The 288,358-nt window shown below is 42.9% G+C and overlaps 5 protein-coding genes and 2 long non-coding RNA genes across 14 annotated transcripts; 3 read left to right on the forward strand and 4 right to left on the reverse strand.

Annotated features, from left to right (window-relative positions):
- Nucleotides 1–6,712: 6,712 nt before the first annotated feature.
- On the reverse strand, nt 6,713–11,626 carry LOC117348064. The gene is made up of 4 exons (XR_004536905.1): nt 11,445–11,626; nt 9,673–9,977; nt 7,655–7,710; nt 6,713–6,802 (listed from the first exon to the last, which is right to left on the reverse strand). It is a non-coding gene; the product is annotated as an uncharacterized LOC117348064 (long non-coding RNA).
- Nucleotides 11,627–14,887: 3,261 nt separating this feature from the next.
- Nucleotides 14,888–16,515, reverse strand: LOC117348062. Its single transcript, XM_033919713.1, has 7 exons — nt 16,335–16,515; nt 16,131–16,238; nt 15,932–15,997; nt 15,719–15,823; nt 15,566–15,637; nt 15,388–15,456; nt 14,888–15,298 (listed from the first exon to the last, which is right to left on the reverse strand). Exons 1-7 carry the CDS (start codon nt 16,423–16,425, stop codon nt 15,192–15,194), a joined length of 618 nt encoding a protein of 205 aa, XP_033775604.1. The 5' UTR covers nt 16,426–16,515; the 3' UTR covers nt 14,888–15,191.
- A 465-nt stretch (nt 16,516–16,980) lies between these two features.
- LOC117348063 lies at nt 16,981–26,857 on the reverse strand. The gene is made up of 4 exons (XR_004536904.1): nt 26,380–26,857; nt 21,399–21,545; nt 17,166–17,236; nt 16,981–17,073 (listed from the first exon to the last, which is right to left on the reverse strand). It is a non-coding gene; the product is annotated as an uncharacterized LOC117348063 (long non-coding RNA).
- Nucleotides 26,858–63,072: 36,215 nt separating this feature from the next.
- Nucleotides 63,073–84,063, forward strand: LOC117348532 (migration and invasion enhancer 1-like). Its single transcript, XM_033920772.1, has 4 exons — nt 63,073–63,115; nt 79,363–79,449; nt 81,011–81,087; nt 83,792–84,063. The coding sequence occupies exons 1-4, from the start codon at nt 63,073–63,075 to the stop codon at nt 83,873–83,875; spliced, it is 291 nt and encodes a 96-aa protein (XP_033776663.1). The 3' UTR covers nt 83,876–84,063.
- Nucleotides 84,064–87,907: 3,844 nt separating this feature from the next.
- On the forward strand, nt 87,908–133,768 carry USP50 (ubiquitin specific peptidase 50). The gene is made up of 8 exons (XM_033920776.1): nt 87,908–87,938; nt 99,166–99,277; nt 105,742–105,939; nt 111,433–111,628; nt 116,543–116,746; nt 119,226–119,368; nt 124,577–124,709; nt 133,577–133,768. Exons 2-8 carry the CDS (start codon nt 99,258–99,260, stop codon nt 133,766–133,768), a joined length of 1,086 nt encoding a protein of 361 aa, XP_033776667.1. The 5' UTR covers nt 87,908–87,938; nt 99,166–99,257.
- Nucleotides 133,769–134,982: 1,214 nt separating this feature from the next.
- USP8 (ubiquitin specific peptidase 8) lies at nt 134,983–208,831 on the reverse strand. Of its 2 annotated transcripts, XM_033919975.1 has the most exons (20): nt 208,441–208,831; nt 208,228–208,409; nt 202,116–202,260; nt 201,583–201,668; nt 200,456–200,609; nt 195,335–195,383; nt 189,812–189,971; nt 185,100–185,262; nt 181,132–181,276; nt 177,784–177,950; nt 173,542–174,057; nt 167,216–167,305; nt 161,354–161,428; nt 158,467–158,726; nt 153,153–153,365; nt 152,284–152,494; nt 148,447–148,683; nt 145,029–145,171; nt 138,677–138,809; nt 134,983–135,838 (listed from the first exon to the last, which is right to left on the reverse strand). In XM_033919975.1, the coding sequence occupies exons 2-20, from the start codon at nt 208,323–208,325 to the stop codon at nt 135,653–135,655; spliced, it is 3,231 nt and encodes a 1,076-aa protein (XP_033775866.1). In that variant the 5' UTR covers nt 208,326–208,409; nt 208,441–208,831; the 3' UTR covers nt 134,983–135,652. The 2 variants fall into 2 exon arrangements, with proteins under 2 accessions (XP_033775866.1, XP_033775867.1); XM_033919976.1 differs by lacking the exon at nt 208,441–208,831 and having other exon boundaries at nt 208,166–208,303.
- Nucleotides 208,832–237,137: 28,306 nt separating this feature from the next.
- Nucleotides 237,138–278,510, forward strand: GABPB1 (GA binding protein transcription factor subunit beta 1). 7 transcript variants are annotated; one of them, XM_033920979.1, is made up of 10 exons: nt 237,138–237,247; nt 246,357–246,464; nt 247,221–247,388; nt 250,681–250,875; nt 252,693–252,804; nt 257,067–257,183; nt 267,301–267,489; nt 269,993–270,108; nt 276,821–276,877; nt 277,175–278,510. In XM_033920979.1, the coding sequence occupies exons 2-10, from the start codon at nt 246,357–246,359 to the stop codon at nt 277,325–277,327; spliced, it is 1,215 nt and encodes a 404-aa protein (XP_033776870.1). In that variant the 5' UTR covers nt 237,138–237,247; the 3' UTR covers nt 277,328–278,510. The 7 variants fall into 7 exon arrangements, with proteins under 7 accessions (XP_033776870.1, XP_033776876.1, XP_033776874.1 ...); XM_033920983.1 differs by lacking the exon at nt 237,138–237,247 and adding an exon at nt 237,336–237,352; XM_033920984.1 differs by lacking the exon at nt 237,138–237,247 and adding an exon at nt 237,844–237,862.
- The last annotated feature ends 9,848 nt before the right edge of the window (nt 278,511–288,358 follow it).

The raw sequence follows: 288,358 nt of genomic DNA on the forward strand, positions 1-288,358 counted from the left end.
CGGGCAAATGGAACAATTGCCTTACCGCCCTCATCTCCAGCTCCCCGCCCTACCACCTGTTCAGGAAGTCACTAAAAACCTACCTCTTCGACAAATTCCGCTAACGCTGCCTTCCCTCCTTCCCTGCACCCTCCTGACCTCGACATGCCTCCATTCCCTCTGACTACGCCCCCCTCCCAAGCCACTATGGCCTCTCTTTCTCAATCTCTGTTTTATCTAATTGCCCTGCCTTTTCATTGCCTCACATTTAACATCACTGTAAATGTACCACCGCTATAACATGTAACATCGCTGTATACGTACAGTCTCTTCTTTAGTATATGCCTTTTTATTACTGTTATTTATGTAACATCTCTGTAAATGTAACAACACTGTAATATGTATCATCGCTGTAAATGTACAGTCTCTTCTATTGTTAACCGCATTGAACTTCTATGGTATTGCGGTATACAAGAATAAAGTTATTATTATTATTATTATTGATATTTTGCTCTTTTTCCTCATTGACATACCAAATAGTATTGTATCATAAGATAATGCCATATGCTTTTCCAATAAACAACTTACTTGATCCCAAATTGAGTTCCAAAGGCTAAGATAAAGGGACATAAGAACATAAGCAGTGCCTCCGCCGGGTCAGACCATAGGTCCATCCTGCCCGGCAGTCCGCTTCCGCGGCGGCCCAAACAGGTCACGACCTGTCTGAATCACCAGAAGGGGCTCCCTTGCCACCTTGGTTTCTCATTGAAGTCCTATCTTCCCATCGAAGTCCTAACCCTCCGGTCTTGCACATGCACGACCTGTTGGGTTTCTATACTTATTACCTGGTTAGCTTTCTATACTTGTGTTACATCCCAGCTCCTCCCTCAGTATCCCACGATCCCTTTATCCCTCAGGAATCCGTCCAATCCCTGTTTGAATCCCTGTACCGTACTCTGCCTGATCACTTTGTCAGCCTTTGTCCCAATCCAGCCAGACGTGTGTGCTCTTCACCATACAATTTGTTGGAGAGATCAATCTGCCTGCTTTTAAATATCAGCAGCATTGGGAAAACAACTGCTTTTACACCTAAGCAGCAGCGGGTACATCCGCAACCACCAAGAGCCCACAGACCCGATCCTGCCAGGAGCGTGAACTCCTCCCCCTACAGTCCATTGGAGAGATCAATCTGCCTGCTTTTAAATATCAGCAGCAGTGGAGATCAACTGCTTTTACATCTAAGCAGCAATGAGACCAGCCACAACCACCGAGAGCACTCAGACCCGATCCTACCAAGAGTGTGAACTCTTCCCCCCCTGCAATCCGCTAAGAAGATCGACTGTCGGTTCCGGGCGGCTTTCCCGCAGAGGAGAGAATCCTGCATTCACCGTGGACCTCATCTGGGGCAGCCTCCTTGGGGCACGTGTGTCTGGGAGGGAATGCATGGATGGGAGAACATCGCAGGGGAGGAGACATAGGCATCCTGGGACTGTCGGCCAGAAGAAGCCCTTTCTGGATACGTCAATCGCTCCTCCTAAACTTACTTGCTCCACTTCATCACTGACGCTGACCCATTCTGCTTCTATTCCTTTCTCTCCTCTCTTCAACCTTCCAAAGTATTTAGATCAATGCTGTCTTTTTAAAATGTTTATTTTATTTTTATTTTTCCTCTAACTCTACTTTTCACTTCACTATTACCCTCCAGGTACTTTAGTTAGATTGTGAGCCTTCGGGACAGTAAGGGAATTTTCCAAGTACCTTTCTTATTTCTAATCTTAATGTATATTTTCTGTAAACCGCTTAGAACCTAACGGATGTAGCGGTATATAAGAAATAAATTACATTACATTACATTACTTCCTCCGGTAGCGCAATTCCAAGTGTCCACGACCCTTTGGGTGAAAAAAAACTTCCTTGCATTTGTTTTGAACCTATCTCCCTTCAGTTTCTCCGAATGCCCCCTCGTACTTGTTGTCCCCTTCAGTCTGAAGAATCTGTCCCTATCCACCCTCTCTATGCCCCTCATGATCTTGAAGGTCTCTATCATATCTCCCCTGAGCCTCCTTTTTTCCAGAGAGAAGAGCCCCAGCCTATCCAACCTCTCGGCGTATGGGCAGTGTTCCAGCCCTTTTACCAGTTTCGTTGCTCTCCTTTGGACTCTCTCAAGTACCGCCATGTCCTTCTTGAGGTGCGGCGACCAATACTGAACGCAGTATTCCAGATGTGGACGCACCATCGCTCGATACAATGGCATGATGACTTCCCGCGTCCTGGTTGTTATGCCCCTCTTTATGATGCCCAGCATCCTGTTGGCTTTTTTCGAGGCTGCTGCACACTGTGCAGATGGCTTCAGTGATGCATCCACCAGCACACCCAAGCCTCTCTCAAGTCTGCTGTCTCCCAACAATGCCCCTCCCCCAATTTGTAGTTGAACAACGGGTTCTTTTTCCCTATATGCATGACCTTGCATTTTTCCACGTTAAAGCGCATTTAACAATAAAACAAAAGATGATCCAAAGTCCCTACTTCAAGATTACAGTGCCAGCATCTATTAGACTGAACTATTTAACTTTTGAATTCTAACTGGGGTCCAAAACGCTCTATGCAGAAGAAAAAAAACAAGTTTATCTCATAGATGCAGACACTGTACATCTCATCTTCCAAGACCAAATTTGTGGCCATTGAGATGCTGAAATTTGATGCTTATTCTCAATGCTCCAAATATCTCTAAGACCATTTTTGGGTTTAATTAATTTTAATATACTGACCATCGACGTGCACCTGGCCGGTTTACAATGCTAAAAATGAAAGGTTAAAATAAATTATCATAGGGGGAGGGGAAATGTGAACATTAAATGGACAAATTACAGATACGAACACGAGCTTGAGGGTGAAGAGGGAGGGGAAAGTTATTAATTACATCATTAAAAACAAATTAATTAAAGGGAAGAGGGGGGAGGATATAGCATCAGGAAGAGGGATCGCTTCTTGAAAGCGGTTCATATTTATTTTGCTAGCTGTTGGAGTGGAAATATTTAAATGCTATGGTATGCGTCTTCATATAAATTTAGTTTATTTAAGTAATACATACTAAAAACCAATTTTATTTTCTATATCATTTCATAAAATCAACACATTTGTGTATTGATAACAATTATTTATAAAGTGCAGGGTGCAATGGGTGCAATCAGGTGAACAGCTGGGTTAAGCTACAAATATTCTATGTACGCGGTTAGCTAAGATCATCTATTAGATGTTTAATTCATGAAGCAGCAGTCAATGTATACTTAGCTCAAAGTGATATCTGTTGAAATTCTTTAACTTTTCTTCTTTGTTTATCGCGGTTCAAAAGATAAAACACAAATCGGTTAGAACAACAAAACAGCATAAAACATGTGACGTAGAAATGTGAAATAACCACAAAAAAGGACACAAAACTCACCATTTTCATCATCGCTGGGTGGCGCTGATGTGTCCACCCCACCAGGGACACCCACTACCTGTTCAGGCCGCAGCGTCTGAAAAACACGACGCTCCAGATCAGTCAGCTGTACAGCACATGGAGGGCCACCACCCTTTCCATGCCTGTATATCTTGCTGGGCTTGGCCTTTACCACGCCACGGATGTCCTGCCAACGGTGCTTGCATTGCGGGACAGTGCATTTACAAACACCGAGGGCGGTGACATCAGACGCTATTTTGGACCAAATAGCCAGTTTCATCCTACATTCCGCGGATTTCCATAGAAAGGAAAACTAAAGGCAAAGGAGAATCGGCATGGCTTACTAGAGAGGTGAAGAAAGCCATAAAAGAAAAGAAGGACTCCTTTAAAAAAATGGAAACGCGCGAAAACAACCAAAGCTTGGAACAAACACAAAGATGATCAGAAGAAATGTCACAAGGCGGTGAGGGATGCCAAAAAAGACTATGAGGAGAAAATAGCGCAAGAGGCCAAAAATTTCAAGCCCTTCTTTAGATACGTAAAAGGAAAAAAACCCGCAAAAGAGGCGGTGGGACCGCTGGATGACCAGGGAAGAAAAGGGTACATCAAGGAAGACAAACAAATTGCAGACAGACTAAATTCCTTCTTTGCATCTGTCTTTACGAAGGAGGACACCGCAACAATACCAGAAGCAGTGAAAGTGTTCGAAGGAGTAATAGAGGACAGTCTCACCACAGTAGAAGTGGAATTGGACCAGATATACTATCAGATTGACAATCATAAAAGTGATAAATTCCCTGTACCTGATGGAATTCACCCGAGAGTCTTAAAAGAACTGAAGGTTGAAATCGGAGAGCTATTGCAAAAACTTGCCAACCTGTCAATTAGAACTGGACAGATACCGGACGATTGGAAGATAGTGAACGTCACGCCAATTTTCAAAAAAGGATCAAGAGGAGAACCGGGCAACTACAGACCTGTGAGTCTTACGTCTGTCCCTGGAAAGATGGTTGAAGCACTGATTAAAGATAGCATAGTCCGGCACTTGGATACACACGACCTGATGAGAGCCAGTCAACATGGCTTCAGGAAAGGGAAATCATGTTTGACGAATTTACTTCAATTTTTTGAGACCGTGAACAAACAAATTGATAGTGGAGAACCAGTGGACATAATATACTTGGACTTCCAGAAAGCGTTCGATAAGGTTCCACATGAGAAACTTCTCAAGAAACTACAAAGCTATGGAATAGAGGGAGATATACTAAGATGGATAGGCAAATAGCTGGAGAATAGAAAGCAGAGGGTGGGCATAAATGGGAAGTTCTTAGACTGGGAGAAAGTGACTAGCGGTGTGCCCCAGGGCTCGGTACTTGGGCCCATCTTATTTAATATTTTAATCAATGACCTAGAAGAAGGAACATCCAGTGAGATCATCAAGTTTGCAGACGACACAAAGCTATGCCGGGCAATCAGATTGCAGAAGGATAGCGAGGAACTCCAGAGTGACTTGTGTCAGTTAGAGAAATGGGCGGAGAAATGGCAGATGAAGTTTAATGTGGAAAAGTGCAAAGTAATGCATTTAGGCAGAAAGAATAAGGAACACGAGTATAGAATGTCAGGTGCAACTCTGGGTAAGAGCAAACAAGAGAAGGACCTGGGTGTACTGATAGATAGGATCCTGAAACCGTCGGCACAATGCGCGGCAGTGGCAAAGAAAGCAAATAGAATGTTAGGCATGATAAAGAAAGGAATCACGAGTAGATCGGAGAAGGTTATAATGCCGCTTTATAGAGCAATGGTCAGACCACACTTGGAATACTGTGTCCAACATTGGTCTCCCAACCTAAAGAAGGATATAAAACTGCTGGAGAGGGTGCAGAGACGAGCAACAAAGCTAATAAAAGGTATGGAGAACTTGAAATACGAGGAATGACTTAAGAGACTGGGATTGTTCTCCCTTGAGAAAAGGAGACTGCGAGGGGATATGATCGAGACTTTCAAAATACTGAAAGGAATCGACAAAATAGAGCAGGAAAAAAAAATCATTTACAAAGTTCAATGTGACACGGACAAGAGACATGGACTGAAGCTAAGGGGGGGGTCAAGTCCAGGACAAATATCAGGAAGTTCTGCTTCACGTAATGAGTGGAGGACACCAGGAATGCTCTCCTAGAGGAGTTTATTGCGGAATCCACTGTTCTAGGATTTAAAAGCAAACTAGATACACATCTCCTTACGAGAGGCATAGAGGGATATAGGTGACTAAAATTATGCCAGGTGGGGAGGGGGAGGGGGGGGGGGGGGCGCTGTGGAGCCCGACTAAGATGGTCGCCTGAACACTCAGCTCCGGCAACCCTTACTCTTCTTCTTTATCCTCTGCTATATTTCACCCGACTTTGAATCTTTCACTCAGCTTCATTCATCCCATAAACAATGGCTACAGTCAAAACAGACAAAAGGCACAAGCCCGAGCCTCAATCACCGGCAAAATCAGCGGCATCGGAGAAATCGGATAAGCCTGAAGCTCCCTCCATGATGGATTTATGGAAAGCCATAAAATGGTTCAGGATATACTTACCGATACCAAAGATGCCATGTCAGAAATCAAAGACGAACTGACCACGATTTATGAGGATTTAACCACGTACAAAACTAAAGTCGCTGACTTGGAAGTTAAAGCAGCCACTGCGGAGATCAACATCAAGGCGCTTCAAAGCCACGTGAAACGCACGCTGGCTATTGAACGAGAGCTTGAAGATGCAAGTAATCGCTCTCGTAGGAACGACATACGTCTTTTGGGGCTCCCGGAAGGTCAAGAAGGAAATAACATGATCGCCTTCCTAGAAACTTTCATCCCCACCTTGTTGAACCTTCAATTCAAAAGAGACTTTGAAATCGAGCATGCACATCGATCGCCATCTTCGCGCCAACCGCATGAGCGGCGCCCAAGACCCATCATATTCAAAGTCCTATGTTACCCTCAAGTTCTAGAAATTATGCAGAAAGCAAGATCCCTTGCACCTTTAACTCACAAGGGGCATACGTCCAAAAACACCGTCAAAGCTCGACAACAACTTCTCGCCTTCCGCCCGCAACTCAAGAAAATGGGCGCACCGCTTCGGCATCTTTTACCTGGCATGGATGCGGATCACCTTCCAGAACTAGACTAAAGACTTCACTGATCCTGAGCTTCTCGCTGCATACCGATCCTTGAGCACTTCGAGGGCCTCAATGTTTCAAGTGATAAGTGTTCCCCAGGCATACCGATCAGCATAAGCAACAACGTGTGGAGGTCGTGACCCAGTTCCTGAGATGGTAGGAAGAAGATCCGAGTATTCTGGAGAGAATTGTCACTGGTGACGAGACATGGACGCATCACTATGACCCAGAGAGCAAAAGACAAAGCATGATGAAGTAAAGAAAGTGGTGCTTTGGGAGTAGCCGAAAAGCTTCTTTTCTGCAGGAATGCAGAAACTTGTTGAATTATACAACAAATGCATGGGGACTATGTGGAAAAGTGATATGTTCAATTGCTCACAGTTACTTCTATTAAAGCAATTAAATGTATTTTGCCTTTAGTTTTTGATTCGCCCTCGTACTTAATATGATCAACCAAGCAGGTGAAACTCTTTTAGTGATGATGGAGCCTGATGGAAGGCTAAAAAAGTCTTTCCAAGACTCAGAGATGAAGGAGAATACACAGAGGATGATGAAGATAAATTGACATTACTTAAATATTTCTTTTTGGTGTTCACGGAGACAAGTGAAGTAGACCACAATGATTTACCACATATTTTGCTCTTTGGAAGTGTACGAAAGTTTAGGAGTGTATTAAACTCTTCCATCAGCCAAGATGATTTTACTTCCTCTTCTTCTTCTACAAGCGTTTCCAGTTGGAGTAGGGACCAGCGAGGGAGTGGTGAAAACGTGTATCTTTAAAGTATGGTTTGTTGTTCTGATTGATCTTTGAAAAGTATATGGTTTTGCTATTTGGAAGTGAAAAGGTTTTGTTGCTTGGAAGTGTGATAGAACTTTAAGGATATACTGAAGTTTGGGAGTGTGATACATTCTTTAAAAAAGCTTCGATATATTTGGGGGCTAGTAGATGGGAGATAGGTTCAGAAGGATAAAAACAGCCATGGCACGAAACAGATAAAGGACAGAAGGGCTTCTCCTTCAGCTCTGAGGTTATGAGGGAATAGGGGGAAAGCGAAACTGTCATAGGCCTACCTTTGATGGATGGTCTTTCCACCATATGCCATTCCATTCACTCTGAAAAGTGCAGCCTGGATGAATAAAAATGAAACCTTTTACTTCTCTGACTTATCTCTTAGAGTTTTTGCTTTAACCTTCTCGTTCAAATACTTTCTTCTACTACCCCTACTCATTCACATGGCTACCTTTCACTCTCAGACTTTTCCATCTCAGTTTGACTCTATCTGACCATCATCTAATGGCTTTCACACTTAACCACAAAGTCTTTCCAAATCACCATCAACACATTAGGAATCTTCAGGCTATTGCCTCTTGCACTTTCATAACCCCAAACTCTCCTCTGCTTGAGATATTCTCTATCCTATCAGGTGTATAAAACGCCATCCTTTGCTGACCTGAATCTGCTACATATATTCCTGTGATTAAAATCCCATGCCCCTGCTGTCTTCATACATTCAAAATTCTTGCTGACCTCCTTCCAGTCTTGCTATTGCACTTGCCAAACACCCATTTAACAAACTGCTTGCCCCCAACTCTCACCATTTCTGCCTCCACATACAAGGCCCTATCTCTTTACTTTCTGCCCAGACTATGACTTGAGTACTTCCATAAAATTAACAAATTGATCTTGAGTTCCCTATTAAGTCACTTCAATCTCCCCTTTCCACACATCATTTTTATGCCCTTATCCTTTATCTGTTGCATCTGACTCTTTTGATCATCATCTACTCCTTGTCACATTTGGGTTCTGTCTTGGCTTTCTTCTTATCTTTCCCATCACATGTTTAATTCATGCTCTGATAGATCCTTCTCCACTGCTATCCACCTATCAGTCAGCGTGCATTAGGGCTCTGTTTTGGAATCTCTTCTGTTCTTTCTATACAGTTACAAGATCCTTTATCCAAAATCCTTGGGACCAGTTTTTAGAATTATTTCAATATTAGGCAAACATTAAATACTTCAAGCACTTCAGACACAAACTTGTTCTAAGCTATTGCTAACTTTTACTAAACTGCGTTAAGAGGTTTCTTCCAATCACCACCCAAACCACATCCTTTTGCACTGTACATGTAGTAAATATTTACACATGTGGGAAATCCTATTTCATCTGGTCCAGTTTCAAGGAAAGACTCAAAAGGTGAGGGCTCTTCAGCTTGGAAAAGAGAAGGCTGAGGGGAGACAGGATTGAAGTCTACAAAATCCTGAATGGAGTGGATCGATTTTTCACTCCATCAAAAATTACCAAGACTAGGGGGACACTCGATGAAATTGTAGGGAAATACTTCTAAAATCAATAGGAGGAAATACTTTTTCACTCAGAGAATAGTTACATTCTGGAACGCATTGCCAGAGGTTGTAATAAAGACAGATAACGTAGCTGGTTTTAAGAAAGGTTTGGACAAATTCCTGGAGGAAAAGTCCATAGTCTGATATTAAGACACAGGGGAAGCCTCTGCTTAAAGGGGTCCCCAGACTCTGTATATCTTCATTAGAGGTCCCTGAAAAAATTTCATCAATTTCTGAGATGGTCAAGTGGGGAGCTCTGGACCACTTGACTTGGAATGACCATATGTGACCTATTGAGAGAAAAGGTGGGATATGTTGCTTATTTATACCACAAGATAGAGGGATATCAACTGCATAATTCTGCAAAATTTCGGCCTCAGATACGGACAAATTATGTCTTTTAACACATTTATCGATAAAAAAAGTAATTAAGTACCTTTTAGGCACTTGTGGGGTTTTTAGGCTGGAGAACATGAAAAACATCACAGTTGTGGAAAAAAATTGTATAGTCCCTTTCTACTGATCCTACAATACACAAAACTTTCAAAATGAAAGCCACCCAAATTTACCCCTCCAAACTTTTATAGTCGTTGTCTCTGTTATTTGTTACCCCACTTTGCTAAAATCAGGTTTTACTTGGATATTTAATATACACCTGCAAATTATGAATAGGACTTCTAAAACATGGGCCCAGGAGTGGTTCAAACCTTACTGTTTGTGACATGTTAAGTGCTATTAAACCTTACCTTTAAACTGCACTTTGGTTTGTGTTCATCTGTAGCTCCTTACGTCCCAGTCAGGGTTCCCTGGCGTGCTAGCACTATTCCCACGCCTTTTGTCTGCAATGTTTTGGGGTGCAACCACGAGTGTTGGGGCTGCTTTATCCCTCTCCTGGTGTTTTTCCATGACCGGCACCTCTTTGTATCTCTCGTAGTGGCTTGGAGTCTTCATGTCGGCATTGAGACCCTTTGACCCTCTTTTGCTGCTGCGAGGTCATCATGGCACCCTTGAGTCTTGGAATTCTATTGCCTCTGTGGCAGATGCCTGCCTGCTAACAAGTTAAAAACAATTCAATAAAAATGGATGGAAAGTCCTACCGTTAGGGTGAGCAATTGCTTCCCTCATTGATTTTAATGGACCTGAAGTAAATGAAGGAAGCAAAGTTTCCCAAATCTAAAATCAAATCACAAGGCTGATTGACACATACAGAAACTAAAGTCGGGCCTTACCAATCAGGAGCTGCGTTTCACAGCAGCTCCTGATTGGTGAAGCCGACTTTAGTACAGGAAGAGGCGGTCGGAGCATATAGCAAGTGATTTCCTTCACTTGCCAGCACTCCGGCTACCCTCTTCTGTCTTTCCAGCTGTCCTCTCCTGGTTGGCGGTTCGCGGTCGGAAAATACTGTGAATGACCAGGACCTCCGACCGCAAATTCGCAAAGCAGCACTGTACAAAAAGGGCCTGAATTGACATCAATTAAAAACTTCTCAGCAACAGAGTCAATTGGAAATATTTAGACCATAGTTAATCTCTATTTTGCACATCTTTCACATCCATCCATAATTCAATTACCATTAAAAAAATACATGAAGTAGACTAAGCAGCTCATTGTCAAAAAAGAAACCATCCAAAAAAGAGGCAGATACAGGTGTTTTTCTCACAAACCCCTTCCAAGTGTTTATTTTTGAAACTCATTTTCTAGACAGATTCTATGCTGTTCAGCTGCAGTGTATATAAATCTCAAGGTGTGGTTTGGCTGGGCCTAGGACGGGCTTATGATCTGGACATGTGCTTCCAGAGGACGTAATAGGGTAGAGTACAGTACTGGGGTTTAAGAAAGGATTGGACAATTTTCTGCTGGAAAAGGGTTATAGAGGGGTATAGATAAGAGGATTACTGCACAGGTCCTAGACCTGTTGGGCTGCCGCATGACCGGACTGCTGGGCATGATGGACCTCAGGTCTGACCCAGCAGAGGCATTGCTTATGTTCTTATAGAGATCTTTCTGCAATAATTGAACATTTTAGAATACGTCCAGGGCACAATTTGGACCTCTGGAGCTAGATCTGTTTGAACAACGAATAAGTGCCAAAAAGGTACCCAAACTGGTCAATGACCTTCTCCCACCCACCCCCAAAGCTGTGAATGTGTTCTGCCCTGATAGTATGTGAGCATCTGCTCAGTTTCTTGTATAAGAACAAGTGTTTGTAATAGATGTATAAGTTATGTGTGCTCTATCGACTTCAATTCCCTGAGAGCTAGGCTGCTTCCACAGAGCAGTCTGGGAGCGAGCAGTGGCCATATTGCAGAGCACACGGTTAGATGAGAACCTGAGTGTTGTATTCTCCCACCAGGGGAACCCAAGATCAGCCCCTTTTGTAAAAAAAAATGCAGTTGGGAAGAGGTAAGATAAGGACACTAGCACTATTTCTGAAGCTGAAAAGGAAACATTTCATGTGTCTCTGCCTTCTGCCTGTGAAATCAAACAAATCACTGTTTATTGATCAAGCGGTTTGTACCTGGGGACAGTCGATGTCTGCATTTCTTCATCGTTTCTGTGTCAACACATCTTGCAATAAGCTGAATGAACTCTTTCTCAGCTGTCTATTTCAATTATCTTTAACCAGATGCTCCAAAACATATGGCCCAAACAGAAATAAAAAATTAAAAACCTATTTCCTCTCTGGCTCATTCCACATGAAAAGAAGCTGCACTGAAGGCTGAGAAACACCACTTGCTTTAAAGTCACATGGTATCTCATCTTCAGATACAATCTCATTTGTTCATGATCATGTTATTTGATTTCTTCATGGTTAGAATCAGAGAACATTAGGGCTGGAGGTGAATTCATACAAACATCTAGGACCATGAGTCAGCCGGAATGTTCTACTGCAGCATGAAGGAACTATGAAGGACTGAATTGCTCTAGACATGGGAATAAAGGAGACCCAAAATCAGTGGCGTACTTAGGGTAGGACACCCGGAACCCATCATTTTTTGACGCACACATCGCCATGTAAAAAAATATTTTTAGTAATAACCCTTGCTGGTCAAGCTGGAAAAACTGCCGGCCTCAGCAGCGATTCTGCTCTGTTGCCCGCAATTCCCCCTCCTGCTTTCTGTCTGCTGCAATCCACCCAGGAAGAAACAGGAAGCTGCATCATTGGCAGACGTGGAAAGCAAGAAGGGGAGCCACAGGCGACGTAGCTGAATCACTGCCGAAGCCGGAAGATTTATCAGCTTGACAAGGGACATCGGACCAGACGAGAAGGCTGGGAACATGCTGGGCCCTGGGGGCTACCCAGAGCCTTAGGGTTGGGCCATGACTCCAAGGCCATGTCTGGCACCTTGGTACACCACTGCCCAAAATTATATAGGAAGGAAAAGCATAAAATAATCCAATAAATCACCAAAATATTAATCTCTTCTGATATTCAGGGGGGTAATTCCAGATCAGAAGCCCACTCAAACATTTAAGTGGAGAAAAATATCTCATTAAAGCCCATACAGGCTACGACCATACTGCTAGCACAAACGTACAAGCAAACGCAGTGGTCATATACCAGTCATAGGTCGAAAAAACTCCACTTACTCATTACATCAGGCAGTGATCCAATCCACCCCAAATAGCAGGAATTGCAGAGTCTAAGGTTTAATTCATAGGGACAAGCAAACACAGTCACAAATAGCAAGAGGCAGGAAGCCTAATTTTACCAAGGGAGCTCTTCTCTCTCAATGAGAGTTTCAAATTTATTTCAAGGATGCTCTTTCCCTGAAAACAGCGAAAGAGAGGTGTCGAGGCAATGGACTGGGCCTGGAGTAGTTCAATGAGCGTGCCTTGATCCCGCAATCAGTATGTAACATGGTTTGTTATATGCCAGCTAGCTGCGGTTGTTGCATGCGGGGTTTTCATGTGCAAAAATATGAAATTTTGCCGCAGTTTGGTTTGTGGTGTATTATCTTTACGTGTTTTTTATTTGTATGTCATGCCTAGTGTCCGCTATATGCTAGGTCGAGGATTTGAAAAAGAAAGCCAGAGACCTGCGCCTCCATCATCCGCGCTGGGTTCGCCCCATAAGGAAAAATCTGGCCAACACCCCAGGTATGCCCTACAGACTTGGGGTGATGTGAATAGCATAAATAGAATTTTTTGCCTTGTTAACTGTTCCTGCATCACTATTTTAAAAAGTTGATTGATTGTTGGCCAATTTTTAGCAGATCCTTTCTTCATTTAACATATTTGGGTATTCTGGGGTGTTCAGGCGGTGTCTCAGTATCCACAGCACTGTTTTTAAAGAAATGTTCTGGCATGTTATTTTTTTCTCCCATATTCTTTCTGTTCAGATGCAAGCTTGGAGGAGGAAGATCAGAAGGAAGAGGAGGAGGAGGAGGATGAAGAGGAAGAGGAGGAGGGTGCAGCGGCTACTGCTCCTGCTCCATACCACCCCTTTCTGATGCCGTGCAGGCGCACCCTTCCACCTTCCCCGCTGGGCCCTCCGTCCCTCCGTTCCCCAACCCCCCCCCCCTCTCAGGCTGGTCCATCTAACCTCGCCCCACCACGTGAACATCCTTCTGCCACCTAGCCACACCCATCCCCCTCAAGGATCCCGCTAAGGAAGCAGCCCCGCCCCAGCCCTGTACCTTCCTTCCCCATGCCATACTTTCGTCCACTGAGAATAAACACCCCCTGGTTCCTCCAAGAGACCTCCTTCCACCACTGGCCCGATCCTTGAGCACTTCGAGGGCCTCAATGTTTCAAGTGATAAGTGTTCCCCAGGCATAAATGTTTATCCAGGTGTTTTACATTGAAAGAGTTGCTAAACAAGGCTCGTTACTCTTGGAACATTGCCGATAGTGCTGAAGGGTATTATATAGAAAGGCCTTAACCATATATCAACCCTACAATTGTATACCAAATTAGATAAAGGGAAGATAATCTATTGAATATATAAAATTATCAAATCATCGGAACTAATTCCATTCAAATTTGAAAATGAACACCATTATAATATCTAAATTAAAAAATGTAAATCAAAATATTATTATAAATATTTAAAAAGATTGTAATTAAATCATAATCCTAATTGAGTGTTAAAATGTTTGAGAAAAATTGTGGTGGACATATCATAAATTATACAGGTCTTTGGAACCTCTTATGAGGTTCCTGTCTTGTATACTGTTGTAATCATTTATGTCTACTGCCCCCTACCACTAAAAAACTTGTACTTTATTTATTTTAATCAATTTAATAAATACTTAGTTTGAAAAATTACTAATCTGAAATATTTTTATAAAAAATTAATAATACCTACGTGTGTGTAAGCAAAACTAAATTATAATTTCATTTTGAATTGTAATACAATAAATATGTGGACTCAAAATTATAAAGTACATAACTTAAGATTATAAAGTGCTTAACGTGCATGTGCATAAAAAACTTGTTAATTGATCTATTTTAATTAATTTATGATTATGGTTATAACTATATCACTATAAATAAATGAAACTGGAAATGTGTTCCTAAAGCATGCATTTACTGCAATCCATTAAATAAATTATATGCAAGATAACTGTTATATGTTGAGAAGGCAACACTTAGCTTGGAACCTGCCATCATCAACGTTGATACGGATAAAGAACTCCCGACGCCTTTAGCTTGAATAGGCATTTCAACCCAAACATGGGTCTTCTTCGGGGGAAGATTTTCAGACTAACGCTGCCGGGCTGAACTGGCTTAACGCCCAAATAATTTCAGAATGAAAATCCTCCCTGTGTGTTCTTATACTGTGAACAAAGTCCTTTTAAATATTCATAATAATATTTTGATTTACATTTTTTAATTTAGATACTATAGTGGTGTTCATTTTCGAATTTGAATGGAGTTAGTTCTGATGATTTGATAATTTTATATATTCAATAGATTATCTTCCCTTTATCTAATTTGATAGTGCTGAAGGGGACAGTAAAAAAACAGGAACATGTGTGAGGGAGGCTTAAAAACAAATAAATGAAGGGAGGCCAAGGACCGCTACATACCTTGATGGACAGCTTCTCTGGGCCCAGTTACAACCCTGGTTGTTTGACCATATGTGGCAGGAGCATGTCCTAGATGAAGGAAAATTTTTTTTAAAAACTAGGTTCCCAAAATCTCCTAAGTCAAAAACTTTTAACAATGCACTAAAGTATCGTAGCCCAAGCTCAAGGATCCCTGGGCATGTGCAAACACACAAAAAGAAGAGGTGCACAAGATATGAAGTTTGTGAAAATTATTTGGGTAGTCCACACAGAACAACAGTGGTATCCTTATTAGCTGTGTCCCACGCTGAAACTGGAATGGGTGCAACTGTGTCCTCAGTGTAGATAGCTGAGAGCGCTGAAGGCAAGAGGAAAAAATAGGCGATAAGGATTGAAAAAAAACCTATATGAAACTGAAAGCAAGGGAAGCAAATGAGCGCCACTTACCTCGATACACAGCTTCAGCGGGGCAAATAGGCGGCCTAGTTGGTTGCACAGGTGTCGACATTGTGGTTCCTAGTATATACAATAGACCACAATGAATTAATGACAGACACTTTGGGTGGCACCTTCAATATGCAAGATAGGACAAATATAAAAGAAACCCATTAGACTTAAAACTTACCCGCGTGTGATGGAGATGACCATTCATGACACGTGTGTGCTGCCCGCCAAGAAGCATTGGTATCTTGGACACCTTCAAAGGAGAAATCACAATTAGGAATGGGATACACATAAGGTAGGGGGGTTGAAGATCTTGCACATGGAGGTTACTTACCGCGTATGATTGGGCTAGAACATACCGAATATGCCATAGTGGGGGACGCATGTGGAGCCATAGGGGGTTCCACAGGTGGGGCCAAACTATATACATGATTTGAACCTGTGGAGATAAAGCGACGTGCAGATTAGTATCTTGCACACCAGGAATGGAGAAATAACAATGAAGGCGTGTAGAGGTTTGAACATCTTGCACATGGAGGTTATTTACCACATGAGATAGGGCTTGAACCATTGTGCCATTGTGGTGGATGCATGAGGAGCCATAGGTTCGAACCTGTGGATAAAAATCAGTGAACAGATTAGTATCTTTCACACCTTGAAAGGAAAAATTACAATGCGGAATGGTGTACACATATGCTGAAGGAGGAGTAAGGGGGTGCTTAACATCAAACAAGGAGGATACTCACCATGTATGATAGGGCTAGAAGAGACTGTAGGTGCCATACAGGGTGCAGCAGGGGGAGCCATGGGGTGTTCTGCAGGTGGAGCCACAGTATACACATGATGGTTCGAACCTGTGGAGATAAAGCATTGCACATATTGTTATCGTAGCCTGGCCCATTGACCTAAATAGTAAAATTCTAAAAAAGTATATCAATTGAATAACATACCTACTGAAGCTTGTGGAGTACAAGTGGGGGTCACAATGCGGGACTCCATTAAGGTCTGCAAAGCCTCACTGTGTCTAACGACCTCCTTCATCAGCGCAAGGTTCTGTCTCCGCAGATCATTATTCTCAATGGTGGTTTCATGGTTCTGCCTCTAGAGATCCTTAACAGTTTTATGGAGCTTATGGTTCTGTCTATGGAGATCAAGCATAGCATTAGTGTGAGTCTGCATCGCAGTGGTAAGGCTAGCAATATTCTGAGACATTGCATGTGCACCCTCACCAATGTTTCTCAATACATTATGCGCATCGTCGTTCCACCTCGGTTGATCAGCCACAGCAGACTGCAGGATATGAATAACTGCGTCCCGAGCTTGCTTGTCCCCATGGGCCCTCACACGCCTTCTCCCTTGGAACTGCCTCACCCTCGAGGGGACACCCGACAGGGCAGGTCAAGGAGACAAAGGGCATGATTGCTGTGTTAACACTGTCTGTTCCACCGTCTCATCTTCAATATATTGCATGGTGGGCGGAATTTGATCCACAGGGAATGTCAATTGAGAAAGTTCTAAAAGTAAAAAAATAGGTTAAAACAAAAAGAAATATTCACCCGACACTCACACCTTGCAAACAGCATGCAAATTACTCGCCTTCATCTGCATAAAGGTCCGATGACACACAAGATGATGGTCCCCCGACCTGACCCTGTAAAGCCACACACGACATCCCCTCCTGTGTATGCTCTGAAGGAAGAAATAAAGCAGTTATTTTAGATAATAGACTTAAACATGTATTGTACAAGAATACATCCCACCCTCCTGAAATCACAACTCACCATCTTCAAGAATCAGATTTGGCGTGGCAGAAACTTGGTCAACCGCTGTACATCTCCTTTTCTGTCCCCTCCTGAGATAGAGAAAGGTATTTGAGATGACAGACATATATATGAAATGTACATTAAAACATACCATCCTAATCTAATCTAATCTAATCCAATCTAAACCTTAAGTTTATATACCGCATCATCTCCATGAGAATGGAGCTCGACACGGTTTACAAGAACTTAAAATGGTGGGTAGAGAAGAAGAAAAAGGATTACATGAACTTATGTGTAGAAAGGGGGAGAGAAAGGGGGGGGGGAAGGATAGAGCTACAATTTGCTGAAAAGCCAGGTTTTCAGTTGTTTGCGGAATAACTGAAGGGAGCTCAGGTTCCGCAGCGGGGTGGTGAGGTCGTTCCAAAGACCTGTGATTTTGAAGAGAAGGGATTTTCCCAGTTTGCCTGAATAGTGGATGCCGCATGGAGAGGGGAAGGCTAGTTTAAGCCTTTGGGCAGTTCTGGAGGAGTCGGGACTGGAGGAGTTGAAAGACAGTGGGATAAGAGGAGGCAGGATTCCGTGAATGATCTTGAAAGCCAGGCAGGAACATTTGAAATGGATTCTGGAGATTATTGGGAGCCAATGAAGTTTGGCAAGGAGTGGGGAGGCATGGTCAGACTTGCGTTTTGAGAAGATCAGTTTGGTTGCAGTATTCTGGATTAGCTGGAGTCTTAGAATACTTTTTTTTGATAGATTTAAGTAGATGGCGTTGCAGTAATCTAGTTTGGAGAGGATGATGGATTGGACAAGGATGGCAAAGTGTTGTTGGCTGAAGTAGGATCTAGCTTTCCTCAGCATGTGAAGGCTGAAAAAGCATGATTTTGCCAAGGAGTTGAGGTGGTCATTGAGGGAGAGAGAGGAATCGATAGTGATACCAAGGATCTTGCATGAGAACTCGAGCTGTAGTGTATCGCCTGTGGGTAGTGTGAAAAGTGTGGGCAGGTGTTCGAATTTTGGGCCGAGCCAGAGTAGTTTTGTTTTAGATTCGTTTAGTTTCATCTGTACCGAGAGGGACCAGGCACGGAGTCTCATTATGCAAGCTGTAATGTTTTCGTGGAGGTTGGTGAGGTTCTGGTCAGTCTCAAGGAGGACAAGGATGTCATCTGCATAAGTGTAGATTGTTTCCAGGGGGGATAGTTGAAAGAGTTTCAGGGAGGACATGTAGATGTTAAAGAGAATAGGGGAAAGGGATGATCCTTGAGGGACACTGCAAGATGGAGTCCAAGGAGTGGACATGGTGCCATTTGTGTTGACGGTGTAGGAACGGGAGCGTAAGAAGTTTGAGAACCACATTAGGACGGTGGAGTCGATTCCAATCTCGGAAAGTTGGTAAAGTAGTATGTCGTGATGGATGACATCAAAAGCAGCGGAAAGATCGAATTGTAGTAGGACAGCAAATTTGTTACGCGAGTGTAGTTGTTGTACCTTTGAAATTAGGGAAACTAGGAGGGATTCAGTGCTAAAGCAGGGTCTGAAGCCATGTTGGTAGGGGTGAAGAATGGAGAATCTCTCGAGATAGGAGGAGAGCTGGGTAGCAACTATGGTTTCTAGAAGTTTGGTAAGTAGAGGGATATTTGCTATGGGATGGTAGTTTGATGGTAGGGAGGGGTCGAGATCGGCTTTTTTCAGAATAGGTGACAAGGCAATGTGGCCCATTTTTGTGGAGAACAAGCCTGATAGTAGAGCAGAGTTAATGAGTCTCGTAAGGGAGGAGATGGCCTGTGCAGGAATGTTTTCATAAAGGTGGGATGGGAAAGGATCTAAGATGCATTTGCAGGATTTCAGTCTGAGGCAGAGTTTAGAGATCTGGGGTTCAGATATGGGTTCAAATGTCGTCCAGGATCTATCCGCTGGGATAGGGTTTGAGTCATTGGGAGGAAGAGAATTGTAAGAGACTGCTGAGGGGAAAGAGCTCCTTATGGTGGAAATCTTTTCATTGAAAAATTTGGCTAAGTCGTTTGCGGAAGGAGGGGAGAGGGGAGAGGTGGAGTCGTTTTTTGAGGTTAAGTTTCGCCAGATGTAGAACAGAGTACTATTTTGATTTTTTGATCTGGTGATTTTATCTCCATAGAAATTCTTTCTTGCTTTTTTTTAGTATTGTGATATAGCACTTGATGTTGTCTCGCCAGGATTGTTTGTCTGAGGGGGATTTCGATTTTTTCCATTTCCGTTCCAGGGCTCGACAATTCTGTTTTAGTTCCCTGTGATATGGAAGGTACCAGGGGGCTTTGTGGGAGTGGGAGATAGATTTTGTAGATAAAGGGGCCAGAGCGTGGTAGGTAGTCCCGGAAAGGGTAACCCAATTATGCCAGTTGGACTCTGGGTCTGTGTGTTTAGGAGAAGGGGGAAGTTGGTTAAGAAATTAGGTCCAGAACAATTCGCTCGTGATTTTTTTGCGGTAGGTGATAGATTTTGTGGGCCGGGGTGGAGTACCTAGATGAGACATGAAGATGGGGAGGCAGAAAGAGCCTAGAAGGTGGTCAGACCACGGGACAAGGTCCCAGCGGGCCTCTTCGGCAGAAGTTTTGTGCTCAGTCAGGTCGAGGAAGCTGATGATGTCTAGTTTATGTCCTTTATCATGGGTAGGTGTGGGTGGAGGAGTGGTGAAGCCAAGGGAGGTGAGGAAGTCTTTGAATTCAGTTGTGTCCATGCTGGTGTTATCGTCAAGGTGGAGGTTAATATCTCATATGATCAGTAGTCTCTGGAATTTTAGGAAGACTCTTGTTATAGTCTCTAGGACAAGTTCAGAGGATTTATTCCAGGGGATAGGAGGGCGGTAGAGAAGCAAGATGCCTAGTGGGTGGGGTTGGAGTTCGTCTTTAACTGAAGCTAGTATGAATTCTAGAGAGGTATGGCTGCCCTTTTCAAGGAGCTGAACATTGAAGAATGATTTGTAAAGCAGAGCCAGGCCTCCTCCTTTCCGGTTGATTCTGGGTGAGAAGAGGCCGTGGTAGCCAGGGGGGCAGAGTTTGTTTTGTGTGAAAGTATCGTCTTTTCCGATCCATGATTCTGTGATACACACGAAACCCGGATCGGAGTCATCGAGTAGGTATTTTATTATTTGGGTCTTGTTGCGGACTGATCTGGCGTTACAGTAGAGTGTGGGGACCGGGGTGAGAGAGACAGAGGTGAGGTTGAGTAGGTTGGCTGGAGGGACAGGCTTTAAGGAGGAGTGGTTTCTTCCTCTGTGTTTTTTGTTGTGATGAGTTCTAGTGTGTACTAGTGTGGGGATTCTGAGGCCTGGGCAGGTGTTTGAGACTGTGGAGTCGGGGAGGTTGGGGGAGAGAGATATTTGGCAGTGAGAAGTATTGGTGAAAGAGCAGAGAAGTAGAAGGAGGAGCCAGGAGGGTGGCTTCATGGTGGGAGCGAGGAGAGATAGTGAGAGAGGGTTTGGGCAGAGCTTGTCAGGCAGGAGGTGGGAGAGATTAGTGCTGCTAGTAAGATGCAGGCTGAGGAGGGGCTAGGCTGTATAAGAGGTAGTAGTGATGGGCAGAGCAGGCTAAGTAAGTGGTGGTAGAGCTAGACATGCAATGAACATGCGATAACAGTAGAGGAGTAGTACAGGCTATATATGCAATGTCAGGCTAAGATATGCAGTAGCTGGTTTTACATGCGGTTATACTTATAACAAGTGGTGACAGGTTGTGGTAACAAGTAACATGCGGTGGTAGGTTAAAAATAAGTAGTAGCAGGTTGTAAATGCAGCTATACAGGTAACAAGTAGTAGCAGGTTGTACATGAAGTAATCAGTGATTGTTTTAGCAGGCAATAGGTGCAGAAATATATCAGATGCAGATTGTAACAGAAAAAAAAGGTCTGTGCAGAGATTTTGGGGGAAAAAAAAAGCTCCGTGGGAGAGCTGGATGTCAGGACTCTGAGCACTGCCGAACTGCAGTCTCACCCGGAGGAAAAAAAAACACAATTCCCTCAGAGCCTGGCGTGCTCCTTCTCAAGTGTCTTGGCATTAGAGGACAGCATTAGAGTGGCCCCTCTTTGCTGCTGTGTTGAAACCAGCTGATAGAATCCTCAGGAAGAGCAGCAGTTAGGAGAGATGAAAGAAAACACAGTTCCCTCAGAGCCTGGTGTGCTTTTTCACAAGTGTCTTGGCACTAGAGGACAGCGTTAGAGTGGCCCCTCTTTGCTGCTGTGTTGAAACCAGCTGATAGAATCCTCAGGAAGATCCCAGCTCACCTTCCTCTGCATTCCTAGACATCGAAGGGGCAACAGGCTCAACAGTACACAATTTTCATTTCTGTCCTCTTCCCCCGGGAAACGCTGAAGGATCTAGGGCGCATTCAGCCCCTGTCTGGCCAATAGACACAAGAGAATGTGTTTGCGCTATAAGATAAAATATACTCAGAATGTTAATTCATCAAATTTCAAGTTTAATTAATTTTTTTTTTTTTTTTAATTCTTTATTCATTTTCAATCTTACATCAAGTGTACAAACAGTGAAACAATACAATTAAAACATCTTTCTAATTTATCTTACAATACATAAAATTACCACCCTCCCCTCCCATCATTCCTCTATTATTTTCCCAATATGAATATTAAAAAAATATATCTCCCCCCCCCCCTCCCAAACATTAGACGGTGTAAATTTCAATAGAAAATGGTGTTTACTCATTACAATAAGAAGTTAATGGCTCCCAAATTTTATTAAATTTCTTATAGTTCCCTTGTTGTATAGCTATTGTTCTTTCCATTTTATATATGTGATATGAGTTCCACCAGAAATTATAATTGAGTCTACTGTAATTTTTCCAATTACTTGTGATGTGCTGAATGGCGACTCCTGTCATTATCAATAAAAGTTTATTGATAGGACCTAGAAATCCTCACCTGCAAAATTTCCAAAACAGACTGTATAGATAACCTAATCGTCACGCTATTCTATATACCCCCTAATAAATGGAATCAAGCAAAAGATGATTTCTACGAGCACCTTCTTGCGAACTCCTCAGCAGGTACCTACAATCTCTTAGCAGGAGACATCAACCTACACCTAGAACAGAAAGAGAACTCAAATGTCGCAGACCTTCTCTCCTTCCTCACGACACTAGGCTTCTCCAATCCCCCCCAAACCACAACCCATAACAAAGGCCACCACCTCGACCTCATCACCTTTCTCTCCAATACCAACACCACCCCCAATATAAATCTCTTAGACCAAACCTGGTCAAATACCCCCTGGTCTGACCACCTCCTGTGCAATTTTGAACTTGCCTGGCACAAAAAACAACCTGACAAAAAGCCTAACCCCATCCATACAAAGCAATTCATCTGGACAAGAGAACATCTTAATCCAGCAGACTTCTGGTCACACTACACTCTCATCTCCGACTCCGACGTAGACCCCAACTTCCACCTAAATTGGGAAAAATTTAGCGACCAGGTTCTTAACACCACTGCCCCTCTTAAACTTCGCTCGAAAACTCTTCGCCCCTCAAACAGCTGGTTTGACGCGGACCTCCTGACCATAAAACGAGAAGTCCGGAAACATGAAAGAATCTGGCGTAAATCAGGGACTGATTTAGACAGACTTACCTGGCGACTGAAAGTCAAAGAATACAAAAAACAGATCATCGATAAGCGCAGTAAACACTACTCCCAACTAATAAACTCCCCTTCTCTAAACAGCAAAGCACTTTTTAGACTAGTTAACTCCCTATTCGACATAGACTCTCACAAACGCTCCACCTCCGACCTCCCTCCCTCCGCAATCACTCTAGCCAACCACTTCGCAAACAAAATCCACACTCTAAAACTGTCTCTTTCAGCTCACAGCCCCGATCCCCCACTCAACCTACGCGCAGCAGATACAGAAGGTTCAATAGCCGACATGTCCTGGACCTCCTTTGTAAATCCTGACTGGAATCTATTCCTCGAACTTTATTCTAAATACGCCAATTCCAACTGCCTATTAGACACTTGTCCTCCCACCATCATGAAATGCGCCCCCCCCCCATCATTCAAAGCAGAACTCTTCAATTGGGTATCTCTATGCCTGTCCACTGGACACTTCCCGTCCGAACTTGGCCACATCCTCATTTCCCCAATCCCTAAACAACCCAAGGAGCCAATCTCTTCCATCACCAACTACAGACCCATCGCCAACATACCACTCTTCCAAAAACTCATGGAAGGTCTTGTCAACAACAACCTTACGAATTACCTCGACAAGTTCAATATTCTCCATGACTCCCAGTCCGGTTTCTGCCCAAATCATAGCACCGAAACCGTCCTAGCTGCCCTGACAAATTACCTCCTCCACCTGTTCTCACTGGGTAAAAGCGCCCTGATACTTCAATTCGACCTGAGTAGTGCCTTCGACCTGGTCGACCACGACATTATGCTCAACTGCCTTGACTCCATCGGCATCTCCGGACAGGTAATAGATTGGTTCACAGGCTTCCTAACAAACCGTACCTACCAGGTCCACAGTAATGGAGCCTTCTCCCACCACTGGCGTAACCCTTGTGGAGTCCCACAAGGCTCTTCCCTATCCCCCTCCCTATTCAATATTTACTTGACCCCTCTGGCACGAAGCCTAGCAAACTCTAACCTAAAATCGTTCATATATGCAGATGACATCACCATCATTGTCCCCATTACCTCACTCACTCTAGAAACGGAAAAACTCATCGCATCTATCCTCACCAAGTTAGAACTGTGGACCTCAAAACTCAAATTAAAATTGAACTCTGAAAAAACCAAAATCTTCTTAGCGAGTCCTAACCACAAATTAACAAACACTTTCCTCAGATTGAATGGGCTAGATTACCCTATCTTACCCACCATAAAAATCCTTGGAGTCATCCTGGACCGCACCCTAACCTTCGATGACCATACCAGTGCCCAGGTGAAAAAATGTTTCTGTACCCTCTGGAAACTGCGCACCATCAAACGCTACTTCGACCACCAAGCCTTCCGTCTACTCGTTCAATCTCTGGTATTAAGCATATTAGACTACTGCAACATTATTTACCTGGGATCCTATAAAAATACCATCAAACGTCTTAGAACAGTCCAAAATGCGGCCGTCCGCCTCATCTATGATCTCAAAAAATACGACCATGTTAGCCCCTACTACACCAAACTCCATTGGCTTCCAGTAGAGGCAAGGATCATCTTTAAGTTCGCCTGCCTCTGTTTCAAAACTCTTACAGGATCTTCCCCAATCTACTTGTCTGAGCACCTTGAAATAGCAGGCCCCTCTCGCACACGAAACGCCCACCTATTCACCTTTCCCTCCCTAAAAGGCTGCCTCTACAAGAGATTCATTGATAGAACCCTAGCATTCCAAGCGGGCAAATGGAACAATTGCCTTATCGCCCTCATCTCCAGCTCCCCGCCCTACCACCTGTTCAGGAAGTCACTAAAAACCTACCTCTTCGACAAATTCCGCTAACGCTGCCTTCCCTCCTTCCCTGCACCCTCCTGAACTCGACATGCCTCCATTCCCTCTGACTACGCCCCCCTCCCAAGCCACTATGGCCTCTCTTTCTCAATCTCTGTTTTATCTAATTGCCCTGCCTTTTCATTGCCTCACATTTAACATCACTGTAAATGTACCACCGCTATAACATGTAACATCGCTGTATACGTACAGTCTCTTCTTTAGTATATGCCTTTTTATTACTGTTATTTATGTAACATCTCTGTAAATGTAACAACACTGTAATATGTATCATCGCTGTAAATGTACAGTCTCTTCTATTGTTAACCGCATTGAACTTCTATGGTATTGCGGTATACAAGAATAAAGTTATTATTATTATTGATATTTTGCTCTTTTTCCTCATTGACATACCAAATAGTATTGTATCATAAGATAATGCCATATGCTTTTCCAATAAACAACTTACTTGATCCCAAATTGAGTTCCAAAGGCTAAGATAAAGGGACATAAGAACATAAGAACATAAGCAGTGCCTCCGCCGGGTCAGACCATAGGTCCATCCTGCCCGGCAGTCCGCTCCCGCGGCGGCCCAAACAGGTCACGACCTGTCTGAATCACCAGAAGGGGCTCCCTTGCCACCTTGGTTTCTCATTGAAGTCCTATCTTCCCATCGAAGTCCTAACCCTCCGGTCTTGCACATGCACGACCTGTTGGGTTTCTATACTTATTACCTGGTTAGCTTTCTATACTTGTGTTACATCCCAGCTCCTCCCTCAGTATCCCACGATCCCTTTATCCCTCAGGAATCCGTCCAATCCCTGTTTAAATCCCTGTACCGTACTCTGCCTGATCACTTCCTCCGGTAGCGCAATTCCAAGTGTCCACGACCCTTTGGGTGAAAAAAAACTTCCTTGCATTTGTTTTGAACCTATCTCCCTTCAGTTTCTCCGAATGCCCCCTCGTACTTGTTGTCCCCTTCAGTCTGAAGAAATCTGTCCCTATCCACCCTCTCTATGCCCCTCATGATCTTGAAGGTCTCTATCATATCTCCCCTGAGCCTCCTTTTTTCCAGAGAGAAGAGCCCCGGCCTATCCAACCTCTCGGCGTATGGGCAGTGTTCCAGCCCTTTTACCAGTTTCGTTGCTCTCCTTTGGACTCTCTCAAGTACCGCCATGTCCTTCTTAAGGTGCGGCGACCAATACTGAACGCAGTATTCCAGATGTGGACGCACCATCGCTCGATACAATGGCATGATGACTTCCCGCGTCCTGGTTGTTATGCCCCTCTTTATGATGCCCAGCATCCTGTTGGCTTTTTTCGAGGCTGCTGCACACTGTGCAGATGGCTTCAGTGATGCATCCACCAGCACACCCAAGTCTCTCTCAAGTCTGCTGTCTCCCAACAATGCCCCCCCCCCCAATTTGTAGTTGAACAACGGGTTCTTTTTCCCTATATGCATGACCTTGCATTTTTCCACGTTAAAGCGCATTTAACAATAAAACAAAAGATGATCCAAAGTCCCTACTTCAAGATTACAGTGCCAGCATCTATTAGACTGAACTATTTAACTTTTGAATTCTAATTGGGGTCCAAAACGCTCTATGCAGAAGAAAAAAAACAAGTTTATCTCATAGATGCAGACACTGTACATCTCATCCTCCAAGACCAAATTTGTGGCCATTGAGATGCTGAAATTTGATGCTTAATCTCAATGCTCCAAATATCTCTAAGACCATTTTTGGGTTTAATTAATTTTAATATACTGACCATCGACGTGCACCTGGCCGGTTTACAATGCTAAAAATGAAAGGTTAAAATAAATTATCATAGGGGGAGGGGAAATGTGAACATTAAATGGACAAATTACAGATACGAACACGAGCTTGAGGGTGAAGAGGGAGGGGAAAGTTATTAATTACATCATTAAAAACAAATTAATTAAAGGGAAGAGGGGGGAGGATATAACATCAGGAAGAGGGATCGCTTCTTGAAAGCGGTTCATATTTATTTTGCTAGCTGTTGGAGTGGAAATATTTAAATGCTATGGTATGCGTCTTCATATAAATTTAGTTTATTTAAGTAATACATACTAAAAACCAATTTTATTTTCTATATCATTTCATAAAATCAACACATTTGTGTATTGATAACAATTATTTATAAAGTGCATGGTGCAATGGGTGCAATCAGGTGAACAGCTGGGTTAAGCTACAAATATTCTATGTACGCGGTTAGCCAAGATCATCTATTAGATGTTTAATTCATGAAGCAGCAGTCAATGTATACTTAGCTCAAAGTGATATCTGTTGAAATTCTTTAACTTTTCTTCTTTGTTTATCGCGGTTCAAAAGATAAAACACAAATCGGTTAGAACAACAAAACAGCATAAAACATGTGACGTAGAAATGTGAAATAACCACAAAAAAGGACACAAAACTCACCATTTTCATCATCGCTGGCTGGCGCTGATGTGTCCACCCCACCAGGGACACCCACTACCTGTTCAGGCCGCAGCGTCTGAAAAACGCGACGCTCCAGATCAGTCAGCTGTACAGCAAATGGAGGGCCACCACCCTTTCCATGCCTGTATATCTTGCTGGACTTGGCCTTTACCACGCCACGGATGTCCTGCCAACGGTGCTTGCATTGCGGGACAGTGCATTTACAAACACCGAGGGCGGTGACATCAGACGCTATTTTGGACCAAATAGCCAGTTTCATCCCAGAGGAAAGCCTTGCGTTCTGGAATAGATCTTTAAACTTTTCGACCACACCATCTACAAGAACAGCAAGCTCTTCATCTGTGAATCTGCGTGCTCTGACCTTAGTGTTGAACACCTCCTGTGCCTCCATATCTCCTGCAATTGAAAGTAACAGGTTAGAATAACGAAACCCCCCTCCCCCCAAGAGTACCCTCATATCGCCATACCCTCCAACCTTAAGGTTTAGAAACAAAAATGCCCATATATGTCCTGGAATTTAAAAGAAGTACCAGATTACACTGAATAACCCCCTTATCCGACGGGTCTCCTCACACCCTCCCCACTGATCTGCAAACAAACGGCTCACACTTTTAAACAACTTGGAAGAGAAATAGGATGGAGAGTTGGGAAGCCAGCTTACACTGAATAACCTATCACCTCCTGCCCGAGGGTACAGTATCGAGTGCATATTGCCTAAACCTACGGGTCTCCTCACACCCTCCCCCCAAATACGCAATCAAACTGCCAACACTTTAAAACAACTTACCAAAAAGAAAGATAAATAAAACAGAGAGTTGTTAAGCTGGTTAGAAGCGTGCACTACTTAACTTCGAGATCGCTCCGTAAAAAAATGACGAACTCGAAGAATTCCTCCACCAGCAGCTCCAGTCACAGCTTCAACAGCTCACTCACAAAACTCCAATGTGATTGCTCCTTAAACCTCCAACTCCAAACTTTTCAATAAGCTACGGTCACAGCCTCTACATCTTGCAACCTGCGAACCTCGAACCAAGTTTCTGAAAGCGCTAGGGGACTGCTTCCTGGAACAAATGGTGGGAGAGCCGACGAGAGGAAATGCCACCTTGGACTTGGTCCTAAATGGCATTACGGGACCGACAAAAGAAGTAGAAGTCACGGTCCCGCTGGGGACAAGCGATCCAACATGATCAACTTTAAACTTGAAATCGGGAAAGGGAAACGTACCAAAACCTTAACCATGACCTTAAACTTTAAAAAGGGAAGAGAGATAGCAAGAGAGCCATGGTAAAACAACGGCTCAAGAAAAAGATGGACAAAGTTAAAACGGTAGACCAGGCATGGTCTCTACTGAAAAATACTATCACGGAAGCACAAAATCTCTACATTCCGCGGATTTCAATAGAAAGGAAAACTAAAGGCAAAGGAGAATCGGCATGGCTTACTAGAGAGGTGAAGAAAGCCATAAAAGAAAAGAAGGACTCCTTTAAAACAATGGAAACGCGCGAAAACAACCAAAGCTTGGAACAAACACAAAGATGATCAGAAGAAATGTCACAAGGCGGTGAGGGATGCCAAAAAAGACTATGAGGAGAAAATAGCGCAAGAGGCCAAAAATTTCAAGCCCTTCTTTAGATACGTAAAAGGAAAAAAACCCGCAAAAGAGGTGGTGGGACCGCTGGATGACCAGGGAAGAAAAGGGTACATCAAGGAAGACAAACAAATTGCAGACAGACTAAATTCCTTCTTTGCATCTGTCTTTACGAAGGAGGACACCGCAACAATACCAGAAGCAGTGAAAGTGTTCGAAGGAGTAATAGAGGACAGTCTCACCACAGTAGAAGTGGAATTGGACCAGATATACTATCAGATTGACAATCTTAAAAGTGATAAATTCCCTGTACCTGATGGAATTCACCCGAGAGTCTTAAAAGAACTGAAGGTTGAAATCGGAGAGCTATTGCAAAAACTTGCCAACCTGTCAATTAGAACTGGACAGATACCGGACGATTGGAAGATAGTGAACGTCACGCCAATTTTCAAAAAAGGATCAAGAGGAGAACCGGGCAACTACAGACCTGTGAGTCTTACGTCTGTCCCTGGAAAGATGGTTGAAGCACTGATTAAAGATAGCATAGTCCGGCACTTGGATACACACGACCTGATGAGAGCCAGTCAACATGGCTTCAAGAAAGGGAAATCATGTTTGACGAATTTACTTCAATTTTTTGAGACCGTGAACAAACAAATTGATAGTGGAGAACCAGTGGACATAATATACTTGGACTTCCAGAAAGCGTTCGATAAGGTTCCACATGAGAAACTTCTCAAGAAACTACAAAGCTATGGAATAGAGGGAGATATACTAAGATGGATAGGCAAATAGCTGGAGAATAGAAAGCAGAGGGTGGGCATAAATGGGAAGTTCTTAGACTGGGAGAAAGTGACTAGCGGTGTGCCCCAGGGCTCGGTACTTGGGCCCATCTTATTTAATATTTTCATCAATGACCTAGAAGAAGGAACATCCAGTGAGATCATCAAGTTTGCAGACGACACAAAGCTATGCCGGGCAATCAGATTGCAGAAGGATAGCGAGGAACTCCAGAGTGACTTGTGTCAGTTAGAGAAATGGGCGGAGAAATGGCAGATGAAGTTTAATGTGGAAACGTGCAAAGTAATGCATTTAGGCAGAAAGAATAAGGAACACGAGTATAGAATGTCAGGTGCAACTCTGGGTAAGAGCGAACAAGAGAAGGACCTGGGTGTACTGATAGATAGGATCCTGAAACCGTCGGCACAATGCGCGGCAGTGGCAAAGAAAGCAAATAGAATGTTAGGCATGATAAAGAAAGGAATCACGAGTAGATCGGAGAAGGTTATAATGCCGCTTTATAGAGCAATGGTCAGACCACACTTGGAATACTGTGTCCAACATTGGTCTCCCAACCTAAAGAAGGATATAAAACTGCTGGAGAGGGTGCAGAGACGAGCAACAAAGCTAATAAAAGGTATGGAGAACTTGAAATACGAGGAACGACTTAAGAGACTGGGATTGTTCTCCCTTGAGAAAAGGAGACTGCGAGGGGATATGATCGAGACTTTCAAAATACTGAAAGGAATCGACAAAATAGAGCAGGAAAAAAAAATTATTTACAAAGTTCAATGTGACACGGACAAGAGACATGGACTGAAGCTAAGGGGGGGGTCAAGTCCAGGACAAATATCAGGAAGTTCTGCTTCACGTAATGAGTGGAGGACACCAGGAATGCTCTCCTAGAGGAGTTTATTGCGGAATCCACTGTTCTAGGATTTAAAAGCAAACTAGATACACATCTCCTTACGAGAGGCATAGAGGGATATGAGTGACTAAAATTATGCCAGGTGGGGGGGGGGGGGGGGGGGCGCTGTGGAGCCCGACTAAGATGGTCGCCTGAACACTCAGCTCCGGCAACCCTTACTCTTCTTCTTTATCCTCTGCTGTATTTCACCCGACTTTGAATCTTTCACTCAGCTTCATTCATCCCATAAACAATGGCTACAGTCAAAACAGACAAAAGGCACAAGCCCGAGCCTCAATCACCGGCAAAATCAGCGGCATCGGAGAAATCGGATAAGCCTGAAGCTCCCTCCATGATGGATTTATGGAAAGCCATAAAATGGTTCAGGATATACTTACCGATACCAAAGATGCCATGTCAGAAATCAAAGACGAACTGACCACGATTTATGAGGATTTAACCACGTACAAAACTAAAGTCGCTGACTTGGAAGTTAAAGCAGCCACTGCGGAGATCAACATCAAGGCGCTTCAAAGCCACGTGAAACGCACGCTGGCTATTGAACGAGAGCTTGAAGATGCAAGTAATCGCTCTCGTAGGAACGACATACGTCTTTTGGGGCTCCCGGAAGGTCAAGAAGGAAATAACATGATTGCCTTCCTAGAAACTTTCATCCCCACCTTGTTGAACCTTCAATTCAAAAGAGACTTTGAAATCGAGCATGCACATCGATCGCCATCTTCGCGCCAACCGCATGAGCGGCGCCCAAGACCCATCATCTTCAAAGTCCTACGTTACCCTCAAGTTCTAGAAATTATGCAGAAAGCAAGATCCCTTGCACCTTTAACTCACAAGGGGCATACGTCCAAAAACACCGTCAAAGCTCGACAACAACTTCTCGCCTTCCGCCCGCAACTCAAGAAAATGGGCGCACCGCTTCGGCATCTTTTACCTGGCATGGATGCGGATCACCTTCCAGAACTAGACTAAAGACTTCACTGATCCTGAGCTTCTCGCTGCATACATTGAAGAAAAATCGCCGACTCCAATTGATGCCGTCTGAGTACTCCCAGTCTAACCTTCACCATCGGCTGCTAAACTGAACTGTCCTCGAGTGTGACTTATCTCATGTGCTTTCCGAGTACACTTCAATTTATTTACCATTAAATCAGACTGTTATATTCTTTTTTTATTGTTTCTCTCTTTCTTTCTACCTTAATTTGCTTACCGATTAGACCAGTATTTTCTCCTCTTTCTACTATATCATGCTATTTCCTTACAGATTGCTTGTGTACTCTTATAGTTATTCCGCATTTACTAGTCATGCTCCAGAGCTCCTTCAATTTGCTCTGTTAAGTTGTTTAGTCTGGCAACCTTCCACTTAGTCATTGTTTGTTCAACTATTTATTTTTGCTTTATTGCTTGAGCTTTTTGAACTGTTTGCTTATTAAACTTAATTAGACTTGCAGCAAGAGCTACTTTTTGACAATCCTTACTGCTTAGGATGCTGGTTTGATGTTTTTTTTCTCTTGACTATCTGGTTTGTCGCTTTTCAGACACCCATTGCTACCGCCCATTGCTTTTTGCAGTGAGCTACACTCACTCATTCTGTGAATATCTTATTGCTTCCTTATTATTTTTTTTTTTTTACTATTATGATGCATACAGCTTTCGCCTCTCCTTTAACTGATTTGCTTACAGTTGCTTGCATAATCATACGAATGTATATTTTTAGGCAGCCTGAGAGCCCGTCTCGACAGGCGAACCTAATGCGGAGCTGGGAGGCCCGGGTGGTAGCCCGTTGAAGACGCGGGGACGTTGGGGGAAGCAGGAGGCAGGTGATTGGTCGGCGGGTCTTTCCCACCTTGGGGAAGACCCACCATTGGATAGTCACAGCCGTGGTGGGCGTCGGGAGGAGGGAGAGTTTATAAGCCGAGCTTGGGAGGACTTGGGGCGTACCTGATCCTCCGAAGCGGCTTTCGGCTTGCAGCGGATTTTCTTCCAACGCGGCGTTAGCTGGGATGGAGACGGGTGCAGGAACCGGCGCGATAGAGCTCTCCTTTGCAGCCGGTGATTCCTTCGATGAGCAGGAGCTGCTGGTGAGTACCGCGCTGGACTGGGAGTGTTCTCTGCCACCGAGGTGCTCTCGTGTGGTCGCCCGGGAATCCATTGCCCTTGAGGTTGTGGGAGGTGGTGTGTCTGTAGCGTGGTCCGGTGGGAGGGCCCGCAGGGGGTAGGTCAGTCCGGTGGTAAAGGTCGAGGTAGTGCTGTGGTGGCGTCGGGAAGTGTATTGCTGGCCGCAGGGGAGGCGCTGGGTATGGCGGGGCCTGAGCCACGTGCAGCCTTAGCGAGCTGGCTGACTGTGCTGTGTGAGGCTTCGGTTGCCAGGGAATGTGTTATCCCTCAGTCAACTGGGATTTCTTTCCCGGGCAGAGGTGGGGCTGCAGGTTCTGCAGAGGGTTGTGTGCAAGTTGTGATCCCGGCTGCCTTGGGGACGATTGAGGGTGGTAGTGTTGGGGTTCCGGTGGGGAGTTTGGATGTGGGCATGACTGCACAGCCGCAGGATGTTTTGCAGACCCTGGTTTCCTCTCCCATTTGGCCGCCCTGGGCTTTGGGGCCATGAGGTGTGGGTTGGTGTCCTGTGCCCTGGCTAATGGGTGGGTCGAGCTTTGCGAGGAATGCAACTACATGGGGCAGGGGGGGGGCAGGTCGAGGCGGTGGTCCTGCGTATTGGTGGGCCCTTGGGGGAGTAGGGGGTTCCGAGTGTCCCTCTGGTGTTAATGCTACTGCTGCTGTGCAGTTTTCTGTTCTCTGTCTGGATTTTTCTTCACAGGAATTTGGCGGAGTTCCAGCGAGACGTGAGGCAGTGGCCACTGTTTCCCATAGTAGCGTTCGTTCCCAGGAGGTTGTGCGGAGTCCCAGAGGAGTTCAGTCTGCGGAGCATGCAATGGCATCAGCTATTACCGTTGCTGGCGGACTTCCGACGTCACCATGGGTCTGCAGCACTTGGGGATTCGTGTTTCCTGGTGGGGTCAATGGGACATGCAATGGCATCAGCTATTACCGTTGCTGGCGGACTTCCGACGTCGCCCTCCCCGTCCAGATGTACTGCTGCTGCATTTGGGCGGTAACAATGTGGATTCCCAGATGGGGAAGCACCTGATTGACACTATACAGGGCGATCTTCGGGTGGTGTTGGAATGGTTCCCTGGCACGACGCTGCTGTGGTCTTGGCCCTATGGTTGCTGCGGATAGCGCCACTGCTGATGGGGTCTCGTCGGCGGTGACCAGACGGCGGTGTTGCGACACGGTGGCTGCTGCAGATGGCTCTTCTGGAGCGACGAGCGGAGTGGTCATCGCTGGAGGAGCGCAGGACATGGGTAACATAGCCATAGTGGCTGCTGAGGGGGGGTGCTGGGGTAGGGGGACGGGGAAGGGTAAGCACAGGCAGAGTGATAGGGCTTCCTCCTCTTCATCTTCTTCCTCCTTAACCTCCACTTCTTCATCTTCCTCCCGATCTCAGGCTAGGGGGTCGGGGGCGCAGGTGGGACAGAAGGGCCAGAATAGGGGAGCTTCGGTGTTGGTGACGCTCACTGAGCTCTGGAAGAAGGTGCCCAGAGCGTTACGCCGCAAAATTCGGAAGCGAACGTGTATTGATATTTTCTGGCTCTTAGAAGGTAGGGCACGTAGGAGGAGCAAAAAGAAGGTTAAGAATGAAGAAGGTAGGGTTAAATCAGGTCAGGTCTCCCATAATGTGGTTAACTGGACGCGGGCGTTTCTTAGGCTGGCTAGCGTATGGGGTCAGGAACGGCCTCAGGATTATGGCCTGCTTTTGGCTTATGCTAACTCCGTTCTTGATGCTTATCATCGCTTCGGTGGTTGGGCTTGGCTCAACTATGACGAAGCATTTTGTGATAAGATGGAAGAAAACCAGCACATGTCTTGGGGTACCCAAGATATCAATCTGCGGTTAATACACATGGCTAGGCCCAGTTGCGCTGCTGGTAGTGGTGCAGTGCGGTTGATGCAACAGGTTTCGATGGGTGCGAATCGTTCCTTTCGTTCTTCAGCAAGGCAAACAGGACAGGGTTCAGGTGGGCGGGAACGACCTCTGCTGGAAGTTCAACAAAGCGACCTGCCCGTTTCTGGACTGTAGATTCCGGTACGCCTGTTCACTATGCGGTCAGAGTCACTCCGCACTTAAATGCCCTAAAAGAGGAGCTGCCGTGCCTGCAGGGCCGGCTTAGTGAGGTGGGTACCTCTGTGGTACCCACCCCGATTAGGGTGGGGGCTCTTCGGCCGTGGTTGAGCTGTTATAGCGATCGGAGAGCAGCAGTAGTTTTAGAGAAGGGTTTTGGTGAGGGTTTTGTTATTCCGTATGAGAAACCGGTGCAGCCGGTGCGGGTTCCCAATGCCTCTTCGGTGGCCAGACTCCGAGAGATGGTTCGGTCTAAATTGGATGAAGAGATTGGGCGGAGGCGTATTGCGGGGCCTTTTCTGGAGCCCGTTGGCGATCATTCCCAAGAAGGACCCTGGTAAGTTCCAATTAATTCACAATTTGTCCCGGCCATTGGGCCTCTCTGTCAATGAGGGCATCCCTCGAGACCTTTGTGTAGTTCGCTATTCCTCCTTTGACTGTGCGCTTCGACTTGTCTTGCAGGCTGGGCGCGGTGCACTGCTGGCGAAAGTGGACATTGAGTCCGCCTTCCGGCTTTTGCCTGTACATCCCTCCTCTTACCCGTTGCTTGGTTTTCGATTTGAGGGTGTGTTTTATTACAATCGTTGTTTGCCAATGGGCTGCTCCATTTCTTGCGCTTACTTTGAAATGTTTAGTACGTTCTTACAGTGCAGGAAGTGCAGGAGGATTCTGTAGTGCACTATCTAGATGACTTTCTATTCGTTGGAGCGGCGGAGTCTGTGGTGTGTTCCAGATTAAAGGCCACATTTGAACATGTGGCCTCCAATTTCAGGATTCCTTTGGTGACGGATAAGTCGGAGGGACCCACCACGGTGCTTACTTTCCTGGGTATTGAGATTGATACTGTGGCCATGGTCACAAGGTTACCCCTTGGTAAGGTGCGGCTGCTGTTGCTGCAGATATCTCAGTTGGCTGAGTCCCGCAAGGCTACATAGAAACATAGAAACATAGAAATAGAAATAGAAATAGATGGCTTGGATTGCGCCGCAGCAGCCGGATTCCCGGCAGCCGATCTCTCACAATTTGTTGGTGAGGATCCTCGCTGAGTTGCCGGCCGTGGCTCATTCCCGATACGAGGAGTTGTTTACAGCGGCTTTTTCTCTAGCGTTCTTTGGAGCCTTCCATATTGGGGAGCTGCTGGTGCATCCTGCTGATTCCGCGGGTGCGCGTGGCCTCTTGTTGCAGCATGTTCAGTGTGGTGCCAGCTCCGTTAGTTTATATGTGGCCAGATCCAAAACGGACCAGCTGGGCAGGGGCCGCACGGTGGTTTTGTATAAGATAGTGGGCTGTGTTAGATGCCTGGTAGCGGCTCTAGCTGCCTATATGGCAGTTGGGGCTGGCCTTGTTGTTGCATGCGGATGGATTGAACCTTACGCGTAATCAGTTCTTGGCCGTGCTGCATCAGGTCTTACACCGGTGTGGTGAATACCCAGCACTCTACGGTACTCATTCATTTAGGATCGGGGCGGCCACGTGTGCCTTTCTGGAGGGGGTGCCGGATGAGGGGATTCAACAGTTGGGGCGTTGGTCCTCGGGGAGCTACAGGAGTTACATTCGTCCTCATGGGGTGGCCCAGCGGTTGGATCAGGGAGGTACCTAGGCTGAGCAAGCCTGTTCTGGTTTCCTCTATGGGGTTGCACGGTTCTGGGGGAGTGGGTGGCTGATGGTGGTTGTTTGCATGTTCTGTGCTGACACTTTACTAACTTGGTTTTCTTCTTGGGCTGGGTTTGATTGCTGGGTTTGCCTTGCAGATGTGGTGCAGCAGCAGCATTCGGTGTGGATTGTCGGGCACTCCTTTGTCCACTGGGCAGGGGAGCGTGCCATGATCCGGCCTGGGGGCCAGCATCTGGGTCTGTAGCACTTGGGGATTCGTGTTTCCTGGTGGGGTCAATGGGACATACAATGGCATCAGCTATTACCGTTGCTGGTGGACTTCCAACGTCACCCTCGCCGTCCGGATGTACTGCTGCTGCATTTGGGCAGTAACAATGTGGATTTCCAGACGGGGAAGCACCTGATTGACACTATACAGGGCTATCTTAGGGTGGTTTTGGAATGGTTCAAACTGTATATAATCCTCACTCAACAGGATGAACCATTCAAAAAAAGAAAAAAAGACCAACTTCTGACTTTCTTCATCTTTCTTTATTCAAAAATTTTTCTTTTTTCATATTATTCTTGCTCCAATGCTCAAATGCCCGACGGGACCCGTTTCGCCAGACAGGCTTTATCAAGAGTTCCAGCAAGGAGCACTATACAATATAATAAATTAAAGAGTTAATACATATATTATCATGAGTTTATATTTAACATCCTGAAAAAATTGCATTTTAACTGATAAAATTATCTATATTGAATGTGCAAAAATGCAAATCCTATACAAATATATGTATTTAAATTAATCTATCACTTATCATTCAAATTCATTTTTCTCTAATAAATCAATACATACCTTCATACCTAATATTAATTACATAATTACATTTCTCAATGAATGAATACTTCCTTAACCACAATGGTGAAATAATATTAGAAACCAACATATTTAATAAATACTTATTCATATAATGTCCAACTCATTTATGATATATGAAAATTAAATAATCAAATAATCAAATTAAGTACTTCATATATATTAAACATTTATCATATATACAAATACAAGTTTTAATGAATAACTAATCAATAAAAATTTTAATATTCTTAAAACACCATCTATCTTAGAACATATTGGCTATTAATTAGTAAATAAATGTAATCAATCATATATATATATTCTCACACCTTTTATCCACTAAATATATACTAATTCACCATTAAAGACCTATGTCTTTAAATATCAATTAATGAATAAATAATCTTTAAACACCCTTTCTCTTAAAAAACATATTAACTCATAATTAATAAATAAATGTAATCAATCATATATATATATATTCTTACACCTTTTATCTTTTCTATCTTTTGGGCTTTTTGAGTTCAGTTTTGTTTCTTAGGTTTTTGCATTTTCACCATTGTTTTTGCCGAGTCGGTACCATGGCAACGCCATTCGGCTTGTGTGTTTGGCCTATAGTAGCGGGACTGGGTGATTTTTGGTTTTTTATTTTTCTTTTCCGTTTTGCCTTTCAGTGAGTTGTGTGCTGTTGGGTCTTTTTAATTTAATTTTTTCTTTTTAAAGTTTGGCACCATTAGCATGCGCATAACACTTAATGGGTCACATGTGAGTTAATCGCTATTTAGCGCATGCGCTTATGAATAAAAGAGCAACCACTATGGACACCGCACATTGCTCTTGTCCTGGTAGCAAGAGGAAGCTAAATTAAGGTTAGTAAATTCTTCTTTGCTCTAAAATCGTGTCACAATGAGTGTTTTTATAAAAAGACTTGGATGTTTTCTGATCAAGACAGTTTAATTAGTCTCTTTTTGATTGATTTTCTGACTATGATTTTCGGTCTCCGTGACGATTTGGAGCTGTGCCGTTTGTGTGTGGGCTCCAAATCAAGCTTAGATTAGTTTAAGCAGCGATTTTTGACGTAGACTTTTAAAGATTTTGAGATATTCAAACTTTATATGGTGTTTGTTTTTCAAAATATTCCCAGCAAGACGGGCGTAAATGATGCCGGTTGTGGAGAGATTTAACTCAGGCCCAAAGCAGTTTATACAAGGCAGATGAAATTTATTTGAGTTGTGGTCCCCTAAGAATAGTCATCACACATGTGTTTTTTATAAAGTATATGAAAATTAAGCAAAGAGTGGTTAATGAATATAAGTTTAGTTTATAAGCGTTTCAGAGGTTGATATATTATTTATTATTTTATTAAAAGTGTTGGCACAAAAATACACACAGTCTTTGAAGTTTACATAGACTTTCGCATTATGCAAATGAGATTATTTTAAAAATTTTTATTGGCTATTAATTTTTGATAACTAATTTTATGAGTGGTTATATATAGTTGCACAGTAATAGATTATACTACTTCACTTCTTAAAGTATTTTATTTGAGTATTGGTTAGCTATCATATGTACATATATTTATATGATTGATTATAATTATTTATTAACTAATATTTATATGTAAATATTTTTTTAAATATTAATGGTGCTATAGTATGAATTTATTAGATAAAAAGTGTGAGACTGCACATAGATGACCAATTACATCTATTTATTAATTATGAGTTAATATGTTTTTTAAGAGAAAGGGTGTTTAAAGATTATTTATTCATTAATTGATATTTAAAGACATAGGTCTTTAATGGTGAATTAGTATGTATATAGTGGATAAAAGGTGTGAGAATATATATATGATTGATTACATTTATTTATTAATTAATAGCCAATATGTTCTAAGTTAGATGGTGTTTTAAGAATATTAAAATTTTTATTGATTAGTTATTCATTAAAACTTATATTTGTATATATGATAAATGTTTAATATATATGAAGTACTTAATTTGATTATTTGATTATTTAATTTTCATATATCATAAATGAGTTGGACATTATATGAATAAGTATTTATTAAATATGTTGGTTTCCGATATTATTTCACCATTGTCTGTGGTTAAAGAGGTATTCATTCATTGAGAAATGTAATTATGTAATTAATATTAGGTATGAAGGTATGTATTGATTTATTAGAGAAAAATGAATTTGAATGATAAGTGATAGATTAATTTAAATACATATATTTTTATAGGATTTGCATTTTTGCACATTCAATATAGATAATTTTATCAGTTAAAATGCAGTTTTTTCAGGATGTTAAATATAAACTCATGATAATATATGTATTAACTCTTTAATTTATTATATTGTATAGTGCTCCTTGCTGGAACCCTTGATAAAGCCTGTCTGGCGAAACGGGTCCCGTCGGGCATTTGAGCATTGGAGCAAGAATAATATGGAAAAAGAAAAAATTTTGAATAAAGAAAAATGAAGAAAGTCACAAGTTGGTCTTTTCTTCTTTTTTTGAATGGTTCATCCTGTTGAGTGAGGATTATATACTGTTTGAGTTGTTTAACTTACCTCACTTCCTATCTTCAAGATCCTTTTTGTGGTGTTGGAATGGTTCCCTGGCACGATGCTGCTGTGGTCAGGTATTATTCCCCGATCACGCCAACTGGAGTCCCGGAGATGGACCAGGGGTCTTTGTAAGGTTAACCGTCAAGTTGGGCATTGGGTGGAGTTTTAGGAGGGGTCCAAATTAGACATGATTGGGTGGATGTGTCCTGTACAGGCTTGTTCGTGAGGGATTGAGTGCACTTGTCCGATGTGGGCTGGGACTTGCTGCTGTATGATTTCTCGTCGGGTTGTGAGCATTGGGTGTTGTCTTAGTTGCAGCTCTGTTTATTGGGGGGTGGGCCTGTAATGGCATTACAGGCCCTATGGTGGTATCCCGAGCTACTGGCTGGGCTCATCAGGAGATTGGTTAAGTGACCCCTGGCAGCCATTGGGAAGTTATGCCAGGCTTGGCAGGAGTTGCCGCTGGGCATCCTGGGGAGGGTGGCCCTGGTCCAGATGGTTATGGTCCCAAAAACCTTGTACCCTCTGCAAACTATGCCACCCTGGCTTCGACGCCAAGACGAACTCTCATTTAAAACAGCTATTTCGCGCTTTATTTGGAGATCTAGGGTTCCTCGGATTGGGATGCTTAAACGTACCCTGGATAAACGTTCGGGTGGACTCGGTGTTCCAGATCTTCGGCTGTATAATGTAGCCGTGCTTTTCAGGTGGATTCATGAAGGCTATAAAGAGTAGCTAAGTCAGTACTAAGGAAAATAACCAAATAACGCATAGGCTTGGTCGCAGGGGGAATAGGCAGCAAGGCATGCCAAGGTACCGGGGACCACACCCCAATAATAGAAGTTCCGATTTGCTACAGTTAACTTGCAAACCAGACAGGACTCCAAAAGCCTTGATCACATCCAAAGCTCTGTTCAAGTCAGGGGTAACCTGGTCTAAATAGAACAGGATGTCGTCGGCAATAAGGCTAATTTTACACTCCTGGCCTCCAACCTGAATCCCTCAGATACCCACATCCTGCCGTATCTTAGCAGCCAGAGGCTCAATGGCTAGGAGAAAAAGAAGCGGGGGCAGGGGACAGCCCTGTTAGGTACCCCTCTGCACCCCAAAGTCCACTGTAAGTCCCCGATTAATCAAGAGGCTCGCCCTAGGGTTAGTGTACAAAGCAGACACCCAGGCCAAGAATAAACCCTGACCTAGAAACCAAAAAAGGTATTCCCAAGATATACTATCGAATGCCTTTTCCATGTCCAAACCTGCTACCGCCTCCAAACCTCCCCGGCCCGACCGAATATGGATAGCACCCAGGACCTTCAACAAGTTCATAGTGGCATAGTGCCCCGGCACAAAGCCAACCTGATCAGTATGAATAAGGGCAGGAAGAAAGCTGTTCAAGCGTCTCGCCAGTGTCATAGCCAAGAGTTTGATGTCCTGGTCCAAGAGGAAGATGGACCAAAAAGAGCCCACCAGGTCCGGGTCCTTGCCGGGCTTGGGGATCAGGACCACATGAGCCATATTATCTGGAAATGCACCCCCCTCCGCAGCCACCATGTTATACATCTCACACAGGGGCTGCACTATCAGGTCTGGGAGGATCCGATAGTATTCCGGACCAAACCCGTCCAGCCCAGGCGCTTTGGTTAATTTGAGTGATTTAATTGAAGCCCTCAGTTCCTCAACAGTGACAGGCTGACTCAGGGAAGCAGCCTGGTCGGCATCCAGCTGCGGCACTTGCAGGTCCTGAAAGAAAGCACCTAGGGCATCCCTGTCCAGCGACCTCCGCTCGTAAAGGGCTTTGTAGTACTGGACAAACTGATTGGCTATCTGCTTCTCCCCCTCATGCCGATTCCCCTTGGTATCTCGAATAGCAGTGATAATTTGCCGTTTTTTAAAGGGGGCGAACCAGGTTAGCGAGAAGTTTCCCCACCTTACCGCCCCAGCGATACAGATTATAACGTTGGTAAAAGAGAGACTGTTCCACACGCTGATGGAGCAGGGCCTCTATTTTCTCCCGAATCCCCTTGTATTCCAGACGGTCCGAGTCAGACAGGCTATGTGCACCCTACGAAACCCATGTAATTGCTGAGTAAGCTGCAAAAGCTCCCCCTCTCGTTCCTTGCGCTTAGCATGACCGCCTTGGATGCATACCAGAAAGACACCGGTCCCACCTCCGGGGTAGTGTCTGTAGTCTGATAATCAACCCATCTCGCCCGCAGAAAGGTCCGGAACGCGGGATCATTATACAAATGCGGGGACAATTTCCAAGAAGATGTTTTACGGCCCGTGGAGAGAGTCAATGTGAGCTTCACCATCACATGGTCAGAGATCGTGACCTCAGTGATCTCGGACTTAGTAACCCAGAAAAACAGCCATTTATCAAGAAGAATGTAGTCTAACCGGGCGTAAACCTTGTGGACATGGGAGTAAAAGGTAAAGTCAGAGTCATAAGGGTATAAGGCACGCCACACATCAAACAGATCTAAATGTTGCACCAAGATCCCACCCCCTTGTTGTCATGATCCCGCATACAAGCCCTAGGTGGTCTGCAGTCCACCCCCGGAGTCGCCATGATGTTAAGGTCTCCCCCCAGGATCGTGTGTTACTCGGGGTAAGCTGATACTAAGGAAAGGACTGTGGAAAAAAATTTATGGCTATAGACATTTGGAGCATAGAGATTACAGAGGATATTTTCAGACCCCACACCTCCTCCAGAACTATGATTTATCTCCCATCCCGATCTTGAAGTTTATGTAACGTGAAGGGCAGTCGTTTGTGCAGCAGAATCGCCACCCCGCGGTGCCGCCCACTAAAAGTGGAGGAATAGACTTCTCCCACCCAGTTCTTCCGCAACTTAGCATGTTCAATCTGAATGAGATGGGTCTCCTGCAGGTAAGCGATATCCGCACCTACCTTACGCAAACCAGTCAGGATGCGAGCCCGTGGGAGAGTGATTGCCATCAACATTAAATGAGACCACCTTCAAGTCTGCCATACTAAAAGGGAGACAGAAACAAAGATACAGTGGGGAAAGAGAAAGAAAAAGAAAACCTCCTCCCTCCCCCCTCAATATCAGGATAGGCTCAGCCAGGCTCATCGGGCAATTCTGGTACAGAACCAGCAGTGGTATATTGTAGTGGAGCAGGCCAAGCCTCCCAGCCAAGCTCCGCCGCTCCCAGAAAAAAGAATTGCATCCTCTGCTCCCAAGGTACCCCCCTCCAACCCCACCCATCCCCCAGACATACGCACACCCCCACTCACACCCCACTCTCCCCCAACTCCCAGCCCACTGCCCCCCTCCCCCAAAGCATACTCTCCCCTCCAGCACGCAACCCCAAAGACAGTCCCCTAGCCTACCCGGAGACCTCCCACCCCACTCCCCAATAGACCCACAATCCTGCAGCCCCCCAGCCCCCAAATCCAAAAAGACCAAGACAAAACAATAAGTCCAATCTAGTAGCCCAGGTATGGGCAGGCTAAGTCTCAAATCCAGGAACCCCAGCATGTGGAGCAGCTCTCAGTGACTCACAAAAGTACGACTGGACTCGTAGCAGACATCCCAATAGTTGATAGGCGAGAAAGGCTTCTCTCAGATCTCAGCAGCTTGTGACAATGAAAAATAGCAAGCCCCATGAATCAGGCACTGGCCCATTTGAATCAAAAGATTCCTTCAAAGGTCCCCGGTCCACGGGCAGTTCTCTGAAGTCCTCTAGAGCAGAAGCCTGTCCCAACGGGAGAAGGGAATGCAGATAGAAAGCAAAAGTTCCCGAGTGATCCACTCAAGTAGGTATCTTCGCCAGCAAAGCCCTGACCTCCTCAGCCGTAGACACGCTGTGGGTTGTGCCATCATGCCAGATCCGCAGCTTGGCCGGGAAAACCAGCGTGAACCTCACCCCTCTGTTGTGCAGGTCCGTGCAGAACGGTGCCATGATCTTTCGATGGGCTGCGACTCTCACCGAGTAGTCGTTGAAGACCAGCACACGGGATCCTTCATAATCCAAGGCCCCAGCCTTGCGATAAGCCTGGAGGATCATCTCCTTCTCCCGCCAGTTGGTGTAGCGGGCAATAGCCGTTCTCACTCTCCTCCCATCTGTAGGTTTCGCACCGATGCGGTGGGCCCTCTCGCACCCATAGCGGTTCGCTCTCTCGGGCAGACCCAGTTTGGCCGGCAGCCAGGTGGTGAAGATAGTATACAAGTCCTGGTCCGCCACCGTTTCCGGGAGCCCAACAAGCCTCAGATTGTTTCGGCAGCTCCTGTTCTCCTGCTCCTCCAGTTTATCTGCCAGCTCCTGGGACGTTTTCCGGAGCTCCGCCATCTGCGACGCTAGGCCCATACATGTGTCCTCCTTATCGGACACTCGCTGCTCAACCTCCGTCAGACGTCGGCTGTGGGAATCGAATTTTTCATGCATCTCGTCCACAGCTGACTGGATTTTGTTAAGCCAATCAGCCAACGCCGTGGACACAGACCTGGTAATGTCCGTGATCCAGTCTTCCAGCCGGGATAGTATAAGTGGCTGGTTCCACTGCCATCTTGGAGGGGGTAGTCGAAGGCTTATCCCGAGCACTACGGGCCGTTTTAATGGGCATAACCGACTCGGTAGCCGACTCCTGAAGGTGCCCCTGGGAAGCAAGGAGGTTACCTAGCAGGTAAAATGAAAAAATACCTGGGGGATGCAGGAAAAGGCAGGTATATTTGCAGTTTTACTCTCTGTGGAGCGGGAGCTCTCCTTCCGCACTTCCAACTAGGCAGGCTGCATCATGTGACCCCCCTGTACGGCGCTCTATTGTCTTCCCTATTACCTTCCCGTTTGTGCTCTGAGTAGGGAACCCCCAATACACTCCTGCTCTCGTTGAGGGGAAGGGTGGGGGGGGAATCCCACCTCCCACTACACTTACAACTTGCGCTCTCCTCGCACAAACTCCAACCTTTGACTTTTCCGCTCCACTCCACTTATAATTTCGGCCCAAACGGAAGGTAATAGGGTGGTGTGCTTTTGTCCTGTGCACAAATGTCAAGCTGGGATTGTCGGCGCACCAATGTCCTACGTGCTACTGACAGCGTACCAAGAAAAATATGGCATTTATGTTGCATGTAGAACAGTGGCCGGTGGCTGCCTGAGGCTGGAGCTCCTACAGCCACACTCCAAACTCAGACTGCTTGTACACAGAATTAGCTTACCCCAGTCAAGAGGTCCTCTGGGTCCTGATGTCAAGGAGTATGCTGGCCCTACATCTTACTTCTATTCTCCTAGGCGTCTGACTCTGCCTTATATACTGTATTTTTACCTCCATAAGACGCACTTGACCATAAGATGCACCCTAGATTTAGAGGAGGAAAACAAGAAAAAAATTATTCAGAGCCAAATGGTGCACTAATATATTTAACAAAATATGCCAGCCTCTACACCCAGCTCCCCTCACTTCTTGCCAGGCGCTATAAAAGAATACTTGAGTAGGTTAATGGAGCACATAGCTTAGAGTTTAAAAAAAAAACAAAAAAAAACTGTCCCCCATGTGACCCACGAATATTCAAATATTTTTCCCCGGGACAGTCTGCCACTTGTTGCCACGTAAGCCTTGCCCTTGCAGCTGGGCGCGACCTGCCATCCTGCACAACCTGCACGGGTGCATGTGCTTCCCACAATGGGCCATTGTGATGTTGCGGCAGGGGAGCGACCCCTGATTGCCCCGAGAGCGGCTGTGACGCCACGCTAATATTTACTAGCATCATGCCCCTCTTTCTTGGCCCCTACCCCTGCCTTCCGCATCTCTGGCTACCCGGGGCCAGGATAGCTGCCGTCGCTAGTTCGCCCACCTGAAGCAGGCTGGGGCCGAAGCAAACTGGAGATAAAGAGTGACCGGGGGGGGGGTGGATTTTTTAATATTTACTCCCTAAAATGCACTGATATTTCCACCCACTTTTGGGGGGAAAAAGTGTCTTATGGTGGGAAAAATATGGTAATTCCCTCACGCCTCCTGACTGTGTCACTTTTCACTAAGGAGGAGTTAAGGCCGATTCAGACATTGTGGCAATATGTAGCAGGGGTAACATACTAGCGTACACTCTTTTCCAAATCAGTCCTGGGGTACCCCCATGCCAGTCATGGCATGGCAGTCTGTAGCCACAGTTACAGAAGTACAGGGAGAAGGGAGACAGTGTGCATGGCAGTGGGGGTAGGGTTACCATATGTCAGGATTCCCCAGACATGTCCAGGCTAGAGCATGGTCTGTCTAGCATTTTCACTGGGCCAGACTCCTTCCATCGCCAGTAAACTGGCCCCACCACTGGCCCAGCATCTTCTCTCCACTGCCACTAGCCATTGTAGAAACAGGAAATTGTCAGAGAGGGCAGGCTGCAGTGGAGAGAAGACACCGGGTCAGCGGAAGGGCAGCGCTTCTCTATGATGTTAAAGGTAGACACCTCACGGGCAGTAAGGAGGAGTTAGAGTGCCCACTAGCGGGCACACAGGCCGGTAGCTAGGTGTTTTCTAGAGAGGGAGGGAGCATATGGGACTGGGGGAAGGGAGAGAAGTTGGACAGATGAGGGAGGGAGGGAGGGAATGATGTCAGATGTGTGAGGAACAGAGGGAAACTGGATTTGATGGTGGCAGAGGGGGTAGAAGGAGGACAGGGAGAGGTGGCAGAGGGGGGCGGGAGAGGGACAATAAGATGGATTTGGAGAAGGACAGAGGGAGTAAGTGAGGGAGAGATGGACATGAGGGGAAAGCAGAGAAGGAAGAGAAGACATGGCTAGGGAAGGGCGGAGGGGATATGGAGTGGGGGCCAGGAGAGGTGTGAAATGTTATAGTTGGGACTACACCATGACCTCTGGTCATACTCTGCTGCTGCTGCCTGTGGCTTTGCGAAGAAAGAAGTGCAGCTGGAAAGAATGAGGTGGAGACCTACTTGGATGTTTTAGAGCCAGCCAGAACACAGGTACACATTCTTGGGAGGAGGCATGAAATTGGGACATAGGATGGAAGGATGGGGGAAAGAGATGCTGAGGTGAGGGAAGGGAATAGAAAAGGAGAATTGTTAAGCATGGGTGGGAGTGAGAGGGAAAGACATGGTGTACATAGGGAAAGGAAGAAAGAGGAGAATTATTGGACATGGCGATGGGAGAGAAATGAGAGATAGGGAGAAATGGTGGAGAGGAAACAGTGGGACAAATGGCAATGGATGCAAGAGGGAGGAATGTTGGACATGGTGGTGGAGGGCATGGAGGAAGAGATGTGGCATAGACCTGGAGAGGGGTAATAAAAACATAAATGTTGGATATGGGGCTGGTGGACAGGGGCAAAAAAAGACACGCAGCTCCTGATTGGTGAGGCCCGACTTTAGTACAGGAAGAGACGGTCGTAGCATACAGCGAGTGATTACCTTCACTCGCTGGCGTTCCAGCTGCCCTCTCCTGTCTCCCCTGCCTAAAAACCGTATTCGCGGTTTATCAAAATTCGTGGGGGTTCCTGGAATGAAACCTCCGTGAATATCGGGGGAGTACTGTACATTGGAGTCTGGAGCTGAGCGAAGGGTGTACTCTGTATGTACTCTGCAATTTATGGAGTGATTAGAATACACTTGGGATTTTTTTATTTTTGTAAGTCTTTGTTATGTTTTGAACAGACAGGTATTTTTGAAAATATGTCAATAAACCTTTATTTCCATTGAGAAAAAGCGTGTGTGTGCATCACTGCTGTACTCGCATGTAGTCATCTTTGGGGTCAGGGAAGGCCTCGTGGACTTTGCAGGTTTACATCATCAAACTTGTGCCATCTTAACTGCAAACTTAGTGGTCTGCAGCACTTCTATATGGGTGCACAGTGGGCAGCAGTAAGCAGCCATGTCATCAGTGTAGCCTCTTGCTGTTTCAACATACTGCACATATTACTTGAGTTTGGTTCCTAGCTTGCATCTACAGAATCCCTCCCCTTTCTGCAAGGGTCGATGCAGCGCACAGGCTGTCCTAGGGGTTGGCACCTCTCTCCTTTTCGTCCCTCAACTTCCTTCTCAATTTATTTTCTACATCCATAGAAACATAGAAAGATGACGGCAGAAAAGGGCTATAGCCCATCAAGTCTGCCCACTCTACTGTCCCACCCCATTAAGTCAGAGTGCTGCTCGACCCACGTAGAGATCCCACGTGGATGTCCCATTTATTCTTAAAGTCGAGCACGCTAGTGGCCTTGATCACCTGCACCGGTAGTTTGTTCCAGTGATCCACCACCCTTTCTGTAAAGAAATACTTCCTGGTGTCACCACCAATTCTCCCTCCTCTGAGCTTGAGCGGGTGCCCCCTTGTGACTGAAGGTCCCTTAGGAAAGAATATGTCGTTTTCCACCTCGACGCGACCTGTGACGTACTTAAATGTCTCAATCATGTCACCCCTCTCCCTGCACTCCTCTAGAGAGTAGAGCTGTAACTTGCCCAGTCTTTGCTCGTATGAGAGACCCTTGAGTCCAGAGACCATCCTAGTGGCCATTCGCTGGACCGACTCAGCTCGAAGTACATCTTTACGGTAATGTGGCCTCCAGAATTGCACACAGTACTCCAGATGAGGCCTCACTATGGTTCTGTACAGTGGCATTATGACTTCAGGTTTACGGCTTACGAAGCTTCTATTGATACATCCCATCATCCGCCTTGCCTTGGATGAGGCCTTCTCTACTTGTTTGGCAGCCTTCATGTCTGCACTGATGATTACTCCCAAGTCCCGTTCTTCTGAGGTCGTAGCTAGTGTTTCTCCATTCAAGGTGTATGATCTGCATGGATTTCTGCTGCCGAGATGCATCACCTTACACTTCTTTGCGTTGAAGCCCAGCTGCCATGTCGAGGACCAGTTTTCCAACTTGATCAGATCCTGCGCCATACCATCCGTGAGATCGCTTTCACCTACTATATTACACAGTTTGGCGTCGTCGGCAAACAGCGCTGCTTTTCCCTGAAGCCCTCGGGTCAAGTCCCTTATGAATATGTTAAAAAGGGATGGTCCCAGGACTGAGCCCTGCGGCACTCCGCTGGTCACCTCCGATGTTTTAGAGATGGTGCCATTGACCACCACCCTCTGAAGTCTTCCACTCAGCCAATCATTGACCCATGCCGTTAGTTTCTCACCTAACCCCATCGATTTCATCTTGTTTAATAGTCTACGGTGTGGGACACTGTCAAACGCTTTAAGGAGTGTGTGGCACAGTGGTTGGATCTACAGCCTCAGCACCCTGGGATTGTGGGTTCAAACCCCATGCTGCTCCTTGTGACCCTGGGCAAGTCACTTAATCCTCCATAGCCCCAGGTACATTAGATAGATTGTGAGCCCACCGGGACAGACAGGGAAAATACTTGAGTACCTGATTGTAAAAACCGCTTAGATAACCTTGATAGGCGGTATATAAAATCCTAATAAACTTGAAACTTACTGAAATCCAAGTACACTATGTCCAGAGACTCTCCCGAGTCTAGCTTTCCTGTCACCCAGTCAAAGAAGCTGATAAGATTGGATTGGCATAACCTGCCCCTAGTGAATCCATGTTGACAGGGATCCCTCAGATTCCCCTCATCCCATCTGTCTAGATCAGGGTTCTTCAACATTTTGACACCTATGGACCGGCAGAAATAAAAGAATTATTTTGTGGACCAGCACCGGTCCGCGGACAGGCGATTGAAGAATACTGAGCTAAGTCGCGGGCCAGACCTTGCCCATCTCCGCCCCAGACCCCGCCCCCATAATAGTACTAATTGTAACACCATTTTTTCCATTCATTTTTCATATATACACACACAATATAATCTTATTAACAACACATAATGGTTAACCACAAAATTAAACTACACAAAGCAGACTGTATGCTTCTCAACATTCATTCCTACCAGAACACAGATAACCCCTATGCAAATATGGGACCAAAAACTAAAAGTACTAAAATATACAAAGGAAACCCTAAGATTCAAGACTCTGCATGCAGTACAACTCCAGAGAAATAAAAACAAATGCATTTCTTCCTGAACAATGCAAAATACAGACAGCAGATGTAAATTCTCAAAATTGGCACAATTCAATCACTAAATTCAAAAATAAAATCATTCCCCCTACCTTTGCTGTCTCCCTCCATGCTGTGCTTCAATTAGGTGCCTGCTCCAGCCTGGTCGTTTTATGCCGCCCCCGGTGTTACCTTCGGGCCGGCTCCCTCTTCCTCACTGCCTCAGTGCAAAGCCGTGGGCAGCTGCTCCTCGTGCGTCCCGTGCCTCATCCGGAAGCATTCCCTTTGACGTTGTGATGTCAGAGAGAAGGCTTCCGGTTCAAGTGCAGGAGGCGCATAGGAGCCGCTGCCCACAGCAGTCAAGAAGAGGGATTCGGCCCAAAGATAAAGCCGCATCCATCGCACCATGGACCGGCGGTTGAAGATCACTATCACCCAGGTGGGCCCAATGCACATGCCAGTCCTGTGGACCAGCAAGAAATTTCTGCAGACCAGCACCGTCCACGGACCAGCGGTTGAAGAACACTGGTCTAGATGACATTTTCTTCGTATCCAGTCCTCAATGGCTCTTTTCACTGAGTCTACCCACAGCTTGCCATCTCTTTCCCTCACCCCCTCCATTATCTAATTGTAGCCTCTTCCCCCATTCAGAATGTGACCTTTTTTGCTTCTCCCCTCCTTCCATCATATATCATCTCCACCCCTTCCAGCCAGCATCTGCCCCCATCTTTCTTCCTTCTCCCCATTACCCTGCCTACTCGCCTTCCCACCACTGCTGTATACTTCTCAAGCAGCAGCAGCTGTTAACTTAAATGCAGCCATCGTGGAATCTTTCTACACTTCCCTGCCGTTACCAACTCTGCTGTGGTGGAACAAGAAAATGACACCGGGGGGAGGGGGGATCAACAGATATAGGGACAAGCAGGAGGGTCCATGATGGATGCCTGAATGGAAAGATTACTGCTGCTGGTTTGGGAAATCGGCAGAGTAGGTTGTTTCTGGACGCAGTGGGCCAGCTGTCCACTCCCCCAGAAACATAGAAACATGACAGATAAAGGCCAAATGGCCCATCCAGTCTGCCCATCTGCAGTAACCATTATCTTTTCATCTCCCTATGTCAGGAGTGTCAAAGTCCCTCCTCGAGGGCCGCAATCCAGTCAGGTTTTCAGGATTTCCCAATGAATATGCATGAGATCTATTTGCATGGACTGCTTTCATTGTATGCTAATAGATTTCATGCATATTCATTAGGGAAATCCTGAAAACCCGACTGGATTGTGGCCCTCGAGGAGTGACTGATGCCCCTGCCCTAAGAGATCCCAGGTTTTCTTGAATTCAGACAGTCTCTGTCTCCACTACCTCTTCTGGGAGAGTGTTCCATGCATCTACCACTCCTTCTATTAAAATAAGTATTTACTTAGATAACTCCTGAGCTGGTTTTAAGAAAGGTTTGGACTAATTCCTGGAGGAAAAGTCTGTTATTAAGACATGGGGAAGCCTCTACAGCAGGGGTAGGGAACTCCGGTCCTCGAGAGCCGTATTCCAGTCGGGTCTTCAGGATTTCCCCAATGAATATGCATGAAATCTATTTGCATGAACTGCTCTCAATGCATATTCATTGGGGAAATCCTGAAAACCCGACTGGAATACGGCTCTCGAGGACCGGAGTTCCCTACCCCTGCTCTATTGGATGGGTAGCATGGAATGTTGCTACTTTTTGGGTTTTGGCCAGGTACTAGTGACCTGCATTGGCCACCGTGAGAACGGTCTACTGGCCTTGCTGGACCATTGGTCTGAACCAGTAAGGCAATTCTTGCGTTCTCATTTCAGAGCTTCCTTTCAAATGAAAGACTCACCTCATGCACATCTCCCCTCTCCCACCTTTTCTCCAAAATATACATATTGTCACATCCACCCTCCGGCGGCAGCTGGTCTGAGTGGCACGTGACAGGGGTTACATGTGCCTCTAGGGCAGGGATCTTAAAGTCCCTCCTTGAGGGATGGCAATCCAGTCGGGTTTTCAGGATTTCCCCAATGAATATGCACTGAAAGCAATGCATGCACATAGATCTCATGCATATTCATTGGGGAAATCCTGAAAACCTGACTGGATTGCGGCCCTCAAGGAGGGACTTTGAGAACCCTGCTCTAGGAGAAGCACAGATTTTAGGAGACTACTGAGTACTGGTGTTTAACCATTAAGATACCACGCACTATCTGTAACTGAAATATGAACTATGCTTTATTATAACTCAGTTCAAAAAGGTTTCTGACTTTTCCCAGCCTCAAAAGAAAGTCCAAACAGAACAATTCAAAAGACAAAAATCAGAACATAGTTCACAGTGTCAGTATGCTCCCAATCCAAAGAAAATTCCAGCATCAGTTCATACTTGCAACAACCAAAACGTTTCTGGGTTCTTCTGTGCCTCTCAGAGTCTTCCCTCCAGGTCCTTATTCAGGTGTTCTTTAAGCCACATGTAGGGCAGGAAGGAAATGCACACAGGTAGAATATTTGCAAAAGAGTTCCGTTCTCACCCTGAGTTCAAACATATAAATTTCTGAGTTAGAGCAGGAAAGAAAACAAACAAAAAAAAAAACCACCCAACTTTTTTTCAGAGCTGTGCTGGGTTAATCAGCACAGCTCCTATGCTTCTGCACTAGCCAATCTCTTACACAATCCCAGAGAGAAAAAAAAAAAACACAAGAAAAATAAAACTTTCAATGGTTCCTCCTAGAACTTGGGTATCACACAATACTGTATAGCAAAGAGTTCCTTATTGCAATAATCAAACAAACACTCAAAGTCTCTAGCAAGAGGCAAAACCACTCTACTTTTAAACACGCTCAGCATTTCATAATCATCTCACTTGCCTTAGTTCAAACAGCCCTCTATTGCTTGTTGGTCTGCATTTGCTTCTCTTAGGTCCATGGCTTATGGCAAATCTCCTGTTGCCTGACCCTCAACCTTGGCTTCTCCCTGGCCATGTGGCTTGGCTACTTCCTCAGTCAGGACCGCTCTCTTTTCCTATCCTAGCCACTGGTCTCAAACTCAAACCCTTTGCAGGGCCACATTTTGGATTTGTAGGTACTTGGAGGGCCTCAGAAAAAATACTTAATGTCTTATTAAAGAAATGACAATTTTGCATGAGGTAAAACTCTTTATAGTTTATAAATCTTTCTTTTTGGCTAAGTCTTAATAATAATATTATAATTTATAGCTAAAGAGACATATGATCAAGGAACTGTTTTATTTTACTTTTGTGACTGTGATAAACATACTGAGGTCCTCCAAATAGTACCTAGCAGGCCAAGAGTTTGAAACCACTGCTCCTAGCAGTGCAGCTAGCATTTAATAGGCAAATGCCCCACCCCCCAACCACCAGGTGAAAGAGTTCAGCTTCCTAATTAAAACTGCTTTCAGTTCAATGTGAATTGCACTTCAGACCCTTCTGCTCTCTTGCTCCCTCTGGTGCTTCTGGAGAAAACACCAGTTTCAGGATTTTCTGTTTTTCTCAAAGCTGGAATGTATCTAACAACCTCAACCAGCTCTGCTACCTTAAGGACACTCCTAGCAGGCATACCACAATATATTGAGATCTTTTTGAGTCTGTCCCCTTACACCAGGGGTCTCCAAAGTCCCTCCTTGAGGGCCGAATCCAGTCAGGTCTTCAGGATTTCCCCAATGAATATGCATTGAAAGCAGTGCATGCACATAGATCTCATGCATATTCATTGGGGAAATCCTGAAGACCTGACTGGATTCGGCCCTCAAGGAGGGACTTTGGAGACCCCTGCCATACATCTTAGTTTTATAGCATCCTTCTAGCTTTGGATGTCACCCCACCCTTGGTACACAGTGCAGCTTGCACTGCACCTCTCAATGAAGTAGTTGAGCTAGTTAGAAGCTGTGCAGGGTATTCCCCAAACTCAGTGGATATTCAGCCACACATATAAAGACTGTCCAATTCTTCGCTAATCCACAATGTTGGCACACATTCCAAAACACAGCCTTCAGTTAGCTTTGTAGCTCATATAGATTTTAAAAAGCCCCACTGTCTGTGACACTCAGAAGAACATTGCTACCTACAAACCATAGCCATATGGAAACCCCGGAAAAGACAGTCATTGCATGTAGTACAACACTATATATGTGGAAAGAGATGCACTTTTCTTCCTCCACTGTGCAAAGTCAAGAGAGGATGTAGTGTTAGGGGTTCCAACTTGCACTATTAACTCTTTTACCCCTGGCCAGAGACATGGTGAAGCCTGGTAGTCAACTTTTGGGGACACTTCTAAAATGTATTGACCAGCCATGTCTCAAACCAGCTCAAGCAGAATACATGTTCACTATAATGCTATAGTCTATTTCCCCTCTCCCCTCAAAATATCTTGTTTAAAGTCATAAATTCTGTGACTCACTTAATTCAGCATTTCTAGATATAGCTGTTTTTTCACAACTTTTTTCTTTTGAATTATTTGATACATCCCATTTCCAACTCTCAGGAAAACCCCCAAAAACAAAGAGAACACTCACGTTTCATGTTGGTTCAGCAGAAAAAATGGCCATTTTTGGTCACACTACTCTGACATCATCACTACATCATCAATATTCACCCAGGTGGGCCAGGCACCGCAAAAATGGTTTGATGGGGTTTTGAACACCCTACCTGCTGGATGCAAAGCATCAGCTGAACATAGCAATGCCTTAAGGTGTTGAGCCACACAAATTTGTTGTTGGATATTGCTCAATGATATATGGTAAGGAAGTGGTAGTGAGCCTAAGTGAAGCATTAGATATTCAAAAAAGAAACAAAGCAGATCTCAAATTCTGATGTGAATACGCAAGGCTCTTAGCTACTTTATTTGTTCCCCAGGTGGGGAGGTCAAGTCCACTTTTTTGTCAACAGGTATCTAACAGTTACAATCTATAGAAGCAAGTTACAGTGGCTCAACAGCTTAAGGCATCACTGTGTTCAGCTGATGCTCTGTGCCCAGCAGGTAGGGTGTTCAAAACCACATCAAAACCATTTTTGCTGTGCCTGTCCCACCTAGGTGCATATTGATGTGAGGGTAGTGTGACCCAAAATAGCCACTTTCTCAGCTGAACCTGTCCTGAGAGTTGGAAAATATTTAATTCATAGAAAAACACAACATTTTTATAGAATTCTGCCTTAAGTGACTTGCCCAGGATCACAGGGAGCAACGTGGGGCTTAAACCTACAACCCCAGGATGCTAAGGCTGTAGCACTAACCGCTGCACCACATGGTCCTGCAGTATATAAACTGTTATATTATATTATTATAATAATTTATAACACAAATTCAACACAGTGCACTAAAAATTCAAGGCCACCAAAATGATCCCATGATAATCTAATCTGGTCTGATATTTGTGCGTTGCGCAATCCCTATGAAGGCTCCAGGCGACTTACAGTGGGGATAAAAGGGTACCTTGGGGCATAGAGGGGTTTTGAAGGGGGGAAGGAAGAGAATGAATAGGAGAAAAGGAGAAGAGAGACCTAGTCATAGTAGACAGAATATTTTTGAAGGTCCATGTAGTGTTCAGTTTTCGAAGAGAAGGGTTTTCTGCAGGTAGAGTAGTGGCTGCTCTGTTAATTGACTTTCAAGATAATAAATAGAGATATCACAAAAGAGAAATAAGGCCCAATCACTTATACCACCTTATACCACTTGGCACTAGTGCTGTCCGATTCAGGAAAAAAAATTTCGATTCGATTCAGCCTATTGAATTGGTTTTTCAATTCAATTCAATTTTCCTGCCCAATTGGGTGTTTTGTTTTGTTTTTTTTCAAACATCCTGGTGGGTTTATTTTATTGTCTCTTCACCCCCTTTGCCTTCTCCTAACCACACTGGCGCTGTAGTGTAAACAAAATAAACAAGCGGTCTATCACCAGCTCTGGCAGGATACACGTTTCAAATCTGACATATTGTAATCACAAAACAGAAAATAAAATTAGTTTTTCTACCTTTTGTTGTCTGGTCATTATTTAAATCTTGTTGGTCCCAGGCTCTGGTTGTCTTCTGATAACTTGCTTTCCAGGGTCTCCTTCTTTCTTCTTTCTCTGTGCTAACCATTCATCTGCCATCCCTGTCCTCCCCTTCCATTTCCCTTCCCTCCCCAATAGGTCTGGAATCTTTCCTTTTTTTTGTCTCCCTCCACAGATCCACCTTTTCTTAACTACCCTTTCATCGAGCATCTCTCCCTCCTTCCCCACCACTCCAGGGTCCACTATCTCTCTCTTTCTTTTCCCAACTACCCTCCTATCCAGTATCTCTATCCCCCCTCCACACCATCCCTTGTGTCCAACTTCTCTCCCTTTCTGTTCCTTCACTCCCTAAATCCCATTGTCCATCATCCCTCTTCCTCTCCTCTATTTTCAGACCCATTATTTCTTCCCTCCCAAAGTCCGGCATATGCATGTCTCTTTGAAACCCCCTTCCCTCCCTTCTTCCCTCCGTGTACTTCTACACCAGGGTCTCCCTCCCCTGAAGGCCTGTCCCCCCTTAAAGGTCTGCATCCCACCCCTGAAAGCCTGCCCCCCCTTGAAGGCCTGCATCCCCCCCGAAGGCCTGCCTGCCTGTCCCCCCCTAGAAGGTCTGTCGCCCCTGAAGGCCTACACCCTCCCTGAAGACATGTCCCTCCTTGAAGACCTGCCCCCCCTCCTTGAAGGCCTGCATCCCACCCCTGAAAGCCTGCCTGTCCCCTTTAAAGGCCTGTCCCCCCCCTTGAAGGCCTGTCTACCCCCCCTTGAAGGCTTGTTCCCCCCCTTGAAGGCCTGCATCTCACCCCTGAAGGCCTGCCTGCCTGTCCCCCCTGAAGACCTGTAAAAAAATAAAGTATAGAAGATAGAAAATGAGGCTAAATGGAAAAATCCACAAAAAAGAGTAACCTCACTTATCATGGGTTCAATCACAGATTGTGAAAATCTTATTTAGTCAATGAGTAAAATTCTTTTACATAATTCAAATTTCAAAAACGGCAATCAACCATTGATGAATCATCATTCACTTATCCTTTATTGCACCAACAATTGTATGCCCGACGGGACCCGTTTCGCCTAAACAGGCTTTTTCAAGGGTTCCAACAGAGAGCACTTATTTTTGGCGTCCTCTCGCTTCCGGGGCTGGAGCTGTCCCACCCCCCACCCCGAAGGACTGCTCACCCCCCCCTGGGAAGGCCTGTCCCGCCTTGAAGGCCTGCATCCCCCCGAAGGCCTGTCCCCCCCTTGAAGGCCTGCATCCCCCCCGAAGGCCTGTCTCCCCCTCTTGAAGGCCTGTCCCACCCTTGAAGGCCTGCATCCTCCCAAAGGCCTGCCCGCCCCACCCACCCCCCACCCCGAAGGACTGTTGACCCCCCCCTGAGAAGGCCTTTGTGTTCCCCCTGGCCTCCCCGCACCGTTTACCTTAACAAAGCAGCCTGCAGCAAGATCGCGATGCCAGCGATCTTTCCACTGCTTCAGAGCTGTTTCCTCTGTCGCGGTCCCGCCCCTCCTCTGATGTCAGAGGAGGGGCGGCACCGAGAAAGTAAAAAATTAAAATAAGCTGATACTGCTGGAAAAAAATGTTATGTATAACAGATAGGAAATAGTAAAAAAGACAATGAATGTGAATGGACTGCAAAATAAAAAATATAGTATTTCATATACAATGGCGTCATCTGGTGGAAACAATAAAAAAGGCAATGAATGGACTGGCTCCTCCCGCTAAAAACTGCATAGCAGTTTGGATAGAATAGTTTATCACATAGACAAATTATGATGTAAACAACTTGATAGGCATTGCAATCGGATGAATGATGTACAGTATATTGAAACCTTTATTAGTATGTGGATCTGTGAAGGAATCAATGCATACCACATGTTTGCAGACACAGCAGCAACCTCAGGCTGGTTGGCCAGTGTGTGCAGGTAGCTGAGTGTATGAGCTAGGTAAAATAGATGGCATCAAGATCTCACATAGATTCCTATTTCTCGCCAGGCAACATCAACAATATTTTATATAAGGAAGAAAAGAGACCCAGTTATCAGCTTAATACCCTTCACTATTATGGTATGAATGCTGATATTTATTATATTGCCTTTTCTAAACATTTAAACATTACATATTACAACTGTTTTAAGCATTTATTTATTTAAAATATATTTTTTTCACTTGCAGTTCATTCGTTGTCCTTTGTGATGATTTCCACTAGATGGCGCCATTGTATTAGAAATGCAGAATCTTTTACTTTTCAGCCTATTCACATTCATTGTCTTTTTTTACCGTTTCCACCAGATGGCGCCATTGTATTTGAAATACTGTATTTCATTCATCATTCATTGTCTTTCTTACCATCTCCACGAGAACGCGATAGTACTACATTACTATTATACATATATTTTCCCCATCAGTTTCAGCTTATTTAAATTGTATATTTATTTTCTCGCCCACAATTTACCTACAGGTTGATTTTTATTTTATTTTGCTATGTATTTGTGGGTGTTTTCTATATTGACTTGCACTCACTATATAGCCACATCGCATTTCACCTTCTGTTCATCATATGGTTTGTATTTTTTTTATGCTTTCTCCACTTGACTTATTTGCATATTTTGTCATACTTTGTGTTGTCTGGATCCTCTGTTGTGACATATGATGACTTACCCCCTCTTCTAAGAAACTGCGATAGCAATTTTTAGCGTGGGGAACCGCGCTAATAGAAGAGCGCCAAGTCTTTTCTATGCATGTCCCTAGGGGGCTTTGGTGCATTTCTCGCGGGGGACTCCCTACTGCAGCTTTGAAAGGGAAGCCCTAGGGGATTTTTTTTAATGTCTTCGGGCATGTGCAATTCCTTTTTCTCGCTGACTTCTTTTGGTTCCGTTCCAAACTGGTTTCATCATTAACAGTGTCATAAAGATTGATTGTATTTGCTTTTAAGGTGAGGCAACGTCGACAAAAACAGAGAGTCATGAGCTTGATGCCCTTCACCTTTTCCATCTGAATACTGAGATTTTTAAAAATATTATATATAACTTTACATCTCTTTTCACTTTGCAGTTCATTCGTTGCTTTTTTTTTTTATTGCTTCCACTAGATGGCGCAAATATCGAATTATTTGGAATATCTTGTACTTTCGTCAATTCATCATTCATTGTCTTTTTCACTATCTCCACTAGATGGCGACTCCTTATTATTATCCAGTATTTCCTATTACATATATAGATATTTTTCCAGTAGTTTCAGCTTATTTTATTATTTTAATTTTATTTTTACTTTCTCTCCCAAAATTTGTCTACAACTTGATTTTGAATTTTGCTATGTAGATCTGGGTGTTTTCTTTATTGCCTCACACTCACTAACCCTCTCTTCTATTAAACTGTGCTAGCAGTTTGTAGTGCGGTGAGCTGTGCTGAATGGCTCGCACTGCTCCTGACACTCATATGAACTCTATGAGTGTCGGGAGCAGTGCAGCTTCGTAAAAGGAGGCCATAGAGTTCCTATGAGCATCAGGAGCAGCGCAGGCCATTTAGCGTGGCTCTCTGCGCTAAAAACTGCTAGTGCAGTTTGATAGAAGAGGCCCCAAGTCAGTGAGATTTGTGTGTGTGATAGAGGAAATATAAATTCCACTTGATAAAAGCGTCACTTTACCTGCAAAGGACTGCATAGCTCACATTGATAACTCAGCTTTTTGATATGAAAAGTGGAAGACTTGAAGTTCCATCTTAGGTCTTTTGGTACAGCTCTCATTCCTCTTCTGTCTGACAGCAGTGACTCTGGGCAACGGACAGGGATGGATTTCCGATGGGTGATCTGTGCCTATTTTCAGACCCATTATTTCTTCCCCCCAAAGTCCGGCATATGCACGTCTCTTTGAACCCCCCTTTCCTCCCTCCCTCCGTGTACTTCTACACCATGGCCCCCCTCCCCCTGAAGGCCTGTCCCCCCACTCCTGAAGGCCTGTACCCCCCTTGAAGGCCTGCATCCCCCGAAGGCCTGCCTGCCTGTCCCAAACCTGAAGCCCTGTCCCCCCCCTTGAAGGCCTGCATCCCCCCGAAGTCCTGCCTGCCTGCCCCCTCCCTTGAAGGTCTGTCCCCCCCTGAAGGCCTGCACCTCCCCCTGAAGATCTGTCCCCCCTTTGAAGGCCTGTCCCCCCCCTTTGAAGGCCTGCATCCCACCCCTGAAGGCCTGCCTCTTCCCCTTAAAGGCCTGTCCCCCCCTTGAAGGCCTGTCCCCCCCCTTGAAGGCCTGCATCCCACCCCTGAAGGCCTGCCTGTCCCCCTTAAAGGCCTTTCCCCCCCTTGAAGGCCTGTCTCTCCCCTTGAAGACATGTCCCCCCCTGAAGGCCTGTCCCACCCCCCACCCCGAAGGATTGCTCACTCCCCAGGAAGGCCTGTCCCCCCTTGAAGGCGTGCATTCCCCCCCCAAAGGCTTGTCTCCCCCCCTTTAAGGCCTGCCCCCCCCTTGAAGGCCTAAATCCCCCCCGAAGGTCTGTCTCCCCCTTGAAGGCATGCATCCCCCCAAAGGCCTGTCTCCCCCCTTGAAGGCCTGCATCCCCCCTGAAGGCCTGCCCGCCCCACCCCCCACCCCAAAGGACTGCTCACCCCCCCTGGGAAAGCCTGCGTGTTCCCCCTGGCCTTCCCGCACCATTTATTTTAACGAAGCAGCCTGCAGCAAGACATCAGAGGAGGGACGGGACCGCGATGGAGGAAACAGCTCCAAAGCAGTGCAAAGATCGCTTTCATCGCGATCTTGCTGCAGGCTGCTTCGTTAGGGTAAATGGTGCGGGGAGGCCAGGGGGGGAAGCGAGATGCCAGGGGGGGAGAACCGGATGCCAGGGGGGGAACCGGACAGCAGCACTAACTGGCTTAGGCTCCCCCCTCGCCTTCTAAAGCAGGTGCGGCAGCAGCAAGCCAGCAAGAGCAGCGCTGCTGCTCCTGCTTTAGGGGGTGAGGAGAGAGGGTCAGCCAAATTGGGAAACCGATTTTTTTGTTTTGAATCAATTCGAATCGATTCACACAAAGTGAATTGATGAACCGATTCGAATCGTGAATCCTGCAGCACTACTTGGCACAGCACCTGGCATAAAGTTAGGACAACCATTTTTCTGTGCTAATTTCATGCAGTCTACTAGCTAGTAGAAGGCTGAATATTGCTGCCAACTGGCTAGGTGACTGCTCCATTCAGATTCCGCCCCCAGCCCACTTCTAACCTCTCTGGTCAGGGGTTGGTCATTACGAGGCAGTATTCATATGTGCCTCCGAATCTTGCCCCTTAGTCTGGGAAAAACCACCTAAATGGCCAGAAGCCTCTCCTTTCCACATCTCCACTGCCTACCTAGACTCACACTGGCTCCCAATGCGAGCACGAATGTTATTCAAATTTTACTCTCTACTATTCAAAGCCCTAAATGGTGCTGCCCCCACCTACCTGAACGATTGCCTCATCTGGAACAACTCAACCAGGCCAAGAAGAACTCGGGCCCCTTTCACTCCCCCTCCTCTCCCCATCAAAGGCACTCGGTGCAAGAAGATGAAGATGAGTTGTCCACTAGCAACTCAGGCAACGAAACTTGACCACTACCTCTCCAATGCCTGACTACAAAACCCTCCGAAGGGAAATAAAAACCCTGATATTCAGAAAATGTGTCAGGACAAATTAACACAGTACCATAATTTATATCTATTCTTGTAATTAGTACCTTACCCTGGAAATGTCCAGCTTACCTCTTTTGCCAACCGCCTAGAACCGCAAGGTTCAGGCGGAATATGTCACTTTGAGTATCTTCTCCTGTGTGTTTGTGTGCTGCATTCATACTCTGCCAAAACTCCACCCCATGCATGTCCTCGGGAAAAGAATACACCATCATGCCATGTGCCACTTTTGAAGGCAATTGTGGCAAAACATGACCCGTGTTGGGTCAGATAATAAAGTGAAATTCAGATGTCTCGTATTGCAAGGTCCTGATTCTGTAAAACGGTGCCTATACCGGCCAGCACCTAAATTCTAGGTGCCAGCCAAGTGCCAATCATACTAAGGCACTAGTTACAGAATCGTGGCTAATGTCAAAATGTAGGCGCCTGAAATGTAGACGAGAGTTTTAAAGGCCTACATTTCAGGTGCCTAAGTTTTTGGAGAATCGTGCTTAGTGGCGACTAAGGGCTCCTTTTATCAAGGTGCGGTAGGCAGTTAACACGTGGAATACCGCGTATTCAACCGCCTGCCATGCTAGTCGTCAACGCCTCCATTGACGAAGCGTTAGTTTTTAGGTTAGCGCGTGATGAAATGTCTGACGCCCTAACCCCTGTAGCGTGCCTTGATAAAAGGAGCCCTAAGTCATGCTCTGCCCATAAAAATGCCCACTTAGGCATTCAGTGCCGCTAAGCGCCATGTGATAGGTGCCCTTTATAGAATTTCCCTGATGATGTTTTTCTTCTACTAATGTAAAAATTTTGTGACACTGTGCAAATAATTTATGATTGATCTTAATGAGGCTTCTGGCATTAAAGCTCACCCACATTTCTTCCTGAGCTGCTCATTCACCTTCTTTTTCCCCCATTAATTTTTGCATTGCATTATTCTCTTTTGCTTAAATTATACTTTCTAGTGGGAATCTCTATGCCACATTTTTAAAATGGAATGCATGATGGCCATACAACAGGGACATTATAGGAAATTTATGGATGTTTGGGAGCCATTGACAAAATTCTGTAAGGACTGATTGTTGATTTTGCCCTTGGATCATACACGTCCCGGGTGGGTGGGAGGGGAGTGGGGAGATACTTTTAATTTGAGTGCAATTGATGGATATGTGGAAAGGGGGGGATGATATATGTATTTCTCATAAAATATAATTTGATAGAATTAAGTGCTGTTAAAGTGTAAACTGTCTGTATATGTTGCACTTATTTTTGGCTTTAAAATGAATAAAGATATATATATATAAAAAGAAAGTAACAAGCTTCAGACCATTAGAAAATCAAAAATGCCAAAGAAGTTCTTTCTAAATTAATAATTACTGGTATTAGGCTTTTATACTTGAGTGGATTTTTTCTCATTCATAGGTTGATCGCTTCCATCATGTCTGAAAGAACAGCCTGCATAAAACCACATCATACAGGGGTTTGATCAGTTTTGTGCCTGTATGAAGCCACTCTAAGAATCAAGCCTTTTTAGTCTTCACTAAATAATAAGATGTGTCCCATAGTTATTTTCTTGCAATCTCTTTATAGGTTCAGTGCATTGCAGAGGTATAGTGCATGCTGGCCTCTTAAGGCTTTGGCTGCTCCTTCCCTCCCCTCCACCCCCTGCCACCCCACTAACAAGCTGTTCTGCTCTTCTGCTTTCTGAGCACAGAGTTACAATCTGTCCAGTCTCGCAACTGCACAGGAACCCCCTGCATCCAGGAAATTTCTAATAATATCAAATTAGCTGGGAAAGAACCTGAGATTCTGCTAATGACAACAATAAGTAGGTCTAGCACTCTTAGACCTCCCAAATCTAAAAAGTACAAAAGTGTGAAGAGACATGCCAGTCGAATATATACCTCATACCAAGAGCCACCTCAGAGGTAAGAAATGTTCTCATTTCATTTTTCTACAGTTCAAAACACATCTGGGAAACGAGTTTCGTTCACAGCTGCTCCAATTGATATTTGAAAGATGTTCGGAAAAGAATGGAAGCCTGTTGTATCTTTCTTTAAAGTTAGATTCATTCTAGACTCATCTGAATGCAGAATGAACGTGATTTCTACCGGAATGTTTTGGTTTTCTGGAAGAGTTCATAGCAAAGAGGTTGCATGTTTCTGGGACAGTTCTGAGTATGTATTTTTATAGATGGTGCTGCTACACTGCTGTCAAAGGGGCATTTGGTATTAGCAAAGAGTAGTACTGTAAATCATGAAATTCAGGACCATGGACAGTAACTTCTATTTCTTGGACTAAGGCAAGGCAGCCTATAAAAACAGTTTACTGAACTGAAAGCTACTGAATTTTATTTTTGGAAGACCTGAAGTGCAACAGTTTATCCAGAAAAAAAATCCAAGCAGCCTGAAAGGATCCTTGAAATTTCAAGGTGGGATTTTCCTAGGAACTCTCTGCCTTGTGTTAGATTCATCACTTTGCCTTGCTGTGAGATCTGGACATGAATACCGCACACTGTTGTTGCAAGCTGATTTATGGGCTATAATGGAATTAAACAGATTAATATAATAATAATAATAATAATACCTGGCTTCAAAATATGCTGTGCAAACACTGTGAAAATCATTTATTAAAATATATCTTGTTTATTCTAACTCTTCCATCTTCCTGAATTTCAGTAATTCGGTAATCTAGGTGCCAACATTCACACCTGCTCAAGAAAGCCTATAAGGTTTTCAAGGTTTTATTACAAATTGGATTGATCGCCTATCAACATTCTAGGCGATGTACAGTACAATTAAAATGAGGGGAACAAAAATTAAAATAATTAACAAGAACCGAGTCATGGACAAGACCGACAGACAAACAGGAAACAAGAGGACAGAGGGTGAAGAATACAATTAAGGTGGATGCAATCTCTACTACTTATGTAGTATTTTATAGATACATAGGTACCTATATGGGCAATTCTATCTAGGCACCTGTATTCATGCACCCTTTGCATGCATATCTCAAATACTAGCACTTATGCACATATGTGTATAGTTACTTAAGTGCTAGCATGATACCTAAGCACTATTTTGCAAAGCCCACTTAATTTACATAGCACATTAAGGTTGTCCAGCAAAACCTAAAGTTGGATATTGAGGATTTTCCCATGAATTTGATTCCCCAAGATTGTCAGTATCTTAAGATAAATAAACCATAAACTATACTAGCAGACAGTACATTTATAAACCATTTTTTGCTCCTAAAATGCTGATTTACACACATAAATGGGCTCTTATAAAATTAGCTACCGAAAAGATGATCTTTAATATGAGAGGAAAAGGGATCTCGGCAACCGCACAGACAATCCACAAAGGATCATCAAGTCTGTTATCAACAGGTTCCGTTGTCTTTCATTAATACAAAAAACCTCTCATTTAATTAAATGCCACAATGACATCTTCTGTTTTTCATTTATATTATTTTTTTACTTTATACTTATTTTGAATAGGTACATATCTAATTTTGGATCGAAATCGTGGTGCAAAAATAAATTCTGTGAAAATGCCACTTAGCTATATAGACGGAGATTTCCCCATTGCTAGGAGAACAAGATACAAGTTCCTCATATCCCCGATGGGGCCCTTTCCCTACTCGTGGTGGCTTTTTCAAGGATCAATAATAACAAGGGAAATTTTTAAGGTGGGAGATGTGCACACATTGTAAGTAGATGCGGCCGCTAAGCTTATCACGGCAAGGGATCTCCTTGCCACGTCTACAATCACAAAAGGAAAGTAAAACAGTTTCTTGACCATAGGTCTCTTTAGCTATAAATGACAATATTATTATTAAGACTTAGCCAAAAGGAAAGATTTATAAACTATAGAGAGCTTTACCTCATGCAAAATTGTCATTTCTTTAATAAGACATTAACTATTTTTTTCTGAGGCCCTCCAAGTACACTTCTCCTTCTGTCAGGGCCGGATTTAGATGAAAAAAGGCCCTAGGCTATTCCACTTATGAGGCCCTTTCACCTCCCATTTTTAAGTTTGTAAATTACATGAGAGATAATAAAATACATCATTACTGTGATATATATCAATATGTTAAATGAAACATGTTGTTATTGGTACTAACCTTTATAAAAAATGTGACACGGATAATAAATAAAAAAAAAGTCGAGAACACTTATTTGGACATTTATTCTCAGCACCATATATAGTACTTGTAACAATAACTAATCAAACATAACACACAACATTGCCCCTTCCTATGTCCATAGTGCCCCCAGTGCGTCCTTCCTCACCTCACCCCCCCTCCGATGCCCGCCTGCCTTCCATCCCCCTTCCACTGAAACCCCCCACACCGATGCCAGTCTGGGCCACCCTGTCCTGACAGATCCACGTTTTGCCTCTCTCCCCGCGGGGCTGGGCTTTGCCCAGTTGTTTCCGGACTGACATCTTTCCCTCCCCGATCCTCCTCCCAGGGCAAGAAAAAGAAAGGGAGAAGCCGAGTCAGCGCCCCGTTGCGGCCGGAGCCGGTTCCGATCCCGAAGCGTAGAATTTCTCCTTATTTTCGGTTCAGTGTTTTAGTGTTCACTGTTTTTAGAATAGTGTAATTTTAATTTTGCTAACAATTTGAATGTAGGCCCTTCTTGATTTAGGAAAATCCGGCCCTGCCTTCCATATTCGCAGTTTCAGCATTTGCTGTTTCGATTATTCACAGTTTTTAGCTTGCTGGCTCCTCCCCCAATTACATCAGCTTGCATAGAGATATCGCTGATTCCAAGCATTTACAGAGAAAATCGCTGATTTCCAGCACTTTGTTCACCGTGTTTTGCCTCTCCTTTAAGAAACAGGCCAGATCTCCCACCATGTTGTTCGCGGTTTCACCATATTCTCGGTGGTTTTTAATAGAAAACAGCAAATAACATATGAAAAAGTTATTCGCGGTTTTTCAGTATTTGCGGTTCTGTTAATAATCCCCTATCACAGCGAATACGGAGAGAGAAGTGTACCTACAAATCCAAAATGTGGCCCTGCAAAGGGTTTGAATTTGAGACCACTGATTCACAGGTAACACTTTTTAAGCAGTTCTTATGTTAATCAACAGAAAAAGGGAAGGAAGCTTTGGTCAGAGATGTTAACATAAGAACATAAGAACATAAGCAATGCCTCTGCTGGGTAAGACCTGAGGTCCATCGTGCCCAGCAGTTCGCTCACGTGGCTGCCCAACAGGTCCAGGACCTGTGCTGTAATCCTCTATCTATACCCCTCTATCCCCTTTTCCAGCAGGAAATTGTCCAATCCTTTCTTGAACCCCAGTACCATACTCTGCCCTACTAAGTCCTCTGGAAGCGCATTCCAGGTGTCCACCACACGTTGGGTAAAGAAGAACTTCCTAGCGTTCGTTTTGAATCTGTCCCCTTTCTACTTTTCCGAATGCCCTCTTGTTCTTTTATTTTTTTGAAAGTATGAAGAATCTGTCCCTCTCTACTCTCTCTATGCCCTTCATGATCTTGTAAGTCTCTATCATATCCCCTCTAAGTCTCTTCTTCTCCAGGGAAAAGAGACCCAGTTTCTCCAATCTCTCAGCGTATGAAAGGTTCTCCATCCCCTTTATCAGACGCTTCGCTCTCCTCTGAACCCTCTCGAGTAACGTACATTTGACGCCACTGACTGAAATTTTGACTGACTACAATCTAAAATTTTCTTCTTTTTTTTGCTGATGACATCCAGTTGGTGATTTTTATGAAGGACGATTTGGTGTGGTATTAGTTAATTGGTGATGTAAACATGATTTGATTTGGAATCTCTTCGGATCACCTGCAATGTTTTAGAGTGAATTCGCTTTGCTATACCTCCTTTCCCAATTATAAAGGTGGATTGCAATACTACTTGAACTGCAGATTGAATTCTATTTTTGCCCAATGTTAATTTGATGACCCGGTTGCTCTTGTTGTTTTAACTTGTGCACTTTTGGGCTTTTACTGTGTTAGTTTCTTTGGGCTTTTTTTACCACGCGCTAAACCGCCAGCCGCGCTAGACGCTACTGCCTCCCTTGAGGAGGTGGTAGTTTTAGGCCAGCGTGGGGGTTAACGGGTGATGAAACGTCACACGCGTTAACCCCGCTAGCGTGGCTTGATAAAAGAAGTCCTTTGTATCCTGTTTAGAGTTTTAGATAATGTGGGATAGAAATCTTTTAAATAAATAACGGAACGAAGCAGACACAGAGGGCTCCTTTTACTAAGGTGCGCTAGCGTTTTTAGCGCACGAAGCAGATTAGCGCGCGCTAACCCCACGCTACAACTAATTCCAGCTCAATGCGGCATTGTAGCACGCGCTATTCCGCGTGTTAAAGCCCTAACGCAGCTTAGCAAAAGGAGCCCATAGATCCTCTGTAGTTGTTCAGAAAAACGCAAGCCCTTGACAGTCCCATGGTACAGGATCAGCCATTGTCGCTACTAGATTAATAAGTCTAGGCTTTCATTGTGACAATTCATTGAGGTTTTCTTCTTAGATAAGCCCTGTGGTTTGCTCTTTGGTTATTTGGGGGCGGGGTCCATTTAAAAGTAATTTGTTAGCTAAAACCTTATCTTAAATTGCTTATTTTATGGTTTATTTGACTTTTTATGCCACCTTTTCTTGATAACATAGTAGATGACGGCAGATAAAGACCCGAATGGTCCATCCAGTCTGCCCAACCTGATTCAATTTAAATTTTTTAAAAAAATTTTTCTTCTTAGCTATTTCTGGGCAAGAATCCAAAGCTCTACCTGATACTTTGTTTGGGTTCCAACTGCCGAAATATCCATTAAAACCTACTCCAGCCCATCTACACCCTCCCAGCCATTGAAGCCCTCTCCAGCCCATCCTCCCCCAAACAGCCATATACAGATACAGACCGTGCAAGTCTGCCCAGTACTGGCCTTAGTTCAATACTTAATATTATTTTCTGATTCTAGATCCTCTGTGTTCATCCCACGCTTCTTTGAACTCCGTCAACATTTTCCTCTCCATCACCTCTCTCGGGAGCGCATTCCAGGCATCCACCACCCTCTCCGTAAAGTAGAATTTCCTAACATTGCTCTAGCAAAGCAGTTTTAAAAAATTTTTTTTAAATAAGGCAAAGAACGCTACTAAATGCAAGAGAGAGAGAGAGTGAAAAAGAAAACTAATACGTATCTTGTGACAGGGACACCCGGCTAACTGCTCCAGAGCCGGCTTGAACCCTGTCCGACCGAGCAGTTGGGTGTGTGACTTAACCGTACTGCCTAAGATTCAGTGCCTCCCATGCAGGCTTTAATTTGATAGATTTCACAAAACACCACACGGTCTTTGCAGGTGAAAAATCAAGATTTTCAGCTTTATTTTCAGGCTTGACTTAAAGCCACTTATTTTAACTTGTCAGGATTACAGTTCACTTTCCCTTCACGAGAGTAGCAATAGCAGAGCTCAAAAAAACTCTCAAAAGAACATTGCAGCTCATTCGCAAACAATAATTCAAAACAGTCATTTTCTTCCTGGGAGAAGGAGAGCTTTGGCTTCTCTGCTTCTCCTCTCCCCCGTGCTTGTGGCACAGAAAAAAAAACAAACCCAAGACAAAAATCATTTTCCTGCACTCCAAGCAGGGAAAAAGAAACCCAAACTTTAGTACTGGCTTCACCCAGAGGGCTAGGCCCTTGCTATTACAAGCAGCATCGGGCCTGGATGCCACTGGCCTGCACTGGGTAGGCTGAATCCCATTTCTTTCAACAACAAAAAAAAACCCGCCCGCCCAATCATTACGCAGGCTGTATTGCACAATACAGCCACTTCCTTGTTCTTCCTCAGGCAAAGTGAAAACAGAAGAATACCGTAGTCTCCTTTACACCTCTGGTCTCTCTCTTAAACACAGTCTCAAACATTAGAGAGAAGGCAAAAAAACCACGCAAAGGAAAAACTTCATATAATGTCCACAACAGCTTAAAGCTTCTAGCTTTGCTTTTAGAGTCCAGCTGAGCACATTTCAAACGCCTATACTCATGTGCCCAGGGCTCAGGTTTTAGCACAAAGAAAAATAAACACAGCAAACAAAGCAGCAAACTTTTCCCATTTTAGCTTTGAAACTTTGACCTGCAGTGCATGGCCAATTCTAGCTTTGGGAACTGACACAGGGATAGGACTATGATGCTTCAGATCTTGATTCCCTGTCACAATCTATATAAGTTTAATAAGTATAGCACAGGGTCTGTGTCTCCCAAAGGATCACCACTCCAGCAGCCTTTAAAGGCCTTTGTAAACAGGAAGGTTTTGAGCAATGCTCTAAATTTTGAAAACAACGGCTTGGTACGAAGGTCTAAGGCCGTAGAATTCCAAAGAAGGGGTTAAAGTGGTCAGTAGGCTAGATTACTGCAATTCATTATATCAAAGTCTGGCTAAACGTTTGCAGTTGATCCAAAATCACTGTAAAAAAAGACATTGGATCATGTGATCCTATTCTTATGGCATTGCAATAGCCTCTGATAATGGCAAAGATTTCCTTTAAGCAGTTCTGCTTTTATATGCATGCTCTTGTTTATCTTTCAGATAAACTGGAAAAATATGTTCCTTTTCATACGATCATGTAACGCTTTAATACCGACTTCTGCATTGGCTGCCAATGGAGGCACGTGTGAGGTTCAAGTTTGAATGTTTTTGCTTTAAGGTACTATTTGGATTAGCCCCTAAATATATAACTGATCTTTTCTCTTTCACAACCAACAGACATGAGAAGCTCACACTTGAATTTTGTTTCCCCTCCAGTTAGAGGATGTAAATTTAAAAGACATCATCAACATCTTTTCTCACATGAGGCAGCGTTATGGGGTAAAGACCTGGAACAACTGCTTATGCCTACTACTTATGGGGAATTTAGGAAACACCTAAAAACATATCTGTTCCTGAAATATTTAGGTAACTGACCTGTACAATCTTAGTCCATAATAACTGATCTCTAGAGCTGTTTAATCACTAGCTCTTAACTTTGTTAATTCTACTCAATCTGTAGCATCTTTTAATCATTGTAAACCACATAGAACTTCACGGTCCTGCGGTATATAAACTGTTATTATTATTATACGAGGAGGGTGCTGAAAAGTTCTCAGCACAACCGAGAAAAGAATGACGTGGATATGGTTCAATCAATGATCTGAAGCAATGTGCTAAATATAGAATTTTGTTTCTGCAAGTTGGCACTTAACAAAATAAGAAACTCTTTTCAGCTACAGTGGCAAAATGATGCTCAGAATTTAGGAAGTTGGTTTGTTGGGCTGAGAACTTTTCAGCACCCCTCATATGTAATAAACGTGAGCCAAGTTAAAACCACGGGCTTACACTGCAGGGAAGGGCAGCAGAGAGCAGGAGAGTCGGCAGAGCTTGCCTTCTTGCGCTTTTTGCACAAGGGAGATGTGTTTAAAATGTTTTATTTTAGTTTTGATGCTGGGATTTCAGGGCGGCAGAGAGCAGGACATTCGGCAAGGACGTGAGCGACTTGGTCCTCAGCAGTCGCTTCTTATTGGATCAGCCAGCCCAATCGGTGTTCCTTTTTCTATTTAGTGAATCGCTGTCTTCATATTTATGCATGTATTTCCCCTCGTTTGCATGGGTGGATCAGATCAGGTAGGGTCATACTGGACTTTAGTGCTTATAAATGGGGAAAGTGTTTCTGATGTTACAGTGGGTGATCATCTGGCATCCAGTGATCACTGCATGGTACGGTAGAGAGGGCTCATTCAAAAGCAAAGGTTCTAGACTTTAAAAAAAGACCTAACTTTGTTTGGATGGGGATTTACGTCAAGGTTGGGAAGCAATGGAACCCAGGATTTTCCCTGAGTTTTTGGAGGTGGGTCCCTGAAATGCAAGATAATAGTATATTTAAACCTTTGAACTGTTGGGGTTTTTTTTTTGGGGGGGTCTGCCCTTTTGGTTTGAGTTGGGCTGAAACCTCTGTTAGCGGAAGCAAGAAGCTGTTTCGTGGGGAGTTTTGTTTTTTCTTCTTTTCCCCTAAGAAAGGACTGAGAATTAAAGTTGAAGAAACCTGAGGGAAAGTCAGAAGTATTGAGGTTTCTCTGCCTGTCACTGTATGAAGTTTTCTTTTACTGGCTGTGAGGTGTTTTTTTTTCCTACTGCTCAGGTTCGCATCTCAGCCAGATGTGAGCTATTTTGAATGTGGGTCTGGGGAAGAAGTTTTGAGAGCCATAAAGTCAGACCAAGAAGATTGGCATTTATTTGGTTTTGTACTTGAATGCTAATGTGTAAACTTTTCTCTCAACTTGTGTAAGCCAGACCACATTCACCTCTTCACCAAGAAGGAAATGGGACAGCTTCTTTTTTGAAGTGCTTACCTATATGAAGCCATCACAGTGCCTGAATAAACTTTAGCGTCCACCTGCAGCGCAAGCAGTTACAAGCAGCTAAAACCCAGTGGTGAAGTTTATTATTTTTCATCTCTCTGCTTGTCCTTATATGATTTGCTGAAGTGTATAATACATTGCAAGTCTTTAAAGGAACTGTCCTAGCAGAATCTTATTATTTGAAAAGTATTTTTGATTTTTATGCAAACTGTGGTTTGTTTCTCTTTTGTGTTTGCCAATTGCCAGCCTGGCCATTCTGACCTAAGCCCAGTGAAGGGGCAAAATAAAAATTATTTATTTTTTTCACTGCCTGTTTTGTGTGGTGGCGATTTTTGGCTATTTCAGCCAGTATACCTAGGCCAGGTCATTCCTATAGGGTTACCCCAGTTCCAGGGGAGCACGCCAGGGTCCGAGTTTGGTCCCTGAACAGAGGCCTTGGGAGCGACAACCTTCTACTGTAGAGGTGTGACCTAAAGCCAAATAATAACTAACCAAAGTGTTCCTTGCCATGTTGTGATTAGGGTAGTCACTGGAGATAAAGGAGTCCCTGGCAAGTTTTGCTTTCAATACCTCCAGATGACCAAATAAAGGAACAGACTGACCTCATGTAGTGCATCCTGGGATACACCATGCAGAGGCAGGAGTAAATGGGTATCGTTCTTGCCTCTCCTTTAAGGTAGGCCAGGTGGTCACAAGGTGTGAGGGATATTTGGGGGGAGATTAGGGATTAGCCATCATGAATAGTTTTGGGTGGGTCCATTAGACACCAAAGATATTTGGGGGGGAGCAGGGGTGGGGGATTGGAGACTTGTGAGTCATCTTGAGGAGGTCAGGAATCAAAGGATCGGGAATCATCCCAGGGAGAGGGGAGATTGGCGGATCAGGAAGTTATCTCAGGGAGAGAGGAATTAGGGGATTTTTTGGGGTGTGTGTGGAGGTGACCTCTTGTATAGCAGTAGGCCTTTAAAAAGTCTCCTTTCCTGTCACATATGAGCCAATCACTGTTCATGCGCTGGCAAGATGGCAGATTTTTATTTTTTTGGCTCTGCAGCAGATGGCTGGCATACAACTGCTATAGGGTGTACCTTTTTTTTCTGACAGCCTACTATTTAATGTGGAAACAGTAAAAACAGTATGCAAAAAAATATGATCATGTCACCCCATTTTTATATAAAGCTCACTGGTTACCTATACAACACAGAATGACTTATAAAATTATTTTATTAACTTTTAAAACCAGAGAAAATCATCAGCCTGAATTCATTAGCTCTTACAACATTACAAGGTCTTTGCGACCTACAGTTCAAAACCTTCTTGTTATCCCACCTGTTTTACAAAGCCGCGCAGCAACAGCCCCGAAGCCCTTTCAATCTCTGTGGGCTTCAGGGCCATTACCGCGGCTTTGTAACACAGGGCCCTTAGTCTAGCGATTTTCCACTCTTTTCATTCCATTTTTATTCGACAGAATGGAAAGAGTGGAAAATCACTGGACTAAGGGCCGGATGCACATAAATCGTCATTAAGTTCCTGTGGGTCACAGTGGGGCCGATTAATTGTCCAATTTGAAAACAGCAACCAATGTTCAAACAACTTCATATGCAAATGAGTTTCGCGGAGGTCTGCTGTAATCTCACCTGATCAGTCATTGGAGAAAGCAACTGACACATACAGAGCTGACAAGGGAAGCCCCAAATAGCTGAGCGGCAGGGGAAACCCTGAAGCATACTCCTGCTGCTCAGCGGTTGGGGCAGGAAGAGTAGCTTTTTGTTTTGTTTTTAAATGGGAATGAACACATGAACAACATCTGTGCCCATTAAAAAAAAAGTTGTAATGGGATCCTTTCCCCAATGACAGCCCACACCTCCAAACTTAAAAAAAAAAAAAAAAAATCTGCATGAAGTAAGTCCACTCCTTGCTGCCTTGGCCACCAGGACCCCTCACACTCCCGACCCCCCTCCCACACACACACACCTTTAAATTGTAGATAGACAGGAGGGATGGCCACTCCCTCCAGCTGCCCCCATGAACTCCCAACACTCCCAAACCCCGGCACCCCTGTACCTTTCAGAAGAAAATCTGGCAGGAGGGTTGCCCCCTCCCTTCTGCCACTGGGGTGAACCTTTGAACCGCTGACACCCCCTGAACCCCTGACACCTTACAACTCTGTACTTTCAGAAGGAAATCTGTCAGAATGGATGCCTACTCCCTCCTGCCAGCAGGCCTGCCTCTTCAAAATGGCAGGCCTTCCTCTTCCCGGTGCATCCTGGGATGTACTAGGAGTGGCTTAAGGCTATTATTGGCCCTTAGAACACGCCTTAGGCACCTGGGTCAATCAGAGCCTTAGGCCCCACTCAATACATCCTAAGATGTACCAGGAAGGAGAAGGCACACAATTTTGAAGAGACAGGCCTGTCGGCAGGAGGAACTGGACATCCGTCCTGCTGGATTTTCTTCTGAAAGGTACAGGGTTGTGTGTGGAGGGGGGGTTGTCAGGGGTTTGGGGGTGTCAGAGTTCATAGGAGGCCCCAGCAGCAGGAGGGAGTGGGCATCCCTCCTGCCAGATTTTCTTCTGAAAGGTATGGAGTTGGGGTTTTGGGAGGGTGTCAGGGATTTGAAGGAGGGGCCTGGCAGCAGGAGGGAGTGGGCATCCCTCCTGCCTATCTTCAGCTTAAAGGTGGGTGGGGGTCTGGGTGGCTGAGGCAGGAGGGAGTGGACTTTCCTCCTGCCAATTTTTTTTAAATTCAGGGATGTGGGCTGTTGTCAGGGGAAGGGTCCCGGTGTGACTTTTGGGTTTTGTTTTTTTTAAATGGACACAGATGTGTGTGTGTAACACACGCACATCTGTACCCATTAAAAAAAACCCCAACAAAAGAACAACCTACTTTTCCTGCCCTGAACAGCTGAGAGACTGCTCCAGGGCTTCCCCTGCCGGCTTTGCGCATGTGTCAGTCGCATTCTCCAATGACTGATCAGGTGGGATTACTGTGGATTTCTGTGAAACTCATTTGCATGCAAAGTTGTTTGAACATCAATCGCTGTTTTCAAATTGGACAATTACTCTGCCCCACAGCGACCAAATGAGTTTTATTGACAATTTTTGTGCATCTCGCAGTAAAAAGAGATAAAAGGAAGGAAAATAACTTAATTTGCTACCTAATACCTGTCTTGAAGAAGGTTTTGCCTTGAAAACTTGTCAAAAAACATATCCTATTACATGTGCTCTTAGAATTCACTGGGTGGGAAAGAGACTTTGTTGTGGGGGGGGGGGGGAGTTCAGAGGGTTTCTGTGACTTTGTACACAACAATACTGTTTCGATTTGTTTGATGGTTTGTAAAATGCTTTATTGAAAACTTTAATAAAAACAGATTGTACCATTTAAAAAAATGATATCACCTTATTTTCCCCTCTTTTGTTTTATTTCTAAACACACATTCCGGTATAGAACAGGAAAAACTGCCAGTTGTAAATCACAGTCCAGTGCAATCCAGAACGGGCTGTTTGTTTCTACAAATATCTCCAGCCGTGTGTGCATGGGCGGGAGATCATCTGCTGCCCTTGGGTAAAGCAGCAGCCAATAGGAAGCTGTGGCAGGTATCCTAAGGAAGGCGGTGACAGCATTAACTTTCCAGAATGACTTGCTCAACCACCCAGAGATAAATTTTGCTGCTGTCACGCAAGAGGATTAGAATGACTGCAACAGCGCAAGGAGTGAGAGCCCTGGAGGAAGAGGAAGAAAAAAGCACAGCGATGGGGGTGATGAAAATACACGTGGAGTACTGGTAAGACCTAGAGAATGTCTCCATCCCAATCTGCGCTGCTTTCAATGGAAGTAAAAACCTCCTTTTCTAGAGCCATAGAGTAACCCTAAGCCGAGGGTACCCAAGGGGACAGGGCTGGGATGGGGACAGAGCATGCGGGGATGGGAACAGGGACAGCACCCGTGGGGACAGGAGCAAACTTTGTCCCCATGTCATTCTCAAAAACCTGAGACTAGTATCAATATGTATGAACTTAACACATCTTAAACAATTGGCAACTGAATTCAGTGGTTTAAAAAAAAACCCACAGAAGCTGCTTTTATATTTCAATGAACTACTTTTAAATGATATCATTTGTGTCTTGTCCATGGGCATAGCTAGGATCCGAGCCAGGGGGGTGCAAGCAATCTTAGACTGAGAGAACAACACTGGGATTGGACTCGAGCTTAAATATATGAGTGTAAACTAAGTAAACAGATTTGTTCAGGGTTGGATGATACGATAAACAGGCTATTGAAAAAATGTTTTAATCTTAAACTTACACGACAACAATCGTAGTCATCACAAAAAAACATCAGAATAAAGGCTACCTTCCATTCCTCACTTAGCCCCCTACTCCTTAGGTGAGACTTGAACACTCAACCTCCTGTTATTAACCCAGCACTTATCCCTTGAGCCAGCCTGATTTTCACAGGCAAAGCTTTTCGTAACTTCTATTTCTCCATCTCTGAGCTCAAATCCTAGTAGTTGATACAAAAAGCATCAGAATAAAGGCTACCCTATGTCCTACTCCTTAGCTGAGACTTGAACCCTCTCCCTCCTATTACTAACCCAGCACTCATCCCTTGAGCCAGCCAAGATTTCACATCAATAGCTTTTCGAAACTTCTATTTCTCCATCTCTGAATTCAAATCCTAGTAATTGACTCAAAAAGCATCAGAATAGAGGGTACCCTCCTCTCCTAGGTCCTACTCCTTAACTGAGACTTGAACCCTCAACCTTCTGTTATTAACCCAGCACTTAACCCCCTGAGTCAGCCAGGTTTTTACAGCAAAAACTTTTCGGAACTTCTATTTCTCCATCTCTGAGCTCAAATCTTAGTCGTTGACACAAAATGTATCAGAATAGAGGCTACCCTCCTCTCCTCACTTAGGTCCTACTCCTTAGCTGAGATTTCAACCCTCAGCCTCCTGTTATTAAGCAAGCACTCAACCCTTGAGCCAGCTGGGATTTCACATCAAGAGCTTTTCGGAACTTCTATTTCTCCATCTCTGAGCTGAAATCCTAGTAATTGATACAAAAAATATCAGAATAAAGGGTACCCTCCTCACCCCTACTCCTTAGCTTATGTAACTGCTCTGGCCCCTCCTACTAAGGTAGACTAGAACCTACAACCTTAAATTAAACAACTGACAGATAAAAATTAGAACTAGAAAAGGCATTAATGTGAAAATAAGTCCAAAGAGTATCTATATAAAAAACAGGAATTTAAAAATAACTAGTTACATAATTTAAAATGAACAATATCCAAAACAATATTCATTCAAATTGAATTTTCAGATTAAAATCCTGCTTTAACTAAAACCTGGAAAAATAACTGTTGCAGGTGTCCAGGTCTCGCTGTGTCTGGGTGACCCAGACTACTGCAACAATCATGATGCCAGCCAGGGAAGCCTAAGAGAACTGGAATTAATAGTTCATCTGCTTAAGATGACAGAGTACCAAGGAGACCCCCTCCGCCCCCCCCCAAAAAAAAAACAAAAACCCCAGACCTGTATGAGGAGTAGTATGTCATGCTCTTTGGTTGACAGCTAGGATTTATCCTTGCAGAGATCAGTGGGCACATACGAGTCAAATGCTCTTTTTCTGCTGTCATCTACTGTGTTGCCAACAAAGTCATAGCAATGGCAAATTGGAATTTATTTATTTCATTTCGTTCTCCCAAAGAGCTCAGAACCTCAATCCTGGACCCATGCCCATCCACTACACTTCTAGCTACCAACGAATCCTTCCTAACTCCATCATACCTCTAATTAACGAGTCCCTACAATCAGGCATAATACCACAGAGCTGGAAATCTGCTGTAGTAAGACCACTCCTTAAAAAACCCCACCATGGACCCGGACAATCCAAGCAGCTATAGACCAGTCTCAAATCTCCCATTTGTCTCAAAAATACTAGAAAAGATAGTACTCAACTACGAGACTTCATGGATACAAACACCACCCTCTCCAACTTCCAATCAGGATTCAGGAAGCACCACAGCACAGAATGACTGCTGGAAAATCCTTGATGAGGGAAAAGATGCACTGTTGGTCCTACTAGACCTGAGCGCAGCCTTCAGTGCTGTTGATCACTCCTCCTACCCAGACTACACTCGATCGGAATCCATTATGTTGCACTGGCATGGTTCTCATTCTTGAACGAAAGGTCTCAGAAAGTACTACTGGAACCATTCTTATCAGAACTAAAACCTCTCTGCTATGGAGTGCCCCAGGGTGTATTACTATCCCCAACCTATATGTCAAACCAGTACTCAAGATCGCAGAAAATACCAAATCAAAATCCACTCGTATGCAGACAACATACAGCTTTACCTCCCCCTAGGTCAACACCAAGATGCACAAATAAAAATACTTCACTGCTACCTAACAGAAATAAAAAACTGGATGAGTGCAAATAAACTTCAGCTCAATGCATCAAAAACAGAACTTCTCTGGATATACAAGGTCACTTGCGCCTACCCCCGCCAATCTCTTTCTTGGGGAAATGACACCCTCACAGCCAAAGACAACATCTGCAGCCTAGAAGTGATTCTCGACTCAAACCTGTCTCTCTCAGACCATGTATCAAAAATAGTGTCTTCATCCTTCTATTACCTCCGCCAACTAAAGTGCACCCGTGCCTATTTTTTTCAGAAAGCAATTTTGCTCAGCTGCTATATGCGTTTGTATTATCCCGCCTAGATTACTGCAACGCTCTACTAGTGGGCCTACCAGCAAAAACATTCTCCCGTCTCCAAAGGGTGCAAAATGCTGCAATCCGACTCCTAAAAAACCTGGGCTTCCGCAACCACGTCACCCCTGCACTAACTTCCATGCATTGGCTGCCTATCCAAAAACGATGCGCCTTCAAAGCCTTGGTGTTAGTCTTCAAGACTTTCCACAAGATGACACCAAACTACATAGCATCAAAACTACAAATTTATGTCCCTAACTGATCACTGAGATCTCAAACAGAAAAATGGCTGATCCTGCCATCTGGCCGCTCGCTCACGTCTGAGACAGCCTGAAGACGCTCTTATTCCCATTATATACCCAGATTATGGCACATCATCCCCCCCATCCATTAGATCACTAGACAATTTTTGGAACTTCAGGAAAGCCGTGAAAACCTTTCTCTTTACAAATCCAGCTCCTTAACAACCCGGACGGATGGATCTCAAGGGCACCGCCTAAAACACCAAACGACATCTCTAAACTCGCGGGCCACTGCAAATATAACCTGAATTACCACCACATTCTCCAACAACAAAGATACACCCACCTGCTAGATAAGCTAAGTCTGTATTTTTTAAGTGTGTATGTTTGTCTTCACTGTAAATGTTGTAATCTAAACTCCCTTGTCTATACTGTAAACGCTGTAAAGTCTGTATTTCTCACTAAATTTGGCCTACCCATACTATGAATGTACTCTTGTAACCCATTCTGGGCTCTTTTGGGAGGACGGGCTAAATAAATGACTAAGAACATAAGAATTGCTGCTGCTGGGTCAGACCAGTGTCCATCGTGCCCAGCAGTCCGCTCACGCGGCGGCCCCCAGGTCAAAGACCAGTGCCCTATTTAAGTCTAGCCTTACTTGTGTACGTTCCAGTTTAGCAGGAACTTGTCCAACTTTGGCTTGAATCCCTGAAGAGTGTTTTCCCCTATAACAGACTTAATACGAGTTAATAGGTTATGTATTCAGTTAATAGGTTACAATTTGTTATAGTTACAGTTAAACAAGTTAAACCCTAAAACTCACTGTCATTTTTCTTTTTTTGCAGTGCTGGATGAGGTTATGAAAGCCGTTATTGGGAACTTGCTGAACAAATCAAACAGCATGTTCCTGATGCGGTGGTTTCTGGAGAAAAAGGCAGGAACGGTAAGGGTGGAAAATTCAAGGAATCATAGTATCCAGAAAGGCAATGTGGTACTGTCATGTTTTGCTCTTTTACATTCCTGTGTACTACAAGTTAATAGACTTTTCCCAGAATTCCATTTTAGAATTGTTGGAGTAGTGATGTCATTGCTGCTCAGTCACTACTCCAACAATTCTAAAATGGCCAATCAGGGTCTTCCTTAGACTCCTCCCTAAGGAAGTCCCTGATTGGCTGAGATGCCCCAGGCCCCTCCCAAGGGGGGAGCTCGAGGCGCGTCAGCCAATCAAGGCCTCACATGATACACCGGGACGTGGCCTAAGGCTGGTATTACGTCACGGTCCAGCAGAGCAACAGAAGCAGAAGGACTTTGCGCTTCCTCCTGCTCCCGAAGATCAGATCACTGGAGGCCTAAGGAGCAGGAGGGACTGGGCACCCCTCCTGCTCCCAATGTTTTGAAAGGTACGGGGAGGGGGATGGGTCTGGCCGGGAACCCTTAGGTGGCAGGAAGGCATCGGCATCCCTCCTGTCATTTGTTTTTGGGGATGGGGGAAGTAGTAGAGATGGCAGGAGAGAGTGGGAACCCTCCTGCCATAATTTTAAAAGCGGCGTCGGAATTTTTGGTTCAGGGAGGGAGAGGGAAGGGGCACTTGTCGGGAGAGGGAAAGGGGTAATTTTTTTAAAATCAAGCTGATATTTTGCATGTGCAAAACACACAAAATATCTGCCCGATAAAAAAATATATATATTTTTAAGCCAGCACAAGCCCTGACAGCAGTGACAGGAGGCTGCTTCTCCTGTCACTACTGCCAGAGCTCTAGCAATCCGTGCAGTCGGTTGGGGGCGTGCCTTCGATTGCCCCCATTTGCATGCAAATGGTTGTTGAATCGGTCGACCTGCCTCCAATCGTCCACGGATCAGACACGGATCGGAAGGTTAGTGAATCTAGCCCCAAGTCTGTAAGCATGTGCATAGATTAGAATATATGCTAATCTAAGTGCATATGCGGACATCTACACTTGCTCCAGAATCAAATGTAATGTGTCTTCAGTGTAGATGTGATTTATGCTGTGTACACTAGTGTTTTTTTAAAACATATGAGGGGCCGCTGAAAAGTTCTCAGCCCAACCAAGAAGACAACATTGTGGAGCCATGAAACTTACAAGTTATTCCATACTTTTCTTTTCTTTTTTTTTTTTTAAATTCTTTATTAATTTTTATCACTAACAAAAAGTGCAACACAACGTTCACATCAGTAATAATAAAAAAAGCACTTAAATACAATCAGTATTAGTACAACAATTCCATACTTTTCTTGACACTTTTCTTTTCATTTCATATCACTGAAGCAAAAAGAGTCCAGAAAAGTGCAAAATAGCTTGTTTCATGGCTCCACGTCATTCTCTTCTTGGTTGGGCTGAGAACTTTTCAACGGCCCCTCGTATGCATCTGTATAAAACACCTTCCTGCCTACTTAAATTAGGCACCTGTTATAAAATTGCTCTCATGTCCAGTTCTGTCTAATGTCATTTAAAATGTGCCATTTTTTTTCTCTCTCTCTCTCAGGAAGTTTTGAAGTGAAGGTGAATGAGAAGCTGATATTCTCTAAGCTTGAGTGTTGTGGTTTCCCATATTCAGAAGATGTAAGTATGCAGCATTTTTTTTACAGCACTGGGCATCCGAATGAAGATGAACATCAGTGGCAATATAAGAGTAAAAGATAATTCATTTTCTGTGAGAAGGTCCTAAATTATCTAGACAGCAGAATAATAGAAACCTAGCGGGATCTGTAGTAGTGTTCTATTGCATAGGAGCCAGCTCTGTGGGTGCTTGAGCATCCCCAATATTGAGCAGACTCTGATTTTGCCCAGGGAGAAGTTCATTCCATTAGGTTTAGCACCGCCATTTTGAAAAGTAATTACTAATCACTTATATAGCGCTGAAAGGTGTAAGCAGCGCTGCACATTTTGACATTTATAGACGGTCCCTGCTCGGAAGAGGGACAGACAGACATGACATATAGGGTTGGGGATGCAGAACCCAAGGTGAGAGAAGTTAGGAGTCAAAAGCACTCTTGAAGAGGTGGGCTTTTAACACAACCAGAGATGGAGCCCACTATAGGGATTTGGGTAGCAAGGGTACAAGGGACGGAGTCTGGAGTTGGCAGCCGAAGAGAAGGGCACAGACAGGAGGGACTTACCAGCTGAATGGCGCTCATGGAGTGGGGGGGAGGCTATGGGGGGGAACATAGGGGAGATAAGTGAAGAGAGATAGTGAGGGGCAGCTGAGTGAGTGCGTTCGTAGGTCAGTAAGAGAAGTTTGAATTGTATTCGGAAACGGATGGGAAGCCAATGAAGTGACTTTAGGAGAGGGGTAAAAGGAGTATAGCGGCTCTTCTGGAATATTAGTTGTGCAGCCAAATTCTGGATGGATTGGAGGGGAGTGAGATGGCTAAGCGGAACTCTGAGGCGCTATCTCATGTGCCAGATGAGGGCCAGATTCTCCCAGCTTACCTGCCTATAGTGGCACCTGAGGGATTCCAGATCCCGGTGGATGCCGAAGCGCCTGAAAGACACAAGTTGCTGGAGAATATGATCAGCTGTCGGGCCTTCTTGGCTTCACATACGTGACTGTTACTTGTAACATGCTGTGCAATGCTCCACATATGTCCTGACATTAATTATGACAGACTGCTTGCTGGGAGGTTGGAGGGAGCTATTGGGGGCTGACATCATTGGGGCCCCTCATATTGGGAGGCCATTGGTGTAATGTGGGCCCTCTGACAGCGCCTGAGGCTCTAAGGAGCTCAGCCTGCCTGTGTTTAGGGCTTAGATAGTAGAGACCATAGTAGTGGATGACACTCACCTCTGGAAGATGCGCTGGATAAATCTCCAGACCCTCAGGAAGACACGGGAGGGGAGGGGGGCTCCATTGATGAAACTCAAAGAGGCACAGCTCCACAAGAGCCTCCATCTACCATAGGGAATAATTGGGCTCCCTTCTTTCCCCATCACACCCTTTTTCACTTATACAGTCACTTACACACTTCCTCACTCTCTCACTCACACACTCTGGGGGTCACTTTCTCTCTCTTTTCATACCCTTTCTCACTGCACATCTCTCACTCTCACAATCTCTCTATCACTCTTACACTAGCACTCTCAGTCTCTCTCACCGTCACTCTCACTCTCTCAGACTCTTATTTTCCACAACTCTTCTCACTACAGAACTAACTCTCCTCTCTACACCCACAAAGAATTCTCATTCCACATGCAAGGCTATATATGCATATATAGGACCTCAAGAACATCCTGTTACTACCATGTAATGTTCTGACATCATTGGAGACATTTCAGAGGGACTTCTACTTGGGACATCTTGCAAGCTGAATGATCAAAACTTATGAGACGTCTAACTTAGAGGTTTTAGGGGTTGTATTATCAATACTCTTGAACGTCCAGGAGAATGTGCTTTGTAAATGTCTATTTAGTTCATTTTCGAATTGTTCTGTCTTCCTGAACTACATACTCCCTTATTTTCATGGGAAATTCGAATCTGTTTAGTATAGTTATCCACAAAGAAGAAAAGAAAACTCCTAAACTAGCCCCCCGTTATGTTCTATGGAAGCGTTAGCATTTAGCGTGCGTTAATATTTAGCCTTAGTAAAAGAGGGGGTAAGTCAGCATTATTTCTTTTGTGGCTCTTGTAAATTCAGAAATTGCTCTAATTGTATGGGATCCCCCCAAATACATTCATTTTCTTGACATTTTAAGACATACTTACAGGGAAATGTCAATAACACGTGGCTTCTAAAGCTAATACTCAAGATTTCAGAAGAAGAAATGCTTTTCTTTTAAGTTGAATAGCTTTGGCCAGAACCAGAAATATTACTACTATCCCCACCTCCTTTTACTAAACCGCGATAGCGGTTATTAGCGCAGGGAGCCTAGAGTTCCTATGAGCGTCAGGAGCAGCACGGGGCATTCAGCACTAATAACCGCTATCATGGTTTAGTAAAAGGAAGGGAGGGGAGGAATATCACCACAAAATTTTGTATTCTTGTTCTTAAATTATGTTTTCATAATCAAAACCTTATCCAATTTATTTTTAGTGGATCTGTGAGCTACATATAAGGGTCTTTTTACTAAGACGTGTTAACCGATTTAGCGCGCCTTAGTAAAAAGACCCCATAGTTTTGGATATCACATAAGTTTTCCTCCAGTTTAGACATGTTTTTGCATTGGGTCGTTTGAAATGAGCACGAAGACGATGATGGCAAAAGGGATGCACCAAATTCTCTTCTTGTGATTCTGATGGACTAATGGCAATTGTCTTCATTTCTTTTAGATCATAGAGGCGATTGAGAAAATGCAGGCTGGAGAGGATGCAGGGAAGATACTCAGGACGCACAAGATGTGCGTGATTGTATAGAATGAGTCCCAGAAGTTTAACAGCTCACAGGCCCATTAGATTCCAGATGGGGAAGGAGTTCTTTGAATGACTGATTTTCTTCAAAATTAAGATGAAATCACGAGATAAACAAGAACCTATTCTCTGGGAATGTAGTGGGCACGTATGCTTCTCAATGAACAGATATAAAACATGAAATGGTTCACGTATCTCTCTCTCTCTCTGTTTCTCAGACTGGTTATTTGTATCGGAGTTTCTCTCTGCTGTAGTTAGACGCGGCTGTTTGGGTTATTTCGTGAACAGTGCTAGATCTGTCCATATTCTCCCGGGGAATTCATTTCTAGATGTTTCAAAGGAGGTGCTTAGAGAAATTCACAGGAGAATAGAATTCTCAGAAACTAAGCTTTGCATCATGTAATACAGAGCACAAAGAGTATCATTAGCCTTTTCCTATCCTCTAGAGGACACTCTGTAAACTCTAGGTATTTATAAGCATTTACTGTATGTTACATCCACACCTGAACACCAGTGAGTCAATATTCAAAAGCACTTACACGGTCGGCACTGGGTGATAACCATATAAATGCTTTTCTTTTTCTTTTTTTAAATCTTTATTAGGTTTTCAAAGCCAACAAAAAGTGCAATACAATATACATGCAAATATTAATAATCAAATAAGCACTTATAATCAATCAGTATCCATACAAAAATTAAAAAAAAAACCCTCCCAACCAACATTTTCATCAGGGAATAAAACCACACAAAAGATATACTCCCCTTCCTCCCCTCCCCCCGGATGCAAATGGTTACTTGTAATTGGGATCGCCTTAGTTTTACATTTTGGTGGGCGAATTTATGATTAAGTTATAAGTATGAGAAGATGAATGCGGACATGCTGGGGCATACTAAGATATTCAAGTTAGTTTGGGGCCCATTGACGTCTTTTGTGGAGTCGTTATAGTTGTCTTTTATCTTTATTTCTGTTAATATAAATGCTTTTCTTTTTAAAAAAATGTTCTTACCAGTAATTTGTCACGTTTGTGAGGCAAATTCTATAAGATGTGCCTAAAGTTAAGTGCTGTTGAATATTGTGGACCTAATGAGATCTGAATGAATCACTTGCTTATCTTTATGAAGTGGCCTGGTCTTTTAATACTGACCCTCAAAAGCCCATCCCAAGCAGGAGGTGAGGATACAAAGTTTACATTACCCAATAAAGAGCCAGTGTCAACATGTTACCAACTGCAGGGTCAATGTACAGCAGAATGGCATGATTCTTTCTGACCTTGGCACATCATTGTTTATTCACCTTCACTAAATTTTGATCAAAGCGTTGGGCAATGCTATGAATAATGAAACACACATCAGCGGAAGACAAGACATTTTCCAACGGCTTGAGGAATAAGGTCTATGAGTAGAACATTTTGCAGCTCCTCTTTCTGTGGGTGGAACAATGGGGGTAAAAGAAAAAACACATCTACATTTTAGAATTAAACTAACATGTTTTGTTTGTCCCTTAACCTAAAGGCAGCCCCGGAAATGCCTCAGAGCAGTGCTCAAAAGCACCAATACATTCAAAGGGTTAATTCAATAACTAGACAACTGGAGTTCTGTGCTCCTTGCATGCGTAAAGTTACAGAGATTTACGAGTGTGCATAAGTACTAGCAGGATGTAGAGAATGGCACGGGGACAAATTGGTCCCCGTCCCCGCAGGAACTCAATTTTCCCGTCCTGTCCCCGCGGGTTTTGTCACTGTCCCTGTCCTTGCCCCATTCCTTTAAGCTCTGCCTTAACCGCACAAGCCTCAAACACTTATGATTTTAAAGTGTTTGAGGCTTGTGCAGATGAGGACAGAGTTTGCAGGAATGGGGCAGGGACAGGAAAAGAACTCACGGGGACAGGAAAATCAGTTCCCACAGGAACAGGGAAAATTGTGTCCCCGTGTCATTCTCTAGCACAGAGGTAGGGAACTCCGGTCCTCGAGAGCCATATTCCAGTCAGGTTTTCCCCAATGAATATGCACTGAAAGCAGTGCATGCAAATAGATCTCATGCATATTCATTGGGGAAATCCTGAAAACCCGACTGGAATACGGCTCTCGAGGACCGGAGTTCCCTACCCCTGCTGTAGAGCATGCATAAGTGGTACAGGGCCTCAATGCAAAGGAGAGTTCATATGGATGGAGCAATGAACAGAGATCCCACTTTCACGAATGATTTCCAGAATACTGTTCAAGTTTGCCTGTATTTGTTTCAAGCAGGTCGGGGGACTAGTGCCTTCATACCTACTACCACATTTCGTATTACACAACCCCACACGACCAACCAGAAACCGCAACATATTTACATACCCAAAGATCACAGGCTGCAAATACAAATCCTTTTTGGACAGGTCCTTCATGTTCCAAGCAAGCAAACAGCAGTCCTGGCTGGGTAATTGCATCAATGGAGCCAGGCTGACCTATGGCGCATTATTACTGCGAGTAAAGAACATCCCTGCTAGGTTCAGGTGCCTACTATGCCAGGTCTATGGCTGGTGCAGCTAAAGTCATGTAAATATTTATTCCATTTTCTATGGAGAGCTCAGAATGGTTTACATGAATTTATTCTATCGAATGTACCTGAGGCAATGGGGGGATTGAGTGACTGGCCCAGGGTCACAGGGAGCAGTGTGGGTTTGAACCCACAACCTCAGAGTGCTGAGGCTGTAGCGTTAACCACTGCCCCACTCTAGAGATCAAAATGTAGCAAAAGTGAGCCAAGTAGAGGACAGTCAATCCATTGTGACATCACTGATGAGGTTGGCTCTTAGGCATTGGTGGAATGAGGCATTATGATGTCACAATGCCAGCTCTGGTTATCAGGAGGCTAAAGCTTTTCATACTATTTATTTATTCCATTTTCTGTACCGTTCTCCCAGGGGAGCACAGAATGCTTTACATGATTTTATTCAGGTACACAAGCAATTTTCCCTGTCTGTCCCGATGGGCTCACAATCTATCTAATGTACCTGGGGCAATGGGGGGATTAAGTGGCTTCGGCAGGGTCACAAGGAACAGTGTAGGTTTGAACCCACAACCTCAGGGTGCTGAGGCTGTAGCTTTTACTACTGGCTGTACTGATATGATAAAGGGCCATAGATTTAATATACTGCCTTTCTGTAGTATGATCAAAGTGGTCCACATATTATACACAGGTACTTTCTCTGTCCCTAATGGGCTCACAGTCTAAGGGGCCCTTTCACTAACCTGCATTTGGTGCTAACACAGCTTAAAATGCGCTCATATGTCCTGTGGAAACTGCCAAATTAGTTAATCAGGGCACTAAAACATTTTGGAATTTGGGGGGGAGGGGACAGGTCAGGGGAGTGGAGAGTGGGCTATTCTGTGACTACATTACCACTGCACATCAGGATGTCAGCTGGTATGACATCAAACCTGGATGACATCACCTACAGGCTCTTTACCAGCCACCTTCCCTGCACTGATCAGCGGGACCTTCTGACCTGCCTGTTGCCGTTTCGTCTCTCTGGAAGAAGACCTTGTTGCCAGACTGTATGCCAGGGGTGTCAAAGTCCCTCCTCAAGGGCCGCAATCCAGTCGGGTTTTCAGGATTTCCCCAATGAATATGCATGAGATCTAGTAGCATACAATGAAAGCAGTGCATGCAAATCGATCTCATGCATATTCATTGGGGAAATCCTGAAAAACCGATTGGATTGCGGCCCTCGAGGGGGCACTTTGACACCCCTGCTGTAAGCCATCTCTGTGATATTTGAAGTCTGACTTTAGGCTTAGTGAGGGCTGGTGTGTGTTTGCTTTCATTACTTGGGTGATAAGTGCCTTTCATTCTTCAAAGTTGCATAACCATATATATCAGTGTATCTCAAACTGTGTGCCTCCTGAGACTCCAAGTGTGCCACGACACACTGAGGAGGAAGAGAGGCGCCTGCCAGCTGATTTCCCTACGCGGTACAGCGCCAGCGCTGCCCGATCCCCCTTCTCTCTAGCATCCTCCAGCTTCCCCCACTGGCCTCCCGGTCTCACCTTTAAAGCTAATTACAGCAGCCTGCAGAGGATCGCCGGTAGGTAAAATGATTTTTTTTTCAATATAGCGATTGAAATGTGTCAGTTTAGAGAATTTATATCTCCTGTGTATATGAAAAATGAATGGAAAAAAATTGCATTACAATTAGTAAAGGGGATGGGATCTGGGGCAGAGCTTGGGTGGGCCTAGGGAGGTCTGTGGTTGGGGTACTCAGTTGATATTTGTTAGACTTAGGGGGTACTTAGCTTGAAGTAGTTGAGAAACACTGCTGTAGGGAGTCAGCTGGCGCCAGTGCCTCTCCTCTCCGGCCCTCTTCCCTACAGGCGTCTCAGGGCCCTTCTGGAAGGCCTCTATACATACACAGACGTTGACGTGCTAATGTCACAGATATGCGTGATGTCATCACGGCAACATCCGTGCACTTCTGGCTGCCTCAAGCCGTGGCCACTACCTTTAGTGTGCCTCGGCTCGAGAAAGTTTGAGAGACACTGTTATCTATGATTCCGAGTCCCTCCTGTGTTTACCTTAGACTCTGTTGTAAATAAAAGACTATTTTTAGAATAAAGGGCTGCGCTCCTTGTTTGCTGGTATTGGTATTGCGCAGGGTTATAGCTTAGATCTTTGGGGAATGTAGTTCTGAGTCCTACATGTCCTACAGTATAATTTTGTCTCCCTTGCCCTCGTTCCTTGGAACCAGGTCCCCTGTGAGCGTCCCCTGCACAAGTGTCCCCTTATCAATACGCTTACACTTAACTATACGTCACAGAGACTTGGTTGAGGTTTCTTTTTTTTTTTTTTGCAATGAGTTTATTAAAATAGGAATTTTCCGTAGGGGGCTCCCAACCTCTGAGTCTGGGGGTTCACTTATAATCTATACAGGGGCAATACTGGACCCTCTCTTACTAAGGTGCGCTAATCGATTTAGCGCACGCTAAACGCTAACGCGTCCAGAGACTAACATGCACATGTTAGCGTTTAGTGCGCGCTAAAAGAGGGCCTGAGATATGCTGAAATACTTTTGAGGTACACGGAAGCACATAGAAATTAATCATTTTCAATAGGCTTAAATCCTATTATTTTTCTAAAGCTTATTTTACGATCTGGATTACTTATTCCCATTGCAAATGCAAGCAGTGTCTCACTTCCGGTTCACCACACAATTGTTTCCCACGTACTCACCTTTATAGGACCCCCAGGGACCCCTGAAGACTTTTTGTCGAAACGCGGACCGTGTTGGGTCCTGTATCCCTAGCGGACTAGGTCCTTTAAGGCTCTTATGTGGATGATTTACTTTTATGTGGATGATTTTAGTGTACGTTTGGAACTTTGACACTTTCAAATAAAGTCCATTTGGGAACATCGTCACTCCACAGAGTTTTTTTGGGTTTTCTCTGGATTTTCTTCTTTGTGGATATTTTGGGGTCAATTCGTTTTGCTTTTTACTTATCCCTTTGACTCAGACTTGCTTTATGAGTTATGGTTCTTCAAATGGTGAGCACTGGGGCTGATTGCTTTTTCACAACCCCCTTTTTCCTTGGATATATTGTAGGAGTCTGTCTCGTGCCTATACAGATGCCTAGCGGCACTTTAGGGATGCGCAAGGCCGGCTGGGTGTGGTTTCCACCAGCAGTAGCCTTGGGCATCCATAAGCATCCCTATGCATCTCTCTATGCCTATCATCTTAAGTGGGATTCTACAAGACGCCTTGGGATCTTTTAAGAAAACCATCAAACGACTGAGAATCGTTCAGAACGCTGCAGTCCATCTCATCTACAGTCTCAAGAAATCAGATCATGTAAGCCCATATTACAAAAAACGACACTGGCTGCCTGTGGAAGCAAGGGTTATTTTTAAGTTTGCTTGCCTTTGCTTCAAAACCATAACAGGTTCATCCCCAATCTATCTATCTCATCATTTTGACTTTCCAGGCACAACTTGTACATGTAGTGCCTACTTGTTCGCTTTCCCATCCTTGAAGGGCTGTATCTACAAGAGATTCCTCAAAAGAACGTTATCATTCCAAGTAGGCAAATGGAATAAATGTTTGACCAACTTTATCTCAAACGCTCTCTCTTTCCAAACTTTTAGGAAGTCAATCAAAACTTATCTCTTTGACAAATTTCTCCGACTCCATTTCTGCCTTGATGTACTTCTAAAACGGTTCTTAGACAGTGGAGCGCAAGACGTCAGGGCGCTGACAATCCAGTGCCGACAATTCGGTGCAAAACAGAAGCACATGGGGGAAAAAGTAATTTTTAAAGAGCTCTGAAGGGGGGGTTGGGGTAATAACCCCCCCACTTTATTGGTTAGTGTTTCCGCTGCTGTAGGAGGGTGGTTCAGAAACCTCCATTATAGCGAAAATGGAACTTTTTCTGATTTTTTTCGGGAAAAGTTCCATTTTCTCTATAATGTGGGGGGTTTCACCCCCCACACCCCCCGCAACGGCAGCGCGAACACTAACCAAAAAAGTGGGGGGGGGGGGTTGCCACACCAAACCCCCAGTCGGAGCTCTTTAAAAATTATTTTTTCCCCCGTGCGCTTCGGTCTTCCACCTAATTGTTTGCGCTGGATTGTCGGCGTGCTGGCGTCTGGTGCGCAATTATCCCATCACCTCTAAAACACTTCCAGGAAAAATTTGATTACCATGCTAATGTAATTTTGAAAGTTTTTTGTAATATCGCTGTCTGTATACAGTCTCTTCCTCTCTGAATCGCTCTGAACTGTTTGTGGTATTGCGGTATATAAAAATAAAGTTATTATTATTAAATATAGGCAATGGAATAGTAAGAGGGGTGCAGGGAGCGGTCTTCCTAAGGGCGGGGCAGCCCCTCTAATTGCCCCGTGCATACCCCTTGCCTTCCCCCATCCTTTTTTACTTCCGCGTTGGCATTGGCGCTCTCTCTGATGTCACTTCTGGGCAACAGACCAAAGAAGTCTTTAGGTTCCCACTACTGGAGTTGCCATTGAATCCACTCCAGCCCAGTGGCGTAGTAAGGGGAAAGACGGGGAGGGCGGTCAACCCCGGGTGCCCTCTTGATGGGGGCGCCAGCGCCTGTCCTCTTCACCCCCCCCCCCACTACCATATGCATGCACTGCTTCCCTTCCCCCATCCCTTTTTAACGTTTGCGGCACGAGCAGCAACCCCAGCTCTTCTTGACTTCAGTTCCTGGAACCCACGCTGACGCTGGTGCAAGCGGCAAATTGGGATTGCTGCTCACACCGCTACCATTAAAGAGATACGGAGGAAGGGAAGGGGTATGAGCACACAGCAGGAAGGGGCAGGGAAGAGGGCGGAAGGAGCGGCACCCTCGCCCCTTGCGCCTCTCACCTTCATTACGCCACTGCTCCAGCCTATCCTAACCATCCTGTCACTGAAGCTTCTATCAAAGCCCTCCCCAGCTCATCCTAAATCAAATCACCACTGACCCTGCAGAATTGTCCAATGCCGGTCTTAGTTTGCTTTATACCATTCATTTTCTAATTAGAGATCCTCTGGGTTCATCCCATGCTTTTTTGAATACCTTCATCATTTTCATCTCCACCATCTCCCTTGGGAGGGTAATTCCAGGCAGCCACCACCCTTTCCATGAAAAAGAGTTTCAGAACATTACTCCTAAGTGTGCCACCCCGCAACCTCAATTCATGGCCTCTAGTTTTGCATAAATAAGACGTCAAAGTCAATAGGTGGGGTTTATGAGCAATGGATCAGCAAAGTCAGGTAAGCAAGCTCTAACGAGGAAATGAATTTTACTGCAAATAAAGCTCCGGCTGGCTCCTAGCAACAGGATTATGATGCTAATGTGATTATGATGCCCACAAAAATCAAAACAAAAATGGAACTTTTATACTACTTAGTTTCAAAAAAGAGATACTACAAAGCAGGGAGGAGATCTAATAGGTAAGGAGAATCTGAAAGAAAAATAAAGAATGGAGAGGCCAATGTGTAGAACATGTGGATTAGGATTTTAAGCAATTCACTGTGAAACCAATGTATGGCTTCAGAGGGTCAGAGGATGAATCTAGTACTTTTTGCATTTTCTTCTAAATATTCTTTCAAATTAAGAAGAGTTCCATGCAGAATTTTAAAGCAATGAATGCCTTTAATGTATGTATCAAAGGTAAAAAGAATTCAGTAACATAAGATCTTAATGGCATGACATGTGAGGCTGAGGGTGGTAATGTTGTAGAGGAAAAAGGGGCAAGAACAGGAAACAGAACTTTCAGGAAAGAAGATGTATGTTGGGACTGGAGGTAAAAATTAAGGAAGAAATAGACTCAGGCCTAAATTCTCTAAACGGTACTATAGGTAAGACAGCAGTAGGTGCCTTATTGCCACCTTAATTCATTGTTTTGATTGGTATTAATCAGCACAGTAATCGACTACATCTTTTAAACCCACTTAAAATATCATTTAAAAAAATGTAGGTGCCCTTAGGCACCTACAAAAACAGTCATCTTAATTGCATCTACAGAGGGGCCTAATGGTGCGTAAGGTCAAAGTAGGCCTGGTTTGTGCCATAAATGATCTCAGGTGCCACTAGACGCCTCTGTAGACGCGATTCTCATTAAACATAGGCCCCGCTAATGTAGGCCCGCAAAACCCTGACCTACATTCCAGGTGTCTATGTTAGATGTAAGCCGCAATTCTATTCCATAGGCCAACATAAAAAAACATCTGTTGATGCCTTGGGTTTACCTGTTCCTGGGATTATTTGGGGCGCTGATTCAGAAAATTGCATTGGATAGACCGCTTCCGAGACATGGTTGAATTTATTAATTTTTTTTTACCGCCTTATTCTTTTATATTAAGTTATTGTAAGAATTATTGTTTTTCTTCACATTTTTCAGGAATTCTCCAAGGATTGGATTGTGGTCTAAGAAAGTTTAATTTGTTTCTTTTGAGAATTGATTTAATTTGTACTTGTACTTTTTACAACTGATTTTCTTGAACAAGGTTATCTTGTGATTACTTTGAAAATTCAATAAAGATAAAAAAAATTTTTAACCGCTATTTAAAAGATCTCTTTTGCAGAACTGGGATGTCATAACAAGCTTTCTTTTTTGAATGGTAAATTTATGTATTATTATGACTGTTCTTTTATCTGATATACCGCCATTTTTAACAAAAAGTCAAATCAAAGCAGTGCACAGTTAATAAAACCAGTAGGCAATATTTAAAATAAAAACATAACAAGGGGAAAGTACACGAACAAATTAACCAAACTAGACACAAAAGGGCAGGAAAGGTTTGCAATATCTTAAGGGAAAAACAAGCCGACTTTGTGTGTAGAATGACTTTTGTTTCCCAATTGTTTTCTCTACTTCCTTTCCTATAATTCACACTGGCATAAAAGTGTAAAGGCCAAACAACAAAGGAAAAAACCAACAAGGCCTGAGAAAATTGCAGACACACATACAATGATGCAGGCTAAATTTATTTAAACAAACCTATGTATGCAGTTGATATTTCCACCTTAAAAACAAACCGCATACATAGTTTTGTTTAAATAAATTTAGCCTGTATCATTGTACGTGTGGGTTCACAGTCATAAGCGCGTGAGACAAACACGCACTGACATTTGAGAGCGGACAATTGAGCCAAGACTTCAGCGTGCCGCTCTAAAAGTTTATTTTAAAGGCCTCCGATGGGGGGTGGGGGGAACCCCCCACACACACACTTTACTTAACAGTGTTGGCACTGCCGTTGGGGGTGGTTTTGGGGGTTGTAACCACCCCATTATACAGAAATTTAACTTTCCCACTAAAAAATAGGTAAAAAGTTAAGTTTTCTGTATAATGTGGGGGGGTTACACCTCCCTCCACACCCCCAACACGGCAGTGCGAACACTATTAAGTAAAGTGGGGAGGGTTCCCCCCCATGCCCCCCATCAGAGCCTTTAAAAATAAGCTTTTAGAGCAGCGCACTGAAGTCTTGCGCTCAATTGTCCGCTCTCAAATGTCGGCGCGCTTTTGTCTCACGCACTTTTGTCCCAACACCGTACGTGTGTCTGCAGTTTTCTCATTTCACATAAGTGTAAAGCTCAAATGACAATATCGCCTTAGTTCCGTTATATTACATAATTATGGGGTCCTTTTACTAAGGCGTGCTAGCTGTTTTAGTCATAGTCTATGGATGCGTTAGTGTTTAGCGCAAGCTAAAACAGCTAGCACGCCTTAGTAAAAGGACCCCTAAGTGCAAAAAACTTTACATGGTAAACATGGTTTCCTTAGACTACATAAATTTGTATTTCCAAAGAAGCAGTGGAAACTCGATAAGCGACTGTTTCTTGGAAGTTTTGTTTTTTACTTTTTGTTAACATAAGGGATTATACAACACATTTTTTACTGAGCACTTGGATATTTTCCATCAGCAGTGACTTTAATATAAGAATTTCTCCAACCCTCTTGCCTGAAGATCTCATTGGGCATCTCAACTAAAAAGATAAGTGAAATACATATTCCTTTTGATAAAGCTGAATAAGTGACTTTAAGAACTTGTTGAGGGGTCATCTAATATTTGAACCAATGCTTGAGGTAGGCAGGTGGGTGCTATGATGTCTGTACTAACACCGTAACAAGACGCTGCTGATGTGTCAGGTTGGTGTTTTGAACTGAGCATTCGTAATTATCACATTGTGGGGTTTTGCACATTAGAAAATTTTTAAAAAAAAATTTTCCTAAATTTTTTATTTTAACAAAGACACATACAAATTAAATACAACAGTCAGAGCACGTGGGGTTTCTGCATGGAGACTAAAGAACTCAACAAGACAATTCAAAAACCATCTCCCCAACCCAGTCCCACCCTATAACCTCCCACCCACCCACCATCCCCAGCACACCAGTGTCTAAATGCCCCCCCCCAAAAAAAAAAAAATAAAAAAAAATAAAAAATTCAACAGGGCACTTCGGGCTCCATGGGACAAACTATCCCAAACAGGAGCCTAAATGGCCCGGAACTTTCTCCAACGACCAGGCCCACAATTCTTAACATCCAAATATTCATACCTTAACAGAGTGAACAGTTCATGTTTCCACAAAGTAATGGTAAGTCCTCTGCCCGAGTATACATTTCCTTGCCAATAAAGAAGCTTTTTGTAATAACATAGAATTTCCCTTAGATAATCCCAAGGAAGAGATTTGCCCAAGAGATTTGCCCACATTTGCCCACAACGGAACTCGCCTTCTCATGATCGTCTGCAGGTGAAGACCAACAAATGCATTAGAAAATTTTTATTTTTGTATTTTTATTTAAGAATTGAATTCTGATATAAGTTGCTGTTTAAAACAATAGACCATAGATTTTTTTTTTTTTTACTTTATTGATTTTCAAAGCTAAAACACAGTGCCATAAATTATACAGACATGAATAACAATATAAACACTTAAATTCCACTAGTAATAGTGCATAAGATAAATATCCCCGAAACCCCATCAATTTAATCAAAAAAATTAATCCAAAAAGATATCCCCCCCCACCCACCCTCCCCGTCCTGGACATGTATAAAAATAAACAAATTATTTCAACTTTGTCTTCTGTTACCTGGTTTGTGTTTTTGCGTACAAGTTTGCAGATATAGGGGTCCTTTTATTATGGCACGATTAGCGCTTGCTAAATGCTAAGGCGTCCATTATATTCTGTGGGCGCCTTAGCATTAAGCGTGCGTTAAATCGGTTAGCACACCTTACTAAAAGGACCCCATATTGAGAGTGTTTACATATTTCCAACTGTACTTTGACGATTGTTTGAATCTTACTATTGTCGTCCTGGCAGATCCCACTCTCGGAAGTCTTACAAAAGGAGCTTCTTGTGTGTCAATGACAAGAAAGTTTGTATCATCAACTTGTGCTTTTGGTTTGAAATAAGTAGATTTTCATGTTGCACCCTTTTCTTTTTCTTTTTAATATGTTTCCTTCATACTTAAAAGATATTAATTTAAACACTACATTAAAATATCCTGATTTCTTAATTGGCGAGCAGAGTGAAGAGAGGCTTAGAGCTGATAGGAGAAAACTGGTGCCGGTTTTGGAATCAGGCATGAGCAGGTCAGATATACCCAGAAATAGGTCTAACATTTAATAATAATAGCTTAATTTTTCTATACCGCCAACACCCAAAATGTTCTACACGGTTCACAGGGTAAGAAGGACTGGACATTCCAGTGATAATACAAAGCAATCAGAAAGGCAATACAATATTTCACTGATGAAAATATACAGTATGGAACTATAATATAGTCATCAATCAAGAACAAATTTTTTTTAACCAATAGGTCTTAACCGATTTTCTAAAAGTGCAATAAGATGCAGATTGTTGAATCAGATCATTACATTAGAGATTTCTATTCCGCCATTACCTTGCTGTTCAAGGCGGATTACAAAAGAGTTATAAACTGTGGGTTACAATGGAAGATCATTGGTCATTTCTAGAGAAGGTAGAGAGTAGATCAGGTAGTATCTGTGCGGCAGGAAGAAAGTGGGAGGAAGGAGGTATTTGTGATGTTAAGTCTGCTTCAGGGATTTCTTGAAGAGTATAATTTTTATTTCTTTTCTGAACATCTTGTAGTCTGGAGTGGTTATCAGTAGATTGGAGATTTGGTTATCTAGTTTTGCTGCTTGAGTGGCTAGGAGGCCATCGTATAGTTTTTTTCTGTTTAACTTCTTTGATTGGAGGGTGTGTGTTTTTCTATGTCTGGTTGAGGTAGTTTGGATGAGGCGGTTGTTCAGGTAGGTTGGCTGTCTCCGTTTAAAGTTTTAAATAGTATACAGTAGAATTTAAATAGTATTCTTTCTTGGATTGGTAGCCAGTGTGAGTTGATGAATGCTTCTGTAATATGGTCGTGTTTCCTCAATGAGTAGATGAGTCTCAGAGCTGTATTTTGGATTGTTTGTAGTTGTTTAGTCATTGTTGCAGGGCAAGAAGAGGATGTTGCAGTAATCATCTAGCCATAGTTGAACTTTACCTGCTTGATAAGCCAAAGATCAATCAAAATCCTTTTTGTAACGGCAATTTTTAGGATTAGGAAAAGTGAATAACCAGAACGTGTCGGCCAGGGTTATCAGTGTCTACACATGATTGGCATGCGGCCAGCGCCGTTTCTGGAGGCGCCTAGCAATGTAGGCGCCATTAACAGAATTCAGGCCTCAGTCTTCAAATAAATCCTAATTCATGGGTTCTTTTCGCACATATAGAAAGAAGCTCTGTATTGAAATCAATATGTATCAAAGCACAAAACATGCTTTAAGACTTCTTACAAAATTAGCAAAACTGCGCACTGCATTTGGCATGCATTTGGGTGGGAAATTCTATATATGGCATCTAAAAACATAGGTGCCTATATCTCTTGTCAATCACACTTAGGTGCCTATTACAGAATCCCGCCTAACTTAAAACTTAGACACCTGTAGTATAGGCTCCTAAGTCCTTTACAGAATCGCACCTTAGTCCTTCTCTGCCTCTAAACATGCCTTCTTTGAGGGTAGGCACTGCTAAGAGCCATGCAATAAGCATCTATCTTTTGTAGAATCGCACTGCTCATTTGCTTCTCATTCTAGTCATTTCTGCTTGAAGTTGGTTATCCAACCACTATTCAAACACTCCAACAATAGTTTTATGGGAGTTCAGAATCCACAAAGTTGGCAGTAGTGGTATTCTTCATTAATCTCCTCATAACTGTTGTAGCATCTTATTTATATTTTTTTAAAACTTTTTTACTTTGCTTTACTTGTTATAAATAACTATTAAGAATCAAAGGGACTTATCTTATATTCATTATCGGTTCCCCTTCCCAACGCGTTTCGTTCGTCTTTTTCAAGGTCGGGGGAACTACAAAACAGAATCAAAGAACACTTCATTAGTATCCCTTCTACAATCCCATATTTTATATCTATATAAAACCCTTCTTGACATACCTAAATTAAGGAGTAACTCTTCCCATTTCTGTCATATAATGCATTATATGTTTAGGGATGTAGAAGATCATATGCGGGTAAGTCATGAACCCTGTGGCCATTGCCAGTGGTGTCCATATGTAATGGCGGGTGAAAATTGGACTCATCCTATAACAGGCAAAATATATACAGCTAAACATCTGATGAATTGTAATTCGAACTATGTGATCTATCTTATCCAGTGCCCTTGCCCTAAATTATATATTGGTCGCACTGTCCGTGCGATCAAGGTCCGTTTAACGGAACATAAATCTCGGGTAAACACAGGTTGCGATGCCTCCCCTCTGGTCCGTCACTGGAGGGTATGTAAACATATGCTTACCGATCTGAAGTGGAGAGTGCTGGATATGATCACTGTTGGGTGGGAGGGAGGTAACATAGAACGCACACTTAACCTACAGGAGCTCAGGTGGATGTTCGATTTACAAACAATGGCTCCATCCGGTCTGAATGAAGTCTCGGACTGGATGGCCCAGGTGGATTCCTGATAATGTATGTGTGTGGGGGGTCTCCTGACTGGTTGCTAGGAGGCTAGCTGTGACATCATGGGAGGGGCTTATTTAATGCTCTGGATAGACGCCGCGGCCATCTTTTGATCACAAATGGCTGACAGAAATGGGAAGTCCCAAGAACTAGCCTGGATTTCTCACATTACCTTGAGGCTGCCAGAAGCTGCTGGAACCCAAAAGGCTGGTTCTCCAATAGCCATATAAGACAATGAAAATGAAAAATCTTGTAACCTATATGCCTTCAGCTACATTTCTGTCCCCATGCACTTTACATAGACAAAAAAATTCTTTTTCATCCCAAAAAGGTCTTTATAGTATGCCAAATTCAGACTCCAATTTTGTAAAGCTAATATTGAGAAGTTGTGATTCTTGGTAGTTGTAACGGAGAAACTCTTTTAAAACGATACTTTATGGAGGCAAATTGGAATGGAAACTTGCCTTAACTGCAACATCATTAGATTGATTATGTGTACTAATGCATCATTTTTCTGTGGTAATAACTTTTTGTTAACAAATATCAAAAAATGTTATTTATTTAACAAATAAAGGGGTCCTTTTAGTAAGGTGTGCTAACCGATTTAGTGCTCGCTAAATGCTAAGATGCCTATATGAATATAATAGATGTCTTAGCATTTAGCGCCCGCTATATCAGTTAGCGGATGCAGGGTGCAGAGTTCTGTATTTTAATTTTCCCCCATAACAATTGATTGTCCCTGGTTTCAAAGAGATTTATCAATAACAAATGTGACTATTTATACCTATATCCACTTTTGTGAAACTTAAAGATGTTTTCCTTTTTAACAGGAATGGTGACCTCATTCAGATCAAAGAAAGACTAGAACATAAAAGAAAGACTTTGAACATAAGCATAAGTAAATACCACCTACAGATACAAAATGGCACCTAAGAATACAACGTATGTTGTGTTTATGCTAACTTTGTCTTTTAATGTGCTTACATTACATTAGTGACTTCTATTCCGCCAATACCTTGCAGTTCTAGGCGGATTACAAAAGAAGATAAACTGGACATTTCCAGGAGAATTACAAATTAGGGTGCTGTTTACTTGGTTGAGATTTTGATGGGAAATTTACAAGAGTGGGGATAGTCATGGAGATGTGTTATGATTTACATGTCAATTAAATCTTTTAAAAAGAAGAATTGGAATGGGATAGGGGCTGTACGATTGCCACCTTTTTCTAGGTCAACAAATAGGATGATCTGTCTCTGATTTTCCCTACTGCATTTATGGACTTGGCTCTGATTTTCCTATTGATGGTCCTAAAAAAAATCATAGCTACATATTCCTGTAAACTCAGGACTGGATTAGCCTGTTTGAATGACCCAACTGAATTGGCAATCCTAACAGTACAGAAAAAAATGTTTGTGAATCACCTGGGATGATCTTTATTTTAGCACAATTTATACTGAAACCATAATTAGATCCTAATCTGAACCTTGATAACAAGGAGAAATTATGTCTTACCTGATAATTTTCTTTCCTTTAGTCCTACCAAATCAGCCTAGAACAGGGATCTCAAAGTCCTTCCTTGAGGGCCGCAATCCAGTCGTGTTTTCAGGATTTCCCCAATGAATATGCATTGAAAGCAGTGCATGCACATAGATCTCATGCATATTCATTGGGGAAATCCTAAAAACCCAACTGGATTGCGGCCCTCAAGGAGGACTTTGAGACCCCTGGTCTAGAACATGTGGGCTATGTCCATTAACCAGCAGATGGAGACAGAGAAACAAAGTAGTTCTATGAGCTTCACCCCTTAAGGGTTCCAGAATGCTCCTCAATATTTCAAATGACCAAGCAATTGAGCACAAGTTTATAGTTCAGATCAAATGTCATATTCCGCTACTATATTACACATGTTATACTCTGCTGACAAACAGTTCTCCAACTGGGTCAGGAGCTGCCTAAAAATTCAGTGAGATAAGTTAGATGAATTTAAATAGAAACACTTTGATCTGTGAAATAAGAAACAAGATAACAATCCAGAATAGAAGCAAGTTCTGAAATATTTGTAACCCCCTATTTCTCCCAGATGCTGGCAGAGGACATATAAAGTTATTTTATTTGCTGAGGACCAACTTCCACGATTGGACTCCACAGCAAGCATGCACCAGATTTCCACTTACTCCTCTAAATGAAATCAGACCACCCTGCTAGTTAAATGAATAACTCCAATCTTTACTTCTTCTTGGAACACAGAAAAGGCAATATTCTTGAACAGTAACCATTTCTTAAAGTCCCAATCAGATATAAATCGTTCAGATACACCGAGATCCTCCTTGTAGGATAGACCCTGCTGCAATTCAAAAGTACAAGTCTGTTTTTCTGGGGTAGACCTAAATTTGAGTTTTAGAGGGATCAGTTGGGCTGTACAGCCCAAAAGACAAACTTCCTGCTTAGAACAAGGGCTTACGACTCCTCCAGGAAGTCCCAAGAACTAGCCTGGATTTCTCACATTACCTTGAGGCTTCCAGATACTGCTGGAAACCAAAAGGCTGGTTCCAACAGTCCCAGAGGTGCCTGAATATATCTGTAGCCACTGCCCTGTCCCCTTGGAAACCCAGATGCAGGTAGCATTAACACACCTAACATAAGTCACAAGTTCACAATCCTTTTTTTGGTTCCCGTTATCATCTCACTTAATACACCAACTGCCAACTCTCTCTATTCAACTCTAAAGTTAGAGCTGAACTTCCCCCTGTTAACCATGCTGTAAATGGTAAACAGCACTTATAACTTCCATCTCCAGATATCTAGTCACAAGGGATTTATGCACTATTACTTCCAACTCCTACTGCATAAATCTACCCATGACTACATATTCAACTAGGGAGGTTTTCTAGACTGGTCTGGTAGGACTAAAGGAAAGAAAATTTATCAGATAAGACATAATTCCTCCAGACCAATCCAGAACATGTGGGATGTAGAAAAGCAGTCCTGAAGTTGGGTAGAACTTGAAATCCCTGCTAGACCACACACTTCTAGTGAAAGCTTCTGCCTGAAGAGTAGGAGCTTAAGGCTTAGAGAAGATAAGAAGAAATGGGATTGTATTGCTCTATCAATCGACCAGAGTCAATAGAGAGAACTTCATTCACCAAGATCAAAAAGCTCTAAAAGAGGGCTCAAATGTCATAAGAACATAAAAATAGTCTTACTGGGTCAGACCAATGGTCCATCAAGCCCAGTAGCCTATCCTCACGTTGGCCAATCGAGGTCACTAGTACCTGGCCAAAACCCAAAGAATAGCAACATTCCATACAGAAGCCTAAGGAATAGCAAGATTCCAGAATCCCAAATAGTAGCAACATTCCATGCTACCAATCCAGGGCAAGCAATGGTTTCCCCCATGTCTTTCTCAATGACAGACTATGGACTTTTCCTCCAGGAAATTGTCCAAACCCTTCTTAAAACCACTATGTCATCTACTCTTACCACCACCTCTGGCAACGCGTTTCAGAGCTTAACTATTCTCTGAGTGAAAAAATATTTCTTCCTATTGGTTTTAAAAGTATTTCCCTGTGGCTTTATCGAGTGTCCCTTAGTCTTTGTAATTTTTGACAGAGTGAAAAATTGATCCACTTGTACCCATTCTACTCCACTCAGAATTATGTAGACCAGCTCTGCAGGCTGTCCTCGCTAGCCACCTCAATCAGAAGAAAAGCAGGAAGAAAAAGGCTGAGAGACTCGGATACTCTTCAAATCTTCCGTAAACATTAAAAACCCTGGTTATTCACCAAATTGTAAATCTGCTTTTCTTTTTTATCTTTTACATTAATTTTTGTAAACCGAGTCGAGCTTTACTCTCATAAAGATGACATGGTCTATAAATTTACAGTTTAGTTTAGTTTAACTCCATATTGGAAAGCGGTGTAAGGAAAACTGTTTGTACTCGTATAACTGTCTGTGTGGAGCCAGGCCCAGTGAAATACTCCAGTGTATACGTGATGCTAGTTGATTTATTAACTCAGTAAAGAATTAGAGCTGTTTAGGAATATGCAAATCCAAAGCGGACATGTTGCTTTCATAAACTTTCCTTTTTCTTCGCGGGAGGATAACGAAGGAGCTAAGATTTCAGCATGCATTACTTGTGTACTTGCAATGCAAGTGGAAATAAAAAAGGCTGGCAAGTGTATGAGAAACAGGAGCACAAGTGCTTACAGGTCGCCGGAAAACTGTGTGGTTTTGCTTTAGGTTTGGCTGAACTGCCATGACATAACTATAGTGCATCATATTCCTCATTATTAGCCATGCTGAAAGGAGAAGAGAGCAGTGAAGCATTTATTTGGAACCTGACTGAACCCAGGATCTTCGGTTTCTCCTGCAACTCAAATTGGCCACTTGTTTTCAGCAGAAACCGAAATTGTAAACAAATCTGCCCCCTTGCTCCATACTCCCACTGACCATCAAAGCCCCACCCCTAAGTGGTGACCACTCTCCTGAGGCCCCCCCTTCCTGCCTAACCACCCGTGGGCCCTCCCTTAGTGAAGCCCTGGTAGTCTAGTGGCCTCTTCGAGGGCAGGAACAAACCCCACTTGTTCCTGCCCCATGCTGCCTCTCTTTCAAAATGGCCCTGTTACTGGCCTTTAGCGGGGCACAGTGATCGCCACGCAATCCTGCCTCATGCGCTGCTCCAGTCCAAATGACTGCTGAGACTTCCCGCAGCAGCCATGTGAGACTGCCATGGGATTAGGGTTTCCAGAAGTCTGGATTTCCCTGGACATGACCTCCTTTTGAGAACATGTCTAGGGGGTCCAGACGGCTTTTCAAAACCCGGCACTTTGTCTAGACAAATCGTTTTGTATAATCGCTAAAACCCAATTTGGAATAGCCAAGCGATGTTAGTGCATTAGTCGCTCAGCTATTTTGCATGGGGTTTAAGCTAATTTGCATGGCCGGATCAAAAAATGGGCGATCGAGGCGAAAAACATGCGGTAGGCCATTTTGTGCATAGGATCGGTAACAGCGATCGTTGTTAAAGTGATGAAAACACGTTTAGCGATGATCACTGACTTTAGTGCATCTAGCCCTATGAACAGGTAGGACAAACCTACAGCATGATAGACCTCTATCCATCTCTCAAATCCCAGTACTCTTTTCCAGAACTAATTGGCAATATGGACAAATGAACTTTTAAGATTTTTAAGAGGGAAGGCAGCCATCTTCTAAGAGAAGCTATTCTACTTCTTAGATACTAGGACAAGAGGCAGGAAGGAGAGAGAACATTTTAAAAATTCCTCTATTAGAGCCAGTCCCACACTGCCTCCTATGGGGCTCACAATCAAAAAAACTAAGATGTCAGCACTTGGACGTCCTCATCACTGGGACGTTTAAGTGCCTATAATTGAAGCCATTTTCCTGGACATCTAGCAGGAAATTTCTCCCACTGTGCGTCCAGAGTTCTGGAGGCATGTTAAGGGTGTGATTTGGGTGGGCTTTGGGCGGGCTTAACTTTAATATCCAGCACATATAATTGAACTTTTCCCAAGACGTCTTGGATGAAACCTGGACATTCGGAGCTTGACCTGCTTTGGAAGTGTCTAAGTAATCCAAAGGCACCCAAACTGACTAGTTGACCACTGGATACATGAAGGTATGACCCCCTCACAAAGTTCCAAAGTTAAGCAGTAAGGTAACACAGAGAAAACCCCCCCCCCCCCCCCATTATCAATGGCCACTGTAGACAAAATATTCTTAAAAAGAAATGCTGGAACATAGGCCTGTTGAGAGAGAGAAGTCCCCAGTACAGACATTAAACTTCTAATTCTAGAAACTTCTGTGACCAAGTTTAGGCTTAGCACACAAAAGCTGTATGTGCAAATTATAGACTAGTGTCAGCTACATAAGTAACTTAAAAGATTAACTGTTAATTGGTATTAACAATCAATTATTGACTATAATTACAGTAGTCTTAGTTGGGTCTTGTTGGCACTAATTAGCAGATAAGTGCACAACTGACATTAATCAGTATTCTCAAACTCGCGGCCCATGGGTCGCATGCGACCCACCAGGTACTATTTTGAGGCCCTCGTCCACTCCACAAGTGTCCGGCGGTCGCATCTGGTGGTCGCTGTAACCTAATGAAACACTTTCCTGCTTCTGCACGCGATTGTGAGGTGGAGTCCAATCGCGTGCAGACGCAGGAAAGCGCTAGCAGTGAAGCGGGCATGTTCCAGAACGTGCAGCTTGGAGCAATGGTTGGAGGCAGCGTGTGTCCGGCGCTGGAGGAGGCGAGAGCCGTTGATATTTTTTCACTTTCTGCATGTTGCACTGCTTTCAGCTGTGTATAGCTGAAATTAAGGAAAGATTTATAAACCATATTATAGTTTATATTATATTATTATTATATTATAATATAATTATATTATAGTTTATAAATCTTTCCTTAATTGCTTCTGATAATCCACATTTTGGATTTAGCGCGCTTTAGTAAAAGGACCCCCTAACTTTTTTCTGCGGCCCTCCAAGTACCTACAAATCCAAAATGTGGCCTTGCAAAGGGTTTGAGTTTGAGACCGCTGTGCATGCAAAATCCAGAGGGTGCAACTACAAGGTGGGCATGAACCTAGGAGGGGCATGGGCGGGTCGGGGGCGGGCCTAGCCCTTATACACATAGGTTATAAGGTACAACAAAATGAGCTGCTTAATATGTTTATTAGCCTATCATAGCCACAACAGATGACTGGTGAGTCTGGTCAAGCCCAACAAAGTGGCCCACAGGCACTCATGCTTTGCTTCAGGTGGTCCAAGAACTGAAAGTACTAATGCAAGAATTAGCCCAAACTGGACACATTCACACATTTTTAGGACCGTTGTGCAAACTGCTCCATGAATTGTTTATATAAAATTTCTGCGAATTAGCAATCGGAAGTATACTGTGCCCATTTGCATTCTGAAGATCCATACAAAAATTCAGCAGTTTGCACAACGGTCCTAAAAAAAGTGAATGTTTCCAGTTTGGGATATCTCTTGCATTAGTACTTTCAGTTATTGAATCTATATATTAAGTACTAAGCTGAGTGGCCTTAAGTTTGTTTGGCTTTTGCTTCAGGTGTTACCACTATGACTACATTTGCGACATCATACTTGTGTGGTAATAATCATTGAAATCAGTGGCCTTGCACAGCACACCTTAATTAATAAAGAAGAAATAAGAGGCTATGCTGCAATTAGAACTGAAACACTTCAGGTAATGCTGTTATCCTTTCCTCTTGGGTGACCAAGTCATTCAGCGGTTGGCCGCGCACCATATATTGTGATGGGCAGGTAAAGCACTGGCTGTTGTGTGTTTGCTGCTTCTGAATCAGTTGTGTGAGGTGTTGCAAGCCACAGTGCGCTTTCATGTGTTTTTGGTAATGCAGCTCAGAAAGTTCAGGCCTCGACTATGGCGGCAGTTCCAGGCAAGAAGGTGGATACAGCCAAACGAAGAACCGAGGTATTACTGGCCTCTTCAACTTGGGAAACACTTGTTACATGAACGCTGTCTTACAATGCCTTTGCAGCACAACCCCTCTGGTGGAATATTTTATTTCTGGAAGCTATCACACCGCTATTGTTAGGTAAGTGGCATGCACCTATTGGAAAGTAAGAGGTTGATATTCAGTACTATTTAACCAGGTGGGAGGTAAGAGACCAAAAGGCTTGCTCTTCTGAAATAGGCTGTGAAAACTGTTTATAGCTACTCTGCATGCCATTTTAGATTTTTAAATTTGTCATTTTTCAATTTGTATTTCTTATATTTTCATTACTTTTTATTCTTTAATTTTTTTTAGGGCTGAATTTTGGTCAAAATTCATAATTGCTATTAATCGCATAATTAAAGTTGTGTTATCTATTTGATTTTGAGCAGTGGAAGAGCTGCAGTGAGAGAAAAATAAATAATCATGTGATAAATCGCGATTAAAATTTTAATCAAAATGTAGTAGCCCTAATCCTTGCAGGCTTAATCTTTGGACCAGGTAAAGTTCTGGACAAGGACAACGCTACCCAACAAATAAGATGGATTAGATAGCCAAACTAATAGCCAAAGCTGAAAAGAAAATATGGCTTCTAATGACGAATAAAAGGCGTTTAGCATATATGAGAGGAAAAAGAATCTCAGAAACCTGCTCGGAAACTGATAAAATACTAAAAGATTTGAGTCTGAGGCTTTTCAGTTCCAGATTTTGAGCACCGATCCTGTAAAAAGGCCTCTCATATTCTCAAACACCCTATTTTGTGCATGTTAACTTATATTTGTAATTATCAGTGATTTTTAATCATTTTTATATGTATAATTTCCACGTAGCTATCTTCAGCTGTATTCATGAAACCCTTAGATATGTAGTGAATGAAGTTTTCCTGGAATGTAATCAGATGCACATTGACTGGTTACAGCTGACATAAAAAATTATACTAAAGAGCCTCCAAACCTATCTCAAAGTTTTGTTTCATCAGTCCAATCCAGACGGTGCCCGTTTCGCCAAACTTATGTCGGCTTCTTCCGGGGATACATGCAGGACTGAATTATACAGGGCTGGCTCAAAAGGATTTTTTATAACGTCAGCTCTGAATGCCAGAGATGTATGCTTTCAATGGCGTCTATAAGTTAACATGCACAAAATATAGGGTGTTTGAGAATATGAGAGGGTTTTTTGACAGGATCAGTGATTGAAATCTGGAACTGATAAAGTCTCAGACTTAAATCTTTTAGTGTTTCATCCGTTTCTGAGCAGGTTTCTGAGATCCTTTTTCCTCTCATATACAACTGCTGTAAACTCCTTTGTTATTAGAAGCCATATTTTCTTTTCAGCTCTGGACAAGGACGCCAGCGATTAAGGGTGCCAAAATAGCCAGCCTATGACCTCACCTGCTCCACAGGTTAAGCCTTTCTTGCTCACTTCTCTCACACTCCTGCAGCCCTGTAAGGTTTACGTTGGTTGCAGGTGGCAGCAGAACGACAGGCTGCCTTCGGCCAGCCCCTGGGTCTTCGCTCTGCCGTGTTCTGCCTCCACTGCTGCAATTTCCTATGGGTGGGACCCGGCAAATGGAAGACTCAGGGGCTGGCCAAAGGCAGCCTGTCGAGTTGCTGTTGCTGGTAACCGACATAGAGGACCATGGGGGATTGAGAGTGAAGAGGGAGCAACGCCAGACCCATGGGGAAGGGGACAGAAGGCAAAAAAAGAGACTAGTGGAGAGCGATGCCAGCCCGAGGAAAGGAGACATAACAAATCCATGGAGGAGGGATGCTGGAAGTGATGCAATTGGGGGGGGGGGAGGGGGTGTTTGCCGCCAAAGCAAGTTGGCTCAGAGCCACTGGGAGCCGCGCTGAATGTCCCGCACTGCTCCTGATGCTCATAGAGTTTAGTAAAAGGGGGGATAGTTAATTAATGCTTTTTGGCTGTTTATGGCATGTATAGTTATAGTTACTTAGTGTTTCTCAGACGATCTCTATTTTACTATAACTCGATCATTGTACCACTTGCTTTCCAAATACGTCTTGTCCATATTTGTCTCAATTATACTACACTTCTCCCTCCGTATTCACTGTGATAGGGGATTAACAGAACCGCAAATACAGAAAAACCGCAAATAACTTTTTCATATGTTATTTGCTGTTTTCTATTAAAAACCTTCGTGAATATGGTGAAACCACAAATAACATGGTGGGAGACCTGGCCTGTTCCTGAAGGAGAGGCAAAACATGATGAAGAAAGTGCTGGAAATCAGCGATTTTCTCTGTAAACGCTTGGAATCAGCGATTTCTCTAAGCAAGCTGATGTAATTTGGGGGGAGGAGCCAGCAAGCTAAAAACAGTGAATAATCAAAACCGCAATTGCTGAAACCATGAATACGGAGGGAGAAGTGTATATGTACTCATGTAACCCATTCTGGGCTCTTTTGGGAGGATGGGCTAAATAAATAAATAAATGGAATTGATTCCATTACAAGCAGGAAGACCAGGTCATATTGTACGGAAGCAATTCTAGCTTCAATTTCCCTCATCAAAGACAATTAGATCATTTGTTCAATGGAAGGCATCCTTCTTGTATCAGGCTCCTTTCATTTGGAATGATCTTCCTATTTTAATAAGATCAGTAGGTCAATATATTGTTTTTAGAAAACTTTTAAAGATTCTTGTTTAAAATTTTATCTTGAAATTTATCTTCTACTGTGAACCTGTTGAGGCATAGAGGGACTCAGAAATTACTAGATTAGACTAATGTTCTATTTGAATATTTGTCATTGCATTATGTTTAACTGGGTTTGTTCCCAGTAATAGAAATATATTGTTATCCACCATGAACTCGTAAGGGCTGTGGCGGAATATCAGTTAGAATGTACACTTCTCCCTTTGTATTCGCTGTGATAGGGGATTAACAGTCCCGCGAATACAGAAAAACCGCTAATAACTTTTTCATATGTTATTTGTTGTTTTCTATTTAAAAAAACATTGTGAATATGGTGAAACCACAATTAACATGGTGGGAGACCTGGTCTGTTCCTGAAGGAGAGGCAAAACACAGTGAAGAAAGTGCTGGGAATCAGTAATTTTCTTTTTAAAAGCTTGAAATTGGTGATTTCTCTATGCAAGTTGACGTAATGGGGGGGAGCCAGCCAGCTAAAACCCGTGAATAATTGAAACCACGATTGCTGAAACCGCGAATAAGGAGGGATAAGTGTAATGTAATGTAACAATGATAGTTTGGACAAATTAGTTAAAAGATTTGCAAAACCTTTAAATATTGGACTAATGAAGTTTAGTGGCTGTGAGCTCACAGTTGAATGTTTTGTATTGTGATTGCCAATTCTGAAAGTCCACTGCAAAAAAGTGTCACTACTTGCTGGTTATTATTTTGCGGCATGTGTTTGGATTTTAATATTTGGATGCAACCTAACTGTTTATAATGGTTTGACTGAGATTATGGGATTTATCGTGAACTGAATATCAGCCGGCATCCACACAAATTCTGGATTGCTGTCTGATGCTCCAGTCCCCCTAGATCCAATGCCTCCCTGCCCAATTCACCTTCCAAGCCTTTTCTGATATCCCACACCTAGGATTTAATCTCCCTGATTCTTCCATGCACTCCCCCTCTAAACATCTTCTACCCCTGGGACTTTATCCAGAAGTGATTTCTGGTAGTCTAGTGGGGTGGATCTGGAACTATCCTCTTCTGCTCCTGCTTTATCAGCTCAAGGTTCAAAATGGCAGCTCGGAATCATAGCAGTAGTTTCATAGTACTACCACTAAGGGGGGGGGGGGAGTCACAGTCAACCTTCCATATAAGGGCAATTTATCCAGTGTGACGAAACATGTTGTGCATTTATCAAAAATAGAAATTGGTGTCCAGTTAATTTTGTGAGCAGTGGTTGTATGCCGATATCAAAGATTAAAATTTTCTACCACTATGGACCACAAATCACTGAAGGACAAACTCCAACCGTGAGACAAACGTCTCTTTTTAGTGAGTCCGTGTTATTCTCATTGGCCCAGTACAAAAAACAATCCACAGGAGAAAACACCCTCCTCTGGTCGAAAATGATTTTAAATCAATACGGTCTACGATCCACTGTGCTCAAAAATTCAAAAAATAATAAAGTGGAGCAACAAAACGACCTTTCAAACATTGAAGAGAAGATAATCAAAAAATATCACTTAGCTGCACTTTCTCTTCGCAGCGTTTCACTCCAATCAAACGATGATTGTAATCCAAGCGGGTAAGAGTTCCATTCACAATCTTATTCTTTCTCTTCTTAATTCTCAACAAGAGACTTTGGCCAACAGGCCTTGTTTCGCAAAAGCTGCAACAGGAGAAAAAAAGGTCAAGCTAACTTCACACCGCATTATTTATTTTTTTAAGGAGTTTGGTTATACGTTACCATTATAAAGTCATTGGGCAGGAGAAATGCACAATATAAGTGTGCAGTCATCAACCTTTTGGTTTTATGCAAAACATTACCCTTAATGCAAAATATGCATTTATGGCAGATTAATATTTCAAAACCACTAAGAAAACACACTCCACAAAAACAAAATCAGACTCAAAACACCAATGAAATTTATGCTAAAAATGAAAGAAAAATCCTCAGTATTGGGTGAGTCACATGACCCTACCTCCTCCCCATCATCGGCATAAAAAGCTTTCGTATAAACATAATTTCAATGTGATGTGAAAAAATTTCAGTGAAAACAATCTACTGACAAAATACGCTATTGTAGTATGCAGAATCAAATCAAGGGGTGGGTCGACGATCATTTTGTGGCATACTGCCACTGCCTCAGGACCACAGAATCTGACACTCGCACCAATAATTGAGCAGTAAATTCTCTGCTTCTCTGGTCCTGAGGCAGTGGCTGTACGCCATGATACCATCGTTGTCAGGTTCTGTGGTCCTGAGGCAGTGGCAGCATGCCACAAAACCATCGTTGTCAGGTTCTGTGGTCCTGAGGCAGTCACAGCACACCATGATACCATTGTTGTCAGGTTCTGTGGTCTCGAGGCAGTGGCAGCACGCCACAAAACCATCGTTGTCAGGTTCTGTGGTCCTGAGGCAGTATGCCACAAAACCATCGTTGTCAGGTTCTGTGGTCCTGAGGCAGTATGCCACAAAACCATCGTTGTCAGGTTCTGTGGTCCTGAGGCAGTGGCAGTACACCACAAAACGATCGTTGACCCATCCCTTGATTTGATCCTGCATACTGCAATAGCCTATTTTGTCAGTAGATTGTTTTCACTGAAATTTTTTCACATCACATTGAAATTATGTTTATATGAAAGCTTTTTATGCCGATGATGGGGAGGAGGTAGGGTCATGTGACTCACCCAATACTGAGGCTTTTTCTTTCATTTTTAGCATAAATTTCATTGGTGTTTTGAGTCTGATTTTCTTTTTGTGGAGTGTTTTTTCTTAGTTGTTGTGACTATCACCTCCACACCTCACAGTTTCGTATTATTATTTTTACAGATTAATATTTCAGTGCATCCATTTTGATTAAGATAGAAAACGATGCTGATAATGATGAAATTCTTATACAACTAAACTTGTATATTTTGGTTTTATCCTTTAAGGGGCAGGGGTGAGCTTGCTAATAATTTTGCCCATTTAATGGAAAATATGTGGTTTGGCGATTATAACTATATATCACCTGAAGCCTTTCAGCTGGCTGTTAGCAAGCTCCATCCGCCTTTTGGAAGGAAAATTCAACACGATGCTCAGGAATTGCTCATCTATGTGCTGAATGGACTGCACGAGGAGCTGGGAAAGGTGAGCACCTAGCTGGTTCTGTTGAAACCGGACTGAACACATATAAGGCACGTGGGTCTATTCTAAGTTATTATCAGAAGTCACGTGCTTGGGACATATAATAGAACAAGTCCAGAGGCACAGCAGCGACACGCTATACTGTCCGGCTGATTTCAGCGCTATCTAACCAATTAGAAACAGCGCAGACCGGATAAAGAGTGCTTAACTGGTTAAATACAAATAGCGCGAGATAAACGGTTATCTCTGCTGAATATCTGCGGTTAGTGGTTATAAGTTAACTGGCTAGATCACATGATAACTGCCAAATTTCAGTTTTGTGGGCCTGATTCTCAAAACGGTGTCCCAAATGTAGGCATCCTACTGCCATCTAATGGACCAATAGCGATTCGTGTTTGCTTCTTTTTAAATCAATGTGGTGAATGACACCTACAATGTAGACATCGTTCACACATGTATGGAGGCGTCTAGGCACACCTATGGTGCCTAAGTCTGGTGTAGGCATGGCTTAAATCAGAAGTGGCCTTAGGCGTCTGTAGACGTGCCTAGGCGCTTCTGTAGGCAAGAGTCAGATGTCTTAATTTTAGGCCTGTAAAAACACTGGCCTACATTTAAGGCGTCTGCATAAAAATGAGATGCAATTCTGGACGTGGCGCCTACCAGTGATTAACAGGCGGTAGGCGCCCATTTTGCAGGTGGCGCTTCCAAAAATCAGGCCCTGAATGGTTAAGTTTAGTGGCCAAATCGGACCACGTGCATAGCAGCGCTATTTTTGGCCGCTATAAACTTAACCTGCCAATGCTGAATATTGACTTACCTTTACAAAGCCACGCTAGCGTTTTTAGCGTCAGCCACTGCAGTAACAGCTCTGACGCTCATAGAATTCCTATTAGCGTCCAAGCTGTTACCGCCGCAGCCAGCGCTAAAAACGCTAGCACAGCTTTGCAAAGGAGGGGGGGGTTAACTTTTTCAAACCCAAACCTCTCCCCAGATATTCAATGCTGGCCATCAAAAATGGTCCAGCATTGAATATCCGCAGTCAGCGCCAACTGCAAGAGTTATCCGGGCTGCCTCCCAGCGGCTGAATATTGAGCCCTGTATCTTTATGCTTCCCCCTCTGCCATTCCAAAATTATGAAACAATGGGTTCGATATTCAGCTGGCGTTGGCAGCATTAAAACCAGAAATTCAATACTGGGCCATGTCCAGGCACCGTCATTGAATTTCTGGGCTTCTAGAGCAGACTAATGCATAGCCGGTTAAGTGCAATATTCAGCATGAAGATAGAACATAAGAACATAAGAAGTTGCCTCCGCTGGGTCAGACCAGAGGTCCATCGGGCCCAGCAGTCCGCACCCGAAGTGGCCCATCGGGCCTATAGCCTGTAAGGTGATCCTTATCTAAGCCCTATAATCCCTCTTTTTTTTTTTTTTTCTATACTCTTTCTATAACCTATCTCCACCTCTATCTGTATCCCTCAATCCCCCTGTCCTTCAGGAATTTATCCAGTCCTTCCTTGAAACCCTGTAGGACTGACTTTTATCCGGTCCTATTTATGTAGTTAACCTGGCTCATTAATTGGTGAATATCAGCACTGTCTCCACCCCTAGAACACTCCCCAAATAGACAGTTTTTAGTTTGATGCTAACGGGTTAAGGGCCGCTGAAAATTAGCTGTTAGCTCTGAACAGACAATTTAACCTGCCAGAAGCCGTTTCTGGCCAGTTAAATTGCTCAGAATGTATCAACCCCAGTATTGCTACAAGACTTATTTATTATAATGACGATAGCAATACCTGTATTAGATAAATTCCCTGATAAACTTTCATGGTTCTTGTGTTGGCAAAATACCCAAGGGGAAAAGTAAGTTACGGGGACCAACCAAGATGGTGGCATGAAAAGAGCAGTGTGAGTTTGCTCAGTATGTGTCTCTCTCTTTTTCTTTTTTTTTTAATTCCCAGATAACATTTTCACTGTTCTTATGTTTGCAAGATGTCCCAGAGGAAAAGTAAGTTACGAGGGTCCTCTTCCATTCCCTCCTCAGAACTTACTGTCATCGTTGAATTATCTCAACCCAGAACCCCTTTCTAAATGCACAGTTGCTAACAAGGCTGATTTTTTTTTTTTAGTACATTTCAAACAAGGAAACACTGTCTTTTTTAAATTTATTTATATTTTCACAATAACTTTCAAGCATAATACACTTGTACAGAAAGGTAGATTGAGCAAATATTTTCAAATTTTTTATACATCAAACTAAGAGCTCCTTTCACAAAGGTGCGCTAGTGTTTTAAGCTTACACGCAGGATTAGCGCGTGCTAGCCGAAAAATTACCTCCCGCTTAAAAGGAGGCGGTAGCAGCTAGCGCGTGCGGCATTTTAGCGTGCGCTAAAACCGCTAGTGTGCCTTTGTAAAAGGAACCCTAAAGAAGAAACTAAACTGTATGCTAAATCTACCTCAAGTCCACAATTAGAGATCCAAGATTTACATCAGAGTGATTTCAAAGAAAGCAAAGGTTAACAATCCTATCTAGAATTAAAGCTTAACTACTGAGTAGGGGAATCTTACACTTTCAAATATGATGGTAATAATATTACACTTCTCTCTCAAGGCGTTTAAGGGATATGAAACTGGATAACTCTGAGGGTTCTAAGAAAACATATTTTAAAGACCTATATCTAATCACACACTTGCAGGGAAATCTCAAGTAGAAAGCACCTCCTATCTCAGTCACTGCTGGTCTCAAGATCAAAAACTGGCGTCTCCTTTTTTGTGTCTCTCTCGAGACGTCTGGAAACATCTGGATTTTATGTCCCAAAAATTCCTTAGATCTATTCTTAAAGAACATCCTTAAAATCCATTCTTTATCCGGTTGTATAACTACCGTCAGCAAAAGTGTAGCTGGAGAAGCAATAGAAGCATCAGATGTCTCCAATAAGTTGGATAACAAGAATACACAAACTAGGTTGGCATGTTCAAAGGTAATTGGTTTTTCTGAAATACCTCAGCCCCACCACTTCACCGCTATGTTTACTTCAAAAAAGACTTTACTGCCGGTTCCCTAAGGATTGTTCTTTTTGCTTTCATATAGGGAGACCCTTGAGACAGCACTATTCGTGCGAAACATGTCCTTGTGAGTCGGATGACAACGGCGGCCTCGGGAGACCCTTGAGACAGCACTATTCGTGCGAAACATGTCGGGTCAGACTCCCAGGTCCAGCTGTGTGTAAAAGCTAAGTATATGTATTACACTATTTTAGTTGATAAAAATATACTACTTTAGTTTATAAAAATAGTAATAATATTGTAAAATTGACACAGCGTTTAGAAAATCAATACCTATGATGAGTTACTACGTAAACCTCCCGCTTTTTTGAAGTAAACATAGCGGTGGAGTGGTGGGGCTGAGGTATTTCAGAAAAACCAATTACCTTTGAACATGCCAACCTAGTTTGTGTATTCTTGTTATCATTGAAGAGGGTTGGTGTTAAAATTAATAACAAACACACTGGTATTGAACTAAATCCAATAAGTTGGAGACATCTAATGGGGTCTCTCGTAGATTTTCATTCCCAGGTTTTTCTTGATCTGTTCTCTGTGGTAAATGGTAAACTCTTAGAAGGGGAGGCATAGATTGTTCCGGAATATGCAAAATTTCTTTAAAGAACCTTTTTACCATCTCTATTGGGGTGACCACAGGTATCTTAGGAAAATGTAATATACGTAAATTATTAGCTCTACCCAAATTTTCTAAAACTTCCAATTTTTTCCTTAGAAGAGTATTATCTATTATCAGGGCTTCTTGAATTTTTTCCCCGAAGTCACTTCCGTGGAAACTTTTAATAAATCAGTTTTAAGTGTTATAGTATCTTGTTCTAAGTTAGAAAGTTCTTTTGCTTGTTCATTTAATCTCTCTCCTTGTTTGTTGACTTGTGGCACAATTGAGTTCCCAAGTTTTATTACCAAAGTGCATCCAGAGTAACTTCTGGGGGTTTAGTTGCCATTGAAAAAGATGGGGAACTCTCAGCTCCTAAGCATACCTCTTGACTGCCTTGATCCGTCTCCACTGAAAGTCCTTCCTCAGGCAGTCTCTCAGGGGAAACACACTGTCCCTTCCAGGGATCTCCAGCAAGCCCTCAGCAGCCTCCCGTGGCTCAAACACCGCCTCTTTGGACATGTTGAGCACATGCGGAGAGCTCGTTCTCTGAGGTTGCAGGGGCAGCGGTCTGATGTCGTGACTCAAGGTGGCATCAAGCCCAGGGAGATAAACCGCTGGGTCACTCCCCGCCAGTGTCTCCTGCAGGCGGGTTCCCAACAACTCCGATTCCCTCTGTAGGCATCGCAGCAATTCATCAATGGAGCAGATTGGGGGAACAGCAGGGTGTCGGGAGGCATTACCGACGCTTCTACCCATCCATTTCGGCAAAATTAAAGGAAATTCAAACAAAGGTAAGATCCGCGGTGTCTAGCTCAACAGCAAGCTGTAGCGGCCATCTTGGATCCTGGGTCAATCTTCGGAAACACTGTCTTCTTATCAATTAATACAAACATTCCAAGAGACACCATCTGTCGTCCCCCCCCATCTGGCTTCTTTTCTATTTTACTGAGATCTTCAAGCCTTGTTAAAATTATTACTGACCTTAAGTCTTTGGTTCACAGAGACTTATACTGACCTACATTACAAGCAATTTTCTCTCTTTATTCAGGCATCTCTAGCTCACAAATTAACCCTTGTATTACTTACTAACACTGGAATCCAAATTCATATTCACATCCCTCCCTGTGTCCACTCTTCCTCGTCTCCAGCATGCATTCTCTTGGACAATCGCCTCTCCTTGTTTCCATCATGCTCTCTCAATCAGCCCCTGTCTCCCAATGGGAAACTATTTTTTCTTATGTGTTTTTTCTTTTATTTACAGTCACGCAAGAGAAGAAATTCTGGCAGAAGAGAAAGTAGCAGCTTGCTAAACTGTTGCTCTGACTGGTCAGTCATCAGCCATCTGTTACAGGGACAACTCCGTTACGAGATCACATGTCTTGCCTGTGATAACACTACTTTCAAGACAGAGCTATTCACAGTTCTCTCTCTCCCTATTCCTTCAAGGATCCACTGCTACCTTGAGGTACATCTAAAGCAGTGGTCTCAAACTCAAACCCTTTGCAGGGCCACATTTTGGATTTGTAGGTACTTGGAGGGCCTCAGACAAAAAAGTTAATGTTTTGTTAAAGAAATTTTGCACGAGGTAAAACTCTATAAATCTTTTCTTTTGGCTGTCTTAATTTTAATATTGTCATTTATAGCTAAAGAAACATACACGATCAAGAAACTGTTTTATTTTACTTTTGTGATTATGATAAACATACTGAGGGCCTCAAAATAGTACCTGGTGGGCCGCATGTGGCCCCCGGGGCACAAGTTTGAGACTACTGATCTAAAGCTTATTAGCCATTTGGTCATTATTTTGTAATTTTTTTTTCCTCTTCTCTTTAAAAGTCTTTATTGAATTTCATAAAATATAATAACTTGATATAACAATTAATCTAATGACCTTTAAGCCCCCCCCCTATCAAAATTGTAAAAGTAGATGAATTGGGAGTACAGACCAGAAAGAAAAGTCAATTAGCATGTATTCCACAATAGTCATCTAAAAAGAGTCCAAACCCTCTTAAAATATCAAAACTGAACATCACCTAACAGCAGCCATGGCTTCATATTTATGCGTAAGACAGACTCCTGCCCACCATGCAGGAAAAGAAAAAACTGCACTATTTTTTCATAATAAAACATGCTGAATTTGGCCTTTTTAAAAAAAAATAAATTCAATAAGATAGCAAAACACAAAATGACAGTTTCATAAGTCAGCTCTCTACAAAATCCAAAGATTTCTTGCATTCGTTGCCGGGCTTCATCCCAGCATGGCATCCACTAAAAAGGTTGGCTCATAAATCTAGGCACTTACCCCAGATTCTCACATTAACACAACAAATAATTAGTTAATGGGCTTCAATGATTTAATTATGGGAGATGCCAAGCACTTAGCATTATGATTTGGGTGCAGATCTGGCTATGCGCCATTCTGTAACAGCAGGCACCTAAATTGGATTGTATGCAAATCAGTAAGGGGCGTGGCCAAGGGACAGAGGTGTAGTGGGCCACAGGTGTCAAAGTCGGTCCTCGAGAGCTGCAATCCAGTCAGGTTTTCAGGATTTCCCCAATGAAAATGTATTGAAAGCAGTGCATACAAATAGATCTCAAATATCCATTGGGGAAATCCTGAAAACCCGACTGGATTGTGGCCCTCGAGGACCGACTTTGACACCCCAGCCAGACAGTCAATTTTAGGCAGGCACAAAAGTTTCTGTGCAGCTGCCCAGCTTCTCTCTTTCCCTCCCTTCTCACCCCCTCTCAACCTGTGCAGTAGCCACTTTTTCCCTCCCTATCCACCCTCCCAGCCCACGCAGCATTTCTTATGCATTTTTCTCCAGGTTGTCAGCAGCAGTTCCTATATTCTGCCGGCAGCTGATCCGGAAGCCTTCCTCTGATACAAAATGCAAACGCGTCAGAGGGAAGGCTTTCAGGACAGCCACCTGCAGTATGTAGGAACTGCTGCCAGTGACTTGGAAATAGGTTATCCAAAGTCCTCTGCTGCTGGTTGGGCAGACCTGAGCCCAAACTGGGTGGGCCAGGCCCACTAAGGCTCATGCCGTGGCTAAGCGCCTCTGCCATGGGAGGGGCATGGGCAGGTCAGAGGTTGTCACAAAAGATGTGCACGGTGTTACAGAATAGCGGGGATCTGTTCCCAATTTGCGCATCTGGATTCATACCAGGTTACATCCTCATGTCCAAAGCTGAGTGCCAAATCCAGTGTTATTCTATAAAGAGTGCACATCCCAAAGCACTTTTTATAGAACAGCATTAATCCACATAGCTCTCTGAGTGATAAGAGTAGGTAACTGGAAAGCAGAAAAGAGGTCACAGGTTCAAAACCCATTTTAGCTTTTAATTCTTTCTTTCTTTCTTTTTAATTGTGAGGCCTCCAGGGACAGAAAAATGCATACTATGGCTTCCCTTACTCTCTCCAGTGGAGAACAGCTCAATCGGTGCACTCACAGTAGAGGAGTGGCCTAGTGGATGAGCTGCTGAGGTTGGGTAGAGAAAGACAGAGTGACCGAATTTGTCACTGTCTCCGTGGATAACCATGGGAAACCATTCCGTGTCAGTCATTCTTAGTGTCTAGCTCAACCTCAGGCTTGAGGGTCAGTGGCTGTGCCCATTCCTCCCTCCTTAAAGAATGACAGGGGAATGGTTTCCCGTGGTTACCTGCAGGGATGGGGACAATGACAAATTTTATCACTGTGTCTTTCTCTAGAAGTTCAGCCCTTGCCTGTTCCTTGTGACTCAGGGCAAGTCACTTAACCTTTCATTACTCCAGGTAGCATAGATTGATTGGAAGCCTATAGAGACAGATAAGAAAAAACAGTACCTACTGCTTTGGATGAATCTCTTCATGAAAAGGTAGTGAATAAATCCCAGATAGGGCAGAATAATTGGAATTAAAGTAACAGTAAGACCTTCTTCCTTTTAATATTTGTACTTGGCAGGAATGTCTTCAAAGTTTCTTCCAACAAGACACTCTAACTTGGGGCAACAAAATGCACTGTTCTTTCTGTGAAACAAAGCAAGACACATCAGTAAAGTCCAGCATCTACTCAGCACCGAAAATCCTAATATTACACTTAAAAAGGTACTGCACGGTTTACAGTATATTTTCTTTGGTCTGATTTAAGATATGTAAATGATTGCTTTAAATAGAGGTTGGTAAGCTGCCACCACATCCTTTCTGATGTAGAAACCCTTGTGGCTATTTGTAGATAATCGGATGTGAGGTGGTGTTTTAAGAGAAAATTACTCTACATGTTTTCTCAACACAGTTTATGTCTTAACAAGTTTTAGTGATTGTAAAATAATTTAATGCACTTTAACAATGCTAATTAATGCACGCTCAATTGATTTGTGAATGTTAAAAAGTTCTGTGCCATTAAGATGAATGTAGAAAAACAAACTGAAAATTTACCTCAAAATCATGGAAAAAGAACCAAACAGTAAAGAGATGCAATCTCTGCAGACTCCTAATACAGGGAGCAGTTTTATAAAGCATTTTCCACATATGTTAAGATCGGAGCATCAATGATATCTGTGGCTGGTATAGAATTATGGAATGCCCTGCAATTCTGTATTGGGAGGATTTAAGAAAATGCTGAAAACGCAATTATTTGCCTTCCTATGCTAATGCTTATTCCTCTGATAATAGCCTCTTTAGATTTCCCTGTCAGGAATTTTATGAGTGTCGGTGCTTTTAATGCAGCAACCAGCGATAAAAAAATATCCTTATGCGGCAAGGGGACCTTAGCTGGGTAATGCTCTCAGTCACAGCCTCTCAAATTTGGAATCTATTACCGCCCCAGTTGAGGGAAGAAAAAAACCCTAGATAAATTCAAAGGAAAATGAAAAAGCCACCTCTTTAGGGATGCCTTTGAATAAGAACCCTTCTGAGTTCAATTTGACTTTGAACCTCAATTCACGCAGGGCTTTCTCTTTGTAAAGTTATTCCCTTATGTTTCACTCCTTCATTCTCTTTCCTATATCAATTGTAGTTCTTTCCAATTTCCTTTCGTTTTACAGTCTCCCTTTGTCCGAAGTAAGTCATTGTCTCCCAAACAAACTGTCTGTCTTCCCCATTTTATTATACATCGCTTTGAAATTCTGAAAAAGTGGGTTTATCAAATTTTTAAATAAACTTGAACGGTTCGAGATTGTTTTATCAAATCATAATAGATTGGAAACAGCTAGGCACTATCAGAGTATTCTGGAGCTCCTCCATAGTAACGTATTAAATGAAGGTCCATCCAGTTGCCCATCAGTTATACAAGGGGTAGGGAACTCCGGTCCTCGAGAGCCGTATTCCAGTTAAGTTTCCAGGATTTCCCCAATGAATATGCATTGAAAGCAGTACATGCACATAGATCTCATGCATATTCATTGGGGAAATCCTGAAAACCCGACTGGAATACACTCTCGAGGACCGGAGTTTCCTACCCCTGAGTTATACCCATTAAAAAATGCATGATTAGATTAACTTGTTTCTTTGATATTTCTGGGCCGTAGTCTGTAAAGTCTCATATTGTCCTGGGTCAGTGGTTCCCAACCCTGTCCTGGAGGACCACCAGGCCAATCGGGTTTTCAGGCTAGCCCTAATGAATATGCATGAGAGAGATTTGCATATAATGGAAGTGACAGGCATGCAAATCTGCTCATGCATATTCATTAGGGCTAGCCTGAAAACCCGATTGGCCTGATGGTTGGGGACCACTGTCCTAGGTTCAAAATATAAACAAAAATAAATGCACAACTTAAAAATGCATAATGCAAAAGTACCTGCACTTTTTTTTTTTTTTACCTCTTCGGAGTAAGTGTAAACTTCTGCATTAACACAGGTGGGTGCAATTGGGACTGAATCTAGGTGCCTTTTTGGACTTCTCAAATAGGTGTTGTGTAGTAAATCGACCAAAACAACAAGAAACAAAGATAACAACAAAGACTGTTGCCAAAAAAACATCCATGTAAATTATGTTGTTAGTCGGTGCTTTAATCAAAATTTTAATTTCTGTAAATAATACACACTGACAAAATCAAACAAGATAATCAAAAATGGGGAGAGAAAAGAAAAAAGACTTCAACTCTGGTGGCAAACAGTCAAAGCAATCCAACAAAAAAGCACAAAGGCCCTCAATGAACATGGATGTTTTATTGACCCAACACGAGCCGTGTTTCGGCGTACAGCCCCCTGCAAAATACGATGACCTTCAGCGATCGGAATCAGTCCTAAAGCCCGAGCAATTTCGAAGTCCTGTGTTGCTTCAGCAGGAAAGTGAACGTGAAGCAACACAGGACTACGAGATTGCTCGTTTGCCGACTGCTGATGCAGGCATTGTACGCTAAAACACGGCTCGTGTTGGGTCAATAAAGTCAAGTCCCTGTTCATTGAGGCCCTATGGGGGGGGGGGTTTGCTGTATTGTGTTTGGTGTGCTCAAACACTCAAAGCAAACCAGGTTATATCAAACACAGGGTGGTAATTCTGTAAGCAGTTGTGTAGCTTTAGGTGACAAGAACATGGCATTTTAGTCACTGATGCTCATAGATGGACACTTACCTTCGTTAATAGGGGAATTCTATAAATGGTGCTTAAAATTGCATGTACATATTTGAGCGCATGCACAGTTTGAAGAATAAGCCTATTTACATCAATAATTAGGCACTACAATCAATTACTGGCATTAGCTAGCAATAGTATGTATGCATGCATCTTCCTAAGCGCTATTCTATGAAGGTGAGCGTGAAAATTCTTTAGCGTGTAACTCAAAAGGGGGCATAACCATGGGAAGGGTTTGGACAGGTCAGGGCATTCACTAAAGGTAGGCGCACTGCTATAGATTTGGGGGGATCTGTACATAGTTTAGGCCCGGGGATTTACTCCAGGGGCAGTGACGTTGTAAGGGCGGGACAGGGGCAGATTGACCCAGGCGCCATCTTCATGGGGGGCTCCATCGCCATTACCTTTCCTCCTCTCTGTCCCTCCCGTGCACCGCTTGGAACATTCACTGGCACAAGCAGCATCTTCTCTACTTGCTGCTTGAGCCAGCCTCAGTTCCCTTCTGATGTCACTTCCTGGTCGCGGGACCAGGACATGACGTCATAAGGGAGCCGAGGCTAAAGTGAACAGCAAATGTAAGATTCTGCTCCTGCCAGTGAACATTTCAAGAGGTTTGTGGGGGGGTGGGAGGCTGCTCAAGTGGTGGGGTAGAGTAGGGGGTGCTTAAGTGGCAGGGAAGAGTAGGGGGTGCATGGCTCAGTGATGTGGGGCACTCGCCCCCCAGGTGCTAACCTCCCTCGCTACACCACCGCTCCAGGATGCAGCTGATGTAAATGCCTAAAAGTTGGGCACAGAAACCACCATCCAAATCAACATGCCAATTAGAGAATAACACTCAGCAAGCATGTTTTTTGGCACCCAAATTGGGGTGTCATATAGGGCTAAATTCAATAAATAACCATTTTCTATCTACACAGTATCCTATAGGTATGTACCAGTATTCAGTGGAATGTACCTTGCAGATGGCATTCACGCAGATGGAGTTTGAGCAGAGGGCGAGTGGACTTGCATTTAGAAGCCCAGATTATGTAATATTATAATCTACACCTGTTCATCAACACGCTAGGCATGAGCATTTACACCAGCTCTACATGTATGTAAATCATGTGAACACAAAGCAAAACAAAAAAATCCAACAAGTCTGCAGTAAAAGGCGAACACCAAAAACAAGGAAGAAACTGCAGATGGGAATGTACAAGGACAAGAATCTTTATTAAAAAAACCCAAAAACATGTAATTTTGTAATCCTTTAATAATGGCTCTCATATACATAATAATATGGTAATCAAAATTTTCAAAACTCCTTCTGAGCTGATGCGCAGGGCGAGTCTAGCAGCTGGACTCACCCTGTGCATCAGCACGGAAGGAGAATTTTCGCATCAGATTTGAACATTTTGACGACCATATTACTACGTTGTTTTCTCATTACTCTCTACATGTGATACACTGAACATCCCGGACCCCTGAGGAAGGAGTGTTTCTCTGAAACACGGACCATGTAGGGTCCGTATTCCATGTATATGAGAGCCATTTTCAAAGGATTACAAATTTATATGATTCAATCATGTGAACACAACATCCTGGATGTAAAATGATGGACTTCAGATAGAAGGGACCCGCCAGTCTAGACTGGTGGGTGCATATCATTATATGAGCCTTGGCACCGAAAGAGCAGGGGAGAGTAATGGGGGGGGACGGGTGGGAGAAATAGGTTAGGGATGGGAGGGGATGGTAATGAGAGGAGGGTGTGGGTTGGATGATGAGATTTTATTAGGGCACAAAGGAAAGACTGAGCACTGTAAAGTGACTGGTAAAAGATGGAGAGGCTGGTGATTGGCAGGGAGAGAGAGAGAGAGAGGAATTTTTGATGGGTAGAAAGGCATTCTGGTAGTGGGTAGAGTGGGTTGGTTGTGTGGAAAGTGGTGCGGGAAAGGTGTTTCCTTCCCACCCAGCCTGGGCTGTTCTTCTTATGTCAGAGGGGGTGAAAAGGGGTATGAACTGTGGATATGAGGGGAGCCTGGGGGTAGGGTAGGGGTGGTTGCAGCAGAGTTCGTCAGTTGTGCAGAATTTGCGTGGATATTGTGTCACAATTTTTTATTTAAAACATTTATAGCCCGCATATCAAACATCTATGCGGATAACACCATTATATACATAGTAAAACTTAAACAAACAAAACCAAGTAGAATGTCACCATACAGTATGAAATTTTAAAAAAAACTTCAGATCAAAAAACTCTAACCACATTATAAAATTCCCAAATCATAATGCGGCTGGGGTCTGAGTTTATGTACAAGTGAAGTTGGAGAGGAGAAAAAGATCACTCATGGGTGTCACCTCTATGAGTTAGAGGTGTGATCTGATGATACCGTGGGTCATGCTATGGTTGAAGTGACAAGGGGTCATTAAGAAGTGTAAGCTATTTTCATCACCGAATAGCTTATGGGAGTTGGGACGTCCCCATTGGGAACTGGGTAATGTTAATGAAGTAAGTTCTGAGTTGTTCACTATGTTAAAGCTGTGGCCAAATATTTATTCCACAAAGTAAGTGTATTTTGTTTTATTTGGAATATGAGACCTATGGGTGGAAAGTGGAGAGGACAGGGTGCTAAGGCTCCAATCCTCTCCACAGTCCACATTCACTGCTTTGCAAGGAGACAAATCGTATGATTTGCTGTTATGAGCAGCTTTATAGTATATTTGGGCATGCACAGTTTTAAGAAATGTTACTTTTTCCTTAGGTTTGAATTTGAAGGCCAGTATAAAAGAAAATTGAGAACAGATGTCACTTTCCCAATAAACAATCTGGATCTTTCTCCCTTTCTTTCACCATCTTTACAAAGATGTCCGAGATACCACTTGTATGCTGTTGTGGTAAGTTTGACAAATGCAATGTGTCTGAAAGAAATAGGGAACCGAACAAATATACATTTACAAGAGGTCACAAAACTTTCTCTATTCTATCCAACTTTAAATTGGGTGACATGAAAGCTAAAGATGTTAGTTGCAGATGATTCTAACTTTCGGGGGGCGTGGCGGCATAGATTTAATGAGGGTTGTAAGGGACATTTTAAAAAAATTATAGATTAACATATGAATAGGTCCAAGCCTGAGATCCTGTTTTCAACAGCGGCCAGTTCCGGTTATAAGTGCCTGCAGGATCTAAGAGTAGATGGATTCCATGCTCTTCATACCCAAGGACAAGCGATGGCTTTCCCTTCGTCTACGTCTCTGAAAAGAGAAGATGGAACTTCTATCTACATGGGTGTAGTCTACAGACCTCCAACTCAATCGCAGCAAATTGATAAGGATCTGATTGTGGATATCCAAAAGTTTGGAAGGAAATAGAAGGTTCTGCTGTTGGGAGATTTCAACCTGCCGGATGCGGACTGGAATGTTCCGTCTGCGGAATCGGAAAGAAGTAGGGAGATTGTGGATGCCTTTCAAGAGGCTCTGCTCAGACAAATGGTGACAGAACCCACAAGGGAAAAAGCGATATTGGATCTGGTCCTCACAAATGGAGAGAGTATCTCTAATGTTCGAGTGGGTGCTCACCTGGGAAGTAGCGATCATCAAACGGTTTGGTTTGATATAATGGCTAAAGTGGAGAGCGGCCGCATGATACTTAAAAGTCCTAGATTTCAAACGTACGGACTTTAATGCAATGGGAGAGTACCTGAAGAAAGAGCTGTTAGGATGGGAGGACATAAGAGAAGTGGAAAGATAGTGGTCTAAGCTGAAAAGAGCGATAAAAATGGCTATGGACCTTTATGTGAAGAAAATCAATAAAAACAAGAGAAAAAGGAAGCCAATATGGTTCTCCAACCTAGTGGCTGAGAAAATAAAGACGAAAGAGTTGGCGTTCGTGAAATATAAAAAACCCAAGAAGAGGAGAGCAGAAAGGACTACAGGGTGAAACTGAAAGAAGCCAAGAGAGAGATACGTCTGGCGAAAGCACAGGCGGAAGAACAAATGGCTAAAAATGTAAAAAAGGGAGACAAAAATTTTTTCAGATATATTAGTGAAAGGAGGAAGATGAAAAATGGAATTGCTAGGCTAAAAGATGCTGGGAACCAATATGTGGAGAGTGATGAGGAGAAAGCAAATGTGCTAAACAAATACTTCTGTTCTGTGTTCACAGAAGAAAATCCTGGAGAAGGACCGAGATTGTCTGGCAAAGATACACGAGAAAATGGAGTAGATTCTGCGCCGTTCACGGAGGAGGGTGTTTATGAGCAACTTGAAAAACTGAAGGTGGACAAAGCGAAGGGACCAGACGGGATCCATCCCAGGATACTAAAGGAGCTCAGAGAGATTCTGGTGAGTCCTATTAAAGACTTGTTCAACAAATCTCTGGAGACGGGAGTGATTCCTGGGGATTGGAGGAGAGCGGTCACAGGGATGAAGCAGGAAACTACAGGCCAGTGAGCCTCACTTCAGTTGTTGGAAAAATAATGGAAGTGTTGCTGAAAGAAAGGATAGTGTACTTCCTTGAATCTAATGGGTTACAGGATCCAAGGCAACATGGCTTTACAAAAGGTAAATTGTGCCAAACAAACCTGATTGAATTTTTAATTGGGTGACCAGAGAGCTGGATCGAGGACATATGCTAGATGTAATTTACTTGGATTTCAGCAAAGCCTTTGATACAGTTCCTCATAGGAGGCTGTTGAACAAACTTGAAGTGCTGAAGTTAGGACCCAAAGTGGTGAACTGGGTCAGAAATTGGCTGACTGACAGACGCCAGAGGGTGGTGGTTAATGGAAGTCGCTCGAAGGAAGAAAAGGTGAGTAGTGGAGTCCCTCAGGGTTCGGTGCTGGGGCCAATCCTGTTCAATATGTTTGTGAGTGACATTGCTGAAGGGTTAGAAGGAAAAGTGTGCCTTTTTGCAGATGATACCAAGATTTGTAACAGAGTAGACACCGAAGAGGGAGTGGAAAATATGAAAAAGGATCTGCAAAAGTTAGAGGAATGGTCTAATGCCTGGCAACTAAAATTCAATGCAAAGAGTAATGCATTTGGGGATTAATAATAGGAAGGAACCGTAAATGCTGGGAGGAGAGAAGCTGATATGCACGGACGGGGAGAGGGACCTTGGGGCGATAGTGTCCGAAGATCTAAAGGCGAAAAAACAGTGTGACAAGGCAGTGGCTGCTGCCAGAAGGATGCTGAGCTGTATAAAGAGAGGCGTAGTCAGTAGAAGGAAGAAGGTGTTGATGCCCCTGTACAGGTCATTGGTAAGGCCCCACTTGGGAGTATTGTGTTCAGTTTTGGAGACCGTATCTGGCGAAGGACATAAGAAGACTTGAGGCGGTCAGAGGAGGGCGACGAAAATGATAGGAGGCTTGTGCCAGAAGACGTATGAGGAGAGACTGGAAGCCCTGAATATGTATACCCTAGAGGAAGGGAGAGACAGGGGAGATATGATTCAGACGTTCAAATACTTGAAGGGTATTAACGTAGAACAAAATCTTTTCCAGAGAAAGGAAAATGGTAAAACCAGAAGACATAATTTGAGGTTGAAGGGTGATAGATTCAGGGGCAATGTTAGGAAATTCTACTTTACGGAGAGGATAGTGGATGCCTGGAATGCGCTCGAGAGAGGTGGTGAAGAGTAAAACTGTGACTGAGTTCAAAGAAGCGTGGGATGAACACAGAGGATTTAGAATCAGAAAATAATATTAAATATTGAACTAAGGCCAGTACTGGGCAGACTTGCACGGTCTGTATATAGCCGTTTGGTGGAGGATGGGCTGGGGAGGGCTTCAATTGCTGGGAGGGTGTAGATGGGCTGAAGTAAGTCTGAACAGAGATTTTGGCAGTTGGATCCCAAGCACAGTACCTGGTAAAGCTTTGGATTCTTGCCCAGAAATAGCTAAGAAGAAAAAATTAAAAAAATTTAAATTGAATCAGGTTGGGCAGACTGGATGGACTATTCGGGTCTTTATCTGCTATCAACTACTATGTTACTTGGTTACATAATATGGGGGAGTGTGTGGCGCAGTGGTTAAAGATACAGCCTCTGCAACTTGGGGTTGTGGGTTCAAACCCACGCTGCTCACATGATCCCTCCATTGCCTCAGGTACATTAGATTGTGAGCTCGCCGGGACAGAGAGGGAAAAATGCTTGAGTACCTGAATAAATTAATGTAAACCATTCTGAGCTCCCTTGGGAGAACAGTATAGAAAATTAAATAAATAAATAATAATGATTTATGGATGGTTTTTTTTTTCAGGAACTTATCCTAGATTTTTTAAACCCAGCTATGTTTATTAAAATATTTCTATACCTTGGATTATTGCAGGTATACATACATTAAATGATGTTGTTTCAAATGGTTCATTGCTTAGTTTTTCACAGCTACAACATAAATTTGGATTAAGAAAATCACAAAATTTTAAGTGGATGCAGTTGAAGCAAGCTATTCAGGAGGGGTTCCCTGAATGGAAATATCTTAATACTCAGTATAGTTTGGAATTCTTATGCTTTCAGGCGGATTTCTTGGGTCACCAAGCCGCACAGTGGTATAAATTGTTGTATGGATATTTGAATAAAAAACAAAAAATCTGGTCTTAGGGATATTTGGAGCATTGAGATCAAGCACCAAATTTCTGCTTCTCAATGGCCACAACTTTGGTCTTGGAGATTAAAAAGTACAAGGTCAGCATCTATGAGACAAACTTGGTTCTTTTTGTTGCAAAGAGCTTTTTGGACCCCAGTTCGTTTACAAAAGTTGGATAGCTCTAGGTCTAATAGATACTGGCATTGTAATTTAGATGCTGGGACTCTAAATCATTTACTTTTTTTCTGTCCCTTTGTTAATGCCTTTTGGAAGTTAATTTGGCCCCAAATTAATTCAATGTTAGAAAATCATGTTGCTCTTTCATAAGATACTATTTTATTTGGTACATCTATGAGATTAAAGAGTCAAATTTCAGCACACAATAATAAACTTTTGCTAATACTGACAGGGGTTGCCATTCAACATATTACTGGAAATTGGAAGGATTATACTAAACTTAATTATACCTTTTGGTGGAATTCAGTGTGTCATATTTATAAAATGGAGAGAATGCTTGCTATACAGCAAGGTAATTACAATAGTTTTAAAAAGATTTGGGGGCCACTGATTGCATATTCTAATGATTAGACACCTTGGACACCTTTTTATTACATAGGAATATTTTTAGTGTGGGATTGAGGAGGTATGTCTTGTATTTTAATGGGTTTGTTCCTGATGAATGGGCTGGGTGTGGGTGGGGTCTCTTTTATATGCTTTTAATAATAATTGTTAAGAATGTCAAGTGATTTTGTACGAATTAATTGATTGAATATTGTAAACTTGTTGCAAGATTTGAAAATGAATGAAGAATTAAAAAAAAAAAAAAAATCTTTATATACCACATATACAGCCAAAAAAGGATCAAAGCGGTTTACAATATAAAGTTAATCAAAATTATAAAAAGAACTCAATTTAAATAAAAAGGAAAAGAAGAAAAGAAATAACATTTCTAATACATATTATATAACATCTAAATTAATTAAATTAAAAATTAATTAATAAAATAAAATTTACAAGAATGTATAAATGCCTTCACCAAAATTTCAGAGCTTAAGTATGTGTTGAAAAAATGTTGCCTCTGATTTGTTTTGAATGTGCGTGCATCATCACCATGAAGTGTCCCCCGATCTTTGTAATTTTTTTGAAAGTGTAAACAACCAATTCATGTTCAACCATGAATTTATAGAACTCTGTCATGCATCCTCTTAACTGTATCTTCTCCAAGCTGAAACAAAGTATGTACAGTAAATTTATGGGATTTAACAGTTCAATCTCTTTCTCTCTCTACGCCGGCTTTAAGTCACAGTTTCCCAAATTGCAATTCTTTTAAGTCATGCTCACTCAACAGCAGAAGCAGCTTCTGTTCTCAGTAACTCCTCTGGATTTTCATGAATATGAGCAGAAAGTTCACTACCTGTCCTTGGATTTGATATTTTGTCAAGAGGCCTTTGATGCATTTCAACCCAATTCATATTTAGTATCCTGGACTGATTTTTCATTGGTAGCCTTCAGTTTAGAAATGGTAAGGGAGAAGGTTAATTTAAGACGACCGATAAGAGGAAGAGAAACAAATTTTGGGATAGGGTACTGCAAAGTTGACACTATAATTTAAATATATGACTTATTGTTAATTGCAATATTTATTATGTATGTTCTGTTGTAAACTACTCAGATGTTATAATGGGAAAATTACAAATGTTTAAATAAATTTGAAACGGGAATTTACAAGATGAAGACATTTATAAGAGAGTAGTAATCTAATCTAATCTTCAGTTTGTATACCAGGTCATCTCCCACTGGAGCTCGACTCAGTTCACATATCATTAAGACTAGAGTACACAGGGAAAGAAGCAAGAGGGAAGGAGAATTATAGTATTATCATTTCATTGAGACTGCGATTAAATCATCTAAGGATTGCGAGAACAACAAAGTTTCAGGGTCTTGCGAAATAATAATATAAAATCAAGTGTTAAGTGGAAGTTAATCACAACAACAACAAAAAAAAGAGTGCGGAAGTGATGTCCGTGATGCCAATGTTTATTCAGTCGATCAAATGATATAGAATCACATGACAATATCAGAATCCACATATGCTTTGACAGTTGGGGACCCAACACAATCCATGTTTTGACTAAACTGCCGATGTGGATACACAAAAAGCAGAAAAAAATCCTAGTCCTCGAGAGCCACAGGCAGATCAGGTTTTCAGGATATCAACAAATTAATATGTATGAGATGGATTTGCATGTACCGCCTCCTTGAGATGCAAATCCATCTCATGCATATTAATTGTGGATATCTTGAAAACCTGATCTGCCTGTGGCTCTCGAGAACCGGAATTGCTTACCCCTGGTCTAGGTGAAGGGACAATCACCCAATGCTTCAAAATCTAGACTGAGGGATTTGAAAACTGCCAGATGATTTGAATTTTAGTAAGAATTTGGATGGGAAAGGAGAAGTTTCTGCTGATTGGTTTAAAAAAAAAAAAGATATTTCAGGGGATTTGGGAGGAGATAGAGAAGGACTGGGATGATGGGGTTCTTTTACTTTAGCAGGTAAAAAGCTGGGAAACATTTGAAAATGTAAATGAAATTGTTACTTTGCTCTAAACATTCAAACCAACGGTTGAATTATCTATCTTTGTTGAGGGATGAGAGGAGGGGGAAGAGCAGTAAGTCCTTGTATCATACAGGTGAAATGAAATAAGCCCTTTAGGTAGAACTAAAGGTGAAGAAAAATGGAAGAAATTACCCTGCCTCCAACCCTTGCTATAATAGACCATTGCATTAAAGGCCTAAGAATGATTCATGAAACATTCTGGCTATACTGGTCAGCTGTCATACAGTATTTGGGAAATAACCTGCTGAGATAAGCGAAACTTATAAGTAAAACAAGCAAAACTCACCCAGCTTGCATGCCAACAGGTACCACATCTGCTATGATATCATAAAAGGATTAAGACACATCCTGATCAGCATCCTGATCAAAAATAGAATATAAAAGTACATAGTGATATTTAAAATGGCATATGTGGGAAAAGATAGATTTTTGGTAAACAGGACGCACATATAGCATGACACAAATATTATAAACCAATTAGTGAATTAACAAGTGTAATGATGTGTAAGAAATAACCAATAAAAACTAATCATGTGATTTAGACTAACGTGGTGCCGGTCACCTAGAAATGTATAAAAGCAGGCCTTTTAGAGGAAGTAACTAGAACAGACATCAGTGGATCCTCAGACCTGAAGATCACATTCTGTTACTCTATATGCTGAAAGATTTATTCTCGTAAGCTGTTACTGATTTGTTAATAAATATACTTATTGATTAATAACAGTATATTGAGTGTGAGGTCTCTCATTGGCCGTAGGCCCAAACAGCGGGCCTTCAACAGGAAGAAGGACGATGGAGTGTGTTTGTTGCATTTTTAGAAATTTATTCATCATTGGAAGAAGCGTGACTCCCCCTCCGAAACAGAAAATTATAAATCCACATTAGAAAAATTATTTGGAGCGACACCTTTGGAATTATGCAACTTTCACTCAATGCCAAACTAACCTTTTCTTGAGAAGATTACTGAATGAATGTTTTTGCAGCAGTTGCCATTCATCTTTCATTATCCTACAATTAGAGAATGACATGAGGATACATTTTTCTCCATCCCCGCGGGAACTCATTTTCCTGTTCTGTCCCTATCCCATTCCTTAAAATCATGTGTTCGAGGCTTGTGCGGTTAAAGCAGAGCTTATAGGAATGGGACAGGAACAGCAACAAAACTCACGCAGGGACGGGGAAATTGAGTTCCTGTGGGGATAGGAAAAAATGTGTCCCCATATCATTCTTTACCTACAATGTTTCAAGTAGATTTCTATGCTTTCAATAGCAGAAATCCTGCAGGTCTATATGCTAGATGATTTCTTGGATTATTTGGATAGAGGATCACATTTGGCACTGGGTCTTTCGAATAAGGGTACTGCTTTTGATATGATAGTTGGATGATATGGAAGATCTTTTGAGTGGTTTACTTCATTTTTAACTGATAGAACATGTGGAAGGCCATTTTCAAAAAGGACGTATAAGTTCGACTTTGACATTTCCCGCTAAATATCCAAAGCCAGCAGCACAGAAATGTCCATTTTCGAAAGCTGAACCACTAAACGTCCAAAAATATATATAAAATCATCTAGTTGGACGTCTAGGTCACATAGACATCCAACCCTTAGGACATTTAACTTTATACTCCATTTTTGAGCACAGAAACATCCAAGTTGGACATGGGAGGGGCCAGCATTGTGATGGACTGGCCAAACAGATATGCCAACAGAGCTGTGGAACACCTTAGAGCAGTGTTCTTCAACCACTGGTCCATAGACCAGTGCCGGTCCACAGAAATTTCCTGCCAGTCCACAGGGCCAGCACGTGCATCAGGCCCAAAACAGTGTTCTTCAACCGCCGGTCCACAGTGCGATCGATGCGGCGTTATCTTCGAGCCAGCTCCCTCTTCTTAACCGATTCAGTGCACAAAGCCACAGGCAGTGGCTCCTACGGGCATCCTGCGCCTGAACCGGAAGCCTTCTCTCTCACATTGCAAAGTCAGAGGGAAGGCTTCCAGATGAGACACGAGATGTGCAAGGTGCAATTAGTACTATTATGGGGGTGGGGTCTGGGGTAGAGATTGGATAGAGATGGGCGGGGTCTGGCCCACAACTTAGCCCCGTGTTGTTCAACCGCCGGTGGAAATAAAACCCGGATGTCTCAATCCATCTTCCTTTTTCTGGAGCCATATGGTAACCCTACTTTAACACCCCACAGCAGCCAGCAATCCTCCCTCCCTCCAACACCGTCCCCCCCTCCCCCCCGGCAATGATGCTCTCTACCTCCTTCCACATAGTCAGTGTCCCCTGCCTGCACCTAACTTTGGTTGAGATGGATGGATGGAAAGAAGCAAACACTGCAAAAGAAACTTTAAGATGAAATTTGTAGCCTTATTTGTATAGCTTCCTGGTTGAGCAACCATAAATGACATTTTCATCTCAGGAGCCGCAGTTCCTGAAGGGATCCTTTCCTATCCCACGCTCCTGCTCATTATCACTTTACTATTATGCCTAACAACTTTTCTTTTTTTAAAAAGCTAGGAATGATAATATTGGAATTTCTTCTTTTTTGTTGCAGAACCATTTTGGTGATCTGGATTGGGGACATTACACGGCATACTGTAAAAGTCCTGTGACACAGCGCTGGTACACTTTTGATGACACAAGATTCTTTAATATTCCACAGTCTACAGTACAAACATCAAATGCCTACATCCTCTTCTACACTTGTCAACCATTCAATGCGCCAACAAGTCCCCCACCGTTATGAGAAAATGTACACTGTTGTGTGATTAATCAGCTTAATCATCATCCTTAGTGAATGCCAAGTTCTATCATTAAAAAGCACCTCTCAATTGCCGGAGTCATTGGTTGTTTGTCAACCCTATTTTACCTTAAGGGAAAAATATACTTATTCCCTCAGCAGGCAGGATTGAATCAGGCACACAAGTGATGTCATCCAATGGCACAGAGACAGATATGCTTTTCCACTGAGTTCTTTAGAATGTGTGGCCCTTCATGAGCCTTATCTCTTCAGTTCTGTATCTTGCACAAGGCTCTCCCAGCAAATTCCTTATTCTCATTACTATTATTTTCATAACATACATCATTGAAATTCTTCAACTCATTTCATGCGATAACTACTTTTAGGTTCAAACATAGCCAGTTAATGCAGCAACCACCCAGTAGACTCCATCACTCTTCTTAGCCATAGGATCCCCGTCAGCAAATCAGTGATTTTAGGGGTAGTCAGACTCTGATTTAGCATTTCATTCAAACATTATCAGGAATTATTTTTTTTAATGCATCAAATGTAAGCCAAAGACTCTCCGAGTCCTGCTCCATTCACTGCTTCTGACAAATCTTGATTACTGTTAAGGCTTTGGTCATGGTCTTCCCTGTCCGAGAGATTGCACACCTACAACTAATGCAGAATATAGCAATTATATTTACTTCAGTAAAAGTAGCAAATGTCATCCTGTACCTCTTTACAGGTAAAAGTGAAAACTTTTACATTTACTTAGTTACTATACAACACTGAGGCAAGAAATTAATTTGTAGGCACTAGAATATCTTCCTCATTAGGTCTCACCCTTCCCTCTCTCTAACCTGTCATCTCGGTGATCGTCTCCAGCAGAAGGCCACAGACCGAGAGTGTGCGCACTATGGGTATTGCATTGTGACTGGGGTGATGAACCCAGGCAACTATCTTCAAAAGAAAATTGGAGGTTACATTAAAGTAATAGAAAGCACAGGTTTTGGAAAGTATGTTCTCCTGCTGACTTGGAATAACTTTATAACTCACCTATAAAACAAAATGGCCTAATGGATGATAGTATCATTGACTTTTTTTTTTGTTTGGCATACATTTAATGATAAAAGATCTATAAAACTGAAGTTTAGCATGAAACCAACTTGGCTATGCATACCAAATTTCATACAATATCACAACCAGAATCTCAATTACAACAAAGTAATAAGAAAAACAGTATCTGATAAAATTTATTCTGAAGAAAACTGAACGCAACAAGTATTGCAAAAGGGTAACAGAAAATCCAGCTGTGCTTTGCTCAACAGAAAGGAATGCTAGCACTGCAGGCTTTCTTAACATGAACTGTCAAAGGCTAGCAACCTGTTCGGCTACAACAGAATTGCCTGACAAAAAAGCACTATTTTTATTATATACATACTTTTAGTGTGCAGTTAGGTAATCAATATGTACATTCCTACCTGTTTATTATTCCAGAATATTCACAGTAGTATCAAGTCAAAGGTTATAAATGCGAAAAGGCATTAACAGTGGGCTAGAAAATCAACAAACGTCATGGATTTTAGGAAATTTAGGAGAGGCCATTCCACTTGTTGATAAGAGCTCAATAGGCAATGCTATAATTTAATTCTAGAGCACAGAGAATTTAGAAAAATAGCAAATACTGAATATGCTTTCTTTAAAACACATATTTCAGTTACAGTGCTACTGGTCCGTTTAACAGCCTTGAAATGTCACTGAACTGAACACACCACTGCAGCAAAACTGCAGTAAATATCCACATCAGTTCAATGTAACCTACACCTGTAACTTGCTGCATATAAACTATGCACTTGCAGTCCTCTATTGTGCATCTATGAAGTGATCAGTTTTCTAATTACGTCTTTAGGTGGCTATTTGGGCTGCTCGCAGTTCATAAGATGTGTAAAAGAGAATGTAGGCAGCTGAAGACTTCACCGACGATGTGGACATTTCAGACACATCCTGATCGTCAAACTTAAACCATCGTTGCTTAGCAGCATTCCTGCCATAGGCTGTATAGTGCCCTCCATCTAACCCTCCATAATGATTCTGTGAAAGACACAAAGTGAAACTGATCAACAAAACAACACACTTCATTTGTACCCTACCTTCTGTTAACTTAAAAAAAACAAAAAAGGAATGCATATATTAAGGGCTTCTTTTACTAAGGTGCGCTAGCGTTTTTAGCGCACGTAGCAGATTACCGCACGCTAACCCTGCTAGAACTAAAGCCAGATCATTGTAGCATGCGCTATTCCACGCGTTAAAGCCCTAATGCAGCTTAGTAAAAGGAACCTTAAATGTCGTCTTTGTTTTATTTTTAAAATTGCTCCATGCAGCCAAGTGGAAAAGTTGTGCTAGCAACATAAATACCACTCACACAGAGCCCAAATGGTCCAGGCTGGGCGATACTACAATATATACACCGCATTAGCCAACCCATCCAAACATGGCTCCAAGGGAAGCCAAAGAATTTTAGGTCAACCCTGCACAGAATTTAAAAATATCACAGCCAAATGTTTAACTGATGCTTGTCATGTGTACTTTAAAAATATGCATGGTTCAGCTTTTGCTTAAAGACATATTGACTTTTTATATTATGCCTGATTCACAACAAGTACCAAAATCCTCATCACAGGATGCAAAGGCAGTGAAACACGTACTATTCGTAGGGGTAAGGATGAGCTCTCTAATGCTGCAGTACCTTAACTTGTGGGGCATGGGACTGCGGAAATAACCACCTTTATTAATATAGATTGTATTGTTTAACGCGGGGTTGGTTTCCCTGGTTTTTGTGGTTTGTACCTCAACATGTCCCATTAAAAACAGAATCTGTCAAGACCTCAGACCGTCGCTTTTGTCGTCGTCATACTGTATCTTTTGGTTTATTGCAGTGGTTCTTAAACCTGCCCCGGGGGACCCCCAGCCAGTCGGATTTTCAAGATATCCCTAATGACTATGCATTTCTTGGATTACCAATTAGTATAAACAGGGCTTTAAATCACTTAAAATGGCTTCAGCTAACTTAACAATAAATACCTACTAACTTTAAGAAGCCTTCTATTGCACTTATCATGTTTTGTTTTTTTATTACCATATAATAAATCTATAATAATAAAATGCTAAGCGCGCATGCACACTCTTACTGCGTGCTTCCCTGATCCCTGATCTGTCGGGCTGTGGCGGTAGGAGTGCGCATGCGCGCCAAACAAGCCTCCCTGCTCTCCACCTCGCGCCGCTGCAGAAACGGCCCCACACTCGCGGCTCGGCTTCAGGCTCACTTAATCCCTTGCTGCCCCCCCTTCCCTTCCCGCGATCTGACCGGCTCACTTAGTTCCTTCCCACCCCCCCTCCTTCCCGCGATCTTACCGCTCACTTAGTCCCTTCCTGCTACCCTCTTCCCTTCCCGTGGTCCCGACTCCAAACCTGCCGACTCCAGCAGCACTCTACACACGCTGCTTCGGGGCCTTCTACTGCCCTGATTTACTCTGGCACATCTCTGATGACATCATCAGAGACGCGGCAGAGCAAATCAGGCCAGTAGAAGGCCCCGAAGCAGTGTGTGTAGAGTGCTGCAAACGCTGCTGGAGTCGCAGGTTTGTCGGGACCGCGGGAAGGGAAGGGGGGGGGGGAGTAGGGTAAACGCTGCTGCTGCACAGGGAAGTAGTATGGGGGGAGGGAAATGGAGGATGAGGGAATGCTGCTGTGGCTGCTGCACAGGAAAGTGGGGGAGAGAAATGCTGCTGCATAGGAGGCAGGGAGAGACAGATAGATAGAAAGAAAGACAGACAGTGGGAGGAAGGGAGACAGAAAGAAAAGAAGAAAGACACAGGGGCAGGGAGAGACACAGAAAGACAGACAGACAAAGGGGGCCAGTGAGAGAGACAGACAGAAAGAAAGACAGCGGGAGGGAGAGAGAGACAGAAATAAAGAAACAGACAGACAGACATATATTCTAGCACCTGTTAATGTAACGGGCTAAAATACTAGTATATTTATATCACACTGATTTAAATAACATATTACCAAACCACACTCTCTGTGAACAAATCATACTACACAACTATTTTCTTTATAAAATAGCTCAACAGGAATATCCTATTGGGCCAGAAAACCTGGACTGGAGCAAAGCCTTTTCAGTTCCTTTCAACACCACAGTGTCCCATTTTTAAAATCATCACATGTTCTCTTGCTGTATTGCAAATTGTTACCACAGTCTTATGTCGCTCAACCACAATGATAATAGTTTATGCTTTCTGACATCACCACTGGACTCTATACAATCATGTTATTAAGTCGGCCCAAAACATAAGTGCAATAGAAAGCTTCTTAAAGTTAGTAGGCATTTATTAATGAATATGCATGAGAGAAATTTGCATGCCTACTAGCTACTTTATAGGCAAACTGCCTCATGCATATATCTTGAAAACCTAACTGACTGGGGGTCCCTCAGGGCAGGTTTAAGAACCACTGGTTTATTGTCTTAGGGCAGGGGTGTCCAATGTCGGTCCTCGAGGGCCGCAATCCAGTCGGGTTTTCAGGATTTCCCCAATGAATATGCATGAGATCTATTAGCATACAATGAAAGCAGTGCATGCAAATAGATCTCATGAATATTCATTGGGGAAATCTTGAAAACCCGACTGGACTGCGGCCCTCGAGGACCGACATTGGACACCCCTATCTTAGGGGGAGGGTGTCATTAATAACATTTTAAAACAGAAAGTATGACATTAGTTCATATAATGCAAAAATGCTTTGAGTTATTGTTCTGTATTGTACTCTTATTTTGCAAGTAATAAAAAGATCTTCAAATAAAAACAGCAATTATTGCAAAATTTCCAGCCAAGCTACCTCTTATCCACTGAAATCATTAAGATTACTTACTGATACTGCAAACAAGTTGTATCGCTTAAGGTTATTCTTTGGGCCAATAACATACTGTGACAAGTCAAGACATTCTAAAGGGAAATCCACATATGTCTGAAGCTTCTGCCTCCACCTTCCTTCATAAGAAAATCTAAAAAAGTACAGAAGAATATTTTAACAATTTCATTAACCGATTCTCCATTTAACACTTCACCTATATTAAGTGTTAATGTGATCAAAATGACCAAAACAAGCATGTTACTTCTCAAATCTTTTATATTTTAAACTGAACACATTACTAAAGCATTTTTTTATGATTGTCTGCAAAACACTGAATTTACCAGGTTACACTTCCCCCTCTGTATTCGCGGTGGTTAGAGGCAGAGCTGGCCCGTGAATATTAAAAAAATGCAAATAATATTTGGGCCGGTTCTGCCCCTAACCCCCACTTCCCACCAGCTATTTTAAGCCCTGTAAGCCCCCCCTTAAGCCTTACCTGGTGATCTAGTGGTTTTTTGGGGCAGGAGCGATCCTGCATTGTGCAGATCGCTCACAGGAAATGGCTGCCTTTAGCTCCTATCGTAGTCTCAAGAGACGGGAGCTCAAGGCAGCCATTTCCTGTGAGCAATCTGCATGGGGCAGAAGTGTGGGAAGATCGCTCCTGGCCTGAAAACCCACTAGACCACCAGGTAATGCTTAAGGGGGGGCTTACTGGGCTTAAAATAGCCTGGAAAATGAAAACGCATTTTTTGGTTTAAAACCGCGAATAAGCGAATCCGTAGATATGGAATTTGCCAATAGAGGGGGAAGTGTATATTAAAAACCTCATTTTCTTTCCTTGAGTTCTGCCAGTGTGACCAGCTGCAATGTTCAAAAGTGCTCTTTCCGGTCAAGAATATATAAGAACTCATTTCACTAATATTAAATTTAATTTTCTTTCTTTTCCATTTGAGTATACATAAACACTTAGCAAATCAGAGGGAATACATTACATTACATTAGGGACTTCTATTCCGCCTATACCTTGCAGTTCAAGGCGGATTACAAAAGAGCTAACTGGACATTTTCAGTGAAGTTACAACAGTTTTGGGGTTTTTTTGGTTACAAGGGAGGAGAGGTAGCTGGATTAATTCCGGAAGAACTTGCAAATTGGATATTAAATTGACTGTACAAAGTGTACAAAGTGAATACAAGTAAATTCTGAGAAAGCAAGCCTTATAACCCATTCTAGGCTCCTTGGGGAGGATAGGAAATATATAGAAACCTGTGCTGGTCCCCTGCCTTGCTTGAAAACCTCCTATCCCATTTTTTTAAACACTGTTTTTCTGCTCTTTGCCCTTACTGCTGTGAAACTGTTTACATTCCTTCACCTTTCCCACATTCTACCATTAACCTAACGATTTGAATGCCACTGCCAAATATACTGCAGTTATCTTATCTCAAGCAAGATTACAAAGTCTGTGTGCTCAGATCAGCTTAAGTGGTCAAGCTCTCATTTCGCTTTCAGGACTATTCTTCAGTAATTCGAGCAGTCCTCATGATTGCTCACATATTGCCTATGAGTACCCCTCTAAAAGCCGCTGTGCTTGCTGACATGAGTCTTTAACATGGTTGCCTAGTTTTACACGGGTAGACTGGTCGCAATACATGAAGAAGGAGACGGTACTACTTGAAAGGGTCCAGAGAAGAGCGACTAATATGGTTAAGGGGTTGGAGGTGCTGCCATCCAGCGAAAGATTAGAGAAACTGGGCCTCTTCTCCCTTGAATAGAGGAGATTGAGAAGGGACATGACTGAAACATTCAAGGTATTGAAGGGAATAGACTTAGTAGATAAAGACAACTGTTCACACTCTCCAAGGTAGGGAGAACGAGAGGGCACTCTCTAAAGTTGAAAGGGGATAGATTCCGTACAAACTTAAGGAAGTTCTTCTTCACCCAGAGAGTGTTAGAACGCTCTTCCAGAGGATGTTATAGGGGAAAACACCCTCCAGGGATTCAAGACAAAGATGGACAAGTTCCTGCCAAATTGGAACATAAGCAGGTGAGGCTGGACTCATTTAAGAGCACTGGTCTTTGACCTGGGGGCTGTCACGTGAGCGGATTGCTGGGCATGATGGGACCACTGGTCTGACCCAGTAGCGGCGATTCTTATGTTTAACCAAATTAAACTACTCTACCCTGGCCATAACTGAGCACAAAGCCTCGGACCAATCTGACCAGTCTTCGGAACCAGATGCAAGCTGGGTGGGCTGCGTGGGTCATTAGAGTGGGCAGACTTGATGGGCTTTGGCACTTTTCTGCCGTCATTTTCTATGTTTCTAAGCTGACCAGATGATTAGGAAGATAGTGCCACCAGCTTATCACTGTACCTGAACATCAGAAATATTCAGCCACTATTTTGGATAGCACTTAAAACAGTTTTCCTACTGTCTTCAGGTAATTACCCAGGTAGTGGTGCTGAATATCACTAGTAACCAAATAGCCTCTAACTCTGTCCCAGCACCATCCTGGTAATATTGAGGTGTTCAAGAAAATATTCAGCAGCACTTTCCATTTAGTACCACTGAAGGATCTCTTCTCACTGGCATTTATCCCCAATATAGTTGCTTTTGAATTATCAACCCCTCTATGTTTAGTCAGTTTAAGCACAGGTTAGCAAGACCTTTCTGTTTAGTGTTGGGGGTGGGGGGGGGTATTCTACTGCCTAATGGACAGCAGGACTATTTACAGAAATTATTAAATTTGGCAACACGGTCATAATTATCCCACCACTGACTGGATAAATGCTGCATCAAGAGTAGAGAATGACATAGTGAACAAACACTGCGGCGAGCCATGGTGGGTCACCAAAGCCTGACTCGCAGCAGACACAGAAACAAAACTTTTCACTGCCCGCGAGAACGGTGAAAAGCTTTGTCCCCACAGTTGAAAACACCCCCTTGTTCCTTACCGCCATTAACCGCTTGGGGAGGGGGCACACGGCACTGTGCGGGTCTCCTGCCCTCTTCCTCCCCCAATGTGGAGCAACTGTCGTTTGCCGCCACCAGGGATCCCATTTGTAAACAGGCCTTCTTCCTGCCCTCCAGCTGCGTGCCCCCCTCTGCCGAAGCCTTCTGGGTCAGCCAGGTATCCCAGTCACCTCAACAATCCTCCTTCCAGATGGGCTGCTCTTGCATGCTTTCACCTATACTTGTTCTCTGCAGAACGTGGGCAGCGGCTCTTGCATGCTGCCTGTGGCCGACCTGGAAGCCTTCCCTCTGATGTCAGAGGGAAGGCTTGCGGGTCAGTCACGTAGTGTGTGCAAGAGCCGCTGCCCACGTTCCTGCAAAGAACAGGTGAAGGCAGGAAGGAGCAACCCAGCTGGACGGCCCTGAAGGGAACAAGTAAGGGAGAGAGGAGATGAATGTGGGACAAAGGGAGAAAAGGGGGGGGAGAAGGAGCAAGTTGGGACATGGGATGAAAAATGCTGAACATGATCCGGGAGGAGGGAGAAATATTGGATGTGGCAGTAGAGTGAGTGGGATACATGCACCCCGGATCTCTCTCGCTCTCTTTCCCCTCTCCCTGTACACAGGGGGAGGGGATCATAGAATGGTGAGATGATGCAGGCAGGGAGATGAGCACAGGGGAAATACTCAAAAGGGACATATAGGAGACAGAGAAGGGAGATGCTGAACATGGGGAACAATACATACAGGGATAGAAGATGGATGGTGAGCATAGAGAAAGAAGAAATGTCAAATGCTCAGGAGACCCTGGCAAGTGAGTTAAGAGAAGACAAAAGAAAACAGAGACTAGAGTTTCTGAGACCAACATGGTTTGAAGAATAAAATGACAAGGCAATAAAAGGTAGAAAAAAAAATTATTTTCTATTTTGTGATTAGAATATATCGGACTCGAAATGTGTATCCTGCTAGAGCTGGTGTTAGACATAACTGGGGACTGCCCTAGTTGCCCTCCCCTAATACTATTCCTGTCATGTGTGACTGCAGTATTCTGTTAGCATGATTTTTCTGTGTAACATTCTGTAATAATTTGGCTTATTAGATAGACTGTGTAACATTCTGGAATAATTTGGCTTATTAGATAGAGTGTGAGCCTGCCAGGACAGACGGGAAAAAATGCTTGAGTACCTGAATGTACACCACTTAGGTTATAAGTGGTATATAAATGCTATAAATAAGTAAAAAATAGTGGCGGGGATATCTGTGAAGGGGAGGGCAGACAGGGATTTTGTGATCTTTGTTCTGTATTTACAAAATAACAATTGTAGAGAATGTTGGTTTTTTTATACTTAAATAAAAGAAGTTCAATATAAAATCTTAACCATTTGAGGCTTGTATGGACAGGATCAGACGGTTTGCAGGGATGGGGACCGAGCTCGTGAGGATGGGGTGGAAATGTAATCACTGGACATGGTACAAGCCGGGGACCTCTTATCCTTCCAGATTTTCTAGTTCTCACCTAGAACATTTACAAGCACCTGGTGCAGAGAACTGAGCAGTAAAATTCTCTAAACAGCAGATGCTTCATAAGCTCCCTGCCTCATGTAATATGTCTGCTGCATGAGCAAAAAAAGACTCCCATGGGACATGAATAAGGATAACTCTCTCTTGAACCAATATCTTGTCTGACACTCAGAGGCCTCAAAGGAATACAAGCAAAAGATTGACCCTTAATCCCACAGAAAATGCAAATCCAGCGAAAACAAAAACTCTGCGGAAATGGTGATGTTCAAGATGCAGGCTTTATTTAAAAATATACAATTTGATTATCCACATAAAATATAGCTAGGACCCAAACTGTTGGGAACTGTGGACCTAACACGGACCGTGTTTCGACAATGCTATCTTACTCAGGGGTCCCTAAAAGTCCTGATATAAAAACACGTGGTTTAAAAACTGAAAACAATACCGAGTCGTAACTCTACGCGGATATATTTCATGTTGATTATCAGATCCAACCACAGACCTTTCATACAGCTACACTCTCAAAACAGCTATTCTCATCATCCCCAAGGGAACAGGTCTCAAGCATGCTGCTGTGACTACAACCGAGTCATCTCCTCCTGCTCAACCGTATTCTAATCAAAGGCAGATGGTTACCTGGCATCTGTCCCAGCTATCTTTGAATCTTACTGCATCTGCTGCAAGAAACCCTTGTGCCAGATCTGTACAATAGCGTCTTCAGGACATGCAGTATTTGCTAATATTGCTCCTATTGAATGGTGCCCATGCAGACATGCTCTCCAGTAAAATGTGGTCCTTCTGGGTCAGCCTGCTCTTTGCTTTATGCATAAATAATAGAAATAGATCTTCTGCTTGCCTCTGGTTCCAATTCAGAGTATGTGAGAACAGACTCGAAGTTAGGAAGGATTAAAGAGAAAGTGTGGGGAGGGCAGAGGATGGAGAGAAGAAACCAGTCAGCTGGATTCTGTATCCTGGAACTCAGAGTCTAATAATCCTCATGCTCATCCCTGATAACTCTCTTGGGGATCCTACTGATGAGGTTGCCAATTTAGACCTTGTCAAGGGCCTGCTCTTACCTGCACAGAACTGCTTATCTACCATCGGCTAGAGACAAAAATACTGAGAACAGAGTCTGCATGAACCTTCTACTGGTAATGCTAGCAACCCTGTTGTGCATCTCCATTTGCTGGTAGGGAAGGATAAACCCAGTTTTCTTGGTTGGTCTGGCAGGACAATAAAAAGATTTTCTATAAGAAAATTGTCTATATTTTATGATCCAATAGTTCCCACTAGAGAATGACAGGGGGACAAATTTGTCCCTATCCCTGCAGGAACTCAGTTTCTCTGTCCCCGTGAGTTTTGTTGCTGTCCTTGTTCCATTCCTGTAAGCTCAACCTTAACTGCACAAACCTTGAACTTACAATTTTAAAGTGTTTGAGGCTTGTGTAAATGAGGACAGAGCAGGGACAAGAAAAGAACTCACTGGGACAGGAAAATGAGTTCCTGTGGGGACGGGGAAAAATTTGTTCCCGTGTCATTCTCTAGTTTCCACTTCTTCTCATGCGTTTCTGCTGAAAACTAGGCAAGTACTAGTTCTCATGCATACTACCTTTAATGCAGAACAGGACAGTAAAAAAGACAACAGAGTGGGGGTCCATAGATAAAAGCAGTCTGGCCTGGTCTGACACATGCTACCTCAAGACCTGCATAGTCCTCCTTGTGAAAGCACTGGGTCAGTGTGGGAGGAGAACCAACCATATTTATAATCATCTAAACTATACTAAAATTTACAGTGTGGTGCCTCTTATGGTCTGAAAAACAGCACAGGCTATGATGCAGATGAAATATATGCAGAGTTCCACTGTTTTTAGTTGCACCATGCTGAAATATATCATCTTACCGTTTAAAGTGTACCAAAAGAACAGGTGGGAGTTTCCAAATTTCTATTTTCTTCAACGAATCTCTTCGAGTTTTGCAATGACTACAATAAAATCTATTGTTATCTGTAAGTTTTTCCTCTTTGGAGAATAACTTAAGGCAGTCCTAGAAAGCAAACGCATTTTATTAAGGTTTGAAGTTATGAAAATATGTTAGTCAAGCATAAAATTAACGATAAATTACATAGTTGAGTCACATTATTATGACCACGTGCTAATATCCAGAATAACTGCCTCTGGCAGAATGGACGGCAGCCAGACACCATGGGAGTGACAGTAAGATGCTGGATGGTTGCTAGAGATATCTGGAGCCATGCAGACTGCAATATGTCCGACAGTTGCTGACGGGTGCGTGGTGGTGGATCCAGTCACTGAACATGTCATTCGAGGTGGTCTCAAATGTGCTTGATTGGGTAAAGGTCTGGGGAATTCGGAGGTCAGGGAAATAGCTGAAAGTCTTGGTCATGCTTTGCAAACCATTTGCAAACAATTCCGGTAATATGATATGTCGCACTGTCTTGTTGAAAGATCCCATCAGCCATAAGGAAGACAGTTAACATGTGTGGGTGTACTTGACCATCAAAAATGGTCGAGTGTGCCTTTCAGACCATATTAAGAAAACATTTCCCAGAACAGCTACCAACTTGTGTATGTCCAATAATGGTTGCTAGGTGTTTGTTCTCGGCGGTTTCAAAAACGTGACTCTTCGGAGAAGGCAACCCTCTGCCAGTTGATGCAAGTCCAATGTCTGTACTCCTGTGCAAACTGCAGCTATTTTTTTTGCGATGAATCCCCGTGAGCATGGATGCAGTCACCAGTTATCTGCTCTAGAGCCCCATTTGCAATAGGGTTCATTACAGTCATTTTGTACACAAATCCAGAAGCTACCTGGTTCATTTGGATGGAGAGTTGTTCCATGGTAACATGCTGATCGGCCCACACCAACCTGCGCAGCCAACATTTACATCTCGCATCAATGGTTTGTTCTGCCCCACAGTTACCATGTTGAGTTATCAAAAAGGTTCCATTCATCCACTCACGGTTCACAAACTCTTTCATTCCTGAAATGCTGCCGCCTTTGGCCTGGTAGCCAATGATCATGTCTTTTTCAATGTCAGATCGAGCTTTTTTCCCCCATGACAGCCACAGTTGTAATATTGGCAACTTGCTGACATCCCACCTTATATACCCACGAAGTCTGTGCATGACGCATACATTCGTTCACTGGCTGTGCATTCCTGACGTCAGAGGTAGGCGGTGGTCATAATAATGTGGCTCAACCATGTACTAAATAGCCTTCCTATCATTTCAAGTTGTGACTTAGTCCATGACTGTTTGAAACTATATATGAAAAATTGATTATTGAACGCTGATTACCGAAACTGATTCAAAACTACTTAACCTAATGTACCAGACAGAGAGAATGACTATTTGAAGATAAATTCTCTGATATGATTGGATACTTAATCATCTAGATGAGGTTATTATATACTATATACTGATTCATCTGGACAATACCTCACAAAATATAGATCTAAAAATTTGCCATTTATCTCTATGTGGTCCATTATCCTGGCCATAAGGTTGTCCAAACCTTGTCCAAACAACATCTGTCCCTTAAAAGGTACAGGTACATTAGATAGACTGGGAACCCATCAGGACAGACAGGGAAAATGCTTGAAATACCTATATGTAAATCGCTTTGAATGTGGTTGTATAACTACAAAAAGGTGGTATACAAGTCCAAATCCCCCTAGCTTAACATGGCTTTAGAAGCCAAATCTCCCACCAATTGTCTAATCCATAGCATCCTCTGGGCGGAGATGAATTAAGCAGAAAAGCTTTGCCAAATACTCTGATATCATATAGAACATCAGCTATAAAATCAACTCCTGCCATTACCAGCTGGGGATAAATGTCATTCATGCTGGGAATCCGATGAATTCTGGTATGACAGATCTTGTTTCTCTTCACACGCTACCCACGGCCGACAAGGTAGCCTTCCCTCTGAACATAGAGTAGTGGAAAATTCTCTTTTCCCTTCCAAAGTCTGATCCTAATATTCTTCTCACCTTCTCCACATCCTTGAGGCCTCTCTTGCATCCCTTTCCATCCATCCCAATGTTCCCTCTCTACCACATCTAACATTTCTCCCTCTCATCTCTCTCTCCCATGCATCTCTACCTCACTCCTTTCCCACCTCCATGTCCAGTAATTCTCTCTCCCTCCCTATGTCCGCCTCCTCTTTCTTCATTCCCCATGTGCACCATCTCTCTCTCTCCGCCAGGCACCCATGCCCAATAATTCTCCCTTTCTATTCCTTCCCCCACTTCAGCATCTCTTTCCCCTCACTCCCTCCATTCTTACATCCTATGTCCCAAGTTCATGCTCCCCTCACCATTGTGTCCCAAGTTCATGCCTCCTCCCTGCTTCCTTCCATCCTTTGTCTAAAGTTTGTGCTCCCTCCCTTCGTTGTGTCTCAACATGCCTCTTCTCACTCATGTCCCAAAGTGCCCCTCCTCTCCCTCCATTGTGTCCCAAGTTTGTGCCTCCCTCCTACAGGTGTTTTACCTGTGGCTCCTTCCTCTTTCTTCCTTCCAGCCAATGGCAGCAGTTCCTACATGCGGCCCATGGCTGACACAGAAGCCTTCCCTCTGATGTCAGAGAGAAGTTCCCTCAGGCATCAAAGGGAAGGCTTCCGGGTCAGCTGCGGGTTGCACGTAAGAGCCCATAGGAACCACTGCCCATGGTTTTGTGAAGAGAAACAAGTGCAATTGGAAGGAGGAGGAGGGAGCCAGACAGAACAGGTAAACACCAGCAGGAGGGAAGCATGAATTTGGGACACAGTTGGAGGGGAAGGAGGGAGAGGGGCATATTGGGACGTTGAAGGGAGGGAGAGGGGCACGTCGGGATGTGGGAGGGTGAGGGGCACATTGGGATGTGAAAAGGAGGGCGAGGGGCACGTTGGGACGTGGAAGGGAGAAGCAGGACCCCCATTTGTAACTACAAGTCCAACGTAAGTCGGACGTTCATAATCCAGGGACTGCCTGTATTGGTGTTGACCAACCATGTTGCGTGTCAACCTTATTGAGATTTTATTTATGTAACACTATCATCCTACAAAAAATATTCCACATATTTATTGATTTAGCTGTTTTACCATGGACCTCAGCGGCTACCCTCAGAGGACTACGACTTGTCCAAACTTGAGAAAAGGTAAGCCAAATTCTTCACAGTCCAAAAATGTTTTAAACTATTTTTAAAATGAAATCTTCAACATTTAATAGTATAAAATTTTATAATTCTCAATCAAATCAGATGACATCATTCTGTGAGCCATGCTCTGTATGCATTTCCCACTTGTTTTAATGTTAAACTTACCTGCAGTGAACATTTGCTTGTAGATGCAAGTGGCAAAGACAAATACATGAATGCTTCAAAGGTTCTGGATTTTTTATGACAGGTAAGACACTGCACTGTGGATTTAAACTGGCCTTGGAAAAGTTTTACAATGATGGATTCATTGAGCATCTTGTGTTTAATCCAGGCCTTATCTGCTGCTTTGAAATCATCAGGAATCTCATTATCTTCTTCCTTGTATCTCTTCCTGTTGTCAGCCTAAACAATGTCAAAATAATTTTTAAAACATTTTATTTCAATCACTCTGAAATATATGGTAAAAATTATGAAAAGTAAATTAACACATACAAAAACCTCATGGTGGTTCTTCTTTCCATCAAATTCCTACCTGAATTGAGGATTTCGGAGAACAGTCTCTCTTTTTCAATTCACTATTATGCACTCATTTTGATTCTAAAAATAAAACTACACTAAACTCCAGGCCCAACATAGAAACAAAGTGTGCATAGCTGGTAACTTTAGCTTGAATAAATAAAAGCCAATGAAGGAAAACACAAAGTTTGTTTTAGAGCAATGCAAGTTGTCATCTTGAATTGTTTTGGGTTTTTGTTTTTTTTTAATTATTTATCAATTTTACACAATATTTTCAAGCATAACAAAAAAAAAGAAACAAAATAGGAGAAATACTAACATATTCCTCTTACAATTAAGCAATCAATAGTCCACAATTATTGTGATCCAAGACTTCAAAGAGTGACAGTTTAACAATTAAGGAAAATCAGTTTTAACAATTTAAAAGAAAATTCAAGTGACTGAATCGCAGGGAGTAATTAAGCATGTGTCTCAGTTGTTACTTCAATTATTCCACCTTTCTCAAGATGTTTCAAAGCTACAAACTTTGTTAGGTGTGTCGGATCAAAGAAAGCACAGTTACTTACCGTAACAGGTGTTATCCAGGGACAGCAGGCATATATTCTCACATGTGGGTGATGTCATCTACGGAGCCCCAGCGCGGACAGCTTTTCAAGCAAACTTGATTGAAGTTTCAAGTTTGCTATGCTGCACCACGCATGTGCATGCCTTCTTGCCCACTAGAGGGCGCATCCCCACCTCATGGTCCTCAGTTCCATATCCAGCAAAGAAGCCATCCCCGGGGAGGAGGGTGGGTTGTGAGAATATGTGCCTGCTGTCCCTGGATAACACCTGTTACGGTAAGTAACTGTGCTTTATCCCAGGACAAGCAGGCATGATATTCTCACATGTGGGTGACCTCCAAGCCAACCAAAAAAGGGCAGGTGGGAGGATGGCAATTTAGGAAAACAAGTTACGTAAAACCGACTGGCCGAACCAGCCGTCGCTTCTGGACAACGTATCCAGACAGTAGTGGGAGGTGAAAGTATGAACCGAAGACCAAGTGGCAGCCTTGCAGATGTCCTCCATCGGAGTAGACCGGAGGAAAGCAACCGAAGCTGCCAAATTTCAGATCATTTTTCAAGCTTGACTAGGTCCTTCCTCATGTTGTTCACACCAGTTTTTTCTTTTATGTAAACCGCCCAGAACTTATGGTTGGGCGGTATATAAAAATAAAGTAATATTACTTTCAGAAGTTAATTCTTAGCAGGCAACCCATATCAAAAATATCCTATGGACTTAGCTTTCCTAGGCCCCTTTTTCTTAAGATTATTAAATATAAGCCAAATAGGTGTCTCACTTCAAACTGAGCCAGATTTACATGATGCCTTGAAAATGTCCAAGCTGCTACCATCTATTTTTGTATGACCACTGCATGAGTTTAATGTGTTTATTATGCTTCCTGTAAGCCTTTCAGGGCAGATTCTCAAAACTAAAATCTGTCTTAACACGCTCGCTAAACCTGTTCTAGCCAGTTTAGCGTGCATGTATTTTAGCGGTTATTAAAACAGCTTACCGTGGTCTTTTCCAAGTTTTCTAGCAGTCTCCGATACTACCATGCAAATGTAGTACAAGGCCATTAAGAAGAAAACGATCACTCCGGGCGATTTTCTATAATCGCCGAGTGATTCTCTAACCTCGTTGTGCCACATTTGTGGCCAAAGTTTGCCGACAGGTCCGAGCTGTCGTTGCCTTACTTTCTGATCAGTGCCTGAGCGCTGATTGGCTAAGGAGGTTACTATGCAAACCCTCTTGCAAGCCATCATGAAGTTGGATGAAAAGGCTGGAAAAACCACTCAAGATATGGCCACTCTTGTAAGTAAAGTTGATCGTACTTTCCAAACTGTGGCAAAAGTCCAGCAAGATAGCTCAAGAGAAAACCACGAACTGAAACATTTAATTTTAAGGACGGACAGTGACTCTGTAATTATCAATGATTAGAAATTTATTATAGGAAAGACTGAATAGCTGGAAAATTTGAATAGAAGGCTGAGAGAGCTTAATTGTCCAAAAATATTGGGTATGACTCCTGTGGACGTCTTAGGTACTCCTATGCTCCACTACCCGCTTCTCTCTGTCCCAGACTGACATCGCACTTATAGTCCCGATGCTTCAGAAGTCAACGCAGATGGGTTGGGCTGGAAAAGGACCTTGAGAATCTGCGCATGCTCAAGGCTTGCTGGAATCCCTTCGAGAATCCAGGAGAGGGCAGAAGCCAGCAGGCTTTGAGCATTCACAGACGCTCAAGGCCCTTCAGCCCAGCACAGGTCGTCAGCTTCTGGAGCATCGGGACTAAGTGCAATGTCGGTCTGGGGCAGGGGGGAGCAGGTAGTGGAGGATAGGAGTGCCAGTCAATGAACGGGGGGCATAGGAGTGACATCATTGGGAGGGGGAAGAAGAGGAGATAGCAATGGTCATCAGTGTGGATAGCAATGCTGGTCATTGGGCAGGAGGGGGGGAAGATAGTGCCGGTCATGGGAAAGGGATGGAGAATAGCTGTGCCAAATATCTGGAGGGGTGGAAAATAGCATTGTTGGTCATTGGGTGGAGAGGGGAGGAAAAAAAAAAGCACCATCATCCAAAGGAGGCTCGAATATAAACAGAGAACCCCATTTTTGGTCCCCAAAATCTCGGTTTATATGGTATTTTGCCCATATGAATATCAGTTAAAAATCTGGTTCAACAATTTAACACTGTCTGAGAGCATTGGACTGCAAAGTCATAGCTCGATGATTCAGGGGTACATCCTAAAAGGGTTGGCTAATTATCTCTGTCTGCCAATGCCCCCACATCACATATTCCCCTGTCCTGATGGCTCCTTACTTTCTACATACGCTCCTCAAAGCCTACCCCAGAGAACCCCGCCCTTTCTATAACCCCTCAATAAACTTCCCCATGTGCCCTCTTTCCCCAAAGGACCCTCCCACCATCTTGTGGGCCCACCCCCTGGTCCTACCTTGAAAATTTTCTAGGGTCTAGTGGGGTCGGGCAGGAGCGACCCCCCCAGTCACGCCTGCCTCTGCCAGCAACAGGATCAAAATGGCACCTGTGACCCCTAGCAATAATCTCACACTACTACTGCTATAAGTCAAGCTTGTAGTAGTTTTGAACTTGAAAGGGGCAACTGGGGATCACTTGTGCCAACTCAACTAGAACATAGGGACTAAGTCTTTTAATTACTATATTCTTCTGTTCTTTTTTACCTTTTTTATCTTAGACATTGGATTTTTTTTGGGGGGGCACTATAGTAAGAGTGTGAGCCCCTTTTTGGACAGTGAGGGAAGTTTAATAGTACCTAATTTTATTTTATTATCTGTAAACCGCTGTGAACTTCTATGAGGCACTGGCAGTATACAAATATATTGTATTGATGAATTTTATATTCCTCATTATGGAAAACATCTGTTTTGCATATTTTTATAAACTTATCTTTAAAATGTATGTTACCTTATTGAGGTCTTCATGAAGTCCATCCATTAAAAACAGAAGCAATTCTTGCGAGTCTTGCTGGCTGTATCCTGCAAACTGCTCATTGATCTTCCCAATAGTGACTTTAAAATCTCTTGGACTAACATATCTGTACTGCCCTGACCATAAAGCTTTCATTATTATGCCAAATTCATCAGCCACTTCACCTTTATGACCCAAAAGATTTGACCTACGTAAATAAAATACATTACATGTTACAATATAATTAGATACCAGTAACCTTTTATAATAAAAGTAAACCTTACAAATTTGAGGCACAATCAGATAAAATATAACAATATAATACAAAAAGACTGACAAAGTACTGCAATATTCTGAGAAACCTTCAGAATAGTGCAAGCTTTTCCTTGAACTTGATACAACTACGAAAAACTGTAAAACTCCCCAACAACCCTATCTTGCATAATCTCAGACCATTCGTAAAGATTAACCTCTACTGGTCTGGAGAGTGCTAAAGAAATATGTATTTTTCAAACCTTCACATCAAATATCTTTGTTTTCTGTTCAGGGCTTTGTTGGAGAGAGCTAGCTCTGGATTAATGTTTCCTCTTGAGGCACTCCAAGCTTGGCATGGGGTGTTCTGAATGGGCTAAATATGGACTAATTTCCTTATGTGCTAGATTTCCTTTTTTTTTCCCCATAAGAACGTGGATCACCTAATTTTGTGGGTTTGTCCTGTTTATATATTTTTCACTCCCCCCTCACCCTGTTATTGTAAATTTGCCTCTTGGACAAGCTTTCAATAATAAGCAATTCTTTGGTTGCAATTGTTTAATTCTATAACAGTTAAAAAAAACCCCAACAAAAAACAGCACAACATTTGTTACCTGTTAATATCATCTTGGTAGCTATTTTTATGAAAATATTCAGCCAGATATGGCGTGTTACAGAGACACTGTAATACTGAATTCATATAACAGGTATTCCCTAAATTTCGAAGTCCAGTGAGAGCTGGTCCTATCCCCCCAAATACAGGGTTCAGATTACGAATTTGAGATGCAGACAACCTGGAGATTTCAGCTTTAGCATGAGCTATTGGTCTAAAAAAAAAAAAGAGAGACAAGAAATATAATCCACTATTAACCTAAACTCTGCAACGATTCTTATGTTCTTATATCTTTTTCAAGTGAACAGACTATGCAAGTTTGTTTTCATAATTACAATATTTCCTAATTGCTCTCAGTTGCTCCTTTATATGACTACACTGGAGTAGTCTCTTCCCTCGAGACCTCAGCCCTGGTAAGTTACTAGCTATACTGAAGCTAGCAACAGTTCTCCAGCCACCTAACCTGCTGCTCCCTCACTAGTTCAATGCACTACCAGATCAGCTAATCTCATAATGCACAAGATTATTAGTACAGCCAACCTGCAAGTGTTAAAAACGACAGTGATGCTGGTACTGAAGAAGAGCAAGTTGCCAAGGAGGTCTTAATGAAAAAACCCCAAAACACACACACAAGTTGTCGAACCATCTACCAAAGGGGGGGAAAAAACTTGCTACATGGAACAATCTGGTAACACCATGGTTAATTTTAAAACTACAATGCCAAAAAAAGAACAGGATATGGGAACATTAATCCACACAATCTTTACAAAAAAAAATTCCCCATTAAAAATATAGGACCAAAGGTAAAAAAAAAAAAAAATAATCCATAGATTGAAGCAATGGTCAGAATCAATGGTATAGGGGAGGAAAAAGTCTCAGGCATTCTTTCAGTAAATAACATCACTGGCATAAAACACCTTCCTTCCACCTCTGTTGGTTTAAATCACCCTTTATTTTAGCCTTCTCCAATCTTTATAAAATATACTTCATTACTAGTATTGAAAAAAATACACCACATTGAGTTAAATAGTGGAACTTATCTGAAGTCCAAAGGTCCTGTTGCCCTTCATCACTGCTTCAAGGCAAACAGGAACCTATCGCCCACTTGTGAGCACTGTAATCGCTCTACTCTTTTTAAAGGGGATTTTTTTTTTTTTTGTAAAGTTTGTGAGGTAATTATAAAACTATCCAACAGCAGAAGCATGGATGAAAACCTCAGAGACAATTAAAAATTGGTATAATGAAGTGTATTAATTTTATGGTTATTTTTTTCTCTTTTTATTACCATTTGTTACTTTTTAAATTATTGTTAACCAAGTCGAGCGCCTCCTTTGGTGGTGACCCGATATACAAAGTCAAGTTTTAGTTTCGTTTACAGCCATGATCTCTCCACTATGGCCTTATTCTTTCTACGCGATCCTTGATCTTCCAACGGTCCCCACAGATTCCCTCACAGGGTTTCTGCTTCTGATGTACCTAAAATAATTGTTACTATGCATTTCTGCCACTTTAGCAAGTTTCTCTTCATATTCTTTTTTTAGTTTTATCAGTGCTTTGCATCTAACTTGCCAGTGCTTATGTCTGTCTTATTTTCTTCATTTGGATCCTTTTTTCATTCTTTAAAGGATGTTTTTGGTTCTAACAGCCTCTTTCACTTCAGCTTTTAGCCATGCCGGCTCTCATTTTGTCTTCTTTCCCTCTATCAATATGTGGAATAATTCTAATCTAATCTAGTATTTCTGAGTCACACTATGCCATTTTATACCTGTACTTGTCTCGTTGTCTAACAATCTGCCAACTTATCCCCTCTCTTAGCAGTTTGTACCGGTCATATTATATTATATAATAATCTTGTTCGCATTGGCCTTCATGGTGCATTTTTAATGTAATTCCGTTTCATTTTATTTATTTATTCTTCATTTATTCTTTTTATTTGATTACTTGGTTTTTATTTTTTTAATAAGGTTCTCTATATTTATGCACCATAGCATCCCGGTATATACTCAACACAGCATTTCCTCTCCATTTTTCCTTTTTCCATCTTGTCACAGTAGCACGTTTGATTCAATATCCTCACATTAGTTTATTAGACATATAGGGTGAATACCAATCTTTGCTGGTCTGTTTCATCTTCATGGGCGCATGATTTTCACACCTAAAACCTTAAATGGTTTTACCACCATCGCATCTTTTTCCACCATCATTTAGAATCATCCATTCATCTCCACAGTTCACACTGTTGAGTGTACACACTATTCACACCCATATCATATCTGTCTCCCTATCACAATCTTCCCATAGGACCCTTGAGGAGTGTTTTCCGAAACACGGACCATGTCGGGTCTTGTATCTTCATATAAAAGAACCACTTTTTTTCTTTTGGAATGCTACATTGTATTTTCTCAAATAAAGATTTTTGCACCTGGTACATCGTTATCTGTAGTTTTTCTCCTTGTTTTGGTTGTTTGACTTTTTACTGCAGATCCGTTGGATTGCTTTTTGTTTTGTTTCACACTATGCCTAAACAGGTTAATATACATACAATATAAGGAATTACAGAATGCATTATACTACATTACAACAGTTTGTGGAGTGAAGAGTTATGAATAGAGTAATGGTTCTATGACTGTACTGGTATTACACTTGAGTCGAGTATGGAATTTAGTGACATTAGGTATTTCAAGTTAGGTGTCTTATGGTGTGTATGCTTTCAAAGAGTTTTTAATTTTTTTTTTCAGAATCTGTTGTAGAATGCTTCCATCCTGATGTCAAGGTAAAAGAAAAGCGAGTCAAATGTGCATTTGCATTTGACTCCTTTGGGAGATGGAAGGAGTAGTTGAAGCAATTCTAGTTTTCTGGTTGACGTTGACCAGGAATTGATGAATAAGTTTACGAGTGGTTCAGTGGTTTGTGCAGATAGAATTTGAAACACTATACATGATATTTTGAAGTTGATACAAGTTTTGACAAGTAGTCAATGTAAGTTCTTATAATAAGGTGAGACAGAGTCAAAATTTTTTGTTTGAATATTAGTCTGATAGCTGTGTTTTCAATTATCTATAATTTGTTCAGGAGAGTAGCGTTTAGACCCGCATAGAGGGAATTGCAGTAATCCAGTCTTAGTCTTCTCATATTATAGAAAATTTTCTTCCTTAAGTTGGATACTTGAGATTCATATGATAGGGCTGAGTCAAGTATGACTTCGAGGACCTTGAACATCTTGTGAGATTCAGTGTCACAAAAAAGTGAGAATCTGATTGGCTGCCAGGAAGAACAAAGGCGGTGCTTGAGATTGAAGATATTTTCTGCCGGGGCATCTATGAATGCCAGAGCCATTTTTGCTAATTAGAGTTTTGATAATTTGGATGTGATACAGCCATGGGAGTGCTTGTCCTCTTCGGTTGTTTGAGGTGCCCTGACGAAGCTTTGACTGTCGAAACGGGAATTCTCTGTTGGGGCCTATCCGAGAGAGAGAGATGATGTAGCCGGTCCAACGGACGAGTAGAAGACATCAGAGCAGAGCAGAATTTGAATTCCGGCTGCACAGATAAGTCTCTTGCTAAATCTAAACAGTGCTAGTTGCTATCACAGGTCTATCTCTATTAAAGAAATGGATGCTGTCTGAACCTGTATAATTTAGAATGAATAGACTTTACTAGATTATTCATTTGCGTGTGAGCTACAGATGTTTTGAACTTATAAGAAGAATATGGTGGTGGTGGAGGTTTTTTTTTTTTTTTTTAAAGGTTCATGAAGCTTTAACTAATGCCTTTTTTCTCTACATATATTTTTTCCTCACAGGTTTTTTCTTCTATTAGGAAAATAAGCAAACAGTGCTTTGTTTGGAGTCTGCATTCTTATATACACAGGATAATGTAGCTGTCTATGGAGTGTCAAGCATAATATTTTTATTTTCATTTGGTGGTTTTGAGATTATGCTTTTATTTAGATATCATAAGATTGCAGTAATTGACATCACCCATTATACTACTGTTGCCCAGTTTGCTAGCTTTCCTGATCTCTGAAAACATTTCATTATATGTCTGCTCATTCTGTTCCGGGGGATGGAAGTATAACCCTATCTGTATATTCCTTCTCTTCACACACGATTTGATCGCGTTACTCTGTTGTTTGTGGAGTTACACTGGGTCTTGGGTAGAAGAGTGGGTCAAATTTATGTTATGCTGTTTAACATTTAAGACCTCGTGTGGAGAGGCTTCCTATAGTTTCCCCAGATTCACTGAATTACTAGACAGATCTGCTGAACATCATAATTCTGTTTGATTTTATTTATGACTATGCAAAATATCATAATAAAGCAATATCAGAACTCCCTCCCCCAATTGTAATCAACTGCATTTTCATTTTTTAATCTTTTAATCAATAATATATTTTAAGCACTTCTGAAAGTACCTCTATTTGCTATTGTTTCCTTTTTCTGTTTCATTCTGCTCTTTCATTCAGTGCTTTGTTGTTTACTAACAGTTTAAGTTTCAAGTTTCATTTAAAATTTGATAAAAAACGCTTATATAAAAAAATTTAAGGACTGCGCGCCTACAAAAAAACTGCTTAAATGCCGAGAGACATTTTTATTGATTTTATTTTACAAGAACCTTGGAATCCTGATGCAGAAGGATGCCGATACATGGTCAAGCCTATTCTTTAGGTTAGCATGTTATTAATACATTTCATTATATCCATTTTTTTATATTTCTAGTCTTAAAGGGCTCCTTTTACTAAGCTGCGTTAGTACGTTATAACACGTGCTACGCGGCTAGAACACCAGCTCAATGCTGGCGTTAGCGTCTAGCGCGTGCAATTTAGCGTGTTAATGCCTTAATGCGGCTTAGTAAAAGGAGCCCAAAGTTTCCTCTTCCATTACTAGTCCATGCTTCCACTGTTGCTGGATAGATTTTATTTGTAGTCATTTTGCTTCTTTTTTTTTTTTTTTAATCTTTATTCCTTTTTATTTCTCTCAACAAGTGTACAATATTATTACAATTAATTCACATAACTCACTTGACATTCTTACACAATATTATTATACATGTTTTAATTCCCCCCATCCACCTCCCATATCAATAAAATAATCTATCCAAACATATACATACTTAGACATCCCTCTTCCTTAATACAATTAATCATACTTTTGCTTCTTTTTGTTTTAATTATAGGGCTAGTCAAACTTCTGTCCCATAGCTAAATAAACTTTTGTGAATGTAGGATTAAATCATGCATTCATCTCGACTCATGCTGTGAGCATGCATTCAGTGAGACAAATGATTTTTACATTTTTAGAATCTGTTACAACTTACTTATTTTCACGATTAACAGTGGGAATCACAGGCATTTTTTTCTTTTCTTCCTCCTTAATAGCTTGGGCGATGTCAGGTGATGAGTAGGAACGCTTCAGTTTAGAGTGATCATGGTCTCTGTCACTAGCAGCTTGTTGCTTGGCTTTAGGAGTTGGAGGAGTGGAAGGAGGAGTAGATGGCGTAATTTCAGGTGGATACATATGGACTGTATGGGTTGGAGAGTGGTAGTAACGATACGTTCCAGTAACTGAATCAAGAAACTAGTGTGAGAAAAGCAGATTGAAAGTTTAAAGGTCGCTAAAGTCACCTGTGCAATTTTTGAATATTACAATAAAAAAAAAATAGTGGCTGACAAACCAATGCCAACCTTCCCCTACTCCACATGATCAAACGGAGTCACTAGCATTTTCAGCCATAACAAACCAAATATGCATTTTGAGCCATTTTCAGTACAGATACTGAAATCTGGTTGGCCTCTAATAAAAATATTTATACAGAATTAGCACCATTCAAATGTGTTTTTATATAATATAGGCAAGTAAAGTTACTCACTTCAATTACTACCAGCTAACAGCTCAAAACACAAACAACCAACTACTGAATTAACTTATATCTAAAATAAAAATCCATTATAGTTTTTTTTTCCCAATTCTTTATTATTTTCAAAACTTACAATAAGTGTAACATTAAATACCACATTTTATACATCAATGACATACTTAATATACTATTACCGTATTTTCGCGGATATAACGCGCGCGTTATACGTGATTTTACGTACCGCGCATACCCCTCGCGCGTTATATGCCTGAGCGCGGTATACAAAAGTTTTTAAACATAGTTCCCACCCCGCCCGACGCCCGATTCACCCCCCCAGCAGGACCGCTCGCACCCCCACCCCGAACGACCGCTCGCACGCGCTCCCACCCGCACCCGCATCCACGATCGGAGCAAGAGGGAGCCCAAGCCCTCTTGCCCGGCCGACTCCCCGACGTCCGATACATCCCCCCCCCGGCAGGACCACTCGCACCCTCACCCCGAAGGACCGCCGACTCCCCAACAATATCGGGCCAGGAGGGAGCCCAAACCCTCCTGGCCACGGCGACCCCCTAACCCCACCCCGCACTACATTACGGGCAGGAGGGATCCAAGGCCCTCCTGCCCTCGACGCAAACCCCCCCCCCCCAACGACCCCCCCCCCCCAGAACCTCCGCCCGTCCCCCAGCCGACCCGCGACCCCCCTGGCCGACCCCCACGACACCCCCACCCGCCTTCCCCGTACTTTGTGTAGTTGGGCCAGAAGGGAGCCCAAACCCTCCTGGCCACGGCGACCCCCTAACCCCACCCCGCACTACATTACGGGCAGGAGGGATCCCAGGCCCTCCTGCCCTCGACGCAAACCCCCCTCCCTCCAACGACCGCCCCCCCCCAAGAACCTCCGACCGACCCGCGACCCCCCTGGCCGACCCCCCCACCCCCCTTCCCCGTACCTTTGGAAGTTGGCCGGACAGACGGGAGCCAAACCCGCCTGTCCGGCAGGCAGCCAACGAAGGAATGAGGCCGGATTGGCCCATCCGTCCTAAAGCTCCGCCTACTGGTGGGGCCTAAGGCGCGTGGGCCAATCAGAATAGGCCCTGGAGCCTTAGGTCCCACCTGGGGGCGCGGCCTGAGACACATGGTCGGGTTTGGCCCATGTGCCTCAGGCCGCGCCCCCAGGTGGGACCTAAGGCTCCAGGGCCTATTCTGATTGGCCCACGCGCCTTAGGCCCCACCAGTAGGCGGAGCTTTAGGACGGATGGGCCAATCCGGCCTCATTCCTTCGTTGGCTGCCTGCCGGACAGGCGGGTTTGGCTCCCGTCTGTCCGGCCAACTTCCAAAGGTACGGGGAAGGGGGGTGGGGGGGTCGGCCAGGGGGGTCGCGGGTCGGTCGGAGGTTCTTGGGGGGGGGCGGTCGTTGGAGGGAGGGGGGTTTGCGTCGAGGGCAGGAGGGCCTGGGATCCCTCCTGCCCGTAATGTAGTGCGGGGTGGGGTTAGGGGGTCGCCGTGGCCAGGAGGGTTTGGGCTCCCTTCTGGCCCAACTACACAAAGTACGGGGAAGGCGGGTGGGGGTGTCGTGGGGGTCGGCCAGGGGGGTCGCGGGTCGGCTGGGGGACGGGCGGAGGTTCTTGGGGGGGGGCGGTCGTTGGGGGGAGGGGGTTTGCGTCGAGGGCAGGAGGGCCTGGGATCCCTCCTGCCCGTAATGTAGTGCGGGGTGGGGTTAGGGGGTCGCCGTGGCCAGGAGGATTTGGGCTCCCTCCTGGCCCAATATTGTCGGGGAGTCGGCGGTCCTTCGGGGTGGGGGTGCGAGTGGTCCTGCCGAGGGGGGAGAAGAATCGGACGTCGAGGGGGGGCATCAGGCTTTCAGGATGGGGACAGGACTTCAAGGGGGGACAGGCAGACCTTCAAGGGGGGACAGGCAGACCTTCAAGGGGGGACAGGACTTCAAGGGGGACAGGCACGGAGAGGCGGGGCAGTGCACCGAAAGTCAGGGCGGGTGAACGGTGAGTCGGGGCAACCAGAGGAGAGTCGGGGCAGTGCACCGAAAGTCAGGGTGAGTCGGGGCAACCAGATGAGAGTCGGGGAGGGCGAAAGGAGAGTCGGGGTGGCCAGAGGAGAGTCGGGCAGCATGCGCGTTATATGCCTGAGCGCGGTATAGAAAAGTTTTTGTACATATCATCGTGATTTCTGCGCGCTATACCCCTGTGCGCGTTTTACAATGGTGCGCGTTATATCCGCGAAAATACGGTAATACCCATTTCAGAATTAATCCCCCCTACACATTCAAAATGCCCATCACATAAAACTTATTATTATTATTATAGTTTTTTTTAAAAAATTTGCATATTACCTTTACCCAGCCTTCTGGAAGTCCTGGTACTACTCTCCCCATTTCCTCACTTCGTGCTCTCATCAATGGATCTCTCTGGGGATTAGGGAAAAACAAAACCTTTCAATCAAATACTACCACCAATCACTTCTATAGTTCTACTAGACATACGCAGCACTGTTCATCAAAACATAGAAAAGAGTCCCTATTCAAAAGAGCTTACAATCTAATCAAGACAGAAACTGAACAAGAAGGTGCAAGTGAGACAGTGGATTGGAAGGAGGTCAGGAGGAATTTGAAATGAATGAAATCAGCATGAGTATGGGATCTGAGCCAGAGCCCTTCAGCAGACCTGGCACAGGAGCGTAAATAGTGGATTTTAGAGTTTTGCCAGGGCTGGGGTTTGGGGTACCTTATAGAGAATGGGGTATTCAGAACAGAGGAGAGAGTGGTGTTATAGGAGGAAACAGCTTCATTTACAGACTTGTGTAAGCATGGTGATAGAGAGGAGGGGCAAAATAGTGGTGGAGTGTGCCGGGGTTGATGGTCTGAAGATTCCTAAATGTACAGGTGGAGATCAACTGGGGCTGGGATGGTCAGAAAGGGGAAGGACTGCCAAGGAGAAATTTGTGATAGAGCAGTTGGAGAAGACAAGAGCAAGGCAGTGGTCATTCTGGTGGGCAGGGGTGGTATAGCACAGCTAAAGATTAGAGAACGACATGGGGACAAATTTTTCCCCATTCCCACGGGAACTCATTTTTCTGCCCCGATGAGTTCTTTTCCTGTCCCGTTCCTGAAAGCTCTGTCATAAGAACATAAGCAATGCCTCTGCTGGGTCAGACCTGAGGTCCATTGTGCCCAGCAGTCCACTCACACGGTGGCCAACAGGTCCAGGACCTGTGCAGTAATCCTCTATCTATCCCCTTTTCCAGCAGGAAATTGTCTAATCTTTTCTTGAACCCCAGTACCGTACTCTGCCCTATTACGCTCTCTGGAAGCGCATTCCAGGTGTCCACCACACGTTGGGTAAAGAAGAACTTCCTAGCATTCGTTTTGAATCTGTCCCCTTTCTACTTTTCCGAATGCCCTCTTGTTCTTTTATTATCTGAAAGTTTGAAGAAACTGTCCCTCTCTACTCTCTCTATGCCCTTCATGATCTTGTAAGTCTCTATCATATCCCCTCTAAGTCTCCTCTTCTCCAGGGAAAAGAGACCCAGTTCCTCCAATCTCTCAGCGTATGAAAGGTTTTCCATCCCCTTTATCAGATGCGTCGCTCTCCTATGAATCTTCTCGAGTAACGCCCTGTCCTTCTTAAGGTACGGCGACCAATACTGGACGCAGTACTCCAGATGCGGACGCACCATCGCCCGATACAATGGCAGGATAACTTCTTTCATTCTGGTTGTAATACCCTTCTTGATTATGCCTAGCATTCTGTTTGCCTTCTTAGCGGCCGTTGCGCACTGTGCCGTCGGCTTCATTGTCATGTCCACCATTACCCCCAAGTCCCTTTCTTGGGTACTCCATTTAATAACATCCCTTTCATCGTATAGTTGTACCTCGGGTTTCTGTTTCCCACATGTAATACTTTACATTTCTCAACGTTGAACTTCATCTGCCATCTCGTCGCCCATTCCCCTAGTTTGTTCAAGTCCCTTTGCAATTCTTCGCAGTCCTCTTTAGTCCGAGCTCCACTAAATAGTTTGGTGTCGTCCGCAAATTTTATTATCTCACACTTTGTCCCTGTTTCTAGATCATTTATGAATATATTAAATAGCAGTGGCCCGAGCACCGAGCCCTGCGGGACCCCACTTGTGACCCTCCTCCAGTCCGAGTAGTGGTCCTTTATTCCTACCCTCTGTTTCCTACTCGCCAACCAGTTTCTGATCCATCTATGTACGTCTCCTTCCACCCGATGGTTCTTCAGTTTCCGGAGTAGGTGTTCATGGGGCACCTTGTCAAAGGCTTTTTGGAAATCCAGATATATGATGTCTATGGGGTCTCCTTTGTCCATCCGTTTGTTAATTCCTTCGAAGAAGTGCAATAAGTTCGTTAGGCATGATCTCCCCTTGCAGAAACCATGTTGGCTGGTTATCAGAAGTTCGTTTCTTTCAAAATGTTCATCGATGTTTTCTTTTATCAGTGCTTCCGCCATTTTCCCCGGAACCGAGGTCAGACTCACCGGTCTGTAGTTTCCTGGGTCACCTTTTGATCCCTTTTTAAAGATAGGCGTAACGTTGGCTATCTTCCAGTCCTCCGGGATCATGCCTCTTTTCAGGGATAGATTGCAAATTTGCTGCAGTAGTTCCGCTATCTCCTCCTTTAATTCCTTCAGAACCCTTGGATGGATTCCATCTGGACCCGGGGATTTGTCAGTTTTTAGTTTTTCTATCTGCCTGCGTACATCTTCAAGGCTCACTTCCATGGATGTTAATTTTTCTGCTTGATTTCCATTGTAGAATTGCTCAGGTTCCGGTATGTTGGATGTTGCTTCGTTTGTAAATACAGACGAAAAGAACATGTTAAGTCTTTCTGAAACTTCTTTCTCCTCCTTCACCACTCCTTTCCTGTCTCCGTCATCCAGCGGTCCCACCTCCTCCCTAGCCGGTTGCTTCCCTTTAACATATCTAAAGAACGGTTTGAAATTTCATGCTTCCCTGGCTAGCTTCTCTTCATACTCTCTTTTGGCTTTTCGAACCACTCGGTGTCCTTATCTGCACAAGCCTCAAACACTTTAAAATCAAGACTGAGCTTACAGGAATGAGACAGGGACAAAACTTGTGGGGACAGGATGGGGAAATTGAGTTCCTGTGGGAATGAGGAAAAATTTGTCTCCGTGTCATTCTCTACTAAAGTTCAAATAAGGATGTTAGGGCTACAAGTCTAGAAGCATAATAGTCACTACTAAAGTTCAAATAAGGATGTTAGGGCTACAAGTCTAGAAGCATAAGAGTCAGAAAGGTTGTTGAGCATGAATGTTGAAATAACCAAGGATGAGGGAGGGAGATGAAATGTTCAAGAAAGAGGGAAAGCCAGGACTTATCAGGGTGTCGGTTAATGACAGCTATGTGGCAGAGGTAACCATGGGGCAACCATCAAGATGTTTTCTGTGCAAAAGTACACAGACACACACCTTGGAACTGAATCAAGAGTTGAAAGGAGACTTAAAAATAGTAATTGTGCAAGCACCAGGCCCTGAAGCACACCCTAAGATAGTGATAAAGGAGCAGAAGAGGAAGAAGGAAGCACTACTGATAAGAAGAAGTCAGGGAAAACAAACCAACCACCCCACTACAAGTCAGTGCCAGAGAGGTCAATGTCTGCTAGGTGAGCCAGCAAAAGAGATTGGTTAACTAACTCAAGATCAGGGTGAGTTCGAGTGAGATCACCAGGTCAAGCATAACATGGAATTAATTAAATGGGCCCCTGATCTAAGTCTCAGTACTATGAATTGGATGAAAACAGAACTGCCTGGGATGAAGAACCCTGAGGCCTGTATTTGGTGAAGTTGAGCAAACACAGCCTTCTCAAGAGTTTAAACAGGAAGGTTTTTGGGTCTCGCTGCGTCTTTGTCAGGTAGAAACCGACGTTTCAGCCATCATGCTGTGGCTTTCTTCAGGGTATGCTCTGAAGTCTGCAGTGTGACTTTGGAAACAGTGGATTCACTGACCTGATTGGGATCAGGGCAGTCCACCAATTTGAATTTTGGCAGGAAAGTCAGTTGGTCAGAAATTTGAATTTTGTTGTGAAAGTTCATAGAATAGAAAAGTCTCTGTTAGGTTTAAAGATGTTCTCTCAGGGTTCCCACAGCTGTCATTGTGCTTGTTGCAGGTTTCTGGGTGTCGCTGTGTATTTGTCAGGTAGAAACAGACATTTCAGCCATCATGCTGTGGCTTTCTTCAGGGTATGCTCTTAAGTCTGCAGTGTGACTTTGGAAATAGTGAGTTCACTGATCTGACTGAGAACAGGCCAGTCTACCAATATTAATTTTGACGGGAAAGTCAGTTGGTCAGACTGCAGGCTTCAGAGCATACCCTGAAGAAAGCAACAGCATGATGGCTGAAACGTCGGTTTCTATCTGACAAAGATGCAGTGAGACCCGGAAACCTGCAACAAGCACAATGCCAGTTGCGGAAACCCTGAGAGAGAATCATGTGTAGTTGGGGGGAGGGGGGGGTTGTTTTTTTTTCTTATAAGAGGTCATACAAGGGCATGTTTCCAGGTAATTGGCACCTCAAGACTGAAGACTTAGATTCAGAGGATTATCATAGAAGACCACCTAAAGAAAGAATCCAGGATGAAGGAAAAGGATCAAGGGAGCAGACTGTCTTGGAGATGAATTTGAGAGAGAGTAGCTACACAGACTGCCTATCAAAATATGCTCATTGGTGGGAAAAATATGTAGAATTACAAGGCTACAAAGGCTGGTGGTATCAAAACAAGGATAAGGAGGGAAGGGGAAATGAGAGGCAGAGGGAAAGAAAAGTGAAGGCCTTAGAAAAGTGCAAAGGAAGTAGCAGTGCTGTACATTTAGCATGCAATAGACAATCCCTGCTCATTAAAATCTAATTTGGTTGGACAGGACATATTGGGTTGGGGAGTTTCTTGCAGAGAGAATGATAGGATGGACATAAATATCTTACAGTGAGAGAGAGTTAGAAGTTTAAAGCAGCCTCTAAAAATAGGTTTTTAGCTTAGATTTGAATACAGTGTAGCAAGACAGAAGGGATGGAACCTGGAGTTGGTAGTGGAGGAGAAAGGACTTACCTGATGAATGGAGTTCACAGGGAGAGCTTGGGGGGATATAAGTAAGGAGAGATTTTAGAGGCTGCACAGTGAATGCACTTGTAAGTCAGTAAGATGAAACTGCATATGGAAATGGTTGGGGAGCCAATGAAGAGACTTGAGGACAAGAATAATGTGAGTATGGCAGCTCTGGCAGAATATAAGCTGTGCAACAGAATTTTGAACAGATTGAAGGGGGGAGAGATGGTTAAGTGAAAGACCTGAGAGAAGTAAATTACAGTAGTTTAAGCAAGAGTTGATGAGATTGTGGATAAGGGTTTTGGAAGTGTGCTCAGAAAGGAGAGGTTAGATTTTGGTAATATTATAGAAGAAGTGACAGGCTTTAGCGGTTTTTTGGATCCGAGTGGAAAAAGAAAGAGGACCCCAAGGTTGCAAGCTGACAGGACAGGAAGGAGAAGAGTGTTGCCCAAACACAGAGAATTGGGGGAGGGAGGTGGGTTTAGGTGAGATAAGGAGCGCAGTCTTAGTAATATTCAGTCTTAGATGGTAGTGAGACATCCAGCAGCACTGTTGGACGGGCAGGCTGAGACTGTCTGGATTCCTATGGCGACGTCTGGTGTGGAGATCAGTGTACAGAGGAAATGGATGGATGGATAGATAGATAGAGAGAAGGTACACCAATTGACAGTGGGATAGCAGTGGAAGAGGATCCACCATTGCATACACAAAGTATAATGGGAGAGGTAGGAAGAAAATCAGGAGAGAATATAATCCTGGAAACCCAGTGAGGACAGCCCATTGGGAAGTAGGTGGTACTGAAGGCAGCAGATAGAGAAGGATGAGGATAGAATAGAGGCCATTGGATCTGGGCAAACAGGTCATTAGCGACTACAGCAAGGGCAATTTCTGTGGAATGGAGTGGGCAAAAGCCAGATTAATGTGGGTCAAGAATAGCTTGAGATGAAAGGAAGTCCAGGCAATGACGGTGAACACCACGTTCAAGTAGCTTGGATAGGAAGGAGAGGATGGAGATGGGGCGATAGTTGGAGGGATTTGTAGGGGTCTAGTGAGGGTTTGATATCTGTATACATTGTGAACTCCTATTAGCACTATAATAACGTTAAGCACAATACTTACCCTAGGTCTTTCGATATCTTCTTCAGCATTTTCCCTCAAAATATTTTTGTTTTCAATTCCATTTTCCAGGTGTCCTTTAACCTCAGTATGCTGTAACATATTGAGGTGGAAAACACATCAGCAAAAAAAATGGATAAAAATATCTTCATTTTCTTTTGTTATGAAATTATTAGCATACATAGTAGATTGCAAAATGGAAATTTAAGCTGTACCTGAAAAATGAATACACTATAGCATAACTACAATAAATAAGCAAGTTGTAAAACACTACTTAACACATATATACCGTATGTGGAATCTAGCATGTTTTGCCAGTGGAGGTGAAGGGGACAAAACAGTGACATAATTTAAAGATGCATAGAACAGAGGATCCCTATAAGCAAGATAATAAAAATCAAAGCAACACTTACATAACCTTAACATGTTGAGTGGACTGGATGGACAATACAGGTCAATCTACTGTCATTTACTATGTTACTATGAAACAGAATCATCCTTGGTGATATTAATGAAAACTTGAAGAAAACAACCAGAAAATATTTGGAATAAAATGCCTGACTTCTTTCCTCTGGTGGGATATCTTTGACAACACTGGTCTCCAAGAGGAAGGAGAGCATTTTGATAAGTATTTCCTGGTAACTAGATTTGACCAAGATGCTCTCATTGGACTATGTGGTAGGTTGAATAGACACAGCCTGAAGCCAGTGATTATAATGATCCAACAAAGTGTGAAAAACCTTAACCTGATGAACTTTCAGCTGGATGGAGGCTATGTTCTCCTGGAGCCATCAAAACCCCATGCAAGGTTTTGGCTGAAAAACAGGTTGGGTTTTCTTGGTCCTCTGCTGTTTGGGGAGAGTGAAGGTCTTACCATGTCTGACTGATCAAAGGGATGATAAAACAGATACCTACATCACTGGACAACAGCAAGGTCTCCCAAGCTCCAGTCCAGATCCAAAACTTCTAATAGGAAGAGCATGGTTCTTTGGAAAGGACTTGAAACATTTCACAGTGTTTTATCTGAGGAAACGACCTAAGTAACCTTATTTTTCAAAGAGGATTTGCTCCTTGAAAACATCTGCAAATTTTCATATCAAAATGAAAGTCTGAAGCTTGTATCCATGAGAGCTTGTGAATTCCAATACCAACAGAAGCTTTTGATGCTATTTGATAAATCTACCATGTACTTTCCACGTTTCTTCACTTTTCATACTAGTGACTTAAGTTCTGCAGGTTTATGCTGAGGGAGAGAATCTGAATTTCTCAGTCTTATACAAGGTTCCTGAAATGTACCGTATTTTCACGCAAATAACACGCACCCGTATAAAACGCGCACACGAATATAGCGCGCAGAAATCACGATGATTTGCACAAAAACTTTGATATACCGCGCTCACGGGTATACCGCGCATGCTGCCCGACGCTCCTTTCGCCCGCCCTGACTTTCCGTGCGCTGTCCCGACTCTCCGTTCACCCCCCCTGACTTCCGTGCACTGTCCCCCCTTGAAGGTCTGTCCCCATCCTGAAAGCCTGATGCCCCCCCCCGACGTCCGATACATCCCTCCCCCCCCCCCCGAAGGACCGCCGACTCCCCAACAATATCGGGCCAGGAGGGAGCCCAAATCCTCCTGGCCACGGCGACCCCCTAACCCCACCCCTGAGGCACATGGTCGGGTTGGGCCCATGTGCCTCAGGCCGCGCCCCCAGGTGGGACCTAAGGCTCCAGGGCCTATTCTGATTGGCCCACGCGCCTTAGGCCCCACCAGTAGGCGGAGCTTTAGGATGGATGGGCCAATCCGGCCTCATTCCTTCGTTGGCTGCCTGCCGGACAGGCGGGTTTGGCTCCCGTCTGTCCGGCCAACTACTAAAGGTACGGGGAAGGGGGGGTGGGGGGGTCGTGGGGGTCGCCAGGGGGATCGCGGGTCGGCTGGGGGGCGGTCGGAGGTTCTTGGGGGGGAGGGGGGTTTGCGTCGAGGGCAGGAGGGCCTGGGATCCCTCCTGCCCGTAATGTAGTGCGGGGTGGGGTTAGGGGGTCGCCGTGGCCAGGAGGGTTTGGGCTCCCTTCTGGCCCAACTACCAAAGGTACGGGGAAGGGGGGTAGGGGGGTCGTGGGGGTCGCCAGGGGGATCGCGGGTCGGCTGGGGGGCGGTCGGAGGTTCTTGGGGGGGAGGGGGGTTTGCGTCGAGGGCAGGAGGGCCTGGGATCCCTCCTGCCCGTAATGTAGTGCGGGGTGGGGTTAGGGGGTCGCCGTGGCCAGGAGGGTTTGGGCTCCCTTCTGGCCCGATATTGTCGGGAAGTCGGCGGTCGTTCGGGGTGGGGGTGCGAGTGGTCCTGCCGGGGGGGGGGATGTATCGGACGTCGGGGAGTCGGCCGGGCAAGAGGGCTTGGGCTCCCTCTTGCTCCGATCGTGGATGCGGGTGCGGGTGGGAGCGCGTGCGAGCGGTCGTTCGGGGTGGGGGTGCGAGCGGTCCTGCTGGGGGGGTGAATCGGGCGTCGGGCGGGGTGGGAACTATGTTTTAAAACTTTGGTATACCGCGCTCACGCATATAACGCGCGAGGGGTATGCGCGGTAGGTAAAAACGCGTATAACGCGCGCGTTATATGCGTGAAAATACGGTACTGGCTGACAAATAGTTAGTAAGGTGATAGGTAGGGAAAAGAGCATAACGCACTGGAACACTTTTCATCCAAAGGGATCTTGGTACTCTTGAAAGCAGATACAACAAAATAAAATGAGCCTTCTAGACTCTAAATATAGTCTTCCTTCTTGTTAGCAGGGTGCATGAGGTTCTCCCACCTTCTCATTTGTATCCCTTCAAGATCTTATGAGCAGGCACCATCATGCCTTATGTCAGGAGATTGGGGTATTGGAATACACTTACTATTTCAGCCTTTGGTTTCTTAAATGAAATTATATTATCCATTTCCATAATAAATATCAGTGGAGAGGTCTTCCAGGGGGGACTTCCTCCTTTCCTGAAGAAAACTTAACTTTTGAGGGAAAAACCACACAAGCTCTTCTTTTTCAAAGAGCTCCACCGTTTTGGAGCTGTTTTTCTTTTGGGACCTTGCCAGGTACTGTGACCTGGATTGGCCACTGATGGAAACAATATAGTAGGCTTGATGGACCTTCGATCTGTCCCAGTATGGCAACTCTTATGTTCTTATGTTTAATAAGCTAACCCCCAAAAATGTTCCAACTCTAGCCCATAAAAATAGTCCAGTGGAGATGTTCAAGTCTGTGTCTAGCCAGCAGTAAAAACCAAAGAGTGGGTAGCCCCTCATTGTGGGTATCTATAACAATGCAAATCAATGCCTTTGGGGAGCTTCTTCCCCCAGTGTGTTCAAAATGAACATTGGGGTGGCTGACATCAACTTCAGGATCAACTGAGGTGCCACCATTGATAAAACATCAGACGAATAAATCAAGGATTAGCTGCACAACTTTCTGCATCAATACCAAAGCTGAAGCACTGATAAATTATTCAGACAGGACCACAGTCAACTACAGGAGTATTGCTTAATTTTTTTCTCTTTCCGATTGTATTGAAACTCTTTCAGGGTTTTCATTTTATATTATTTTCAGTTTATGTTGTTATAATTTAGCTTCGTAACCCGCTTTACAACTTCATTGTATTAAGTATATTAAGTCATTAAATCAAATTCTTATGTCAGGCATAGGATCAACAGAGCCACTCACAGGTCCTCCTAGGCAGACACTCCTCAAAGATTGCCAAAACCAAGATCAAAGAGGGCATACAAGGTCCCACATGCACCTGAGATGTATCTGTGGCCTGACCCCAGGTCCATTTGAAGCTTGTGCAGATATTCTGACATTGAGGAAAATGAGCAGTTCTCTGTACAGAGATGCTTGAAATATATAACGATTGCCAGTGCTTAATGTTCTCAAACACTGACCTTCTTTGAAGGCTAGTGTTAATGCTTCTCTGTGAGGAATTGGAAGGGAAAAGTTAATTTTCCTTTAGACTTCAGATATATTTTTGAAATTAATTAGCTTTTAAGAAATATTTTATATATCTTGCTAACTGCAAGCTTGATTATGCTACATTTTAATGGGAGAAGCTTTCTGTAAAAATTAGTTAAATAATTAATAATAAGAACATAAGCAGTGCCTCCGCCGGATCAGACCACAGGTCCATCCTGCCCAGCAGTCCGCTCCCGCGGCGGCCCAACAGGTCACGACCTGTCTGAATCACCAGAAGGGGCCCCCTTGCCACCTTGGTTTCTCATTTGAAGTCCTATTGTCCCATCGAAGTCCAAACCCCCCGGTCTTGCACATGCACGACCTGGTTGGCTTTCTATACTTTTTACCTGGTTAGCCTTCTATACTTGTATTACATCCCAGCACCTCTCTCAGTATCCCACAATCCCTTTATCCCTCAGGAATCCGTCCAATCCCTGTTTGAATCCCTGTACCGTACTCTGCCTGATCACTTCCTCTGGTAGCGAATTCCAAGTGTCAACGACCCTTTGGGTGAAAAAAAACTTCCTTGCATTTGTTTTGAACCTATCTCCCTTCAGTTTCTCCAAATGCCCCCTTGTACTTGTTGTCCCCTTCAGTCTGAAGAATCTGTCCCTATCCACCCTCTCTATGCCCCTCATGATCTTGAAGGTCTCTATCATATCTCCCCTGAGCCTCCTTTTTTCCAGAGAGAAGAGCCCCAGCCTATCCAACCTCTCGGCGTATGGGCAGTGTTCCAGCCCTCTTACCAGTTTCGTTGCTCTCCTTTGGACTCTCTCAAGTACCGCCATGTCCTTCTTGAGGTGCGGCGACCAATACTGAACGCAGTATGATCCCGCAAGAGGTAGTATCAAAATTTTCCACCAATTAGTGAACCACTAGGTACAGCATCAAAGTCTAGACACCCAGTTGAGACATCTACATATTCTGGGTCGTCTTATTTTGTTTTTCCATCCTTGGAATGTATCAAGGAAAAGGGATGGATGGGATTCAATATTGCCTTTCTGTGATTACAATCAAAGAGGCTTTACATATTATATACAAGTACAAGTGACTAAGTTTTAAGTTTATTAAAAACTTTCTAACCCGCCTTAAGGATGTGCTATCTAGGTGGCTTACAATCTATAAATAAAGGATAATAACAGTGATAGACAAAACTTAACAGCAAGGGAATGAGGACTGAACTAAAATATTACTTTAATTCATTTAGATATCATTTACATAGATGGTGCTCCTATCTGTAAAGTTAGGAATTTCTATGAAATATTCTAAAGCTTCTCTTCTCTCCACTCCTTCCTGCCCTCCATAGTCCTCTCTACCCTCTTCTAACCCCTTCCTCTGTAATGTCGCCTAGAGCTTGTATAGGTATGTGCGACAAATGGAAGAAATAAATAAATAAATAAATAAATAGGAGAGTACATGAAAAGAGGTATGCCCTGGCATCTTCAGGATTTCACTCCAGGTTCTTAAGCCACTGCACTAAGCATTACTGCTCTACTCTGTGTCATTCTCTACCTGTAACCAATGCATAAAGGCACAGTGAAGAAACTGCTGAGGGGAAAACATATATTACCAGCTCAATGGAAAACAAAGATCCCAGGCAATGATGCAGCACAGAAGTGATGCACATACAGTCAAGCTCGGATCTTTTAGAGTTCCAAAAGAAGGGAAGATTTTCTCTCTCCCCACAGACTCACTGAAATGTCATTACCTATTTCTGTATTGCTCTTCAAAAGATTTTCTAAGCACATTTTGATATGTTGCCTAAAATATCTTATCTTCTCTTAAAAATCCCCAAAAGTGGTTTCCCTTGCCACAATGTTGAAGATAAGGGTTCACACTAAATCTGAGAGATTAAGATAAACGCCAACATACCTTGAGGTTTAAGAATGAAATTCATTTCTGCCACAATATGCACAAAGCTAACCCATTTGGAAACATTACTGCATAGAAACAATCTTGTTTAATGTAAATTAAAGAAACAGTAAAGTAAGGGCAGCAAATTAAAATATAGCTCTTTACCATGGGCCTCGCCAAGCCTGACTCTTCATGCATGTATTTTTGTGTTAGTAAAGATTTGAAGAGGAGAAACTAGGTACTCAAATCTCTCAGTTGAGGAATATGGCATTCGGTAAAACTCAAAAGTTACCAAGGTTGGCAAATGGACAAAATCTTTGAAAATATTAAAATGATGACCTAGATCTTTAGCAGTTGTACATTTTTCTATTTCTTAGCTCTTCCAATAGAATATATTATGTACATAATGCTCAGTTGTCTATGCCGTTCTATAGGTCCCTAATGATACTTTTGACAGTTATAAGATAACATTTAAATAATTATTCACCTTGATTGAACTTTTAAATCCCATTCCTGATTCTCCCAAAGACTTTCTTGATACTTCTGGTGACTGAGATCCACTTTCTTTTGATTCCTTAGGCTCTCTCTCCTGGTCGATTTCCATTCTAATTTTCCTTTTCCTTTCCTGTACTTCTTGCTCTTCCTTTTTCCTTTCTTCAGCGCTTTCTTTGGCCTTGTCGTCTTTCCTCTGGGCTTCTTCTTTTGCTTGATTTTCTTTGAGTTCTTTTTCTTCTCTCTCTCTTTGCTCCTCTTTTGCCTGCTTTTCTTCCAGGTCCCGTTCAAGTTTTTCTTTCTGTGCTTCTTCCAACATTTCTTTTTCTCTTCTGATTTTCTCTAATGCCCGTTTCTTTTCTTCCTTTGATGGACTTACAAATTTTGGTTTCGTTGAACGATCTGGAACAATATTTTTGCCATTCTGAGCAGGCTGATCATCAGAGACTAGATTTTCAACATTCAGTGCATTAATAGCCATTTTAATTGTAGGCTTTTTAGTACGATCCACCTATACAAAAAAAAAAAAGAAATAGCAAAAATTTAACATGCCACAAAAAGATGCAAAACAGGTATGATTTTTTAATTATCAGGAGAGCACAGTTACTTACCTGCAACAGGTGTTATCTAGGGACAGCAGGCAGATATTCTCACAGATGTATGATGTCAACCATGGCGCCCCGGTACAGATTAGTGCAAAAGTATACTGTCATTAACTTCTTTAGAATTCGAGATCACCCGTATTGCGCATGCGTGTAAGAAGCCAACTAGGGGAGGCAGGAGGGTTGTGAGAATATCTGTCTGCTGTCCATAGATAATACCTGCTACAGGTAAATAACTGTGCTTTATCCCAGGACAAGCAAGCAGCATATTCTCACAGATGGGACTTCCTACCTAGGATGAAAGGGATGGAGGGATAGTTGGCATATAAGCAGAAAAGAAATTTGAAGAACTGGTTGACTGATCTGCCTATCCCATCTAGAATAAGTCTCCAGATAGTAATGGGAAGTGAAAGTATGAATTGTGGACCAAGTGGTTGTTGTACAAATGTCCTCAATGGGAACAGAACATAGGGAAGCCACTCAAGTTGCTATCACTCTGACATTATGTGCTGCGACACTACCTTTCAGCGGCAACCCAGCCCGAGTACAGCAAAACAAACTGTGGGCCATTAACCATGTGGAAAAAGCTCTTTTGGTACTGGAGTCCTAAAGTGTTTGGATCAAAAGATAGGAATTGGTGAGTTGAATTTCCATAAGGTTCGGTCCGGTCTAGGTAATAAAGCCAAGGCACATTTACAGTCCAAGGACTGGAGTGCAGCACCACAAGGATGGGATCATCATTTGGGAAAGAAAACAAGCAGCCCTATGGTAGTTGAAACGACATTTAGAGACTACTTTATGGAAGAATGTGTGTGTCCGCAAAAATATCTCATCATGAATCAATGTGGGGAGTGTGTGGCACAGTGGTTAGAGCTACAGCCTCAGCACCCTGAGGCTGAAGGTTCAAATCACATGCTGCTCCTTGTGACCCTGGGCAAGTCACCTAATCCCCCATTGCCCTAGGTACATTAGACAGTGTGTGAGCCCACTGGAAAAATGCTTGAGTAACTGAATGTAAACCACTTAGGCTATAAGATTTGCTGTACTGTTTTTGAGTTCAGGAACACTCGTGAGGTTAAAGAGACATGCTCAGCTTGTCCGCTAGCTTGTTTTGGGTGCCTGCTAGGCATACAGCTTCGAGAAAGATGCTTTGTGGAATGGCCCAATTTCCATCTTGAGTCGCTTCTTGGCAAAGGAGGCAAGATCCAGTACCTCATTGTTTGTTTATATAGTACCTAGCAACTTATTGTATGTGCTTATGAAGATCACTTGATTGAGAAGACGATCCTGAATGTGTGCAGTGCTCTGCGGATCGCTCGTAGCTCTAAGTTTTGTTGTTTTGGTTTTTGTTATTGTGTATTTTTGTATGTATGTTATTTGGAAGACAAAGACGAGAGCTATGTGAAAAGGATTGCTCTTGAACAGTATAAGTTCCCTGAGTATGAAGGCCATGCAGGTAGGCTCCTTATCCAGACATGGACGCATCTGTCGCTAATATGTCCTGGTTGGGTTGCACTGGTACCATATTTGACATCGGCACAGATGGTGCTGCAGAGTGCTGAGGCATTGGAGGCTTCGAGGAAAAGGCACGCCTTACAGATGACATGACCTGCACAGACAGGGAGTGCTGCTTACGTAATTTGGCATGCATCTACATACTTGATGCTGGAGATGCCAGTGGTGTATGGTGTGAAGGTGAAACATGCTTCTTAGTCTGCTAAACAGATGGTGCCGATGGCGGTACCGAATCCGTAGGTGTCGATCCTTCAAAGAACTTTTTTGAAGGGTCAAGCACCAAGTACAAAATTTCAGGACCAAGGCACTGAATCCATCACTTATGGGGAAATCAGTGACTGAGATGGCCCTGCTGCACCAAGAGCACTTTTTGAATCCACTGGAAAGCTTTGACATGGAAGGGAAAACCGTCGAGGCTAAGTCAAAGGAAGCTATTTTCACTGAGGGTGGTGGTACAAGTATACCTCAAAAATACTCAATGTTTCCTGCCAGAAGATAGGTGGAAAGGGAGACAAAGGCCCCCAACAAGGAAAACAAACTTGTTCTATTGATCACTCTCTCCTCAAAAATGGATTTCCTGTCCTATTAACCCTCTTTCTTCCTCCCCTCTTAAAGTCAATCAATTTGTACCTTTGCTTAATCTTTGTAAACCGCATAGAACTTCACGGTATTGCGGTATATAAGCTGTTATTATTATTATTAACAAAAGAATCCTGAAAAGAAAAAAAATTTCAACGAGGTGAAAACTAAAAGGTTAAAAAAGGGGAATGAAGAAAAAAGAAACAGGAAGGCAAAAATGGAAAGGAAACAAATGCGCTATTGGAATGACTCCAACAATACATCATCTTAGGTCTGTGGAAAACAAAGAACTGATGGTCCCAGGGGCTGACATTGGGTAGAAAGGCATTCGCACATACACAGTACAGGCGGTCTTGAGACTTCTTAAGAAGTTAAAGCTACACTTTTGCACTGTCTGTTCCGGGGTCCGATGACATCAACCATATGTGAGAACGTGTTGCCTGCTTGTCCTTCTATTTCAAATTGAGAAATCCAAATGGCTACCATGGGAGCTAAATAAAGGGTCAAAAATTTCAGGGAACAGAATTTTATAGAGGTAGGAGACACCATCTCTAACCCCAGAAACCTTTAAAAATTACATTTGAAGACAACCCTCCCCCCCCCACCCCAAATTTCTCACGGCCTTACTCGCTGTGTCATGCTGGTTCTGAGAGCTGCAAAAGGGCTGAAGCTGCCTCAGACATGCCAGAATATCCGTATAGCTTGCTTCTTCAGACTGCCCTCAGTTCAACTAGCCATAATGAGACCTCAACCCTCATTGGAACTCGCATGCAAAGTCATTACGGGGTCATTCGCAGCCTGTGCTCAAGCTCTCTGCGAACATAACCTGGAGCGAGCCATGCTCCTAAGGGAATGGTCCCTGAGCACCCAGACTGTTAATGCAGGCTGCCAGATCAGGTGTGCTGCCAAGCAGGCTGCCCCTTGGCTACAGACTACTGACCTCAGAGTCTGTGTTCTCTGTAGCCAGAGATGTCCTTTAATTGGGAGTCTCTGTAGCCCCAAAAAGCCTACTGACTGGATAAAAAAAAACCAAATTAAATTTAAAGTAAACACGAGCAGAACAGACTGGCTCCTACCATCTCACTTGTAGAGAATAACACTGAGGAATTGGAAGATAGCCCAGAGTAATAGAGGAAGAACAGAAAAATGTAAATGAGGCTCTCTACACAGGATCTCGTGACCAGGGATACAAAACCCAAATGGTCCAGAATGATGTGTCTATTGCACTAGAAACACTCTTACAGCCTTAAATAAAGTTCAAAAGGCAAGTAGAAATCAACAGAACACAAATTGCTTCAAATTTCTTTATGAATGCTCAGATTATAGCTTCAAGTTATATTGGTTGAAATATAATTTTAAAAAGAAAAAAAACATACAAATTATTCCATATAAATTTGTTTCAAAACCTCAACTGAAGCAATTGTGTTTAAAAATATAGATATTGTTCTTTCACATGCTGATCTTAGTATGGTTACAAGAATAAAAAGCTTTTAGTTAAACTTACATTGCAAGTATAAGCTGAATAATATACAGTCACATACCTGTGGAATGATATTCACAGGATAACTTGGTTGAACCTTAGGTTTAGATACTGGTCCACTTGGACTTGGCATATTTAAAGATTTTACTTTTTCCTCTAAATTATTCGACACTTCATTTAGCTCTACAGGAGGTGGTGGCTCTTCCAAGGATGGATAACTGAAGTCCACTAAAACAAATAGTGATTTTATTAAAAAAGAGAGAGCTACATTAGAACCATACAGTATATGCTTTTGAATACTGCAAATAGGGAGGTATATGCTTTACTCAAAATCCTTGACCATATCCCAACTTTCACAGCACTGGTTGAAGAATAACAGAAGAACAGAATCTTAAATAAGGTGACAGCACACACTACAGCAGGGATGCCCACGTCCAGTCCTCAAGATCTACAGGCAGGCCAGGTTTTCAGGATATCCACAATGAACATTCATAAGAGATTTGCATACCAAGAAGGCAGTACAGGCAAATCTCTCTCTTGAGTATTCATTATGGATATCCTGAAAACCTGGCCTGCTTGTAGATCGAGGACCGGAATTGGGCAGCCCTGCACTACAGTATTCTTTTCTAAGAGATGCTCTGGATTGCTGAGATTTTCTAATGAGGTAAGTCAGATCATTATGGATGAAGAAACTTGCAGGTATTCGCAGTTTTTTCAAGATTTGTGGGGGTTCCTGGAACGGAACCCCCGTGAATATCGGGGGAGTACAGTATTTATATTCCCCTTCACTACATAGATGATTGGGATGTATTGCTTTTAATCAACATGGATTTACAAAGGGAAAGTCCTGTCAATCCAATCTGATCAACTTCTTTGACTGGGTAACGAGGAAGCTGGATATGGGGGGGAGTCCCTAGACATCATATACTTGGACTTCAGCAAAGCATTCGACAGCGTCCCACACCGCAGATTATTGAGCAAGATAAGTTAGATGAGATTAGGTGACACATTGACTGCATGGGCTAGGGACTGGCTTGGAGGTAGACTTCAGAGGGTGGTGGTGAACGACACCCCCTCCGAAATGACGGAGGTGATCAGCAGAGTGCCGCAAGGCTCGGTCCTGGACCCGATCCCATTGTCTTCATTGCTATTTAAAGTCTACAGGTCCTCACTGAGCTTGCAATTAACTCAGCTGGGGATAAAACTATTCAGTTATGCAGATGACTTCACGATTATAATCCAATTTGCTGACTATTTCAGAAACTATTCCCAAGGCTTCAGAAGCCATAAACATAATGGAGCAATGGATGACAAACTTCAAGCTCAAACTTAATTCAGAAAAAAACAAAATTCTTCACTGCTTCACCACATCCGTTTGACACCAAAACACCTCTATGCATCAATGAACTTAATCACCCCATCCAGCCCACCATAAAGATGCTAGGCATAACTCTAGATCAATGCCTAACCATGAAAGACCAGGTAGACTCCTTAATCAGAAAGGGTTTCTTCACTCTCTGGAAACTCAGATCCATTAAAGCTTATTTCGATACGTCGGCATTCAGAACCCTGGTCCAATCCCTCGTACTAAGTCAACTTGACTACTGTAACATCGCCTACTTAGCCATTTCCCAAAAAAATATGCGACGTATACAACTAATGCAAAATGCAGCGGTCAGATTAATCTTCGGACTAAAGAAATTTGATCATGTATCACCCTACTACCGGCAGTTACATTGGCTACCAATGGAAGCATGCATAAAGTTTAAATTCACCTGCTTCTGCTTTAAAGCGCTAAACGGACTTGCCCCTAAATACATAATTGACCTTTTCTCCTTCTCTGCCAACAGACACAAGAGAAGCTCTCATTCCTACTTCGTTTCTCCCCCAGTTAGAGGTTGTAAACTGAAAAAACACCATGAACACCTTCTTTCACATCAAGCAGCATTGTGGGGTAAAGACCTAGATCAACTGCTTTCGCCCACTACTTATAAGGACTTCAGAAAACGTCTAAAAAACTCAACTGTTCCTAAAGTATCTAGACAACTGACCCACTCATCTTCTTTCTCCTCCATAGTGATTCCTCTGTCCTATTAATCTCTTTCTCCTCAACAAAGCATTTCCGGTCCTATTAACTCTCCTCTTCCCCCTCTTAAATTCAATCAATTTGTACCTCGTTTAATCTATTGTAAACCGCATAGAACTTAACGATATTGCGGTATATAAGCTGTTATTATTATTATTATCTTCGTAAGAGGCTTGGCTAAGGGGCTTTGAGGTAAAATTACGTTATTCGCCGATGACGCCAAATTTTGCAATGTAGTAGGCAAGAGCACAACAGACAAAAGCACAGTGCCTGACAAAAGCTCAATGCCCGACAGTATGACGCCTGACCTACTCCTGCTGGAGCATTGGTCCAGGACCTGGCAACTAAGTTTCAATGCCAAAAAATGCAAGGTCATGCACCTTGGCAGCAAAAATCCATGCAAGACTTACACCCTAAATGGTGAGACCCTAGCACAGACTGTAGCAGAACGTGACTTGGGGGTGATCATTAGTGAAGACATGAAGACTGCCAATCAAGTGGAGAAAGCTTCATCCAAGGCTAGACAAATCATAGGTTGTATCCGTAGAGTTTTCGTCAGCCGTAAGCCCGAGGTCATAAATGCCATTGTACAGATCCATGGTGAGACCCCCCATCTGGAATACTGTGTACAATTCTGGAGGCCACATTACCGCAAAGATGTGCTGAGAGTTGAGTCGGTTCAGCGAATGGCCACCCGGATGGTCTCGGGTCTCTCCCGTATGAGGAACGGCTGGAAAAAATTGCAGCTATACTCACTCGAGGAACGCAGAGAGAGGGGTGACATGATCGAGACATTCAAATATCTCACGGGCTGTATCGAGGTGGAAGAGGACATCTTTTTTCTCAAAGGTCCCACATCAACAAGAGGGCATCTGTTGAAACTCAGGGGTGGGAAATTTCATGGTGACACCAGAAAATATTTCTTCACCGAAAGGCTGGTTGATTACTACAGGTAATTGAGGCCAGCAGCGTACTAGATTTTAAGACAAAATGGGATTGGTACGTGGGATCTCTACATAGGGGAAGGTAGTGGTGGGTCATTGGTGTGGACAGACTGGATGGGCCGTGGCCCTTTTCTGCCGTCAGTTTCTATGTTTCTACATAATCATTCTAATGAATTCATGTAAGCACATTTCAGTCACAAAATTATTTAAAATTCCCCATTAACTTGATCTCTCTCAGCTACAAAAAAAATCAGACTCTTGTTTAGTACTAGATACAACTTTTGAACTGAGAAAACAAAACCAAAGCAAAGACTCCCTGTCCCACAAAATAGTCCCCTATAGACATAATTTCTCAGTAAACACATTTTATGAAACTTACATGAGACGGACATTGCTTCATTCATGCCTTTCTGAGGTGCAGTAACTTTAGCATTTGTGGTATACATAGGATAACAAAGCAGCCAGTTTTCATAGCCACCTTCTAAAACTAAAGGCTCATTACGAAGTATGGTTTTACTTTCCCACTGCAATAAAGAAAAAGTGATTTATAAATTCATAATAAATATTTATATGAAATTTCATGACGCTGCTACAAAATCATGCAAAGATGTTTTGGGGCAGGGTAAGAGAATGGAATAGGATGATTCACATGGCCGTTTCAGCACGACTGTGATGAAACAGCCGCGCTGAAACATTCCCTTCCATTGCTGCTGCAGACACAGGAGCAGACAGAGAGGTGGCAGCGCTGAATCATTCCCTTCAAGGAACAGGGAGAGGTGTCGGCAGATTGCAGACAGGGAGAAGAGAGGAAGGGAAGAACTTTGGGGGGGGGGGCGGTAATCACTCGAGAGGTGCCAGATTGTGAATCGTCCCCTTCCGGGAGAGGTGCCAGCAGGCAGTCAGCCTGAGATTCCTGCCCTGCTGTAGCTCTCAGACCCATCAAATCTTTGCGGCTGTTTCATCGCGAAATGACAATTCAGCGCTGAACTGGCCACAATGAAATTGCTCTAAAACCAGAGGGAAGGGGTCATTCTAGTCATTTGAAAAAACTTTTAATCTCGTGCATTGCCAAATCAACTAGTTCCTAAAAATTAGTCGTTCTACATTTATTAAGTGGAGAAATATTTTGTTCTTACGTCAATTATTAGAGTATTACCAGTTCCAGATATAAATAATGCGACCAGGAAATATGAGAACTATCTAAGTACGGGGACTACAGAGATATTGATGAGTCAACTGGATAGACAAAGGCATAGGCAATCCATGCACCCTGCAAACCAATTTTAACTTTATTTTTTTCAAATACCTTATATACTCAAATATAAACCGGGATTTTGGGGCCAAAAAAATTGGCCCAAAAATGGAGGTCCCGGTTTATATTCAGGCCAGCGCCCAGTCGCCCCCCTCCCATCTTATTGCAGGCCTCCACTGGGCCAACAGATTCTGTCCCCTGTCCCCTCTCCCTGTTCTATCGTACCTCCTCTGCCACTGGAATCCATGGTGGTCCAGCGGTGTAGCGGGCAGGAGCGAGCTTTCTCCACTCCTGCCCCATTGCTAACGCGAGGTTGGTCATTGCCGAGTTCCGAGCAGCTTCGTGAATGGCTTCTGTGAATTCTCAATGTCAATCAGGAAATCCATTTGCCCTACGGGGTCTAAGAAAAATGCTAAAATGTTGCATTTGGTGGATGTCGAGCAAGTGCTTCCTCAGTACCTAGAAATTAATGAGTTTTGCCTTTCGGATCACCTTTTTGTTCTCATCAGTCAGGCCAATAAAGGGAAACTGGCATCTAAAGCCTTCATTTCCAGATGGATTAAGATAGCATTTTCTCCGCCTGGACTATGTAAATAACCACTGATCGCATTTAAAGCGCACTCCGCTAGAGGCTGAAACATGTTTCTGAGCAGCTTGCTTGTAATTAAAATGAGACAGCTGAGAGCAATAAGACCAGCCTTAACAGAGACCAGCTACTGCAACTCAATATAAAGGGTCATTACAGAAAAGAGTGAAAGAGACTCCAACTACTACAAAACACAGCCACAAGGCTAATCCTCAAAAAGAATCAATACAAAAGGGTAAGTCCACTATTGGAACAACTGCACTGGCTAACTATGAACAAGAGAATCCATTTCAAGATAACCTGCATGGTTCACAAAGCAATCTATGGAGAAAACTCGGAGGAACTAACATCTGATATCAAAGTCACACATTCCTTCTTCAACTCACGCATAACACAACGCTTCAAACACCCCTCCAATCACCTCAAAAATACAGCGGAAGAAGATGTTTGAAACTACCTTTGAATATCAAACTTCCCACATCTGGAACAAACTACCAATACAACTAAAACAACCCACCACATACCTAGACTTCAGGAAAAAATCAAAGAGACATACCTCTTCCTGCTAACAACCACCCCCACTCTTTTCTTAACCTCTTCCTCCCAACAACCACCCCCACTCTAATAATGTAACTTCTAAATTTGATATAATTCTTATTGTAAACTGCATAGATTCCTTGCAGAAAATGTGGTATATAAGACACTGTATTGTATTGAAAACAAACTGAGGGGGCAGGAACCATGCCCAGGGAAGGAGGTGGAGTTGAAAAACATGATTGATAATTTTATGCAAGTAACTTGCTGGTTCAAATACAAGACCTTAGTGTTCAGGAGCACTAGATATGTTGCACTAGAAACTATTACAAAAATGCATCTAAATGGACAAATAAAAACTCTGATTCTATTATCAAAAAATTTTGATAAAATGATGCAATACTTCAATAATTTAAGACATTACGTAGTGAATAGTCACAATGATTTATGTGGTTTAGTTCAGAGAGAACTGCATAAATTATTAGCTTTTAAAATCTCAGGTTGTTTTAATTTGGTTGTAAATAAAGGATTGACCAAATTTTGGTTTTGGCACCAAAATTAACCCAAAATGCATGGAATTTTTGACAGAAACCAAAATTCTCCCTTTACCCAGCACTTCTTTTGAGATTCCAGTCTACACTTCTCCCTCTGTATTTGCAGTTTCAGCATTCGCGGTTTCGATTATTCACGGTTTTTAGCTTGCTGGCTCCTCCCCCCAAATTACATCAGCTTGCATAGAGAAATCGCTGATTCCAAGTGTTTACAGAGAAAATCGCCGATTCCCAGCACTTTCTTCACTGTGTTTTGCCTCTCCTTCAGGAACAGGCCAGGTCTCCCACCATGTTATTCGTGGTTTCACCATATTCACGATGGTTTTTAATAGAAAAAAGCGAATAACATATGAAAAACGTATTTGCGGTTCTATTAATCCCCTATCACAGCGAATATGGAGGGAGAAGTGTACTCCCTAAACCAATTCCTCTTATCCAATTGCTCATACCACTAATACACCTGCCCTCCTCCCCTGGCTCCACAGTTCCACTTCCTTTTTGCAAACAAATTAAGCCCTGCTCTAGCATAAACCTCTATACTGCAGAGATGGTCTCAGGTGGAGACCACTCATTCAAGCTTCTTTTAGAACCCTGAAAGTATGACTCCTAACTTTCTACTACTATATATAGTTAGGAGTATATAATTTATATTGCCGGTACGTATTATAGTACTACTTCAAATTAATTACCAGCTTTTTTATTTCAATTTTTCAAAGAAACCATTGTGCTTACTTTTCTACTCATGAAGTTAATGTTAATAGTTATATATTAAAATTATTTCTTGCTACTGTTAATAAGTGCTCAATCTTATCTCCTGCAAAAGAGCCACAGTGAGATCATTCCGGGACCATCATCGCACTTATTGGCCCCTTGTTGTATATTGTATCTGCTCTCCGGCTAAAAACAGGGACAATAAACCCCCTAAACAAATTCCAACAGCCCTACCAAGGGAGATGGGTACAGATCACTCAACACCTGCTGGAGACTGAAAGAAGACTGAGGGAAATAGAGAGGAGGGGCTAGGATATACTGTCCCAAAGTTTTGTTTTCAGTCTCCACCTGCTGGTCATGATTAGATATATACCCATTCGTAAAGTTAACCTCTACTGGTCTGGAGAGTGCTAAAGAAGTTGAACATCCAGCACTTATCTTCCCCAGCATGGATGATCCTTTTTTTTGGCTCCACAGGTTTCCTTTTCCAATGTGATCATATAATTATGTGCAAATGTGCAAACCCTAACTTTCTACACCAGGAGATTCCTCCTGGGGACTATGAATAGTGCCTCTGTGGCATTCTTAGCTAGCCCTGGAAGCAGAAGATGGGCTTGAGAATTTAATCCAGATCTTCCACACAGCAGCACTGTCAACCCCTCACGACATATAAATAAATATTTACGATGATATGAGAAGTCAAATGTACTAACCTTAAAAAGTGCATCTTTTAGACTCTGAAGAGTTGTTCCAACCTTTAAATCATTTACAGAACTAAACCAGTCCAGCAATATAATGTAATCAACATGTCCCCTTTTATGCCACAGTTCTTTAGAATCATCTGGGAGTTTGGCTTCAATCCAACTAGCTGTGACTCTGCAATATTAATATATTATCCATATCATTTTAACCAATCCAGTATCCTTATTCAATTTATTTTATGATTACTTTTGTGTTTTAGAATATTTACTTTGTAAATAAAAAATGCTAGAAAACAAATGCCCTGCCTCCAAGGACAAGCCATTCTTACTACTACTATTTATCATTTCTATAGCGCTGAAAGGCATAGGCTGCAATGTACATTTAACACTCAATAGACAGTCTCTCCTCATAAGAGCTTACAATCTAATTTGGACAGACAGGACATTTAGGGTTGGGGAGTTTCTTGCAGAGAGAATGATAGGATGGACATAAGTATCTTACAGTGAGTGGAAGTTAGGAGCTGAAAGCAGCCTCAAAAAAATGGGCTTTTAGCTTGGATTTGAATACAACTAGAGACGGAGCTTGAAATATTGAAGTAGACAGTCTGTCAGGCATATGGCACAACAAGATAGAAGGGACAGAGTCTGGCGTTGGCAGTGGAGAAAGGTGTGGATAAGAAGGACTTACCCAATGAATGGAGTTCACGGAGGGGGGGGAGGGGGGGAGAGCATAGGGGAAGATAAGTAAGGAGAGATATTGGAGGGTTGCATAGTGAATGCACTTGTAAGTCAGTAAGAGGTGTCTGACCTGTATACAGAAAAGGATGGGGAGCCAATGAAGTAACTTGAGGAGAGGGGTACGGTGAGTAAGGCAGCTCTGGCAGAATATAAATCATGCAGCAGAATTTTGAAGGGAAGAGAGGTGGTTGAGCGAAGGCCTGAGAGAAGCAAGTTACAGTTGTCTAAGTGATGAGTGTGGATAAGGGTTTTGGTAGTGTGCTCAGAAAGGAGAGGTCAGATTTTGGTTAATTTTATAGAGGAAGATGTGACTGGCTTTAGCGGTTTGTTGGATCTGAGTGGAAAAGGAGAGAAAGGAGTCAAAGATGATGACAAGGTTGTGAACTGACAGGACAGGGAGGAGGAAAGTGTTACCCACAAACAGAGAATGCGGGGAGGAAAGAGGTGGGTTTAGGTGGAAAGATAATGAGCTCGGTCAGAGAATGCGGGGAGGAAAGAGGTGGGTTTAGGTGGAAAGATAATGAGCTCGGTCTTAGCCATATTCAGTTTTAGAAGGTGGTGAGACATCCAGGCAGCAATGTCAGACAGGCAAGCTGAGACTCGGGTCTGGATTCCTGGGGAGATGTCTGGTATGGATAGAACATAAGAATTGCCGCTGCTGGGTCAGACCAGTGGTCCATCATGCCCAGCAGTCCGCTCCCGCGGTGGCCCCCAGGTCAAAGACCGGCGCCCTAACTGAGACCAGCCCTACCTGCGTATGTTCTAGTTCCACAGGTACTTGTCTAACTTTGTCTTGAATCCCTGGAGGATGTTTTCCCCTATAACAGCCTCCGGAAGAGCTTTCCAGATTTCTACCACTCTCTGGATGAAAAAGAACTTCCTTTTAACTTTAGAGAGTGCCCTCTCGTTCTCCTTACCTTGGAGAGGGTGAACAACCTGTCTTTATCTACTAAGTCTATTCCCTTCATTATCTTGAAGGTTTCAATCATGTCCCCTCTCAGTCTCCTCTTTTCAAGAAAGAAGAGGCCCAGTTTCTCTAATCTCTCACTGTATGACAACTCCTCCAGCCCCTTAACCATTTTAGTTGCTCTTCTCTGGACCCTTTCGAGTAGTACTGTGTCCTTCTTCAAGTACGGCGACCAGTGCTGGACGCAGTATTCCAGGTGGGGGTGTACCATGGCCCGGTACAGCAGCATGATAACCTTCTCCTATCTGTTCGTGATCCCCTTCTTAATCATTCCAAGCACTCTGTTTGCCCTTTTCGCCGCTGCCACACATTGCACGGACGGCTTCATTGACTTGTCGACCAGTACTCCCAAGTCTCTTTCATGGGGTGTCTCTCTGAGTACTGCACCAGACATCCTGTATTCGTGTACAAGATTTTTGTTATCAACATGCAACACCTTACACTTAGCCACGTTAAACTTCATTTGCCATGCCACAGCCCATTTCTCAAGCGTGTTTATGTCCTGTTGCAGGTCTTCGCAATCCTCCTGCATCTTTACTACTCTGAATAACTTCATATCATCTGCAAATTTAATCACCTCGCTCGTCGTTCCAATTTCCAGGTCATTTATAAATATGTTGAAGAGCACAGGCCCAAGCACCGAATCCTGGTGATGCTTTTCCAGTCCGAGTATTGTCCATTTACCCTCACTCTTTGCTTTCTATCTGCCAACCAGTTTTTGATCCACATGTGTATTTCACCCTCAATCCCATGGCTTGCAATTTTTTTGAAGTAATCGTTCATGCGGGACCTTGTCAAACGCCTTCTGAAAATCCAGATATACAATGTCGACTGGGCCACCTTTGTCTATCTGTCTGTTAACTCCCTCGAAAAAGTGCAGCAAGTTCGTCAAGCAAGATCTTCCTTTGCTGAAGCCGAGATCTGGGAGTCATTAGCATGGGAGGAGATCAGTGCACTGAGGGAGTGGGTATATTTGGAGAAAAGCAGAGGGCTCAAGACAGAGCCTTGAGGTATATCGACTGACAGTGGAATAGCAGTGGCGGAGGATCTACCATTGCATACATTGAAAGTGCAACAGGAGAGCTAGAAGAAAACCAGGAGAGAACAGAACCCTGGAATGATAGCATATTGAGGAGTAAGTGGTAGTGAAGGCAACAGACAGATCAAGAAGGATGAGGCTAGAGTAGAATCCATTGGATTTGGCAAGGAACAGGTCATTACGGACTTTAGCAAGGGCAGTTTCTGTGGAATGCAGTGAGTGAAAGCTCTATTGGTCAAGAATAGCTTGAGATGAAAGGAAGTTCAGACAATAGCGGTGAACAACACATTCAAGTAGCTTGATAAGAAGGGGAGGAGTGAGTGGGCATCCCTCCTGCTGCGGACAGTATGGGGGGGGTTCAAGGGTTCCCTGCCGCTGCCGCTCAGCTGATCACAGCAGGAAGATTCCCTTGCCGCAATCAGCTCAGCAGCAACGCAATTCTTTAAACAGCATCTGCGAAATGGAGGATGACTAGAGAATCTGGGTGGTTAGGCGTCTGTTCGGTAGGACAGAAGCAATTCTATATAAGACGCCCATGTGCGATTCTCAAAAGCTGCTTAGGCGGCTGCTGAGACCGGGCGTCCTATATAGAATCAGGAACTTTGTGCTTTTGTTTTGTACTTCTCAACAATACACAGGATTAAAGTCAGGCACACAAGTGAATGATGTAACTGATGACACTGGACCAGAAATGCTCTCAGAATTCATGTAGAAATGTTCAGCATGCACAGCCCCTCCCACATGCAGAGAGATCCCCTTCAGTCTAAGAAGGAACTAATGGGTGAGAATGAATGCTTTAATACTACTACAGAGAACAGCTATTATAGAAGTAATTACTTCTGCTCTCAGCAAGCAGAGCTAAATTAGGCACATAATTTTGTGACTCTCAAGCTCAGGGATTCTCCAGTTGCAGACATTATCTTTTGACTGTCATTGATTAACTTGTTCTCAATTGATGTTCAGTACTCCTCTACTGAATATATGGCCAATGGCCTAGTCCAAGCAGTAGTGCGACATGAAGGTATGGCACAATAACCAGCTAGCTACGTGGCAGAGAAGTGGATTTTGAGAGAGCTACAGTAGCAGCAGTAGCTCTGTTCGGATGAAACTTGACTTTGACTAAAGCAAGGGTGGGCAACCTGCTGCCCCCCACTGAATTTAATGTGACCCACAAGACCATGGAAGTATAGACAGAAAACGTCTATTAATGAGAGTTTTAGTGATTTTAAATACTGTATTTCACAAATATTTTCAGAATAGCCAAGGTAACAGTTTATTTCCTCCACAGCCTTCCCCACTATTGATTGGTATACCTCAAGGCTCTTCTGGGGACCGCTCAATCTACACTTGCTCACTTTGCTGATCTCCTCCCATGGCTTCCAGTATCACCTCTATGCTGATCATTCCCAGATCTACCTCTCTGTGCCAAATCTCTACTGAAACCCAGACCAGAGTCTCAGCCTGCCTGTCCGACATTGCTGCCTGGATGTCTCGCTGCTGTACATGCTTGGAAGAGCTGTTCTGTCCCAGCACTGTCCAATGATCTCACACCTTTTGTGTGTCCAATTCAATCCTATTTTTCAATGATGAAAAGCACAAGAATTCAATGTCGGTCCTCAAGGCCAACAGCATAGTCGGGTTTTCAGGATTTCTATAATGTACATACATACCATCTGTTTGCATGCACTACCTCATGCATATTCATTGGGGAAATCCCAAAAACTTAACTACGTAGCAGAGTTAGGAGGAAAGACATTAGATACCCCTGTTCTGGCTTACTTGTACTACCTAGAATTCAGTTTCATTATTATAAACACTAAGCAATGGCTGAGAATACTGTGCAGTACATAAAAAAACCTATATTCAATTCTATGAAAAGTCTATTCGGCATAAGTTACACTTTATAGTGAATAGTCTTCTTCCCATGAGACTTAAGGTTAGATAAGTTATATTGATACAGTTATAAAGTTCATTCTATACCCAGGCATAATGGCCTCTTCTGGAATACTGACAGAGCTCTGGATATGAGACTCTTGATAATCCTTTATACTGCGAGAATCCATAATGATCACATCTATGCTCTGGTCCTTCATCATAGCAAACAACTCTTCAGCAGTGATTGCTCCTTTGGAAAGTATATCTTAAACATGAAAAAGAAAAGTGACAAGTAAGACAACAGAAATATCTACCATCTACCTAGATACCAGGATTCATACAATTTATTCCTACAACTTGAGTTATGTTATTATGACCACAAAATTAATAGAAGACATATTCTGGCATGTGCATGTTGTACACATAAAGATTAGGTTCTTACCTCAGTAATCTTTCTAGTAGATGTGTCTAGTGGCCCTGAACACTAGGTCTTGATATCTGAACCAGCAAGTTGCTTGCAGAAAATGTCAATCATGTTTTCCAACTCCACCTCCTTCCCAGGGAGCTGATCTTGCACCCTCTAGTTTGTACAAAAAGCAATCCAAGTAGCACCGTAATAAGACATAACAGGAAGAAGGAAAACAGGGAAATCCCCAACTACACTACAATTTTGTTTTGCTTTGTAACAAACATAGGAAATAACATTCAAACTTGTGCAATGAGCACTGAATTACGTATAGAGCTCATAGCTACATGCAAGACCTGCTAATAAGCCAAGACTTAAACAAGACTGTATGATCATGATGATTTACATATGCATCATTCTTTTTTTCTCAGAAAATTCTTCCAAACCAGATTGATCCTTAGGCAGAAAGCAGGCAAAGTCCATACATAGGACTGGGCTTCAGGACCACTAGACATCCACAAGACAGAAGATTACCAAGGTAAGAACCTAATCTTTCTAATGCAATGAGTCTAGTGGTCCTGAACTGAAAGCAGTTCCGTCTGGAAGCGTTATAGAAATAATAGTAGTAATATTAGTAGTAGAAGAGTTTAGGGTGGGCCCGCTAGGCCTGTCTTTAAGACAGAGACCCTGAAAGTGGAGTCCTTCCAGGCTGCTACATCCACCCTACAAAACCTGGTAAAGGAAAGAAGGGTACACCATGTAGCTGCTCTACAATCTCCTTGGACGAAACAGTCCTAGCTCCGCCCACAATGCAGCAACTCCTCTAGTGGAATGTTGTTTACCCCACATATGCGGAGAAAATGGACATTTTAATTCATCTGGAAAATCGAGGCTTTAGATGCTGGCATGACTGGTGAGAACAAAAAGGTGATCCGAAAGGCAAAACTCACTGGTAATGCAAGTACCGAAGAAACACTCACTTGATATCCAGCAAATGCAACACTTTATCCTTTTTCTTAGACTCCATAGGGTGAAAAGTGGGCAAATAAACTTCTTGATGGATGTGGAAGGCAGAGACTACCTTCAGTAAGAAAGACAGAATCATGCATAAAGAGAGCCCAGCTTGTGAACCTAAAGAACCATTCCCTGCAGGAAAGAACTTGGAACCCCGTCTCACCAATGTAATCGCCACCAGGAACATGATGAAGTATATGGAGTATCTACTTGAGCTCAAGTCTAAGTCCGGGACCAGCTCTATGGCCCAAAAAATCAGTAGCATTTTCACGGTAGCCTGAACTTTGAACTTGCTGGTTCAGATACATAACCTAGTGTTCAGGACACATTGCACTAGAACAATTTCATATTTCTGAAATTCATAAGCTACCTTGCAGAATTTCACAGGGATCTTTATTCTCTCTGTTGCTTTTTAATATGTATTTGAGCCCTTCTTGTGTTAAAGCTGAATTTAGTATTTCTGCTTTTTTTGGCAAATAATATCCAACTGATTACCGTATTTTCACGCATATAACGCGCGCGTTATACGCGTTTTTACCTACCGCGCATACCCCTCGCGCGTTATATGCGTGAGCGCGGTATACCAAAGTTTTAAAACATAGTTCCCACCCCGCCCGACGCCCGATTCACCCCCCCAGCAGGACCGCTCGCACCCCCACCCCGAACGACCGCTCGCACGCGCTCCCACCCGCACCCGCATCCACGATCGGAGCAAGAGGGAGCCCAAGCCCTCTTGCCCGGCCGACTCCCCGACGTCCGATACATCCCCCCCCCCCCGGCAGGACCACTCGCACCCCCACCCCGAACGACCGCCGACTTCCCGACAATATCGGGCCAGAAGGGAGCCCAAACCCTCCTGGCCACGGCGACCCCCTAACCCCACCCCGCACTACATTACGGGCAGGAGGGATCCCAGGCCCTCCTGCCCTCGACGCAAACCCCCCTCCCCCCCAAGAACCTCCGACCGCCCCCCAGCCGACCCGCGATCCCCCTGGCGACCCCCACGACCCCCCTACCCCCCTTCCCCGTACCTTTGGTAGTTGGGCCAGAAGGGAGCCCAAACCCTCCTGGCCACGGCGACCCCCTAACCCCACCCCGCACTACATTACGGGCAGGAGGGATCCCAGGCCCTCCTGCCCTCGACGCAAACCCCCCTCCCCCCCAAGAACCTCCGACCGCCCCCCAGCCGACCCGCGATCCCCCTGGCGACCCCCACGACCCCCCCACCCCCCTTCCCCGTACCTTTAGTAGTTGGCCGGACAGACGGGAGCCAAACCCGCCTGTCCGGCAGGCAGCCAACGAAGGAATGAGGCCGGATTGGCCCATCCATCCTAAAGCTCCGCCTACTGGTGGGGCCTAAGGCGCGTGGGCCAATCAGAATAGGCCCTGGAGCCTTAGGTCCCACCTGGGGGCGCGGCCTGAGGCACATGGGCCCAACCCGACCATGTGCCTCAGGCCGCGCCCCCAGGTGGGACCTAAGGCTCCAGGGCCTATTCTGATTGGCCCACGCGCCTTAGGCCCCACCAGTAGGCGGAGCTTTAGGATGGATGGGCCAATCCGGCCTCATTCCTTCGTTGGCTGCCTGCCGGACAGGCGGGTTTGGCTCCCGTCTGTCCGGCCAACTACTAAAGGTACGGGGAAGGGGGGTGGGGGGGTCGTGGGGGTCGCCAGGGGGATCGCGGGTCGGCTGGGGGGCGGTCGGAGGTTCTTGGGGGGGAGGGGGGTTTGCGTCGAGGGCAGGAGGGCCTGGGATCCCTCCTGCCCGTAATGTAGTGCGGGGTGGGGTTAGGGGGTCGCCGTGGCCAGGAGGGTTTGGGCTCCCTTCTGGCCCAACTACCAAAGGTACGGGGAAGGGGGGGTAGTGGGGGTCGCCAGGGGGATCGCGGGTCGGCTGGGGGGCGGTCGGAGGTTCTTGGGGGGGAGGGGGGTTTGCGTCGAGGGCAGGAGGGCCTGGGATCCCTCCTGCCCGTAATGTAGTGCGGGGGGGGGTTAGGGGGTCGCCGTGGCCAGGAGGATTTGGGCTCCCTCCTGGCCCGATATTGTTGGGGAGTCGGCGGTCCTTCGGGGGGGGGGGGGGGAGGGATGTATCGGACGTCGGGGGGGGGCATCAGGCTTTCAGGATGGGGACAGACCTTCAAGGGGGGACAGTGCACGGAAGTCAGGGGGGGTGAACGGAGAGTCGGGACAGCGCACGGAAAGTCAGGGCGGGCGAAAGGAGCGTCGGGCAGCATGCGCGGTATACCCGTGAGCGCGGTATATCAAAGTTTTTGTGCAAATCATCGTGATTTCTGCGCGCTATATTCGTGTGCGCGTTTTATACGGGTGCGTGTTATTTGCGTGAAAATACGGTAGTTATGTAGATCTTAAACAGCCAGCCAGACTCACTAGGTTCAGTGATAGTCTGCAGAAAATCTCTTATGGTTGGAAGATTATCAGTTGAACTCAATCTGTCAACCCAATAGTTTCGGATTTTATCTGCCTACACCTTCTATAGCGCCACAATTACTAAGCCATACTTGACCTCTCAGCAAATTTAGGGATTACATTAGATTTCCAACTGTCTTTTGATCCTTGTATCACCTTGATAATTTAAAAATGCTTTATGCCTCATTATGTCCGTTAGATCATGTGCCAATAAGTCTTCTATGCATAAACTTGTCCATGCTCAGGTCTATGCAAATTCTTTAGTAGGCTGCCTAACATATACTAATCAACAGACTTCAAACCATCCATAAGGACATAAGAATTGCCATTCTTGGCCACCGCTACACACTGAGCTGAGGGTTTCAAAGTATCCTCATAATCCGGGACCTAGATCCTTTTCCAGGGCGGCGATTCCTAATGTGGAACCCTGCATCGCATAGCTATAGTTTGAGTTCCTCTTTCCCACATGCATCACTTTGCACTTGTCCAGAACCTAGCAATTAAGATTATCACTTGGGCTAACAATTTGATATGGTCTCCCCCCCCGTCCTGAGGCTCAATGGCTGCCATGTTTTTATTACATGAAATTTAAAACCCTGGTTTTAAGCAAAGAGTACAGTATTTTTATTCGGGCCAACCCCAATACTTGTCTAGGATTTTAATTCTGTACTACACTGCCAAAAATGAGATCAGAAACCTAAAATTGGTTGGGGATACCATTCTTGTCCTGAGTTTGGATAATCTCCATTTGAGGGTTCACTTTTTTTTTTTTTTAACTCTAGCACCAGCATTATGGAATTCTCTCCCTTCTCAACTCCTCTTAACACAGATGGGAACATTTTTAAGAAAGGACTAAACCCCACTTTTTTGCTAGGATTCTCTTCTACATAAAATCTAGAGTGTGTCACTGTGTCTATTGGGGGGAGGGGAGAGAAATACATTCTTTAGCCTCCATTTTTGTTAAGCGTGGCATTACTTTATAGGTTTTATTCAATGTGTTGGTACATGAAGTTTTAGCTGATAGACCTTAGGGTTATACATTATTCAGGCACATAGGCTGGAACTACTATTGGAAACCACTCTGATGGGTTTATCCATCAAGGGTGGCACTGTAAATCAAGTAGAGTAAATAAAGGGAGCCGAGTGTCAACAGCAGCATTTTATGTGCTCATCATGTAGGCTTTTTGAAATTGTCTTGGGTGTATGATGTAAAAAGGTTGGTGCAGGGAAACAAAGAATCTCTGAATAGACAGCAGAGGAAAACACTGCATCGCCCTCAACCGGGGCCGCACAAAATACTTCACAGGGCCGCAGGTTGGACACCCCTGATTTGTATGGCTACTGCCATGTTTTCAATCTGCTGGTCATTACTTTTATAAGCCTTTCCTGTTTTTATATTTGGAAGGTTAAATAACAGTTTCTTTTTTAAAAAAAATTCTTTATTCCTTTTTAATTCTTACAACAAGTGTAATTAAAAATTAATACAACAATTTTCACAAATCACTTGTGATTACAAACACATGTTCTTATAAATATAACAAATAAATATCCCCCCATACTATCAATATTTCCATGACCATATTATACCTGTTTTAAATAACAGTTTCTAATATAACCTAATTTGCTCAATTGAAGCTTCAATCAAGAGGTTTCCTATCAAGTCCTAATAGCAATAAGGATAAGGAACTTAGTTGTAACCTATAGTATAATAGGATGTCGCCTATCAAAAATTAAGAACAGGAAAATTATGAAAATGTGAAAAATAAAACATGCATTTTACTTACCATTTCTTGGTTTATCTTTTTCCATTAAATCTTTCTTCTCGCCATTAATCTAGGTTGGTGAAAAAGAATTTTGACACTTAGTACGAAAAAGATAAATCACCACAGCTTAATCTTAAATATCTTCCCAGAAATAAAAAGGAACAAAAATTAAGGGCTCCTTTTACAAAGGAGCGCTAGGGCCATTAACGCACAGAATAGCGCGCACTAAATTGCCGCATGCGCTAGCCGCTATCGCCTCCTTTTGAGCAGGTGGTAGTTTTTTGGCTAGTGCACCTTTGTAAAAGGAGCCCTAAGAGTTACCTATATAAGTCCATTTCATAATCTCTAGGTCATACATTCCAAAATGTATTTAATGACTTGGTACTTGAAAGATAAAATGTATAAAGTCGTTTATCAAACTTCTTAACTGTTTAATACAGCTCAAAGCAGTACACTCTTGCGACAGAGTTATTAGACAGCAGAATTAACCAAATAGATGTAAAGTTTTAAATGTGTGGCCCTTCCCAGTTAGTTTAAAGCTTAGAATTAACTCTTAAGTCAGGAAGGATTGCGTGCCTTGTTAATCTTCCGTCTATAAAGAATACCCATTATAAAACAAATGATTTTGCTTTCTCTGGTTGATTTGTAAGTTTCAAAATCAGACACACAATATGTGTCTCCCAAGCTCATAGTTGTTAGAGCGTTAGATGCTTGTTCCAGTGGAGTGGAGTAACCTAATAGTTCAACTAGTGGGCTGAGAACCAGTGAAGCTGGGGTTCCCAGTCATTCGCGCGCGGGTCAAAGCTGCGCCGCCAGAAAAGTTAATTTTAAAGAGCTCCAATGGGGGGGGGGTGAGGGGGGAACCCCCCCCAGTTTACTTAATAGTGTTTGTGCTGCCATGGAGGGGGAGAAACCCCCATTATAGAGGAAACTTAACTTTTTCCTGATTTTTTAGGAAAAAGTTAAGTTTTGTGTATAATGGGGGGTTTGCACCCCCTCACACGGCAGCGCGAACACTATTAAGTAAAGTGGGGGGGTTCCCCCCACACCCCCCGTCGGAGCACTTTAAAATTAACTTTTACAGCAGCTGGAGTCTTACACGCAATTGTCTGTGCTGAAATGTCATTGCGGCTTTGTCCAGCGTACTTTTGTCCCGTCACCTGCAATTTAGATGGCAAACATTTTAAGAAAGGAAGGGGAAGGGATTAGGGCTTGTAAACCACCTTTTTGTTGTTTTACAACCACACTCAAAGCAGTTTATATAGGGAAAATGCTTGAAGTACCACCATCTGTCCTGGTGGACTCACAATCTAATCTGGGGCAGTGGAGGATTAAGTGACTTGCACCTTCTGTAACTGAATATAATGAAAATAGGTTCTTACCTGGATAATATTGTTTCCATTAATATACACAGGAGTCCGTACATTAAGTGATGTACCAAAGTTGTCTAGGGAGAGACAGATGAGCTTGCCTGCAAGACTGAGGACCCAAACACAGCATCCTTCCATGCTTCATTTCTGGTCAAATGAGTTTTGACAGAAATAGGTTGCTGTTTGCCACAGCCAATGTACACCGACGAAATTGCCATGCGAATCCATCTGGCAATAGAAACCTTGGAAGCTGGTCTGCCTAGTCTAGACTGACTAGTTAGTACAAAACGAAGGTCAGAAAGGCAATACTCATTTGTCCTTTCTTTGCACATTTGCCTCTGCAAGATCTCATCTTGCTTGTTCGAACCAGTAGCATAAAAAGCAGGTAAACGAACCACTTGGCAGACATGAAAAGTTGACACACCCTTCAGTAGAAAAGAAATTACTTGTGCTCAGAGAAATCCCAGCCCGAGATCCTTAGGAAGGACTCTAAGAAAGAATCTGCAATTCTGATATCTGTCTCACGGAGACTGTTGCCACCAGGAGGTCCAGCCTTGTGGAGAGGCTTGGATGGAGGCTCAGACATGATCTTCAGAATGATATTGATTCTGGACAGGTTACAAGCTGAACGCTCCCTTCAAGAACCGGGGTCACATCAGGGTGAGAGGCCAGAGATTGTTTTTCTCTTTGAGCCTGGAAGAATGAGAGGTCCACCACCTGGACTTTGAGAAATGCCACTGCTAGGCCCTTTTCTAATCTGGCTTGAAGGAATGCCAAGATCACAGAATTGGCACCATGAAAGGCTCAACCTGATCTTTGGAGCACCAGGGTTGGAAAGCCTTCCATGCCTTAGCATAGGCCACAAAATGTTGATTGAGTCTCTGCTCGGAAAGAAACAATGACTACCTCAGAATAGCCCTTGCACTCAATAGCCATGTCGTAAGACCAAAGCAATCTGGGTTCTCCTTGGGAATTGGACTGATTGAGAAGACCCACATGCACTGGTCGCTTAAGGATATGTCTTGGAGACGCACAAGATTGCATACCAAGGCCAACAAGGCCAGATTTGGGCTACCAAGATCACAAGTCCCTTGCCCAGCCCACGAGGTTGAACAAACACATCCAATCCTGTGCTTCCTGGTTTGCCTCTTCAGCTGTAAAAACATTTCACTTTTGCATTCTTGGCTAATGCCATCAGGTCCATCTCTGGCCTTCCCCAGCGCAGCAAAATGAGGCTGAACGCTCTTTGGGATAGGGACCACTCCCCCGAGTCTAGAGTTTTCCGACTGAGAAATCGGCCTGTACATTTTCCACTCCCGCTGCTTGGGCTTCTGAGTGAGCCTGAAGATGGGCTTCCACCTACTGGAACAACATCTGAGCCTCCAGATGTAAGGGAGCACTTCTGGTGCTCCCATCTGTTTATGTAAGCTACTGGAATGGCACTGTCCAAGAACATTCAGACTGCCTTTTCTGTTCCAACACCTTTGGTGCTAGGTGAATGGCTCAGAGTTCCAAACACCGGGGGAATGAACCCCGAGCTCCATGAATCTTCAGCAGGCTGGCTGATTCAGGTCCCCAGCGGATACACCTTCCAGCTGATTTAAAATCTGCTCCTCTCCACGCAGACAAAGTAGGCCCTTAACAAAAGGGAGCTCTAACTTCCTGAAAAAAAACACACGAATAGAGCGAAAAACTGCAAAACTATCGCAAAATAAAAAAGAAGGAGATCAGAAGACACCTTTTATGCTCACCTTTAGAAAGAGAAACTGAAGGAGGCAGCAGAGAACAGGGAGAAGGAGGTGGTGTTCAAAAGCCGAGATTGACATCTTTCTGCAGTACATTCACGGGAATAGTTTCAACATGCCATCCCTATTGCACTGGAAACTTATTTTAGGACTTGTGGAGAATTACATAGTAGATGAAAGCAGATAAAGACCCGAATGGTCCATCCAGTCTGCCCAACCTGATTCAATTTTAATTTTTTTTTCTTGGCTATTTCTGGGCAAGAATCCAAAGCTCTACCCGGTACTGTGCTTGGGTTCCAACTGCTGAAATCTCCGTTGAAACCTACTCCAGCCCATCTACACCCTCCCAGCCACTGAAGCCCTCCCCAGCCCATCCCCCACCAAATGGCCATACACAGACACAGACTGTGCAAGTCTGCCCAATACTGGCCTTAGTTCAATATTTAATATTATTTTCTGATTCTAGATCCTCTGTGTTCATCCCACGCCTCTTTGAACTCAGTCACAGTTTTACTCTCCTCCAGCTCTCTTGGGAGCGCATTCCAGGCATCCACCACCCTCTCTGTAAAGTAGAATTTCCTAACATTGCCTTTGAATCTACCACCCCTCAACCTCAAATTATGTCCTCTGGTTTTACCATTTTCCTTTCTCTGGAAAATATTTTTTCTACGTTAATACCATTCAAGTATTTGAACGTCTGAATCATATCTCCCCTGTCCCTCCTTTCCTCTAGGGTATACATATTCAGGGCTTCCAGTCTCTCCTCATACGTCTTCTGGCGCAAGCCTCCTATCATTTCCTTTGCCCTCCTCTGGACCGCTTCAAGTCTTCTTACGTCCTTCGCCAGATACGGTCTCCAAAACTGAACACAATACTCCAAGTGGGGCCTTACCAATGACCTGTATAGGGGCATCAACACCTTCTTCCTTCTACTGGCTACACCTCTATTTATACAGCCCAGCATCCTTCTGGCAGCAGCCACTGCCTTGTCACACTGTTTTTACGCCTTTAGATCTTCGGACACTATCACCCCAAGGTCCCTCTCCCTGTCCGTGCATATCAGCTTCTCACCTCCCAGCATATACGGTTCCTTCCGATTATTAATCCCCAATTGCATTACTCTGCATTTCTTTGCATTGAATTTTAGTTGCCAGGCAGTAGACCATTCCTCTAACTTTTGCAGGTCCTTTTTCATATTTTCCACTCCCTCTTCGGTGTCTACTCTGTTACAAATCTTGGTATCATCTGCAAAAAGGCACACTTTTCCTTCTAACCCTTCAGCAATGTCACTCACAAACATATTGAACAGGATCGGCCCCAGCACCGAACCCTGAGGGACTTCACTACTCATCTTTCCTTCCTCCGAGTGACTTCCATTAACCACCACCCTCTGGCATCTGTCTGACAGCCAGTTTCTAACCCAGTTCACCACTTTGGGTCCTAAATTCAGCCCTTCAAGTTTGTTCAACAGCCTCCTATGAGGAACTGTATCAAAGGCTTTGCTGAAATCTAAGTAAATTACAACTAGCATATGTCCTCGATCCAGCTCTCTGGTCACCCAATCAAAAAATTCAATCAGGTCGTTTGGCACGATTTACCTTTTATAAAGCCATGTTGCCTCAGATCCTGTAACCCATTAGATTCAAGGAAGTACACTATCCTTTCTTTCAGCAACACTTCCATTATTTTTCCAACAACTGAAGTGAGGCTCACCGGCCTGTAGTTTCCTGCTTCATCCTCATCTTCATCATTAAAATTATTACAAATAAAATGCACAAACAGAAAAATATAAAAGGTTTAAAAAAAATTGAGAAATCATTTTTGAAAAATATTGAACCATCCATTTTGGATAAATTGATTGTGCCATGCAGGATTTTTTTTTTTTTTAATTGTTAACTTGTTTTCTCTCCACATTCTTTGGTCATTAGAAATTTTGGAATAATGGTTGGTTTTTTTTTGTTGTTGTTTTCTCTTTTTTTAAACACAAGGCCTCAAAAATTTATGAATTTCAGAAGCTAACAGAATACCTCTTGAGGTTTTTCTTTGGAATCTTGTATGTCTCCTGAAAACTGCTTCGCCATATAACGTCCATCATTTTTTGCTGCTTCCTGCTTCTTCCGCTGCTGCTCTTCCAATCTCTCTTTTTCCTCAAGCCTTTTCCGAACTTCAGCCTCTTCATACCTAAGACACAGAAAAGGAGTAAACTAATACAAATTTGAAACTTGCGCGCAATAGTACTAAATCGAGACTAATGTTCATGTGTGCACTTTTTTCTATCAAGTTCAAGTTTTATTAAAATTTGATAAAATTGCTTATCTAGACTGCTAAGCGAATTACAATAAAAAAAAAAGTCAGGGATTAAAAAATACAACACAGATAAACAAAACTAAAATTAGGATAATTTGACTAAATGGGAATCGTAAGGTTAAAAGCTGTGAAATACAATTATCAAAGAAAAGAAGAACATTTAAGGGAAAAACAAAGGGGAGGGAATCAATCTGTGTTTCCTTGCTAATTAATAAACGGAGTCAGAAAATGTAGGACGTCAATGTGAATGCTTCTTTAAACATTCGTATTGAGCTCTGTGCATCTCTCCGTTTCCTTTCTGCCTGGTGAGTCTGCTCCACCCAGCGAGCCCACACTTTTTATTTTGCTCTGTACATGTTCTCCTTTTAAGTATAAACTCGGTGGGTGGTGTTGGGCTCCTTCTCTTGTTAACTTGTTCATATATTCCTGGTACAGCTTCTCTATAGACTTTCTCCAGGTACTCTATTTTTCCTTTGGCATTGTGGTGGTTCTCGATGAGTTTGGACCACACAGTGCACTAACTCCTACACTGCACTTGGTTCTTGGGTCATACAGTGGAGAACACTGCTCTAAAACTTATACACTAATTAAAAACCAGAGGTGGCTGAATGTTTGAAGTAGCTGCTTTCTGTATCTCTAAGAACGAGCAGCATTTCATGCAGTTTAGTTAAGGTGGCACAGAAGACTACCATTTCAGAGAAAGGTTAGTGTGATGAATAAAACAGTGCATACATCAGTTCTTCCCGATACGGCATATGGGAGGAATCACTGAAGAAGGAAATAACTAAGCTCTGTAAAACTTTACAAAGTATTAGTGGCAAGACTGTGCTGTTCCTGGCTTACACACCTATTTTTAAGACTTTCTGAGAGTTTTTCAGCTTCCTCAATTGCTTTTTTAATGGTTGAAGGTCCGAGTATAGACTGGAAATAGTCCTAAAACAAGAAGCAGAGCATTAATATTGATCTGTGACAGAACACTCAGGATTATTAAAAGGTCATATAAAACTTTAGTCTCATTAATTCATAATTCTCTCAGGAGTTCGATTTCTCAACATAAACCTGCAACACCATTTCTCAACTGACCTGATGGAGAGGACAACTCTTGAAAACTTGCCAAAAATACTTGTACATTGTTAGTCCAAAGAAAAAGAATCACTGACAAATTTGTTAAGGTCCCTTATTTCCACTCAACCACAGAAAAATATCAAAAAATATTTTAAGATCTGATGTTTTTGGATCACGCATGCTCATAGCGGTTAGAATGAGAGTAGAAAGTGTTGCCTTACCACAGATTACTTTCAGCTAACACAATATATTGAAAGGCAGCAGCTCGCTTGATTTTGCTCCAGTATAAAATTAGATCCATAAATGCAACTGTACCTGATGCTGCTTGAAATCAGGCCTTGTTTTGATAAGGTCAAATAAAAACAAATATTTCATGTAGAAAATATAGGCCTTCTCTTCATCCCTGTCCAACCGGCATTCTTCTGCTTTCTTAAAGACTGTACAGGCACTCTTCACATAGCTAGACAATAAGCAGAAATTGCATAATAAATGATCATTGTACATATAAATACCAGCAACAAGTTAACACTTTTTCTATCAGAATAATACGAACTTGGTAGCTAGGCCGATTACTGATACACAAAACACTTCTATTTTCATTCATCACTCCCAAGGGATGTTGATACAAAAAATTCCTTGACAGGACACTATCCTTTCTGGCAGGCATCTGGAACAACACCCTAAGTGCCCTTCTCCTGAATTCTCCATCATACCAATCCTTCAGAAATACTCTGAAAACCCTTATTCAACAAGTTTATCTAATCCTTCAAACTCCCATCTAATCTAACTACACTCCCAACACACACCTCCTCCTACCTTTGCAACCCACCTTCTTCTCACTCTCTCCCACTAAACCAATGCTGTAATCTCCCTGTTCTCTATACTTGTATCGATACATGCGGTATCCACATTGTGTTTCCACTTTACTGAATACCGTTTTGGACTGAAAAGGTACGACGGGATATAAATAGTTATTAGTATTATTATCTCTCGCCTGTTTTAAAGCTTTGTTGGCTACCAATAAAACAAAGGGTACAGTACAAAGTTTTGCCCCTGGTCCACCAGGTATTATTTAAATCAGCCCCAGCATGTTTTGGGGCATTGTGAGAGATCTACAGACCTGGAAAGACTGAGATTTGAGGGAGGAATGAGATTAACAGCTCTCAAGGAAACAGGGGTGCGCTATGTAATTTAAAAACTAAAATGTTTTGTATTGCTGGCGTACACTTGTGGAATAATTTGCAGGGATATTTGCAATTATGCACAGACTGTGCTCAATTTAAGAAGTTTTTAAAGACAACTTTTTGTTGATGCCTACATGCAATGTGGACAAAACATTCCCATACTGTCTTTGGCATACAGCCATTATATATGAATGAGAAGAGTGGTTGTCTATGTATGTTTTTGTGTTTTATGACAGATCTTTTATGAATGTTTTATATTGGAAACCACTTAGATATTAGGCAATATATAAAAGTCTTAAATAAATATCATTAAATTCACACTTTTTCATTATGAGTTTGTTTTTAATAGAAAGTTGAATAGCAAAATTTAAATTTTCCATACGTCAAGTGGTTAGAGAAATTGACGCGACACAGAATGCCCTTAACAAGTATTAACTTCAGTTGAAAAGAAATGGCCATGGAAAAAGATAGAAAGAAAAGGAAGCCTATGGGCCTATGATAAAAAAATGTTTGCGACCTACTGCTAATTGGACCTATTTTAAACTGAAATCAGTATGTCTTAGACTGCAATGCTTCTCAAACCTGTCCTGGAGGGCCCCCAATCATTCAGGTTATCAAGATATCCCTAATGAATATGCATTCATTAAAAAATAAAAATAATAATTATTATTATTATTAATGAATATGCATTCATTAAAAAAGGAGTCTGTTAAGTATTAATAACAATCTGCCATAAGCTCACAAAATTTTAAATAGTGAAATTTTAATATACTTATATTTATAAAATAATCATACTACAATCATTGATGCTACTCATACACACATACACCCAATGTCCAGAGAATACCCCTGTATTCCAAATGCAAGTGGTTTATCACAGCCTTGAATTTGTGTTCAAAAGATATTCTTAAATGTTTTGTAATCCTCTGATGTTGTGTTGATGACAAAATAAGCATCTTCTTGTGTTAATCAGTTCTATCAACTGTATTCACAAGAATCAAGAAGTTTCCAAGTTTATTAAAAATTTGTTATACCGCCAAATCAAAACATCTTAGCAGTTTACAGAGCAATAAAAAGACATTACAGTAAAAGTAACAAGACAAAAAAACCCACATTTAAACCACAGATTCATAACAGGACAAAATAAAATTACTAAACAAAAACAGGAACAAAAGGAATCAGGGTAGAACTAAAGAAAGAACAGGAAAAAAGGAAATACAGTAGGGGAAACAAATTCTTTAAGTAAAAAAAGAAGAATCGAATTATTTGAAAAATGGGAAAAGGGAAAACTCATAGTAACATAGTAAATGACGGCAGATAAAGACCCGAGTAGTCCATCCAGTCTGCCCAACCATACATGCTATATAAATTAATTTAGTTTCAATGGTCCTTTTTCTTAGATATTTCTGGGGCAGAAACCCAGAGCCTTGCCCAGAAGTGTGCTTAGGTTCCATCTACTGGAGTCTCCATCAAAGCTCACTCCAGCCCATCTTAACCATCCCAGCCATCAAAATCCTCAACTGAATGTCCATATACAGGACACAGGCCGTGCAAGCCTGCCCAGTACTGGCCTTAGTTCCTGCAATGTATACCCATTATTTTCTGATTAGAGATCCTCTGTGTTCATCCCACACTTGTCCTTACAAGGACGGTTAAAGCTCAAAGGCATCTTTAAACAAAAATGCTTTTAAGCTGGATTTGAAGTACTTTAAGGAGGAAGCTTCACTTAAATGGATGGGAGTAGAGTTCCATAAAGACGGTGCCATAACCAAGAAAATAAGCGCGAAAGGTCTTAAAGATGGAATTACAAGTAAATTTTATTTTGGGAGACTGACCGAAGACTTCTTTGAGGTCAATATGGAATCAGCAGTCTATTAATAAATTCCAGTTGTTTAGTTTCGAGGGTTTTAAAGGTTAATAGCAGAAGTTTATATGCGATTCTGTGCTCGATAGGTAACGCCTTATAAAAGGAATAACAAAAACGGAAATTAGGCGCCTATAGATAATTCACTGCTTGCCCTGGATCAGTAGCATGAAATGTTGCTATTATTTGGGCTTCTACTATGTATTGTAACCTGGATTGGTCACTGTTAGAAACAGGACACTAGGCTAGATAGACCATTGGTCTGACCCAATATGGCTATTCTTACTTTCAAGTCACCCTTCTCTGTCTAATTCTACGTATATCTTTTTTTGAGACGTGGTGACCCAGAACTCCACACAACACACAAAGAGGTACTGTTACACACCATGAAGTGATACAAAGACATAATATTCTCAGTTTTCATTCTATTCCTTTCCTAATGCCTAGTATTCTGTTTGCTTTCTTTGGCTACCACTGCACATTATTGCCTTAAACCTTTTGCTGGGTGATGGATTCAATGTGAAACCTAGCGTTGTGTAGCTATCTAATCTAATAGGACTCAATTCAAAAAAATTTTCCTTCTTTATTGTTTCATCAGGCACTGCCTCTTCGAGCTACCCTACTATATCACTCATTTCACCTCTCGGGCTTCCAAGAAGAATATGGGACCAGACCATTGAAAACAGTTAATGACTTTTAAAATATATATATTTTTTTTTTTGGGGGGGGGGGGTAAATCTTTGAGCTTCAAAACCAACAAAAATGCAATTCAGTATCTATACAAATAATATTAATCATATATGGATTTATAATCAATGAAAATCCATACAAGAATAAAAAAAACATCCACCCAACCAACATTTCATAAGGGAATAGAACCATACAAAGAAATACCCACCTCCCTCGAGCATAATTCATTGCAGAAGCATGCTTGTAATCCAAAGCACTCGTATATCGAAACAAATTTCCCCATAGGAAATAATGGAAACTCGGATGATTCGTTTCACAACCCAAAATTTTTAATACAAAATACTATACATACTCGTATTGCAATACCTCACTCATTTAGAACAGCGTCAGAGAGAGAAGAACCATCGGCTCAGTTGTGATGATGCAACACGTATATGCTGTATGTACTCGTATTGCAAGACTTTGCTTATTTATATATATTTATATATAAAATATAAATTCCTGTAATCCAATTCCTCTATACATAATAAATTAAAACAAATTGAAAACTACAACCGAAGATTAAGGGCTCCTTTTATCAAGGTGCGCTACGGGGGTTAGCGCGTCGGACATTTCATCACGCGCTAACCCCCGCGGCAAGCCTAAAAACTAATGCCTTGTCAATGGAGGTGTTAGCGACTAGCGTGGCAGGCGGTTTAACGCGTGGTATTCCGCACGTTAAACCTCTACCGCAGCTTGATAAAAGGAGCCCTAAATCTTCGTATCTTGAATTTTCCATTATCTCCAGGAATACTGTCTACAGATTTCCTTAAAAGATACTTAATTGAGAATTTAAAAATTTCCCCTAACAATATTCCTCCATTGAATAAATCTATTATCTTCCAAATAAAAAGATTCCTCAAAAAGATATATATATATATATATATATATATATATATGAAAAATATATAGAAAAATAGTGTTACAATTAGTACTATTATGGGGGTAGGGTCTGGGGTGGAGTTGGGTGGGGTCTGTCCCACGACTTAGCCCATATATATATATGAAAAATGTATAACAAATAGTGTTACAATTAGTACTATTATGGGGGCTATTTGTATGTGTGTGTGTATATATATATATATATATATATATATATATATATATATATATATACATATATATATATATATATATATATATATATATATACACATATGTATATATATATATGTGTGTGTGTGTATATATATATATATATATGTGTGTGTGTATATATATATATACATATATATATATACACACACACACACAATAAAATCGTATTAACAACACATAATGGTTAACCACAAAATTAAATACACAAAACACACTGTATGCTTTTCAACATTCATTCCTACCAGAAAACAAATAACCCCCCATGCAAATGCAGGACTAAAAACTAAAAGTACTAATATTTACAAACAAACCCTAAGATGCAAGACTCTGCAAGCAGTACAACCCCAGAGGAAAAGAAACAAATGCATTTCTTCTTGAAACAGACAGATGTAAATCAAATCACTAAATTAAAAAATAAAAGCATTCCCCCTACCGTTGTCTCTCCCTATATGTTGTGCCTTGCCTTCTGGCCTGCCCCTCCCCCACTCCGGTGTTATTTTCGGGCAGGGCCATGGTGTGATCAACGCGGCATCTTTGGGCCAGCTCTCTGAGTACTGTAGTGCACAAAGGTGTGGGCAGCGGCTCCTTGTGCGCGTCCCGCGCCTCATCTGGAAGCCTTCCCTCTGACATTGTGACATCGGAGAAAAGGCTTCCAAGTTAAGGTGCAGGATGCGTGTAAGAGCATTTTCCCACAGCTTTGTGCACTGCAGCACTCAGGGAGCTGGCCTGAAGACGCCGTGTCGATCGCACCGTGGACCGGCGGCTGAAGAACACTGTCTTGGTCCCGATGGACCGGCAGAAAATTTCTGTGGACCAGCACCAGTCCACGGACCAGTGGTTGAAGAACATTGGTCTAAGGAAGGGGTAAATTTATATTGCTTATATTGGAAAATTTAATAAATAAATGAAAATTTAAAAAAAGAGATATTCGTGATCTTGTTATTAGGACTTGCCAAAAAGAACTTAGTTTTATTCGAATTCAGTTTTAATTTAAATTGTGTAATCCATTAATAAGGACAGATGAGATGAACTGTTCTGTCTCTTGAGTCAGTGAGGTTATGGGAATAATAATTGTAATGTCATCTGCGTATATATATATATGATTTCAGTTTTAAATTGGATAACATAAAACAGTTTGTATCCCAGTTCACCAACCCCTTTTGGATACAAACTGTTTGATGACTATATTTACATTTGTTCATTAAAGACTTGGCTCTTGTACACCATCCCTGCAGTTTTTGCTTTTGTTCTTCGATTCAACATTTGACTGCTGTTCTGTTGGATTCTTTGCTTGTTGTTGCAAGACAAGCAAAACATTTGAGTAAATGTTAAACTTGACATACAAGCAATGCCTTTTGTTTACAAGCATGCTTCTGGAACGAATTATGCTCAAGAAACCAAGGTTTTACTGTATTACTTTTCTAAATGATAATATTTGCTATCCCTTTTGGTAACATCAAGGCAAAAAATGTAGAAAACAAATGCATCACCTTGAGAGCATATTACCAGTCAGGCTTAACGTGCTTTTCACTAAAGTAGAAGATGCACCTACTTCTTGGTACTTATTTTCTCTGGCTTTACTTCGGCCTTCTTATTAAGCTCCCCCAACGAGGCGCCGAGATACAGGTCCCTAGGAACCACAGCCGGCATGATGGCCTAAGGATCCCAGGCTCTACGCATGGGTGGGCGGACTCCTCTGTAGTACCCCGGTGTCAGGGACTTTCTTCAAGAAATTGGAAGCGGCGAGAGCGACTCATAACGTAATGCTATCCTTTGGGAAAGAGCCGTAGTCGGGAAAGGCCAGTTTCCTCGTAAGCGTCAGGCAAGGCTCGGATTCGGGAAGGGGTTAAGTATCTGGGCCCCGACCTGCCCAACTTTTGGCCCCTCTCGCCTGCTGTTGACTTAAACAGCTGACACGCAGACGCAACACCGCAAGCTGAAAGATAAGCTTTTAGGTCCTTTTTAAAGGTACAGGCGCCATTTTTTTCATCCCAACCCCGAAAGACGGGTTTTAAACATCACCGTTAACGAACGAGGCTCCCCTCGCCCCCAAGCGCCGACGTCAACCGGGACAGGAGAAAGCGCAGCCCTTTTTCGCGCGCCTGCGCACCAACGCAGAACTCTCGCGGCCCGTGGGAAACCAGCAGCTGCTTCCGGTTCCGCAGCAACTACGGCGCATGCTCTGCGAAGAGGCTGTGACATTTATGCAGTCGGAGGGAGGGAGGGAGGGGGCATGATAAGGCAAAAGCTGGGTAAACTAGTTAGTGCTCCTGTTTTGTTGGGCGAGGTCCTCAGCGCTAGGGAGGTAGTTGATAGGGAGCCCGCTTGAGGAACAATACGGTTTTGTAATCTTGTCAAGTATACATTGAACGTGCTGGGAAGGCGTCATCATTTATGTGAATAATGATCTCTACGCTACCGCTCCCCTCTTTTTTATTTAGATCAGTATTTTTAAAATTTAAACTACCTTAGCAGTGCTTAGAACCCTTAGAAGGAAGGTAGAGGACCCACAAATGGGGACAAGCCCCTGGTCAATCACAGCACTCCAACCGGTAATAAGGAATCATTTTTTGATTTTTGTTTTTAGGTTTTTGTGTCCATTTTTAATGTGCTAAGTACTCCCACCTGCATACAACTTCAAATATATTTTCAAAATTAATATCCAATGTCCCATTCTTGGTAAAACAAAAAAAGGTTTCTGTGATGGTAATGTTGGGTTCTAACGCAGTGTTCTTCAACCTTTTCACACCTATGGACCGGTGGAAATAAAATAATTATTTTGTGGACCGGCACCGGACTGCAGACCAGCAGTTGAAGAACACTGGGCTGTTGTGCCTATCTCTGCCCCAAAATAGTACTAATTGTAACACCACTTTTTCCATTCATTTTTCATATATACATACACACATATAATCGTATTAACAACACATAATGGTTAACCACAAAATAAAAATACACAAAGCACACTATGCTTTTCAACATTCATTCCTACCAGAAAACAGATAACCCCATGCAAATGCAGGACCAAAAACTAAAAGTACTAATATTTACAAACAAACCCTAAGACACAAGACTGCAAGCAATACAACCCCAGAGGAAAAGAAACAAATGCATTTCTTCCTGAACAGACAGCAGATGTAAATCAATCACTAAATAAAAAAATAAAAGCATTACCCCTACCACTGTTGTCTCTCTCCCTCCATGCTGTGTCTTGCCTTCTTGCCTGCCCCCACCTCCACCCCCCCGTGTTATCTTCGGGCCAGTCCAAGGGGTAATCAGCTCATAAATCAAATCTATAGTCCAATTATCTTGGGCAAAATGTACCCGGTAAATGCTAGCGTAAACCCACTCTCCACATGATAAAAAAAATATATATATATCTTATTTTTCAGGGTCACACCATCACGTGTGGGAAATCAACCTGAGTGAGTGGAGCCCCCAAAGGCCCTTCTATCCCTTTGCTAGCTGCACCTCCTTATTATCTAGTTGCACTAGCTGTCATCGCTGGGTCGCTATCCTCGCCTGTACAAAAATCAGAAAGCCGTGGTCAATGTATTTGGGATCAAGGGTGTGAGTTTGGATTAGCGGGATATAAAACATGTGAAAATACTTTGGGGGGGGGGATAGCCACAGCTCTAACATGCTTAAAAGCCACTATTCCAAATTACTGGAGGGGTGCTAAACCCAATGAAAATGACCCCCCTCCCTGGCCAGTCGAGTTTACTCCATACTGGGGGAGAGGGAGCTCAAGAACCCAGCAGCTGCCTCCTATGAACTTCTGGGGCCGAGGTGACCAGCAGCCTGAGTTGTGCACAGTCTGGCCCCTTCCTTTAACCTCCCACTAATCAAAAATGAAAATTGCTATTCATGCTTTGATATGGCGAGGGGAACGCGTGTGGGTCGAAGGAGCCTTAGTGCCCGGCTCAGTCAGTGGCTGCCAGGGGTAGGCCACGATCTCTGCATTGAACACAGAGCACCTGGCTTTCGTCACCAGATCCTGAGTGCTGCATTGCACAAAGCTGTGGGCAGTGGCTCCCCACGAGTGTCCCGCACTTCATCTGGAAGCCTTCCCTCTGAAGTTGCGATGTCAGAGAGAAGGCTTCCGGTTCAGGCGCAGGACGTGCATAGGAGCCTTTTCCCATGGCTTTGTGCACTGCAGCACTCAGGGAGCCGGCCCGAAGACGCCGCATTGATCACACCATGGACCGGCAGCTGAAGAACACTTTCTTCTAGACTGGCAGAAAATTTCTACAGACCGGCGGTTGAAGAACTGTTCTAATGCATTTCACCCATGTGAGCTGCTTCAGAGAACCCACCACTCCTTGCTATGACCAAGAAGACTCCACTTTACCTACAATAAATACATAAAAAACATTTATTTACTGAAATAATGCTATTTGCAATTAGTTGTAAAAATAGGTTCCATGGCATTACTCGACATTACTATCGCAGAAAACCTTTTTGTTTCACCAAGATTGGGACATTGGATACTAATTTTGAAAATATATTTGAAGTTGTATGCACGTGGGAGCACTTAGCACTTTAAAAATGGACATAAAAACCTAAAAACAACAACAAAAAAAAAGATTCCTTATTACTGGTTGGAGTGCTGTGATTGACTAGGGGGTCTGCATTTTGGGGCTTGTCTCCGTTTGTGGGTTCTCTACTGTTCTAAGGGTTCTAAGCACTTCTAAGGTAGTTTAAATTTAAAAATATTGATATAAATAAAAAAGAAGGGGATCGGTAACATATAGATCATTATCCACCATTGGATCCACTTAATATCAGTGCTATATTCCCCGAATTGATTTTTTGGAGTCATCATTTAAGTGACATACTAAAGACAAGGAGTCCATGAACTGGGCTGTCTGCTTCTTTCACCCCACCTCCTAATACAAGGGAAAGGGAGGTCCCAGTAATGTAGCTGAAGAATTTATTTTTCAGTAAAAACTATTTTTTAAAGCAGCCTGCATCTTTTTTTGTTTAGGATCGTTTAGGCAGGTACTATTAATTTACAGTAGATAGTAGGAGATCTTGAGATTTCAGCTCTTTATCTCTGTATCACTTCTCCATATAAGAACACACACAAGTGTTATCTAAGAGCAGAAGTAAAATTTTGAGGGGGGGGGATTGGAGACAGCAGTTATCTAATACATATATTTTGAAACTAAAGGTGGTATACAAGTTCCAGTCCCAAATTATTACCTCATATGTTGTTCTTTCCCATAGTGACTTCCATGCCAAGTCAACTATTTAGAACAGTGACATAGCTAAAACTTTTTTTTTTTTTTGGGGGGGAGGGAGTAACAGGACCAAATGTCAACATCGATTGAGAATTTGTCCCTATCAGTAACAGCTCTAGCAGTGAACAGTGATAAACCTATCACTTCCAGCTTACATTCAGGATTCAGGGCCAGCACCATCATTTAGGACAAATGCTTTATGGCAGTGCCTCAATTTATTCAAGTCAAGTACTTCCTAAGCTGAACAAATTTCAACAGAATACCCTTGAGCAGATATTTTTGAAATGGACATTCTAATCACAAAATATAAAATTACTTTTCCTATCATTGTTGTCTGGTTATTTTATTTTTCTAATTTTGTTGGCCCAAGTTCTGTTGCTTCTTCTTCCATTTTTCTTTCTTCAGTTTATTTTTCTGCCTCTCTGTTGCAGCTGTGGGTGACGTTGCATTCAATATCATTAGCATCGGGTAGGTGAACACCATTTTTGGGGGGGAGAAAGGGAGTAGAGAATGACACGGTGGCTATTACCTGCGGCTAGCCGCAAGTAACCCGCCAAAACGGTGGGAAAAATAAAGTGCTCACCGCGGGTATGGGGACACAGCCATCCACCACCCCTTGTCTCTACAATTAAGGGAGGGAATGCGTGCGGTCACCAATCGCGTGCAGACCCCTCCCTCCTTCCTACCTACCGATTGCCGTCGCTTCTCTCTCCCTCTCTCCTTCCTACCTACCTAATTGCCCCCAAATAGGAACACATAACTCCCCACTACCAAAAACTCCACTGGCTGCCCCTGGAAGCAAGAGTGCTGTTCAAGTTTGCCTGTCTCTGTTTCAAATCCATTCTTGGTTCAGCCCCCATGTTCTTGGTTCCCCATTTTATCTTAGATTGTTCATCCAGACCCACACACAGAGTTCATCTGTTTAACCATCCAACACTAAAGGCTTGCCGTTACAAAAGATACCTGAACAGAACACTTGTCTTCCAAGCAGGTCAACTGAACGATTGGCTGGGTAAGATTATCTCGCACTTCCTAAATTTCAGAAAATTAGTAAAAACAAACCTGTTTAACCAATTTGTAACCTAAGACCTCTTATGCCTTATCGCTTGTTTCCCAAGTTCTCTTATGCCTTACCTCTGTATCCTGCTCACCTATATTGTACCTATATTCGCTGACTGTACCTATATTCGCTGATTGTCCAGCCCTTCTTTGTTGTAAACCACCTCGAACTACTACGGCTTTGGCGGTATATATATATATATAAGAATAAAATTATTATTATTATTATTAGCTCCCTCTTTCTCTCCATTCCCCTTATCTTCATGGCGGATTTTAATTTAAGTTGTTCAAAGCACGGTTGCGTCAGAGGAGAAACTGCCACCGACAAACATGACTTCAGGCTCTGGCTGCTTTGAACAAATTAAATTGCGTCACAAAGGTAAGGGAAAGGGAGGGAAATACTCAGATCTCGCAAGGGGTGTTGAAGGGGGGTGGAGGGAGGGAAATGGGTGGAAAGGAAGCGAAGGAACAGACGCTGAAGGGGGTGGTGGACAGGAACAGACACTGAAGAGAGGTGGAGGGGGGGTGGAAAGAAACATACACCGAAGGGAAATGGGGAAGAGAGGGGAGAAGACGCTGAAGGGAAATGGGGAACAAAGGGGGTAGAAAGGAACAGACGCTGAAGGGGAAGAGAGGGCGGGGAGAAGATGCTGAAGGGGAACAGAGAGCAGGGAGAAGATGTTGAAGGGGAACAGAGAGCAGGGAAAAGATGCTGAAGGGAAATTGGAAAGAGACACTGAAGGGAAATGGGGAACAGAGAGTGGGGAGAAGACGCTGAAGGGAAATGGGGAACAGAGAGTGGGGAGAAGACTCTGAAGGGAAATGGAGAACAGAGAGTGGGGAGAAGATGCTGGAAGGGAAGAAGACAGAGATGCCAGACTATGGGGAGAGTGGAGGGAAGAAGATGGGTGCCAGACCAATTGGCGGGGAGGGAGAGATGGAAGGGGGAGGCACAGTAATAGAGCAAATGGAAGATGCAGAGAGGAGGCAGACTGTGAATGGAAGGAATTGAATGAGGAGAAGATGAGAAAACAGAAACCAGACAACAAAGGTAGAAAAAAAAAAAATTCTATTTCTTTTCTTTTTTTTTTTTTAATTTAGGATAAAGTAGTACATTAGTTGTGTTGATAAAAATTTATAAATAAAGCCCTGCCAGCTGAACATCTTTCTCTAGTTCAGCAGCCAAAACTTTGATTTATAAAATGACAATTGTACAGAATATTGTTTCTTTTTATACTTTAAGAAAATAAGTTCAGTTTAAAACTATTCAAGGCTTGTGTGGATAGGATCAGATGGTTTGCAGGGACGGTGACCGAGCTTGCAGGGACAGGATGGGGACCGAGCTCATGGGGACGGGGTGGAGATGGGGGGACAAATTTTTTTCCCCATGTCATTCTCTAGAAAGGAGGGAGGGGGTGCTCTAAGAAGGCTTTTTTAAAAAAATTTTCTTTTATTGGCCAGATATTTTGCCTGTGTGCCATTGCAAAAAAAATGAACCCCCCCCCCAAAAAAAAAAAAACCAGGCAGAGTTCTCCTCTAAGATATTGGGAATCCCTTTTGACTCCTCTCTTACCTTTAAGGATCAAATAAATTCTCTGGTTAAGAAATGCTTTTTTAGTTTATGAATGCTGAAGAAGGTTAGATCTCTTTTCCATCAATGACATTTTTCTGTTCTGATTCAATTAATCATGTTATCTTGGCTAGATTATTGTAATGCTATTTATTTCGGCATCACAAAGATCTGTCTTCAAAGATTACAATTGATTCAGAATACCGCTGTAAAGTTGATCTTCGGAAAAAGCAAATTTGACCACGCGACTCCTTTGCTTTTGAGCCTTCATTGGCTCCCAGTTTATTTCAGGGTTCAATTTAAATGTGCATGCATCACTTTCAAAATTTTACATGGTATTTTTACTCTTCTTGTTCCTCTGCTATGGGACGTTTACAGATTTTCCTGTGCAAGAGGTATTCAACAATTCAAACTCTCCCTCCCTTCCAGAAAAGAGATTAAAGGAGTCAAGAACTTTAGCAATTCTTTGACTTTCAAATTTTTTCAACTATGGAATGAACTCCCTTTAATTTTGAGAAGCCCTAGTCCTTTTCAATTCTTCCGCAAATCTTTAAAACTTTATTTGCTAAACACTGAAAATTAATCCTTTGTAATTTCCTGTTGGTTTTCTTTTAGTATTCCTTTTTTAATTATTGATAACCGAATTGAGTTTCCTCTGGTTGATGACCCGGTATATAAAGCTAAGTTTTAGTTTAGTTGATAACAGTTACCAACAGGTCTATAGCAATCGGGTTTTAGGATCGTAAAACCCGATGCAAAATAGCCAAGCAAATGTAAGTGAATCAATCGCTTGACTATTTTGCATCGGGTTTTACTAATTTGCATGGTTGGATCAGAAAATGGGCGATCGAGGGGAAAAACACAGTGGGCCGTTTTGTGAAAGGGGTTTGTTAGCAGCGATTGTTGCCAAACCTGTGATAACACGTTTAGCGACGATCGCTGGCATTAGTGAATCGGAGCCTTAGTCTTCATTGAAAGCAACTTCCTTTTATAGCACAGCAAAATAACTTCTCCACCTAAATGGCCAAAGTTACACACTCACATTCTCATGGTTCCACTTCCACAAACTCTGGATACCTGGCTCTGCTGGCAATTCTACTGTGTCCATTGCTTCCAAGGGTTCTGGGCTCTCAGAGGCTGGAGGAAAAGACTGTTTCTCTCCTTCTGGCAATTCTATCTCTCTGCCCCGCCATGGCTCAGAAATGCTCTGCTCCTCCAGGGTCTGCCTCCATTTCTGGTTCAGAGCTCTCGGCTTATGTTTCTCATAGCCACACACCCCTCTTTCCTAGGAAGGGGGATGGGGCTTAGTTCTCTGGTAAAGAGATTGTGGCTTCGCCTATTTTCCCAGCACTTGGACTGCCTTAAAGCGAGCGAAAAATACGGTATTTCCTTAGATTACTTCTGAGCCAATCACCTCTAAACTTCATCCAATACCCTCTCATTTCAGAGCTTCCTTTCAAATGAAAGAGACTTGACTCGTGCGCATATAAACCACATAAGTATTTAAATGTCTCTATCAAATCTCCCCCCTCTCCTGCCTTTCCTCCAAAGTATACAGATTGAGATCTGTATACGCCTTATGATGAAGACCACGCACCATTTTAGCCTTCCTCTGGACCGACCCCATCCTTTCTTTTTTTTTTTTTTTTTAATCTTTTTGAAGGTGCGATCTCCAGAATTGTACACAATATTCTAGATGAGGTCTCACCAGTGTCATATACAGGGGCATAAATACCTTCTTTTTCCTACTGGCCATACCTTTTCCTATGCAGCCTGGCATCCTTCTAGCTTTCGCTATCACCTTTTCAACCTGTTTGGCTACCTTAAGATCATCACATACAATCCCACACAAGTCCCGCTCTTCTGTCATACATATAAGTATGAGGATCTGTGAACACACAGATGCTGGGTTTGCCACTGTAACCAGCGTAAAATTAAAAGCCCACCTTAGAGGGAGGAAGCTGGCAACAGAGCCTGAAAAGGCGGTGGGGAGTCTGTCGTGACCCAGAGACACCTGCTGTTTTGGTTTTTTTGTTTGTTTGTTTTGATCCCCAGCAGCAGTAATCTTCTTTCTCCCAGCAGCACGGTGATGAGATGATTTGCTAGCTGCTGGAAGCAGGAGGGCTGTAGGCACATGTGCGCATTGCCAGGCCTACGCAGAAGCAGGAAGACTAGAGAGAAGAGTCCTAACTGGCATGCCAGTAATGGGCATGTACCAGCGCACACTGAAGGGCCACAGGGAGGCCTTGAAGAGCTGCAGAAGGCGGCAGAAAGCTACTGGGTACCTGGTCAGGCAAAGGCCAAGTCCTGAATAAGAATCCAGGTGAGTCAAAGGAGCTGGCTGGGCTGGGATGGCTAGGAGGCCTAACGGAACTGTAAAAGGGGGGGAGGGGGAGGCTGGTTAGTGTCCCCAGGGCCACTGAGGTGTTGGGACCCTGTCTATGGGAGACCAGGGTCCAGGAGGGTACCTTGTGGCCTGGCAAATCCTTACATTGGTTAGGTGCATGCATGCACAGGAGCAATGCCCAGTTGTCAGGAGGCACGAATATCACATCTCCTGATTTAAGGAGGGCCCCAGTAATGTGTGAGAGGGGGGACCAGGAGCAGGGTTTAGCTGCTCTCGTGTATGGAGGCATGAGAGGGAAGCAGGCAGGGAGCAGTCTTAGCAATGCATGGCTGTAGCTGAGATTTTGCAAACCCCTGAGTTGTAATTGGACTCAGGTAGTTTTGAGGGCAGGTATCTGGGAAAAGGCAAGTAAGGCTGTTGTGTGTGAATGTGTGTTCTTGGAATGTAGGGTGAACGTTCCATGATAGAATGGAACGCGTTGAGTTCTAAAAGAAGTCTGTTGGCAGTTGGGACTGGTCTCTGAAATAAAGCAGATGTTGCTGAGCTTGTGGGTATGAAAGAGAATTATTTGGGGTTAATTTGAGAAGTTTTAGAGGTTGATTAGAGAAAAGTGAATGTAGTTGAAAGGAATATCTAATCTTATTTTCCTCAGGTTTTTCCTTTAAAGACCTGAGAATTATTTAAATAACAGATTGTAGACTATGGTGGAAGCTGGGATCTGTAGTTTTAAAATATTCTTCTGAACTTATTTTGTTCAGATTTTCAAAGTGTGAGAAATGAAAATATTAATATATTTCTAATAGTGTTAATTGTTGCAGTGTCATATAATATTAACAAATACTCCAAGAAGGAGGTAACATATATACAGTTTATGAGCATAATTCATTCCAGAAGCTTGCTTGTAATCCAAAGCACTCATATATAAAAGCAAATTTCCCCATAGGAAATAAAGGAAACTCAGATGATTCGTTGTACAACCCAAAAACTTTAATAGAAAATATACTGTACATATTTGTGTTGAAAGATCTTGCTCGTTTAGAACCGTCACTACGCTCCCACAGCGTATTGAGATTAGGTGGGAATTCAGGGAATTGGGTAGGACTATGTAGACTTTGAGCCAAATGGGATGGAATTGGGCACTGGCACAATGAGTAGGGGTTCAGGGACTGTGCAACAGTGAAGGCAAAGCCAGGATGTATTGGGCTAGGGTATATTGTACTGCAGGTAAATTGTGTACGCTGTGCATGCTTGTATTATGCTTAACTGCAGCGTTCAGATGTGCTCAGCAATGCACGTATGTTGTGCGTACTGTGATGACGTGGCGTGCGTCGAAATGCTCGTCTTGCAAGACAATGCTCGTTGATCAAGTTAAAATTTTATCAAACGTTTTTGCTCATTTTGCAAAACATTTGCAAACCATGTTACTCGCAAAGTTTTACTATATATATATATATATACCGTATTTGCCGGCGTATAAGACGACTTTTCAGTACCTTAAAATCCTCCCCAAAGTCGGGGGTCGTCTTATACGCCGGGTACTGTTTACATGCCCTAACATCTCCTTCCTTACCTCCTTACGGTGCTTACGGTACTAGTAAACCTGCCGGGACATCAGCGGGGCCATGGCGGGACATCAGTGTGACAAGGGTGCCAGCTCCTTCATCCTGCGCAGCGGGAAGCAGCGGCGCTCTGGCCCCACTCCTTTTCTCTTTACTACGTCTCTCGCACATGCGGCCGTGTGTGGAGTCTAGCCCTTAAGGAAGTTGCGGGGGCGAACAGGAGGCTTTTGAAGGCTTTTAAAGGGAAACTGTCATGCCAGCAAACTTGCTAGGGACTTGCCCGGCACTTGCTCTCTCCCTCTATGTGTTATCTTCCTTCTATCATTGACAGTTTCAGTTTGGTTAACAGTTTAGAAAACAAATAGCATGGCAGCTCCCATGGGTTTATTGTTCTATTCAGCTTTAGTGAATTAATTAAAATTGTTGAAATAAATTCTGATGTTCTTTTAAGTTTTATTTGTTGTGCAGAAGGTGTGCGGAAGAAGGGGTAGTCTTATATGGCGAGTATATAACAAACTCTATATTTTAACTGTAAAAGTTGGGGGGTCGTCTTATACGCCGGCAAATACGGTATATATATACACACACACACACACAAACAAGATGAGTGGTAATGAAAATTGAATAAAATACAGATTAAAGATGTTAATTAATATGGAAGGTAATAACATAAATTCCAGCAGAGGGAATTGTTTAACACTGTGAATATAGAAATAGGGATTATTGCTGAATCAGAGGAAGGGAGGGAGGCATTCCTGGGACAAAGTATTTGTTACTAAATACAATGCCTGCAGTCAAGTGAACATTAAATTAGAGGAGTCAGCATAACTAACCATAAGGACTATTGTTCAAAAAGCTGATCTGAGCATGTCAGATGAAGGGTGAGCATATGAGGGGATAAGTGTCCAAAAACGGGCAACTGTAAATATGGTTGGAGGTCTAAGAAATAAATGTGATGGGAGAAGTAATTAGGGGTGGAGAGACTAGAAGAGGCAGAGAAAGTATCTGATAGGTTGTGAACTGTCTTTGCTCTGACCAATGAGCAGACAGGTAGGAGGGACTGAAAAGTATATACTAACTAAAGTGTACCTTGCCATTTTTGTGCAAATTGGACACCTTTTCTGGCCAGGAAGAAAATAAATTTATACTTTACCATGTCAAACATTTTCCAGAGTTTCTTTGTACACTGCTGATCCATTTCTCACAAAAGTTAGAAAGGAAAAATTAGATGATATGAGGCTTCTGTAGAGTCAAAAAGTGAACTGACAAATTATTCTTGCGAAGCTTGAAGAATGGTCTGAAATTTGGCAGCTAAAATTTAATGCTAAGAAATGCAAGGTCATGCATTTGGGCTTCAAAAACCAGAGGACAGTACAGTTTAGGGGGTGAAGAACTTATCTGCATGACAAAAGAGCGGGACTTGGGTGTGATTCTATGTGATGATCTTAAGGTGGCCAAAAAGGTGACGGCAAAAGCTAGAAGGATGCTACTACTATTTATCACTTATATAGCGCTGAAAGATGTATGCAGCGCTATACATTTTGACATTTAATAGACGGTCCCTTCTCAGAAGAGCTTGCAATCTAACTTGGACAGATAGACATAACATATAAGGTTAAGGATGTGAGGAGTTAGGAGTTGAAAGCTGGTGCCAATCTCAATATGGTTGCTGGGACCTCTCATAGGAAATCTTGGCAGCCATTTTAAAACAGCAGTAGCAATGTGCAGCACTGCGCACATGAAAGAGTGGAGGTTTCTTTTCTACTCCTAAAGAGACCAGTGTTTCTCAACCTTTTCAAGCCAAGTACCCCCCTAAGCCTAACAAATACCAACCGAGTACCCCTGCCCAAACTCCGCCCCTGACTCCACCCCCATAATACTAATTGTAATGCAATTTCTTCTATCCATTTTTCATATACACACACACACAATATAATCTTATTAATACATAATGGTAACCACAAAATTAAAAAAACACAAACCACACTGTACGCAGAGAAAATGTTAATTATCATTTATATTCAGATTTTTTCAAAGATGTCAAGGCAGATGACTTTAAAATATACAATGTCACCTCAGTAACAACTATAGAAAAATAGACAAATATACTGCAAAATATAGACAGCAGATATAAATTCTCAAAACTGACACATTTTGATCACTAAATTGAAAATAAAATCATTTTTCCTACCTTTGTTGTCTGGTGATTTCATGAGTCTCTGGTTGCACTTCCTTCTGACTGTGCATCCAATAATTCTTTCTGCCTCCTGCGTGCTTCCTCTCCTCAACCAACATCTCTCTCTGTCCCTCCACGGGTCCAACTTTTCTTCCTCTCTCATTCCCCAGATCAATTTTCACTACTGCCCATTTCTCCTTCTATCACCCCTCTCCAACTCCATGCCACATAGTTTCATAGTTTATTAAAAATTTGATAAAACACTAGATCATAAAATTCTAAGCGTTGTACAATAAAATAAAACATAAAATGGGGCAACGAACATCCAGTAACAAAATGACAAACTAAAACATAACATAGTAGTCTAAGGTACATATTATGAAACATTAGGTAAAGAGGGAGAACTACAATGATGAGAAAGAAAAGAGAACAATGATGGAAAAAAACAAGAAGGGAGAGAAAACACGGAGGTTAGTAGAAAGATGTCATAGCAATGAATTGAATAGGTCACTCGTAGGCGTCTTTAAAAAAGAAGAATTTTAAGCTTCCCTTGAATTTGTCTATCTTTTGTTCTGTTCAATATGCATTGGAAGGGAGTCCCAGGTCATAGGTGCTGTGATTAAAAATATAGAAGCTTAACATAAAATAAGCAATGCCTCTGCTGGGTCAGACCTGAGGTCCATCATGCCCAGCAGTCCGCTCACGCGGCGGCCCAACAGGTTCAGGACCTGTGCAGTAATCTTCTATCTAAACCCTTTGTCACCAGCTGTCTCAGGACAATGGGCCCTGAGCGACTGGAACAAGAAAATTTTGCTCTTGTGAGCCGCGGAGGGCTGCACAATGAAATGGACAGAAGAAAAACACTGCCACACCAGGTAAGTCAGGCTTCTTATGCAAAACTTGGGGTTTATTCTTTCATTTGAAATAAACATAAAGTCTGTCAGGATGTTTCTGCGTTAGCGAATAGTCCCAAAAAATAATAATTAAAAAAAAAAATATAAACAGCAAACTGTCCCAAAGTAGAAATGTCCCAAAATATAGTTCTCCAATTCACCAAGCACAAGTCTTTCTCAAAACTAGGCTGTTACCTCAGCCAATACTCAGTTCATACAAAAGAAAAACTCTCAAAACACAAACAGTCTTTGGGGCTGAACACTGCAGCTTTAGTCAGAGCTGCGGCTGTGACTATTCTAGCAATAAGCGTGCTGGTCAGGTAGTGTGCTCCACGTGGTGACAAACGCCCAACAAGGCCCACTACCCCACCACTGAATACGCGGGGCAAAACCCACTGCCTGGGATGGCAACAATCCTTTCCTCCCCAGTACCGTACTCTGCCCTATTACGTCATCTGGAAGCGCATTCCAGGTGTCCACCACATGTTGGGTAAAAAAGAACTTCCTAGCATTCATTTTGAATCAGTCCCCTTTCTACTCTTCCGAATGCCCTCTTGTTCTTTTATTTTTTGAAAGTTTGAAGAATCTGTCCCTCTCTACTCTCTCTATGCCCTTCATGATCTTGTAAGTATCTATCATATCCCCTCTAAGTCTCCTCTTCTCCAGGGAAAAGAGACCCAGTTTCTCCAATCTCTCAGCGTATGAAAGGTCTTCCATCTCTTTTATCAGACGTGTCGCTCTCCTCTGAACCCTCTCGAGTAGCGCCATATCCTTCTTAAGGTACGGCGAGCAGTACTGGACGCAGTACTCCAGATGCGGGCACACCATCGTCCGATACAACGGCAAGATAACTTCTTTCGTTCTGGTTGTAATACCCTTCTTGATTATACCTAGCATTCTATACGCTCTCTTGGCGGCCGCTGCTCACTGTGCCGTCGGTTTCATTGTCATGTCCACCATTACCCCCAAGTCCCTTTCTTGGGTACTCTCATTCAATAAGATCCCTCCCATCGTGTAGCTGTGCCTCAGGTTCCTGCTTCCCACATGTAATACTTTACATTTCTTAACGTTGAACTTCATCTGCCATCTCGTCGCCCATTCCCCTAGTTTGTTCAAGTCCCTTTGCAATTCTTCGCAGTCCTCTTTAGTCCGAGCTCCACTAAATAGTTTGGTGTCGTCTGCAAATTTTATTATCTCACACTTTGTCCCTGCTTCTAGATCATTTATGAATATATTAAATAGCAGCGGCCCGAGCACCGAGCCCTGCGGAACACCACTCGTGACCCTCCTCCAGTCCGAGTAGTGGCCCTTTACTCCTACCCTGTTTCCTATCCGCCAACCAGTTTCTGATCCATCTATGTACGTCTCCTTCCACCCTATGGTTCTTCAGCTTCTGGAGTAGACGTTCATGAGGCACCTTGTCAAAAGCTTTTTGGAAATCTAGGTATATGATGTCTATGGGGTCCTATTGTACCTATTGTTTTTAAAGAGGGAGCATGAAGAGTGTGTTGAGAGGCAGATCTAAGAGTTCTTGGAGGATCATAAGGGATTAAAAGTCTGTCTATGAAAGCGTTTGTTTGCTGTGTTTTAAATGTTAGTAGAGCAAGTTTATATGTTATTCGGTGAGGGATAGGTAGCCAGTGTGCTTTCTTAATAATGGGGTAAGATGGTCATTTTTTTTGATTTGGTAATAATTTTGATGGCAGTGTTTTGAATGAATTGTAATTGTCTGATATCTTTTTGACAAATTCCTTTATATAATGAATTACAGTAATCAATTTTTGAAATGACTAGGGAATGAATCACAAAGTTGAGAGAGTGAGAATCTAACAGAGAAACTAAGGACCGTATCATTCTAAGTTTATAAAAACAGTTTTTAGTCAAAGCGCTGATTTGAAGATGATATGTGAGTTTGTTATCAATGATAACGCCTAATATTTTAGTAGAAGATGTCGATACAATCGGAATACTTTCAATAGACAGAGGAACTACTAATTGAGGTTCATCCTTGCACAGAAAAAGAATGCAACTAGATTTTTGGATTCTTGATTCTTTCTAACTTTGAATTGATTACATTGATGTCATTAATATTGGAAGGATTGACAGTGTGGAGGATTTGTATGTCATCGGCATAGGTAAAGACAGAAAAACCAATGGATTGACAAGAGTGCGTAAAGGAGCCAAATAAATGTTAAAGAGTAGTGGTGAAAGTATAGAACCCTTCAGAATGCCAAAGTTATTTTGGAAAGTGGAGGAAGTAGAGTTATTGAAATGTACAGTAAGGGACTGGTCAATGATACCAATCGAAGCTAATCTTTGAAGAAGGCAGCGATGATCAATTATATCAAATGCTGCAGCAAGGTCCAGAGAAACAAGAATTTGTGCTGATCAAGATAGTATTGGATAGTTGTTGTGAGGCCAAAAAATGAATGTTCTGTGGAATGGTTTTTCCAAAAACCCGTTTGATTGGCGTTTAGTATTTGAGTTTTATCTCCCTCTATCAGTATGCCCAACATTTCTCCCCTTGCATCCTCTTCAATCTATCCCTCTGTTCCCTCTCCACTACAATATCCAACATTTCTCCCTCTCATCCTTCTATTCCCCATGCATCTCTACCTCATTCCTCTCTATGCCCAATTTTCCTCTTCCTTTCCCCCATGTGCATCATCTCTTTCCCTCTCACTCACACACTCAGGCCCAACAATTGTCCCTTTCTATTCCCTCCCTCCCTCCTTCCTATGTCCCAAGTTAGTGCCCCCTTCCTCCCTCCTATGTCCCAAGTTCGTGCCACCTCACTGCCATCCAGCCTTTATCCCACCCCCTTCCTCGCTTCCTCCCCCAAAACTGACCCGTGCCGAAGCCTGCCTGCTCCCAAGCCGACCCGCCGCCAATTCCTCCTCCCCCCTGGCCCAATGCTACCATCCCCCGCCGCAACTCCGGGAAAGGAAGGGCCATACGCATGCAGCAACTGCAAGCCGCCAGCCACAAGCCTTCCCTCTGACGTCAATTCTGACGTAAGAGAGAAGGTCCGGGCCATCGGGGGGAAGGCTTGTGGGCCGGCAGCGTGCAATTACCTGGCCCTTCCCTTCCCGGAGTTGCAGCAGCGGCGGGGGATAATTAAATGGCGGGGGTAACAGGGAGGAATTGGCGGTCAGCCCGTGTACCCTAGGGGTGTGCAATCACCTGGCCTTTCCCTTCCCGGAGTTGCAGCAGCGGCGGGGGATAATTAAATGGCAGGGGGAAACAGGGAGTTATCCCAGGACAAGCAGGCAGCATATTCTTGACTGATGGGTGACGGCACCGACGGAGCCCCGGTACGGACAATTTTAGAGTGATTGCACTCTAAGAACTTTAGAAAGTTCTAGCTCGGCCGCACCGCGCACGCGCGAGTGCCTTCCCGCCCGACAGAGGCGCGCGGTCCCTCAGTTTCTTAGTTTCCGCGGAGCTAAGAAGTCGCACGTTTCAACGGCTGTTGAAAACTTTTTCCATTTTTCGCCTTCCCGCTCGCGTAAACGTCTTTAGAAGGTTTTTTTCCTTCATTTTATTTTACTTTCTTTCTTAAAAAAAAAAAAAAAAAAAAAAACTGATTTAGTTTTCTTTCTTTTTTCGGTTTCGCCCCGGCGGGGCCTACTGCCACTATCGAAGCCTCGGCCTTCGATTTGGCTGAAGCCGTCTTCACATTCATGCCCCCTCAACCCGGGTTTAAAAAGTGCCAGCGGTGTGCACGGCCAATTTCACTGTCTGACCCACATAATTGGTGTCTACAGTGCCTTGGCCCGGACCATCAATCGTCTACCTGCACCCGCTGTGCGACTCTAAAGAAAAGAACTCTTAAAAATAGAGAGATTCAACAAAAACTTCTTTTCGGCACCGAGATGTCCGATACCACTCCGGCACCGACTTCGACTCCGGCTCAGTCGGCACCCACATCGTCGACACCACGCGATACCGCGTCGGTGTCGGCTCCTCCAGGTAAGCCGACTAAGAAGCCTTCCCCGTTGGAGCGTCCTCCGGTCTCAATAGCAGCGAGCCCAATCCTGCAGACCTCGAGGCGCTCACGGAAGCGCTCCGCTCCAATAGAGGTGAGCCCCTCTACATCGGGTTCCTCATCCTCGGAGCGTAGAGCGGCACCGCAGGTACCGCAAAAGAAAAAGGCGGTACCGGTGCCTTCTCTCGAAGACCGTATTGCTGCTGTTCTAAAATTACAACTTAAAGAACAGTTAGAGCACATTCTGCCTTCACTCCTGGTACCGAGTCTTCCGGTACCAGTCCGGTCTGAGCCGCCGGTACCGACAGTGGATCGTCCTACTTTGTCAACTTCCACTTCGTCGGTACCGGTACAGTCTGTTTCCTCTGTCTCCATGCCGATTCTTGCACCGGAGCCGAGATCCCACCATCAAGCTGTTCAGACTTCGGCACCGGTGCATACAGTCACATCCCCCGGTACCGAGTCAGGCAGGTCAGGGAAATCTCATAGAAAATCCCATCACTTACAGTCTTCCACGCCGGATTCTCGGGACCGGAGCTTCCAAGTTCAAGACCCTGACTTGTGGGGCGACTCAGAAGACCCTCTCCTTTCTGAGGGAGAATGTTCTTCTGGTGAAGAGGACACCTCTGCCTTGGGGCCCTCCTCTAAACCAGAAGTATCTTCTTTTTCTTCCTTTTTAAAGGAAATGTGTGACTCTCTCTCTATTCCTTTGGAGGCTGAGTCACAGAAATCCAAAGCTTTTCTTGATGCTCTGGATTTTGATCAGCCTCCAAAGGAATACCTTAAGTTACCTCTCCATGATATCTTGAGAGAGACGTTCTATAAAAATTTGGAATCTCCCCTCACCATTCCTGGGGCTCCCCGAAAATTAGACTCTCTATACAGAGTCCTTCCTATCCCTGGGTTTGATAAACCCCAGTTACATCATGAGTCCCTTTTGGTCGAATCCACCCTCAAAAAGTCCAAGGGGGCTAGTGTGTATGCTTCTGTCCCTCCTGGCAGAGAGGGAAAGTCTATGGACAAGTTTGGGAAACGACTATACCAAAATGCAATGTTGGCGAATCGATCAGGGAATTATGCATTCCATTTCTCCTTCTACTTAAAGCAGCTTATTCAGAATATCTCTGCTTTTGAGAAATATCTCCCTGATCGGAAAAAGTCGGTTTTTCACCAAACTTGTTCTTCGCTTTTCCAGCTCCGGAAATTCATGGTTAGATCCATTTATGACACCTTCGAGCTGACCTCTAGGGCTACAGCCATCTCAGTGGCAATGAGACGGCTGGCCTGGCTTAGGGTTTCTGAACTCGATGTTAACCATCAGGATCGGCTAGCCAATGCACCTTGCCTAGGGGATGAGTTGTTTGGAGATTCCATGGACTCCACCACTCAAAAGTTATCGGCTCATGAGACTAGATGGGATACACTTCTTAAGTCTAAGAAGCCGCCAACAACCAGACCTTTTCGTCCACAATCCTCCTACCAGCGTAGATTTGTGGCTCGTCCTCTGCCTCAAGCTGCTCCCCAGCAACGACGCCAGAGACAACAAAGGCCGGCTGCTAGACAGCCTCAGCAACAACAACAGGTAAAACCTGCACCAGTGCAAAAGTCTACACAACCCTTTTGACTTAATTCTCCAGAACATAGCCAGTTTTGTTCCTTCTACCCAACTTCCACAACCTATAGGAGGACGCCTTACTTATTTCATAAGCCGTTGGGAACTTATCACGTCAGACCAGTGGGTCCTCAACATCATCCGCCACGGCTACTCTCTCAACTTTCAGTCACTACCTCCTCCAAGTCAACCAAAAGAGTCTGCTTCCAGTCCTCAATTAACCCTTCTTCTCCAAGAGGTTCAATCCCTCCTTCTTCTAAATGCCATAGAAGAAGTTCCCCTAGACCAGCAGGGGCAGGGGTTCTACTCCCGATATTTTTTAGTCCCCAAAAAAACAGGAGATCTCAGACCCATTCTAGATCTCCGCGATCTCAACAAATATTTGGTCAAAGAAAAGTTCAAGATGCTTTCTCTGGCCACTCTTTATCCTCTTCTCAATCAAGGCGACTGGCTATGTTCCCTCGATCTCAAAGAAGCGTACACTCACATACCAGTAAATCTGGCTTCCAGACAGTACCTACGCTTCATGATCAATCATTCTCATTACCAATACAAGGTGCTGCCCTTCGGCCTTGCCTCCTCTCCAAGGGTCTTCACCAAGTGTCTCATTGTGGTAGCGGCATTTCTACGCTCTCATCACTTCCAGGTCTTCCCTTACCTGGACGACTGGTTAATCAAGGCCACATCCGCTCAAGCAGTTCTTCTGGCCACCAACCAAACCATCTTGTTTCTACAAATTCTGGGGTTCGAGATCAATCTACCCAAATCTCATCTCATCCCTACTCAGAGACTTCAATTCATTGGAGCGATCCTGGACACACTCCTCATGAGAGCTTTCCTGCCATCCAATCGTCTTCAGACCCTTCAGTCTCTATGTCAACAGGTACTTTCACTGCCTTCCATCTCAGCCAGGCAAATGATGGTACTCTTGGGGCACATGGCGTCTACAGTTCATGTCACGCCCCTCGCACGTCTTCACCTACGCACTCCTCAATGGACCCTTGCTACTCAGTGGTCCCAAGCGACGGATCCTTGCTCACGACACATATCTGTGACATCATCTCTTCGTCAGTCTCTTCAATGGTGGTTGGTATCCTCAAATCTATCCAGAGGTCTTCTGTTCCATCAGCCCCCTCATCACCTGGTTATCACCACCGACGCCTCTCTTTATGCATGGGGAGCTCACTTGAACGAGTTCCAGACTCAAGGTCTTTGGACAGCCCAGGAAAAGAAGCATCAAATCAATTTCCTGGAACTCAGAGCGATGTTTTATGCCCTCAAGGCTTTCCAACATCTTCTCTTTCATCAGGTCCTCTTGTTGTGCACAGACAATCAAGTTGCGATGTACTACATCAACAAACAGGGTGGGACAGGCTCTCGCCTTCTATGCCAAGAAGCCCAAAAGATCTGGAATTGGGCCATAGATCACCATCTCTTCCTGAAAGCTATCTACATTCAGGGAACACAGAATTCTTTAGCGGACAAACTCAGCAGAATTCTCCAGCCTCACGAGTGGACACTCGATCCTATAACTCTGCAGTCTATCTTCACTCAATGGGGCACTCCTCAGATAGACCTCTTTGCAGCTCCTCACAATCACCAGCTGCCCCTCTTCTGCTCCAGACTTTACTCTCCTCACCGTCTGACAGCGGATGCTTTTCTCCTCGACTGGTCGAATCTGTTCCTGTACGCCTTCCCTCCTCTGCCTCTAATGTTGAGAACCTTATTCAAGCTCAAGAGGGAACGAGCCACCATGATTCTGATTGCTCCGAGGTGGCCCAGGCAACATTGGTTCTCCCTTCTACTTCAACTCAGTTCCAGGGAACCTTTTCTTCTTCCTCTGTTTCCTTCTCTGCTTACGCAACAGCAGGAAACCCTCCTTCATCCCAACCTCCAGTCTCTACACCTGACAGCTTGGTATCTCTCGGGCTGACATCTCATGATACTCTCTTATCTCAGCCTGTTCGTTCCATTCTGGATGCCTCCAGGAAACCAACCACTCTGCAATGTTACCATCAGAAGTGGACGAGATTTTCCTCCTGGTGTCTTCTTCATCATCTTGATCCCACTTCCCTGGCAGTGGAGACGTTGTTGGACTATTTGCTCTCTTTGTCTGACTCTGGCCTTAAGTCTTCGTCCATCAGAGTCCACCTCAGTGCCATTTCAGCTTTTCATGAGCCAGTCCATGGAAAACTTCTCTCAGCTCATCCCCTGGTGTCCAGGTTCATGCGTGGGCTTTTCAACGTGAAACCACCTCTTAAAGCCCCTCCTGTTATCTGGGATCTCAATGTGGTTCTTTCTGCTTTAATGAAGCCTCCATTTGAACCCTTGGCTACCTCTCCTTTCAAGTTTCTTACTTGGAAGGTGCTTTTCCTTATTGCCCTTACCTCTGCCAGGAGGGTCAGTGAGCTTCATGCACTGGTCGCAGATCCTCCCTTTACGGTTTTTCACCATGACAAGGTGGTTCTGCGTACACATCCAAAGTTTCTCCCTAAGGTTGTATCTGAATTCCATCTCAACCAATCCATTGTTCTCCCTGTTTTCTTTCCAAAACCTCATTCTCATTCTGGAGAACAAGCTTTACACACTTTGGATTGTAAAAGGGCTCTGGCTTACTATCTAGAGCGTACGAAACCCCACAGATCAGTTCCTCAACTTTTTCTGTCCTTTGATCCAAATAAATTGGGACGTCCCGTTTCTAAACGTACGTTGTCTAATTGGCTGGCAGCGTGCATTTCATTCTGTTATGCTCAGACCGGACTGACACTGGAAGGTTCTGTCACGGCCCATAGAGTCAGAGCAATGGCAGCATCTGTAGCTTTCCTCCGCTCCACTTCTATTGAGGAAATCTGCAAGGCTGCTACTTGGTCCTCAGTTCACACTTTTACATCTCATTATTGTCTGGATGCTTTTTCCAGACGGGATGGACACTTCGGCCAATCTGTTTTGCAAAATTTGTTTTCCTAATGGCCAACCTTCCCTCCATCCCTCTTTTTGTTAGCTTGGAGGTCACCCATCAGTCAAGAATATGCTGCCTGCTTGTCCTGGGATAAAGCACAGTTACTTACCGTAACAGGTGTTATCCAGGGACAGCAGGCAGATATTCTTGCGTCCCACCCACCTCCCCGGGTTGGCTTCTTAGCTGGCTTATACTAACTGAGGGACCGCGCGCCTCTGTCGGGCGGGAAGGCACTCGCGCGTGCGCGGTGCGGCCGAGCTAGAACTTTCTAAAGTTCTTAGAGTGCAATCACTCTAAAATTGTCCGTACCGGGGCTCCGTCGGTGCCGTCACCCATCAGTCAAGAATATCTGCCTGCTGTCCCTGGATAACACCTGTTACGGTAAGTAACTGTGCTGAATTGGCGGTCAGCCCGCGTACCCCCTAGGGTGAGAAACACTGCACTAGACCATTTGAGCTTGTTAAGGTAGGCCTGTGGGGGAAGGCTACTTATGCTTGAAATTTGGTTAGCCTCTATCTCGGATATAAATTAATTATATCTTTTAAAAAAATGAGAAATATTTATCAATAAAAAATTAATCCCATTTTAGCTACCTTTTAGGCATTTGCAGTTTAAGGATGTAAAACACGAAAAAGATCAAAGTTGTCATTCTAACATTCAACATCTAAATTCAAACATGGAAGTTGCTTAGAGGAATGGCCAGTAGGAAAACGGAGGTATTAATGCCCCTGCATAAGACTTTGATAAGATCTCATTTAAAATATTGTGTACAATTCTGGAGGCCAAACCTTCAAAAAATATAAAAAGGATGGAGTCGATCCAGAGGAAGGCTACTAAAATGGCGTGTGGTCTTCGTCATAAGACATATGGGGACAGACTTAAAGATCTCAGCCTGTATATTTTGGAGGAAAGGTGGGAAAGGGGAGATATGATAGAGACGTTTAATAATAATAATAATTTTATTTTTTAAATACCGCCAACCAGAAGATCCGGGCAGTTCACAGCAAGAGAACTGAGAAATATCAGTAAGATGCAACATACAGTAGGAATCGGTAGGATTCAATGCTATATAATACAATACAATAAAATAAAATACCTATGTTGCGTAAGTGCGCATGAGTCAAGTCTCTCATTTGAAAGGAAGCTCTGGAATGAGAGGGCATAGGATGAAGTTAAGAGGTGATAGGCTCAGGAGTAATCTAAGGAAATACTTTTTTTTACAGAAAGGGTGGTAGATGCATAGAACAGTCTCCCAGAAGAGGTGGTGGAGACAGAGACTATCTGAATTCAAAAAAGCCTGGAATAGGCACATGGTTAATACGGATGGGCAGACTGGGCAGCCTTTATCTGCCAGCATGTTTTTATGTTATTTTAAAAAAATTGTCTTCCTTTCTATTAAGGTTTAGAAAATCTCATGCCCTATTCACGTTCCCTTCGGCCAAGGGCTGTAAAAGTAAGAAACATCATGGGCATTGTCTTTCCTACCAAGCAGCTTACTATGACAAAGATTTTCGTCCATTATTAATTAGATCCACGTCTTAAGAACATTTTAAACTGTTAAAAACTTTTCTTTTTTCTAAATTTCTGATCAATTAGATTTTTGTATATTATATTATTCCTGTATTTTTTCATAGCATAATCTTTTGTTAACCGCATTGAACTCATGACTATGCGGTCTAGAAATCTGCTATTATGTTATGTTATTAAAATAAGAGAGTGATAGAATCTTTAACAGTGTGAGTTTTGAGTAGGTCTTTGTGCCATTTAGTAAATATTCTGTATGTGAGAGATTTGTTTGCTGAAGAGAATGTGTTGCCAGAACATGGAGAAGGGCATTAGATAGGGCAACTTTTAAATTTTATTTTCTGGGGAAAGTAGTTAATGTCACCAAGGTTCCTGTTGGTGGAGGCAACTCTGAGCTCATACAACACTAATCCCCCCCCCCATCTTTTACGAAGCTACATTAGGCTTTTTTAATCATGGCTGCAATGGTATTAGCTCCTACCCTCATAGAATTCCTATGAGTGTTGGAGCTAATATTGCCGCGGTCAGCGATAAAAAAGCCTAACACATCTTCATAAAAGGGGACCTAAGGGAAAAAGGGTTTTATTCCTTTTATTTTATTTTAGATAGGTAGTAGGTGGAGACAATCGCTGATATTTACCTGGAAGAGAAACTGTTCCTGGAGTTTGGTACTGGTCCAGTGTTCGTCATTGGATCTCAACAGATGCAGCAGACCACTGGTCTGACCCAGCAGCAGCAATTCTTTATGTTCTTATTATTTTAGTGTGCACACTTACATTTCTATTTTAATTTCTGAAGGATAATGTTTTCAAGAAAAGGCCAAGTACTCAATTTTTCCAAAAGAAGCTACACTTACCTGCTTTGAAGGTGTAGTGAGCTCATTGGTCCGCATCTGTTTACCTGAAAAGAAAAACAGGGTAGAACAATTATTCACAAAGCAATTTATTCTTGGTTTAATAACACAACACTCACTGATTAGTGAAAGAAAGAAAAATACTTATCTGATAAGTTCACTTGTTTCAACTGAATTTCTTGATGATATTCTTGGTTGATCTGTAAAGAAGGGTATTTACTGTTATAACTGTAAGTCTACAATTGGAAGAGTTTTAAAATTATTAGTACTTAAAAACATTTTTTAAATCCATAAAGATGTAACAAAGAGAATTTTAATCTGATTTTAATTGGAGAAAGGCACTTTAAATAAATGCCAGTGTTTTTAAATGTTAAATGCACTTTATTAATTTGTAAAGCTTTTAATAGTTCAGAGCTGGAGCTACATTTATTTCATTTTTGAGCAATAAACATTAATCGCTTTTATTGAAAACTTGTGTCTCTTTATACCAGGTGTCTGATGGGGCCCACACTCTTCCAGAGAATGTCTACTGAGGCCCACATTCTTCCAGGGGATGTATGCAGTGCATTTGGGTGGAAGTGTGCTCTGTCCTTGGGGAGGTTTTCTTGCCACCCAGTACTGTGACCAACGGCAGGCTTGCTATTGCTTCAGGACAGAGTAGCACTGAAACCTAGAGGGCACTACAGGGGTTTAAATCACCATCATTGCTGCTACTGCCTTCATGCTTTGGTTGAGTCTGAGAGAGGAAACTGATGAGGCATGGAGAGGAGGGAACTGGAAGTCTGCTGTTTTATTTTTTATCATCATCTAGAGCAGGGGTGTCAAAATTTGGCCCGCAGGGTAAAAAAATTGTCAGAATCAGCCGGGACAGGAGGAATCCCTCCTGTCCCGGAGGCCTGCAACAAGTCCAGGAGGGGAGCAGGTGGGTGCTGACCCAAATACGAGACCCTCATTTTTGGGCCTTTTTTTGGCCCCAAAATCTCATCTTATATTAGAGTATATATGGTACATGGAATTAAATATATTGGTTTGCAAAGAAGAAATTGATGAAAACAAGACATTTTAAGACGAAAGATGACAAGAAAACAGCACAATAGCTGGAACTAAAGAACATCAATTTGTACCACCCAACTCAAACACCATTAGTGTGAGCAAAGTGTCAAATACTACCTACTTCTTGGCCAGAACTTCCAAGAAGGACTGCAGTGTCAGACTTGATAATATCAAAACTGCTCCCTAGTTATTATATTGCTTGATAACATATGGTGGATTAGCAACATTTTTGAAGTATTTATGGAAGAAAATGATGATGTGATAAAGTTTATGCACCCAAGTGGCCCTAATTTATTTTACTGGCCTGAAAGACAAGACATTGGGTGCTGGAGCAACATCTCATTTCCATGTTCTTTACTCTATCGGTTATATCATCTGGACAACAATATCAGTTTTCAGAATCTATTTTGGCAAATGTGACTCATAAATTCAATAAAATGCAATGGAAATACATAATTTCCATTTTCAGAACTAGGCACATTTGGGGGTAATAGCCCATGGGTTTGGCCGTGTAATGTTTGATCACAGGATTTTTTGGCCTTGTAACGGTTGACTGCAACTTAATGCTGGCAGCCAAACGTGGTGTCCCTCTTCTTCCCTCCCTCCGTTTTGTGTCCCGAGTCTGTGCCCCTCTCCTATAGGATAGATTCTAGTCATCTCCCTCTTCCTCCTTACTCGAGCCACAGGTCCTCCATGCTGCACGCTACTGAGTCTCTGACATCAAAGAGACTTCCCCTGAGGTCAGAAGACTTCCAGCTCAGCTGCATGCAGAATGAAGGACACGCAGCACAAGGAAGGAGGAAGAGGGAAACGACCAGAACAGAAGTGCACCTGTGGGAAGGGGGCACAAACATAGGACACAGAACAGAGAGAGGAAGAGGGGCATGCTGGGACATGGGAAGGAGGAGGGACACAGAAAGAAGGGAGTGAGCACAAACTAGGGAGGAAGGAAAATAGTGGGACACCACATTTGGGCATGTAACGGTTGGCGGCCAACAGTAGCTGCTGTTCAAGTCCAAAAAATGGTTGCGTCCAAACATTCACGACTAAATGTGATGCATAGCGTGGTCAAACGTTCACAGATAAATGTGGCAATTCATAGCCCACGGTGGTCAGCATTCTTTTAAATGCCAACAGCTGTGTGCAGAAATAGCCATAAATATTTAGTGCATGCACCCTGGAGGTCATGTGTCTGTTGTTATCTTCTTTTGGCTTCTTATTTGTGAGTACACAATAACTTGCTGCTTCAGCCTCAAAATATCACAAAGTATTTTTTGATGGAATCTGCAGTTCTATACTACTTATTAGCACTGCTAGACATACACAGTACTGTACATTAAATATGTTAAGAGATAATTCTTCCTCAATAGAGCTTACAGTCTAATTAAAAATGGACAAATAGGTATTCCTGGAGGAATTCTGCACAACTGCACAATGCAGTTGCACAAAATTCTCCAGGATCGCAGAATACCTGTGTTCTGCGCAGAATCTCTGCTGTGGCCCCAAATCGCAACACTGCCTCTCTGTGGCCTGAATTGCTGCTGCAACATCTTCAGAAAGCCTGTACAGGCTCTGCAGGCTTCCCTCTACCACATTCCCGCCCTCGATGATGTCACTTCCTTTCTTCAGGTGGGACCGCAATAGAAGGAAGTCTGCATAGCTGTTGGCAGATTGCTGATTGGAATCGTCACGAGGGTATCCCGAATACTGGATTGTGGACAGGGGAGAGAGTGCTGGCTAGGGAGGATAGGGGAGAGAGTGCAAGATGTTGGCTGTTGAGGGGGACAGGGGTGAGAGAGATGTTGGCTCAGGAAGGGGTGGACAGGTGTGAGAGAGATGCTGGCTCTGAAGGTTAGGGGACAGGCATGAAATGCTGGCTCAGGAAGAATAGGGAGAAGACAGTGCTGGTTAGGGATGAATGGGGGGGAGAGATGCTAACTCAGGGGGAGTGTCAGGGTGAGAGATGCTGGTTCAGGAGGATAGGGGGAGATAGCATGAGATGCTGGTTGGGAGTGTTGGTGGGGGGAGAGAAATTCTGACTTGGGAAGGGAGAGAGGCTGGTTCAGGGATGGAAGATCCTGCACACAAACATAGAGAAGAGATCCTAGATGGGGACTTAAAGACTAGAGACAGGGACAATGAAACAATGCTGGACATAGAGTAGGGCAGACATGGAGAAGAATGCTTGATGGGGAGATAACACTGAAACGGGCATAGGACTACTAGGCACAGGGACATTGCTTGAAAAGATATGATGGATGCAGGGGAATGGAGAGGGACAGAGGGGAGAAGCAGGAAAGGTCAGAAAAGAACAAAATGTACAATGGACAAGTGATCCTGGGAAGACAGCTACAAAAAAAATAAATCAAAGAAAACAGACTCTGGGACCTAAGTGAATTGAAAATAAACTGCTCAGACAACAAAAGATAGAAAAAAGTTTTTTTTATTCTGAAGTTATTGAAATATGTCAGCTTCCAGAAATGTTTTTCAACATAAAGACAAAGGGGTCCTTTTATTAAGGCGCGCTAAATGCCAAGGGATCAATTATATTGTATGGGCGATCGGTTAGCACACCTTAATAAAAGGACCCCAAAGTGAAGTACTGTACTATGAAAATAAAACTACCAAACTTCACTAAGATGGGCTTTTACAAATGTGTGCTGCTAGAAGAAAGTCAATAAATGAGAAAAACTGGAAAGCTTTGTTTTTCTCTAGTATAATTTAATGAAAATACTGAATTGTACTGAAATTCTGGATAATTAGCAATAATGTTTAAATGTTGTAAAAAAAAACTTGCAGAATTTGCAAATTTTGTTTGTGCAGCATTCTACCAGGAGTAAAATAGGGAAGTTTCTGAGTAACTAGGATAGGTTTTGGAAAAGGTGGTAGTAATACAGAATTTAAGCTTCTTCACATTAATACAGAAGGCAAAGGGAGAAGTAGCAAATATTTGCATACACTACCTCTGTTGTCTGTTCATTGTAGAAATCCTGAAATCTGGCTTTTGGCCAGGGCCAAGGTTGGTCACCCCTGGTTTCGCTCATCTACTACAGTATATCCCTTATAAATGTCACCACACGCCACTGATCCAGTACTGGAGCTGATGAAAAGTCTCTGAAAAGTTTGCAAAAGATACATTTACTCTGGTACCACCTTCAATTCAGTTGATGATTCTTAGACGATTTGTTTAGATATAAAGCTTCTGTAAAGTCAATCTTTTATAATTAGTCCATGTGCATACCTGCCTTCCAACGAAAACTGATCTAAATCCTAGTTTCATACAATTCCTCCATCACTATCAAACCGCCTCTGCAGCCCGTTCCTCCCACCTTCAGCTCTCAGCTAAGTTACCGCTGAACTACGCACTGCGCATGCACAAGCCTGCTGCCAACAGCAAAGATCCCTCCGCCAAGCATTTTTTTAACATAATTGTCCCATTTAAAAATTAAAAAAAAGATCATTCCAACGTAATGTTTTCATTATCACAGTTAGCAAGCTCTCTGAATTTTTACGTCTAGCTCTTTGCTAATCAGCCAAGAACATTAAAACGAAATACTGTAAGCACAGCCCTGAAATAATTTTTACACAGGTACACATCCGCGAGAAATACGGGGACTTTTCCGTGTGATTTTTAGGCGCCGATGAGACGGCATTTTAAGAAAATACGCCCGGTTTCGCCAAAGCCCCTGTGCACGAACACCAGGAGCCTCGGGCCGAAGTGAAAAGGGGCAGCACGGTAAGAGCACGCTTCATTACTACAGTTTGTCAGGTTACCCGAATCTTTTCCAGGTCAGTGTTGGTTGTGTGGCCCTACCGGATGTGGAAGTTGATCTCTTTGCTGGTAAAAAATAATTCAACTTCCCCCGGAACCCAGATCGTCCGAACGATTTCCTGTTTATTGCATTAAGTCGCCGGGTTTCCGGGGTTACTGCGAGCTATTCTCCGGTGTGGGGGGGTCGTGATGGGGAGCCCGAGGGCTTTGCTCCGCTTTTTTTTGTCTCCCAAGTTCTAGGGAGGGGTTTCGGGCTTTGGTAGAAATGGTGGCCTCAGGTTTCCGCTCGCTGCTGTGCTGCGGCCTGAGCTGGAGGCTTCTTTCCGTGCCTTGTCAGCTCGGCCGGGGCAAGGGCGCTTCCCGCCTTTTCAATTAGGAAGGTTTTCAGGGTGGCATTGGGGCTGGGTTTTTTTTTTCCCTGTTACAGACCTCAAGAGCAGGTTTTCTTTTGTCTAATCTCTCCTCCATTTTTTTTTTTTAAATCTCTTTGTAATAATGGGCTCGTATCTACCATAGAAAGCCGATTGGAGTCGGGGGTAGACTAAAAATCGACTGCGTGTGATTTTAACGAACTTGCATGTATGTAACGAGTTGGCTGGTAAAAGACATGTGCCAGCATTGGGGTATCGCTTTCACAGAGTCTCCCTCCATTTTCCAGGCTGAAACCTCTAGTCTCACTTCCTTTTTTCATTCTTAATACTGTATTGGCTATCGAGGGTTTGTGCTTGAACACTTTCTTTTATTTCTTTCATTATATATGCGAGGGGGTGCTGAAAAGTTCTCAAACCAACCAACTTCCCTAAATTCTGAGCGTTATTTTGCCGCTGTAGCTGGAAAGAGTGTTTTCTTATTTCGTTAAGGGCCACCTTGCAGAAACGACATTCTCTGTTTTGCTGTTGTTTCACAGATCATTGATTGAACCATGTCCACTCTTCTTGGTTGTGCTGAGAACTTTTCTGCACCCCCCCCCCCCCTGCATATTGGTCACATTTAATGGTGGCGTAAACACCCTGGCAGTTTTGTAAAATAAAATCATAAAACAGCTGAATGTTTCATGGTTGTATGTCTGTCCCCAAAGCATTGTTATCTTTAGGCTGCATAAACAGGTTCATTTTAAACAAGCTGCCTCCTCTCGGTTTCCCTTATAGGCATACAATAAAATAGCTTGAGGCTAAAATGTAAAACGAGTCACACTTATCTAGAAACTTTCTATTGGCTTGGTCCACAGACTAGATTTTTATGCCTTTTCTGGGTGAGCCCTGCGTTTTGGGGGGGACTAAATTGGTTCATTTGTTGAGCTTGTATATACTGTGATGAGGTGGACTTTAGTTTATGTTATGTACTGTTGAATCTAAAATAATAAAGTTTTGGGTGTTTTTTTTTTTTTTTACAAAGTTATACTGAAATGTAATTTTTTTTTTTTTTCTGATATTACTCAGAAATAGCCTGCAAGGCAAATGTCACATAATCCATTAACTAATGTTGGGTAATGGTTATAAATGCTTTTTGTTTGTTTGTTGCTAGAGTTATTCTTTTCAGCTTTGTGATTAGAATAAGAGGGAACCTTTGGTGTTATACTACATGGCCAAGTCCAAACAGGATCTTGATAATGAAAGTTTTACATTTACACTTTTATGTATATATAAATAAATATACACTAAAGGCTCCTTTTACAAAGCTGCAATAGCAATGCTCCTGTGATAAATGCACTGAAGCCCATCTAATTCCGATGGGCTGTAGTGCATTTAGTGTGGTAGCATTGCAGCTTTGTAAAAGGGACCTTAAGTGGAAAAAGCATGTTGAGCATAGTTCATGGAATTACTTTCTGGTCCCTGCTATAGGTGTTTTTCTGATCTGCAATGAAGCACAGTGTGGCATAATTTTGAATGGAGCCATACCTAAACATTCTGTTGATCTGGAAAGAATAAATGAAATCAAAGTGTGATGAAGTATTAGATAAAATATGCCACTAACTGTTTGTCAAAGTCCCAATATCAAATATAGTGTAAGAGATGCCACCAAACCACTTCCCAGTGCATATTGCATTTGCTGGGAAACATAGAAAAGTGAAGGGAAAAGCAGAACATATGGCCTGTCTCATGGGTGCCCACACTTTTTGGGCTTGTGAGCTATTTTTAAAACGACCATGTCGCAATGATCTACCAACAATAAAATTTAAAAAAAACACAAAGCACACTGTACGCAGAGAAAATGTTAATTATCATTTATATTCCGGGTTTTTTTCAAAGAGGTAAAGGCAGATGACTATGCAATGTCACCTCACGATAGTGGTTTTTAGCGCTGCTCTCGATGCTCATAGGCTCCCTGCGCTAAAAACCACTATTGCGGTTTAGTAAAAGGGGGCCATAATGCAAAATATAGACAGCAGATATAAATTCTCAAAACGGACACATTTTGATCACTAAATTGAAAATAAAATCATTTTTCCTACCTTTGTTGTTTGGTGATTTCATGAGTCTGGTTGCACTTTCTTCTTCTGACTGTGCATCCAATATTTCTTCCCTTCTTTCAGCCTCCTGTATGCTTCCTCTCCTCCAGACCTCAATCCCTCCCCCAACTTTTTCTTCCTCTCTCCCTGCCCCTTCTTTCTTTCTGTCTGTCTCCCTTCCCCCTGTCTTTCTGTCTCTTTCTCTCTTCATGCTCCTTCTTTCTTTCTGTCCCCCCTTCTTTCTTTCTGTATCCCTGTCCCCCCTTTCTTTTGTTATTTCTGTTTCCCTTCTTTCTCTCTGTCTCCCAGGCCCCTTTCTGTCTGTCTTTCTCCATACCTCCTTTTTACTTTGTCTCCCCTTTCTTTCTGTTTCCCTGTCCCCCCTTATTTCTTTCTGTTTCCCTTATTTCTTTCTGTCTCCCTGTCCCCCCTTTCTTTCTATTTCCCTTCTTTCTGTCTCCCTGCCTGCCCCCTTTCTACCTGCTCTTCCTTAAGCTGCTGCCGCTGCAATTGAGGAATAGGCCCCCAAGCTGCCCGTCGCTGAGTTGTGAGCTGTCCCTGCTTCCTGATGCGGTAAACAGAAGTGCTGGGATGACCAACCTTCCACCCGACGTCAATTCTGACAGAGAGGAAGTTTTGGGCCAGCTGGGCAGCGATTTGCTGGCCCGGAACTTCCTCTCCGATGTCAGAATTGATGTGGGGGAGGGGAAGCTGGTCAGCCTGGCGCTTCTGTTTACCGCGTAGGGAAAGCAAATGTCCATGGAGAAGCAGGTAGAAGGCAAAGGCAACACAAGTCTATCATAGAGCCCGGGATGGGCTCTGCGATCGACTTGCGTTGCCTTTGCGATCTACTAGTCGATCATGATCGACCTTTTGGGCACCCCTGGCCTATCTAGTCAGCCTAACCATGCCATTTACTATCCTCTCCCTTAGAGATCCAGTGTACTTTCCCAAGCTTTCTTGAATTCAGATGCACTTTTTGTCTCCACTACCTCCACCAGGGGCTATTCCCCCACCATTTCCATGAAAAAGTATTTTCTGAGGTTACTTCTGAGTCAGTCCCTTTTCACCTTCATTCTGTGCCCCCTCATTCCAGAGTGTCCTTTCAATTGAAAGACTCGCCTCATGCATGTTTATGCCACATAAGTACAGTGGAACCTTGGTTTACGAGCATAATTCCTTCCAGAAGCATGCTCGTAAACCAAAGTGAGTTTCCCCATAGGAAGTAAGGGAAACTTGCTTGATTGGGTCCACCTTCCCGGTGCTACCCCACCACATCCCCAAAAGACCCCCCCACCTCCGAGGCCACTGGTGTGCTTCCACATCCCCCCCCAATGAACTGGCATTGCCCGCAAACGCTCCCCCCTTGCAAACCAGCATCCCCCGCCTGCCCAAACTGAAGGTTTACCTCCAATCTGGCACCGGCACGCAGCACAAACCCACAGGAGGTGCCAGTGCCCGAAGATCGTACTGCTTGCTGGACTGGGCTTGAGCATCTGCACATGTTCAAGGCCTTCTGTCTCCCACCTCGCTCAGATCGGAGAGAATGTGAGCCAGAAGGCCTTGAACATATGCAGATGCTCAAGGCCCAGTCCGGCAAGCAGCACGATCTTCGGGCACCGGCACCTCCTGTGGGTTGGTGCTGCGTGCTGGTGCCAGATTGGAGGTAAGCCTTCAGTTTGGGCGAGCGGGGAATGCTGGTTCACGTGGGGGGGGGGGGGGGAAAACTCGCAAATCGAGTCTGCTCGGTTTGCGAGTCACGATTTATGAAAATGTTTTGCTCGTCTTGCAAAACACTTGCAAACTGTGGTGCTTGCAAACCGAGGTTTGACTGTATTTATAATCTTGGACCTTCAGATGGTATATGTACCAGGTTTTGTCTCAACTACTTCATAATTGGTCCATGGAGAACTTATTCCTAAATTTCAAAATATTATTATCTTAGCTTTTCTCCTCTGAACTGCTCCAAAGGTGAAATTCAAAATTATTCACTCCAAGGCAACTGCTCTTCAAACTGCTTCACCACTTTATAATCGCCAAAGCTGCAGATGAATCCAGAGATTAGTGAGATTACATCCACCAACCAGCAGGGGGAGATAAAGAGCATTGAATTGATCTCGGGTATATCTTGGATGCACATCATCCTGGCCAATTAATATACTCTATCTCCAGCAGCTTGTGGATGGGTTTCTTATAGATCCTGGATTCTGCAGTGGATTTCAGCCAGGCTTGGCTGCAACTACCAGAACCAGTTTCTTAGATCTGAAAAATGGCTGCTATCGTTCTGGTTCCTGAGGATGGAAGGCTATTTGTTCCTGTTGCTGCGGCTTTAGTAGAGCCTAGGGGTGTTGGCCATATTGAGCCAACTTTATGGGCAACACCTGGGCCCATCCAGGTCTCTTCCCAGCCAGTGGAGAGAAGAAGAAGCTGATATGTTTGGAGGGTCCTTTCCCATGAGAAAAGCCCGACAACGAGTGCCAGCACAGTTCTCTTTGTGCTGCAGCACTAACACCTCTCCCTTTGCCTTCTGGTAGTGCAGGATTATGTGAGTACTTGGCTTAGGCTTCAGTAGAGAGAAAGGCTCCTGGGGTTTTAGGCCTCAATAGAGAGAGAGAGAGAGACTCCTGGGGCTTTAGGCTTCAGTAAATAGGAGAAAGAGAGAGAGGCTCCTGGTGCTTTAGGCCTCAGTAGAGAGAGAAAGGCTCCTGGTGCTTTAGGCCTCAGTAGAGAGAGAGAGGCTCCTGGGGCTTTAGGCCTCAGTAGAGAGAGAGAGGCTCCTGGGGCTTTAGGCTTCAGTAGAGAGAGAGAGGCTCCTGGGGCTTTAGGCCTCAGTAGAGAGAGAGAGGCTCCTGGAGCTTTAGGCCTCAGTAGAGAGAGCCTCCTGGGGCTTTAGGCCTCAGTAGAGAGAGAGAGAGAGGCTCCTGGGGCTTTAGGCCTCAGTAGAGAGAGAGAGGCTCCTGGGGCTTTAGGCCTCAGTAGAGAGAGAGAGGCTCCTGGGGCTTTAGGCCTCAGTAGAGAGAGAGAGAGAGGCTCCTGGGGCTTTAGGCCTCAGTAGAGAGAGAGAGGCTCCTGGGGCTTTAGGCCTCAGTAGAGAGAGAGAGAGAGGCTCCTTGGGGCTTTAGGCCTCAGTAGAGAGAGAAAGAGGCTCCTGGGGCTTTAGGCCTCAGTAGAGAGAGAGAGAGAGGCTCCTGGGGCTTTAGGCCTCAGTAGAGAGAGAGAGAGGCTCCTGGGGCTTTAGGCCTCAGTAGAGAGAGAGAGAGGCTCCTTGGGGCCTAAAGGCCTCAGTAGAGAGAGAGAGAGGCTCCTGGGGCTTTAGGCCTCAGTAGAGAGAGAGAGAGAGGCTCCTGGGGCTTTAGGCCTCAGTAGAGAGAGAGAGAGAGAGGCTCCTGGGGCTTTAGGCCTCAGTAGAGAGAGAGAGAGAGGCTCCTGGGGCTTTAGGCCTCAGTAGAGAGAGAGAGAGAGGCTCCTGGGGCTTTAGGCCTCAGAAGAGAGAGAGAGGCTCCTGGGGCTTTAGGCCTCAGAAGTGAGAGAGAGGCTCCTGGGGCTTTAGGCCTCAGTAGAGAGAGAGAGAGAGAGGCTCCTGGGGCTTTAGGCCTCGGAAGAGAGAGAGAGGCTCCTGGAGCTTTAGGCCTCAGAAGAGAGAGAGAGAGGCTCCTGGGGTTTTAGGCCTCAGTAGAGAGAGAGACTCTTGGGGCTTTAGGCCTCAGTGGAAGGCCAGGTCCCCTTTTCCTTTCTCCCCTTGAAGGACTTGGATACTTAAGTTCCATAAGCTCACTTGGGCTATGGGCCTGGAGTTACAGGGGTCGCTGTTCTCTTCAGGGAGGCACCAGTATAGGGAGTATTTTTACTCCTTTCCCAAATAGGAAAGTGGAAGCTGCTTCAGCTGTAGTAGCAAATGCCCACGGGCTTGCAGCCAAGTCGGGCAGCAGCGGGCGGTCGGAGGCCCTAAGGTAGGTCACGTGCCCTTCCCTCCTACCGCGGATCAGGGGGGTCACTGCAGTTGCAGCTGATGTCGTTGCCTACTCTTGGAGTAGGGATGCTGCTTCTGACAGTACTGCCTTTGCCACCGCTAACCGGCCGACCCTAGTTGTTGCCACAAGGGCGGTGGGTTGGCCTTGGCTGGGGAGCCATCTCACTTGTGGTCTGGTGTACCGTGTTTGGTCCCTGCTGGATGGCAGTTAAGCTGATTTAAGCTAAGTTAGGCTGATTGCAGGCTAGTTGATAGCTCTCGCTATTGCTCTGAGTTATTCTTTTCACTCCTGGGTTTATTCATGTGGAAGAATGGACTGGCGGTTGAATAAGCTACCTCAGTGAGGCTGTTACTGTTTCTCCTTGGGACGCTAGGACAGGCACTTGTCACTTCGTGGCCCAGGTACAGAGTAGTGTCTGGTTACAAGGGGATGCCTTGCCTCTCCTCTGGCATTAGTCTTGACTGGGGTCAACAGTGTGGCCTCCTGGGTCCTAGGGACTTGGTACTTGATCCTTCCCGGGTTTAGATAAGACAATAACAGTGGAAAGATTAACATGCAAGGGAAAAGACCCCTCCCCCCCCACTGTATAACTTGTTCAAAATAGGCCTCCAAGGGTGAAGAGGTGTGATCCTGCAACAGCTGACAGACCATCTGGGCTCAGGGCTATGATCCTGCAACAGCTTATATAACTCAGTTGATGGACCCTCTGGGTCCAGGGCTTTCTGCAGAGGAGCCCGCTTAATAACTTCATGAATTTCCCAGTCCTACACCAGAGCATGTAAATCCTGCGCCACCTCCTCCCACCATCTAGGAAGATCTAATGAGACTAGATACGATTCAACGTGTCTGGAGGAACTTCCCAAGATTGATACAGATACTCATAATAGCCCACAAAAAACACATTAATCTGCTTACTACCGTAACCACTGAAGCATTATGCCTCAAGGCCTTACAAACCTGAGGACCCCCCAAGACAGGTCAACCTGGCTAATAGTGTGCCCGTATGGATCCCAAATCTATAAAGACAATGTTTGTAGTAATAATCTGACCGAAGAAACTGCTCATGAACCTTACAGTTAAGGGCCACCTGAGCCACCTGTAAATTATTTTTAGCAGCCATAGTCATAGTACGTGTCCCATTCCAAATTCATTTACACTGCTCTACCTGTTTTTCCAAATGAAACACTTCCTGGTATATTCCCATCTCTTACGCGCTGCCTAAGTAATAGTTTCGCCCCCTTGAGACCACCTTAGCAGTAACACAGAGCAGCAAGGGATCTGATGTATGGCTGAGCATTATCATGGATAAATTGCTGCCACTTAGTTGCTAGAAATGTCTGACATTGAGAATCCATATACAGATAGCCCAGAAACTTCTACCCATGACCCTTCGGCCCCACCAAGATCCCCTGCAACTTCAATCATATTAATGCATGATCTGAAAGCATCGGACTATCAATGTGTACTTGGGGAAACCCTCGGGAACACCACAGCTCCAACTAGAATATAGTCTATGCAAGACATGGGTTGATGTGCCCGAGCTATATGGGCATAATTGGAGTCTAAAGGATGAGGTAGCCTCCAAACAACTATCAAATGCGAAGTCTATTGAAAAGCATTAAGCCCTTTAGCTGCCTGAGAATCGCCTGGAGAAGGGGTCCCAGTCTTATCCACATTGGGGTCTATAACTGCATTAAAATCCCCCATCACTATCGGGGGCAACTGCAGATAAGACCCACCCACTGCAACTACAGCTGGAAAAACGCCACATCAAAGACATTAGACGCATAGATATTCATAAGTACTAAATCAGACCCTTGAATATTAAGACGAGTCAATACAATTCTCTCCGCAGTGTTCATCAAGCTGTGAAAATGAAAGTAAAAGTGGCATGATCTCCGTGAATGCTAAAAAAAAAAAGCCCCGGAAAAGGTCACATGACCATGCTGATGTCAACGGAGAAAAAAGTGAAAAAATGAAAGAAAGGTGTGCAAACAGAAGGGGCACAAATTATAAACTTATTGAACTGAACTATACAAATTTAAAAACTTAAACGAATCATGAAACTAAAAGCAAAAACAGGGGGGGAAGTTCCAATCTGCCTGACAAAAATAGACTGAATGTAGGGGAACAAACAGGATCACAATCGAGTTTGACAATCATTGGCCCAAGAGCAAACAGTAGAATACTCCCAAAGCTGTGACAAGAACTTTTAAAGCAGGAATACTTTAAAAAGCAATTGCAGAAGAGTCCAGTGCTACTGCGATGCAGTGTGAGACTGTGAAGAGAGCTGGAGAACGCCGCAGGAACTTGTAAAAACGTCAAGCGTGATGACGTGCCTAATGGGGGACTTGAGCTGATTGGGTCAAAAAACTGTCTTCTGGCAGGCCAGCTATAGTAGTAGATATTTGATATTTTCTTGCGGGCCAAATATAATTACACTACAGGCCAGATTTGGTCCTCGAGCCTGAGTTTGACACCCCTGCTGTATGGGAAGGAAATTAACCGTTTCTACTAAACAGAATGCCTTGAAAGTAGACCTGTGTAAGGAACTAATTTAAAGGGTTAATCATTTTAGGTGAATTGTTAAATATGTATTGTCATAAGAACAGGTTAAAAATGAGGTTTAATTTTCTCTCTCATATTTGACCAGATGTCCCTGGTAGATTTGGGAAAGAAGCTTCTAGAGGCTGCACGAGCAGGTCAAGATGATGAAGTTCGTGTTTTAATGGCAAATGGAGCACCTTTTACTACAGATTGGGTAACAAAAGATTTTTAAAAAATATTTTATGAGTAATATTTATGTGTGTTGTTTTTTGTTTTTTTCCCCTTGTCAATAATCATGTTACAAGTATTCATGTTGCTTTGCCAGTGAATGAAAAGCTGTTTATAATTTGATATCATGGGATAAAGAGTATATTGCCAAGATGTCTGAATTATAAAATACAAAGAGACATCAAAGGGTCAAAGTGCATTATATAATAACCAAGATTGATTGTTCAGGATATCAAACAGTAGAAAAAAAGAGGGGGGAAACATGCAAGTATAGTAATATTTATTTATTTAATTCAATTTATATCCTGTCCTCCCCAGAGCCCAGAACGGGTTACATGGTAACAACAGTTAACAAACAAAACACATAGCAATTAACAAGAAGGAACAGAAGACTAAGGCAATAGAGTACAGTGGGACGTGTCTAGTTCAATTGTCCTGGATTAGCAGCCACTTGGAGCCTGAAGCATGCACAGGGAGAGAGAGAGTCATGAAGCATGACTCACATGAGCAGCTGCTTTTCCTAGTTTTTCTTTCCTCTGATCCTGGCTCATCCCTGATATACGGCTCTTCCTCTTGTTCGATGTGGGATATGTATGCATATTTTTTTTATGGATATCTTTAAAAGTTAATATGAAGATATTCTTACAAAAGTCAGAATAAACATAAGTAAAGAAATACACCAGTGCAAGTCCATAATCCTAATTTTGTACTGTTGTTTTCTTTTATCTGTTTTTGATTACAGCTTGGAACATCTCCACTTCATCTAGCAGCACAATATGGGCACTATTCTACCACAGAAGTATTACTTAGAGCTGGTGTGAGCAGGGATGCAAGAACTAAAGTGGACAGAACTCCATTACATATGGCAGCTTCAGAAGGCCATGCAAGCATTGTGGAAGTGCTACTCAAGGTAATTACTTACTCTTTGTATATGCTTCCCTTTTTTTTTTTGTGCAATCATTTTTGTTGAAAAAAAAAAAGCAAAGAAAATAACATCATGATTATAACAAGAATAACAAATCCTTCAATATAAATGGTACATACATAAAGATGTTACATCCTGTAATTATAAAACGTTGCCAAGAAACAACCTCTGGACATAGCTATAGCAGAGTCAGACTTTTGTATTCAACAACAAAGAAAACAAAACTGGTAAACTGTAGTGAATGTAATGCTTCATATCAGATTACAATAGGGATCTGATAACATATGAGAGTTAACCACGACAATAGTGACAGTGTATTGATGCACCTTCTTATCCAGTTTGTCTGTCTTTTTCTCGCTGCACAATGTCGTTTAAGCTTAAGAGATTCACATTTAACTTAGTTTCTTATAAGAATACCACCTGGGCTTTCTTCTGTTTACAGTACAAAATAGTTTTTTTTACATTTAATAGTACTATTGAGGCCTCTAAAATTAAGTGAGAGTACTTTAAACAATGCTATTAATAAAATAATGGAAAAATATAAATACACATATACTGTACACTTCCCCCTTAATATTCGTGGGGGTTAGGGGCAGACAGAGCTGGCCAGCGAATATTGGGAAAAATGTGAATAACTTTTCGGGCTGACTCTGACCCCCACCCCACCTCCCGGACCTCTCCATACCTTACCTGGTGGTCTAGCGCTGAAGCAGGGCAGTAGCAATCGGCCTACGCTCCTGCCCTGTGCAGAGCCGTCCACAAAAATGGCTGCCATGAGTTCCCGCTGTAGTCTCATGAGACCACAGAAACTCACAGCAGCCATGTTTGTGGACGTCTCTGCACAGGGCAGGAGCACAGGATGATCGCTACAGCCACACTTCACCGGTAGAGCCCAAGGATTTGTAAGTTGTTTCTTCAGCAATGATTGCCGAAATCATCAAGCTGCATTTCTATGCTGTGCAGCACTTTACGATCCATTTTCTGATTTGAAGCAACTTCTTCGATTCTTTCGTATTTTTGTTCCAGAGTTCCCAATCTATGGTCAAGAGCTGTCATTTTGATGGTAATATTCATGATCTCTGATTTAATGTCTTTTATATCTTCTTTACTTTCTCTCAGCATACTAGATATTTGTCTTAATTGATTGGCTACTTCTGCCACGCTATCTCCTGGAGATGGAGGATCTGCTTTTAATCGTTTTGCACTAAAATTTGCCGCGAAAGCTGCCTCAGTTTTGTAGAAGGCATCTTTTATAAGTGTTTTGAAGATTAGAAAGGCAGTAATATAAGAGTTAGTGTTGATTAAGACGAGAGCTCATGCTTGAAGCCTCCATCTTGATCAGGATCTCTAGCGTACCCCCCCCCCCAATATATGCTTCCCATTTAATCATCTAAATAGAAACCTAGGTATTATTAGTAAATCAGTTCTAGTGAAAAATGAATTCAGACCAGCTGTTAGCAAAATATTTTTGCAGTTGTCAGTTTATAACCTTGCTTCTCAACCCTCTCCTGGAGACACACCTAGGGCTTCTTTTACAAAGCCGCACTAGTGATTTTAGCGCATGCACTGGATTAGCGCGTGCTAGCCGAGAATCTACTGCCTGCTCAAAAGGAGGCGGTAGTGGCTAGCGTGCGGTAATTTAGCGTGCTCTATTCTGTACGTTAAGGCCCTAGCGTGGCTTTGTAAAAGGAGCCCCTAGTTACAGATATTTGATTTGGAAAACCGCCATTTTTAACAAAAAGTCAAATCAAAGCGGTTTACAATAAATAAAAACAATGGTCAATATAGAAAATCAATCAAAATCAGTTAAACAAAATAGGGGAAATGTACGTAGACCAGTTAACTAAACTAGACACAAAAGGATAGTCAAGGGCAGGAAATATTTACAATGTCTTGAGGGAAAAAAACCCCAAGCAGGATAAAAACAAGAGGGTTTTCAGAATTACTACCGTGAATATGCATGAAAAATTCTGCATATACTGAAGACCCATTGTATTATCTTTAGTGGAGGAGGACAACTTTATAAGGAGAGAAAGCTATATTTGGAAATGAACAAGAGAATGGGAGATCATCATCTAATAACAAATGTTAAAATAAGAAATAATACTTAAATACTATTGTGATAACCTGCAGTGGAAAATAAGTATTCCAGAAATATTTGCACATATTAAAATGATTGTAATTGGTATACGGCTGTTTGGTACAGATAAGATATCTTATTGTTATAAATAAATATAATCCAGATGCTTTAAATTTACTTTTTGTAGGGCAGCAGGTTATTCGTGATAATGTGTTATTTCTTAGTTGTGATTAAAAAAAATTAATTAACCATGGCTAATAAAATTAATCTCTCCCCCACATTTGTCAACCATGCGTTCAACATCTCTCCCTAACCTGCTCCCCTGTACCTTCAAAGTTATGTAGAGGACAGTGGCAACACCTCAGCATCTACATGCTACCTGTTCTTTGCTCCGGAGGCTTCCTCTGACCAGGCTCATTCCTTCTGATGTAATGTCTGGTTTCCTTAGTAGTGGCAGTGTATAGATATTGCTGCGCTGCTGCTGCTGCTGCTGCTGTCTAAGCAACTTTGAAGGCACTGGTGAGCAGGAAAGGGAGGGAGGATAGAGGGAGGGATATTGGACCCGGAGGAAGGAGAGAGAGATGGGCAGAAATAAGCTGCTGGACCTGGAGGATGGGAGGGGTGTGAAAGAAGGGAAAAGAGAAAAATAAATGTTGGACTCTGGGAGGGACAGAGGAGAGGGAGGGAAGAGAGAAGAATAGGTATTTGTTCTGGGGGAGGGTAGAAGGGATGGAAGGAAAGGATGAAAGGGGGAGCAATGTTGGCCCCAGAGGGTGCGCAGGGGAGGGAGAGATGGACACAGGCAGAAATAAAATGCTGTCAGGCTAGATACAGGGAAGCTGGTAGGCTGGGCACAGTGGGGGAGGGGAAGATGCTGGCAGGCTGGACACCACAATTAATTACAATTTAAAAATTTTAATCGCAGTACAGCCCTAATTGTTTGTATCCTAAAAGGGCCTTGCAGCTATCACCTTACAATATGTATTCAAAGTGAACCTAAGGATTCTTTAAACTAGTTTTTTGATGTGCTTGTTCAGTTTGGAGTACAGTAAAATTGAATGGCAATTTTGTAAGGCAGTGTGATTGCAAACATATGAAGTAGTGCTGTATGCTTTCATTATCTCAGATAAAAAGCCATTTGCAGTATTGGCTGTTCAAACAGCTTGCATTGATGCTATATGTATTATATCTTTGTAGCATGGGGCTGACGTCAATGCCAAGGACATGCTGAAGATGACAGCTCTTCACTGGGCCACGCAACACAATCACCAAGATGTTGTTGAACTTTTAATTAAATATGGAGCAGATGTCCACTCTCAGAGTAAATTTTGTAAGACTGCATTTGACATCTCTCTGGATAATAGGAATGAAGATATAGCAGAAATATTACAGGTAACTTCTAAGCTGGTACTCAAAATTACTGTATATACGCAAATATAAACCACCTCAAATATAAACCAAGGTTACCTTTTTTTCCATCAAAAGAAGAGTAAAAAAGGTTGACTCAAATATAAACCAAGGGAAGGGTAGGGTGTTTAATATTCAAGTGCTCTGTCTTGCCAGGCTCTGCACCTAGCCCTCATCTCTCCCTTCTCTGCCAGGCTTTCCACCCTGTCTCCCCCTCACTCCCTCCCCTGCCCAGCTCTTCACTAGGTCCCCCTCCCTCCCTGCCAGGCTCTGCACCCAGTCCCCCTCACTCCCTGCCATGCTCTGCACCCTGTCCCCCCTCCCTCCCAATGCTTTGCACGCCTCCACTGCTGTAAGACCTGGTAGTCCAGTGATGGATCTCTCACCTCCTGTCCTGGCTAACTCTAAAAATGTTTACCTCCCTCCCACCTCCCTGACATACCTTTCAAATCCCTGGTGGTCCAGTGGTGAACGGGGCAGGAGCGATCTTCCTGCACTCCTGCCCCCGTGCAAAGCCAGTAGCTGAATGGCTTCAACCAGTGGGTTATTCATCTGTACTTGTGAGTTTGTATAGAAGGCATCAAATACATTTTTTGGTTCCACCTTCTCTATCCCTGCACTGTACTGTTACTCCTCAGTTTCTTCTACAAATGAGATGAAGGTTTCTTTCTGATAAAATAGCACAACTTGTAAAATAACCTGTCTTTATAGTAGCACACATTCATGAATTCCCCCGTTAGGTGCCTATGAGCCTTTATAAAATATAACACTCCAAATCAAAAAATCAGAAATAATCGCAATATAAATCAAAATCCCAAAGCAACACTTAAATAATTGTTCATTGTACAAACTATTATATGAGTATTTATATACAAAATTAAAATGTGATGGACCATCAGTTGTGGAACTAAAGCTAATGGAACTCTTATGGTTTATAAATCACTTGTTATCTTTGACCCCAAAATACCAGCAACAGTAACAAAAATGATTTCTTACCAAAATGTAAAATTAAACTTAGGGGTCAATATTCAAAGCAATTTAAGTGGGCAGGGGTGGCATTTGCAGGCTGGCTGCCAATATTCAGCAGCACTTAACCAGGCAGTGCCATTGAATTTTGGTATTGACTGTCTATCTTAAAATCTGAGCAGGAGAGGGGCGTTATGAGGGCAGAGTTGGCAGTTATCTATCATGATGCCATATTTCATATCCTGCATCAGAGAACTCGCACAATTGTATCCATACATTGTTGGAAAGTAACGGTATCTGCTTACATAATGCAAACAACAAAAATTCAGTCACTGGTCTAGATTCTATTTCTGTTATTTGACCAAATCAATGGTATCCATTCTGTTCAGTGTTGAAACCCATGAGCACATTTGTTTCTAACAGTGTTGTTCTCTGTAATTTATTTATTGATCCCAATTGCCTCATCACCAAATTGAGCCCTATAATGACAGTGTATTTTACCCAAGACCATAAAATATGTTTCTATTACAGTTCACATTTGTGAGGACTGGAACTATTTATTAGCGGTTAACATAGCTGGTTTAAAAAAGGCTTGGACAAGTTCCTGGAGGAAAGGTCCATAGTCTGCTATGGAGACAGACATGTGGAAAGCCACTGCTTGCCCTTGATCAGTAACATGGAATGTTGATACTAATTGGGTTTTTGCCAGGTACTTCTGACCTAGATTGGCCACCATGAAGACAGGATACTGGGCTAGATGGATCATTGGTCCGACTTAGTAAGGCTATTTTTATGTTCTTAAGTAATATTGCTTTTGTTTTTATTTTGTTTCCTAGATTGCTATGCAGAACCAGATTAACACAAATCCAGAAAGTCCAGATACGGTTACAATACATACGGCGACACCTCAGTTTATCATTGGACCTGGAGGGGTAGTGAACCTAACAGGTCTGGTATCTTCATCAAATTCTTCAAAAACAACTGGTATCCATTTCCATGTAGGGAAGCTATTAGGATTGTAATACTCTAGTTGTTATCCAAAGACAAGCGGGCTGTATATTCTCACATATTGAGTGACACCATCCATGGAACTTAGCATGGACAATCAAAAAGTGTTCTATCTGTCATTTTAATACTTTAAGATCACTCGTACCACACGTGCAGGTGTCTTCCCACCCGATGTCAGCTTGCGGACCATCTGTTTTCAGATTTCCACAGAGCTGAGAAGCTGTTCTTAGAGTCTCACTAAGTGCGCCAAACTTTTGCTATATTTGCCTTCCTGTTTCTTTTTTTCCTTTCTTTCAGTCATATTTTCCTGTTTGTTTCTTTTGCTTTTGTTCAGTTAAAAATTTATTTTGGACCGATTTTTAGTTTTGGACCTTTGGGCTCTTTTCAGCTTGTTTTCAGGCCAGGAGCGTCAACTCATTTTTTATATACCATCTACTCGACCTCCCTGGACTATCGAGCCCTTTGACCTTGTGTTGGAGGTTTTCCCTTCGATGTCCAAAGCTCCAAGTAGCTTCAAGTGGTTCAGGTAAGGATCCGCTTAACTGGATGTCCAGTGCCTAGGTCCTAATCATGGGGATATTTCTTGCACACTTTGCTCTTGCTTGCAGAAGAGATTGCTTAAAGCCAGAAAGTTACAATTTGAAAAAGTTTTCAGTTTAAATTCAATTGCATTGACTATGGTTGGAGACTCTAATGTTAACGCTCAACATCGCTTGACCCTGGCATCAACACTGGTACCAAAGGCTGCAACAATACACTCCACCTCCTCTTTGTCGATTTTTCTTCAAAGAAGCATAAATGTCTCTCCCCCCCCAAAGGCAGGCATCGACATTGTCCCAAGCATCATTGTCATCAATGCATTCCAAGCGTTGACACACCACTGCTAGATCACCGTCTTTAATGTTGGTGTCTCCTTTGAAGTGTGCCTCGACATCCAGGTCCCGAACCAGCACCTAATGTACTCTTGTCAACATTGGTACCAGTGCCATATCTTCAAGAACAGCTTCGCATGCTGTTGAGAAGGAACTAGCTTGGCTGCTGCAGACGCATTCTGTGCAAATTCCAACCTACACACGCCCAGCCTCAATTCAGTACGAGCAATGCTCAAAAACTCCATTGAAGCATCAAGCTTGAATGCCACGACGTCAAGTATCTCACCAAGACCTGCATCATCGTCAAGAGAGCATAGTTCATCATCCCATTCTCAGTGCTCCTCTTGACGTTCATCAGGACACTCATGTCGGCAATCGTCCCAGCATTCGCCCCCAATGCTTCTCACAATGATCTCATTGATGCTCTCCTTGATGTACTCCTCTATGTTCTCCTCATCAATTCCCAATCTTCAGTCGAAGAGTATAACTCCAACAGATCTCTGCACTCTTTCAGTGACTATCCAGAGCTGCATCAGATGAGTCTTATGGTATACCTTTGGATCCATCTCCTCAACTGCCTCATCGAAGGTCATCCCTAGAGAGTCTTTCCTTTACAAAGTTCATAAGATAGATGAGGCAAGCACTCCCAATAAATATGGCATCTGAAACAAGAACCTTGAACAGAACTCATGGATGCACTCTACTACAAAGAGTGGACTAAAGACTGCATTAAGATTCCTCTCTACAACCTCATGAAAGAGGCCTTATTTAAAAACCTGGGAATTTCCACTTTCCCAGTAGCTCCATGCAAATTGGATCCAGTCTTGCCCTGGCTTTGACAAACTACAGTTACAGCACCAGTCTTTGGTCATAAAGTGCTCTTTGAAGAGGGCAAACAATACAAGACCTTATGCCAGACTCTGGATAAGTTTGACACAGAGTATTCGAGGACTCTATACTGGCAAATAGAATTTTTAACTACAATTTTTAAATAAGTTTCAAGTTTATTAAAATTTGTTATCCCGCCTTATCAAAATTCAAGGCGGTTTTACATAAGGTTAAAATAAAGCAGGTAAACAACCAACATCAAGATAGTACAAAGAAATATACAACGCAGAATAACAGTCATACAGGACTAACTTGACAGAATGGCACAAAAGGAAAAAGGTAGGAACTACAATAGTTTGGATAAAAGAGAAAAACAAAAGGGCGAGGGGCATAGGGGTCAGCCAAAAAGGCTGGGTCAGTATTGGGTTAAAACATCCTTAAGGACGGTCAAATCTCAAAGGCATCTTTTAAAAAGAAAAATTTTTAGACTAGACTTAAAACTTATCGATAGTGGTGATCTCTCTTAAAGAGTTTGGGGCCGAGTTCCAGAGCGAGGAGGCAGTAATGGAAAAGATATTGTTTATCATAGTATTAATATGTCTCTTAAAGAAGGGATTGCAAGCAGATTTTTAGTAGCCTTCCTCTGTTTATATCATTTTGAAGGTGCAGTCTCCAGAATTGCACACAATATTCTAAATGAAGTCTTGCCAGAGTCTTATACAGGGACATCAATACCTCCTTTTTACTACTGGCCATACTAGCATCCTTCTAGCTTTCGCTATTGCCTTTTCGACCTGTTTGGCCACCTTAAGATCATCACATACTGTCACATCCAAGTCCCGCTCCTCTTTCGTATATAAAAGTTCTTCACCCCCTAACCTGTATCGTTCCTTCAGGTTTTTGCAGCCCAAATGCATAACCTTGCATTGCTTAACATTAAATCTTAGCTGCCAAATTTCAATCTGGTGTAATGCTAACTCACTGGATCTGATCACCTGTCCTCTCCCATTGGTCCTAGATTATCTTCTCCACCTCTCTCATCTATGGACTAAAATCTACTTCAGTCAGAGTTCATCTCGGTGCTAGTACTACTTTTCACACTCCACTCAAGACACAGCTATTTGTAGATGCTTTTTTCTAGTCAATAATTGATTTTTATTTTGGCAAAGCTGATGAACTGTTCATGATCTTTTTTTATTATGGTTTTGTTTGTAATAATAATTTTTAAAAATGATTTTAAGGATTATTTGTATGTTTATGTCATGAATGATTTTGTTTCTAAATTATGTTTGTAGTTTTGTGAACCATTTAGTTATAAATGGTATAGAAATTTTTAAAATAAAATCTCTCACATCTGCATGTTGAGTCAGTTAACTTCAAGCCCTTGTGTCAGATTTTCCCTGTGCAACGTTTGACCACAACAGGGTAGTTCTTCGCATCCCAAATTCCTCCAGAAGGTCATCTCAGAGTTTCATCTAAACTAGTCCATAGTTCTCCTGGTCTTCTTTCCAAGACTACATTCTCACCCTGGTGAAGCAGAACTCCACGCACTAGACTGTGGACATGCTCTTGCTTATTACTTGGAATGCCCCAAACCTCACAGAACACTTCAACTGTTTTCTGTCTTTTGATCCAGACAGACTTGGAGCTCCTGTCGCCAAGAGAGTCATGTCAACATGGCTGGCAGACTGCATCTCCTTTTGCTTTGCTCAGGCTGGGCTGATGCTTGAAGGCTATGTAACGGCACATAAAGTTCAAGCAATGGCGACTTCAGTAGCTCATCTGTGTTCCACTCCTATTGTAGACATCTGGAAAGCAGCCATCTGGTCTTCAATTCATACCTTCACATCCCACTATTGTTTGGAGAATCATTCCAGACAAGATAGTTGGTTTGTTCAAGAAGTTCTACAAAAGTTATTCTCCACTTAGATGCCAACTTCCTTCCAACCGTATTGGTTTCTCCAGGCTCGTGATAGTTTTCAATAACTTTTCTCAGAAGCATGATCCTGACAGCTGTTGAGGTCCTTATGTGAGAATATCTGCCTGCTGTCCTCGGATAACACCTGCTACAGGTGAATAACTATGCTGTATTCACCATATTCTGAACTGCCTGTTAGTGAAAATAATAGTAAGATGATTACAAATTTTTGTTCCTTTTGGTTGCTTTTAATAAAGGGATATGTACTGTGTTCAGAGATTTAGAGTAATCCGGTGCTAGCTCATGATAATGAATAGTAGCTTTATTGCCTCATCCATTTTATGAGCATTTTTGCAGACTACAACGTTATTTTTTTTTAATTTAGGTTTTTTTTTAATCATTTATAAGAAAATTTTATAGATCCTTTATTTTGATCTAAATATTTCAACTGACAAAATCATAAAAGATATTCTCATTTATAGTTGTGTAACACATCCAAGTGTAGGAAATTAGAACTATATATACTGTATACTTATTTTATAACAGAAGTAGTGTTTCAACAGTGTTTCTTTTCCTGTTCCTAGATGAGTCGGGAATATCTTCGACAGTACAGTTTGGGAACTCATCAACTTCAGTATTAGCTACTTTAGCAGCTTTAGCAGAAGCCTCGGCACCATTGTCTAATGCATCGGATACTCCAGGTTAGAAAACAGTATATAATTTCTCTTATTGGAAATAGCACAGCCTAGTAGTCAGGATCAACATAAGAGTGGGAGCCACAACAGCTCCCATCGCTGTACTGTGAATTTGTAAAAATAATTACTGAAACAAAAAAAAAATCTTACATAAGATAATCTGCATTAATTCCACTAAAAAACAAAATGGATACCCTGCATGGTTGAGGTCTCTCTTCCAAGGTGATTGAATCTGTAAACCTGATTACTGAGAAATAGTTATATATAGTATAATATAATACTTTCAAATCCATGTAGAATCTGAGGTTTCTTCTGACTCCATGATCCACCGTCTGTTCAGACTTTCTGCTCTGTTAGAGCTTATCTCTAACTCTTTGTGAAAGTTAAATTTTGACTCCCAGCAGATCCCTTCTGCTCCCTGCTCTGTAAAGAGCAGAGTAAGAGCCCAGTCATCTTCATTTTCTCGACATCCTGATAAGTGTACTAGTCATGGAGCATTGGGATGCTCCTGAGAGGTCCTTAAAGTAGCAAAGATAATGGCTCATCTGTATGCGATTACACAGGAGTGTCAGCAGCTGTTCACTCAGCCCAAGGTATATTCCTTGGTAGTACAGTTAACTAAATGCACATCCCTACTAAGTAAGGGAGATGTGGTATTAAGGATATGCAGGATCAGAGAGTGTTTGTTTCCTCCAGGGCTCATGATAGATCAGATACTCCACAGGATTACAAGCCATTGGGGAACAGTCATTCTCGTAGCTCCAGATTGGCCACACAGACCGTGGTATACAGACCTAGTGCATCTTTAGAGAGGTGCAAGCCTCAGACTGCAGGTACAGCCAGACCTTCTTTCTCAGGGACTAGTGGTCATAGAAGATCCAGATCACTTTGCTCTTACAATATGGCTCTTGAGTGCACAGCAATAGCACACAAGGTATACTCGGAGGTCGTCATTGATACTCTGCTCAGAGACAAAAAGCCTATGACGGTCTCTGCTTATTCTAAGGCATGGGAGACATTTCAGCTCTGGTGCATCACGGAGAATGAGGAGCCCATTCTCTGCTCCAATCTTGGTGGTGTTAGCTTTCCTCCAGTTTGGCCTTGATGAGGATCTTACAGTGGTGTCCCTCAGAATCCAAATAGAGGGACTCTTTTTGTGTCAAGGATTGAGAATGTAAACCTTTGTTGGTATCTTATCTGGACATAGACAGACTCCTAAAGGGGGAGCTACTGCTCAGGCCCCCGGTAGAACATCCATTTTCATCCGAGAACCTTAATATGATTTTGCAAGGCCAGTTAGGCTCTATATGAGCTGCTGCAGGAAACATCCTTGATGGATCTGACACTCAAGATGATTTTTCTTATGGCTGTTACCTCGGTGACAAGAATCTCGGAGTTACAGGTCCTTTCTTGCAGAGAGCCTTTCCTCAGGTTCACAGAGGCCGGAGTTTCATCGTTTTTGCCAAAGGTTTCAGCTTTCCATATCAGTCAAGAAGTCAGATTGCCAGTGTTCCAGTCTACAGGTTCTACAAAGGACTGGATTCTGAAAAAGTTGGATGTGAGAACAGTGCTTCTCCGATATCTAGGTCACCAACAAGTTCAGGCTATCTGATCATCTAGACATGGCACACTGGCTTCCAAGGCCACAGTCTCCAAATGGATCTGTAAACCTATTTTGTCAGCATATATTGCATGTGGAAAACAATCGCTATTCTCCGTAAAGGCACAAGTGTGGTTTCTTCGTGGGCAGAAGCTCGGGTGGTCCCCCTCCTGAGGAGATTTGTAGGGCTGCAGTTTGGTCCACTCTACATACATTTTCCAAGTTTTACAGAGTGGATGTAGTGGCAAGGGAGGATTCCCTCTTCAGGTCCTCAGTGTTACAAGCCTGTGCATTGGTCCCACCTTAGATTTCTAAGACTGCTTTTATACATACCATCCATCTAGAATGACATGCCTATTGCTCTAAAGAGATTAGGTTCTTACATTGCTAATATCTTTTCTAGTAGGTGTGTCATTCTGAAGCCCTGCCCTGTCAGTTATCTCCTGCACCTGCCTACTATCTCAATCAAAGTTAGAGTCCAACATAAAATTTGGATGTGAGTTAGAACTTAAGGATGTGAAGAATAATCTATGGCTATAACACATTGGGGTATTATTTGAGCTTCATTAATGTTTCTTTTTAGCATGATTGTTTTGCTGTTTTGATTGTTCAGTGTAAATATTTAACATGTTTGTTATAATTTCAAAGCAGAACAGAGTTTGTTTGAGGAGTTTCCTAGTACTCCTCTTTCAAAAGTGTTTTCAATATGGGACTATTGCCTGCTTTGGTACAAACTGAAGGGGGCAGCAGAGCACTCTAGTGAAGAAGAAGGGATTCAAAAGCTGGAGTGGATTCCTTCTGCATGGCTCATGAGCATGGGGATATTACCCATCCATCCAGAATGTTATGCCTATCTACTAGAAAAGATATTAGCAAGGTAAGAACCTAATTAGAGAATGACACAGGGACAAATTTTTCTCCGTCCCTGCGGGAACTCATTTTCCTGTCCCATCCCACGGGTTCTTTTCCTGTCTCATCATTTATTGCATTAAATATTTAAATATATTATAGAATATAGGTATTGGCTGAAAAGTTATATTTTTAATGATATATGAAAGTTAATCAAGTGTATATTTATAAGTTCAAATGATTTTTCTTATACACTTGTTGTAATATGTAAAAATGAATAAAGATTAAAAATAAATAAATAAATATTTGGTATAATAAATATCGCCTGCATCTTGTACACACCAGTCTGCGGTTTGTTTTCTGATTTACTTTCATATATAAACATTTTTGCTGAGTTTTCTTGTTATTTCTGGTATGGTGACATATGCAGAAAAATCTTTAGAAGGCAGTGATTGCCATAATTAATTTAATGCAAGTCATTGTAAGCAATAGCGTAATTAATTGAAAAGATGAAAGCTGGAGTTGTGCCTAGTTCTTGTCTGATGTCTGACATTCCCTAGATGAGCTATAAAACCTTAGTTTTGAAATCTATTGTATAGATGAAAAATATTCAACTAGAATGGCAGTGACTGCTGAAAAAATCAAAGCACAGAACAGGATGAATGGACTTTAAGATGCTTACTGATTGCACTACTGAATTTTTTTTTGTGCCATGAGATTTTCTGGACCTAATTTTCTTTCCGATTATGATTTGAACAGCAAATAAAGACTACCTGAAACCAAAGGGCTCTATTTGGGAAGGAGTATTATTTCTTATCCCAGGACAAACAGGCAGCATATTCTCACATCATCCACAGAGCCCTGGTATAAACAGTGCAAAAATGTACTGTCACTTTAAACTTCTTCAAAAGTCTCGAGACTGCCTGTACCATGCATGCGCTGGTTCCTTCCTACCCAACATTGGCTCTTGGGACCATGAGTTCTCAGTTTTCCACAGAGCTGAGAAACTATTTTTGTAGCTACTCCAAAGTGCCATCCCCATCTTTATTTTGTTTCTTCCCATCTTTATGTTCTTCAGTATTTTGTTTTTTTCTTTCCTAATTTTATTTTATTCTTTATTTTCCTTTAATTTTTTCAATTTTCGGTTTTTGGGCCTTCTGGCCCTATGGCCGGGAGCGTTGACCATTTTTCGGTACATAAGAACATAAGATTTGCCGCTGCTGGGTAAGACCAGTGGTCCATCGTGCCCAGTAGTCCGCTCACGCAGCGGCCCCCTTAGGTCAAAGACCAGTGCCCTATTTGATTCTAGCTGTACTTGCATAAGTTCTGTTCCAGTAGGAACTTATCCAACCTTGTGTTGAAATCCCTGAAGGGTGCTTTCCCCTATAACAGCCTCCGAGAGAACGTTCCAGACCTCCACAACTCTCTGGGTGAAGAAGAACTTCCTTACGTTTGTACGGAATCTTTTCCCTTCTAACTTTAGCGCATGCCCTCTCGTTCTCTTCACCTTGGGGAGAGTGAACAATCTCTGTCTCTACTAAGTCAATTCCCTTCAATATCTTGAATGTTTCGATCATGTCCCCTCTCAGTCTTCTCTTTTCAAGGAAGAACAGACCCAGTTTCTCTAGCCTCCCGTTGTACGGCGTTCTGGGGAAAAAGCAAGTACTATAGAAGGGACGGACTACACCTCAACAAGGAAGGAGCAAGAGTTTTGGCAGGCAACATGAAGAAGGCAATCGAGAAGGCTTTAAACTGAAAGATAGGGGAAAGCCGACAGTCGACCACCGGTCGATGGCACGGATAGCAGGATGCCCCGACGAAGAAGCCAAGGACTACTACTCCTACACAAGAGAAGACGACCTCACAGCCAATAAGGGAGAAAAAGCAGGAAGGGACAACTCGGACACAGGAGGGGACGACCACACAGCAAACAAGGGTGATAACATAGGAGCAGTAAAGGATACCGTAATTGAAACTATAGGGACGGCCAAGAGTAGAAGGTCCAAAAAGGTAACACGAAGGGAACTTAGATGTATGTATACGAATGCTAGAAGTCTAGGTAACAAAATGGGGGAACTAGAGACAATAGCAAGACATGACATATTGGATATCATTGGCATAACAGAAACATGGTGGAATGAAGAAAACAAATGGGACACAGTACTACAGGGATACAAACTGTATAGAAGAGATCGAGTAGGGCAGAAAGGTGGAGGTATTGCTCTATATGTTAAGGAGGGAATAGATTCTGTTGAAATGGTTACAACAGAAATGAAAGAGAAGCTTGAGTCACTCTGGATCAAAATTCCTGGTCAATATGGCGCAGATACGAAAATTGGCCTTTACTATCGTCCCCCAGGACAGGCGGAGGAAACTGACTCAGAAATGATGGAGGAAATCAAACAAGAATGCAAGATAGGCAATGTAATTATATTGGGAGACTTCAATTTCCCAGGGATAGACTGGAAACTAGCAACCTCCAACTGCGGCAAGGAGGCCAAGTTCCTGGAGGTGCTAGGGGATTGCTTCCTGGAACAAATGGTAAAAGAGCCGACAAGAGGCAACGCCACCTTGGACTTGGTCCTAAATGGCCTCACGGGACTGATAACAGAAGTGGAAGTCATGGTTCCACTGGGAACGAGTGATCACAATGTAATCAACTTTAAACTTGACATCGGGAAAGGGAAACATGCCAAAACCTTAACCACCACCTTAAACTTTAAAAAGGGTAAATACGATCGCATGAGAGCCATGGTAGAAAAACGACTCGAGAAGATGGTGGACAAACTTGAAACGGTAGATCAGGCATGGTCCCTACTGAAAAATACTATCACAGAAGCACAAGATCTCTACATTCCGAGGATTTCCAAAGATCGGAGAACAAAGAGCAAAAGAGAACCAGCATGGCTTACCATACAGGTGAAGGAAGCCATAAAAGAAAAGAAGGACTCTTTCAATAAATGGAAATGCATAAAGACAACCGAAGCTTGGAACAAACATAAAGATGATCAGAAGAAATGTCACAAGGCGGTGAGGGATGCCAAACAGGAATATGAGGAAAAAATAGCCCAGGAGGCCAAAAACTTCAAGCCCTTCTTTAGATACGTGAAAGGGAAAAAACCTGCAAAAGAGGCAGTGGGACCCCTTGACGACCAGGGAAGAAAAGGGTACATCAAGGAAGATAAACAAATCGCAGACAAACTAAATTCCTTCTTTGCGTCCGTCTTTACGAAGGAGGACACCTCAACAATACCTGAAGCGGAGAAAGTGTTTGCAGAAGAAATAGAAGACAGCCTCACCACAGTTGAAGTGGACTTAGACCAGATATACTATCAGATCGACAAACTTAAAAGTGACAAATCCCCTGGACCGGATGGAATTCACCCGAGAGTCTTAAAGGAATTGAAGGTTGAAATCGGAGAGTTATTGCAAAAACTTGCAAACCTGACAATCAGAACTGGACAGATACCGGACGACTGGAGGATAGCGAACGTCACCCCAATTTTCAAAAAAGGATCGAGAGGGGAACCGGGCAACTATAGACCTGTGAGTCTTACGTCTGTCCCTGGCAAGATGGTTGAAGCACTGATCAAGGATAGCATAGTCCGGCACTTGGACGCACATGACTTGATGAAACCCAGTCAACATGGATTCAGGAAAGGGAAATCATGTTTGACGAATTTACTCCAATTTTTTGAGACCGTGAACGAGCAAATTGATAGTGGGAAGCCGGTGGACATAATATACTTGGACTTCCAGAAAGCGTTCGACAAAGTTCCACACGAAAGACTTCTCAGGAAACTACAAAGCCATGGCATAGAGGGGGATATACAAAGGTGGATAGGCAAATGGCTGGAAAACCGAAAGCAGAGAGTGGGCATAAATGGGAAGTTCTCCGACTGGGAGAAAGTGACTAGTGGTGTACCCCAGGGCTCGGTACTTGGGCCGATCCTTTTTAATATTTATATCAATGACCTGGAGGAAGGAACATCCAGTGAGATCATCAAGTTTGCAGACGATACAAAACTATGCCGGGCGATCAGATCGCAGGAGGATAGAGAGAAACTCCAGAGCGACTTGTGTCGGTTAGAAACATGGGCGGAGAAATGGCAGATGAAGTTCAATGTGGAGAAATGCAAGGTAATGCATTTAGGCAATAAGAATAAGGAATACGAGTATACAATGTCAGGTGTAACTCTGGGGAAGAGTGAACAAGAAAAGGACCTGGGTGTACTGATAGATAGGACCCTGAAGCCGTCGGCACAATGCGCGGCAGCGGCAAAGAAGGCAAATAGAATGTTGGGCATGATAAAGAAAGGAATCTCGAGTAGATCGGAGAAAGTTATAATGCCGCTTTATAGGGCAATGGTCAGACCACACTTGGAATACTGCGTCCAACATTGGTCTCCCTACCTAAAGAAGGATATAAAACTGCTGGAGAGGGTGCAGAGACGAGCAACAAAACTGGTGAAGGGTATGGAGAAACTGGAATACGAGGACAGACTTATAACACTAGGATTGTTCTCCCTTGAGAAAAGGAGACTGCGTGGGGATATGATCGAGACCTTCAAAATACTGAAAGGAATCGACAAAATAGAGCAGAGAAGATTATTTACATTGTCCAATTTGACACGGACTAGAGGACATGTAATGAAGCTAAGGGGGGACAGGTTCAGGACTAATGTCAGGAAGTTCTGCTTCACTCAGAGAGTGGTTGACACCTGGAATGCCCTCCCAGAGGAGATTATTGCGGAATCGACCGTCCTAGGCTTCAAGAGCAAACTAGATGCATATCTCCTTAAGAGAGGCATATAAAGATATGGTGGACTATAAATTACGCCAGGTGTACACCTGGCAGGGCCTCCGCGTGTGCGGATCGCCGGACTTGATGGACCGAAGGTCTGATCCGGAGATGGCAGTTCTTATGTTCTTACGGCAACTCCCCCAGCCCCTTAACTATTTTTGTCTCCTCTGGACCCTTTCGAGTAGCACTATGTTCTTTTTCATGTACGGCGACCAGTGTTGGACGCAGTATTCCAGGTGGGGGCTTACCATGGCCCGGTATAACGGCCTGATAACCTTTTCTGATCTGTTTGTGATCCCCTTCCTAATCATTCCTAGCATTCTGTTCACCCTCTTCGTGGACGGTTTCATCGACTTGTCTACAAGTACTCCCAAGTCTCTTTCCTGGGGGCTCTCTCAGAGTATAGCACCGGACATCCTGTATTTGTGCATATGATTTTGGTTACCGACATGTATCACTTTGCACTTAATTCACGTTGAACCTCATTTGCCATTTCGCGGCCCATTCCTCCAGCATATTTATGCCTCTTTGTAGGTCTTCGCATACCTTCTGTGTCCTCACTACTCTGAATAACTTTGTATTGTCCAAATTTAATCATCTCACTCGTCGTGCCAATTTCTAGGTCGCTTATAAATATGTTGACGAGCACAGGCCCGAGCACCGAACCCTGCGGCACTCTACTCGTGACACTTTTCCAGTCCGAGAATTGTCCATTCACCCCCCTCCATGCCCTGCTCCAAACGCAGCTTAGGTAGGGGAACCCAATTCGAGAGGCTATTGCCGTGAGAAGTTTGAGGGAGTAGGAAGAGTTGAGAGCGGGAATGGAAGTTTGCTCCCAACCGATGAGGCCTGTGGTGGTGAAGCTGGAGTGCATTTGGGTCGCTCTATCAAAGTTGAACATGACAGTAGCTAAATCTTCTCAAGATGTTGCCATACTTGTAAGTACTGTGGATACTTTGGCTAAAAAATTGGGTTATACAAAAGAAGAATTTTCCTCTGAATTGAAGCAAGATAAGGATAGTGTGGAAAGCCTTCAATATTTAACATCTGGGATTGTAAAAGATAAAAATTTACTTAATAGAAAGATTGAGCAGTTAGAAAATCATAATTGTAAAATGAATATGCATCTTCTGAATTGAGGTTTTAAGATTTTCTCCTGATAATATTCCGCCAGTAAATGAATATAAGTGGAAAAGAAGCTCTTAATGTTATGGATTTACTTGAAACTGAAAGAGCTACTCTACTAATATAATTTGTCTTTGAAGAAGACGTTAATGCTATATTCAGATTTTACTTTCGAAATTCTCAAGTTCTATTCTATGGGAAAATAGTTTGGATGTTCCTGGATGTGACCAGATAGACACAGGAACGGAAGAAATTATTTTTGGTAATGAGAACTGAAACAATGACTTTAGGTGCTTCATTTCTTTTGGCTTACTCATGCAAGTATATAATTAAATATTCTGGAGTGAAATATATATTCTATTTACTGGAGCAGCTGAGAGCTTTTTAGATTTGAAGTTAAGAGGTGATAGGCTCCGGAGTAATCTAAGGAAATACTTTTTTACATTACACTCTTGGAGAGAGTGGAAGGCAGAAGGCCTTGAGCATGCGAAGATGCTCAAGGCCCAGAAGAATCAGTGGCAGGCTCTTTGGGCACCGGTATGTCGGCGGGTAGGGGGGTGATGCCGGTTCTCGAGGGCAATGCCTCGCATATCGAGTCAACGCTTGGTTTGCGAAGCAAGATTTGAGAGAGTGGTGTGCTCGTCTTGCAAAACACTCACAAACCGCGTTACTTACAAATCAAGGTTTGGCTGTAATTGGAAAATAAGGGGAAAAAATGGTCTTGCTCCTCATCTCCTCCTTATCTAATCAATTTGCAAAGCAGTGCTCAAATAAAGCCATTTTTAGACCTTTTCTAAACTGCAGAAAGGTAGGACTCTGTCTTAATTCTAAGGGTAGGGCATTCCAGAACACTGGTCCCTGGTCTCTTTGGGTCATGATCCCAGTGCTTTTCTGTTTCCAGTTGATAAGGTATGCTACTGACTTTTTTTTGTAATTTCTGGTGAAATTAGCAAATAAGTTGAAAACCACCCACCACTTATCAATGCAGGATACTTTTCTTAAAGCAAGAAACTTCTGAAGTATATATCAAAGCAACTGATTTCAGTGATGGAAAACCATAGAACAATCTTAAGTGAGAAATAAAAATATTATTGTGTTGTTATAAGAATTAAAGTATGGCAGAATGTTCCAAATAACAAAAATCAGTAGAAAAGCCAAGATATTAGGCATTTGAGTGTTTGAGGAACAGAAGTGGTAAACGAGGTGAGAAAAAGACCAAATGGTGCTTTCAAGATTGGTATGGTAGCTAAAGAATATATATTTCTCTGGTTATAGCAAAAATTGAATGGAGTCATGGATTCTGTATGGTAAAATAAGAAATGTGTCTGCTCTTCGTTCCTTAGAGAGCAATGTGTGTATAGTCTTTAATAAACATTTTCTGAAGTTAACAATTGATGGCAAAATGCTGGATGTCCTACGAGTATATCACTTCTATTGTGTGGTATCATAATCCATATTAAAAATGAGCATATTAAACCAAATTAACTGGAACATTGAAAACTAGTACTGGCTATGAGCGTTGAAGCATTTACCTTGCCAGCCCACAGTAGAAACATCTAATTTTGGTGATACTTCTACAAATAGGTTAGTTATCATCAGGCATTAACTCTATCTCTTAAGGGTGTACAGTGCAGTTTCCGTTGGCCAGTTGGAGAAGTAATGTTCAGCTTTACTGATTTAAATCTTTCAATGGTTTTCAAGAACTGGTTTCTAAGTCTGAAAGAGCTACATTTTTTTTTCTCCAGTTGTAGCCACAGAAGAAGTAGTGACAGCAGAATCAGTGGATGGTGCAATTCAGCAGGTTGTAAGTTCTGGAGGTCAACAGGTTATTACAATAGTTACAGATGGCATTCATCTGGGTAGTCTGCAGTCAGCAATTCCTACCAGTGGAATTGGTCAACCAATAATTGTTACCATGCCAGATGGACAACAAGGTAAGTAGACTCAAACTTGTTAATTTGTGTCTTGATATAGTGCTTTAGTAAAATAAACCCCTTAATAATCCTTTATTAAAGTGTGATAAGAGTTGTCATTGCCTTGTGGTAATTGTAAAAATTATTATACTGTAAATGCAAAGCATCTACTTTACTGTTGGTGGCATTCTCAGCATCTTCACATAGAGAAAATGTCTTTACCATGCATTCATTGCATTGCAGATAGCACGATGCAGTTAACATCACTTGATAAGTGCAGCTAATTATAATAATAATTTATTTCTTGTATACCGCTATACCAAAAGTTCGAAGCAGTTCACAACAAAGGATAACATACAACCAATATTTAAAATACAAGATAAACAATTAGTATCTAATACAAGTTAAAAACAATCAGTAAAAAGGATACATCAGGTAAAATCAATAAAAGTTAAGACAATGGTTCAATTAGAAAGTAAAAGCTGTTAAGAATCATAATTTGATAGACTAAGAGGAAAACATATCAAACAGGTGTGTTTTTAGTGATTTTTCTACAGTCAAGATAGGAAGTAGCCTCAAGTATTAATCTTCCAAGCCATGTATTCAGTTTGGCGGCCTGGAATGATAAGATTCTGTCAAGGAACTTCTTGTATTGGCATGATTTAAAAGAAGGATAATTAAATAGGTTTATTCTACGAGTACTCCTGTTGGAACTATTCATGGAAAATTGGGAAGCAAGATAATCGGGTAACATCCCAAAAACTGCTTTGAAACTAATGCAGGAAAACTTGAACAGAATTCTAGACTCCACTGGCAACCAGTAAGGGGTAATGTGTTCCCATTTCTTTAAATCAAAGATAAGGCGAACCGCAGTGTTCTGGATTAGTCTTAGTTTTTTGAGTATTTTCAACGGATGCCCTCTTGTTGCCTTGGGACCTTTAAGGAAAAAAAGATCCTCTTCCACCTTGTATCTGAACATTAACCTTTTATGTTATTAGGTATGCTTTTATGTCATACAGTACAAAACGCTGCTTTTCGACTGTTAACTCGGACACTTAGGACTCCTTTTACTATGGTATGCTAGCATTTTTAGCGCACGCACAAGATTGGCATGCGCTAGCCGAAAAACTACCGCGGTAGTGGCTAGTGTGCGTGGCATTTTAGTGCGCGCTAAAACCACTAGCGTGCCTTTTGTAAAAGGAGCCCTTAGATCAGACCGCGTTTCTCCTTTACTTCAAAAATACCTGTGAAGCAACGTATCCTTTTCAAACTCCTTACACTGACTTTCAAAGCTTACAGAGTAGGTCTTCCATCTTACCTCGTGACTCTGACAAACCCATACTCACCCATTTGTTTACGCCAATAAATAAATGATTAGCATCTACTTCTTCCAAATCCTAGAATTTCCCATCTGGAAACAACTAGACATTTCGCTTTTTTCTTTGCTTCCCCCCTTTTTTTTGGAATTCCCTTCCTCTTCACATTCGGGTGGGATTATCAATCATGCTTTGAAAGCATGTCTATTTCAAGAGGCATTTTTGATTCCCTAGGGTTATTACTACTTTACTGGCTGCCAACTGTCTTTCCAACTCTTGTCCTATATAACTGTTAAGTCTTCTAATTAACTTGTAATTCACTATACTTAGGAGTTGTGAAAGGAAAGGAAAGGGCTTTGCAAATGCTTATCAACTCCGCTGCAAGATTAATCACAGGGGTTCCTAGGAGTTCCCATATAATTCCTGTGTTGAAGAAACTACACTGGTTACCTATGCAACAAAGAGTGCAGTTTAAGATTGTTGTGATTATACATCAGACATTGCATCATGCTTCCCCAAAGATCTTACAAGAATTATTTGAGATCTATAAACCGAGAAGAGAGCTTAGAGTTGTAAATGGGATGAAATTAAGTGTGGAGGGTAGAAGGTCGACTATGCATGCTTGGATCGGAGCATCAACGATATCTGTGGCTGGCGTAGAACTACGGAATGCCTTGCCTGGTATCCTGGGGTTTTGTGTGGGGAGGATGAATTTTAAGAAAATGCTGAAAACTCAATTATTTGCCAATGCCTTCAGTTGATAATCGCCTTTTAGAACTCTTTTGACAGCAATGTATGATTTAAAGTTTGATTGTATTTCTGAATTGATTGAATTTGTGCTCTATTCCTGTTTATAACAGGGATGATTATGTTGTTTAGACATGTCTATGTTATATGTGATAATCGCAGGGAAATAAGATTTTATGTATGTGATTTGGAAACCGCATAGTTGTATGCGGTATATAAATATTTTTAAATAAATGAATAAACTACACATACCCCCTTCCTATGGTAATTGTCTCTCTCTTGGAGTGAGTATGTTTATCTTTCCTGTCATAAATTGTACTTTTTTTTCCATAAAGATTTTAATTTAGCATTGCAAACCACTTAGATATGCATGTCATTAGAGGAAGTTTAGCAAATTTGAATGAACTACTACTTTAGCGGCAATATTTATCCATAAAAATAGGATATCTACTTTCTTGCAGTATTAACGGTACCAGCAACAGATATTGCTGAAGAAACTGTAATAAGTGAAGAACCCCCAGCCAAGAGACAGTGTATTGAATTTATAGAAAATCGTGTAGACTCTGCAGAAATAGAGGTAAGGTATCTATTACCCGGTCTGTTTCGCATGTACATCCATATTGTTAGATGTGTGAATAAATGGTATGAAAAAATGGTTTTAAGATTACTAAGGACTAGATTTATTAGTGTGCATTAACATGTTTAATGTACATTATTGCATATTAATACATATGTTAATGCAGTTTAATGTGTTATTCATCACTGTTACATTTGTGCTGCAATTTATTTTTTTTTTAATTGCATGATATAAAAGATTATTTTTGTACTCCTATTTTGTTGCCAGTGATCTCACTAGTAGCTGTCTAGAAAGCCTCCATAAAGCCAGACATATCAATACCTATGAAATAAACTGGAGAACACTGCTTGTTCTTTTACAGAAATCTCAGTATGATTTATGCAGATAATTAAGGAGTTGTGGGTTTTTTTTAATTTAAATCCGTAAGGCTGAAAATAGCTATCCTCTCATAGACCACAGAGTTTCACAAGAGAGCTGATTTTGCTATGGGGGGAAAGAAGCATGGGCAGGGGAGGGGAGTATATTCCAGGATTTCATTTTCCATCCATCACATACATTCTTATGCAGAGCCAGAGCCTCTTTATATAAAGGAGATGAAAAGTCTGCATGTAAATTTGATTTGGAGAACCTTTCAGGACAGCCAACCTTCCAAGGAGAAGTCTGGCAGCGCTTCAGACAGCACAATGGGGCAGGGGATCCCAGGGTGTGCCCACCTCACTCACTGAAGCTGACCAGGCTCTAGGGGACCTTTCTGAGGGAGATTCGAATGATAATGTGTCTCTTACTATGCCATTGCTATCTCAGGACACACCCTCTGTCAGGTGATGCAGGGTCGCAGTAAAACAAGTTAGACCCCATGGTAGCTCTCATTCCAGGAGATGATCCCAAGGTTCTCCAGTTATTTAAACCCTCGGCTCTGTTGGACCTGATTACTGATTCACTCTGGGAGTTAAACTTGGACTTCCCAGCAGGTTCCCTCTGCTTCCTCCTGTATCATGAGTTTCCCTGATATTAATGTGTTGTTCACAGAGCACTGGGATACTTCAGAAGGGTACCTTAAAGTTACCAGGACTATGGCTTGGCTGTATCCGATGCCACCGGAGTGTCACCAGCTGTTCACTCAACCCAATGTGAATTCCTTGGTAGCGCATGTTACAAAGTGCACCTCCCTACTGAGTGAGGGAGGTGTGCTGTTAAAGGATATGCGGGATCACAGAGTGGATGTGATTCTCAAGAGGCTTTTCGAGGCTTTGGCTTTAGGAATCAAAGTGGCCACAGCAGCATCATTTGTGACCCATGCCTGTCATACCAGGTTGTGGAGTCTTGAACATGACAGTGATGAGCCTTTATCCCAGCTCCTACTAGCAGGAGTGGATTATGTAGCAGATGCTCTGTACAACATCATCAGAGTCATGTACAAAGCTTCAGGTACTCAATCTCAGCCCGCAAGATTCTCTGGATCAGGCAGTGGGCTGGTGAGTCCACCTCCAAAGCTACTCTCGGCAGACTTCCCTTCAAAGGGCAAATGTTGTTCGGGAAAGGATTGGATGATCTCATGACCAGTGTAGCAGATAGTCATCTGAAATCTTTGCCCGACAGCAGACCCAGAACTTCTAGAGCCTTAGGGCACTCTAATTTTCATGGCTTCAGGTGGTCTCGGCAATACTCAGGAGTCACTTCCCTGAGATCCTTCCAGGGATACAGACAAATGTCTTCCAGATCCAGATGGAACCAGACCTCCAGTTCCTGTTCTGTGTTATCCTCTAAAAAGGCACAATGACGCCAGGTTCAGAGCAATCCCTTTCAAGTTAGGGGGACGGCTTTCGGACTTTCTGCAGGCCTGTGCTCAGATATCCTCAGACTGTTGGTTCTTAATCATTCAGAGTGGTTACAGGCTGGAATTCGCCCAGTCCTTAATGGACTCCCCAGTGGGGCAACCAGAAAAAGCGGACAGAGTGGAGGCCACAGTGAGAAAGTTATTGGAGATTCAGGCCATAGAACCTGTGCCACCTGAAGACTCGGGCTCGGGCAGATACTCCATATACACTTAATCGTGCCAAAGAAAGGCTCAGACAGTTGGAGACCCATTCTGGATCTTACCTCAATGCAGTGCTCAAGGTACCACGTTTTTGTATAGAGACAGTTCATTCTGTCCTAGAGGTGAATGGAAAATAGCTATTTAGAGAGAGAGATGGTACACTACCATTATAAAAACATTGCTTGAGAAAAACCAGCTTTACAGAAATACAGTACAGGTGTACAGTATACTGTACTGTATCGCTCAAGGTGAACTTTTGTCAAATCAACCACAGGAGAGGGAGACGCAGCTCCAGAATGGCAGTAGAAGACACAGGAAAGCGCTTGCGTGAGGTTACAGCAGTGAGGTGGGCAACGTTCCAGAACAATGGTAACATACTGAGGGCCTCAAAATAGTACCTGGCGGGCCACCAGTTTGAGACCACTGCCACATACAGTGCAGAAAGAATCCTATTTTAGAGAATGAATGAGTCTTCACAGCTGGCGAGTTAAGGCTCCAGATTTCAAGCATTTAGCAAAAGAAGCCAATTTTTTTTGCTAATATTGTTTATTTATGTGATGAAAGGACTAAGATTGGAATTGTTTCCGTTTTGCCGAGCCAGAAAATTCACTGCTGGTTTTGCACATAAGGTTGATTTTTCGTGCTAATACTCTGATTATTTTCCTTTTTTTGTGATGGATAGAGCAGAATTTGAACTGTTCCAGCTCTGCTAGTAATTATTGAACACATAAAAGCGTATTTTATTAAGAAAAAAAACCATATAAAATAAATAGAATTACAGGTTAGTCACGTTTGGTGCATAAAGGATATAAATGTATTTTAATGAAGGTTTTTCTGATCAGTGACCATGTGCTATATGCCTGGAGGTTGAATAAATAATCCATGCTAGCATTACTGAGAACATAAGAAAATAAGAATTGCCGCTGCTGGGTCAGACCAGTGGTCCATTGTGCCCAGCAATCTGCTCACACGGGGGCCATTAGATTGTTTTCCCGCTCCCTCCTTCCCTTCATTCTGTGTCCCAAGTTCATGCTCCCTCCTTCTTTCCTTCCTTCCATCATTTGTCTGAAGTTTGTGCTCCCTCCTTCTTGAGTCCCAACACACCTCTCTGTCTCTCCCTCCCTCCATTCTGTTCCTGAAGTACTTGCCTCCCTCCGGCGGGTGTTTACCTTCTGGCCGGCTCCCTCCTCCTCACTGCCGCAGTTGTTTCTGAGCACAAAGCTGCAGGCGGCAGCTCCTAAGTGCGTCCAACGCCTGATCGGAAGCCTTCTCCTGCCTTCTTGCGGCTGCTTTCTAAAATGGCTGCCGTGATCTTTCATGGCTGCTCATGGCATTTCCTGTAGAAGTCACGGCAGCCATTTTAGAAAGCAGCCACGAGGAGACAGAACCAAGAGGGCTGTGCTCCTGCTATGAAGACAACCCCCCCCCTCCCTGCTGGACCACCAGGTACCTCGGTAGGTCCGTGGGGGGGGGAGGGAATTGTGGGGTTGGGAGGGAAATTAAAGGGTTGTGGAACCAGGAGAGCCGCAGCCACATGGCAGAAGAGCCCCATGTTGCCAACCCCTGGCATAGTCCACTGCATAAACATGGTTTACAATAATAATATATAAACTACATAAATTAGAAGATAAAATACAATATGAATTCTGCAAAAAAAAAAGAATATTTAAAACTAAAGTACAAACCCTCAGTACCCAAATGCCTACACGGCCAAACTTTCAGATAAAACTCTTTGAGATGAGATCTCTGTGGAAGACTCATGCAGGTACCATAGTCCTTTGGCAACATTCAGAGCAAGTTTAATGGACACATTTTAGAATTGGAGGTCAGTACTGTCCAAAAACTGCCCCTAGTTTCCTTTTTCTTTTTTTAATTCTTTCTTTATATTTTAACTTTTTAACATACATATTTAGTCAAAAAAAGAAATATTCCAATCCCAGCTCCAAGTTTGCATCATTCATGCTTACCATACTCCAGAAGGAGCTTTAGTTTGTGACTCTTGGTGAGGGACTTTGATGGCTGGGCTGAAATTATTGGGGGGGGGGGGGGGTTAATAAATGTTGGGAGGGGACATGGTATGATAGCTCAGTAGAGATATTGTTCTGATTGAGTGGAAAGCCCAAAGAAGTCAGGAGGAATTGTTACACTGAATAAAAGGACACAAGTATTCTTGGAGCATATAGAGGCATCCACAGGCTAGTGAGGCATGGGAGTGTTCTGCTAGTAAGAGGACATGTAATGATATCACACTTACAGTTGCAGAGGACAGGCAGATCACAAAGACCACTGGCAGAGGATTCCTATGCAGCTCAAAGCTAGTTAGAATGTTGCTGAGTGGATTCCTAATATAGGCTCATCAAGAAACTTACACATTGCTCATTTTGCAAAGCACATCAGGGAGCAATTGAAACATATCAAGCTTTTTGTAAAATACATAGAAAGAAGTGTAGGCGCGCACTTATATTTCTGAGCATGCTTATTGGAAGTATCCATTTTACAAATATATTCAGGCAGAAAAAGAGTGGTATCAGCTTGGCAGCTTGTATGGGGCCATTTTACAAACCTTTATATATAAGTACCTCCAATTAACTGCTGAGGTCCCCAATTTTTAAAAAAATTTGGAGGTAGTAATAGAAAAAAATGGGGATTAAGGAGAATTACTCCCTTTATCTCACTTGTAAAGCCATGGCTGAAATGAGCAGTTAAAAAAAAAAAAAATCAGTGTATACTTCTGAGCCTGTGCAAAACCAGAGAGTGAAATTAGTTTGCATATGAGAAAGAACTTAGCAAAGCTTGAAAAATGGTCCAGAATTTGGCAGCTAAGATTAATGCATTTGGGGTGTAGAAACCTAAGGGATAGTACAGTTTAGGGGGTATATATAAAACAGGAATGGGATTTGGATGTGATCATATGTGATAAACAGGTAGAAACGGTGAAAACTAGAAGGATGCTTGGGTGTACAGAGAGAGGCATGACCAACAGGAAGGAGGTGATAATGCCTCAGTATAAGACTCTGGTGAGACCTCATTTAAAATATTGCATTCAATTCTGGAGACTTCACTTTCAAAGAGATATAAATAGGATGGAGACAGTCCAGAGGGTGGCTACTAAAATGGTCCACGGTCTTCATTATAAAGAGTATGGGGTTTTGCAGGCCCAGTTTCAATGAACAAATTAACTACAGCTCGAAAGCTGTTTTTCCGTAATAGATGCAGGATGCCCCTTTGTGCAATGGTGTGAAAAAAAGGGCCTGGAACCTCTCCTCCAGGGAGACCATTAATTACCTGGTGGCCCAGTGGACCTAATGTCCCACCACCACAGCCCTGAGACAGTAATAAAATATTTTAACCCCCCTCCTTGAAGTTCTATTGCTTCCCAAAAAACTGCCTCTTACCAAATAAAGTGTTGACCCACCCAACACCTCCCCCAGCACCCCAACTTCTAAGGTCCAGGAGGCAAAAGGGGCAAGGGTGATCCCCACTTAACTCCTTCCACAATTGCTGCCTATATCAAAATTGCACTGGTTAATCCTTTGTGATAGTCTACTGGTACTTTTGCTAAGGAGTCTGAACCCTAATGGCAAAAGCAGGACACTGCTAGCCAGTTCCATTTTGAGATAGGCAGCCACCAAGGCAGGGGGTGCAAGGTCAGGACAGGCTAACATTTTACTTTGGAAAGAGATGAGTTTTTGGAAAGGGAGAGCTTTAAATGTTTTAGCTTTGTGTCATGGCTGGGGGGACATCAGGCACACTGGACTACCAGAAAGTCGAAGCCTTCTGAAAACCTGGCTTTTCTCAAAAATCTAACACTCCCATCTCCTCTGACATCCTAGTCCTCTAAACATTCTTCTTTCCTCCGATCTTCATTTAGCCCTTTCCTTGGAGTTCCTTTCTCACCACAATTCCTGTAAACCGTCCCGAGCTCCACGACTATGGAGATGGTGCGGTATACAAACCTAAGGTTTAATTTAGTTTAGTTTCTTGGGAAAGGGTTTTAGGGAGACTTCTAATTCAGATGGAGGGGTCCCAGTAAAATATACATATGTTAATGCATAGAACCCTATGGCCCGGATTCTGGAAATGGTGCCTACATCGGTGCCTCCAAAGATGGCGCCAGCTATGTATCAATCACATGTAGACACCATTACCAGAATCATGGCTTATGTCAAACTTAAGTGACGTTAATGTAGACCAGGGTTTTAAAGGCCTATATTACCGGTACCTAAATTTGAGGGAGAATTGCGATTAATGGCACCTAAGGTCGTTCTGGCCATTACCTCACCTACTTTGACCTTGGGCAATGCTAGGCGATATGACGTAACCGCGATTCTGACACCTATCAGGATAGTCATTTGCTGGCACCTACTTTTTTAATGGGTTTTTAAATGATGCAGTCAATTACTGTGCCAATTAGACCAATTAAAGCAATTAAGATAGGCAGTAGGCGCCTACCGCTGTCTAACTTATGGCGCCATTTACAGAATATTGCCCTTATGTTTCTATTATTAAAATAAAATGCAGCTAGGTGTGAAAGTGTTTGCTATTTTAATTGCTAGGTTTTTATTGGTCTAAGCAATTTTTATCTCATGTTCATTTCTGTCAAAAATGATAGCCCTAAATGCATTAATAAAATGGTTTAAACTTTTGTTCTGTAACTTGTCTTTGATCTATTAGATTCCAGAAACTTCTGGATCAGAAATCTATATTCTGAATACTCAAGAGTTCTCTCAGGTAAACAAATGTGTTTAAAAAATTTTTTTTCTGAGAGAACATCTGAATGGTGGCTATTGTTTGAGAACATGCTACATGCTATATATAAATGGTGTATTGTGTTTTAGTGGTTTTTATTATTATTTATTTCATTTTGAAAAGCTGTATCTTTCTGGTAGTGCCTATATGTGGCTGTTTAAACATGTGCATGATGCTCTCATTCTTTGATTTTGTTTACGTATGTAGCTCTGCTTTTGGTTTCAATTTTGTAGTTCAATTTAAACAGTTATCTAAGTCCTTATATTTCTCATTGTGTAGGAGAGAGAAAATTTACAGAAACAACTGGATGAAGCAAACCGAGAAGCACAGAGATATCGCCAGCAACTGCTAAAAAAAGAGCAAGAGGCAGAGGCCTACAGACAGAAATTGGAGGCAATGACACGTCTTCAAACCAATAAAGAAGTCGTCTAAGAAGTGAAAAAGGACACAGTTTTAATGTTCAGTCATGAAGTCCTAAATAAATTCCTGAACTGCATTCTATTAGTAGGATCTTAGAGGCTACAGACTGATAACTGGACTGAAGCCAAGCGCTCTTATGAATATGTTGTAACATAAAAGCTATGACCTTATAAATTTCAAACATTATTTGTGAGAAATATTTAAAGAGAACTACTGTACATAGTCTTTTTTTACAGTTAGATAATGAGTTGATATCAATTTTGACAGATGCAGAAGTACTTAAGCCAACATTTTTGTAAAACATTTTAGTTGTATTTTCACGTTTAAGAAGCTGTTTAAAGGTGATATGCCTTAATTAGACCAACGGGTTTTCAAGAATTACTTGATAGCCTGAATATGGATTGGTTTTTTGAAGTATCAGCTTACTAGGCCTCTGTCTGATCCAGACAGTAACCTTGGAACAATGTTGTACAGCTGTTAAGTCGCTCATATTCTCTGGAAACTTTTTCTAGAAAGTAAAATTTTTTATATTTGCTTAACTTCAAATATATCTGAGTAGATTTACATGTATATGAAGCTAATATTTTTTTTAAAAAAAACACTTTGGTTTGTACATATGCTGCATGATTTTATAATTTCAATACATAAATTGTGTAGATATTTTTCAGCAAAAATGAGGAGAGAGATGAGAAAAATATTTAACTCTTTTTGGAAATGAGCTTTGTCATGAGTTTAATTGTGAATGAGATTTCTTGAAAACTGATTTGCAAATACCCAAAATAAATGAATGCTTGTGCGTTATTTGAAAATTATAAAATTGAGGACATCACATTCTACTGTGGTAAAGTTCTCATTGTGACTTCCACACAACACATATCATGTTTTCACTGCTGATCTCTGCACTAGGGAAATTTCTTATATATTCTTATTGATCTTGTTCCACCAAATCCTGCAATTTAAATTCAACTCAAGTAAATTTATATGTACAGTCGATCTAAAAGGTTTTATAGTAGTGATGCTTTTGGTATCTGGCATCCTTATGTGTCACTCTAAAAAATGATTTTTTTTTAGTCTCTGTCCTCATTCACTGTTGCATTTCTGTTGAAAAGTGTATTGCATTCTCATTAAAATTTTGATTTATATTTCAGATACTTTTTATAAAAGCATGGCTTTTGGCCTTTTATGATGCACATTGTCTTTGTGTCTTATGGCTTTTATTTTAAAAATAGGTTGAATTTAGGTATAACATAGTATATTGTTTATAAAAGCACATTGATGTGAAGCGCAAAAACACAATTCTTAACTTTAACTTTATTATCTGACAGATTTTTTTATATCTGTTATATTCTTATGCATCCTACTTTATTCCGGGACCAGTGGGTTATTTCCATCTACCTGCAAGGACTTTGTAGGAAGCCTCAAACTTCAGAGGCTAATAACTTCAGAGGCTTATACTCCTCCCCCTCTTACATCATCACTGTCCTTGTGAACATCAGTCTTTCTTTCTACAAGCCAGGCTGTAGGAGCTTTTCTTTTCTGCTCACGTTTTATTTCCTGTAATTTCAGTCTTTGCGTTTGCAGTTTTCGCCCTCATGCTATGGAGGTTCCCTGCGGGGATGAAAACAAGCCAGCATGGCTTCTGCAAGGGAAGATCGTGCCTATTGCACTTCTTCGAAGGAATTAACAAACAAATGGACAAAGTGGACCCCATAGACATCGTATACTTAGATTTCCAAAAAGCCTTTGACAAGGTACCCCATGAACGCCTACTATAGAAACTAAAGAACCATGGGGTAGAAGGAGACGTACATAGATGGATCAAAAATTGGTTGGCGGGTAGGAAGCAAAGGGTAGGAGTGAAGGGCCACTACTCTGACTGGAGGAGCGTCATGAGTGGTGTTCCGCAGGAGTTGGTGCTCAGACCGCTGCTCAATGTATTTATAAACGATCTAGAAACAGGGACGAAGTGCGACACCAAACTATTTAGTGGAGTTGGGACAAAAGAGGACTGTGAAGATTTACAAAGGGACCTGAAAAAACTAGAAGAGTGGGCGACGAGATGGCAGATGAAGTTTAATGTAGAGAAATGTAAAGACTTGCATGTGGGAGACAGAAACCCAAAGTACAGCTACATGATGGGAGGATGAAAGTACCCTAGAAAAGGACTTGGGGTAATAGTGGACAAGACAATGAAGCCGTCGGCACAGTGCGCAGCGGCCTCAATGAAGGCAAATAGAATGATAGGTATTATCAAGGAAGGTATTACAGCCAGAACGAAAGAGGTTATCCTGCCCTTGTATTGGGCAATGGTGCACCCGCATCTGGAATACTACGTCCAGTATTGGTCGCCGTACCTTAAGAAGGATATGGCGTTACTCGATTGGGTTCAGAAAAGAGCAATGCGATTGATAAAAGGTATGGAAAACTTTTCATATGCTGAAAGACTAGAGAAACTGGGGCTCTTTTCTTTGGAAAAGCGTAGATTTAGAGGGGACATGATAGAGACTTACAAGATCATGAAGGGCATAGAGAAAGTGCAGAGGGACAGATTCTTCAAACTTTCGAAAACTACAAGAACAAGAGGGCATTTGGAAAAATTAAAAGGGGACAGATTCGGAACCAATGCTAGGAAATTCTTCTTCACCCAAAGGGTGATGAACACCTGGAATGCGCTTCCAGAGGGTGTGATAGAACAGAGTACGATATTGGGGTTTAAGAAAAGATTAGATAATTTCGTGAAGGAAAAAGGGATAGAAGGGTATAGATAGAGGAATACTACACAGGTCCTGGACCTGATGGGCCACCGCGTGAGCGGACTGCTGGACATGATGGACCTCTGGTCTGACCTAGCAGAGGCAATGCTTATGTTCTTATGCAAAGGTCTGCAGGAGATTGCAGACCTTTGAGGTAAAGTCTGCTTCTGGAGGGTTCCCTGCTTGTCAGTAAGCCCTCTGGACAACCTGCCCATCAGATCAGGACTTGGGGACCATTCCCTTGGGAGCTAGCTCACTCCAGGCTGTATGGTTACATGGAGGCATGCTCGGAATTGGTGCAAGACTGCCTTCCTCCTCAAGTTTGCTGCTCGGCGTGTACAAGGGTGGCAGAGGTGACTGGCCGTGGATGTCTCTTGTAAATAAATAATTGTGATGTCATTACCTTATGTGACAACCATAAATGTGATAATATTGAATATCCACACTTTTAATGCATAGCCCAACAGGACCAGCCAGTACTCTTGGCTTGTTTTCTGTGAGACCTCCGTTGCACCTTCCCTATCTGACTTGGAATCTTAATCTGGTTCTCTGGCTCATCCACCATATGAGCCTCTGGAGCAGGCATCCCTTTAGGATCTCCCCTAAGACAGTCTTCCTGGTGGCTATTACCTTAGCCTGTAGGGTTTGGGAGCTCCAGGGTCTTTCCTGCTGGGATTCTTTTCTGCATATTACAGATTCTGGTGTGATGCTGTGCACTGTTCCTTCCTTTCTACCCAAAGTGGTTTCCACTTTCCATGTGAATCAGGAAGTCCAACTTCCAGCTTTTGCTTCCTCTGGTTCGAGGGAGCAGGAGTGGGCATTGCGGTCCTTGGATATGTGTAGGATCTTGTTGCAGTACCTTGAGGTCACAAATGAGTTTCAACTTTCTGACCACCTGTTTGTTTTGTTGGATCCTGACTGCAAGGGTAGGCCAACTTCTAAGACCACCATTTCTAGTTGGATTCATATGGGCATTTACGTGGCGTCCAGAAAGAAGCTCCCCCTCACAATGCAGCCTCATTATACCAGAGGTGTTTTGTCCTCTTGGGCAGAGTCATCGGCTGTTTCTTTGGATGAGATTTGCAGGGCCGCTACCTGGTCCTCCTTGTATATGTTCACCAAGTTTTACAGAATCGATATGGCAGCCAAATAGGATGCTGCTTTTGGTGCCTCTGTTTTGGCAGTGGGCTCATCAGTCCCACCCTGAATTTTTGGGACTGCTCTGTTACGTCCCACTGGTCCTAGAATAAAGTAAGATTGTACAAGAATGAAAGATTAAGTTCTTACCTTTGCTAATTTTCTTTCTTGTAAATCCATACTTTATTTCGGAAACCCGCCCTATACCTTTCTGATGCATCGATTGTCTGCCTTTACATGTACTGGTAAGCTGGATTTCTGTTTTCTGACCTGTTTTCTGGGTTTAGCACTTAGTTTGGGGGGGTCCCTAGTTCAGGCATCCCCTTCTGACAGTGCAGGCTGAATCTCCTTGTAGCACAGGTTTCTAATGTTTTATGACCTGTTCTCTCGCTTTTCATTGTTGCATTTGTATGAGCAGAATTGACTTATTTGTCAGGGAGTGTCCCCGTTCTTCTTTCTCTCATGTTCTTATCCTCTACAGATGTTCCTGGCTGCTTTAAGACTAACTGATGTTCACAGGGACAGTGATGAGGTAAGAGGAGGAGGGGTTTAAGCCTCTGAAGTTTGAGGCTTCCTACAAAGTCCTAGCAGGTAGAGGGAAATAACCCTCTGTTCCTGGAATAAAGTGTGGATTTACAAGAAAGAAGATTAGCAGAGGTAAGAACCTCATCTTTCGTTGTCATTATAAAACAATCTGCAGATGAAATAGAATATAGTGGCAGGCAAAGAGGAACGTATCTGCTATCTTGTGTGTACCATAATCCTTGATCTTGATACATAGAAGACAACTGATATCAGATACTCTTGATCTTAGTTATCCTCCTTCCCTATACTTACCACCTCTTAACATATAGTTGATTATTCCAATTAAAAGGACAAAAGGGAAATTTTGTTACCACAAGGTATTTTCATTAGCAAGTATTTCACCATAATCAACATTATTAGTAGTTTAGTCACGCACAAACAAAATAAAAGCATAAAATATAGAAAAGAATATTCCAGTGAAATAAGTGAAACATTCTAGATAGATGGATAGTCTATATCCGTATATATCTGTGCTTGAATATATCTGTCCTAGTTTCATTGTTAGCTCTTTTGGATTTTGTATTCTTGCAGTTTTTTTAATTTCTTTGTCAATATTCTTGTTGTTTTGCTAGCTTTTTTTTACTCTTTGTTACTAACCCGTGCTTTCTTTTTAATTTACAGGTTTTCATTGTACCATGCTCTCTCTGCCCCCACAAAGCAGCAGCACGTTATTGACCCCGCCCACAGCTCATCAGCCAGTATATAATCTTTAAAGTTCCCCTCCCTGCGGCACACACCAAAGGAGCGCGCATAAGGAGAAGGTTTTGCTCCTTATTGCACTCCTTTGTGCATATCCTAAGTGTGTGTCCATAATGATTTTTCTTTCTTCAGTTTTCGGTTTATTACAACTGTCCTTAATGGCCCTCTTTTTCTCAGTTTTCAGTTTATTTCGACTACATCATTCCTCTACTTTGCCCTATTGCCATCTAATCACCCTTCCTGAGGTGCATCTAAATTCTACAGTCTCAAAGGGGACCCATACCATACCGCGAATCCCATGGCTCGTGACTCATTTGAGATTCCAGTGATTTGGGGAAGGCGTAACATCACACATCACTGCTCTTCCAAAGCTCACCCTTTGGTTCCCAACCATATTCAGGTAAAGACTACTTCTCCACATGACTAACCTTTTCAACTTTGGTCTAATTAATTCACGATCACTTCAATCCAAATACCATTTACTTAACGATGTAATTGTTCAACATAATCTTGACTTTCTTTGCATAACCGAAACTTGGCTTTCAGACGGAGACGAGGCGTATCTAGCATTCGCTTGTCCTCCCGGTTTTACCTTTCACTACAATCATCGGTCTGGCAAAAGGGGTGATGGGGTAGCCATAGTCCATCGAAAAATCTGGCATTCGACCATGAATTCTTCTCTAATAAGTCCTCTAGAATTTATTCAATTTAAACTCAAAACTAATGTGATCCAAGATTGTCTACTTTTTTATATCTTCCTCCACCCATCTTCCAAGACAGGTTTCTGCTATTACAATCTACATTATTCGACTTTTGCACTACCACTAACAATCCCCTTATTCTTGGAGACTTCAACGTGCACTTTGAAGATTTCAATAACACTTATGCTTCAGAACTGATGTCACTATTTCATGATCTAAATCTCCCTTTAATTTCCTCTCCAACTCATAAAGCAGGACATGTACTGGATATGGTCACGGTTTCTAAAACCGCAGCTTCTTCCTTTTCAGTGATTTCAAATATTACCGTATCCTGGTCGGACCATTCATTACTTATCTTATCTTACTACTGGTCACCAACAATCTACCGTTCAGGCCTCCATCAAATTAGTTTCCGTTACTACTCAAAATTAGACTCCTCCACCATCTCCTCTTCCTTTAACTATACATGTGACTCAACTTCTAAAGTAACATTAGATGAACTTACTGCGAAATGGAACAACTCTTTAACTACTCTTTTAGATGAATTGGCACCACTTCAAACTAAATCTGTATCTACTCGTCGACTAAAAAACCCATAGTACTCATCTGAACTCAGTTTGATCAAAAAAACAGTTACGCTCTTTGGCCCTCTATAGAATCGTCCGTTCTTTGACTACTAATCATCAAAAACAGCGTGATTTATTACATCTACCTTCCGCACAATCTCTGGCCGATTTATTTCACTGATAAAATTAAGAACATTAGAGCTACATTTCAACCTCAATCAAACTTTAGCATCACTTCTGTCACAGATTTACAGAATTCTGACCTATTTCAATCTAAACATTCTCATTTTAAAATTCCTTCTCTTCTGGAGATTCAAAAGACCATCAATATAAATGAATATAAAGGGCTCTAGTTCTGAGGCTATTCCTCCACTCATACTGAAACAGTATTTTTCAATATTCGGTCCACATATACTTGATCTCATATCCACTAGCCTTACATCAAGTTCAGTTCCAAAACTCTGGAAAGAGGCAATAATTTACCCTTCAATTAAAGACTTCAAAACTACTGCCTCCAAAATATCTAACTACCGTCCCATTTCAAACATTCCGTTCCTAGCCAAAGTCGCCGAAAATATCGTGTTTTCCCAAATTTCTGACTTTGTGGAAAGTACTAATTTACTTCACCCTAACCAAACTGGCTTTCGAAAACACCACTCCACTGAATTATCACTCATTGGACTGGTTACCAACATATATCACTTGGACCACCATAACTCAGTTCTAATTTCACTGGACTTGTCCTCAGCCTTTGACACCATAGATCATAGACTGTTTATCAACCATTTATAAGAAATAGGTATAACAGAACAAGTGCTGGATTGGTTTATATCATACTTCAAAGATCGCATATCTACAGTTTCATTCAATGGTTCTTCTTCAGACAGGTTTCCTAGTCATTTTGGTATTCCCCAAGGGTCTATCTTATCTCCCCTATTCTTTGATATCTTCCTTGCTCCTCTGATTACTCTTGGACAATCGATTGGCTTTACTGTCTTCGCTTATGCTGATGATATATAGCTAATATCAATAAATACCACACTCTTCTATATTTTACTGTTCTTAATATCACTTATTGCTTATATCACTTCATAGCAATTTATTTTCTTATATTCAAAACATTTCAATAACTTTCTTTCAAAGCATTCATACATGGCCTCAGCAGCTACACTCGAGTATCATATTTCATGTAATGCTCGAGCCTGAAAGTAGCTAACCTCCTCATTGGCCTTTGAATTGATTTTCTTAGTATTTAAATAATTATATATATTTAGAGCCAGTAAATAATTTATCTCATCTTATGTAGATACACTACATGGGGCTCCAACATGAATTCAGCGTTTCACATTAAAAGCTGTTTCAAGGAAGGAGGGAGTGAAGGAAGGATGGAAGCTGGGCAAGGGTTCTGCTGCACGAGGGATGGGAGAGAAGGATGAAAGCGGGGCAAGGGTTCTGCTGCACGAAGGATGAGAGGGAAGGAAGGGTAGAAGTTGGGCAAGGATAGAGGGATAGAAAGATACTCTTGGTCTGGCCTGATAAATTGGTCACTTTTGGATACAGGATTCTGGGCTTGACTGAAATTTGATCTGACCCAGTATGGCAAATCTTATATTCTTAGGGCTTCAGTGGTCATTAAACCAAGTAATTGACATTGATATTCCGGCAATTACCATGCTGCTGTATTTCAAACATTGTTCTTCTCAATCTGCACTAATTATCTCACTTTACCAAAGCTTTAACTGGGTCCCCAACAGTGCATTTAGACATGGAGTTGGATTATTGACGACCCATTGGTTAATGCTAAGGTTCAGAGGTCCATGACACCTGAAAAACATCTTAACCAATTCCCTCCTTTATGCAGGTATTAATCTCAATACAAACTGCCCTTACTTAGGCACAGTGAAGGAGTTTGCTCAATAATGGGGGTGCTCAGGCACTGTCTTTCCCCACAATGGTGCTATCTAGGCCCCTTTGTTTCAAATTAATGTCGCATGCTCGTATGGTATAGATTTTCAAGAACCATATTGCCAGAAGTGGATGCAGGTTTGGAAAGTCTGTAAATAAACATAAGTACAGCAATGACGGAAACATTGATCTCCATCTGGAGCTTTTCCCAAGGCTTTTGCGGCTGAGCCCTTTGTAGCAAACAAAATAATGACCTGCTCTTTTCATTGTGCTTCCTGTGAGTAAATACGCCCCTGTGAAGGGCTGAAGCCAAAGCAATCTGAGTAAAGGGTAACTCCGAACGGAGGCCTGATGTTTCCTTGAAGTAGTATTTGCAGTTCATCCACTGCATTATCAGACAACTGATGAATTCCATTTTATAACAAGGACAGCTATTTATTCTTTCACTGGATGGGAACAGTAGTACAAATGGCAGTTTTAGATACAGACGTAAGACAAATGTCAATACTACAAAACATTACATATTGTTCGGGTCTGAAATCTTCTGACCTAAACTCATTTCTCCTAGCTGATTCTGAATATTATTAATCAGAATTAAATCATTTTAATTAAGCACCACCTCACTGTAATGAAGTCTGATGAATTCCAAAACCAATGGCTCTGTAAACTAGTGTACTGTCGTTGAATTAAGTTTTAATCAAGAAAACTTTAAACTGAACGTCTGTCCCCCCCCCCCCTCCCATTTATTAAGCTGTGCTGGTTGAGATAAATGCTGAGCCGCCCATTCTATTCCTATTGAGCCACACCTCTCTCCATATATCTTCAACATGCATATATGCTTTTTCCATATAGTATTAAATCCAAACATACATTTATTCAAGTTTACAAGTTTATTGCTACTACTATTAATTATTTCTGTAGCGCTACCAGAAGCACGCAGCGCTGCACAGAGTCATAAAGAAGAAGACAGTCCCTGCTCGAAAGAGCTTACAGTCTAAACAGCCAAGACAGACAAACAGGATGTCCTGGATACAGTTAAGGGGAAACAGTTAATCAGATGGCTAGGTTGGAGGGCAGAGGGGAGTACAGGATAATCACGCTATTGTGACATCACTGGTGAGGTTGGCTCTTATTGGTGGAATGAGGCATTATGACATCACAATACTAGCTCTGCTTCCCAAAGACTGATATTCTTCACACTACTACTACTATTAATTTTTTCTATAGCGCTGCCAGTCACATGTAGCGATGTACAGACTCATGAAGAAGACAGTCCCTGCTCGAAAGAACTTACAATCTAAACAGACAAGACAAACAGGATGTCATGGATACAGTTAAGGGGAACGGTTAATAAGCTGGCTGGGTTGGAGGGCAGAGGAGAGTAGGGTTAAGGATTTAAGGCTATATCAAAAAGGTGGGTTTTCAGTCTGCTTTTAAACAAAGGAAGGGGCTTGATGGACAAAATTGTGTAATTTATTCCAGGCATATTGGCAACTAGATGGAAAGGAACGAAGTCTGGAATTGGCAATGGAGGAGAAGGGTAATGTTAAGAGTGACATCTGAGGAACGGAGTTCTCTGGGAGATGTTTAAGGAGAGAGATTGAGGGACAGTAGAATGAACACACTTGTAGGTCAGCAATAAGATTTTGAACTATATACGATGCCAGTGAAGTGACTTTAAATTTTTTTATCCTGCGCCAAGGGTCATAGCCTTCTGGGTGCCTTACAGTCATTCAGTTTTCTATACCATTATCCCAGGGGAGCTTAGAACAGTTTACATGAATTACATTTCCTGGTGGGTTAATACAGCTAATATATTGAGTGACTTGTCCAGGGTCACAGGGAGCAGTGTGGGTTGGAACCCACAACCTCAGGGTGCTGAGGCTGTAGCTTTAACCACTGCCATTCTAGAAAGCAAAATGTAGCAAAAGTGAGCCAAGTAAAGGACAGTAAAGCCATTGTGACATCACTGATGAGGTTGGAAGGAGACCTGCATTAATTCGATTTCTATCCTGTCCTCCCAGTAGCTCAGAACGGGTTACAATTAAACATTCACAGAGAAATACATTTGGACAGTACAAAGACTATACAGCAACTTAAGTACAGGTTAAGATAGGAGCAGAGAGTGCAGAAAGGAAGGGGGGCGATGGAGGTTGATTGCAGTTGGAATTTTAGTTTCAGAGGAGGGTCTTTACCACATTCTGGAAGGTCTTCAATGAGTTCTGTAGTCAGAACGCGCCATGTTTTCTGCACTGCCAGCAATTGTGGCCAATGAGGAGCCTTCTTATGTTTCTCTTTTACCTCAGGCAGCTCTTCCAATGCTTCTTTTTTTGGGTAGGTTTCAGGATTTTTAAATAAATTTTCCTCCTGAATTAATTTTATTGTTACACAGGGCTTTTTGTTTAGGAAAAGATTTGCCTGCTACTTCTTTTCCTATTTTGAGTGTTTTTGGTCCTTCTGCTGAGTTTTTACTCAAATACCCTAAGTTGGAACCAGCAGAGGACCAGGCAATAGGGTTTCTGAAGCGTCTGTGTTTCTGGAAGATCCCTGTGTTTCTTCTGAAGACCAGCATTTGCTGTGGAGGAGGAATTCCCATCTGGCCCAGAGGAAATTCCTTCAGGAGAAGATTAAGAACATAAGACTTGCCATCCAAGTACCAATTCATCCCATTTTTTGACCGTTTTAATTTTTTTAAAA

Source organism: Geotrypetes seraphini, chromosome 14 (assembly GCF_902459505.1).
Source record: "Geotrypetes seraphini chromosome 14, aGeoSer1.1, whole genome shotgun sequence".
NCBI lineage: Eukaryota > Metazoa > Chordata > Amphibia > Gymnophiona > Dermophiidae > Geotrypetes > Geotrypetes seraphini.

Excerpts from the sequence above, each read along its gene's own strand:
- USP50 (XM_033920776.1), top strand. The coding sequence starts at position 99,258 with ATGGCACCTAAGAATACAAC. Across the intron at positions 105,940-111,432 it reads TATCACACCGCTATTGTTAG|GGGCAGGGGTGAGCTTGCTA; the intron begins GTAAGTGGCATG and ends TTATCCTTTAAG. Across the intron at positions 119,369-124,576 it reads CTAATATTACACTTAAAAAG|GTTTGAATTTGAAGGCCAGT; the intron begins GTACTGCACGGT and ends CTTTTTCCTTAG.
- LOC117348062 (XM_033919713.1), bottom strand. The coding sequence starts at position 16,425 with ATGAAGGAGGTCGTTAGACACAGTGAGGCTTTGCAGACCTTAATGGAG. Across the intron at positions 16,239-16,334 it reads TACTCCACAAGCTTCAGTAG|GTTCGAACCATCATGTGTAT; the intron begins GTATGTTATTCA and ends TTATCTCCACAG. Across the intron at positions 15,638-15,718 it reads TTCTAGCCCAATCATACGCG|GTGTCCAAGATACCAATGCT; the intron begins GTAAGTAACCTC and ends TCTCCTTTGAAG.
- USP8 (XM_033919975.1), bottom strand. The coding sequence starts at position 208,325 with ATGCCGGCTGTGGTTCCTAGGGACCTGTATCTCGGCGCCTCGTTGGGG. Across the intron at positions 189,972-195,334 it reads AAAAGATAAACCAAGAAATG|ATATACTTTCCAAAGGAGCA; the intron begins GTAAGTAAAATG and ends TTCATGTTTAAG. Across the intron at positions 174,058-177,783 it reads CTGTGAATATCATTCCACAG|GTGGATCGTACTAAAAAGCC; the intron begins GTATGTGACTGT and ends TTTTTTGTATAG.
- GABPB1 (XM_033920979.1), top strand. The coding sequence starts at position 246,357 with ATGTCCCTGGTAGATTTGGGAAAGAAGCTTCTAGAGGCTGCACGAGCA. Across the intron at positions 252,805-257,066 it reads AGGGGTAGTGAACCTAACAG|ATGAGTCGGGAATATCTTCG; the intron begins GTCTGGTATCTT and ends TCCTGTTCCTAG. Across the intron at positions 267,490-269,992 it reads CATGCCAGATGGACAACAAG|TATTAACGGTACCAGCAACA; the intron begins GTAAGTAGACTC and ends ACTTTCTTGCAG.
- LOC117348532 (XM_033920772.1), top strand. The coding sequence starts at position 63,073 with ATGCCAGTCGAATATATACCTCATACCAAGAGCCACCTCAGAG. Across the intron at positions 63,116-79,362 it reads TACCAAGAGCCACCTCAGAG|GTTATGAAAGCCGTTATTGG; the intron begins GTAAGAAATGTT and ends GTGCTGGATGAG. Across the intron at positions 81,088-83,791 it reads GTTTCCCATATTCAGAAGAT|ATCATAGAGGCGATTGAGAA; the intron begins GTAAGTATGCAG and ends CATTTCTTTTAG.